This window comes from Pongo abelii, chromosome 17 (genome assembly GCF_028885655.2).
Source record: "Pongo abelii isolate AG06213 chromosome 17, NHGRI_mPonAbe1-v2.0_pri, whole genome shotgun sequence".
In the NCBI taxonomy this organism is placed as follows: Eukaryota; Metazoa; Chordata; class Mammalia; order Primates; family Hominidae; genus Pongo; species Pongo abelii.
In genome coordinates this window covers 73,323,428-73,611,785 of record NC_072002.2, presented here as the reverse complement: position 1 = coordinate 73,611,785, position 288,358 = coordinate 73,323,428, and the positions used below count along the sequence as shown (strand labels likewise).

Below are 288,358 nucleotides of genomic sequence, written 5' to 3'. Positions count from 1 at the left end.
GAGGAGGGAGCCCGCCACTTGTCCTGGCCTGTTGATGCATGCCCGAGTCTGGCTGTCATCCCAGCCGCCCTGGCTGCTGTCCCTCGGTCTTCCTGAGGACCCCCAGGCCTTCTAGGTATTGTATTGAGCCACGAGCTGTACGGGGAGGACCTGGATGTGCGTGGGAGCTCGCGGGTGGGTGAGAGCGCGCCACTGCTTCCGTGCACTGCGCAGCTGCAGGGCCCCGGGCCGGTGCAGACGGCGCTCAGACCGGGACGAACGCAAGCCTGTGCTGCCTTCTGCTGGGTACCCAGCTTCCGGCCGGCCCCGAGCTCAGAAGGCGAAGGGAGACCCAAGGCCAGGCTGGGGCCCACAAAGCCGGGGTCCTCTAAGGGGTGCATCCAGTTCCCAAGGCCCCCATGTGGACTTTTAGCAGTCCCCGCGCGGGGGCCCCAGGGTTTCTCTCTGGGCCCATCACGCCCTCTGGGCTAGGTGGCCAGGACTGTGCTCTCTTGCCTAGGGACCAGGTGAGCTCAAACTGTCCCCCTGGGGTGGCTGCGGCTCCTGCAGGCTGTGCCGTCCTGGGCTCCTTTTCCAACGTTGCCACCTGCCCCATTTCCTTTCCAAAGCAGAGGTGTAGGCGCCTGCCCACTATCAGTCCCTCTTTGTTGCAAGAGGCTCTGAAGGGCCCTCCCGCCTCCAGACCATTCATTCCCGTCTGACTCTGCAGCCAGACAGATCTTTCCAGAACATTAATCTGATTCTGTCATGCCCTGGCCTGACCTCCTTCAAAGTCTGCCAATTGCCATGAGGGTCATTACAAAACTCAGCATGAAATACAAAGGCCTTCAGATCTGGTTCCTGCTTCTCTTCCGCCTTTTAACCCCCAGCATTATGGTCTCTTATGTCTGTCATCTTCCTGTCGAGACGAGAGGCCTTGCGCTCTGGAGCCACACAGCTGGAGTCCTTTCCCAGCTCTACTATTTGCTAGCTGTCTGACCTTGGCCGAGTTTCCTCTCTCTCTCTCTTTTTTTTTTTTTTAAGATGGAGTCTTGCTCTGTCGCCCAGGCTGGAGTACAGTGGTGCGATCTCAGCTGATTGTAACCTCCGCCTCCCAGGTTCAAGCAGTTCTCCTGCCTCAGCCTCCCAAGTAGCTGGGATTACAGGTGCACACTACCACGCCTGGCTAATTTTTTTGTGTTTTTAGTAGAGACAGGGTTTCACCATGTTGGCCAGACTGATCTTGAACTCTTGACCGCAGGTGATCTGCCTGCCTTGGCCTCCCACAGTGCTGGGATTACAGGTGTGAGCCACCTCGCCCAGCCCCAGAGTTTCCTCTCTTGCCTCAATTTTTCATCTATAAATTGGGGATGATAACAGTAATATACTTCATAGGGTTGTTGTTAATATTATTTGTATATAGAATATATAAATATATGCAAAGCACTTAGAATAGTATCTGGAACATAGTAGGCACTTTATATGTGTTAGTCAAGGTTATTCATTGAAAATGTGGGGTATCTCAGTATGTTGCCCAGGCTGGAGTGCAGTGGCTGTTCACAGGAGTGGTCATGGCTCACTGCAGCCTTGAACTCCTGGCCTCAAGGGATCCTCCTGCCTCAGCCTCCCTAGTAGCTGGGACTACAGGCACGTGCCATTGTACTCACTGCAATGTCTTCCCTTTGACTTCAACTTCTGTTCATCTGATGACTTGAATAGCCATTTGAGCAACCTATCCAGCAACCTCAGATCAGTTCCTCGATCTGAATCCCAGTGACCTTCACTTCCAATTTACTCAATCCACCCCCACTCATGACCACCCCAGAACTGGCCAGCACTTACACTAGCAGAACTGTTTTCGAAATCTTACACTTCAGTATTCCACCTTCTGACAATGCCCACCTATCCTTCCAGGTATCTTAATGTAAATGATTTTTTATTTGCTCATTTTCTTTCCAGGTTATTCAGTTTTTTGGCCTCTCCTTTTACTATCAGATCTTTCTAGCTTTTAAAAATTTTCCTACTGAGTGTATACATTACCGATCCCTTGAACTCTTATCAAGTTCTTGAACTCTCTTGCACATCCATTCCCTCATTTATTCACTCAGTAAACATCCACTGAGCATCAGGGACTGTGTCAGGGACCAGCACACATGATCTCTGCCCACAGAGCTTAGAGTGGAAGAAGGCAAAAAACACGTTCACAATTATACAACTTTGCATGAGAAAAATGCTGGGAATGAAAGCAACAGGCTGCCACGTTGGAGAATAAAGTGGAGAACTGCAAGAGGAGAGTCTTCAGGGATGGCTTCAGAAAAGGTTCTTTGAATGTCACCAAATTGAGGCCATATGGAAACATTGACAAGGATGGTTTTTTGTTTTTAGGAGACAAGTGTTGGGATTGAAACACTTTCAGAGTTAGTAAAAGTGGACTGGGTGCAGTGGCTGATGCCTGTAATCCCAGTACTTTGGGATGCCAAGGTGGGTGGATCCCTTGATTCTAGGATTTGGAGACCAGCCTGGGCAACATAGTGAGACCCCATGTCTACAAAAATTTAAAAATTAGCCAGGCATAGTGGCGCACGCTTGTGGTCCCAGCTACTTGGGAGGCTGAGGTGGGAGGATCTCTTGAGCTCACTGTGATTGCGCCACTGCACTTCAGCCTGGATGACAGAATGAGACTCTGTCTAAAAAAACAGAATTAGTAAAAGTGACAAAGTAGAGATACAAGTAGAAATAGAGATGGTTCATATAGGCTCTGTTTTGGCAGTTTAGAGAGGGGAAGCAGAGAAAATGGCAGATACGAGAGCAGGCAGGACTGGCTCCTTGTTAAAAAATTATTAAGAATTTAAAAACAGTGACGGCAGAACATTAAACCAGGCACAGGGCACTGTGTGTCTGTAGAGGTCTCATGCCCACGAAGCTGGCTCTGACAGCATGCCTGTGTGCCAGTGAGAATAACTGGTCAAAATGAGGCATATTGATCATATTGGAGGGGAGATAACCAAATAAATGAAATTTACGAAAGACAAAAAGGAGATGGAAAGCCTGGGCGTGGTGGCTCACACCTGTAATCTGAGCACTTTGGGAGGCTGAGATGGGAGGATCACTTGAGCCCAGGAGGTTGAGACCAGCCTGGGTGACATAGCAAGACCCTGTCTACAAAAATAAAACTAAATTAGCTGGGCATGGTGACATGTGCTTATAGTCCAGCTACTCGGGAGGCTGAGGTGGGAGGATTGCTTGAGCCCAGGAGGTTGAGGCTGCAGTGAGCTATGATTATACCACTGTACTCTAGCCTGGGCTAGAGAGTGAGAACCTGTCTCTAAAAGAAAGTAAATAAAAGGGGATGCAACCCAGAGTCTACGTGGAGGGGTTAGACAGAGTGACAAGTCCTCCACTGTAACAGGAAGAAAGAAAACTATAGATGCAAGAGGGCTGGTAATACGCTGTGGTGGCTTCAGTTTTTCAGTGACGGGTGAGGCAAGGCTCTCAGGAGTGGGAGGGTAGGAGGAGAAGGAGAACGAGGGGCTTAAGTAGACAGAAGTGTGTGGAAGTTGGTGGGGGCTGGAGTTTTGCCAGTTGAAAGTAAAAGAGTGGATCAGGGGAGTTGGTGTTTGTGAGAGCGAATAGACAAAACGAAGAATCTGGTTAGACAAGAAAATAAGTCGAGATTTGAGTGAAATAAGAGGGGTCAAGTGTTAGCATCTCGATTCTGGTGACTTGTGATATTGAAGGGGCACTTGAGAAAGGGGGCTGAAAGACAGGGCTTTGTCATCAGAGAGGACAAAATTTAAATCCATGATTTTGGAAGAGTGTAATTTTTGTGATGACAAGGTCCAGGATATCTCTTGGGTGGTGTAGGGTTGGGTTACAAGAAGTCTCTGTGGATGAGGAAGCCAAAGAGCCGAGAGAAGAATTGTGTGGGTCATCAACATGGAGTTGAAATTACCAGGAATGATGAGGCCATAGGATGGAGCTAAGCCTTCAGGTCAAGTGCTAAGTCTTCACTCTTCTCTCAAGATGGGAAAATAATGCACCATTAAAATTATTTTTCTGCTAGGCACGGTGGCTTACACCTATAATCCAAGCACTTTGAGAGGCTGAGGTGGGAGAATTGCTCGAGCCCAGGAGTTTAATACCAGCCTGGGCAATATAGCAAGACCCATCTCTACAAAAAATAAACAAAATTAGCAGGGCATAACGGAGAATCACTTGAGCCCTGGAGGTCGAGGCTGCAGTGAGCCGTGATCAAGCCACTGCACTCCAGCCTGGGTGACAGACACCCTGTCTAAAAAAAAATTTTTTTCTTACAACAGCATTTCTAAGTTTTGCGAACTCCTCTCTCTTCCCACTTCATTAGAGAGATCAAATCTCCGTGGGACTGAAGGGGGCACAGTTCTTCCTTTGAGCCAGGAGGGGGAGCAAGACACTGCAACAGAAGGCTCTGAATCTAACCGAAGCCTTTTGGAAAACAAAGGGGTGGATCCCAAAGGAGCCTGTGGCCCCCTCCGCCTTTCTGCATTAGTTTCCTAGGGTTGTTCTAATAAATTACCACTAGCTTGGGCCTTACAATAGTGGACATTTATCCTCTCATAGCTGGAGTGCAGTGGCTCCACCTCCTGGGTTCAAGCAATTCTCCTGCTTTAGCCTCCCAAGTAGCTGGGACTACAGGTGTGTGCCACTGCACCTGGCTAATTTTTGTATTTTTAGTAGAGATGGGGTTTCACCATGTTAGCCAGGCTGGTCTCGAACTCCTGACCTCAAGGGATCTGCCTACCTCAGCCTCCCAAAGTGCTGGGATTACAGGCATGAGCCACCATGCCGGGGCCAAAGATTTGCTTTTTTAAAAAAACAAAAATCAAACAGCCTCAGAAATTTTGAACTACTTTCTCTAAAAGAAACCAGCTTTATTGAGAATTCACATGCCAGACATTTACCAGTTTAGTATATTTCTAGATCATTGATCATCACAATCAATTTTAGAACATTTTTTATCACCCCAAAAGAGTCCCCATACCCACTGGCAGTCACTTCCGGTTTCTCCCAACTTCCCCGGCCCCCAGTCCCTGGTAGCCTACCCTATCACTAGAGATTTGCCTTTCCTGGACTCTTCACAGAAATGGAGTCAGACAGTAGAGATGCATTCTTTTAAATTATTTATGGGCCGAGCTGGGCGCTGTGGCTCACGCCTGTAATCCCAGCACTTTATGAGGCCAAGGTGGGCAGATTACTTGAGGTTAGGAGTTTGAGACCAGCCTGGCCAACATGGTGAAATCCCGTTGCTATTAAAAATGCAAAAATCAGCTGGGCATGGTGGTGTACACCTGTAATCCCAGCTACTTGGGAGGCTGAGGCAGGAGAATCAATTGAACCCAGGAGGCAGAAGTTGCAGTGAGCCGAGATCATGCCACCGCACTCCAGCCTGGGTGATAGAGAGAGATTCTGTCTCAAAAAAAAAAAAAAAAAAAAAAGATTTATGGTGAATAGCAGGTTAGATGTCATTCTTTTGATTTTAGGGTTGTATTCAAGTGTAACACTCATTCTTTTCACAGTGAGCGGTTAGAGCAGCAAAGCCGTTGAGAGCTTAGGGAATAGGAGGATCATCTGGGGTCCCCCCTTTCTCTCTCCTTCCTCCGCAGCCCTCTCTTTTCCCGCCAGCAGCAGAGAGAACAGTCTTGGGGGAAAGAAAACATAGAAGCTCAGCGCTGCGGGGAGAGGGGAATGAAGGTGTGGTAAGAGACATGCGGGGGCTGTTCCTGGCTTGCTCACCTCCTCATCCTCTTCCTCACCGAGACCATGGAGTCTCCCCCAGCCTTGCAGCAAAAGTGTGGTCATGCCTCTGCAGTAAGCTGGGTGTGGGACTGGCCGGCCAGCATCTGCAGTCTATGCTGAGTACCTGTGCCTGGGTGACCCTTCCCCTGTGACTCCAGTGTAACTTTCCTTCCCAAGCCTCTTGTTGCCCTGGGGTTTTCCACATTCAGCTGTGTCAAGCTCAGGGAATACAGGAGGAAAATGGGATCGCCTCAAAGTTAGGGGCTGGGGGATGAGTTGCCGCAGGTACTAACAGGCAAACCTGCTCTGTTCTTCCAGCCGGGTGCTAGTAGTAGTTGACAGGGAAAGGGCCCTTGAGGAACACAGCAAGCGGAGAGAGAGAGGGAGAGACAGAGAGGTTGGAGAAGTTGGAGATCTCTGCAGTGGCCCAAGGAGACAGTGGGGCCTGGAGGAGGTGGTTGGGCGTCTGTTCCCACCAGCCCATGGGCCACCTGGTCCCTTTGCCATGGACCCTGCTGTGGGCAGCCATGGTGGGGTGGAGGCGTGTCCCTGGCACCCCGTGTCTCCCCGCATGAGTTTCCTGAGGAACCTGTGGGCATCCCGACGCCCTCTGGGTTTCACCTGGAGAACAACTGCTCACAAGTGGCCTTTCCTTATTTCTTTGAGCAACTTGAACTCTTTGTGAAAAGAACGTGGGCTCCACGGAGGCCTGTGCCAGCAGAGACAGGAAACATTGCCGCTGTTTTCAAGATGGTTCCATTTACTCTTTGTCCTAGTGACCCTGCATTCAGCTCCCATTGTGATGGCTTGGGTGGGGGGATGGGCATGTTTTCTGGATAGTTCCACTGCCTCTGCCCCACTGCATGCGAGCCTGGTCAGCCTGGTGAGGGACGGCATGCTCAGGACCCCACCAGCCCCGGGCCTGCTGTCCTTCAGTGGCCTGTGTTCTGAAGACACGGGTGCATCTCCGTCACCCACTACCCACCAAGTCACAAACACCTGGGGCGGGAAGGAAGGTAAATGTTCCTCGAGGGATAGTGTGTATATGAGGGTGGGGTGCGTGGCTGGGGGGTGCACAAATGGCAGCGTCCACTTAAGAGCCTGTACCCATCTTCCAGCGGGTCAGCACGGCTGAAGCCAGCAACTTCGTTGTGTTCTCTGGGCCTTAGCAGTCACGACCTTGGACCATGAGATGTGCCCTTGTCGCATTTATTTAAAGAGTTGAAATCTGAAAGGTGCATTAGAAATCATTCTATTTATAGGGTCACTCTAAATACACTGCGGTAGAAGATGGCCAAGAGCTATTGTAAAGTGAAAGTAGGAACTGGAAAATGGTGCACTCAGCATGAACTCACATATGCACATATGTGTACACCTGTGTGTATACATGTATAAAAGATATCTGTACACATGTGTATAATACTCATACTTGTGTGTGCATGTGTGTGTGTCCATGTGGTCTGGAGATTTATATACATAATAAAACCGGAAGAAATATACACTAAAGAGGTAGCATTATCTCTTGAAAGTGGGATTGGGATTATGTGGAGAGGGGAACTTTTAAACATTAATTTACAGAAAAGAAACGGAAAAACGTTCTGGTTCAGTCTAGCCAGGGTAAGTTTGAGACCTGGGCCCCAGAGTGACTTTCACCTCAACCACTGCTCTCTGCCAGTGCCACGCTGCCTGTGTGTGGCCTGGCCCTTGCTGTGAGTGTTTACGACCACAAAAGTTACTTTTCCTGGAAGTGGTTTCTTCTGATGGCTGGAGAATGTTTATGACATGGTCCATCTCTGTTTCTCCTTAATGAAATTGCCTGGCAGCCACGGTATTTTAGAGCAGTCTTAACCCCTACTCACTCTCCCATTTAGCTTTCCATTCCATTTTCCACGGGAATGGCTGCTCTGACATCAGAATAGGCAATTGCAGCAGGAAGCGGTATCATCAATGGTGCGAGTTTGAGCTCTGGAGACAGAGGTGTTCATAGGGTAATTTTTGCAATAGTTGGAAAATGCTGTACTGGACAGGGCTGGCTTTTGCTGAGGGGCTCAACAGGAGTTGGTCCATGTGCTGCGTTCTCATTTTCACTCCCCAGTTACTCCCTGGGCCACCTGCCTGCTGCAGCACCTGAAGTCAAGTCACCAGAGGCTCAGCTTTCTGGTCCACGTGTGGCTGTTTCTTTTTCTATTTATTTTTTAATTTTATTTATATTTTTTTGCGATGGAGACTTGCTCTGTCACCAGGCTGGCATGATCTTGGCTCACTGCAACCTCCGCCTCCTAGGTTCAAGTGATTCCCCTGCTTCAGCCTCCAGAGTAGCTGGGACTACAGGTGCGCACCACCATGCCCAGCTAATTTTTTTGTATTTTAGTAGAGATGGGGTTTCACCATGTTGGCCAGGATTGTCTCGATCTCCTGACCTCGTGATCCACCCACCTTGGCCTCCCAAAGTGCTGGGATTACAGGCGTGAGCCACCGCGCTGGCCATGTGTGGCTGTTTTTTTTTTTTTTTTTTTTTTTTTTTGAGAAGGAGTCTAGCTGCGTCGCCCACGCTGGAGCACAGTGGTGCAATCTCGGCTCACCACAACCTCTGCCTCCTAGGTTCAAGCAATTCTCCTGCCTCAGCCTCCCAAGTAGCTGGGATTACAGACGCCCTCTACCACGCCCAGCTTTTTTCTATTTTTAGTAGAGACGGGGTTTCACTATGTTGGTTAAGCTGGTCTCCAACTCCTGACCTCGTGATCCGCCCGCCTCAGCTTCCCAAAGTGCTGGAATTACAGACGTGAGCCACCGCGCCCGGCCGTGTGGCTGTTTCTAGGAGAGATTTCTGTCTCATTCCTTCTCTTCCTTTTTTCTTTCTCTCCCTCAAAATTTTCCAATGTTCCTGGGAGGGCTAGTCAGTCACAACTTACAGTGGTGTAGTAGTGGGCTCTCTGCCTGAAAGCTGAGGAATTGGGACTTTAGAGTGGATGAGTGGAGGGATCATTTGGGAGAGGAAGGCAGTGAGTAGATACTAGGTGGCAAGAAGGCATCTTTTTGCACTTCCGCTCACCCTGTCTCTTCCCCATAGCAAAAAGAACTGCAGTAAATTCTAGGGATTTGCAGTGTTGACATCGAGTCCCCAGGGTGTCCCAGCAGAAGGGGTGGCAGCGACGGTGGGCTGTTTCCACTGAATGAAAGACTCTACCTCAGGAAGCAATAAACGGCAGCAAGGTTTTTTGGGCATGTGGCATCTGTGAGATCTGAGGGGATCAGATAATGCCCAGGAGGAATTCTGAAAGCAAATGAGAACATTCAAAAATGCTCATTGACAGCACAGCCATGTAAAGATGATCTGGGAGATCTTAAAGGAAGCATTTTTCCAGGGATGGGGAATCTCAGTTGGCTTCGCAAGGTTGGCTGAAGCAAGAGCCAGTGCCCTCTCCCTGGACCACCTGCTCAGGTTAGGATGCACGTATGCCTCCCTCACTAAGGTTTCATCAGTCATTCTTTTTTTTTGGGAGACAGTCTCACTCTGTCACCCAGGCTGGAGTGCAATGGCGTGATCTCAGCTCACTGCAACCTCCGCCTCCCGGGTTCAAGTGATTCTCCTGCTTCAGCCTCCCAAGTAGCTGGGATTACAGGCACCTGTCACCATGCCTAGCTAATTTTTGTATTTTTAGTAGAGATGGGGTTTCACCACATTGGCCAGGCTGGTCTCGAACGCCCAGCCAGGAATTCATTCTTTAAAAAGGTCTGAAGTATCTCAAAGTAGATTGTAGCTGCCATACGCTGAGCAAACAAAAGGCATTCTTCAGCTGGGCATGGTGGCTCATGCCTGTAATCCCAGCACTTTGGGAGGCCAAGGCAGGTGGATCACGTGAACCCAGGAGTTTGAGATCAGCCTGGCCAATGTGGTGAAACCCCGTGTCTACTAAAAATACAAAAATTAGCTGGGCATGGTTGTGCACACCTGTAATCCCAGCTACTTGGGAGGCTGAGGCAGGAGAGTCACTTGAACCTGGAAGATGGAGGTTGCAGTGAGCCGAGATCACGCCACTGCACTCCAGCCTGGCAACAGAGCGAGACTCCATCTCAAAAAAAAAAAAAAAAAAAAAAAAAGCATTCTCCATTCTTCATTCATCTCATAATTGAGGTTGGATTGGGAGACTGAGGCATGAACAGGATGTGAAGGAATAGAGATGTGGGTGTAGATGGTGTTATTGAGTAGTGGGGGAGAGAATGAGGGAGAGTTGAAGAGGGCACCTGGGATTGAGAGATGCCTTGTGGGGTGATGTTGTAGCCTCTGGTCAAGAAGCCAGTGTCCAGGGAGAGGCTGCATATATCAGAAAGGGAGGACAATGTGAGCCCCACGGATGAGTGAGCAGGGGCAGGTCCTTAGGGAGTGCTTCTGTGAATTTGGCATCCTGGGCAAACTTGGCAACAGATGGGTAAAAACCCAGAGGCTGACAGAGGAGATGGGATGTCATGTGAAGCTCAGCCCTGGAGAAGTATCTGGAACTCTGAGCTTGGTGGGGGCGCAGAGTGGGGTGGGCACGAGAAAGCATGGAGGCTGGGGACGGGAATGGGGCGTGGGCTCCTATGGCCTCTGTGTCTCCGTGGAGTGAGCTGAGTGGTCGTCTGCTGAGATGAGTGTAGTGGGAAGGAGACTGGGACTACAAGGAGAGAGCTTAAGCTCCAGCTCTTGGGCATGCCCTGTAGAGTCTGCCTGATGCTGGAAAGGAGGACAAGGAGAGGTGGTGCAGTGCTGAGGGATAGGGCCCCTGATGGGGCAAGCCGAGGCTCCCTGGGAATGTGCAAAGGGGAATTTTATCCAATTTGGAGGCTGAGCAGTAAGTTTTTCTGAAGGATGTGTCACTTAAGGTACGATTTGAAGAAAGAAGAGGGGTGAGCCTGGCAAAGTTGTTACTGGAAAGAGGTCTTGATCCAGAGCCCAAGAGAGTGTTCTTGGATCTTGTGCACGAAATAATTCAGGGTGAGTCCATAAAGTTTATCAAACAAGTTTATTAAGAAAGTAAAGGAGTGAGAGTTGTTACTCCATAGACAGAGGAGTAGCATGGGCTGCTGGACGGAGTATATTCATGGTTACTTATTGATCATATGCAAAACCAGGGGTGGGTTATTGATGAGTTTTCTGGGAAAGTGATTTCCTGGAAATGAGGGTCCCTCCCGTTTTTAGACTACATAGAGTAACTTCTGGACACTGCATGGCATTTGTAAACTGTCATGGTGCTGGTGGGAGTGCCTTTTAGCATGCTAATGCATTATAATTAGCAAATAAGTAGCAGTGAGGATGATCAGAGGTGACTTTCATCACCATCTTGGTCTTGGTGGGTTTTGGCTGGCTTCTTTACTGCATCCTGTTTTATCGGCATGGTCTTTGTGACCTGTATCTTGTGATGTCAGTCCTGCCAACCTCCTGTCTCATCCTGTGACTGAGAAGGCCTAACCTCCTGAATGCAGCCCCTATTCAAGATGGAGTCACTCTGGTTCAAATGCCTCTGACAAAGTGAGGAAGGCATTCCAGGCAGTCAACAGCAGGCATGATACTCCAGAGTGAGAGAGCCTCAAGTGTCCTGGGGTGCAGTCATGATTAACCTTGAACAAGGAGAGGTTTGGCCCTTATCCCCAGCTCCCAGGAGGCAACCTCTAAGCCCTTGGAATTGCCTCCTTGATAAGAGTGCGTTTATTTACCTGGGGGCCTTGGGCCCCACCAGATAGTCTCTGCTAACAATGTGACCTATGGGGGGCCCTTGGACCAAGTGGTATCAGCTTGACTTCTGCAGGGGCTGGAAACCAGGATCAGCCAACTTGGCGGCCAGCCATGTCTGGGTGACCAGCCCCCAGTAGAAACCTTGGACACCAAGGCTCAGGTGAGCGGCCCTAGCTGGTAGCACTTTGTATTTTGGCACGCATCGTTGCTGGGAGGAGTAAGCACTGGCCGTGCAACTCCACCAGGGGAGGATGACGCAGGGGGTGACTGGTCTCTCCTGGCCTCTGTCCATGTGGCTGTTCCCTTGCTGATTGGAGTCTATACACTTTCACTGTGATAAACCATGACCATGAGTGTTATGGCTTCTCTGAGTTCTGAGTTGTTCTCGTGAATTAATGAACCTGATCTTCCAGTGGAATGGGGTGGGTGGGAACCAGATTGGCCCGTGATGGCCTGTGATGTCCTAGAATAGCCAGGTCACAGGTGGGCCTTCTCATTCAGGGAAGGTGATGCGCCCAGCCTGGCTGGTGCAATCCAGGGTCATTGTCAGGAGTCATTCATGCCAACACATGGTTTAGTCTCCGTTCTGTGTGCGTTTTTGGGTGAAATGCACACAGAAAGCACTGTTCCCTGTCTCTAGGTGGCTTCCTGTTGAGGGGATCAGGGAGGATGCAGTAAGAGAGATGGCCTGTGAGCTAGTCTCTGAGGTCCCCTTTAGGAATTGGTAAATAACACAGCCCCGAAAGGAGAGGGACTTGGAGAAACCCAATGACTTGCCCTTGAAGCCTTTGGGTTGGACCCAGATTTGTAGCAGCTCCCCCGCCCATCTCCCCAGGCTTAGCTCCCACGTGCCCTCTGCCCTCTAGTCTCGTCTATTGCTCTGCCCCTAGTGCTGGCCCCAGAGGTCCCCAGCCTTCCTGCTGAAGTTCCTGGGCTCCTGAGGAATGGAGTCCAAGCTTCCTCACATTCAGCCAGCAGCACTGGCCTGGGGCATGGATCACATACCCTTTGGGGAGCGGGTGAGTCCTCCAGGAGTAGGTCCCGCACTGCCCCACTGTCCTCTCACAGCCCCACTTGGATTATGTGTTTGGAGATGGGCTCAGGGAGTCTCAGCTCGAGGCTTGCTGGTGACCCCAGGCCCTGTGGCATCTGGCCAGGAAGCTTCTGTGCAGTGTAGGCCAATAGCCAGCCTCCCTTTTAAGTGGCATTTTGAAAGCCAGCTGCTCCCATTGGCCCACCTGAAGACATCCCTTCTCCTGCCTCTCCTCAGCAGGGGCCTGCCTCCAGGGCAGCTCAGCCGAGCACAGCATAATGGAATGGTCTTCCTTATCCTCCTTCTTGACATCATTTGGTGACGTTCTTTTCAGTCTACAGGCAGAATCAATCCTATCTAATAATGGTTGTGGTTTCCACAGCCCTCAGCCCTCAGCCCTCCACTCTCTCTTGGCCAGTCTAGCTTGGGCCTTGGTGGCCAGTGTTGGTCACATGCTGCCAACAAGGGGCCAGGACATGAAAATGCTGGAAAAGGTAATTTTGCGAGTCACACCGTGGGTCAGGCCTGAGATGTGAAGTCAGCTTACATAGCTAGAATGGCTCCAAGGCAAGTCTGCAAGCTGAGTAAATGAATTACTGTAGCTAAAGCAAACTGTCAGAAAGCACCTCGGGCGGCAGACATTGGCAGGGTCCTGTAGGTGCTGTCCAGGACAGAGAGACTCTTAGCTTGGAAGCATTCAGCCTCACTGGCAAGGTTTGCCAATGAGAGGGACATTTGGCTCATCTTAGCCTGCTGTCATTAACCATCAGGTTCATCTAGACGATCCCTTCCCCGCCCCACCCCGTGTTCCTTTCATGCTTATAAAGCCTTGGGCTATGATGTGGCTTTCTGCATGTATACTTCCAGGAAGAGCGTGTCTCAGCATGCCAACCGTGTGTGCCCCCTATCTGGCCTTCCCCAACAAGCAGATGAGAGTAGCCACTGCACACCTTGAAACTGTATCCCCCTCAAAGCTAGAACTGGGCTGGGTGATGCCAAGGTACAAAATCAGGTTTTCAGACACTTAATACCTAGTTAGCAATAACAACTGATTCCAATGGGAAGATACCAGATGGTGCTTCGCCTTGTTAATAACACCTGCTAGCAAGCCACATCTTGAATGACAAAGCTGATTTGGGGGCCAAGTTTGGTGCTGTTTGCTCCAGGGGCCTGAGCTGCAGGTCAGGACCTGCTCACATGGCCTTTCCCTGTCACCAGCAGCTCACACTGGCTGACAGGACTCCCTCCAGGCCAGACGCCTCCAGCCCTCACTGTGCAGTCAGGAAGCTTTTCTTCCCCTTTTCTAAGGGCTGTGGTCTCCCAAAGGCGCCCAGCTGGTGTGGGGTATGGCTGTGTTGGGGGAGAATCTCAAAGCAAATGGCGGGGTTTAGTGCAGACCAAAGCTTACCTGGAAAGGCAATGTGGAAAACAGTGGGGAACCCCAACGCTGCCGCTCCAACAAGGGGCTACTCTGACGTTTGAAAACCACTAGACAAAGATGTGAGGTCAACTGTCTGACTAGGAGATTGGGAAGGAAACAAAGCTGCTTACCCAAGTTGGAGCATAACATAAAGGATGCTGAGGTCAGATGGCAAGGAACCCACATCTGGCAAGAATAGATGTGTACGTTATAAACACAGACTATAAAAACTTTCAGCCTTTGAGGGAGTCACTGTCTTTGTAATGTAGAAATAACCAGTCTGTACAGACTTGAAGTGGTAAAACTAAAGCTTATGAAAATATTTTTAAAATACTAAAAATTTCCCTAGCAGAACAGCCTACTGTATTGAGCATAATATAGCAACATTAATTTTAGGTCAAATCCTTTGGAAATTTTTTCAATGTGGCCTAAAAGTACATTTAGAGATGTACTTTTGCTTCTATAATGTTTCAATATTTTAAAAGTGTTTTTCATGTAAGAATGAAATATTAAGACACTGTTGTGTACTTTTCCCGTTATGGTATAAGCAGCAGCAGTACTGTGGACAAAACACCCGGCTCTGGTCTGGGTCTGAATCATCCTGGCTCTGCCCTTACTAGCTGGGTTATCCTGGAGGGTATAGTAACACCTCTGGGTAGCCTAACAATCAGTTCATCTATAAACTGCAAGGCTGTTTTAAATAAGACTGTGTGTAAAATGTTTAAACCTAGCACACAGAAAGGGATTCTATCTGCTACCCTGGTGCTTAGTAACTTATTAATGTAGAAATACTCATCCAATCATTTTTAGTACCTAAAATGCTATTTATCAACTAAACTCAAGCATGATGAAAAAAAGTGGGAATTACTTCAGATTTAGAGGCAGAATCAGCTTTACTAATTTTGTAACAGAATAAGCACTCTGTAATGACATTGTACTTTTAAACTGAAGACTCCTTACAAAAAGTTAAAAATGTGTTCTTAAAACAAATGTATTGAAGCTGAGCATATGTACATTATACAATTGTGCATATCTGTATTTTAAAATTATACAGTCGTTGTTCACTGTGTAAAATCTGCAAGATACAGGTAAGCAAGCAAAGAAAAATTAATCCCACCAGAGATAAATGCTGTTAATCTTTTAGTAAATCACCTTTAGAGCTGTTTTGCGGGGTAGATACATAACACAAACTGGTGGCATTAAATCTGCATGCTTTTTGAAAAGTGATTCTGGAGTGAATAAAAATTGCAACTTTAGAAGATATACACTGCCCGCCGGGCATGGTGGCTCACGCCTGTAATCCCAGCACTTTGGGAGGCCAAGGCAGGCAGATCACTTGAGGTCAGGAGTTTGAGACCAGCTTGGCCAACATGGTGAAACCCTGTATCTACTAAAAATACAAAAATCAGCTGGGCATGGTGGTGTGTGCCTGTAATGCCAGCTATGCAGGGGGCTGAGGCACGAGAATCGCTTGAACCTTGGAGGCGGAGGTTGCAGCGAACCAAGACGTGCCACTGCACTACAGCCTGGGAGACAGAGTGAGACTCAAAAAACAACAACAACAAACAAAAAAAACACTCTATACTGCCTACAGGTATAGCTTTAAGAATGCCAGATTTAAAGCACAAGGTTGATGGGTTGATGCTTTTCAAAATGCTGGCACTTTAGAGGAATGGTCTTATTTAGTACTGCCAGCTCTGTAAAGTATTATAAGCTCTTTGATGTTAGAGCATCATCCCCATTTTACAGATAAGGAAACAGAAGCACAGGCAAGTAACACTCTTTGAGCCACGCTATTAGTAAGGGCTGAAACCTGAGGTGTCTCAGACTCCTTCTTCATAAAGCCAAACTTTGATGCTTAAGTATTTTTAATGCTACCAAATTAGAAAAAAAGAGAATATGCACACTTACACATTTTCATATTCTGAGTGTACTCTTCTTTACTAATACTTTATTTTTGAGACAGCGTCTTGCTCTGTTGTCCAGGCTGGAGTGCAGTGGCACAATCTCTACTCACCGTAACCTCTACCTTCTGGGCTCAAGCAATCTTCCCACTTCAGCCTCCTGAGTAGCTGGGACTACAGGTGTGTGCAACTATGCCCAGTTAATTTTTGTTTTTGCTTTTTTTTTTTTGGTAGAGATGGGGTTTCACCATGTTGCCAAGGCTAGTCTCAAACTCCTGGGTTCAAATGATCTGCTTACTGCAGCCTCCCAAAGTGCTGGGATTACAGGTGTGAGCCACCATGCCCAGGGTTTCAGTGTCAAACTCTGAATTTGAATGTCAATGTCAAACTGAGAAACAGAATGAAATGCACAAAAGTAATGTGTAAATTGAGTAGCTGACATCAGTTGACAGTTAAAAGTAATGACAGCATATAAGTATCAGGTGAATGTTCAAGGAATAGGAAACAACATTATTAGGACGTCTGTTTGGAAAAAAACTCTTAAAAGTAAAATTACATACATCAGATTTTATCTAGATATTAAACTGATGCTTCTGAGGCAGGAGGATCACTTGAAGACAGGTGTTTGAGACCAGCATGGGCAACAAAATGAGATCCCACTTCTACTAAAATTAAAAACAAACAAAAAAAAGCTTATGCCAATATACATGTCAATGATCTAAGCTCTGGCTACATAACTGAATTTCTTGAATCTGACAAGTCCAAAAATTGTGATTACTGAACAGGATACCTCACTGTTACTTCATGTGCAAGTCAGAGATTTGAAAAGAGGCATTAGAGATGGGGAAAGAAGGCAATGTCTAAATGGACCTTTTCTGTGCCAGGATTCTTCTTTAAAGACTTCCTTTTCTGAAACGTTTTGACTTGTTCATCACTGAATGAGGAACAATACAGTGTTTTATATTCAAATTGTCCCATGAGTTGAGATTTATTAGAAAATATATAAGTTATAATTGTGACTTTAATTTTTAAAAATTACCTTCCAGAAAATATCCCCTCTCGGCATCAAGTATTGGCTTTGAATTTGGGTGAGCCTTTACTTGCTCAAACCTCCACTATCCTAATTTCTTTATTACATTCTAACTGGTATGGATAGATTTGATAGATTATCTTTTCTAAATTCCACTTGTGTAAATCCTACTTTAATATTACAAAGCAATTGGCACGAGATTCAAGTAAAATAAAAACATGGTTGATAAAAAAGAAGATCAAAACTGTTATCATTCTTCTTAAGCTAGTTTTAAAATCACGTTTAGATTTTTAAAAAAATTCATGCGATTCTCCTGCTTCAGCCTCCACGGATGCTGCAGTGAGCTGAGACTATGTCGCTGCACTCCAGCCTGGGCGACAGAGCCAGGACTCTGTCTTAAAAAAAAAAAAAAACAAATATACCGAAGAGTATAAAGGGGACGCGCGATTCTCCTGCCTCAGTCTCCCTAGTAGCTGGGATTACAGGTGTGTGCCACCATGCCCAGCTAATTTTTTTGTATTTTTAGTAGAGACAGGGTTTTGCCATCTTGGCCAAGCTGGTCTTGAACTCCTGGGCTCAAGTGATCCATCTGCATTGGCCTCCCAAAGTGCTGAGATTATAGGCGTGAGCCACCACACCCATCCTAAAACTAAAATTTTATATTCAGTTCCTCACACTAGCTATTTCAATTGCTCAACAACCCCATGAGGCTAAAGGCTATTACACTGGGAGTGCGGATACCAAGCATCCCATCGTCACAGCAAGTTCACTGGACAGTGCTACTCTGTGGTAACCACAGCTGAGCACTTGCATGTTTTTTTTTTTTGTTGTTTTTTTGTTTTTATCAGATACATGATTTTTCAAATTTCTTTCTCCCATTCTGAGGGTTCACTTCACTTTCTTAATGGTGTCCTTTAAGGCGCTAAAGTTAATTTTGATGAAGTCCCATTTATCTACTGTTTTCCTTTGTTGCTTGTGCTTTTGGTATTGTATCTAAGAAACCATTCCTAAGCCCAACATCACAAAGATTTACTTCTGTTTTCTTCTAAGAGTTTAACTCTTATATTTAGGTCTATGATCCATTTTGAGTTAGAATTTGTAATGTGGTAGGAAGGTAGGGATCTTTTTGCTGTGCACGTAGCTACCAGTTAGTTGTCCCAGCACCGTTTGTTGAAAAGACCACTCCTTCTCTATTGATGGTATTACCATCCTTGTTGAAAACAAGTTGATGAGAAATGTATGGGTTTATTTCTGGATGTTCAGTTCCATTCCTCTGATCGATACGTCTATCCATATGCCTACACTGTCTTATTGTAGCTTGGTAGCACTTTTTGAAATTGGTACGTCTTCCAGCTTTGTTCTTTTCCAAGGTTTTTTGGCTATTCTGGGTCCCCTGCGTTTCCCTACCAATTTTACCAGTTTGTCAATTTCTGCAAAAAATACAGCTAGGATTTTGATAGGAATTGTTGAATATGTAGACTAATTTGGGCAGCATTGCCATCTTACCAATATTTAGTTTTCCAATCCATGAACATGGATGTCTTTCCATTTATCTGGATCTTAATTTCTTTAAACAACGTGTTGGAGTTTTATTCTTGATGCTACTGTATATAGGATTTCTTTATTCTTGTTTTCAGAATGTTTGTTGTTAGTACAGAAATAAAACTGATCTTGCATCCTGCAACCTGTTGAACTCATTCTATCCTGCAACCTGTTGAACTCATTTATTACTTTTTATGGATTCTTTAGCATTTTCTATATACAACTATATATCAACTGTGAATACATATAGTTTCACTTCTTTTGCAGTATAAACCGCTTTTCTTTATTAGCTTATTTGATTTTCAGATGTTGAACAAACCTTGAATTCCTAACCTAACTGCTGTGGCTAGAACTTCAAGTACAATGCTGAATAGAAGTAGTGCCGAGTGAACATCCTTGTCCTTCTTCCTAATCTTAAGGGGAAAACATTCAGCCTTCAGTCTATCACCATGAAGTATAATGTTAGGTGTGGGCTTTTCATAGATGTTATATTTATCATATCTAGGAAGATTCCTTTTATTCCTAAGTTTGTTGAGTGTTTTTATGAAAGAGTTTTGGTTTTTATCAAATGCTGTTTCTGTCTCATTATTAAGACAATCTATGTGGGTTTTGTGCTTTATTAAATACGGTACAGTTGATCCTCATTATTCACGGTTATGTATTTGTGAATTTACCAACTTGCTAAAATTTATAACCCTCAAATTGATATCTGTGGCACTTTTGCAGTCATTTGTGGATATGTGTAAATGGGTGAAAAATTTGAGTCACCCAAAACACATGTTCCCAGCTGAGGCTGAGGCTGAACAAGATGATGCCTTCCTGCTTCAGTCTCATAGAGAAATGACTGGAGAGTGGAAATGGCAGGGGCAATTCAGTGTAGTACAAGCTCTGGCTCCAGGGCCAGCTGGATGGGGTTTGAATTTCAGCTCTGACACCTGTTAGTGGGGTGCCTCAGGCATGTCACTTAACACTTCTGATACCTCACTTTCACTTCTGTAAAATAAGGTAGAATTTGCTAGGATGAATTAAGAATTCAAGCTCATAATGTGCATGAGATAAACATATGTATACACACATATACACAAATAAATACACTTTCTCCTAAAAGCAGTTGTTCCATATTTAATTCAGTGTTTGTGGGAGAATATTCTGTAGAACATAATTACTGTGAATAATGAGAACTGACTGTATGTTAGCTTATTTGATTTTTTAGATGTTGAACCAACCTTGAATTCCTGGGATAAATTCCACTTGGTCATGATATAGAATCCTTTTTATATGTTGCTGGATTCAGTTTGCTAATATTTTTGTTAATGATTTTTGTGTTTGTATTAATAAGGAATATTGGCTTATAGTTTTCTTGTGATGTCTAGTCTAGTATCAGGGTAATACTGACCTCCTAGAGTAAGTTGGGAAGTGTTCTTTCCTCTCCTACTTTTAGAAACAGTGTGCAAAAAATTAGTGCTAATTTTAATGTTTGGTAGAATTCAACAATGAAGCCATCTAGGCCTGGGATTTTCTTTGTTAGACTTTTAAAATTACTAATTCAGTATTTTTCCTTGCCAATTGCATTTTTAACCAACTTTTAGGTAGAACCAAAGATAATAGTATTATCTCATTAGGCCAGTGAAATTCAAGAAGAAAATACATATTATCAAGGAAGATGCTAAATATTTGGAAAATTCTGATAGGCAGCTATGAAAATTATCCATTATATCTTGATTCTTAATCTCTACCTAGCTTTAACAAACATTTTATCACTTCTCATGCAGTTTCATAATCTTATGAACAAGAAATTTCAGCCTGTTCTACAATTTATGTACAAACCTCTTAACTAAAACTTGCAGCAAAATCCTTATAATCAAAAACTAAAGTCTGTACATTCCTCGAGATAATACACAGATATGTATCTGTATATTTTTATATATATATAAATATATTTCACTCTATCTACAAACATAACACTTATCTCAGAACCTGTCAGGAAGGCAGTTGTGTAGTGGAAAAAATACTGGAATAGATTTCTGGAGGTCTCAGTTCTGGTGCCAGCTCTAACTTAGATGCCTTTCTGTGTTTCTTCCATGGATAAAATTAGGTTATGCCTAGTGATCGGCAAGGTTCTTTCTGGTGTTAAAAATACAATGACTTATTCTACAATAATGCCATTCCCATTGCTCTTACTTCAGAGTGGTCACAATGAAAATATTTTGTTATATACATATAAACATACACACCTCCATACTTCATTTGTATAGAACTAATCAACCAATTCACAAAATCTTAGAAAGAGGAAGTCTGTGATTAAATAATGTAATTTCAACATCTCAAAGTCCTGAAGTTTGCTATGAAACAGTTACTACTATTCTTTCTCTACATATACAAATTTGCCTTTTCACAATGTCTCACTTTATGTAAGTGCAGTACTATTTCACAGGCATCTAAAATTATGCTAACTTTCAAAAACAAGGAGGTCATTTTTCAGAAATTCTGAGCCTGTCAGAGAAACTAAATGGTATTTCATCAGTTGTCTCTACTGGCACATTACTTCTACTAAAATGACATGAAGAATGGTGAGCGAAACTTGAAATAAATGCATCTGGAGTCCGGCTGCAATGACAGCTATCTGCTGTTGTAACATTACTTGGATTACCAGGATGTGAATGGTAAACACCATGGAATGGGTCTTGCAACGAGTGATAATGCCCTGCTCCTCCTGAGGTGGCTGCAGAATTCTGGTAAGGACCATTAGACATAAGACAAGTTTGAAAGCAAGTCTTCCTTCCCAAACCTCGATGCATGTCTAATTTAGCAATGAGAGGTTTCCCAACATTCACTTCCTGCTTGTCCTCTACAGTATCTTCCAATCCTGAGTACTGATATGATAAACATACTGTGAAGACTAGATGTTCCTGAAAAGGAAAAAAATCTGGTTTATTATTGGCATCAACAGTGAATATATAGCAATCTGAAAATATTCACACATACACACCCCTACCCCCACCACCAAAAATCCACTCACTCTCCTTTCCCAGGTTCCAAATCCTCAAGGCATCCTTTATATCTCCCTGAAACTGAGAAACGCCAGCTAGCATTATCTTCCTTTTCCTTCATGCAATACTTACAACACATTTAGAATTTCTAGTTCTTACTACTGTTAGTAGTCAAAGTCAAAGAGATCTTATACTCTAGATGAACAGGGAAAACATTTTCCAAGCAGTGCAGCTTAGGAAACTTACCCTTCCCTATTATTAGATATAGGGAATTAACTTTTAATTAAAAAATGATCTGGGCCCGGCGTGGTGGCTCATGCCTATAATCCCAGGACTTTGGGAGGATGACACAGATGGATCACTTGAAGTTAGGAGTTCAAGACCAGTCTGGCCAACGTGGTGAAACCTGTCTCTACTAAAAATACAAAAAATTAACTGGGCATGGTGGCGTACGCCTGTAGTCCCGGCTACTCGGGAGGCTGAGGCACAAGAATCACTTGAGTCTGGGAGGTGGAGGGTGCAGTGAGCTGAGATCGTGCCACTGCATTCCAGCCTAGGCGACAGAGAGAGACACCATCTCAAAAGAAAACAAAAAAAACCTGGTTTTATACGTTTTATAAAAAAAGCTTAAGCTGTTTTTAAAATATTATAATAATCCATAATCGTAGGTGGAAAATACAACTGAATCAGATAATGGGCTAACTTTTTAAGAGAAGAAAGGATTTTAAGTAGATGAGCTTCGAACAGGATGACCACAGGTTTATGTGTGTAATTCTCAATCGTGCCCATTCCATTCCCTGAGTTTTAGCTGATACATTCTGTGGTCATGTAGTTGTGAACAAATTAAAGTCTCAATTTTTGCAAAGAAAAGCTTTCATTAGAACACTCAATGTGCAGAACTAGCTTCTCATTTGTAAGTCAACTAGAAATAAAAAAATGGAAAAGAAATTCTAATTTGCTATATGTTTAGTCATAGAACTAGGAAATGATTACTTGAAAATCTGAACATATTTAAAAGTAGAATATGGAGCTGGGAGTGGAAGCTCACACCTGTACTCCGAGTGCTTTGGGAGGCCAAGAAGAGAGGATTCTTGTGGCCAGGAGTTTGAGATTGGCCTGGGCAATATAGTGAGATCCCTTCTCCACAAAAAGTTTAAAAAAATTAGCTGGGTGTAGTGGCATGTGCCTGTAGACTCAGCTACTTGGGAAGCTGAGATGGCAGGATCATATGCACTGAGGAGTTTGAGGTTATAGTAAGTCATGTTCATGCCACTGCCCTCCAGCCTGGGTGACAGAGTTAAGACTCTATCTCTAAAAAAAGAAAAAAGAATATACTGTTACTAATTTTTTAGCATTATGGAGGGTAAGCACACATAAAGTCCTCTCGCAACCATGGGAAACAGAATATAAAAAGGGTCACTGATAGGACCTTCTGTAGAATGGTTATCTAGGACCTTCTGTAGACTGGTTATCTCTAGTTTAATAATAAGGCAGCATATCTATGGTCTATGCCAAAGTAAGTTTCCAGTTTCATAGTTTTCCATTAGTAGCTATAAACAGAAAAGGTAGTAACCTTTAATTTTTGCAGTGAACTGAGTCTGGTATAGAGGCAATGCTTGGGAAGATCCTTTGATACCAAGTAGCTGCCAGTTTCTTCAGGTGTGCCTTTATTTGCATCTTTTGGATCAATATCTAGATCCTGTAAAAAAAAAAAAAAAAAATTAGGGACTGTTAATAATGAAATCAATGAAAGCCACAATATAATCTAGTACATAAGACATCTTAACTGATATTGTCCTCTCGTGAATTTTGGCCTCTCGTGAATTTTGGTAATCCCAAAATTATCCAGGACTAAACAATGAAAACAACAATCTATGGTTATAATAGGAATTCTCAATTCTGTACTAAGCCATTTAAAAAGTAAAGTGAGCTCTGAAAGAGCTTCCTTTCAAATGATTCCTAGAAATGCTTCTTGAGCTACTCAAGTTTCCTCTTAAGCAGAGAGAGCCCCATTAGCGTTTGACTCCTGGATTCTCTCCTCTTAATCATCACTTTTGGGAAGGTGCAGGGAAATTTATATGATTAGAATATTTAAGAAGGATAAATAAACCGCCTTTTCCTTTTTCTTCTTTTAGAGCCAACCCAATGGCCAAGAGTAAGAGGGTTCTGCCGCTCCATGAGAAGCCCACAGGCCCCCAGCTTGCTCAGTACCTCAGGAAGCCTATCTGGGCTCCGTACTGCTGAGACTGGAGGTATGGGGTGGCCACTGAATTCTGGGGTTTGGTGCTAGACCGTTTACTCTGACATGAAGCAATATCCTCCACAAAGCCTCTATCAGTAATCTAAGTGATATTTTGGGTTTCTGCTTGTCTTACTCCTTGCTTGCTTCTCAGTTTGTCACACTCATGTAGGAAAGAGGGGTACCATTTACTGGCTTCTTTAGACCAACATAAAATAACTATCAAACCTAAATGTTTGAAAAGAGCAGAACTAGATTTCTATTATTCCAGCATATGACCATACCTTAACAAGACTTAAAAACTACTGTTTCCAATATAAGTTATAACTGTTTAAAAGGAAATTATTCTTGACATATTTATAGCACATTTTATTCCTTCACATTCGCTCTCCTGTTTAGGATATAAGAAATTAGAGGCATCCTTCCTGAGTGAACTTTAGACATTTCTAAATCTCATAAACTTAGGGTATTTTGGCAATTAGTAAATATTATGACCAGTGTTACTAAACTATAAATATATATATTTCCTTTATATTTACCATCAACTTTAAGTTTTAAAAAATTTAGTCTTTAGTAAGTGAGAATATATCACTGTATTTTAAATAAAAGAAGAGACTCACAAGTGGAAAATCAGTAACATAGGCATCACACATTATTATCTCCGATGGTTTGTAAACTATACTTGTATAGATGATCATGACATTGGAAAACTCAGCTGCAAATCCTAATTGAATCTGAACACCACAGTCAAACTTAAGACACATACTTTCTGGAAGTTCTGAAAAAGAACAATAAGAACAACTTTGGTAGGTTTTCTGATGATAAGAGGCAAATATTTATGGAGGAGAATATAGTTAGAGAGCATTTCTTTTGCTTAAAAACATGATTTACATTGTTTAAACACACACAATTTAAAAAATAATGCCCAATATTCTGCTGGCCAAACAAAATCTTTCATTTACCATTTGCTTATAGTTCTTATCCAACTGTATATATAATTTTTATTGTGGCAATCAAAAATATGCATACAATTGTAGATAAATTTTCACTGTTGCCTAAATTTATATGACCAGAATTTTTAATAAAGCACAATGTCACTGAACAGCCACATTATAGTTTGTTACCTTTAACCATTCTGTTAACTCTTGAATATTTATAATACCTCTGGGTTTTATTGTTTTTCTATCATAGTTAATATTTATTTATACATACGTAATGCTTTAAGATTGTTAGATAAAGCTATGTGATTGTTCCTTTACATATGGGACAAATTATTTTCAATTTACATGGAATATAAAGTTTCAGCATAACATGTCCAAAACAGAATATTAATTTTTAAAACATTTGTCTACTTGATGGTATTAAAAAGCAGAAACATACCATCAGTTTTAATTATTCCTTAATTACTTACATTAGCCATTTAAAAAATTTTTCTCTATACTTCCAGCAGTGTGGATTGTTGAATTTGCATCATTTGCTTGTTTACTGAGGAGGGTCTTAATTTTTTTTCTCTTATTTGTTACAAATATTTTCTATATGACCTTTTCATTTTGTTTTATGAAGTTTCGTTTATTGATCTTTACCACTGTAATTTTGTTATTTGTTGTTTAGATCTTTTTTAGAGAAAAGACATTCAATTACTTATCTAGTTATCTGGAATGGTGAGATATTTATAGCATTTTACATTTTAATGTGCTTTAATATGTTAATTTACTAAAAATATGTATTAGAGAATAAATTCTTTTTTTGAGACTGAGTTTTGCTCTTGTTGCCCAGGCTGGAGTGCAATGGCGTGACCTCAGCTCACTGCAACCTCCGACTCCCAGGTTCAAGTGATTCTCCTGGCTCAGCCTCCAGAGTAGCTGGGATTACAGGCACCTGCCACCATGACCAGCTAATTTTTTGTATTTTTAGTAGAGATGGAGTTTCACCATGTTGGCCAGGCTGGTCTTGAACCCCTGACCTCAGGTGATCCACCCACCTTGGCCTCCCAAAGTGCTGGGATTACAGGTGTGAGCCACCACACCTGGCCAAGAACAAAAATTATTATATATGAAAATAAAGATATTTTATAGAAGTTCATTAAATACAATTTTTTTCAATTATCTATAAGAGACTCACAGAATAGATACTTGGACTCAGAAAATCCAAAATTATTTCCATTGGTAATTTAAACTTATTTTTTCATTAAACCATATACAATTACCAAAAGGTAATTAAGCTACAGATTGATTTTCACATCATCTTCTCTGCTGATCACTCAACTTACTGATCAAGTGTCCGAGAGGATGCTCAGTTATATGAATAATCAAAAGTACAGAGGACTTGTCAAGTGCCATGCTCAGTTCTACCTACACACTCATTCAATCCCAATAACCTATGAGGCAGGTACTACCTATTTTTTTTTCTTTTCGAGACAGAGTCTCGCTCTGTCGCCTAGACTGGAGTGCAGTGGGACAATCTCTGCTCACTGCACTGCAACCTCCACCTCTCAGGTTTAAGAGATTCTCTTGCCTCAGCTGCCCTAGTAGTTGGGATTATAGGCACGCGCCACCACACCCCGCTAACTTTTTGTATTTTTAGTAGAGACGAGGTTTTGCCATGTTGTCCAGGCTGGTCTCTAACTCCTGACCTCAGGTGATCCACCTGCCTCGGCCTCCCAAAGTGCTAGGATTACAGGCGTGAGCGACCACACCCAGCCTGAAGCAGGTACCAAGTCTTATTTACATTTTACGTGTTATAGATAACATGTTCATAGAGTGGTAGAGACTGGATCAGAACCCAATCCATGATTTTTGACAGGTCACAATATAGGAGAATCTAAAGGATTGTGTATTAGACGAATGGAAACTTAACCTATTTTAAAAGTAGAAAAATTTTTAAATGGTCATTTAAATTTTACCAATAGTGACAATAATGGGCTAAATAATTTGATATTTCTAAATCAAATAAACCAGTGTAATATCCATAATTGAAATATTTGTTTGGTTTGAGATTTGCCTAGTAGGCCAAAATATTTTCACTGTAAAATTGGGAGGAAAGTTATTTATTCAGAAGAAACTTTATGACTTAATGTAAGTATATTATAGATCTAACAAAAAATAGGCTTTACCATACCATGAGCCTTGGCCCACTGTAGATTCCGCACAAGAGATTCAGCAGAATATTCTGTTCCCTGTATTGGATCAGTAAGTGCTCTCTTCTCAGATAAACTACTTCGAATCTCTAGAGCCTGTTTGCCTTTGGTAAGGTGACACTTACCCATATCTAAAAGATATGAAAATAAATATTATTTTTAAGACCACCAATTCTTACATTTTAAATATTTAGGCTAAGAACTATCCTACATTATCAGGTTATATTCTCAGTATCATTTATTCACTCAACAAATATTTCCTGAGCACCTATTATGTGCCAGACATGGCAGGCATGTTTTAATTTTTACTCATGTGTAAGTGTTCATCAATAGTATATGCCAGTGTTTTAGGTTTTTGAATTCAACAAAAATGTTCTATGTATGTCTTTGTAATGTGCCATTTTCATTCAACATGTTTTAGATACAGACTAATGTACATGGATACACATCAATTTAAATTTAGAAGTATGTTATTTAAGTTATAGTTTATCCTACTTCTGTCTACTATGTTATAAATTAATAATAGTAAGGTTCTTTTTTTAAAAAAAGAGACAAAATTATGTAGTGATCCAGAACTAAGTCTAAATTAAATCAACATGTTGGGGGTTAAAAGGAGACACCAAGTATTGTAGGAGTACATTAAAATTATTATTTGTTAGAGAAGAAAAGATATAAATAGAATTTTTTTAAAAAAGATAAGAAAATGAGCCAAATCAAAAAATTAGATGGTTAAAACAGGTACAAAAAATAACAAATGTAAATTAACTAAATTTTCTCATTAAAAGACCATGATTATCAGATTGGATTTTAAACAATCTGTTATATGGTGCCTCCAAAAGCTACAGCAAAGCAGAATGACATGAAATGTTTGAAAGTAAAAGCGTAGAGAAGCAGGCTATCCTAGGGGTTAAGAGTAGGAAAGTAAAAGTGTAAAAAATAGCATATTAGGTCAACAAAAAGGAAGCTGGTGTGGCTCTATTAGTATGATACAAAAAGAGAAAAAGCATTTGAAATGGAGGCATCACTACATAATGATAAAGGTTCAATAAGAAAATATAAACATTTAAAACACAAAAATAGTCACTATATATGAAGTAAAAAGTGCTAGAATTACAAGAAAATTTGGTAAATTGAGAGATTTCAACATCTCAATTATTGATCAAAGAGACAATCAGCAGAAATATAGAACTGAACAAAACAGTAAAAATTAATAGGCCAAACCTAATGGGCATACATAGAGTTCTGCAACCAGTTACTATAAAAATATCCATTTTTCTCAAGTACACATGCAAAATTTACAAAATTTCATCTTTTACTTAGCCATAATGAAAACCTCCACAAATTTCAAAGCATAGCAACTAGACAGACGATATTCGATCACAAAGCAATTAAGGTAGAAATGAAAAGCAAGAAGTGAAATGAAAATTCCTGCCATATTTGAAAATTAAAGACAGTATTATATAACTTAAAGGTCAAAGAAAAAAAAGTAAACTAAAAAAATCCCTAAACTTATAGGATGTGTGATGAAAGGGATGTTTTAAGAGAAATGTAAAGCCTTAGAAACATAAATTGGAAAAAATAGGCTAAAAGTGAATGAACTATGATGATGTTAGAAAAAGAAATAATAAATGCAAGGCAAGACATAAATAAACAGCAGAAGTTAATGATGTAGAAAACAATGAAAAAGTAGAAGAAATCAACAGAGCCAAAGATTGGTTCTTCAAAACGAAATAGCACAATTGGCAAAAGCTGGCAATAAATAAAAAAGGAAAGTAGGTACAAGTAATACTGATGAAAACGGATATATAACTACAGATAAGGCAGAGATTAAAGAATACTATTAGAAATATGAGCAACTAAATGACAACAAATTTGAAAACTGCGCAAATTCCTTGGAAAATATAACTTATCAAAATTGACTTAAGAAATGAAAAGCCTATATGGTACAAGAAATATTCAAGATATTGAAGCAGTGGTTAAAAATCTTCTACCAAAAAAATACCAATCCCAGGTTGGTTTATAGGCAAGTTCTACCATAAACATTAGGGAACAGATCATAATTTATACAAAATTTCCCAGTAAACAACAGGGTGTACTTCTTCTGTATTAGAGTTCTCCATCTTCTGTATTAGAGTTCTCCAGAGAAGCAGTACCAACAAGATGCACGCATGCGTACACGTACACGTGTGTGTGTGTGTGTGTGTGTGTGTGTACATAGAGGGACAGTGAGAAGAAGGGACTGACTTAAGGTACTGGTTTATGAATTGTGGCGGTGCAAGTCTGAAACCTGCAGGCAGGCAGGCTGGGGATGCAGAGGAGAGTTGTAGTTTGAGCCCCAAAGGTGGGCTGCTGGCAAACCCCATGCTTGTGGGAGGTCAGTCTTTGCTCCATTAAGGCCTTCAGCTAACTGGATTAGGCCCATTCACATTATGGAGAGCAATCTGCTTTACTGAAAGTCCACAAATTTAAACTTTAATCTCATCCAGAATAATGTTGGACCCATCACCTAGAAACATCTTGAATAATACTGGACTAAATATCTTGGCACTGAGGCCTGGCAAAAGTTGACATAAAATCAACCATCACAACCTCCATCTCATTCCACAAGGCCTACACTACATTCTATCAGATAACACTGATACTCCGTATGCCACTGATACTGATAACACTGATACCACTAAATACTAACTTTATTTTCTCATAAAATTAAACCAAATAACAAGAAAGTAAAATTACAGGCCCATTTCCCATATGAATATAGATATGAAAATTCTAAACAAAATGATGGCAAATTAAATCTAGTAGTGTATTAAAAATATACATCCCAATGAAAGTGATTTATCTCAAGTTGGATTAATGTTAGACTATCTATAAATTTAACTCACCATATTAAGAAATTGAAAGAAAAGAAACATCCTATTTTTCTTCTTCATAGCTGCAGAAAAACCATTTAATCTTGTTCATTTATGCATAATAAAAATTTTCAAAAAAATTAAGAGAACTTCCTTAACCTGATAGAGTGTTAATAAAAAAACTTATAATATTATTCTAAATGTGAAAACATTAGCAGTATTTCCTTTAAAGTCAGAAACAAGACAAGGATGCCCACAACTACCTATTCAATAGTGTCTTAGCAGTCCTCGCTAGTATTATATCAAGAACATATACAACATTCCTCTAAATCAATAAGCCAAAAAAAAAAAAAAAAAACACACACACAGAAGAATGGACAAATGACACAAAAAGATGTTTCACATAAGATATACATATAGCTATTAAAAATATAAACAATGTTCAATATCACATATGAACAATGTTCAATATCACATGAGATACTATTTAACATTTGGCAAAAATAAAAAAGTCTGACTATCAAGTGATGGAGAGAGTACAGATTCACATTATCCCTTGCTGGCTGTGGGGAGTAGGGTAAGTGTAGACTCGGCAACCACTTTACAAAACTGTCTGGCATCCTCTCTTAAAATGGAATACTGTCATACCCTATGATCCAGCAATTCCAAGTTGTAGAATTATACTGCAAAGAAATTCATGCATACATATTCCAGGAGACATATACAAGACTGTTAATGATAGCACTGTTAACATAGCAAAAACCTACAACTAACTCAAATGCTCACCAACACAGAAGAGCAGTTGAAAAAAACTGTAGTATGTTTGCATAACAGAATATTACATAGCAGTTAAAAACTACAGTCATGCAACAATATGGATCAATCTTAGCAACATAATATTAACTAAAAAAATCTAGTCCCAAAGACTACATAGAGCATAATACCTTTTTATGAAGTTAAAAACAAAACTACGCATACTTTTTTGGGTATATATAAACTCAATAAAACTATGTAAAACGAAAAAGGAATAAGTTTAGAATGGTAGTTATCATGGAGTGGGGGAAGGGAAAAGAGGGGTCCTATAATTAGATGTAGGTTACTTCAAGGTCCTATATTCATATCGAACATCTACTCACAATAAAAACCCTCAGTAATATGTTCAACACTTCTAATAATGCTGTCCTGAATAGTACAAAAATAAAAGTCCTGTTACAGATTGATGGCTGTAGCATTATAACAACCAATTTACCTCATATTTTGTTTTCCTTGCACACAGTTGAAATTGGTAAGGTGGGCCGGGTGTGGTGGCTCACACCTGTAATCCCAGAACTTGGGAGGCTGAGGCCGGTGGATCACTTGAGGCTAGGAGTTTGAGACAGGCCTGGCCAACATGGCGAAACCCTATCTCTACCAAAAATACAAAAATTAGCCGGACGTGGTGGTGCATGCCTGTAGTCCCAGCTACTTGGGAGGCTGTGGCAAGAGAATCACTTGAACCTGGGAGGTGGACGTTGCAGTAAGCCAAGATCATGCCACTGCACTCTAGCCTGCGCGACAGAGACTCTGTCTCACACAAAGAAACCAAAAAATTAAAAAAGAAATTGGTAACATGTTTATTTCCCCCTTCAACTGCTTGGCTTATAATCTCTGAATACTTTTCTCCCTCTGGAATTTTTTTTTTTTTTTTTTTTGAGACGGGGCTCGCTCTGTCACACATGCTGGAGAGCAGTGGTGTGATCATACTTACTACAGTCTCAAACTCCCAGGCTCGAGCAATCCTCCCACCTAAGTCTCGCGAGTAGCTGGCACTGCAGGTGCACACCATAATGCCTGGCTAATTTTTAAAATTTTTATAGAGATGGGGGGTCTGACAATGTTGCCTAGGTTGGTCTCAAACTTCTGTGTTCAAGTGATCCTCCTGCCTCAGCCTCCCCAAATGCTGGGATTACAGGCATGAGCCACTGTACCTGGCCCCAAATAATTTTTTTTTAAAATTGAGATGGGGTCTTGCTGTGTTTCCCAGACTGGTCTTGAATTCCTGGGCTCAAGCAATCCTCCTACCTCAGCCTCCCAAAGTGCTGGGATTACAGGTGTGAGCCACCATGCCCAGCCATGGAATAAGTTTTAATTAAGTAATGTGGAAGATCCAAAGGGAGAAACAGCAAAGTTTTGTTTCAAAATTGGATGACTTGTGAAAAATTTCATACAACTACTTTTGCTCTTTACTACTAAGACAGGGGTCAGACACAAAGCATCCAAAACTCAAAATAAGGGCTAGATTTAACTGTATTATTTATCATGATACTATTAGGCCTTTACTTATTTTGTACAATGAGTGGGCCGTTACCCATGAAGGGCACAATGTGCATGGCACTGAGCTGAGTGTGCTCCATGTACACTACAGGGTCTTCCTGCCTGGGCAATTCTGGTTAAGCAGACATAGTAGGACTGAAAAAGATCAGCGAAAAGCAAAACTGTCTAAGATGTTTATAAGAAGTTCAAATATCCTCACAGCACATATCGGGATGCCATTCATTGCTATGACAATTTGGTAAATATCATATATGAGTGAGCATGGTGCTTTTTATTAAGTTTTAAAATAGTTAAAATGTACTTCAAAACGAAATTGAAATAAAACACTGTAGAGTTTCTGGAGCACCTTACAGGATCTCAGTTTGAATATAACTGACATAATCCAAAGGTTTTCTTTTTTCTTTTTTTAAAGCAGCAGAGCCTTTCCTTCAAATGTGAGCTTCAGAAGAAGCCTAATGTAGAAAACAAATAAAAGTGGAACTTCTCTGGATGAAGCGGGAGGGTGGCAGTAAGTCCAAAGCCCTGGCTGGTTATGTTAAATGGAAAAGTGGCTAAGTCAAGTGATCTAAAATAGCTACACAGATAAAAACATGAAAATAAATATGGCTGACAGTTGGTCAAACACCTTATACCCAAACTGCCATCACTGGAACATCCATGAAACTCCATTTTCTAGTGGTGCTAGTTTGTAAAAGAATTTCTTCTTTTTTATTTTTAGTTTTTATTTTGAAGACAGGGTCTCGCTATGTTGCCTAGGCTGGTCTTGAACTCCTGGCCTTAAGTGATCCTCCTGCTTCAGCTTCCCAAAGTGCTGGGATTACAGGCTTGGGCCACCATGTCTGGCCAAGTTACCTTCTTTTTGCTATGGCTTATAAAATGTTTTTTCAAAATACACAGTGCAGTCTACTGAAATAATAGGTACTTATTCAGCATCTGACATATGCACAGCATTATACCAGCAGGCAGGGAAAGAACAGATAGAAATGGAAGATGTGGCATTAGACCCCCTAGGATCACATCCTTAAATCAGGATTTAAAAACTATTAAGTTCATCAGGGAAAAAAATGAACTCAGCTTTTCCCAGCAGTGTCTAAAAATTTCTGTAAAGTTTTCTCTCTCCCATCCTGGGAGAGACTGCTCACTGGACAACTCCCCACCACCCCTCCATGCCACCCACCCACCCTCAAATAGGGAGATTTGCCAGCACCAAGGCACTGGGCATAGAAGCAAAGTAGACCTCTGAGAATTCAACTTTATTTACTTAATGACTGTGCCGAGGCTTAGCCTTGTAGTCTAAGTAATGCTGCACAGGTGGTGGAGAGCGAGGTCAAAAGGGAAGGAAAGATGACATTAAATAGCAGAAGTGTTGCTGAACGTTATATTAATATAAAAATTGTTTTATAAAGTAGATACTAATTCCAAACCCACATAATAAGAATAAAACAATCACCAGAGAGGGAACCCTGAATAGGTGTGTCTCCCCTGCTCTCCTTTTTCTGAGTAGTTTTCTCTTTATTTTACCTTCTGCAACTTCATCCAGTAACACAGTGATTTTCTTATCTTCTAATAATCTATCTTTTAAAAATTTCATAAAGATTCCATTTGCCAATCCAGAATGCTGGATTTCAAAAGCTTCTGCTCCTTGACACCTTAAAAATAGAAAAAGAAGTTAAGCCAGGCACAGAAAGGCAAATACTGTATGTTCTCACTTATATGTGGATGCTAATAAAAATGAACTCAGAGAAGCACCCAGCAGAATGGTGGTTACCAGAGGCTGGGGGGTGGGGACGGCATGGGGACTGTTAGTCACAGGGTACAATGTTTCAGTTAGGAGGAAAAAAGATAAGTATTTGAGGTGATATGTGAATTATCTTGATTCAATCATTCCATTCCATGTTGTCAATATCCAATAAAAATAATTTTTTAAAAAGAAAATGTTAGAAAAGCAAACACTTGCCAAATGGGACTTCTGTATACACCGATAAGCTTCATTTTCTCTTCTGCCTCTCACATGACATCGATAATTAAAGAGTTAATCTTTAAGCAGGAATTACATGCCCAATTTGGGCTTAATAATTAAGATACCATGATATGGAATGTTAAAGTCGATCATTTAAAATTTTCTACGCAGAATATCAAGGAGGTAAATTTATGCCTACATGTCTATAGGTATTTTCTAGGCCTCTAATCTACAATCAAAAAACCCTCAGGAGCCAGGCACAGTGGCACATGCCTGTAATCCCAGCAACTCAGAAGGCTGAGGCAGGAGGATCGCTTGAGCCCAGGAGGAGTGAGCTATATGATGGTGCCTCTGCACTCCAGCCTGGGTGACAGAGTTAAGACCCCTGCTCCTAAAAAGCAAAAACAAAAAGACATCAAACAATAAAGGAAACTTCAACGTAAACATAAAATGTTCTTACGTGGCATATCCAAACACAATATTGGCGGTGACTTTTAGTGCATCCAAGATTGGAATGGTATCATCGTAGTCATTTCTATTTAAGGGAGGCGGAGAAGGGCAGATAGAAGTATGAAAAGTTAAAGAGCATTCTTAAAAGGGTATAAATAATGAGAAAATACAACAGTTTTTTAGAATACATAATTTAAAATTATAGATTCAAAATTTTTCATCTAGGTAGCTACATATCTACCCAAAATAACCCACTAACTCCTTGTTAGCTTTAAAACTAGAGTTGCATTTGAACTCTGGCATTGGATTTTGATTGGTAAATGCTGAGCAAGCAAAAAATAGTAAATCTAGAGGAATAGTCATTGGTTCTACTCCTTAGAAAGGCAATGGCAGACAAATGGGATCCAAACCTCCAAACATCTGCTTCGGCTACTCATTCCGTGTCTGGAAGACCAGGACTGACTAGTGAGCAGAAATCCCAACTCCATGGGTGTTGGTTTTGTTAATTCCTGAGGGAATAACTATAGTGATTATTAAAGTCATCGAAAGGCATTCTGGAGAGTTGAATCCCCTGTAGTATGAGTAAATGCCCATGCCCTTTAGTTCTTCATTTGTGTTCTATAGCAAATATGAAGAGTTAAAATAATTAGATATACATGGAGTAAATATATTTTCCTCTAGTTTTGTTCTTCCCGTTTCAATGTATAAACTAAAATTCACAAATGCAAATGGCTGTTAGCATTTCACAGGTTTCTCTAGTTTGTCATGGTTGATATTTAACTCCAACAATTGTTTAATAAAGATTAGAAAATTTACCTTTTCCTACACATATCCAATAAGAACACATTAAGTCCAGTTTCTTTTTCTTGCATCAATTTCAGTATATTTTGTACACACAGACAATTTTCAGACCTATATGGATTTGGAGCATCAACGGGGACCATGAAGCTGTTCCCAAAATTTTCATAACCATGTCCTGCATAATATAATAACCCTGAAAAGAGGAAAAATAAAAGAGAGGTAGATGTCAATTCTAAATGCACTCTGAACATACAGACTGCATAACTTTTTGCAAAAAAACCTTGACTTTAATTTTCTTCAAGTTGATGTGAGCATATGTAAGAAATACCCAATTATAAATACAGACAATGTTATTTTGCATTTAAAATTATTGGCAACAGGCCAGGCATGACGGCTCACACCTATAATCCCAGCACTTTGGGAGGCCGAGGCAGGCAGATCACTTGAGGTCAGGGGTTCAAAACCAGCCTGGCCAATGTGGTGAAACCCCATCTCTCCTAAAAATACAAAAATTGGCTGGGCGTGGTGGTGGGCACCTGTAATCCCAGCTACTTGGGAGACTGAGGCAGGAGAATAACTTGAACCTCGGAGGTGGAGATTGCTGTAAGCCGAGATCATGCCACTGTACTCTAGCCTGGGCGACAGAGCAAAACTCTGTCTCAAAAAAATAATAAAAAATAAATTACCAACAGTCTGCACTTAAAATTTGCATTTTAAGACAATATCAAAATGCTGTCTGAAGTATATCCTAATTTATAAAAGTAATATATTTGTAACCAATAGTATAATATAAAATACAATTTTATGTTATGATATATAAAAAAGAATGCAGCTAGGATTTCTCTCCTGACTCATTTGTCTCCTCCATGAAGCTAGGAGTTCTGTTAGGGCAGAGATAGTCTTACATTTATTTATTTGTGTGTTCCTGGCATAGAGCAAGAGCTTAGTAAGTATTTAACGGATGAACAAACACAATTCAGATGAATAGCAACTGCAATATGAAGTCAAGAAACTGCAGGTATTACCATAAACAGTTAAGGGTTATTAAAATATAAATATAGTTTTATAATCAGAGATGAGAAATCTGACTTCACAGATTGCTATTTTTTCTTTTTGCTATGAGATATAAATATCAATCTTCCATCTAGAGTCTTTTGACTTAATCTAAAATTTGGGATAGTTTTAGGACTCAACAGATGAATCATATTTTCTTACTGAGAAGTGATACTATAAAAACTAACCCAAACAACTCAATGTTTTCTTGAAAAGAAATTTGTTTTGGCTGTAAAAAACAACAAAAATATCAGTCTGAACTTCTTCACAAAAATACTGGACAAAACACTTTTGAAGATATCCTCCCCTCTGCTTGCAATCTCTAGAGCCCACTAATTTTGCTCTCTCAATATTCTGGATTTAATGATTTCTTTACAGGGTATTTTAAAGCAAATAGTAAAAGCCATTTAGACAGGGAACCAAAAATAGCTAATCCATTGTAATTATGGCCCCGACTCCTAGCAGAGAATGTGGCTTTGAGAATTAAAGACAATTTGCTCCATGTGGTCCTACAGGACAAAATCCAGGTCGTCTGCTTTTTTTGAATTTCGATTAAAATGAGAAAAATAGTTCTTTCAAATACATTTCAGCTAAAATGAGAAAATGGATATACCCATTTTCAAGTGTGGGTTTATACTACAGCTCATGTGTGCACTGGAAGTTATCATGTAGGCACTGAGAGAAACGAAAAAGAAGGACAAAGACAAAGTTCCTGACCTCTAAGCAGGAGATCAGGAGATTCATGCATGGAGATTCACACATGTTTATGTTATCAAGCAACAATGAAAGTCATCACATATTAAATGCCATAAATCATGTTAGTGGGACAACTACCATGTACGTATGAAATGAGTAAAGTACAGAGAGGAATATCAGTATGAAGTGAAACAACAGGGGATGGTCTTAAGAGAGGGAATGGCTAGAAATTTGGAAAGGCAGAGAGAGAGCGAGGTAGATTATGGGCAGGAGAACAGAAATAAACACGAATTGGACCTGGAATGAAAGCTAACAGAAAAGAGAGTAGCCTAGCAAAAAACTAAATTACTGTTGTGAATGAAAATAAGACTGCACACAAAGGGAATTTTAAAAAGGAGTGCACAGATAGGGAGAGTTTTAAAAATAATGACCAAAAGAATGGATTTAATTCAATAAACCACGAAGATCAGGTAAAGTGAAAAGACAACCCACACAACCGAAGAAAATATTTGCAAATCATTTATCTGATAAGGACAGCTTGTATTCAGAATAAAGAACTCTTCCACTCATCAATAAAACGACTAATGACGGCCAGGCGCAGAGGCTCACGCCTGTAATCCCAGCACTTTGGGAGGCCAAGGTGGGTGGATCACCTGAGGTCAGGAGTTCAAGACCAGCCTGGCCAACATGGTGAAACCCCGTTTCTACTAAAAATACAAAAATCCAGCCAAGTGTGGTGGCGGGAGCCTGTAATCCCAGCTACTTGGGAGGCTAAGGCAGGAGAATCGCTTGAACCCGGGAGGCAGAGGTTGCAGTAAGCTGAGATCGTGCCACTAGCACTCCAGCCTGGGCACTAGAGCAAGACTCCATCTCAAAAAAAAAAAAGACTAATGACTTGATTTAAAAATAGGCAAAGGATCTGATGCTTCTCCAAAGAGGATATATGAGTGGCAGATATGCACATGAAGATGCTCAACATCATTAGCCACTAGTGAAATGCAAATCCAAGTCATTTTAAACTCACCAGGATGGCTACAATAAAAAAGACAGACAAGAACAAGTGTTGGCAAGGATGCAGAGAAATTGGAACCGTCATTCATTTCTGGTGGCACAAATGTAAAATGGTGTAAGAACTTTGGAAAGAGTTTTGCAGTTCCTCAAAAAGTTAAATATAGATTACCATATGACCCAGGAATTTCACTCCCAGGTACATACTGAAGAGAAATGGAAACTACGTCCACACAAGAATGTGTACACAAATGCTCACAGCAGTATTATTAATCATGTCCAAAAATGTCCATGAGATGATAAATGGATAAACAAAATATAATAATAGAATATTATCTAGCCCTAAAATAATGAAGTTCTAGTACATGCTACAATATGAATGAACTTTGAAAACATGCGAAGTGAAAGAAGGCAGACATAAAAGGCCACATATTGGGTGATTCCATTTATATGAAATGTCCAGAATAGGCAAATCCATAGAAACAGAAAATAGATTTGTCGTTGCAAAGGGCTAGGGTAAGGAGGAATGGGAGTGACTGTTAATGGATATGGGGTTTCTTTTTGGGGTGATGGAAATGTTCTGAAGTTTCGTAGTGGTGACTGATGCCCACTTTGTGAAGATACTGAAATCACCGAATTATACACTTTAAAAAGAGTACAACTTATACACCTCCATCAAGTATTCAAAATATAACTTTATTTTCCATCAGTCTCTTTACTGCTTCAAGAGCAAGATACACTTATTTTTAACCTCCAAAACTTTGCTCAAGTTACTCTATCTCCTTTCTATCTACCCAAACCATAACCAGTCCTCAAGGGCTATTTCCAAAGTTCAGAATCCTTAGCAAGTTACTACCTGGTAACTACTACCTGGTAACTGGTTTGTGGCTTTCTAACACACTTCAAATTCTCCCTGCCTTGAAATGCTGTAGCAGCACTTTCTGACAATCACATACTGGCTTTTCCTGATATTGTATAGTCCTATGTCTACTTAGTTTTTCTGATAAGAAATCACAATGACACTAATCTTTTACATTTACACACTCTGAGTAGCTCTTATCTGAAATGTTTGGGACCAGGAGTGTTTTGGATTTGGGATTTTCAGATTAGAGATACTCAACCTGTATAACATTTTCTTGGTTTTCAAAGGACTTTCATATACACAATCTAATTTTAATCCATATAATAACTTTAAATGATTTCTGCCCTTATTTTATAGATGAGAAAATTAAATTACAAAGATTAAATGATTTGCTTAAAATCACAGAGTTGATGTTTTGACTCCATAGTGTTTTTTCTCCTTGTATTAAAGGACTATAATTTTTTTTTCTTTTTTTTTTTTTTTGAGACAGAGTTTCACTCTTGTTGCCCAGGCTGGAGTGCAATGGTGTGATCTCAGCTCACTGCAACCTCCGCCTCCCGGGTTCAAGTGATTCTCCTGCCTCAGCCTCCCGGGTAGCTGGGATTACAGGCATACACCACCATGCCCAGACAATTTTGTATTTTTAGTAGAGACAGGGTTTCTCCATGTTGGTCAGGCTGGTCTCAAACTCCAGACCTCAGGTGATCTGCCTGCCTTGGCCTCCCAAAGTGCTGGGATTACAGGCGTTGAGCCACCGTGCCTGGCCCGGAACTATAATTTTCTTAGGAGGACAGATCATGATCTTTATTCACTATTATTTCCCTCAGCACATAGCATACTCCTTCATCTGGACTATAGATGTAACAAAAATAACTCAGTAAATACTTACTGAATTCCATTAAATTAACAATGCAAACCAATCAAGACAGGGTCAGATCCGGAGGTCTCTTTTCAAGGGTCTGACTTTTAGTAGAAATGGTACCATTTCAACAACTGGTATTACTTAGAGACAACTGACAGCAGGCCTGGGTGTTGCCTCCCTCATGTCAGGTAATATGTCTGGCTCCAGCAAGACTTGATTGGGGTGAAGAGACAACTCTGAGGGAAGGCTTAGCTTCCATTCATCCAGCGAAAAGCTGAATGTTGTTCTGTTACATTAATGCCACATGCCCAGCCCTGCAACTGCTGAATGAAATTAAGGCACTTAACACCAAAATATTTTTTCTCTTTCCCAAAATGTCTTATGAAAAGTGTAACTATTCTATATCAAAGTCTGCAACCAAATTATATTGAGGGGAATTAAGTACTTTTGTGTAAAATGAACTAGTCCAAATCATTTTTTAAAAAAATTTATTTATTTATTTGAGACAGGGTCTTGCTCTGTTGCCCATACTGGAGTGCAGCAGTGTGATCACAGCTCACTGCAGCTTTGACCTCACAGGCTCAAGCTATCCTCCCACCTTAGCCTCCCAAGTAGCTGGGACCACAGGCATGTGCCACCATGCCTGGCTAATTTTTAAATTTTTTGTAGAGATGAGGTCTCACTATATTGTCCAGGCTGGTCTCAAACTCCTGGCCTCAGCCTCCCACCTTAGCTTCCCTCCCACCTTAGCTTCCCAGAGTGTTAGGATTATAGGTGTGAGCCACTGTGTGTGGCCCAAATCGTTGTTGTTGTTGTTTTTAAATTCCGTCTCTAGTACTGCTTATTTAGTTAACCATCCCATTACTCAAGGATAGAGAAGAAAATAGGTATGTTTTTAACAAATGTCAAAGAACTTATTGTACTTAGAAATACAATTCTGCAAATTAGATCTTTAGGGAGTTTTATTTCTTGGGAGGATGATTCAAGAATATAGTCATGGATATTTATTTTTGTCTACAGAGAAAATAATCATTTAAATGAAAAACTTTTCCACTCAACTGAATATGCACTCCACTTAGCACAGTGAGTGGCTGATGAGCACAACACCCGCCACCCCAGCAGGCTTACACGGCACTTACTATGTGCCAGGCACGGTTCCAAGAAAGGTCACTAGTTACACTGCCTCACACAATCCTCACAACAAGGTAGGTAATATTAACATCTCTCTTTTACAGATGGGAAAACTGAGACATGAAGAGGTTTAAAAGCTCACCCTAACTGAAATGCCTAGTAAGTGACAGAACCAAAACACGGATGCAGGCCAGCCTCGCTACTGTGCTATATAATACTGTCTCTATAATCTACTGCTGGCTTTTTAGGTAACTCGACTCTCAGACAATGTAAAATGTCAGTGCACTGGTTTTTCACTGTTTTACTACACTACAGCTTTAAACCCCGACTTTTTTTCCTCAAAAAAAAAAAAAAAAAAAAAAAGAAAACTTTGGCAGGCTGGGCGCGGTGGCTCACGCCTGGCCTTTTGGGAGGCCAAGGTGGGTGGATCACGAGGTCAGGAGATAGAGCGAGACCATTCTGGCTAACACAGTGAAAGCCCGTCTCTACTAAAAATACAAAAAATTAGCCAGGTGTTGGTGGCATGTGCCTGTAATCCCAGCTACTCTTGGGGCTAAGGCAGGAGAATTGCTTGAACCCAGGAGGCGGAGGTTGCTGTGAGCCGAGATTGTGCCACTGCACTCCAGCCTGGGCGACAGAGCAAGCCTCCATATCAAAAAACAAAACAAAACAAAAATCCAAAACAAAAAAAAAACCCCAAAAAACCTTAGGCAGACCCTTAATACACAGAAACTGATTAAAGCTGGGTTTCTCTCATTGAGGCCTGAAATAGAATGCTACCTAGTCCAAATCCCCAATCTAAAGATGAAAAAGTGCTTGAATGTCTTTAATGAATTGACAGGAAATGACAATAATAATAGGTACAATATTTTGAGCATTTTAAATGTGCCAGGCACAGGGATAATTATTTTATCTTATCCTGTAAACCTCATTAATTTAGTTCTATCCATTTTGTAGATTCCTTTTGGCTTAGAAAAGTTAAAGAACCACAGTCACACAGCTAGTCAGCAGAAAGCCAAAGCTCTGAACCCAGGCTAGCTACGCTAAGGCCCACTGCTTAACCACTGAGCTATGTGAACTGAACAGCTGCTCCGCTGCAGGCCAAATAACACTTTTGCCATATTCCGACAAGACTCCTTTACCGTTCTTCTACACGAAAGCACAACTAAGCTGCAGCAAGCGATGTACACAGAAAGGCTATGCGGGGATAGATCTCAGGCCAAAGGGTTACTTTTTATCCTGGCCATCTACACAACATAACTAGAAATCTTTCTCCTTATTTAAGGACGTGTATTTTTGTATTTTTAAGTACAGTTATTTCTGGTTTTGGTTCCTGTTTTTTATGTTTATATATGTTTAAAACTGAATTACTGTCTGTTCTGTTGCAACTTTTATTTCTTCTACAAACCTGCGTGCAATATAATATAAAAGGGCATGAACTCGAGTTCCTCTGTTCTCCGTATCTAGCTGTTCATGCTGAAATTCCTGTGACTCTGCCTTCCATCTTCCCCTACAGCCCTCATGCACTGAGTCCCCTGGTAATATCAACTAGCGGTAAAGGCATAGTCCAAAAGAAAAACTAAAGGTTTCTTTATGATATGCCCTAAACCCTCAAGCCTCTACCACACTTACATTTAGTGTAGATGTGTCTGATGTTTGGAATATTCACAATACTTCAAAATATAATGCAGCCACCCTGTTAAGACACGAATCAGTAGGATTTAAAAGTTTTCTAGCTTTCTTAAGCTGACATTTTGCTTTAACATGCCTTTTTATTTTGTATTCCAAGATGATGTTTTTATATTGGGGCAAAGCTTCAGCCTAAACTGCAATCTTGTCATAATTTTTAATATTTCTGGTTCTCTACTTCACAGGGGCAACTAAAGGATCTGTTTTTGTTATTTTGAGATGGAGTCTCGCTTTGTTGCCCAGGCTGGAGTGCAGTGGCATGATCTTGGCTCACTGCAACCTCCCCCTCCCAGGTTCAAGTGATTCTCCTGCCTCAGCTTCCCAAGTAGCTGGGATTACAGGTGCCCACCATCACGCTGGGCTAATTTTTGTACTTTTAGTAGAGACAGGGTTTCACCATGTTGGCCAGGTTGGTCTCGAACTCCTGACCCTAGGTGATCTGCCCGTCTTGGCCTCCCAAAGTGCTGGGATTACAGGTGTAAGCCACCATGCCCTGGCCACAGGATTTGGTTTTAAAAGCCAAACAAAGGGCTTAAAAGCCACGGTGAAAATATCAATAAGAAATGAGAATAAACAACCAAGGTAGTAATTCTTCATATGATTCCCTCAATCTTTAAATACTTCACCAATACAGAAACCTAAACTGATCAATATTTTTTCCTTACACCTCATCACTTCTAGTGAAGTTTTGGAAGCCTTTTCCTTTTTATGTCACGTAGGCACCTTAAAAGCTGAGATCAATTGTATAATATAAAAACAAACAACACCCCTGATGCCAGATTGAAAATACAGGTTGAGTATCCTTTATCTGAAAGACTTGGGACCAGAAGCGTTTCAGATTTTTTTTTTTCTTCAGATTTTGGAATATTTACGTATACATAATGAGGTTATCTTGGGGATGCCACCCAAGTCTAAACATGAAACTCATTTATGTTTTTCTTTTCTTTTCTTTTTTGAGACCAAGATTCCAAGTCTCATTCTGTCGCCTAGGCTGCAGTACAGTGGTGTGATCTTGGTTCACTGCAACCTCTGCCTCCTGGGTTCAAGCGATTCTTGTGTCTCAGCCTCTTGAGTAGCTGGGATTACAGGCATACATCACCACGCCCAGCTAATTTTCGTGTTTTTATTTTATTTTATTCTATTTTTTTTTTTTTGAGACGGAGTCTTGCTCTGTCACCCAGGCTGAAGTGCAGTGGCGTGATCTCGGCTTACTACAACCTCCACCTCCCGGGTTTAAACCATTCTCCTGCCTCAGCCTCTTGAGTAGCTTGGATTACAGATGACTGCCACCATACATTTTTAGTAGACATGGGGTTTCACCATGTTGGACAGGATGGTCTTGAACTCCTGACCTCAGGTGATCTGCACGCCTCGGCCTGCCAAAGTGCTGGGATTACAGACGTAAGCCACTGCGTCTGGCCCAATTTTTGTATTTTTAGTAGAGATGGGGTTTCGCCATGTTGCCCAGGCTGGTCTCAAACTCCTGGGCTCAAGTGATCCACCCACCTTGGCCTCCCAAAGTGCTGAGATTACAGGCATGAGCCACCATGCCCAGCCTCATTTATGTTTCATATACATCTTACACACATAGTCTGAAGGTAATTTTATACAATATTTTAAATAATTTTGTGCATGATACAAAGTTTTAACTGCAACCCCTCATGATGTAAGGTATAAAATTTTCCACTTGTGGCATCATGTTGGCACTCATGAAGTTTTAGACTTTGGATTTTCAGATTACGAATGCTCAACCTGTATAAGCCAATTACCAAGGTGGCATATTTGCATTGTATATTCTTTCATATTTTCATAAGAAAAAAATGGATGGATTCACCCATTAGTCATCACTCCATAAGACTTATAAACAAAGTTTTATTAACACATCAGCATAATACCTGAAATCTCACATTTGAGGTGTTTACCTTGTTAACTTCATTTATCTTTCTTTAAATCCTCACTATTTAGAGAAGGAAACTCATTTAAAGTAAGATTTTAAGACTTTTCCCCATCCCTTATACAACAGTGTGGTAAATCTTGGGGAAAAAAAAGAAAAAGCTTTGGTCCCATTAAAAATTCTACTTTGAGAAACATTAAAAATTCTAACCAAACTTGCCTTATCATATCAATCTAATTATAAATAATAAGAGTAAATTCAGAAATTATTAAAATAAAATAACTGGAAAGATACAGGAGCCAAACCGGTACTTTTTGTTTATCATTGTATGCCTAACAACAGGCCTGGAAATGTCACTTCCCTGGCAATCTGATGTTATTGCACAATGTCATAGAAGCACAATCCTGCAAAACACGGTTCAGATGAGCTCAATAAATCACCAAATAAATGATTTGCTAGTGACAGCACATTCTGTCTCTTTTGAAATTCTTTACCATATATGCAGTGTTAACATATTTAGGTGAAAGAATGGGGAAAAACATTAAATATTTACTGTTAGAATTTTTGTAGAGGTACATTTCTAAGCATATCTGTATACAACTTTAATTTACAAATTACTTTTATATGCCCCATCCACCAACATTTCCTTGTTAAAATCTAGTTCCCATTAAAAGACTAGAAAAGACCATGCAATAGTTAGGAAAAGGAAACATACAAAATATACATAAAATATACATTCTACTAGAACCTTTTATGCTACCCCCCCCCAAAGAAAACCCCACATACTGTAGTATTTTACACATATGAATGTAAATTTTGCTGTGTGGTTATCGTTTTATTATACTGTGGCTCTATCAATAAAAAAAAAAAATCACAAAAGACAGGTAAGAATTCTAGTAAGAAAAATATGTTTTGACAAAACAGGAAACATAAAAGTAAAGACTTGAAGCTAATCAGTTATTCAGATGGAATGAAGATCAAATGTATCATCTTAATAAGAAAAACAAAACTCTTCCATTCAACAACATGTTTACCTTATCTTTATCTGATTTTCAACTCTTAACCTAACTTGTATAATGAAAAGAATAACGGATAATTGTAAAAACAAACATTATAAATATCTTACCATATACTCCCTTGTCTAAAAGGAGTAAAAACTCATCCACAGCATTACGCATCTCATATTCAGTAAGATCCAACAGTGAAACGACTTTGAAGTCCAGCTGTCTCAGTAAGTTAGTCAATTCGTACACATCCACCAAAGGAGCTTTGAGCTTGGGGTGCTCCCGGTAATTCATATTTCCTATCAAAAGGGCAACCTTGTCCTTCGCTTTGAAAAAAAAAGAAAGGGGGTGTTTAAAGAAGATATAAAGATTAAAACAAAACCTATGGAAATGGTATTATAATAAAAAAGTATGCTTTAAGATTGCATTATTTCATTTCAAATAAGATTTCATTATTTAATTTCATTTTAGAACTATTTATGTAGCAGATCAATATTCTCTGAGGAACACAGACGCTAAAATCATCAAACTGAAATTAAACATATTCACACTTTTGAGAGCCAGGCAAAGGATATTTATTAGCTGTATATGAAACATAACAGTAATTAATATTAAAATTTACTTTTATTAAATTATAATAAAAGGGATATAATATTCAACTAGACTTTTGGAGTAAATTTAAACAAGGAATATTTGAAATTGGGTTCCCATCAAATTAGGTTCTGTTTTGCTGAGAATGGAAGAGGCTAAAAACAAGATAACTAAAAAAGGGACAGGAAGAATTCCCATCAGAGTGAATGAGGGGAAATACCAAAGAGAGAGAGAACTTCACGAGTACTGTATTCTTGGTTTCTGCAGTAGCCATGTGGATGTACTACTGTTTCCTCTTAGCATCTTTTAAAAATACTCCCCATTTGACTCAGATGAGGCTATTTCAGGGGTATGTGAAGATTTTGTGTATGAGTACCTTAAAAGTTTATTTTTTGAACTTAGTGCACTGAGACTTTGCTCAAAGATAATGTATTCTGATAGAAACAGTTTTTTTTTGTTCATAAGAGAAAAAAACATCTATATCTATGCCTTAAAAAGTAGCAGCTAGCTTAACCAGGTGTGCAGCCCATCTAAAACAGTGTGGAAGGCCGGACCTAGCTTAGTGCTTATGAGGTCTTCAACACGGTACCTTTCTTTGATAGCCTGGAATGGGGTCAATGGTTAAAAACTCAAGACCCACTGGTATCAAAGGGAGGAAAAAAATTAAAAAATAAAATAAAATAAAGAACACACCAAAACCTCAAGACCATCCTGTGACAATAAGAGCCTCTGACAGCTTTCTTCTTAAGGGCTGACAGTGGGGTGTGTGCAGCACCCGTCATGGTAGCAGCAGTGACAGAAATGCCAGGGAGCAGAGAGACAGGGTGACAAGAGCACCTGCAGCCCCAGCCAACTGGCTGAAAAGCCGCCTGGGTAGAACCGCAGGCCACCCGCTCTGACGCAGGCCAGGACTTGGTAACCAACCCCTGCCACAAAGTGCTGCTAAGTAGTTTATTTGTAAGTTATTATGAATACTACTCTTCTGAAGTCGAAACAGGCATGAATAATCACATTGCTGACTCGACGTCTACAATTTGTAATTTCAGATGTTTCAAATCATTGAGATGATTATTTCACCAAAAATCTCTCTGGTGAAACTGCTTTTCTTTCCATAGAACACTTAAACCTAGTGTTAAAACTAGCATCAATTTAAAAGACTGTGACTCACTCAAAGGATAAAAAAAACTACTTTGTGAAAAGCCTCAGTAATTTTATATCATGTCATCTCTATTCTACATGTACATGTTCAGAGATTTCTAGCCAACTTCCCAGTCTTATGAATATATATAACAGTGAAATGATACTTAAGCCACATTATTAATTCAATGAAAAAGCGGAGAATACTCAGCATGGATTTCAATAGGAGGCAGCATAAAACTTAACATCACTTGTATTTCCTTTCTTTTGAGACGGAGTTTCACTCTTGTTGCCCAGGCTGGAGTGCAATGGCATGATCTCGGCTCACTGCAACCTTCTGCCTCCCGGGTTCAAGCGGTTCTCCCACCTCAGCCTCCCGAGTAGCTGGGATTACAGGCATGCGCCACCATGCCCAGCTAATTTTGTATTTTTAGTAGAGATGGGGTTTCTCCACTTAGGTCAGGGTGGTCTCGAACTCCTGACCTCAGGTGATCTACCCACCTCGGCCTTCCAAAGTGCTGAGATTACAGGTGTGAGCCACCACGCCTGGCCTTTTTAAAATTTCTTTTAAAATTTCCTTTTTAAAATTTCTTCTAAAATAAACTAGTAGTCTTACACTAAAGTACCCGCTACAGCAAGACTGTTAGCTGGCTGATCCACAGCACATTTTTTTGAGTCCATCAATGTTATTAGAATAAGGATCCAACCTCAACAGAGTGACAGACTCAGATCTATCTTCTTCTAAAGTGAGGGGAAATGTGAGAATGCATTGTCTCTGGTTTACATCATTATAGCCCAAATCACAGGTTTACAGCAAGAGGTTAAAAAGTTACTGGGGTAGTAAAATGCTTGTAAATAATTCCATTTTTCCATGGAATATCATCATTTAATTATACACATAGATTTTTATTGGTAGAAAACAATTATAAGTATATAATAAAAAGAAATCACTGGGTCTTTGGGGAAATAAAATTAACTGTCAAACTAAGCATCATGGGATGTTTTTGTTGATATCAAATCTTTATTCACTGGTTTTGTTATCTATTTGGGAAAGAATACTTGGTACAGTTTACAGAATGCACGGGTTCAACAGTGTGAGAACTACAGGTCTTAAAACATATATATCAATAATTGTCTATAACACTTCTAAAATTTTCCTCCAATGATAATTTTTAATAGCTAGTTCCTAAGATGTCTTAGAGCATTTCCTTGACTTTAATGGTGAAAAAGATGGTGGGTAAGTAAATCTTACCTGTCCAATCTACTTGTAAAACAGTTCCTGGGTGACACGTGAACTGGGGCGGATGGAAGATCGAGAAGCAGTAGAAAGGGAGAGGAAAAAAGACACGACAGAGAAACGAACAATAAAACTTGAATTTCAGGAGGTAAGAGTGAGGAATAAAGAAAACTTCAAGACGGCAAATATAAAGCAATTTATAATGGTTTTCAAGTGATAACATAAATGAAAGAGTTTTTCTGTAGAAAAACATTTACTGTAAGAGCTACCCACAACTTCTTGAACACAAACAATTTATTGGAAAAGTGAAACAAAAATGCCAGTGGATTCAGCAAAAGAATAATGAAGCCACTTCAGAAAGACATTTTAACTCATGATTCTAAACATCTTCCAAAGTTTAATGCAATATATTCTTCAAAAACTGGTGTTATATCATTAATCCCATGTCTAATAATTATTATTATGTTACTTATCTAAATAAAGTTAATATTCAGAAGCACCTAGAAAAGGAGCTGCATATAGTAAATGCTATTAAGTATTTGTTTAAAAAATCTCATGTATTAAATCCTTTAATGACTCTCCATGTCCTACAAACTAAAGTCCCAGTTTGATGGTGTGGGTGAGGAACAGGCAGCTCAGTATTGCTGGAAGGTAGAGGACTAGAGAAGGAGTGGCTGGGGGTTAGACTGGTGATGTAGCTTGGCATTCAAGGCCATTTGCATTCTAGTCCATGCCTATCTTTCCAGCTGTGGTAGCAGGTAGCCCCCAGCAAACCACAGTATCCTTGCCCTTGTGTAGTACAGTCACCCCTACCTGTGAATCTGGGCTGTATCGTGACTTTCTTTGAGCAACATAATATGTGTGACCCTCTGCCAGTTCAGGGTCTAAGCCTTAAGAAGCTCTGACAGTTTCCACTTTGAAGATCCAGCCCGACATAAAGAAAACAGCTACATGGAGAGACCACTCAGGGAGGGAGAAGGAACCGAAGGAAAGAGGGAGAGGGAAAGGAAGAGAAAGAAGTTGGGGGCGGGAAGAGGAGGGGAGGACAGAGAGAGACAGACAAGGAGAGGGAGAGATAGAGAGACAGTAAGAGGAAGAGAAAGAGAGAGAGGGAAGGAGTTTTTTCAGTCTTCACAGTCTTTCACCAACTCCCACTAAGGTGCCAGGTATGTAAGCAAAGCCATCTTGAATGTTGCAGTCCCAGCCTCATCTGACTGCAACTGCATGAGAGACCCCAAGAAAGACCAGCAGAACCACCTGCTAAACCCAGTTCAACCCACAGAGCAATGACAGACAATAAAACTGATGCTGTTCTTAAGCTAGTAAATTTTGCAATGTTATTCAGCAATAAATAACTACATTACCAGTATAGCCTCCAGCCACTCCTTCCCTAGTTTTCTACCTTCCAGCAATACTGAACTACTTGTTCCTCACCCACACCATCTATTTCATGCCTCCATTCTTACCATGTCTTCACCCTTTTTTCCCTCTCCTTCATTTCTGAATGAACTCTCATCCCATATATTTTCATTTTATCCCCTTGAGAGCTCCCAATTCATCCTTGAAAATCCTCACCTTGGCTTTGCCTCTTAGGTAAAGCCCTCTCTGACTCTCCTAGACTAATCTGATCACCATCTTCTATGAACAATTTCTAGATTCTTTACATATTCTACTAGGTATGTAGCATGTACTATATTATTCATTTAATGTCTGCCTCCTATTAGTATCCAAAGCCTTGAATTCACAAACCAAGGATTGTTCTCCTGTTTCATTAAGCAGCGGTCCCCAACCTTTCTGGCACCAGGGACTAGTTTTGTGGAAGACAATTTTTCCATGGATGGTGTTAGGGGAGGGGTGGTTTTGAGATGAAATTGTTCCATCTCAGATCATCAGGCATTAGCTAGATTCTCCTAAGGAGTGCGCAATAGGGTTCACACTCCTATGAGAATCAAATGCCGCTGCTGATCTGACAGGAGGCAGAGCTCAGGTGGTAATGCTCGCTCACTCGCCTCCTGCTGTGTGTCTCAGTTCCTAACAGTCCACGGACCGAATCTGGTCCACAGCCTGGGGGTGGAGGACGCCTGTCATAAAGCACAGATGAAACATTAGATAAACGTTTGGTGAACTTCAGTGATAGAAGCTGACCTGATATTCCATTTATCTTGTTATTCTTTCAATTGGGACATGTTTGAGAAAGAATACCTGGAATAATGGAGCTAATAGAGGCTGTAGAATGAGATAGCTGGGTTTCAATCCTGTCTCAACTACTACATTGTATAATCCTGAGCAAGTTTTATTAAACACTTACAGTTTTAAATTTTCATCTACTAAAAATGAGGAAAAATACCTACATCTTAGGGTTAAATTATACATTTCACTAGGCGAAAACACTTAGTTTATTAGTATTACTATTAAATGCATACTTGTGATTAAACCATCTTCAACAACTAACCCAGTTACATTTGGATCTTGTCATTTTGTGTACCTAAGACATATGTATGCTCCTCTCTACAGAATATGATGGCTATGACTTTGTTCAGAACACTATTTTAATAGGTATTTCTTAATCAGTGAGGTCTGTCTGGAGATCTAAAGAAAAGATCATAGAGCTGGAATACACGAAAATGTACCACTATGAACGAAACATAGCAGGTTTTTTTTTTTTTGAGACAGGGTCTTACTCTGTCGCCCAGGTTGGAGTGCAGTGGCACGATCTGCACTCACTGTAACCTCCACCTCCCAGATTCAAGCGACTCTCCTTCCTCAGCTTCCCAAGTAGCTGCAACTACAGGCATGTGCCACCACACTCGGCTAATTTTTTCTTTTTCTATTTTTAGTAGAGTCAGGATTTCACCATGTTGGTCAGGCTGGTCTGGAACTCCTGACCTCAGGTGACCCACCTGCCTTGGCCTCCTAAAGTGTTGGGATTACAGGCGTCAGCCACTGCGCCTGGCTCTCATAGCAGTTTTTTTTAAGGTGGTAATTCACAGTCCCTTATCCTCATCAACATCAAGCACCTTCACTGCCTCCTGATTCCATGATCATGGCTTGGACTTTGCGTCAACCTAAGGTGTTCCACCTCTGAAATCTAAAAAACCTATTTCCTCTCTGTAATCAAAACAACTTCCTATTCTTTTAACAGTTTTGCCATCTACTACTCATTCTACTTCTCTTCTAACTTGGTGAACTTTAAAAATCTCCTGACTCCTTCACTTTCTCCCAGTTTATTAACTTTTTCAAGGCTTTTTTTTTTTTTGAGACAGAGTCTCACTCTGTCACCCAGGCTGGAGTGCAGTGGTGTGATTTCGGCTCACTGGAACCTCCACCTCCTGGGTTCAAGTGATTCTCATGCTTCAGCCTAACGAGTAGCTGGGATTACAGGCGTGTACCACCATGCCCAGCCTATCTTCTCTATTTTAAAGCTGAGATCTGCTACAGAAAAATCACACCTGATCTGAACCATTATAAATTCTTAATTTTTAAAAGTCTTAGTTGGACTCTCAATACACATTCATTTGTAGATCAGACTTGTCAGACCTTGCTTCCATTTTCTTTAGCCTCTAAGCCCCTGCCATAGAGTAAGATCTATATTCAGCCTTACTTTACTCTTTTTCCCTCCATCTTTTTTTTTTTGAGACAGAATTTCACTCTTGTTGCCCAGGCTGGAGTGCAATGGCACGATGTCAGCTCACCACAACTTCTGCCTCTCGGGTTGAAGATATTCTCTTGCCTCAGCCTCCCACGTAGCTGGGATGACAGGCATGCACCACAATGCCCAGCTAATTTTTGTATTTTTAGTAAAGACGGGGTTTCTCCATGTTGGTTAGGCTGATCTCGATCTCCTGACCTCAGGTGATCCTACCTGCCACGGCCTCCCAAAGTGCTGGGACTACAGGCGTGAGCCACCATGCCCGGCCTTTTCCTCAATCTTTTAAGCATATTACTATGCCTAATTACTTAGAAACAAAAAACATAAACTAAAAATGTCCTCAGCTTCCCAATAAATCTATCTGTTCACCAATCTCTCCTTTTTAATCTCAAAAGAGGTTTCAACATTCTGATTAAAGCCAATTTCTCTTGTTTTCACCTTGGCCCAAATCCCTATCATCTCTTCTAGGAACTTGCTCTATAAATTGTCCTCTCTTTGATGGATCACTCTAATCTACACAGTCTCAACAGATACTTCCTTTCCAAATGTAAATATCCTCACATTTTCCCTCCTACCAAAACACTTTGAATATATGCCCTAACTAGTTAATTTCAAATCACTCTTTCTTTCCAACAAATTAACATGTACTGTCTTCATTTGTTCACTTCTGAATCTTTCTTTTTCCATTATTTTATACATTGTATCCATGTTTAAATTCCCAGCATAACTCAGTAACTGACACATATTAGGCACTTTCAACATTCCGCTCAAAGCCACCAATCACATCTTCAGTAGCTGAATCCAATGGACAAATTTTAGACATATTTTATCTGGCTTCTGCCAGCAGCAAGATGTTAGCTATTTTTACCATCTTTAAATGTTAATCTGCTAAACTTTTATCTGCTAAAGTTTTCTCCCTTACATTTTCTTGTCCCAGGCATTCTTCAAATGCAACTGTTCATTTACATTTTATCCTAAATTCTTTTCTCTTCCCATTGGAGAAGACGGGAGCAAATGCTAAAGCTACTGCAGCCCTTGTGATTTCTATCCCTCACCAAAAGACAATACTAACCACTTCCTCCTCTTTGCTAACTATGCAGCATGTACATGTTTCTTTTTGTACGCATGTCTGTTTGCATATCGTGAGAAACACACAAATTACTCCACAGAAGTTGACTTGACCCTAGAAACTGAATTTGTAATCATTTTTAAGCCTCCTGTTCTAAACCTCCTTTCACAGATACAAAAAAATAAAACATTTGGTCCCGATGTTATTCAAATATTTCTTTAAAAAATCAAATTAAAATGTCTTTAATTTCTTCTGGAGTTATACACAATAATTATACTTTGATCATGCATTTTAAAGCTCTACTCACCCAAAGGCTGGTCAGTTGTTTGCTCTTTATTATCTATACAAAGATAAAAAAGCAAAACATGTAAGATCCATGGTATATTTCCAGAGTTAAAGATACATGAAAAGTATATAACATCAGCAGCATCACTTACAGAATACAGTTTCTACTCTTCAGATTTTTAATAAAAACACTCTTGAATGGAAAAAACGATGGTGGTGTTCACAATAGGAAGTAGCAGTAGTTACCATTTCCTGATGCCTCAGCTGGCACCGTTCTATATGCTTTATATATAACAGATCTAATGAAACCTCACTCTACCCTGTGAGGCGCCTATTATTATTAACCCCATTATGTAGATAAGGAAATTAAGGCAGAGACAGATTAAAGTCACTTGCCCAAAGTTATGAAGCTAGTAAGTAGCAAATCTGGATACTAACTTCGGGAGTCTCCTTCTGGATTCTATGCTTTCACCCTCTACTATACACAAAATAAAATCCTGCCCCGCACCTGAAGCACCATGTAGGGAAAGATGTAGTTTATCAGTTGTGTGTCCACTACTGTCGAGAGAGAACTTTGTACTACTGGTAAAATAAATGCCACTGAAGCCTATTAAAAGCTTTCCCTATACAACATTCTTCTTTTAAACCTAAATTTTTGGTACTCCCTGAATTGTGGGAAATAAGGAAAAACTCAAAGGGCCAGGAAAATTTTAGAATCTTAGTGGTGGCTATTTATAAAAGTTTTTCTGAAATAACTTTTCATAACGTTCATTAAAGAAAAGCAAGAATTAACAGACTAATTTAGGAAAGGGGATTCTATCCAGATCAAGAGAAACAATTACTAGGATGGTTTTTGACAGTTCAAGACCTACTTGAGGCAGGTCTCACTGAGGCTTTATGTGAATTTGAGGACACTACAGCAAGGAGAATGACGCACAGGTAATGGGGACTTTCTGTGTCTAATTTGCTTATATACAGTCAGCACAGCCCAATGGCATTCACAATAATAGATGTTTGCTAATGCAATATGAGTATGACACTAAGCAAACTAGTAATGATGCTAAAATAATGAGAAATAAGTGGAGAAGTAATAGGGTTTTCTACAAATATTAAATGACATAACCACCTTCTTAATCTACTCCTGAAAGGTTTTATTTTCAGATCTATCCACAGGTTCCATCATTGTCTTTCAGAAAGCCTGCACTATGTTGATATCCTGTGTCTTCATGTAGTTCTCACTGTTGATATGCCTTTTGTCTCAGTTGAAGGCTTAATTTGTTAGAAATCTGTTCTAATTAAAATTAGCCTACAGAGTTCTACGTACTCTTGACAACTGTCACTCATTAAGAAATGGTCACTGACCAACCCACCCGTACGGTGCCAATGATCCCCACAAACACACTTCTTACTCCAGATATAGGCACCCACCCAACTAGTTCAGATACGCTTTATGACTGAGTCACTGAGAAAAAGGTCCCAGGGGTCTGATCAGTTCAGAAATGTTACCCCTGTCACTCTGTCAAACACTGCTTCCTGCTTTCAGATTAAAGGTCACGTACTTCCCCCATTAACTTCCTTGTTATGATATAAGGAGTAATACACAATGATAATACATTGAGGTTTTATGTTACCTCAAACACTTCTTTTCTACCCTTACAATTTTATAACCTAAAATATTTTTAACGTATCACTTGTATAAAATTGTACTTCATGTAGTTAATTTCAACCTTAAATTACATTATTTCAATAAAGAGAAAAAAGTTACTAGTATTACTATAGCAAAAGAGTACCTACGGTAACTTTACTGCATTCAACAACTTAAAAATCGAAAACTAAAGTTTTATGTTTGTATTACTCACCAGGATGACCAAGATTATTTAATTCATCTAAAACAAAGTAAGAGAAAATAGATTAAGTAATCTAAATGCCAATTTAGCACAAATAGTAAGACTAATCAAAGTAGTTTTGAGCCAGTGAATCATGTTATAGTGTTTTATCAGTTTACAACTTTTCAAATTAAATGAAGAAGCCATGCAAATACTGAATAGCAAAGAATAGTGAATATTGCTGTGCTTATCATTTAGGACTTCTAAGCTATCACTGTTTTCATTAAGTGACAAAAATTAGGCTCTTTCATAATTTATTCATAGTTTTAGATATTCTGGCTAATTAAAAACAGTAATCTCAAATGATCTTAAGTCAACTTTTAATTTTAGAACATTTTAAGGTTTACAGAACTACTGTGAAGGTAGTGCAGAGAGAGTTCCTATATACCCCATACCTAATTTCTCTATTATTAACATCTTATATTAGCCTAGTGTATTCGTCATGTCTTATGCTAGACTAGTATATTTGTCACAACTAATGAACCATTAATGGTCTTCTTTGCTCAGGGACTCCATTCAGGATCTCACATTACAACTGCTTGTGTCTCCTCAGGCTTGTATCTTCTTGGTTCTGACACCTGCTCAGGTGTTCCTTGTCTGTGATGACACTGACAGTTTTGAGGAGTAACTGTCAGGTATTTTGCAGAATGTCACTCAACTGAGATTTGATGTTTTTCTCATGGTTAGATTCATAGTTTCTCAAGGTGTAAGGTGTTTTGGGGAGAAATAGTGGTTTCGGAATTAACCTGTACCCCCATGGGACATCTTATCATGGCCAATGGATAGGTAAAATAAGCAATGACATTATAGCTATCTATTTTTTTCAAGTTTTATGAAGATAAAAATTAACATTAACAATAAATTACAAATGTTATATACTATTAATACTTTTTTTATGTAGAAACTTTATTCTTATATGTTACATAAAATCAATTGCAGAAGGTCTGAGTCAGCACATGGGTTATGTGCAATTTTTTTGCCTTCAGTATTAGGCTCAACTCATTCCCAGTTACTTATTTAGGTCAGCAGCACCGTACTCTTTCACCCCTCTTCAGTGAGGCTGTATCATACATTTGCAATACAGTTAGGTTCTTTTCTCATAGTCTGTATTCCATCTTGGAACCCCCCTCTTCTGACCTCCTAAATGATTAAAATTTGTATACATGTATTCATCATTAATCATACAGAATAGTTCCACTGCCCTAAAAAAATCCACCTATTCAACCCGCACCCTCATCCTGATCAAGTATCTTTTTTTCATTCATACATAATAATTGTACATATTTATGGGATACATATGATATTTTGACACATGCATATGATATCTAATGATCAAATCAAGTTTTTAGGATATCCATCATCTCAGACACTTATTTCTTTGTGTGGGGAACATTTCACTTCTAGCTATTTTGAAAGACATGGTAAATAGCTGTTACCTATTGTCACCCTACTGTGCTATCAAACACTAGAACTTATTCCTTCTAACTGCAGGTCTGTACCTATTAACCAACCTCTCTTCATCCACCCCCAAGCCTCCTCCCAGTCTCAATCTACTCTCTACCTCCATGAGATCAACTTTTTTAGCTCTCATAGATAAGTAAGAACATATGATATTTGTCTTTCTGTGCCTGGCTTATTTCACTTAACATAATGACTGTTCCATCCATGTGGCTGCAAGTGACATCATTTCATTCCTTTTTTATGGCTGAATAGTCTGATCAAGTCTCTTGAACAAAATATACAAAATGAAATAGAGGACACCATGCTAAATAGGTAAAAAATATATATATAATAAAGGACACTGTTCATATGCAATTCTCAACTTTGTGGACTTTCATTGAAAAAAAATTTGGATCTAATTTTTTCATCTGAGACTTCTGGAGAAACTTCGTAACTGGATTTTCATCTCTATATGTTCTAAATAGAGTTATTTGAAAATTATTATTTAATAGTGTGCTTGCTACTGCAAAAATTATAGAGAATACTGCAGGTATAGAAGCAGCACAGCAAGGTGATAATTCACATGCATCACCTTGGAGCCAAACAGCAGTGCTAGCTTATATTTATTCTTAGAGGTTTCCAACATTAGGAAGACTTAAAAACCATGCAATTAGGCAAAAAGGATTAGGAGAGGAAGAGGAGTTCGATTAGGATTTCTTCACATGGCTTTCCTCAAACAGGGTTAACAGATCATGGGATCAGAACTCCCTTACAAGAGAGAATTCTTGTTTGCAACTATATATTAGAACGAAAACAGTAATTATAGTATTTCAAAGTGATACTATAGAGACGTGAAGGACAGGAAAATCAGAAAATATAAAATTTAACATTATTTCCTTGCTTTACCCAAGTAGAGCCTAAGCTTATGTAATAGAGGCAGAAATTGAAAAAAATACTTTGCCATCCACAAATCTAATTTTGCAAAACAATGTGACATCACACTAAGGAAAGATGATCCAAGTTTTAATATTTACTCATTACAATTTAAGTACTATGCTTTGGCTAATTAAAACAAATTAGAAGTTTATGTTGAAATAGATTTTCAGTTCCCTTTACATATTATGGTAAAGGTGACATGGTAGATTATCTAGAGTCTTGTAGCTTCAAAAAATCCTGATCAATTTTATATTAATACAGAATATTTAATATTTCATAGAACATACGTTAAACAATAAATCTCCTCTCCTGAAACTTTTATAAAAACTAAATTTCATTTGAGAGCATCTAATCATGGCTAAAGGACAGACAAAATAATCTAAAACAAATATCCATGATCACATAGCCACCTATCTTTTTTACAAATTTTATGTAGATAAAAATTAACATTAAGAGTTAATTGCAAATGTTCACTACTCAAAAGATACAATGCAGAAACTTTGTTCTTATATGTAATATTAAAAGAAAGTCAACTGAAGATTAGTTATTGTAATACTGTGTCAATTTAATCGTGTCTGTCCATTTATAAAACTTCAAAGATTAAAATACAATATTCTTCAATCAAAATCATTTCTTACAGCTAGTATTTTTTCCATCACTGCACTCAGTAGGCTAAAAGCACTCCACCAATCCCAAGAGTAACTAGCATGCAGGAGATTTGGTTTCAAACCAAAGACTTACACTACCTTCAGTGCACTCCACTGCCTCATCTGTTCTTCCTTGTTTCAGAAAAAACAAATTTGAATATATTGTAATTCATGATCTTAAGAATGGCAGCCGTCAAGCAAATAGAGATCAATATCATAGAGATATGTTGGCAAACCAACACATGCATCAATACCTCCTACTATGAACAATATAACTATAAATATATTAAGCTGAAATATAACAAATTCCCAAATTACGCAGTTAAGAATGGGACTGTTGATTAATAACCTTTCTTTCCTTTATATGTGTATAATGTTTGTTTTTAAAAATGTTTTATTAAAAATCTTTTTCTTTTATTATTATTATTTTTAATTCAACCTCCCAGCCTGAAGCAATCCTCCCACCTTAGCCTCCCAAGTAGCTGGGACCAAGTGCATGCCACCATGCCTAGCTAATTTATTTATTTATTTGTATTAGAGATGGAGTCTCACTATGTTGCCCGGGCTGGTCTCAAACTCCTGGGCTTAACTGAACCACCAACCTTTGGCCTCCAAAAGTGATGGGATTACAGGTGTGAGCCACTGCACCTGGCCAAAAATCTTTTCCCACTGAATCAAGTTTTTTGTAGCTAAAGCTTTAAAGAATACATATTTTATCATAAATGTTGAAAATAAACTAACTAAAATAATTTAAATAAAATTGCTTTTTTTCCTGATTCTTTTTGCTTTCTGTGAACCTAGATTATGATTTTAGTATGCATTCTTTCAAATTTCAATATAAACAATATAACTTCTAATGCTTAACACATCATTAAATAGTATGGGGTAAAAAGTATAATTTCCTTTGCTTAAACGTTGCAGTTTATATAGCTTATATTATAGTCCACTTGTCAGAACACTGGGGAAATACTTCTTACCTATGATGATTTCTACCTTCTTGCTATCTTGACTGTCTCGATCATTATATACATGACACCAGTAGGTTCCTTGGTGTTCCAAATCCACATAAGGCACCTATATCAATATTAGAACATGTAAATGCTTCCTCTTCAATTTTAATGGCTTGGAGAAAAAGTCATTTTGTGTTTTAAAAATACCCTCCAAAACATAACATCTTAGAAGGCTTTAGACATTGTTACATTAGCTCCATTCATCAGGTTAAATACCAGCAAGTAAATGTTGTAATGATTCCAACAGTGCTGAGTTTCATGCAATACTATTTGACATTTTACATATAAGCCTGAGTTGAATTCTAGCACTTTAGCAAATATAAGAGCTAGTTAATATGAAATCAAAAGGGACTTTAAATAAAAATACTGAAAACATTAAAACATCTGAAAGGATATGAGTTTTAATGTTCACCTTATATTTCAAATATACCATTTGTTTTACATGTTAACTCCCCCAAAAGCCCCCAAAATCAACTTCCTACCATGTATAGCTTTTTGGTCTCATGTGTTAATGGTAATTCATTTTTGAACCACTGGTAGTGAGGAATAGGGCTTCCAACAGCAACACACTGTAAAACCAATGTGCTGCCTGGCATCAGCTTTTGGGAAGTTGGTTCAACACAGATTTGCAACTTGGATTCAGAGACGCCATCAACACTTCCTTAAATTAAAAGAAAAAATAAAATCTCTAGGTTAAAAATAAAAATAAAATTTCCCTATAATTAAAGAGATGTGTCAAGTTCCCCCTTCATTTGTTACAATCTTTAATAACATTTCCCAAACCGTTTAAAAAAACTATAGCACTCATAGAAATATTAAGAGATATTCTGTGGCCAAAAGAATGCTGTAGACAAATAAGCTGAGAAAATTCTGGGTTAAACACATTTCTCGATTGCAGGACTTCTCAAAGCTTTCAAAGTGTTAGTATGTATTGTCAGTTAAGGAGAGGAATATAGTTCATGTGTCTTCCAAATGTGCTTGGCTGCAGAATCTTTTTGATGGAGGCAAACAACTTATTAATATCTTGAATGATATTGGCATTTAACATGGAAAGCTCTATGTTCCGTTCTTTGACATACTGAAATAAGTTTCGTAACCCGCACTGAATAAATATGGGTGAGTTATCACTAACATTTCTACCCCAGGCAGATATTAGACATCATTTACTTAACACTCACTTAATACTCTTTAAGTTTCCTGAAGGCAAAGAGCTTGTCAATTTTATGCAACAAGTCTCTATTATGAAACTCAGTGTCTAACACATTACAGGTGATCAGTAATATTCATTGAATGAATATGATTCCATTTATAATTATTATTACATGCACAAAAATGGTCTAGAAAGATATACATTGCTCTCTTAATTCATCAGGATTATTTCTGGAGACTGCTCTACTCCCACACGGACACCTTACCTGGGCTTTGATATCCTGCTCTGGGTCATCGCAGTCCCTTCCCACCGCCTCCCACCCCACACAAATGTCTACCATGTTTGGCGCCACCTAATGCCTTTAGAACTGAGTTGACAAGGAAGGGTAAGCCAGCTGAATGTTTTACAAAATTTTAAAGGCAGAGTGTGAGCTGGCATTAGGGTAACCAGTGGTATCAGTTTGCCTAGGACAGAAAGGTTTCCCAGAATGCAGCACTTGAAAGTGCTAAGACTAGGAAAGTCCTGGGCAAACCAGATGGCTGGTCACCCCTAGCGGGCATGACCAACTAGATCCTCAAGGAACCCCAGCTGCAAAAGATTCTGCCTTACTCACCAACTCCCTCTATTGGGCCCTTCTCAAGTGCTCTTGCAGAAGGTGAAGGAGGAGAGGAGAGCTAAAAGATCACCTGTGAAGTGCAGGTCCAGAGGGCCTGTTGAAGGCTGATGGCACAACAGAGGCCTGAGGGAAACCCTTGGAGGCCCACGAGGCCCTCAGTGAATGCAGTGCCTTTGCTTTCCAAGGCTGGCTGGGGGCAAGGCAGCTCCTAGGCAGGGGGGTCTCAGACCCCCTGAGACATAGAAGAGACAAGGGTGGGGCTGGAGAACAAAAATGCTTCAGTGGTCCAATAAGCTGAGACTCTGGATGTAAAGTGGAGAGAGATCTCTTGCAGTTTGGCACTAGAGCTGTAAAACAGAGATTTCTAAAGTCTTCTCGATATGTCAATTTCAGTCCTGCCAAAGGGAAATCCTCATTCTACCCTCAATTCCGTCAGTAGTAAACTGGGTCTAAAGCCCAGACCTAACAACTACAAACTGGATGGACTCATACCCCTATTCTAGTAGCCATTATGAGGGGTGTGTCTAGTTCCTGGGCATAAAAATATTAATTTCAATCTCTATGTTATATGTTAATGTGTAATATGTTAATCTCATATGTTAATGCTATTTTTCTTTTATACTCAATGTTCGGCATTGAATAAATAATTATGAGACTTATGAAGAAGAAAGAAAATGTAACCCTGTCAGGGGCTGGGGAGCTAGGGTAGGGACAGCATTAGGAGAAATACCTAATGTAGATGACAGGTTGATGGGTGCAGCAAACCACCATGGCGTGTGTATACCTATGTAACAAACCTGCACGTTCTGTACATGTATCCCAAAACTTAAAGTATAATTAAAAAAAAATTTTCCTAATGTTGAAATAGCCTCACATTTCTAAAATAAACCATGTTTACTTATTAAAAAAAAAAAGAAAAAGAAAGAAAAGCAGAGCTGGCCTACATTCTGGAATTATCAGATAGAGACTCACATTAATTTGAAGATAAACATCTTAAAGGATCTGGAGAGAAAGACAGTTAATCAACTTGCACAGAAGATGGTGGCCAACTTACAATTTCAGCAGTGAGAAATTGAAGGAAAAAAAAAGAGCCAAATGGAAATAACAGAAATTCAAAATATCAAGATTTTCACTCATCAGTGCATTTGATGGGCTTACCAGCAAACTGGTCACACCAAAAGATCAGTAATCTTGAAAACAGGTTAAAAGAAATCTAACTGGAAACAAAAGAGATAAAGTGAAGGAAAGAAAAAAAAAAAAAAAGACAAAGCTTACAAGATCTGTGGGACAATATCAAATAGTCTAACATACATATAATTAAGAGTCCCAGAAAGAAAGTAGAAGAAAAATATTTGGAGATTATGGCTAAAAATGATTCAAAATTGACGAAAGATAACTTACAGGTCCAAGAATCAGAGAACTCCAAGCAGGAAAAATTCAAGGAAGCAATTATAAAAGGAATAAATAAGTTTCCATGATAAACAATGGAGGCCAAAAGACAATGGAATGGCATCTTTAAAGTGGTGAAAACAAACCAATGCACCTCTAAAATTCTATACCCAACAAAAATATCCTTCAAAAATGAAGACAACAGATGAACAGAATTCAAATGCTGAGATAATTTGTCTACAAATTATTTCACAAATAATTTTTACAAATTATTACAGAAAAACAGCAGACCTGAACCATAAGAAGTGTTAAGAGGAATTCTTCAGCCAGAAGGGAAATTTTACTTGATAGCAACCTGGGTCAGAAGGAAAGACTCAAGAGTGCCACAACAGGTAACTATGTCAGTGAATATTTTAAATAAAATCTTTAAAAATTATACACACATGGGCTGGGCGCGGTGGCTCACGCCTGTAATCCCGGCAGTTTGGGAGGCCGAGGCAGGTGGATCATTAGGTCAGGAGTTCAAGACCAGCCTGGCCAAGATGGTGAAACCCCGTCTCTACTAAAAATAAAAAATTACCCGGGCATAGTGGCAGGCGCCTGTTATCCCAGCTACTCAGGAGGCTGAGGTAGGAGAATCAGTTGAATCTGGGCGGCAGAGGTTTCAGTGAGCCGAGATCGTGCCACTGCACTCCAGTGTGGGTGATAAGAGTGACTCACCCCGTCTCTACTAAAAAATACAAAAAATTAGCCGGGCGTGGTGGCGGGCGCCTGTAGTCCCAAATACTCGGGAGCCTGAGGCAGGAGAATGGCGTGAACTCGGGAGGCAGAGCTTGCAGTGGGCCGAGATCACGCCACTGCACTCCAGCCTGGGCGACAGAGAGAGACTCCATCTCAAAAAAAAAAAAAAAAGAAAAAAGAGTGAGACTCCATCTCAAAAAAAAAAAATATATATATATATATACACACACATATGTATCTTTACAAGATTGCTTAAAAGTAAATGTAGAAGTAAAATATATGACAAGAAATATACAATGGGGGGCACAATGAAAGTATACTATATAAGGTTCTTATATTTTAAGGTAGAATATGTAGAAGGTTTACTACAATAAGTTAGAGGCATACTGTAATCTCTAAAACAGCCACTAAAAAATAACACTAAGACATAGCTAAAGTCAATAAAGGAGATAAAATGGAATATTAAAAAATGCTTTTTTGGCCGGGCACAGTGGCTCACACCTGTAATCCCAGTCCAAAAGAGGGCAGGAAAGGAGGATCAAAAGAAAACAGATGAGACTAACTGAAAACAAACACCAAGATGTCAGACTTAAACATAATCACATTATATGTAAATGGACTAAACACCTTTAAGACTTTTTTCTAGACTAGAGCAAAAAGCAACACTTACCTGTATTCTGTCATCTAAAATGAAACTTTAAACAAAGACATTCCAAACTAAAAGAATGAAAAATATATACTATACAAAAAAGCTTATGAAAGAAATGCCATGGTGCTGGCCAGGCGCGGTGGCTCATGCCAGTAATCCCAGCACTTTGGGAGGCTGAGGTGGGCAGATCGCTTGAGACCAGCCTGGGCGACATGATGAAATCCTGTCTCTACCAAAAATATAAAAAATTAGCCAGGTGCAGTGGTGCATGTGTGTGGTCCCAGTTACTCAGGAGGCTGAGGTAGGAGGATCATTTATGCCTGGGAGGCAGAGGTTGCAGTGAGCCGTGATCGTGCCACTGCACTCCAACCTCGGTGAGAGTGAGACCCCCTCTCAAAACAAAACAAAACAAAAAAGAAAGCTTCCATGGCTATATTAGTATCACACAAAGTAAACTTCAAGACAAAGAGGATTACCAGAGATAAAGGAGCATTTCATAATGACCAAAAGCTTAATTCATCAATAAGAGCTAACAACCAATGTTAGCCAAGATATGGGGCGAGTAACCTGAATTCTCATACCCTGTTGGTGGTAATGCAAAATGGTAAACTACTTTGGAAACTTTGGCAGTTAAGAAAACTTAAACATATATCTACTCTATGATTCAGCAATTCCACTTCTATGTAACTATCCAGAAGAAATAAAACATATGTCCAGAAAAGGCCTTGTATGAGAATATTAATCGTAGCTTTATTCATAATATTCCAAAACTGGACACAAACTAAATGTCTATCAATAGGAGAATGAATAAACAAACTAGTCAATCCATACAATGGAATGTTACTCAGCAAAAAGACGGGACTGCCTAATGATACACTGAACAACATGAGTAAATTTTGAAAACATTATGCTGAGTGGAAGAAGCTGAATATAAAATATCTAGACTGGTCAATGACTATATATATGTTAAATGGGTACATATACCCATGTTATATATATATATATATATATGTTAAAACTCACTGGACTGTACATGTAGTTATCTGTACATTGTACTGTATATAAATTACCCCTCAATAAAAAATGGGATAAAAAAAGTTAAATAAAATTGAGAAAGGTTGATATGGGTTGGCTGTGTCCCCACCCAAATTTCATCTCGAACTGTAATCCCCACATGTTGAGGGAGGGACCTGGTGGGAAGCGATTGGATCATGGGGGCAGTTTCCCCCATGCTGTTCTCGTGACAGTGAGTTCTCACAGATCTGGTTATTTACATGTCTGTCATTTCCCCTGTTTGCTCTCTCTCCCTCCTGCCACCATGTAAGACATGCCTTGCTTTCCTTTCACCTTCCACCATGATTGTAAGTTTCCTGAGGCCTTCCCAGCCATGCAGAACTGTGAGTCAATTAAAACTCTTCTGTTTATAAATTACCCAGTCTCAGATAGTACCTCTATAGCACTATGAGAATGGGCTAATACAGAGGTGCATGAAGTATTTTTTATTTAAAGAAAATGGTGATATTTTCTTTTTTTTTGAGATGGAGTCTCACTCTGTCACCCAGGCTGGAGTGCCATGGCGCGATCTTGGCTCACTGCAACCTCCACCCGCTGGGTTCAAGCGATTCTACTGCCTCAGCCTCCTGAGTAGCTGGGATTACAGTCACGGGCCACCACGCCCAGCTAATTTTTGTATTTTTAGTAGAGACAGGGATTCACCATGTTGGTCAGGCTGGTCTCAAACTCCCGACCTCGTGATCTGCCCGCCTCGGCCTCCCAAAGTGCTGGGATTACTGGCATGAGCCACCGCGCCTGACCGATATTTTATTTCTCAACAACCTTAACATTATTTGAGTTTACAAAAGGCTAAAGTGAGAGAAAAGAATGAAGGACAGCAGCATTCTAACTCTTTTAACAAAAAGTGTGTTTCCCTCCCTATCCTTCTTTTTGTCCGGCAAATACAACAAAGAACATGGCTCTTGATTGTGCACCAAATAAACAAAATATCTGACAACTGCTCTTTAGAGGAGACTGGTTTTTTGTCTTGATCAATGCTAGTTATTGAACTAAAAAGATGGAGCAGAGTGAGTAGCAAAGCAGTCTGATGAATGTTTCCTTGCAGTGAATGATACACTACATGGCCTTTGGTGCTGACATCAATGCTAGAGTTTTTTTCCACAAGATAATTTTTCAGGAGCAATACAATAGTTTGGGAGAAAAATATGCATTATGGAAAAGAATCGAAAAGTGAGCAGCAAGACTACTACATGAGAGTTTTTTCTCCTACAAAACTGAAGACCACAACATTCAAATTCATAACAAACTGACCTCTTCTTGATTCATATCCTAATTATAGAACTCAAGACTATCAGGTCTCAAATGCTATGTGCTTATCTACTGATCTACTTTTTATAATGATCATATTTAGTATTCATGAGTAAGAGTAACTTCAGAAAACAGCATTTTTCCATGATGTTAGTTTCACAATGTTTCTTTTTCTTATTTTTTGAGACAGGGTCTTGCTATGTCACCCAGGCTGGAGTGCACTGGTGTGATCTCAGCTCACTGCAACCTTCGCCTCCCGGGCTTGAGTGATCCTCGCACCTCAGCCTCCTGAGTTGCTGCGACTACAGGTGTGCACCATCAGGCCCCATTTTTTTTTTTTTTTTTTTTGCATTTTTTTTTGTAGAGATAGGGTTTTGCCATGTTGCCCAGCATGGTCTTGAACCCCTGGCCTCAAGTGATTCACCCGCCCCAGCACCCCAGCTTCCCAAAGTACTGGGACTACAGGTGTGAGCTACCATGCCAGATCCACAATCTGTTTCTTAAATAAGGAAGTGTTTTAGATATCAAGAATCCTTCAGAGATTCTTAGGTAGCTTTGAATTTGTGCTTTAAATGTAAGAATATTAAATGTTTTTGAAGGAAATATTTCCCTCTCTACTTTGTTAAACAGAATTCACCCTGGTTCTTCATTCTGTCAACAAACATCTACTGAGTGCTATTGGTTATTGAGTGTTTGTTTTTACGAAAGATTATTAAGACCGAGACTTTCCCTTCAGGAGTTCAGTTAAATAGGGAGACAAGCCTGACAACACAACCAACCAAAATATAGAAATATGTTCAAAAGATTAACTTTTGGGAGAAAGAGGTGGTAGCAAGAAAGTCTTTCTGCTTTCTATTGCAGCAGATAATCTTTCCTGATAGTTGTGTAAGTAGTTTGGGGTCAGGGGCTCTCTCTCATACTTAGTTTAAAATAGCTGTAATAGCGAAGCCCAAGGCTGTGCCTCATGAGGGTGGTCAATGAATTGCATAACTGGTAAGCGACTACTACCTGCCAGGCTTTGTTCTAAGAACTAGAAAGAGAAAAGGGAACTCCTTATCCCTACACTGCTCAGACAGCTAGCAAAAAAATAATTCCAAAATCAATGCAACGAGTTCTATAATAGAGGTAAAATCAGAATGCCAAGGCAGCAGAGGGAGCTGAGGCTTGAAAGAGTCATAGAAGTATGACAGACAGAAAAGGTATTCAAGATGGAAGGAAGTAGTGATGCAAAGATGTGGAGTGTGAATATGCAAGACATTTTTGAGACCACGGAAGCAGCAGGGAGAAACTAAGTTGAATATAGGTGCCGTGTGTGAGGGCAGAGTAATGGAACATGAACGAAGGCAAACTTGAAGATGTCAGTGGCAGGGACCAGACTAAGGCCTGTCTATGTCATCCTAAAGTATCTGCACACACACATATATGTGTGTGTGCGTTTGTGAACGTGCGCGCACACACACAGAAGGACAATTAAAGCAGGCCGGGCATGCTGACTCACACCTGTAATCCCAGCACTTCAGGAGGCTGAGGCGGGTGGGTCACCTGAGGTCGGGAGTTCAAGACCAGCCTGGCCAACATGGTAAAACCCCATTTCTACTAAAAATACAAAAATTACCCGGGTGTGATAGCATGTGCCTGTAATCTCAGCTACTCAGGAAGCTAAGGCAAGAGGAATCACTTGAACCTGGGAGGCGGAAGTTGCAGTGAGCTGAGATCAGATGGTGCCACTGCACTCCAGCCTGGGCAACAAAAAGACCTTGTCGTAAAAAAAAAAAAAAAAAAAAAATTAAGAAAAAAAAAAGAAAGACAAAGCACATGGATCAAATCTTAACAATGGTTGACATTATAATGGATGAAGTACCTATGTGAAATTTTGCTATGCTTTTTGATACTTTGAAATTGTTTAAAAGTAAACATTTAAAATAAAATAAAATATGGGGAATCCCCATCCCAACATTCAGCTTCTTTCATTACTTACTCCGGAAGCTCTCTGGGACGTCGCAAACATCCAGCTGTGACCACTGGCTGAATTCAAAGGTGAAATTGTTATTAACTCGACAGACATAAAAGCCTGCATCTTTTACATGCACTGCATTAAAAATAAGCTCTGATGTGTTTCCATTTGGAATCTGTGAAAGAATCAATATGAGAAGTGGATGACTCATCAAAAACACATCTTATAAAATATGCTATACAAAATCTATGATTTCAGTATGAAGCTTTGAAAGTGCAACATTTTCCCCCCAAGTTCTAAAACATTTCTGAGTTAAAAACAGTAACACTTTGAGTTATTTAGGACTGAAGTATTAAAAATCCAGTCTTTTACAAATCCATTAACCAGAGAGTTAAGCTGGCCCCCAAACATCTTCCAAAGGCTCACTAACAGAAAACTATTTGCTCTGGCATTTAAGAGATCAATCACTGAGTACTGAAAGAATCTACAACTGCAACATTTATGAGTTTAGCAGCCATACAACATACAAACACCACAGCGGCACAGAGAAAACACAGAGAATTGGGCTTGGCTATTGCTTTCAGCTCTGACCACATTAGCTGGGAAGACATGGGCAAATTATTTCACCTTGAGACCCCAGACCTTCTGATCTGCAAAATTCTGTAAGAGGATAAACTCCTTAACCAAACAATATCCAATCTCCTTCAAGATCTAGACAGAGAAGGGCTATGGAAAGCATATCAATGAGACAGTAAGATGGGATGGCCATCCACAGTCCCCACCTCCAATAGTAAGGTTTCTTCTATTAATGCTTTTTCTGCTCCCAGCAATTGATCAGCTACACCCAACTCTGGCACATTGCCAAGGGGCTTACTCAAGTGCCTCATTACAATAACTCCCTTGCAAAGAACAGGTTAATCTGATGATTTAAAATCTGAAATACTCCCAAATTCAAAACTCTTTGAGCACCTCCATCATGCTCACTGGAACATTTCAGATTTGGGATGCTGAACTTTGAAGTATACAATGCAAATATTTCAGCACCTAAAAAAAAATCCAAAATCTGAAATACTTCTGGTCCCAAGCATTTCAGACAAGGGATATTCAACCTGTACTTTAAAAAGCTCACCTCCTCCCTCTCCAAACCCCAAGTAACTGAACTCTACTCTCTCCCATTTCAGTACCTACACCAAAGCAAGAGTATTTTGCTGAGGATGTGACAACTGGGATGACAGGCTGCACTTAGAACTGCCTGACAATCCTACTATATTGTCCTAAGTGTGTTTTCTTTCTAGACTATTGATGTATACTCTTTCCTCAAACTTCCTGTAATCCTAGTTCTCTTAGGCACTGACTTCAGATAGAAATTATCTCCTTTTTCTGCCAACAAATCACAAACCTATCCATGTCTGTACCTATTTATAACTGTTCTGTTCCCTCCTGTTAAAATGGAAGATGCATCCTCTTAACAAAGGCTACTTGGGCTGAAGATCTGTGGAGACCCACTCAGAACCCCAGAGTTGGTATGAAGATTATATTAAATTGAAGATATCTGGGATTCAACAGATACAGAAAGAAGTCTTCTCAGTCTTCCTTTATCTGACCCAAAACAGAAAGTTCTGGGAAATGAGGCTGCCATAAATTCCCTCTTGGGGCAGCTTTTACCCCCAGGAAACAGACCAAGAGTAAAACTACCATAAATCTCTCTTTGGGGACTTTACGGTCACAATGAAGAGGACATACCACTGGTGCCTGCATGAACAACATTACCACAAACTTTGCTATCTACCCTTGTTCTTCTCCCCTTTGTCTTTCCTGAAGAAACCCATCCATTATGCTCACAGGGCCCCTGCCTTTCCCTACTAAATTAGCTACATAACTTAACCAGTTAGCAAGCTACTCCTTCTGAAAGCTCTTGAATGCACACAAATAAGCTTTTTCTCCGTTAATCTGTCTTCTGTCAATTAATTTTCCAGTCTTCAACACCTCAGTATATAACACATCTCAGATGCTCATGTGGAAAGCCTAGGGGTCATCCTTGATTTCTCTTCCTTCTCCCCATGCTCTACATCTAATCTGTCAGCTTAGTTGACTCTCTCTAAAATATACACTGAATTATGCACTGTGATCCACCTTCTCTTCTCCACGCTACTGCTACTTCCAGTCAAGCACAGGTATTAGACAACTGCTCATCTTGCTGTTCTCTGCTTCCTTCAAGCAGCAAGTTTATGTTTTAAAAACATGAATCCTAGTCGGGTGCGGTAGCTCATGCCTGTAATCCCAGCACTTTGAGAGGCTAAGGCAGGCGGATCACGAGATCAGGAGATTGAAACCACCCTAGCCAACATGGTGAAACCCTGTCTCTCCTAAAACACAAAAAATTAGCTGGGCGTGGTGATGCACGCCTGTAATCCCAGCTACTCAGAAGGCCGAGGCAGGGGAATCGCTTGAACCGGGGAGGCGGAGGTTGCAGTAAGCCAAGATTGCGCCACTGCACTCCAGCCTGGCGACAGAGCGAGACTCCGTCTTAAACAACAACAACAACAACAACAACAAACCCACGAATCCTACCATGTTACTTCCCTTGCTTAAAACCTTAGTAGCTTCTCATATTATGTTGCCACCCTGTTGATTTTCCTCATAGCTCTTAACTCACAGGAATTAACAGTACTTGCTCTGTCCCCACTGGCGTGTAAGCTCTTTGAGGGCAGAGACCTTCTGGTCAGTGCTGTATCATCACACCTAGAACACGGCCTAGCACAAAACAGGTGCTCAACAAGCACTTGTTAAGTAAACATCTCCTACAATACTCCTATGATCATGTGGTTTGACAAAACTTGACTTGTTAAAGAGTTTTAAAATCCATTACAACTCTTCAACTCTAAGATGCATTTTCCATCCCCTACATTTCTACCTTTCTCCAATCAGGACATAGCTTACAAATGATATACTTAATGTAGTAGGGTTTTTCCACTATTTCTCCTCAAAGGGCATTTAATAAAATGAAAGTAACTTTGCAATTGAGAAAATATGATTAAAAAATACCTTTAGGTACCATCTTTCAAGAGCCTAGGCACGTAAAACATCCTGTCTACTTAATTCTCACAACCTCTGATGATAGGAATTCACATGGCTAATAATGGCATTCAGAGTTCCAACACAGACCTATCTAGTGCCAAAGCTACATGCAATCTTTTTACTACATTCCACAGTTGCTCTGTCTTACCTCTGTGTAACAGACGGAAACAAAATCGTATAAAACCACAGATTTCACCTATAGTATGAGGCAATCCAATTAAAGGAAAAGTCATTCTCAGAACAGCTTTTATTTAGTTTCAGATTTGCAAAGGGAGATGTGGTATCAAGTTTGGAAGAAAGCTGAATTACTGGGACTAACAGAGTGAAAAGAATATGGACTTTCAAGGTACTGTGGAAGTGGGAGGAGGGTAGAGAGGGATGAGGGGATCGAAGAGAAAAGCCCACAGAAGTGGGACACAATGCAGGCAGCCAGCCCACTGAGAAATCCCCAGTGCAAGGTGGCTCAAGGAACTCTGAAGAAAAGAGAATTCTAAAATGTGATTTTAAATTATTTGTTGCGTGCTGCAGGGATCCAATCATTTCACAAAAGGAATAAATGGCCCATTCTGCCAATCTGAATTTCACTTCAGAATCTACCACAAGGTCCTAAATCTTCCGATACAGATAAAACAGTGATGTGGAATTCTTAAAAAGAATAGCACATTAACTTTCCATATAGCCTTGAAAATCTTTTAAAGATTTTGGTTGGAACATAATCTGTTGTGAAGAGTTTTGTATACACAAGAATGTACTGGTGATGTTTTATACTTGCTAACACTGTTGCCCTAAGTAATCCCTATTTTCCACAATTTTTAGAGTGGAGAACTGATTTCATTATTGTTTACAATGTTCTCATGAGACAATTCTGGAACTGTCTTACCAAAATAATGACTATTGACTACTTCAGTAATAACCTAGCAATGTCTATCAGACTCTTTTACCAAACTGTTAAAACTACATTTAGGACGATAATGTTAATTAATTCTCTATCATTCTCTCTCCTTAGAAGAATTAAAAGATATATTAAAAAAATTACCTCTTTATTCATTTTGAACCACTGATATTGAACAAAAGGATGTCCAGTTGCCCGGCAACACAGTTTCACAAACTGTCCAGCCAAGACTGCCTTTGACTCTGGGTTTATAGTAATCTTTATTCCTTAAAAAAAAAAAAAAAAATTAAAGTCACAAAAGAGGGATTTGCCTTATTTATACATCTGAAACCAAAAATTGAAACATTTTAGAAATAACCTGCATATTTCTTTGTCATAAATCACTCATTCACATCTCCTTCTCAATCAATTTACACTTTGTGAGTTGCAGCTTTTGTAAAATCGGAGGAAAGAAACTTACTTGCAGAAGACTTTGATCTATTGTACTTCCCCATGATCGGGTGGGGGAGAAAATTATTTACCATATTTCTTCAATTTCTACAAGCTTTTTTCCCCATATTCTAACACTTCTGAAATCAGGATGCACCTGATAACAGATGCCTGTCAGGCACAGCCACAGGGTAGTTCTCAGTGTTAGCTCATGGAAATGTTTGGTCATAAATGCTCATATGGCTGCCACTTCAGTCAAGTTACGTGCACTGTTAGTAACAGAAGTGTTAAGTTGCAATGTCTGCTATTGTCTGAATGTGTGCCCCCAAATTCATGCGCTGGAAACTGAATCCCTAGTGTAACAATGTTGGGAGGTAGGGCCTAGTGGGAGGCTCTACCCTCACGAATGAATTAATGCCGCTGTAATAACGGGGTTTGCAGGTGGGTTCTCTCTCTTTTCTGCTATGTGAGGACACAGCAAGAAAGCCTTCATCAGAAGCTGGTTCTTTGATCATGGACTTCACAGGCTCCAAAACTGTGAGAAATAAATGTCTGTTCTTTAAAAATTACCCAGTCTGTGCTACTGTATTATGGAAGCATGCAATGGACAAAGACAACACCATTGAAAATGTCTTCAAATGACTGTATTGTTATTTAGCATTGAAATGAAAACGATTTTGGAAGAGAAAGACACAGAAACAGAGCAGTGAGATATATATTTGATATACCTGTGACACAAACATTCCTCATTTGAGGAATAACTGCCAACATCAAAGCTTGGAAGACTTTTGACAGGAATTTGGAAGAAAATTCTAGTCAATAATGGAACACCCCCCCACTCCTTCTCTTGCTTCTCTCTCACTCACTCGCCCCAGGGAAGCACATGACTGTGGCAGGAGGCCATTCAGGTAGCCCTGCAGAGAGGCCCAAGTGGTAAGAGTATTAGTCCATTTCACACTGCTGATAAAGGCATACCCATGACTGGACAATTTACAAAAGAAAGAGGTTTAATAGATTTACAGTTCTACGTGGCCAGGGAGGACTCACAATCATGGTGGAAGGTGAAAGGCATGTCTCACATGGCGGCAGACAAAAGAGAAGAAAGTGTGGGCAGGGAAACTCCCCTTTATAAAACCATCAGATCTCATGAGACTTATTCACTATCACAAGAACAGCAGGGAAGGACCTGCCCTCATGATTCAAATACCTCCCACTGGGTCCCTCCCACAACACATGGGAATTCAAGATAAGATTTGGGTGGGAATACAGCCAAACCATATCTCTACAGAAAGAAACAGACCTCCCGCCACAGCCAGTGAGGAAATGAGGTCTCTTGACAACACCTGTGAGAGAGCCAGCTGAGAAGAAGATCCTCCAACCCTGGGGAAACCTTCAGATGACTGCAGACCTGGCTGACAGTCTGACTGCTGCTTCACGAGAGACCCTCAGCCAGGACTACCCAGCTAAGCCACTTCTAGACTGCTATCCTCAGAAACTGTGTGAGATAATAAACAGTTGTTGTTTTTCACTTCTGACTTGGGGGTAATTTATTATGCAGCAATAGATAACTGACATAAAAGAAACCAAAGCTAGAAATGCTTACATTTGCAAAAGTTGTAATTAATAAAACTGGGTTAGCTGACTTTTAGGAAGGAAAGAAAAAGATAATTAAAACTTATAAAACTTAATTTCCTGCACCTACTTTTATTTTCTTTCCTTGTCTATACTGAATGTGACCTCATAACAGTGTCTTTTTCTTCTACCACCCACCAATGCAAAGAAACAAAACAAGATTACAAGTAAAAAGGAAACAGTGTAAATAACAGTAATCTTAATACATCAAAGGTACTAAACTTTCTAGGAAAAAAAATAATGTTCATGAAAGTCATAGCACAAAGATACTAAATAAAACCAAAATAAAAAATGAGTAAATATTTATTGTATACCTAGCACATTTGAGGGTCTCGAGAAACCCTAGAAAATCTTTAGTAAATATAGTAGAGCCTCTCAGAATTTTAAACTCTTGCCAAGGGAGGACATTCATATTCACTAATCCTTTATGTCGAGGCCAAGTTAGTACAGGATGGATGAAGTTCAGAATTTTTCTGAAATCTGTGATACATGTTGGTAGGAAAGGTGGAAAATGAGATAAGCACTCTTGCTGAAGCCAGCAAATTCATAACACTGTATTTTAATGTCCCCACATTTACCATTCATCTACCAGGAGAGTTTTACATCACAACTTTAAAATACAAAGATTCTGATTTCCCAAGTTTCGATGTGACAGGAAAAAGTTGCAACAATGACAAAAGAGAACAAGTAATAAATCTGAAAAATATAGGAGTTTTGGCTATCCTGGCTTTAAATTTGAATGTCCTATAGCCACCACGAATTTTATATGTCCCAAATCCCTTCTGACACAAAATCTACTCCTCTGCCAGTCCCCACAGTTTCCCCATCTCAAAGATGGTAAACCAGTCTTACAGCCTACCACCATCCATCCAGTTACTCAGGACAAAAACTTTGCAGTTTTTTAGCATCATTCTTAAGGGCCCTAGGATTTTCAGAATGGTAAATGAGCACTGGCTTCAACGTAAAGTTGTCAGCTGCATTAGCCCCTAACAAGAGTCAGCCAGGCACTGACTTCTCTCTAGCTATCAAAGCTCTAGATGACATCTTCTTCCAATAGAAGGCTGTTTCATCTACACTGAAAAATCTGTTTATTATAGCCATTTTCTTTAATTATCTTAGCTAGATCTTTTTTTGCTTTTTTGTTTTGAGACAAGGTCTCACTCTGTTACCTAGGCTGGAGTGCAGTGTCATGATCTCGCTCACCGCACCCTCTGCCTTCCAGGTGTAAGCAATTCTCCCACCTCAGCCTCCTGAGTGGCGGGGACTACAGGCAGGTACCACCGTGCCTGGCTAATTTTTTGTATTTTTTTGCAAAGAAGGGGTTTCACCATGTTGCCCAGGCTGGTATCAAACTCCTAAGCTCAAGCAATCCTCCTGCCTTGGCCTCCCAGAGTGGTGGGATTATAGACACCATGATCAATTGCGAGCCACCATGCCTGGCATTAGCTAGATCTTCTGGATGACTTGCTGCAGCTTCTCCACCAGTACTTGCTGCTTCACTTTGCACTTTTATGTTACGGAGACAGCTTATTTCCTTAAACCTCATGAACCAACTCTTCTTCCGCAGCTTCCTCACCTCTCTGTCTTCACAGAAATGAGGCGAGTTAGGGCCTCACTCTGGATTAGGCTTTGGCTTAGGGGCATGCTGTGGCTGGTTTGATCTATCCAGACTACTACAACTTTCTCCATCTCAGCAATAAGGCTGTTTTGCTTTCTTATCATTCGTATGTTCACTGAAGTAGCATTTTTAATTACCTTCAAGAACTTTTCTTCTACATTCGCAACTTGGTTAACTGGCACAAGAGGCCTAGCTTTCAGCCTATCTCAGCTTTTGATATGCCTTCCTCATTAAGTAAAATCAATTCTAGCTTTTGATTTAAAGTGAGAGACATGTGACTCTTCCTTTCACCTGAACACTTAGAGATCGCTGTAGGGTTATTAATCAGCCTAATTTCAATATTGTTGTGTCTCACTGTTCTTTCACTTGAACACTTAGAGACGACTGCAGGGTTGTTAATCAGCTTAATTTCAATATTGTTGTGTCTCAGGGAATAGGGAGGCCCAAAGAGGTGGCGGGGAAAGGTGGGAGAAGAGGGACAGGGAGGGAGAGGGAGAGGAAGAAAGAAAGAGCGAGTGAGAGAGAGAGAGAGAGACAGAGAGAGAGAGAGAGGAATGGCCAGTCGGTGGAGCAGTTGGAATACACATGACATTTATCAATTAAGCTCACCTTCTTATAGGGGCATAATTTGTGGCACCCCAAAACAATTATAATAGTTTTTTTTTTCCTTTGCAATGCAAGGGCTCTTTATTGTCAGCGAGACCACCAGGCTAGATGAGCACTGAGGCTCCAGGGGGACCTCAGGCCCTCTTTAGTGGGAGAAGGCAAAGGTGGGTTTCGGGCCTCAGAGTGGTCCTTGGCTCACGTAGCACCATGTAAATACAGAGCTAAAAACTTCCTGGATGTCTCCCACTGGAAACCAGTCAGCCCAACACATTCCACAACCACCCTCATTTTTTTTTTTTGAGACAGAGTCTCACTCCGTCGCCCAGACTGTTGTGCAGTGGCGCGATCTTGGCTCACTGCAACCTGTCTCCCAGGTTCAAGCAATTCTCCTGCCTCCGTCTCCTGAGTAGCTGGGATTACAGGCATGTGCCACCATGCCTGGCTAATTTTTTTTTTTTGTTGTTGTTTTTTTTTTTTTTGAGACGGAGTCTCGCTCTGTTGCCCAGGCTGGAGTGCAGTGGCGCAATCTCGGCTCACTGCAAGCTCCGCCTCCCGGGTTCATGCCATTCTCCTGCCTCAGCCTCCTGAGTAGAGTAGCTGGGACTACAGGCGCCTGCCACTACGCGCAGCTAATTTTTTGTATTTTTAGTAGAGACGGGGTTTCACTGCGTTAGCCAGGATGGTCTCGATCTCCTGACCTCGTGATCTACCCACCTCAGACTCCCAAAGTGTTGGGATTACAGGCGCAAGCCACTGGGCCCGGCCCCACCTTCTTTTTGATCACTGGGAGACACCAAAAATGCTGAGAAAGTAGCTGGCATGATTCCACCCAGACCAAACTCTTGCCACACTTGTTAGAGGCCAGGTCTGTGGTATTCTACTGTAACACCAGGAAATGGAATGCACGTCCGTCTGTGCATATACTCTGCACAACCATGGGCTGCTCCGAGATCTTGGTGTCATTCCCACAGAGGAGCTGGGCCTGAGCCAGGGCAATGCCAAAAGCAAACAGGATCATCTTGGCCCACAGCTGATCTGGTTGAAGGCTATGTGGTTGCAAATCGGCTTTCTCCAGGAAGTACAGGATATGGAGACAGGGGTAAGGATAGCCCTCCCAGAATCCTGTGTCATCTTTCACATCATAAACATTGCATTCCTGAAGATCAGTAGTGGGGAGAGGGGACAGAAGGTCTCAAGAACATGATTTTTAGTAGCTTCAACCCCTTCTCTGGAGGAGATGGAGGGGGCAGAGGATCCTTGGCACTCAGCGGGCTCCACCAGAACCATGACCCTGAAGAAGAGACACAATTCCAGGTGGTGGATAACGTGGAGTTTTGGGCACAAATCTGCCTGGCCAGAGAAGGATGCCTGAGAATCTGAGACTTACACGACTGTATCAGACTGTCCACAATGACCAGACAGCAGGCCTCTCTCCTGGGGCCGTCTTCGGTACAGTGCCAGAGACAGGCATGAGAGATCAAATTCAGAAGACGCTCATCTTGGTTCTCTCTGTGGTTCCTTGTATCATCAACAAGGCCAAGTACTTTCTCAGGAAGGCATTCTATTAACTTGGCCTCGGTAAGCCAGAGGGCCTGCTTGACACCCCTGAGAAGGTGGCAACGCTGGTGAGAGACATAGCAGGCCTGGTCTTTGTATGGTGGCTGCTCGTGAATGGAGCTTGAGCAGCAGAACTTTGGGTGCTTCGAGCCAGGGTCCCAGGGTCGTGAACGAGGTGAGCAGAATTTTGGGTGTTTCTACCCAGGGTCCCAGGGCAGGAAGATCAGCGGTGGCAGCCCGGGCGTGAAGTACATCTTTCCCACAGAGGGGATGGGCTCCAGTCCAGGGGTCTCGTACACTCCACCCAGGGGAGGAGGCTCTGGCTTCCACATGGAGTGCATGCCCCACTCACAGGCTCCACGTCTCGGGGCCTCGAAGCTCCCAAGGTTGAGCTGCCTGGAGCTAGTCAGTGCCTGCCTAGCGGGCCCCAATGCCAACACCATACTGATCTGGTCTTAAGACCGCCACCTGGATGCCACCATCTTACCAGGCTCCAACAATCACAGTAGTAACATCAAAGATCACCAATCACAGATCACCATGACAGATATAATGAAAAAGTTCGAAATATTGTAAGAATTACCAAAGCGTGACACAAAGATATGAAGTAGGCACATGCTATTGGAAAAATGGCACTGACAGACTTGCTAGACACAGGGGTGCTGCAAGCTTTCCACTTGTAGAAAGTGAAGTATCTGCAAAGTGCAATAAAGTGAAGCATAATAAAACAAAGTGTGCCTGTACTTAGAATAAAAAACCCAAATTCCTTACCATGGCTACAAAGTCCTCCACGAACTGCTCCTTCCCTTTGGCCCCTCTGCTCTCCTCCAGGCTCACCAAGCTCCAGCCGTACTCCATTCCTTCCTTCTACAAGCCAAGTTCTTTTCTGCCTTTCCACTTACCAGTCCTCTGCTGGGTGCTCCCCACAAGCTCTGCTTTGCCATCCCCCGCAACCGCCACCCTACTGGCTTCCACTATTCTACTGTTTCATAGCAGGCTCTTTCCTCATCATCCAGGTTTCTTACTAAAATATCACCAGCTTCTCCGGGAAATGTCTCTAAATTAGGTACCCTCCCACCCCCCAGTTATCTGTTACATTCACCCAGTTCAGTGTCCTTCACTCTCTAAAATCCCTGTTTCTTACTGTCCGTCTTAGGTACTAAAACAGAAGCTCCATGAGAGCAAGGACCTTGAGGGTCTTAGTCACCAGTTCATTCAGCACCTAGAATTGTGCCCACATATGGCACTGCAGTGGGTGTTAGTGGGTGTTCAACACGTGTTTGTTGAATATATATAATAATAATAGAAATTACTACAGCAGCAAGTTACTGACTGCTTTACACGCACCAGGCATTTTAATCACTAACCTTTGAAATAACCACACCAGGTAGATACTAATTACATCTATGTTACAATGAAAAAAAGGTACATAATTTGCAAAAGGTCAGCCAAATTACCTGGGGTAAATTAAACTCTCTGAGACTATTTTTTTTTTTTTTTACATTGTAAAATGGCAGAACCAGGATGCAAACCTAGGTTTTCTTGCCTTTTAAGGGTTTTAAACCCTTATGTTTTGCTTTCTCAGTGATTCTGTCTTTTTGTTTTTTTGAGACAGGGTCTCACTCTGTCACCCAGGCTGGAGTGCAGTGGCATGATCAGGGCTCACTGCAGCCTCAACCTCCTGGGCTCAAGCCATCCTCCCACCTCAGCACCCCCAATAGCTGAGTCTATGGGTGTGCATCACCATACCCAGCTAATTTTTGCATTTTTTGTAGAGGCAGGGTTTCGCCATGTTGCCCAGGCTGGTCTTGAACTCCTGGGCTCAAGCAATCCACCCCACCTCAGCCTCCCAAAGCACTGGGATTATAGGAGTGAGCCACCATGCCCGGCCTCTTGGTGATTCTCAATATATCTCCCATGGTAATCCTGCTTCCTGCCACAGTGAGCCTACCTTACTGAGAAAGTGTATCACACAAAGAGCAATCCCACACCAGGACACGGCTCATGAATATACCATGGCAAATATTCTCTGCCATTATACAAGGAGATAAGAGACAAGAAGGATGGAAAGGGTTTTTCCTCTAGAGTATCTTACAAAGAAGCAGGTGACTACTGGAAAGGGACCATATGGCCAGGTTCTAAAAGTTATCCTTCCTTTGTGTGGGACATAAGACTAAGTGATTTTTAAAATCAGTATTTTTTTTTTTTTTTTTTTTTAGAAACAGGGCCTCACTACGTTGCCAAGGTTGGACTCATATGTTGCCCGGAACTGCTGGCCTCAAGAGATCCTCCTACCTTAGCCTCCCAAAGTGTTGGGATTACAGGTGTGAGCCACTGTGCCTGGCAAAGACAAAGTAGCTTTTAATGTACATCTAAATTCAGTTTATAAGCCTGTCCTGCACCAACAACTTTATTAAGAAGCAAGTGTGTGTGTGTGTGTGTGTGTGTGTGTGTGTGTATAACACATATATACAATTTATTGCTTCGAAGACTGAGAATTGAAAGGCAAAATGTGATTTGGAAACCACCCCTGGTGAATAGCCAAGAAAATGAGTTGCAATACCTCCCATGTTTTAACCACACAAATTTCCTTCCTCCCACAAAGCCTTGTGCGACAGGGACCCATGGTCAACCTTTAGCCACCCCAGTGCAGCACCCACTAGTGAGAAGGTGCTGAACAAAGGTAAAAAAAGAATATGGTATAGTGCTACGTAGGCTGTACAAAGGCATACAAATGAAAGTTCTATTTTAAACGGTGAACACACAGCTTCCTGGTAAACAAGCATATTTTTCAGATAACATCTACAAAGAAGTCAGAGAAGTTACTTGATTTCCTGTAAGCCTGGGAGAATGTGACTAGGTACGATGGAACCAAGGATCGTGCTTTCAACTACACACACATATGCCGATAAACAAGTACATGCTATTAAGCAATAAAACAAAAATTTAAAACCCTGCTGAAGTTATAAGAAAGATAAATTAGGATAATTTTTGACAAAAGGACACATAGCTTCCCTTGAAGTTATTCTCTCTCACAACGCATTTAAATGTTGACGTAGTTTATCAATAAATACTTTTTCCAAAAACAGATCTATTCCATACACTGAAGTCCATCTACTTTCAGAGGCCATGAAACAAAAAAAGATTTTCATCAACTTCCATCTAAAACTTGTCCTCAAAGTTACTCTGCAATCTTCTATGCTATCACAGAAGAGTACCCACATGCCCTACAGTGTGCCCAAATAAATATCATTCCTCTTCCTCTAACAATTTCCCCCACTATATAACCAAAGTAGGTCCATGTGTGTCCCTCCTACGGCATTATACAAAGTATGTCCACATATGTTTCTCTTACATGTCAATTGAAATTTGTATAGATTGTAGCTAAATCTAGTTTCCCACATCACATCCCTTATTCTGTTACATTGCCTGAGACTCCCCTCGACACTCCACATCCAGAAAGACATTCCTTCAGGCCTTGTTCACCAGCCCTTTCTCTCCCTCTACTTCTTCCTTATCCTCATGCCCAACCATACCATCTTTTTCTCTTTTCACTTCTTGATATTTTTCTTTTAGGAATAATTGCCAATTTCCTGATATTCATGAAATAAGAAAAGTCCCTTACAAATAAGATCCAGTCTTTGAGCACTTTTTAAGTTGGCAAGAAGAAAAAAATTGAACTCCATTGGTCAAAGAGGCAACTGAGGTAATAATACAGAACTAAGTTTCTTAATTCAGAAATTTCGTAGCATTATGGAAATGGTATTGAGTTCAGGTCAGGGTCAGCAGACCTGGTTTTTAATCCTACCTTTGTCAATAATTGTGACTTTGGCCAAATGATAACTTTTGGAAATCTCATTTCCCATGTAAATGTTTGTTGGTTAAAATTTAAATGTTCACAATAGCACTGTTCTGTCGCTTCACAGAATTGTGAAGATAAAATGTGAAGTAAAGGTATTTTAGAAACTAAAGAATAATATTAAACAACCTTTGCACTTATTTTAGAGATAAAAAAGTAATAAAAATAGCCAAAACATAACAATGCGTATGTTACAACAGATCTGAGAAAAAATGGTATGAAATAAAAAAGGAGTAGAGGCAAATGGAAAAGGTGCCACTGAAAAGATGGCACATGACCCTGCCACAGAAATCTCATAGGTACCCTCAGTGAGGCACCTTTCATATGAAGAGTGAAATAAAACGGCAATATCGCAGCACTGGAGCTGAAAAGCAACTTGGGATTCATCTTAATGAGACCCACATCAAGAATGCTAGTTCTCTCTAAACAGCTCCTATCGTTCAGCCTTTGCTCTGCCCATTCCAGGTTAAGGGCATCACTTCTCCAGGCAACCATTTCGTGATGTATGTAACTAGGACTGATGAAGCCTATAATTCTACACTCACAATATTTTCACTTAAAACAAAAGAAACAAATAGGCTGGGTGTGGTGGCTCATGCCTGCAATCCCAGCACTTTGGGAGGCCGAGGCGGACGGATTACCTGAGGTCAGGAGTTTGAGACCAGCCTGGCCAACATGGCGAAACCTCGTTGCTACTAAAAATATAAAAATTAGCTGGGCGTGGTGGTGCGCGCTTGTAATCCCAGCTACTCAGGAGACTGAGGCAGAAGAATCGCTTGAACCTGGGAGATGAGGTTGCAGTGAGCCAAGATTGCGCCACTGCACTCCAGCCTGGGTGACAGAGTGAGACTCAAAAAGCAGACAAACAACAACAACAAAAGAAACAAAAGCACCTTGAACTACACATCTAAGTCTATCTACATTTGCCAATAATACAGATGTCAATATTGGTTGCTTTGGAATCAGTCTTTGAAACTTAAATAGGATCTTAAAAAAAAAAAAAATCATTACAGACCTTTGGTTCAAAACCATTTCAACACATTCATTTAACCCTCTTCTCCAATTCCCACTGAGATGAGCAAAGGAATAAAAGTAGGGAAACAATTTACTAGCGCTGGAAAATGGGATGAACACCATCCACACATAAAAACTAGAAGTGATTTCCCTATCATATAATTCAAGTAAGACCAGACTGAGGGGCAAGTTGGCCAACCCATGTGCAGTGGAAATGCTCGAAAAGAGAGAAAGCAACAGAGAGTAAAAACCTCAATCCTCTGAGGCTCCTTCACAAAATATATAAAATTATAATTCCAGAGTGAGTTTATACTCAGACTTCATGCTGACTGACTGCTGAAGCTGGCTCCTTATTACAGAAACTGTTCTAGTTAGAGATGCATGGATACTGCTCTAGCTATTTCTGGGCACCAAAACAAATCCAGAAAAGAAACTTGGTCAGTTTCTCAAAAGACAGAGAAACTCCACATGACAGTTACAGTTACCTTTCAGAGCTACCTCTGACTGTTGTTCCACCATCACTTGGAACAGAATATGGCAACGTAAGACTATAGTTTCTTGTTTAATCAAAATAAATCTAAAGTTTCCCCTTCTCCCTGCATTTATACCTCAAAGGCCAGTTCACAGCATAACTCAAACCAGGCTTCTCTCTGTAAGGACAGAGGAAAATCATCAGACTTCCTGTGGAATAAGAAGTAATGTCCTCCCATGAAATAGTATCAATGCAAAAAAAGAGAGAAAACATTACAATATTTCTATTTGGTATTTTCACTAAGACTCAAGAATATAGCAAAGAGGGAAAACTGGAGATCAGATAAACTTACGATATATATATATATTTTTTACAACTGTCTTGGATATGATCTTTTATATGTTTGTCTCCCCTACTAAACTATGACCTATCAGCAGGTAGAAACCATTGTTTTATTCATCTCTAAACTCACAGTACCTAGCATAATGCCTAGCATAGCAAGGGCATTGCAATACAGTAAACTTTATTGAATGCATGAGGCAAACCACCAATTAAGTTGATTCTATCAGAGCTTATCTTCTTAATATAATTACAATAGTTTTTATTCTCAATATCTTTATTAAAATATTAAAATTCTTCTCTATAATTCTTGTATTTCTTTATTCTACTATCTATAAATAGAGTAAGTCGGCTGGGCGCGGTGGCTCACGCCTGTAATCCCAGCACTTTGGGAGGCTGAGACGGGTGGATGACCTGAGGTCTGAAGTTCGAAACCAGCCTGATCAACATGGAGAAACCCCATCTCTACTAAAAATACAAAATTAGCTGGGCGTGGTGGCACATGCCTGTAATCCCAGATACTCGGGAGGCTGAGGCAGGAGAATCACTTGAACCTGGGAGGCAGAGGTTGCGGTGAGCCGAAATCGTGCCATTGCACTCCAGCCTGGGCAAGAAGAGCGAAACTCCATCTCAAAAAAAAAAAAAAAAAAAAAAAAGAGCAAATCTTAGATTATGCATATTAGATGCAGACAGTAAGCTAACAAATTAATTACTTCTTCCTAAAATTACTGAGCTTTATTAGATCTCAAAATGTTTGCTGTTAAATCAATAACTAACATTCAAGCAACAACCAATTCCTAAGGACATTATATGGCTAACATGACATAAAACTTCACAGAAACAGTGCACAAGTGGTAACACAGAAACAGGGCGGTGGCTCCCGCCTGTAATCCCACACTTTGGGAGGCCAGGGCAGGTGGATTGCTTGAGCCCAGGAGTTCAAGATGAGCCTGGGCAACATGGCAAAACTCCGTATCTACCAAAAATACAAAAATTAGCTGGGTATGGTGGTGTGTGCTTGTAGTCCCAGGCTGAGGCAGGAGGATTGCTTGAGCCTCCGGAGGCAGAGGTTGCAGTGAGCCGAGATCATATCATGGCATTCCAGCCTGGGAGACAGAGAAAGACCCTTTATCGCAAAAAATTTAAAAAACAAAATATAACAAATAATATTTCCCTACAGCTCACAAATGTACTGAAGAGAAAATTAAAAACAAAAGAAAAACAAAAAGAAAAAAATAAACTGCTTTCCTTTCCTATTCTCTCCTCAAATGCAAAAAAGCCCTATGAGATAATCTTGAGAAAGCCTGTAAGCCAAATATCATCAGGATAATCTGCACTGGGGAATACTGATAGAAAAGTGCTAATCCTATTTGGAGAAAAACACAAAGAGCAAAAATGGATTTTTCAAAGGAAGATTACTAATGTTTATTAGGGTGGCACTTTATTAGTTGCTGGCCTGTCAAAAATAAAAATATAAAATATTGTGTTATTTTAAAAATTCAGGCAAATTGTTACACCTAAATAAATATATGACTCAATTTCAGTCAAGCCCGGTTTCACATATGGGAAACTTAAAAATTCCGAAACCCTAGATCTCAGGCCAGTGATCACAACACAAATCAAAAGAGATAAGGCCCCTGTCATTGTACAGATGAAATTCAACACAACATTATCTCATGCAGCTCCTATAACTCTGCGAGGTAAAGAATACTTATGTTCATATTATAGACTTGGCAAATAACGGTTAGAGTAATTAAGCATAATTATTGAAAAAGAGAATGAAATACATATTATATTTACTTCCCAGAAAGGTTTCCTAAGCTTTCAGAGGCCCTGGTATTCAATAAAGTAGAGAACTTAGTAAAGTAAGCAAAAGTAGACTTTACTAAGTATGAGACTTTACTAAGTATGAGAATTTGGACTTTACCAGTATGAAACCTAGACTAGCAGATTTCAAATGTCACAACTCTTGGGTGCTACTTCAGGTACCAGCAATATAAAAATTAATAAATACCACTTTAGGAACTCTATTGTTTCTATCAGTAATGGGCCAGGTTTAAAAAAGAAAGTTTACTGTTTGGTGCCAAACAACAGTCGCATTTGGGAGGGTGGCATTAGCAGCTAGTTATTCCCACCCAAGCCCTGTTGGTAGGAAGAGGCGCTGGGAAATAGAAGGCAAGCATCCAATACAGTGTGTATCAAATTCACAGGGCATTTATCAGAGGCCTATTTTACCATCTACAGCGGGCTTTGTAAAGCGGGGATGATTGGGAGTCCAAGTCTCCTTATTTATAATCCAGGGCCCTTTCCATTTGTAGTAAGCTTTTTGGTTACCTCCCCAGTATCTGCTGCTTCCTTTTTCCTTCTAATAGTTTCAATTTTGTTTGGTGATCCATGTGGTTCCAGGAAAGCTGACTCAACCCAACTCCACTGCTGGCTTCAAGTCAGGTGAGTCAGCACATTCCATCTCCTTGGCAGTGACAGGTTTAGAGCTAGGCATGTGACCGAAGCTAGTTAACTAGATGAACCCTCTGGGTTTTGCTGGGGCAAGAATGAAGGAGCCCTGAAAAAGCCAGCAGACGTCTTGCGCTATGCGGAGAGTCAGTCATGGAAGGAAGCCAATGCCAAGAAAGGAAGAGAAAGACAAAAACCAACCAACGCGTTGAGAACAGGATTGTTCCTTGATTCTCTTGAAGCCAAACCTGCTCTAAGCTTTTCAATTAGAAGGAGAAATGTATTCTCTTTATTATGCCTATTTGGGTTGGGTGGTGACAAACTATTCACATAATGAATGTGAGTATCCTTTCCTCCTCTTTCATCATGGGGAATTCCTCTTTATTCCCTTCTCCCACTCAGCTCCCATGATTATTAAATCAGGAGAATGAGAAACCCAGAAACAGGATGTGAGAAATTGAGCCTTGATACTGACAAAGGTTTTTTTGCCTTTAACATGTAACTGACGGCATACCACTATACCATGTGTTCCTAATTTCCTATCCCACAACTAACAATAAAAAATAACATCTCATTTATGGTTTTAAGTTCCTCATGTTAACTTAAAAATATATCATAACCAAGCTGGTTATATATTGAAATGGTATACATCAAAACCATGTAAAATAGAGTGCATCAGGTCCTTTGTCTTTCCAAACTCAACCTGCCTTTCCAAGCTCAACCAGCCTCTTTGCTTCCTGTGGGACAAATAATGGCCCACTGGATCCCCAGGTAAGGAAGGAGGTCTGTAGTGCTGCCACAACCAGGCAACTTCGATGGCATGTCCCTCCTGCTCCCCACCACTGCTGTAGACCAACTCTATCTGCAGCTGAGAGGAGAGCAGCTGAATGGAGAAGAGGGACTGTTTCCTAAGCCTCATCTGATGCGGGAAGTGCAAAGCCTCACCCAATATCGGTAATTCAGGAAAAACTCATAAGGTTATAAGGTTGAGTTAATCAACATTCGAAAGCCTCACTGCAGCAAAAAAAACTTAAACATTTGTCATACTTGCTTTACTTCATCTATATAAATACACAGGAATAAATATATGTTCATTTTTTTGGCTGCACTATTCCAATGTACGTCATAGGAATCCTCTCCCTAAATACTTTAAAACGCATCTCCTTTTTAAAAAAAGGACATTCTCCTATAGTATCATTATCATATGATAATTACTTAATATATCAAATATGTAGTTACATTCAAATTTTTCCAACTATCTCAAAAATGTCTCACGTAGCTGGTTTCTTCAACCACAATCCAACCAATATTCATGCATTGCATTTGCTTCAACCTGGGAAAGCAAACAAGGCACTACGCATTTACATTTTCCAAAAATACTTAACACAATTCACCTGGTCAAAAGAGATAATTTCTTCTAAGTTTGGCTCCATGAACTCCTGGAGAATAATCCTAAGAACAAAACCTACCTGGGGGGCTGAGCAGCTGAAGAACTTCAGTGTGTTCCATAGCCTGCAGGAAATCACTCAATTCTGTGACTGTGCAACCCTTTTCACCCATTAACTTCAGCAGACACAGGCTGGGGCTTCCTTCAGGCTCCAGTACCTTAAGAGAACACTGCTCCAGGTCTAGGCAACTGAAAGCAACAGAAAGAATTCAAGTCAACAGCTTTCTTCCACATGATACACCTGCTATATATCTGGACCACAGTGGTGCTGTATGGAATAAATCACAAGTGAGTGTGTGGGTGGTGACAAACTATTCACATAATGAATGTGAGTATCCTTTCCTCCTCTTTCATCATGGGGAATTCCTCTTTATTCCCTTCTCCCACTCAGCTCCCATGATTATTAAATCAGGAGAATGAGAAACCCAGAAACAGGATGTGAGAGAAATTGAGCCTTGATACTGACAAAGGTTTTTTTGCCTTTAATTTAGGAATGGGGAATAGGAAGGCCAGAAAAATTTCCTTACTCCTTCTTCAAAGATGATGAAATACAAAATGACCCCAAATGAAGCCCCAGTAGGCTACATTCTGCTGCCTCCTGAGTGAAAGAAATATGCACTCATTCCATCAGGGAGCCAAAATATCTTAAATCATAGCACATGCATGTATATAAACGGTGTTGGTAGTACTCTGAATTGAAAGCAAGAGAGGCTAATGTCTCGAAAACGACACTAGATAGAACAATCAATGTTACAAGGTTAGCAATTGAAAAATACTTAAAATATCCTTAATTACTAGCTTAAATAAATTATGGCACGTATATCAAATGAAATACTGTTAATTCATTAAAAAAACTGAGCCTGAGGTAAAGGCATAGGTCTTCAAGACATACTGAGAAATGAAGGAATTAACATAAAAAACTGTGTATAATACACCATTTGTATTAACAAGGTAGTATGTCTATGTGTGTATTCATACGAAAAAAGGAAGATACAGAACAGTGTTTGTTATTACCAAGATGATCTGTGTGTGTTCTTATACACGGAGAGTAAACTCTGAAAAGGTATCTAAGAAACTTGTAGCCATGGTTGCCTCACAGAGGGTAAGACAGTAGAGCTCATGGCTGGATGATCTACTTTTCACTATAACCCCTTTTGTACTGTTGATTTTTTTATGTGCATTTATTTTTAGATAATTTTTTTTAATAGAGATGCTGTCTTGCTATGTTGCCCAGGCTGGTTTCAAACTCCTGGGCTCAAGTGATGATCCCACCTCTGCCTCCCAAAGAGCTGGAGCCACCACTCCTGGCTCTTTTGATAATTTTTAAAAAGTATATTTAGAAAGAGAACCAGTACTATTGACATTCAAAGTATTTAGGCTGGGCACGGTGGCTCACACCTGTAATCCCAGCACTTTGGGAGGCCAAGGCACGCAGATCTCATCAAGCCAGGAGTTTGAGACCAGCCTGGCCAACATGGTGAAGCCCCATCTCTACTAAAAATACAAAAGTTAGCTGGTGTGTGGTGGTGCACGCCTGTAGTCCCAGTTACTCAGGAGGCACAAGAATCGCTTGAACCCAGGAGGCAGAGATTGCAGTGAGCTAAGATCATGCCACTGTACTCCAGCCTGGGCGACAGATCGAGACTCTGCCTTAAAAAAAAGAAAGCAAAAAACCAAAGTACTTCTAAGTACCTAGAAATATCCTATTGCAGGGACCACGGCCTGTGGGCCAAATGTGTTCAGCTACCTGATTTCTGTAAATAAAGTTTCATTGGAGCACAGCTACACTCATTCATTCACATATTTACAAATGTCTATGGCAGCTCTCCTGATACAACAGCAGAGCTGAATACCTGGCTGCAAAGCCAAAAATATTTACCACTGGGCCCTCTATGGAAATAGTTTGCTAACCCTTCCTTTAAAGAATGTCTTATTGTCCTTTTGTTAAAACTATTCTTTTAAAAATACCAGTATTTAACATACATATACAATTTTCTTTTCCATGTTATTGTGTGCAGTAGTGGCATACGAGATTAGAAAGACAGGTTAAGATCAGATCATAGAAGGCCATGAAGAATGGAACAATGATATGAATTGTAATCATTTTATAGAAGGGGAAAGTACAAGTATTAAACATTCAAGGGGAGACAAAAGAATCAAGAAAAAACCGAGCAATCAACGACACAAAAACTTTCCCAAAGAAACATAATCAACAACAGCCAACCGAAGTGTTTAGATAATCTGCATGATATACTGTAGAATTCACACCTCATCCATCTTTGCAGATCCTGCTCCTTTTCCTGCCAATTTGAATTACAGTCCCATATTAACTCTAGCTTCTCTACAAGGTCCTCCTAGACCACACCAGTCCACCAAACACACTTTATAGACACAGTCTCCTAACTGCACTTATTTTATAGACAACTGTTCTTCTAAATGGCCAGCAAGTATATATTTTAGATATTCTGGGCCATACAGTCTCTATCACACATTCTTCTTTGTTGTTTTTTGTTTTGTTTTACAATTCATAAATACAAAAACCAGTCTTAGATCATGGGCTATATGAAATAGGTAGCAGCCTGGATTTGGGCCTTAAGCAGTCATGTGCAGACTTGTTTCATGTTTTATCTCACATAATTTCACCTTAGAACTGTGAGCTTTTCTTCATGAGCAGGAAGAAAAGCTGCTTTATCCAACTAGATTATAGGAAACTCCTTGAAAACAGAAACCCCATCATATTAAACATATATGTGTGTGTATACACACACACACAGACATAAAATCCCTCAATACCTAAAATTCTGTCTTGTCCATATTAATTAGGCATTAATGAATTTCAATCATAATTGTCAAGGCTGAAAGCCTGAATAGATGCAAGGGGCGAAACATAATAGTGCTAGGGTGTGACAGAATCAAGGTTAGCAAACTATTTTATTGCTTGAAATATTAATCCTCATTCATTTTGAGTAGTCTTATGAAGATGCTGTCATAGCATTTATACTGTTACCCAAGATTTAAAATTCAGTGATAATGTTGATTATTTCATATGGAAAAAATGTATACAATCAAATTAATTTCATTAGTAATATTATCTACCTCATAGGGTTGTTAGAATTAAATAGCTAATCCATGTAAGAAGTGCTTAACACAGTGCTTGGCAAGTAACAGACATTCAATAAAGGTTAGCTCTTATTATGCAATAAGAATATGGGGATATTAAAAGAATATTAAAGCTAATTTCTTAACTATGCTTATTTCTGAAACAATTTTAGCTTTTCCTTAAACATTTTTTTGAGTAACTATTATCTTGGTAACCTGAAAATGTCCTCTTAGGCCTCCTGTGATCACTATATTTACTAGGTATTCTTTTCTAAGCATCCTAGTTCAATTTTATTATATTCAATATGCCATTCTTGTTAAATGTGAATCATCATATCACAGGTCAACCAGTCTCAAATTTTGGACTGTAGACCAATGGCAGCACAATCTGCAGTCCAAGGTAAAATGATAAAAATAAGGACAACAAAGCTGTCTTTTATTCTAAAATTGTCATTTCTATTTTTAGGTGTTAAAGTGTTCTTTCTTTTAAGAAACAATGGTGACTATGATGACAGAAAACATAAAAAAGTGAAGCTGCCTGTTAGTGCTCTTATTTTGTGAAATTTTATTTTACTAGTTTCTGAAATGCCCAAGTAAAAGAACCTGATTAGAAACAATACAAGGATTACTAATTTTGTAAATAATTAGAATGAGATTTGTAAAAATAGGGATGCTGTATGCTAAATATAATTTTTATGATTCAGAAGTTTACCAGGATCTGATAAATGAAATTAAGAAGCCATCTCATCAAATGCAACCAAATGATGCTTTAATTAATGTCTATATTGATATAGAGAAAGTTAAAAACACTTGGCTTTCCTTCCCCCCAAAAGAACAAAGATCAAATTGAACTATAGATGATTTCTCTTCCATTACAAGAGGCACAGGAGAAAAAGAAGACTCTGTATCTCTCTTTGTTTTACTGATTTTCCGTATGGGCACTGGCTTTCAGCTAAGATGATGCTTATACATACCTAACTTTTCTTTCTTTCCTTTTTAAGTTACATTCCTGTAAGAGTGTGCTTTGAAGTAGTTTCTGAAAGTCCTAATTTAGAATTTTTGATTTAATTTAAAAACTGCTTTATTACTGAAACAAATGTACTTTGCTTTTTAAAAATATCTCTATTTTTATCTTTAAAAAATATATAATCAAATAGAATGTATTATACACCCTTTAGGGGACAAACCATAATGCTGTTTTTAGGTTCTTCTGCTTCTCCTCTTGGTACATTTACTATTTGGAATCTTTATTCATTAATTTGATCTATTTATCAATCACCTAAAATAAGCCACCATTTTTTCCAGGTGTTGAGGATACAGCAGCAAACAAAACAAAATTCTGTATCTTCCTGGATCTTTCATTCTAGAGAAGTACACACATAAATTTAAATAAACACAGAGATATCTTTTTGTGTATGTATCCAACCAACCAATAGTCATAAGTGTTGTGGTGGGAACGCAAGTAGACAGGTAACACTGAGCAGATGTAGGAGGTAATTTTAAATACTATGATCAGAGAAGAGCTCAGTGAGGTGAACAAGTCATGTGGTTACCTGTGGAGACCATCTCAGCCTGAGTAGGCAGCAAGTACAAAGACTACTGTGTCCAAAGGAAGGCAAGAAAGCACATGTGACCAGAGTGGAGAGGGATGGAGATAAGAAGATATCAGGTTGAAGAGTGAACTGGTAGCTAATGAGATGGTAGCTTTTACTGAGATGGAAAGGCAATAGGAGAGTTGGCATTTTTTTTTAATGGGGTCTCTCTATGTTGCTCAGGCTGGTTTTGAAGTCCTAGGCGTAAGTAATCCTCCCACCCTGGCCTCCCAAAGTGCTGGGATTACAGGTGTGAGGCCACCACGCCCGGCCACAATGGGAGAGTTTTGAGTAGAGGAGGAATGAGACCTGATGTGATGTTTTCAAAGAATCATTCTTACTGCTATATTGATAACAGACTGGGGTGGGAGCAAAGCAAAAGAGGGAGAAGTTAAGTGGCTACTGGAATAATCTAGCTGAGAGACAACGTGGCTTGGCCCAGTGTGCCTGCAGTGGATGTTGGATTCTACATATATATAGTGAAGGTACAGCAGGCAGGATGGGCTGACAAAAAGGATTTGTGTGTAAAAGCGGAGTCAGGAATGACTTTGAAATTTTTGGCCTGAACAACCAGAGGGTGCAGAAACTGAAAGAAAGAGGTTTATAAGGGAAGATGTGTTAAATTTTGGACATGTTATATTTAAGACGTGTCTTAGTCATTCAAGAGAAGATGGCAAACAAGTGTTTACATACATGAATCTAGGAGTTCAAACCAGAGAAATGGGCTAGAAATAGAAATTAGGAGTAATCAACCCAAATAAATGTAAAGTCATGGGACTGAAGGATAAGACCAAGAGGGCGCGAAGGAAACTTTTTTAGTTTATTTGTTTTAGAGACAAGGTCTTCTCTGTCGACCATGCTGGAGGTTAACAATACCTAAATCAATAAAATTCTGTCTTGTCCATATTAATTATTCATAAATGAATGATTACTGAATGAATTTCAATCATAATTGTTGAGGCTCACTGCAGCCTCGAACTCCTGGGCTCAAACAATCCCATCTCAGCCTGCAGAGTAGCTGGGACTACAGGCCTGTGCCACTATGTGTGGCTAATTTTTTGTGTTTTTTTTTGTAGAAACAGGGTCTCAGTATGTTTCCCAGGCTGGGAGGAAACCTTTTGTTAGAGCCTTTTACACGTTCTCATTCCTATAACAAACTGCATGAGAGCAGGATTTCTGCATCTGAAAGTGCACCTTCTACTCAGCAGGTATGCAATGACTGACTGTTTTTCCATGGTCCAGGTTCCACAGCCCCATTTCTAAGCTCCCTACTTAACAGAATTTTAGGCAGCATTTAGAACCTCCTGTAAGGTCTGCCATCCTTAGGGATCAGATGTTCCATGCCACCAAAGAATTTACATAGCTTGGGCAAGACCCTCAGAGTCTGTGTCTATCTACACTAACAGCAAAGGGTGTCCAGGTCAGTCTTGAATGGAATCAGGGCCAGGTTTGACTATAGTGCATTCCCAAATGTACATGGTTGTGGGGAACTAAGCTATCAACAAGGATTTACTCTGAGTCATCAGCAATGAAAACATTTACAATTATTCCTAATCTCTTGTAGACAGTTTGAATGGGCTCTTTTCTTGTGGTTTACTTATTTGTATTATTAAATTTTCACCCAGTTTGAGGAAAGATGTAAAGTGTCAGAAAAAAAAGTGAAGAGAAGAAAAAGAAACAGAATGGGCAACATTTCGAGATTTTAGGGCTGCAGATCCAGTGACTGAAGAAAGCACTTCACAGTCTCGTGGGACTTGTCACCCACACGGACTAGACACTCACACTATAATTCCCGTATTTGGCACCGGAGAAAAAATACCTTTAGAACCTTCCAGTATCACAGCTCTTCTCCCATCAGCAGAAACCACTTTACAATAACTTTTTTGTCTTAAATAGAGTAAGCACCCCCAGCTGACCCTGCTTCACTGTCCAGCCCCCAAGTTCCCAGTGCTGTTTTTTGAAAAAAGTCCGTTTAATTCTTCTGATCTCAATAGGGATGAGCTTAACGTTCCCAAATTCTCCAACCCTTCTCACCCCAACCAACCTCCTCAAAACTAACCTATACCATCTTGAAAGACAGGTGAAACTCATCTGCCTCTCATCAGACTTCCCAACCCAAATTCTCAGATTCCACAACTGCATGCCCTTTGTGCTTGCCACCTCTTGTTAGGCAACTGTCCCCTTCTCTCTGTGTGACTCCACAGAAAAGTGGCCTCGAATATTTCCTTTAGTTCCCCCGAACAAAGCTAAGACCATTTTGTAGCCTTTAACAAAAACTGACTGAAGGCAGGTGAGGAAAACACGACATCCAACATCAAGTATCTGCGGCTTTTGGATTCCAGCAGCCACGCTTCTTCCCTGGCAGGGCCTTGCTGACTTTCTTCTCCCTCCTTCACGGCCATGTAGGAGTCCTCCATACCCGGCTTTCTTCAGGAAGCCCAGAACCTTCCCTAACCAGAGTACTCGTTAACACCGTAATACTCTGGAGATCTGCCCCCAAAGACAATTTTTTATATTATGGTAAGTCCAGAAATTCAAAAATTTATGTACCTAGCATAACGATATTTTGTTGTTGTTGTTGTTTTTTTTTTGCATATCCAAAACCCCAACGTGTTTTTCCTAGAACAGAAAAAAATTATGCCACTTCTCTGCTAGGCCTTGCTAGTTATTCCCTCCTCACATCATTACTCCTTTGCACAAGCAATAATCCCAAGTTACTATTATCCTTTGCCTCAATCCCAAACTCTGAAACTAGAGTTGTCAGGAGGGTTTAAGAAAACTATGTGGCCAGGCAGGGTAGCTCATGCCTGTAATCCCAGTACTTTGGAAGACTAAGGCAGCTGGATCACCTTAGGTCAAGACCAGCCTGGCTAACACAGCAAAACCCCGTCTTTACTAAAAATACAAAAAAAATTAGCGGGCTGTGGTGGCGCACGCCTGTAATCCCAGCTACTCAGGAGGCTGAGGCAGGAGAATTGCTTGAACCTGGGAGGCGGAGGTTGTAGTGAGCCACGAGCACACCACTGCACTCCAGCCTGGGCGACAGAGCAAGACTCCATCTCGGGGAAAAAAAAAAAAAGATAATGCAAAAATAAGAAGAATAAAAAAGAAGAATGAAGCAGCAGCAGCAGCATGTAAACATTTAGTACATTTTATGGTACATACCATGTTCTCAATAAATGATAAAAATCCATTATCATTCATACCCAACACAGCATTTAATATGTTATTGTAAAGGTCCCCAAATAATAGTCCATTACTGGATAAACACTTATGATTAGGAATTGAATATTTGTTAGTTTTTTATCTTCTAAAATTTCTAGCAAATAATAAGCACTTAATAAATACCATTTTGAATGAATGACTTTCCTCTCATCAAGTATTTACTAACCTCTACACATAACAGAATATTGAGACAGTTTCTGTTCTTAAGGCATTTATAAAGATGTGTACAAATAATTATACTGTAAGACAAATCTTGGTCATTTGAGAAGTTCAAAAAACTGCTAAGGGGTTCAAAGGCAAGCCAAAGTTACAACAATGGTATAAAGTAATGGTTCTAAGTGGGGTCTGGGAACCCCTAGTGCAGTTCCTGAGATCCTTTCGCGGGGTCCACAAGGTCAAAAAGATTTTTCATAATAATATTAAGACTTTATTTAGCTTTTTCATTCATTCTTTCAGGAGTGGACACTGCAGTTTCCAGTGTTCTGTAATCTGCAATAGTGCGACAGACTGAATGCAGAAGCACATAAACGAATCCGGCTCTGTGATTAAGCCAAGACATTAAAGAGATCTTCAAAATGAAAACCAATGCCACTTCTCTAATAGACTTTTTTGTTCTGGAAAATTTGTTTTTCCACGAAAGTATTATTTATGTTACCATATAATGGGTTATTCTTTTTAAATAAATTAATATTTTTAAAATGTCTTAACTTTAATTTCAAAGGTGGTAACTATCAGTATGTATTACATGTATGTATTATCTCTAACCCACATAAGAGCTCTCTGGGGTCCTCAATAATTCTTAAGAGGGTAAAGGAGTCTCGAGACCAAAACTTCAGGAACCCTAATACAGCCATTCCAAACCTAACAAGGAAAATAGTTTTACTTCGAGTTTCATGTTCATGGTGAAGTCAAGAAGAGAACGTGGCAACCTGGTTTGATGGAGGGAGATGATCAGTTCGGCGTCAGTCTTTCCCAATACCTTGCAAAATGTTCATGAATTCCTGCACCCCACCCTCTGCATTCATCGCCTCGCCTGCGCTTCTTCCCAGCCTTCCTTAGGTCTCCCAGGGCAGTGTCCACATCCCTTTCTTTTGCATTTTAAGTCCTCTGGATGACTGCCCCATCCTAGGGGTCTCCTGACAGCTTTCCTTCTCTCACTATCCTCCGGGGTCAACCTCGACCTCTCCCTTTCACCCAGGGGCGGGGGTGGAGGTAGAACAGGGAGCGAGGCAGCCGCTGGGCCACTTTTGCCTCCACCTTCCAGAGCCCTGGGCCCCGCTCTCAAACCCCAGGCATTCCGGAAAGCTGCTGGGTTCCGCTCCGCCTCAATGACCGAAGTCCTCCCCACCTCCGCTCACTCACGCCGGCGGCCCCCGCCGCGCTCAGCCCCGCCGACGGCGCCCCCACCTCCCCACCGCAGCCCACCTCGCTCGGCCCGCGCGCCCGGCCTGCCGCGGCCCCGAGCTCACCTGAGGCGGAGGCGCCCGCGACTCCCCGCCAGCTCCGCCAGTCTCCGCCAGCCCCGGCCCTCGGGCGCCTGGTCCAGGCGCTCGCTAAGCCTCCGCAGCAGCGGCTCCCGCAGGCGGTTGAGGGTCGCGCCGGCCGGAGGCGCGAGCAGCGGCCCCGTGGGGGCGGCCGAGGGCGGCAGGGCCTGTAGCGGGTCCCCCAACAGCGACATGGCCCTCGCCGGCAACCCTGGACTGCCGGGGTTCCCGCCCGCCCCGTCACGGGCCTCGGCCCCGGGGCACCTTCCGCTCGCCTCCGAGCCGCGGAGGCAGGGGCGGAAGAACAAATCTGGCAGCGCGGCACGGCCCTCAGAGGAGGAAGCTCCGCTCCCCGCCCCAACTAGACAGGTTTGCCGAGGAGAGCCGGGCCGGCTGGCCGCGCCAGCCGCGCAAAGGGGCGGGGCACCTGGGGGGCGGGGCACGGAGCCTCGAGGGGCGGGACCTTGGGCCTCGAGGGGCGGGGCGGGGCGGGGCTGCCTACTGCGTGCGTGCGGCTGCGCGCCTCCCTCGCCCTCCCCCGCGGTCCCGGGCTGGCCGTGGCGCGCGCTTCAAACCCAGGAGGTGAGGAGGCCTTCCCGAGCAGGAAAGGACGGGTGGGTGCAGCTGGAGGAGGAAGCGGTGGAGGAGGAAGCGGTGGAGGAGCTACGCCCCGGCAGCTCCTCTACGGCGGGGAAGCCTGCGGCGTCTGGGCTTCCCGAGACCGTGGGAGGAGGCCTGCGTACTCACGCCAGAGAGCGGGCATGCGGTTCTCAGTCGCCGGCTCCAGGCCGCAGTCCCCGGCGGGCGCTCTCCCCTGACTCAGGGACTTTGATGTGCCCGGCGACACACCAGCATCCTGCAGTGGGCAACCTCAACGGACGCTTCCTCGTTTTAGAGTTAGATGTGTATGGCATTGCTAGAGGGAAGTAGTGCTGGAGATCCGGATACTTGAGTTGGAATTGGCCAAAATCTTTGCCTAGACTTTTAAAAAATTACTACTTTGCAGACTGAGCTGTGGCATATTTAAGGCTAATCAGATCTTGGAAATGATTGTTTTTAGCGGGAATCATCGGTTTACACCGCGTCAGACTGCCGCCCGCAATCTCCGTCATCAAAGCAGGCAACTCTGTAGAGGATGCCTTTCCCTGGAATGATCCGGAATGGACGACACCTGAGCTCTCTCTGCCAATCTTAGCAACATCCAAGGCCATTATCCCTTTGAAAACTATGGCTTCGTTTGGGACAAAAAGGAAGTAACTTACGAAATGTGACCAGTCAGGTAGTTCCCTACACAAGGCTTCCTGGCCCAATTTCTGTTGCCATTAGCTTTTCATCACCCAAGGCCGCAGGATTTTCTGACCAATAATTTGGATACCTATATTCTTATACATGTTGGCGAGGAAGGTGCGCCATACAGTCTCCACCACATTCTAGCACAAGCAGTCATTAAACTTCACTCTAGCATAAGTTAAGAATTCAGACTGCAGTGAGATGGCTAAGAGCATGAAAGATCTGCTCGATTCAAGTGTTAGGAGCTTGAATAAGTTTCTTAATTTCTCTGCCTCATCTATTAACATAGGACTGACAATACAATTTATATAGAGTTGTTGCCAGAATTAAAGGAGTTGATGTATGTGAAGCACTTAACTCGGTAACTGGCACATCGTAGATAACTCAATAAATGCTATTACCCTTACACATACAAGTGCCGTTTCATACTCAGTTTGACTTGGCAAGCCTTTCCCAACCACTTCAGGTGCCTTCCTGTTTTGTCCTCAATCACTGTACAAATATTTTCTGAGGATCTATTACCTGCAAGTGCCAATTATGGAAATAAAATCTTCTAGTCTTTACTGGAATCCTGCCTTTTAATTTAAATTCAACAGGGGTCTTCTAAATTTAGACTTCTTAGAAAAGTCTGCCATGTACGAAGTGTTGCTTATGCAACCTCTCGTGTGCATATGAGTTAAATGGGTGCCAGTGTTACTTACTCTTAGCCAATATAGCTCAGCTGGGCACTGTTTTGACCTCGAGTTGTACCCCCCGACCCTGGCTTCCCAAGTGACTGCCTCCCTCGTTTTACCCTACTCCCAACCTTTCTTTCCACCTAGCAATTTTATACCCTATCCAGTCACTACCCGCCACCCTCCATCCTCTACCCAAACTGACATTACATTTTTTGACTGGTCTTTTTCTCTCCTCAACCAAATGTTAATATTTCTATGACATAATTTCACTCCTGTGGTTCTCTTATGGGCATAATGGTATAGTAGAATGTGACCTTTAAAGTTAGTCCTGAATTGGAAACTTGATGTTGCTGCCACTTACTAGTCTAGTGGTGGAACTTAGGTGATCTACTTAACCTCTCTGAGCTTCAGTTTCCACACCTGTAAAAAGTGGAAAATAATAGTACCTAATAGTGTTATGTAGTGTCAGGGAGAAGTATGTGCATTGTATATTAGTACTCTTAAAATTGCTACATCAATTTTGGGAACAACATAAATAGTAATTCAGCTTCCTCTTCTATATTAACCATTATGTTTATATAAAGATAGAAAAATTGGGGGTAAAGATCTGGCTTTTAAATGTCCCTTAAAAGTTCATGCATGTCTATAGATATTAGCCTTGGGAGTTATTCCTCATTAGTTCAAAGTGAAATAGATCTTTGTAAATCCAGACATTGGCAGGAAGCTTGTGGTTTCAATATATGGAACTCCATTGATGTAATCTTCAAAGCACTCATAGGTCTGGAAACTGACTCATAGGATTTTTTTTCCTTTACACAGTTTAACTATAGATGGTACTCCAACTAAAAAAAAAAAAAATGCCAGAATGATATATTATTTCACAGTTGGACAGGGTTTAAAAGACTCAGTGCAGGAGAAAACCTGCTGGTCCTTGGATCTGTATACAATGGAGGGAAAGGAAGCAGGAGTTATGTGGCTTAAATGGCATTCATGGCCTGGCGTGGTGGCTCACGCCTGTAATCCCAACACTTTGGGAGGCTGAGGCGGGCGGATCACGAGGTCAGGAGTTTGAGACCAGCCTGGCCAACATGGTGAAACCCCGTCTCTACTAAAGGTACACACAAAAAAATTAGCCAGGCGTGGTGGCGCACGCCTGTATTCCCAGCTACTTGGGAGGCTGAGGCAGGAGAATCGCTTGAACCCAGGAGGCAGAGGTTGCAGTGAGCCGAGATCGTGCCACTGCAGTCCAGTGTGGGCGACAGGGCGAGACTCTGTCTTAAAAAAAAAAAAAAAAAAAAAAAAGGCATTCATTGTCTCTCCTATCCCTTATTCCATGCTCAGCCCACTTTGTGACCTCTCTGACTCAGCCTCTGTAGGGGCCACTCAGGTGACCCAGAGACACAGGCTCAGCACATCCCCTGCAGCCCATTCTTGCCACCATCTTCCAAAGGATTAGGGAAATTTTCTCATTTCAATTTCAACTTTGTAATAGTAGCTAAGCATCATACTAGTATTCCACACCCTTCCTTCATGATGAATCATCCAGACCTAAATATTTGATCCTGACCATGGAAAGTCTACACCTACTTGTCTAAATTTATTCATTCACTCAATCATTCATTCCGTCATGAACACATATTCATGGGGTACCAGGCTCTGTATCAAATACATATTGTTAAAGAATAGTTTTTATTTGATTAATTTATTTGTTTTGAGACGGAGTTATGCTCTTGTTGCCCAGGCTGGAGTGCAATGGCACGATCTCGGCTCACTGCAACCTCCGCCTCCCAGGTTCAAGTGATTCTCCTGCCTCAGCCTCCCAAGTAGCTGGGATTACAGGTGTGCACCACCACGCCCAGCTAATATTTTGTATTTTTAGTAGAGACGGGTTTCACCATGTTGCCCAGGCTGCTCTTGAACTCCTGACCTCAGGTGATTCACCCACGTTGGCCCTCCCAAAGTGCTGGGATTACAGGCATGAGCCACCGTGCCTGGCCTTAAGAATAGTTTCTACAAGAAAGTTTAAATCATGATGCAACAAATATGCAATGAACACATATCAGAGATTTTAACTCATTAACTAACAAGGGAATCAGAAAGGTGTTACAATTACTTCAGAGGAGAACCCAAAGACCAGATAAATATGTCAGCCCATTGAAATGAAGTTGCTTCCTAGATGCAAAACTAGCTTCTTCCGCAGAGGAGGAGGGAATGCAATTGAACCTCCACCTGACAGAATTTATTTAATTATAAACAAGATTCACTTGCATCACTATCAGTTTTCTGTAAGTTCACTGCGATTTCAGAGTTGTAAAATAGCCTAGTCATGAGACAAAGATGAAGACAACCCAGGCAGATGAGCTAGGCGGGATTCCCACACCACAGTTCGGTCTTCACCAGTTTTCCCTTAGAGTTTGCAGAATACAATATTGACCAAACCTGATGTCTGCTTAAGACAAGGAATGGGAGGAGTAAGTGCTCTGTTGGTAGCAAGAAGTATACAAATCCAGGGGAGAGCCCTTCACTCCATGTGGAAAGATGAGAGGAGATGTCTTGGGAAATGGTAGAAAGAATACCATACTGTAGGCCGGCCGCAGTGGCTCACACCTGTAATCTCAGCACTTTGGGAGGCCAAGGCGGGTGGATCACGAGGTCAGGAGTTCAAGACCAGCCTGATCAACGTGGTGAAACCCTGTCTCTACTAAAAATACAAAAATTAGCGGGGCATGGTGGCAGGCAGCTGTAATCCCAGCTACTCGGGAGGCTGAGTCAGAATTGCTTGAATCCGGGAGGTGGAGGTTGCAGTGAGCCGAGGTCGTGCCACTGCACTCCAGCCTGGGCGACAAAGCAAGACTCCGTCTCCAAAAAAAAAAAAAAAAGAATACCATACTATAAAAGCACAGAGCCAGAAAACATCACAGCAAGGTTGGAGAACTGCAATTGCTCCAGGAGAGCTGGGGATACTGATGGGAAAGGGACAGAGACCACGATGTAAAAGGCAATGAAGACCAGATTATGTCATGCCAAAAGCTGAGATTTTATTCTGTAGATACATACCCACCACAGAGCCATCTATGCCCCAGTGGTGTTATACAAGATGCTTTTAAGTCATAACATGGATGAACATTTTTATCTTAATAGTTATACATTAATACAGAAAAGAAAAATAGCTGCCAATCAAAATTGCCATTTCAACTAATAGTATTGATTAGGACTATATCAAATTTACTTGTTAAAATTTGATTTTGTTTAAGGAAGTATATTAAATACCCAAGAGAACAGGTGGTATGTGGATATCAAAACCCCTAAAGCTAAATGTTTACAGTTTGAGAAACACTATTTTAAGTGATGGAGAGTAATTGAAATATTTTAAGCAGGATAGTGATTTCACTTTTGGATTTTTGAAACATCTCTTGGGCAGCAGTGTGGGGAGGGGAAAGAGTGGAAGTCCAAGAAGTATTCTAGTAATGTAGATGGGAAAAAAAGGCCTCCACCAAGAGCCCCAACATTGGGCATGGAGAGGAGGGGCAAACTGAACAAATATTGGGGATTATTTTTTACTAGTCTGTGGTTGTACCTGGTTGTGTGAATCACTATACTTTAAAGAATGTTTAAACTTTTTTTTTTTTTTTTTTTTGAGACAGAGTTTTGTTCTTTTTGCCCAGGCTGGAGTGCAATGGCACGATCTCAGCTCACTACAACCTCCGCCTCCCGGGTTCAAGCAATTCTCCTGCCTCAGCCTCCTGAGTAGCTGGGATTACAGGCATGCGCCACCACGCCTGGCTAATTTTTGTATTTTTAGTAGAGACAGGGTTTCACCATGGTGGTCAGGCTGGTCTCGAACTCCTGACCTCAGGTGATCCACCCGCCTCAGCCAACTTTCAAATGTGTTATTCTACATCCTGCTTGGTTTAGTCAGAAGGAAATGAAACAAACATTTCTGGGGTATGGAATATAGTAAACGTGCAGTAGAGAGGGCAATGGTATTAGATTTAGCCTTGTTAAATGAGTAAGCGTGAAAGGTAGAGATGACAAATTATTCCCAAGAGAAGATTCATGTAACTGTATCATCAGCAGTTTCTCTGTGATACACTAGGATTAAATAAAGCAGAATTTAAATAACTGAACATTCCATGTAAGTGGACTTCTTCAGAAAAGGCTTCCTATAGTCAGAGTTTAGGATCTTGAAGGAAGGGATGTATATGTTCCAAGTGGGGGAAATGAGAAGGGGCAAAGGTGCAGGAGGTGGATTTTAATACGTGGCATTCAAGGGATGGGATAGACATTGTCTTGGAAAGAAAAGTGGCTAATAAAAGGAAATGAGAGTTGTGAGAAGCTGTGGTTGAATGAGGGCTTGGAACACTAGGAGGAATGAATAAGGTTTGAAGGGCCGGGTGCGGTGGCTCATGTGTGTAATCCCAGCAATTTGGGAGGCCGAGGCGGGCGGATCACTTGAGGCCAGGAGTTCGAGACCAGCCTGGCCAACATTGTGAAACCCCATCTCTACTAAAAATACAAAAAATTAGCCAGGCGTGGTGGTGCATGCTTGTAATCCCAGCTACTTGGGAGGCTGAGGCAGGAGAATTGCTTGAACCTGGGAGGCAGAGGTTGCAGCGACCCAAGATGAGATTGTGCCATCACACTCCAGCCTGGGTGACAAGAGCGAAACTCCGTCTCAAAATAATAATAATAATAGAGTTTGAAGGTCCAAGGATATAAGAACAATGGTTGCAAGAGTATCCAGTTGCTCTAGAGCAAAATTCCCCAAGTTATGTCCTGGGGAACACCAGTTCCTTGAAACACATTATTAGTGCATTACTTACAAAAAGAGCTCCATGGCAAAACTAATTTGGTAAACCCTGTGTTAAAGTTTTTCAGGTTTCTTTTCTGTGTGTCTCAGAGCCTTTAAGAAACTGCAATATGTTGTGGCTTTACTGGTATATAGAGTGTCTCCAGACTTCTTTACTTACTGGGCCTGTTTTTGCTAAGTGTGTCCCAGAACTAGTGTTCTATGGATTGTCCTTTAGAAAGTGCTATCTTAGAACGTACCTAGAGCTCAAAACTCACAGGTGCTGCCACTTCTCCTCTCAGATCAATCAACTCTCCAGGCGGCACTGACTCTTCTCTCCTTTTCCTATCCCCCTGACCTACCCCAGCTGATGCCCCAAACCACTATCGTTCCACTTCACATCCAGGAATGGTTGTAAAACTTCAGACACATTTTTTTAAAATGGTAAAGCAACAAGAAAAAGATAAGAGATTGATCAATTATTTGAGACAACAGTGGTTTTCACTATTGCTTAGACTGGTTGGCAACTTTTTCTTTTCTTTTTTTTTTTCCCCAAAGTGAACTTTGGGATTTCTCTATTTGATGCATGTTTATCCATGTATACATTTTTACAGATTTGTATACATTGAGGTATGGGATTGAAGAACCTTTATAGGGAGACTGCATGTATTTCTGTCTCTCTCCACCCATCCCTGTCTCTGCGTAAAGCATCCCACCTGGCTCCTACATTGAAACAGAAGTTGTAAATTCTGAAGGAACTGTCCAATTTGCAGAAAGGGCAATAGTGCATTGCAAAAGGTGGTTGACATCTTAGAGCAGACACCGCTTGGGTAGGAAGGGTATATTATAATGTAGTAAAGCATTCTTGCAGTTAATTTTCAGGTAGAAATGTTGAGGCCTGATAGAAGAGGATAGTTTGGCAATGCTTTATGAGATGGAAGACATTTGTATGTACTTGTTCCTATGGATATAGACAGCTTCTCCTTTCAAGAGAAGCTATCTGAGCATTAGTATTACAATAGGAATAACACCAGGCATTATTACAAAAATGGCATTGTGATAGGAAAAGTCTTGAATCAAGCCTAATTTATTATCTACAAAGCAAATCATTAAGAAACTCTGATACTTAAATTATCACAGGGGACACATTTCAACTGTGGGTAGAAACTTGAATTGGGATGTTATTTCGAATGGAAAATGGGATTTTCAACAGGGTAATAACTACGTTAATCCACGGAATAGTTTTTTGAATGTGGGGTAATAACAAATGCATTGGACTATCTATAATTTATGAAGAAATTCATTCAATAATATTTACCAACTACCAATCAGTACACTCAGGTTTTTTTTTCTTTTTTCTTTCTTTCTTTTTTTTTTTTTTGAGATGGAGTCTCACTGTGTCGCCCAGGCTGGAGTGCAGTGGCGCGATCTCGGCTCACTGCAACTTCCGCCTCCCGGGTTCAAGCAATTCTCCTGCCTCAGCCTTCCGAGAGTAGCTGGGACTACAAGCGTGCGCCACTACGCCCATCTAATTTTTGTATTTTTAGTAGAGACGGGGTTTCACCATGTTGGTTGTCTAGGATGGTCTTGATTCCTTGACCTCGTGATTCCCTGCCTCGGCCTCCCAAAGTGCTGGGATTACAGGCATCAGCCACCATGCCTGGCCACTCTTAGGTTTTAAGAGGAATGCTGGCCATATCAGTGTTCCTTCTTCTCCCTTGGCTGTACCTAAGAGTTACATGAGGGATAAAGAATTCCTCAAAAAGCTAAACATAGAATTACCATATGATCCAACAATGCCACTGCTAGGTACATACCCCAAAGAATTGAAAATTCTTTAAAAAAATGTAGTATATCCATACAATGGAATAATATTCAGCCATAGAAATAATGACATTCTTTTTTCTTTTTTCAAAAATAAGTGTCTGTATGTTGTTTTTATTTTTTGTTTTGTTTTTGTTTTGAGACAGGGACTCACTCTGTCTCCCAGGCTCGAGTGCAGTGGTGCCACCACGACTGACTGCACTCTCCACCTCCCAGGTTCAAGCAATTCTCGTGCCTCAGCCTCCAGAGTAGCTGGAATTACAGACGTGCACCACCACACCCAGATGATTTTTGTATTTTTCAGTAGAGATGGGGTTTCGCCATGTTGGCCAGGCTGGTCTCAAATTCATGGCCTCAAGTGATCAGCCCACCTTGGCCTTCCAAAGTGCAGGGATTACAGGCGTGAACCACCGTGCCCGGCCTCTTTTTTATTTTTGGAGATAGGGTCTCCCTTTGTTGCCCAGGCTAGTCTTGAACCCCTCCTGTGCTCAAACCATCCTCCCACCTTGGTCTCCCAATGGTGTATGATCCCTCCCACACCTGGGATGACAGACATGAGCCGCTATGTCTGGCCCATAAAAAAGGAATGATATTCTCATACATGTTCAGCATGGATAAACCTAGAAAGTATTGTGCTAAGTGAAATAAGACACAAAAGGACAAATTTTGTACAACTTTGCTTATAGGAGGTACTTCACATGGTCAAATTCATAGAGACAGGAAGTAGAAAAGTGATTGCCAGGGGCTAGCGGGAGAAGGGAATGGGGAGGTATTGTTTAATAGGTACAGAGTTTCTGTTTGAGATGATGAAGAAGTTCTGGGGATGGCTGTACACACTGCAAACGGACTTAAGGCCACTGATTTGCACTCTCAAAAATAGTTCAAAGGTAAATTTTATGTTATATATAGTTTATCACACACACAAAAAGAATCATACTGATAGCTTGGCTGTAGTCCCCAGAGACAGTGATTTTAATTGGTCTGGGTGGGGCACAGGCAACAGTGGTTTTAAAAGTTCCTCAGATGAGTCTGATGTGCAGCCAGGCCTGAAAAGGGATGGACCATCTCCAGGGCAGCTGGCTCAGCCTTCACTGCATATTAGAATCATTTGAGGAGATTAAAAATGTACCTAGATCTGTGGCTAAAGTAAAAAAAAATTCATTGTACACTTAAAAATAACTAAAAGCATAATTGGAATGTTTGTAATACAAAGACATGAGAAATGTATGAGGTGATGGACACCCCATTTCCCCCGATGTGATTATTATATATTGTCTGCCTGTATCCAAATAGCTCATGTGTCCCATAAATATAGTTACCTGCTAGGTCCCCATAAAAATAAACAAATTTTAAAAATACACTCATGTCTGGGTCTTACACCCAAGATTCTTACTTGATTGGCTTGGGAGTGCTGCCTGGTCATTGAGATTTTTTTGTTTCCTCAGCTGATTCTAAAATGTGGGTAAGGCTCAGAATCATCACTCCTGAGAAAGCCTAGGATAATTTCACCTTTGGAGAAAAAGTACTTAACATATGTCATTGAAGAAATCAGAGTCATGGGGCTGGGGGTGTGCTTCTGGTGAGAGTCAAGGGGCCAAATTCTCTATATATTGCCATGTATGTATATGCAGTCAGAATGTGAAAAATGGGAGAAGCAAAGACCAGTAGAGGGCTCAGGAGAAAGGGAGCAAAGATCCATCTACTAGGCTCACTCCTAAGGGAGAAAGGCTCTTTATTCTTCCAGGCATCCAGCTCCTACCAGCTGCTGCTGCTGCTGCTTTTTTTTTTTCTGAAACCAGAGTTTTCCTCTGTCACCCAGGCTGGAGTGCAGTGGCACAGTCTTGCTCATGGCAACCTCCACCTCCTGGATTCAAGCAATTCTCCTGCCCAGCTGCTGGGACTACAGGCACATGCCACCACGCTCAGCTAATTTTTATATTTTTAGTAGATAATGAGGTTTCACCATATTGGTCAGGCTGGTCTCAAACTCCTGACCTCAGTTGATCCACCCACCTCAGCCTCTCAAAGTGTTCGGATTACAGGCGCAAGCCACCGCGCCCGGCCTTCCTACCGGTTTCTAACATAGGCACTGCTCCTCTGCTCCCCTACTCCATCCCCAACCCCTATGTGAACCCCTCTCCCTACCCAGGAACACTTCAGAGCTGACCCTTCCAGCCAGAGTTATAAAAAGCCGGGGCTGTTGAGAGTGTCCCAGTGAAGGGACCACAGGCTGGTGCATGAAAAATAAGCCCGTTTACCTTTCAAGGACCACTGAGGTGGTAGACATACACCATCCCCTGATGAATTCTGACCGGCTTCAGCTTTTTCTCTCTCTCTCTTTTTTTTTTTTTTTTGTCTTTTGTCACTCTTATCTGCCTTGGTATTTGTATGTCTGTTCTTCTGTATAGATGCTTTCTTAGTCTGCTCATTAGGTTGCATTACATTCCTGCTGTCTTATTTGTGAAAGCCCTACTCCAGCCCTAGGTCCTTGGAATCAAAGCCAACTAGACGAGGGGTGGGGTGGGGATTTAGACATGCAGCTGAAAGGCAATGAGGGATCAGGGTGGCACCTAGAAGACAGGAAGTGTGGAGACAGTTGATGAGGCCAGCTCTGCTCTGGGCCTTGGAGTAACGGTGGTTCCTCGTTAGTCCAACCCATTCCATCAAGGTAGAAATCTATTATAAAGATTTCAGTGGATGACTCACCCGGCCATAAAGAGAGCACACTTTCCAGCAATGTCTTCCGTATACTGTGCCCCTCTTCATTTACAGGTGTCCTTGGGAACCAAGCAGACATTGACAAGGAGACTTGGGCTTCCAGATCCTGACTCCGTTCAAATACAGCTGCCAAGGGGCACAAAATGTAAAACAGAACTCATGTTTTCTAGAAGCCTATGATCTAGTTGAGGAGATAAATTGTACACACAAAAAAGTGACAAGCAAGGTTTTGGACATTAGGACTTCTTTATTGTTGATGTATGTAGTTCAGTAGTTTTCTGGAGACTTTTGTCAAAGGGCCTATGGATGAGCAAAGAGCAAAGAGAAATTATTTTCCAGGATTAGGAATGGTGGGTGCAGAGAGTTAAAGGAATCTTTGTGAAGACTGATTATGAAGGCATGATTCTTTCTGCATAATAAATTGTGTACTTTATTATTATTAGTTTAAATGTGACAACCATGATCATTCCTGGTTAATATCGACATTATCATTTGCAGATAAGCACACTCAGGTAGAAAGGTGGTTAAATACTGTATTACATACCTCCAAGGATGACCTGTTCTCAGTCTTCTGGGATTTCTGATAGAGGGAGTTTAGCAGACTCTTCACAAAGTGTTAGGTGCCAAGAATTGATTCAAAGCTCCTGATCACTGGGCTGTTCATTCGGAGTGTGGGAGTTCCTTGGTGTGGTACACTGTAGACACATTTAAACAGAGGGCAGTGTGGACTGGATGTTCTCTGAGGTCCCTTTACTCCTGAGGTTCTAAGTAGTAAGGGACTTGGATAAGGGAGAAACTTAAAATTAAGTTACAGTGGCTGAAGAAAGCCTAAGAGAAAAGTAGGGGCCTAAATTGTACCCTGAAGGCTGGGCAGGGTTGGAAGGACATTATTTCCTCCAGACAGGAGAACATATGATCAAAGACTACCTGTGGACAATTGTCACAGATCAAAGACTAGCTGGGGACAATGATCACAGTGACTGCAGGATGGTGGAATAGTTATGAAGCAAATAATATGTAAATAAGATTTATTTGTGTCAGGGAGGGGGCAGCATTTAAATAACTGGCAGTTGAAAATTGTAACGTATTGGTTACATGTCTAAAATTAGATGTTGAGAATAAACAGCTATTTCAGAAGAATGGACGCAGTATTAAATTAAAATACAAGTAAGATTTATTTGTTGGAGGAAGTGGGAGAGGAAGGTACACGTTCAGTTGACTCACCAGTTTAAATCATACCTAAGACATTTACATATCAGCTATATGCTAATCCTTATATGATAATTAGTAATTAAATTCATTTTGCAAAAACATCAGTGAAAGCTTTGCTGTGAAACATTTTTGTAGGAGGCTAGTTGAAATTATTGTCAAATGCCTATTTGAAAGGGCAATTAGTTAGACTATTCTATAGTTCAAGCTTTTCACTAAGTGACTTAGTGAGTTATATTTAATGAAGTTCTGTTATATATAGATCAGAGGTCCGAAGCTCTTGGAAATTCTTATATTTTAATAAAATAAGCAGTCAAGAATTGTTTAATGATAATAACAGTAGCTTGACACAGATACATATTTAGTCACCTGTTTAACAATCACAGAATGTCAGCCCTAAAGAGCACCTTAGCTGACCTAGGCCAAGACCTTCAGCATCAGACATTCTTGCAGCCTGGAGAGATTTTTCTCTGTCTCTTCCTAAACCTCTACCATAGTGGTTCTCAAAGTGTGGTCCTGCCTCAGCAACATCAGGGACCTTTTTAAAAATGCAAATTCTGGCTGGGTGTGGTGGCTCACATCTGTAATCCCAGCACTTTGGGAGGCTGAGGCGGGCTGATCACTTGAGGTCAGGAGTTTGAGACCAGCCTGGCCAACATGACGAAACCCTGTCTCTACCAAAAATATAAAAAATTAGCCGGGTATGGTGGCACGCATCTGTAATCCCAGCTACTTGGGAGGCTGAGCCAGGAGAATCGCTTGAACCCGGGAGGCAGAGGTTGCAGTGAGCCGAGATCTTGCCACTGCACTCCAGCCTGGGCGACAGAGTGAGACTCCATCTCAAAAAAAAAAAAAAAAAGAGTTAAAAACATGCAAATTCTTAGGCCCCACCTCTGATCCCCTGATCGACTGAATGGAAACTCTGGGGTGGACCCAACAATATGCAGCTTAATAAGCCCTCCAGGTGATCCTGATCCACACTGGGGTTTGAGAACTGTTTCCCCACACTACAGCTTCAAAATATCTTGAGGCAATAACTTCTCTTAGATCACTCTTAGCCACACAGAGAAATACTTCCTGTTTTATGTCTAAATTTATCTTCCTAAAGCTTTGAAGGGTGGAGCACACTATCTTCAGAAGCGTAGATACTTTTTTCACATTCCTTTATGGGCAACATGCTAGGGTGCATCTCAACAGAAGGGCGGCCAAGCCTGGGAGGGGATGAAGACAGAGCTGGCACTAAGCAGGGACATGGGGAAACAAGGGCTGATCTTAGCCATTATTTGATTATTTGATAATCCAAGATTCACTCCAAAGAGGAGCACAGCATAGTCTGGTTCAGGACCTGGGTTTTTAAGACTAATAACACTGAATCAGAGATTCACAAGGTTGGGGGCGAATCTTTGGACCTAGGTAGTAGAGATAAGATGATGGGAATCATCTATGCTGGCCAACATTGTTCTAGAAATTGTCTGAATAAAGCATAACGGAATAGAGAAGGGTCCAACCCTCTGGGGTTATAGCATTGACAAGGGAAAAATGACCTCAGATGACTGGCTGCGATTTAGGGCAGGATTCTACTGCTCCTCTCTCCCTCATTTCTGCCAACCCGGCATTAGCTCAGAAATCCAGGGATCCAGGATGCACAAGTAATGAGGGCGGAAGGAGCACATAGGTGGTCCAACTGTGCTGCTGAGGTCTTCCCAGCGCTGTTTGGGATCTGTTCCAGAGAAGGGAAGGACTGTGCAGATGGATGGTGGCTACTGTTTTGTCTGCCTAGAGTGGAGTAGCACTCTGTTCTCAGAAATACTGCTTTGCACAGTGTGGTTTAATGGGATCCCCTAGTTTCTGACTGATCTGCTTCCCTAACTCAGTGATTGGCTACAGGTAGACATGTTCCCCATGTTCAGTCCTGAGACTTCTGACCTTCAACTAGATGGAAGATCTTGGGTTTGCTCAGGTGGCAAACCTGTGAGGTATGAGTCTGAGCTGTTTGGTGGCCATGTCCCACAGGCTGTGCAGAAGAAGCCAGTCTGTGGTGGGAGAGAGTGGCTGGTGCACTGAGAGAAGCAGAAACAAGGGACAGAGAAAGGGTGGGTGGTGTTCCAGTCCCTTTTCTGCCTAAGCCACATTGTCCCTGTGGATACAGTGTCTAACTTCTTGTCATCTTTCTGAAGATGCTTTAACTGGCAAAGCATCCATCAGGGTTTTATTTTGGTTTTAGAGGTAATAATGATTATTTTATTTTATTTTCCCAGTGGATAAACAATCATCCTATGCTTTTTTTTATTGTGGTGAAATATACAATACATAAGATTTGCCATTTGAACATTTTTTAGTGTGCAATTTAGTGGCATTAAGTACATTCACATTGTTGTGACATCACCATTCATCTCCAGAACTTTTTCATCTTCCCCAACTCAAACTCTATACCCATTAAACAATACCTCCCCATCTCAGGCAACCACCAGAGGATTTCTAGTCAAAAGTAGAATGGTGGTTTTATTTGTATTCTAATACTTCCCTGAGAACAATTCTTGAGGCCTTTGAGACATCGGGCAGATTAACTTCAGAAGAGAGATGAGACTCCTAGGTTCCTTCCCATGGCTACACTTTTCCAATTGAAATTCACCAACTACTTTTCTATCTCGCCTCAGTAGTGTGAGTAACCTTAAGTTGAACAGGCAGGACTTGGAGGGTCTAATTATAATGCAATTTTATTTTTAACTCCCACTATTGCTTTAAATGTATTCTGTGGAATTAGTCTTTGTCCCACCCTCGATTAAGTTTAGGACAACATGACTATTCCATTTATTCATGTGTAATAAAAAGGTCTTGCAATTAGTAATTAAAATGTCCAATCTTGGGTAATCATCACATAATCAAATCTAGGAGGCTCCTCCTTTCCCGAGCTCAGATGAGAAGCCTGCAGTGGGGAAGGAGGGAGGTAGGCTGTTTCCATAGGATTCCATCTAATGCTTTTACTTTTTTTTTTTTTTTTTTTTTCCTTTTTGAGACGGAGTTTCACTCTTTTTGCCCAGGCTGGAGTGCAATGGCGCAATCTCAGCTCACTGCAACCTCTGCCTCCCAGGTTCAAGTGATTCTCCTGCCTCAGCCTCCTAAGTAGCTGGGATTACAGGTGCCTGCCACCACGCCCGGCTAATTTTTTGTATTTTTGGTAGAGACGGGGTTTCACCATGTTAGCCAGGATGGTCTCGATCTCTTGACCTCGTGATCCCCCTGCCTTGGCCTCCCAAAGTGCTGGGATTACAGGCATGAGCCACCACGCCCAGCCTGCTTTTACCTTTTCTCCTGCAGTTTGCCAAGTGTGGTTTCTGACCCTGCAAGCATAAACTGCAGGAAGGGAGAAGAGGTATGGGGTACGAGGAATGCTTACCTGGCTGGTACTGTTGTGTTGAGCTAACAGGGGGGTCTAGAAACTTGGCAGATGTTTAGAGCTCTCTGGTGGCCATATTAATAGACTCTTCTTCAAAGACCCAACCCTCATCACTGGGTATCTCTTGTTCCTAATTTCCCTAGTTGGGGCAAGGACAGCTGTATTTTGGATGGCCATTTCCTTCTTCTTCAGCCCTTAGGAACTTCAGATTATTTATGGCTTACTCTACTGAGGTTTTGCTGCCCCTCTAGGTAACCCCCAGGACAAGACCTAAATTGATCCTTTGTGCTGGCTGTTCCTTGCATGAGGCCCCCAAAGGGATTAACAGCCCACCAAAGTGGCATTAAAATTACTTTGTAATGAAAACATCTGAACAATTAGCAGCCACAGAAAAATATTAAACTTAAGCAGAACCTGTCAGCCAAGAGTTTTGTGTCCTGCCAGAAGCTTACTTCATAAATCAAGGAGAAATAAACTCCTTCCCAGACAAGCAAACGCTGAGGGAATTTGTCACCACTAGATCAGCTGTACAGGAAATGCTCAAAGGGGTCTTAAACATGGAAATGAAAGGTTAATTTTCACCATTATGAAAACACACAGAACTATAAAAGACACATAGAACTAAATGAAATAGAGATTTAAAAATACAAAGGATTGTTGAAATGAAAAGTGGTTCTTTGAAAAGGTAAACAAAAATGGTAAACCACTAGCTAGACTAACAAAGAAGAGAGACGATCCAAATAAACACAATCAGAAATGAAAAAGGAGACATTACGACTCAAACCACAGAAATACAAAAGATCATTAGAGACTATTATGAGTAGCTGTACACTCACCAACTAGAAAATCTAGAAAATTCACAGTTCATATAAAACAGCAACACAAAGGAGGAAAAGAAAGGAATCAAATGGCAACACAACAGAATTTCATCAAACCACAAAGGCAAGGAAAAGAAACAAAGAATTTATAAAAATGACTTGAAAACAATCAGCAACTTGACAGGAACAAAGCCTCCTGTGTCAATATTAACCTTGAATATAAATGGATTAAATGTGCCACTTAAAAGATAAGAGTTTGGCAGAATGGATTTAAAAAACATGATCCAACTATATGCTGCCTACAAGAAGCTCACCTTACCCATAAAAACACATAGACTAAAAGTAAAGAGGTGGAAAATGAGATTCCGAGTAAATGGAAATCAAAAGTGAGCAGGAATAGCTACGCTTATATCAGATAAAACAGACTTTAAACCAAAAACGTAACATAATTAAAAAAAATGAAGGCCATTATATAATAATCAAGGGATCAATTCAGCAAGAGGATATAACAATTCTAAATATATATGCACCCAACATCAGAGCACCCAAATTCACAAAACAAATATTACTAGACCTAAAGAAAGATAGACAGCAATACAATAATAGCAGGGGCCTTTAATACCCCACTCACGCACTAGAGAAATCATAGAGACAGAACATTAACAAAGAAACATTGGACTTAAATTGGACTTTAGACCAAATAGACTTAACAGACATTTACAGAACATTCTGCCCCCAAACCACATATAACTACAATATGCATTCTTTTCATTAGTGCATGGGATGTTCTCCAAGATAAACCACATGTTAGGCCACAAAACAAGTCTTAACAAATTTTTAAAAATCAAAATTATATCAAGTATTTTCTCAGACCACAGTGGAATAAAGCTAGAAATCAATATCAAGAGGAACTTTGGAATCTATACAAATTAAACAACATGCGCCTGAACAATCGCTGGGTCAATGAATAAAGGAAGACAGAAGTTAAACATTTTTTTGAAAAGAATGAAAATGAAAACACATCATACCAAAACATGTGAGATACAGCAAAAACAGTGCTAGGTGAGAAGTTACATCAAAAAGTAGAAAGATCACAAATTAACGATCTAGTGTTACACCTCAAGGAACTAGAAAAACCAGAACAAACCAAACCCCAAAGTTAGTAGTAGAAAAGAAATAGCAAAGATTAGAGCAGAACTAAATGAAATAGAGATTTAAAAATACAAAGGATTATTGAAATGAAAAGTGGTTCTTTGAAAAGATAAACAAAAATGATAAACCACTAGCTAGACTAATAAAGATGAGAGAAGATCCAAATAAACACAATCAGAAATGAAAAAGGAGACATTATAACTGAAACCACAGAAATACAAAAGCTCATTAGAGACTATTATGGTAGCTGTACACTCACCAACTAGAAAATCTAGAGGAGATGGATAAATTCCTGGAAACACATAACCTGCCAAGATTGAACCAGGAAGAAACAGAACACCTGGATTGATATAGTTTGGCTGTGTCCTCACCCAAAACTCATCTTGAGTTGTAGCTTCCACAATTCCCATGTGTTGTGGGAAGGACCCAGTGGGAGGTAATTGAATCATGGGGGCAGCAGGTCTTTCCCATGCTGTTCTCGTGATAATGAATAAGTCTCACCAGATCTGATGGTTTTATAAAGGGGAGTTTCCCTGCATAAATTCTCTTCTCTTGTCTGCTGGCATGTGAAATGTGCCTTTCACCTTCTACCACGATTATGAGGCCTCCCCAGCCACGTGGAACTGTGAGTTCATTAAATCTCTTTCTTTTATAAATTTCTCAGTCTCAGTTATGTGTTTATCAGCAGCGTGAAAATGGATTAATACATGGATGGATCAATAACGGGCAGCAAAATTGAATTAGTAATAAAAAAAATCCCCCAAGGCAAAAAAAAAAAGTCTAGGACCAGATGGATTCATGGCCAAATTCTACCAAACATACGAAGAAGAACTAATGCTGATCCTCTGGAAACTATTCTGAAAAATCAAGGAGGTGTATCACCCTGATACCCAAACCAGACAAGGACACAACAACAACAAAACCACAAACCAATATCTCTGATGAACATAAACACAAAAATCCTCAACAAAATATGAGCAAATTGAATCCAGTAGCACATCAAAAACATAATACACGGCCGGGCATGGTGGCTCACGCCTGTAATCCCATCACTTTAGGAGGCTGAGGCAGGCGGATCACAAGGTCAGGAGTTCGAGACCAGCCTGACCAACATGGTGAAACCCCGTCTCTACTAAAAATACATTAAAAAAAATGTGTCAGGCATGGTGGCGCACGCCTGTACTCCCAGCTACTCAGGAGGCTGAGGCAGGAGAATCGCTTGAACCCAGGAGGTAGAGGTTACAGTGAGCCAAGATCATGCCACTGCACTCCAGTCCAGGTGACAGGGTGAGACTCCGTCTCAAAAAAAACAAAAACAAAAACAAAAACAAAACCATAATACACATAATCAGATGGGATTTATCCCAGGGATGCAAGGAATGTTCAACATATGCAAATCAATAAACATGATACATCACATAAACAGAATTAATAACAAAAACAGATGATCTCAATAGACACACAAAAAAATCCTTGGTAACATTTGACATCTCTTCATGCATGACAAAAATCCTCAACAAACTAGGCGTAGAAGGAATGGGACTCAACAGAGTAAAGGCCATATACAACAAACCTACAACTAACACTATACTTCATAGGGAAAAGTTGAAAGCATCCCCTCTAAGAACTAGAACACTTTTACCACTCTTACTCAACATGGTACTGAAAGTTTTCACCAGAGCAATCAGGCAAGAGAAAAAAATAAAAGGCATCAAAATTGGAAAATAAGTCAAATTAGACTAGTTGCTATGATATGATCTTATATCTAGAAAACCCCAAAGATTCCACCAAAACATTATTAGATTTGATAAATGAATTCAGGAAAGTTTCAGGATACAAAATTAATGTACAGAAATTGGTAGCATTTGTATACATCAATAATGATCTAGCTGAGGACCAAATCAAGAAGGCAAACCCATTTATAATAGCTACACATTTATTTTTTATTTTTTATTTTTATTTATTTATTTATTTTTTAGATGGAGTCTTGCTCTGTCACTCAGGCGGGAGTGCAGTGGCGCGATCTCAGCTACCTAGGAATATATTTAATCAGGAAGGTGAAAGATCTCCAAAAGGAGAACATTGATGAAAGAAATCATAGATGACACCGCATGTTCTTACTCATAGGTGGGAATTGAACAATGAGAACACATGGACACAGGAAGGGGAACATCACACACTGGGGCCTGTTGTAGGGTGGGGGGAGGGGGGAGGGATAGCATTAGGAGATATACCTAATGTTAAATGACGAGTTAATGGGTGCAGCACACCAACATGGCACATGTATACATATGTAACTAACCTGCATGTTGTGCACATGTACCCTAAAACTTAAAGTATAATTAAAAAAAAAAAGAATCATAAAAAAAAAGAAATCATAGATGACACAAACAAATGGAAAAACATCTCATGCTCATGAATTGGAAGAACCAATATCATTAAAATGACCATACTTTCCAAGGAAATCTACAGATTCAACACAATCCCTATAAAATTACTAATGCCATTTTTCACAGAATTAGAAAAAATAATCCTTAGAAATTTAGAAACTGGAGTGCAGTGGCATGATTTCGGCTCACTGCAACCTCTGCCTCCCAGGTTCAAGCCTCCCGAGAGGCTTGATTCTCCTGCCTCAGTCTTCTACATAGCTGGGATTACAGGCATGTGCCACCACGCCTGGCTGATTTTTGTATTTTTGTAGAGACGGGGTTTCGTCATGTTGGCCAGGCTGGTCTCAAATTCCTGACCTCAGGTGATCTGCCCACCTCGGCCTCCCAAAGTGCTGGGATAACAGGCATGAGCCACTGCGCCTGGCCAACAATGACTCTTGAAAGGACTGTTGCCTTCCTCCCTTGAGACGCATTTCCCTTTATTCCTACCCTTCATGTCCTATCGTAAAGCCAACAGCTGAGCGGATGCACACTCTTCAATCCTATGTCGACTATGTGTTTAGAAAAATTTGTTTTTTGTGTGGAACTTGGCCAAAGAAATTCATCACTATAAGTAATTGATAGCCACCAATGAGCATGATATTAATCAATTGTGCTTTCCCTTTTTTGGATACCATGTTACTATTCATTCTATAGATTGTTCATGCATGTATGCATGTGTATATTCCCATATTTTATGATAGATCACTAAGGCTGTCCTCTGGAATATTTTTTTGGGGGGGTCATTGGAAGCAGGATGGGCAGCTTGACAGCTTCCTAGCTCAGTGTTCATTTGTCAATCACCACATTGACTGACAGTAACTCAGTTTTGTCCCTAGCTGTCTTCTGATATTTTCAATGGATACTAAGTCTGGTAACTTCATATTCAGGTGGTTTGAAAATTGAGTTAAACAGCTTTTGTTTAGCCAAACGCTTCAAACTTACTTGCTTCAAAAGACATTTGGGGATAAGACTATCCCTAGAATTTGGAGCAAAGACTAAAGCAAAGACAGCCTAAATGCTCCAATCCTATCATTCCTGAATGCACATTTGCACTGCATCTATCTAGTACAGAATGAAGTAACATGGACTCTAAGTTTTGACTGTAAACTTTTGGTTTCACCCTGTTATGTTTCCTCCCTTTGTGGTTAGCCACTTGGGGAGGGGATTTCCGGAGATGCAGGCTTTACAGTTTGTTTCCCAAAATATTTTGTATCATTTTGTGTGAGAGAGTGCATTGCCTACTCTGTGATACCTAGGCTGCAGAGGTATGATTTATAAACATAGTCACATGATCATAATTTGTCCCAGTGATGAGAGGAGGTGCTTCTCCCAAGACTAGTTTTTTCCTAGGAAAGAGGAAACTTATTTTTTTTTATTGTAGTAAAGTATACATAAAATAAAATTTACCATTTCAACCATTTTCTTTTTTTTTTTTTTTTGAGACGGAGTCTTGCTTTGTCGCCTAGGCTGGAATGCTGTGGCACAGTCTCGGCTCACTACAACCTCCGCCTCCTAGGTTCAAGCGATTCTCCTGCCTCAGCCTCCCAAGTAGTTGGGATTACAGGCATCCACCACCACGCCCGGGTAATTTTTATGTTTTTAGTAGAGACAAGGTTTCACCATGTTGGCCAGGCTGGTCTCAAACTCCTGACCTCAAGTGATCCACTCACCTCGGCCTCCCAAAGTGCTGGGATTACAAACGTGAGCCACTGCTCCCAGCTCATTTTAACAATTTTCAAGTGTATAATTCAGTGGCATTAAGTTCACAAGGTTGTGCAACCATCACCACTATCCATTCCTATTAAACAATAACTCCCTCTTCCTCCTCCACCTAGTCCCTGGTAGCCGCCATTCTACTTTTTGTCTCTAAAAATTTGACTACTCTAGGTGCTCGTGGAAGCGAAGACAAACAATATTTGCCCTTTTGTGTCTGGCTTGTTTCTCTTAGCATAATGTTTTCTGGGATCATTTATGTTGTAGCCTGGATCAGACTGTCATTTGGTTTTAAGGCTGAATAATCCATTGTATGTATGTATCACATCTTGCTTATCTGTCATCTGTTGAAGGCCAGTTGGGTTGTTTCCATCTTTTGGTTATTGTGAATAATGCTGCCATGAACATTAGTATGCAAGGATCTGTTTGAATCCCTGCTTTCAGTTCTTTAGGATATATACCTAGCAGTGGAACTGTTGGATGGTATGGTAATTCTGCTTAACTTTTTGAGGAACTGAAGAAAGGAAAACTGTTGTGGTATCATACTTTTTTCTTCACCAACCACAAGTTGTATCTCCAGGCCCCAAATGTGATGCGACAGAATATCTCAGAATACACCATTGCCATTTAGAATGAGGCTTGGGGTCATGAGGACATCTCTTCAGCCTATCAAATGCTCTAGAGCTGGTCTGGTATCTCTCATAAAGGGCAATTTAGTTTCAGGTATCTTGTCTGAACCTGTGATATCTCTCTACAGAAGAGCTCCAGGTCCTTCCCCAAGAGGACCCTTATTTTTAGGGCAACTATAAAACTAATTCTGTGTTTTTGGATTGATGAGGACTGGGGCTTTTCTGGAATTGGACTAAAGTCTAGGACTGCTCTAAGCAAGACTAGAAAAACACTTACATTTTCCTAAGCTGCTAAATCACATTCATCACCAAGTCCTGACAATTCTTATTCCTCTGTATCACTTGATCCTGTTTTCTTTCCATCTCCACTACCACAATCCTTGTCCAAGTTCCCCTCATCTCTGGTGAACCTTTGCATATCTTGCGGGTCTTCCTACATATACTATTTTCTTCACACTGTAGCCAGAATGATCTTTTTGAAATTCAGATCTGATCATGTCACCAACAGGATTTTGGGAGGAACCTAACAAGATGATTATAAAGTTCATATGGAAAAGTAAACAGGTAACACTCAGGAAGTTTTTGAAAAACAAGAGTAATGAGAAGGGGTCAGCCCCATCAAATATCAGAGTAGAGTACAGGCCAAGTACAGTGGCTCATGCCTGTAATTCCAGCACTTTGGGAGGCTGAGGCAGGAAGATCACTTGGGTCCAGGACTTTGAGAACAGCCTGGATAACATAGTGAGACCCCGTCTCTACTAAAAATAAAAAAATTAGCTGGGTGTTGTGGCATGCTCCTGTAGTCCCAGCTACTCTGGAGGCTGAGGTGGGAGGATCATTTTTTCCCAGGAGTTCGAAGACACAGTGAGCTATGATCATGCCATTGCACTCCAGCCTGGGTAACAGAGTGAGACTCTGTCGTAAAACAAACAAACAAACCACAAACAAACAAAGAAACAAATCAATTATAAAAGCCATAAGTACTGAAAACTGGTTTCACATCAGCACATGGATAGGCAAATCAATGGAACAAAATACAGAACTATAAATGAGACCCAAAATAGATGAGAATTTAAATTATAATGAAGGTGGCGATTTGAATCAGTGGGGAAAATTTGTTTTTGAATAATTGGGTGTTGAGACAACTGGGAAAAAATTTGTTTCCTTAACTCACACATCACACCAAAGCAAGTTCCAAGTGTTTCAAGATGTTAAAAAAATATTTTTAAGTGAAACCATAAAAATTCAAAAAGAGAATTCAGGAGAATGTCTACTTTCAGAGTACAAAGGGTTTTCTAAAAATGAAATATCTCAGAATCTTTCAAAGAAATGATTGGTAAATTTATCTACATACAGAGTAAGATTTTATTCCTGGAAAAATGGAAATGACAAGCTGGTAAATATATGAGGGACAAGGTGTACTATTTTTAATATATATAAAGTGTTCTTACAAATAAATTACAAAGACCAATTATAAACAGGAAAGTCAACAAAGAACATGGACAGGCAGTTCACAGAAATAATTCAAATCATCTGAGTGCTGTAGCTCATGCCTGTAATGCCAGCACTTTGGGTGGGTGGATCACTTGAGCTCAGGAGTTCGAAGCCAGCGTGGGCAACATAGCAAGACTCCATCTCTAAAAAAAATACAAAAATTAGCTGGGCATGGTGGCATGCATCCATAGTTCCAGCTCTTTGGGAGACTGAGGCCAGGGAGGATCACTTGAGTCAGTGAAGTGAAGGTTGCAGTGTGCCAAGATCGGGCAACTGCCCTCCAGCCTGGGCGACAGAGGGAGACTCTGTCTTAAAAAATACAATAATAATTCAGATGGCTTTTAAATATGTATATGAAAAGACACTTCACCTCTTTTTAAATAACAGAAATGCAATTAAATAATACAATAATACTAATCCTATCTATCAAGTTACCAAATAAAAATTTCTGGTATTACGTTGTGTTGGCAAAAGTATTTCAAGTCTGACATCTTTTATACTGTTAGGAAGAATGTAAATTGGCATTACTCTTCTAAGGACAATTTAAAAATATCTATCAAAATGAAAAATGTATTTCCTGTTTGACCTAGCAATTTAATTTCTAGGAATTTTTCTGATAATTATTAAAGACCCATATACAAAGATACCCTAAGAACATTCTAGAAGCAATGATTAATTCTGGCAGAGGAGGGTGCACAAGAGACTTTCAGAGGGGAATCATAACCAGAAGAATAAAATATCACACACTTTCTTAGCTACAATAAGATAAATTCCTCACGGACAGCCAATGTGTGATACGGTTCATGTATGTTCATATGGATGACTTAAAAAACCTAAGTGAAGCAAAAACTATTGCTTGCTGTGTTCTAAAGTTTAGAGAAGGAGCTCTTTGTCAGGCCTCTGAGCCCAAGCCTGCACATATACATCCAGATGGCCTGAACAACTGGAGAATCATAAAAGAAGTGAAAATGGCTGGTTCTTCCCTTAACCGATGACATTACCTTGTGAAATTCCTTCTCCTGGCTCAGAAGCTCCCCCACTGAGCACCTTGTGACCCCGTCCCTGCCTGCCACAGAACAACCCCTTTGTAATTTTCCACTACCCACCCAAATCCTGTAAAACTGCCCCACTCCTATCTCCCTTTGCTGATTCCTTTTTTGGACTCAGCCTGCCTTCACCCAGGTGAAATAAACAGCTTTATTGCTCACACAAAGCCTGTTTGGTGGTCTCTTCACATGGAAATGCGTGACATTTGGTGCCGAAACCCGGGACAGGAGGACTCCTTCGGGAGACTGGTCCCCTGTCCTTGCCCTCACTCCTTGAGGAGATCCACCTACGACCTCAGGTCCTTAGACCAAACAGCCCAAAGAACATCTCACCAATTTCAAATCGGGTAAGCGGTCTTTTCACTTCCTTCTCCAGCCTCTCATGCTACCTTTCTTTTCTTTTTTTTTTTTTAGACAAAGTCTAGCTCTGTCACCCAGGCTGGAATGTAACAGCACGATCTCGGCTCACTGCAACCTCCGCCTCCTGGGTTCAAGCAATTCTTCTGCCTCAGTCTCCTGAGTAGCTGGGACTACAGGTGCACGCCACCATGCCCAGCTAATTTTTTGTATTTTCGGTAGAGACAGGGTTTCACCATGTTGACCAGACTGGTCTCGAACTGCTGACCTCGTGATCCGCCTGGCTCAGCCTCCCAAAGTGCTGGGATTACAGGCATGAGCCACTGTGCCCAGCCAACTACCTTTCAATCTCCCTCTCTCGCTACCCTTCAATCTCCCTGTCCTTTCAATTCCAGTTCTTTTTCCTCTCTAGTAGAGACAAAGGAGACACATTTTATCTGTGGACCCAAAACTCCGGCACTGGTCACAGACTCAGGAAGACAGTCTTCCCTTGGTGTTTAATCACTGCGGGGACACGTGCCTGATTATTTACCCACACTCCATTGGTGTCTGATCACCACAGGGATGCCTGCCTTCATCATTCACCCACATTCCCTTGGTGGCAAGTCAATTGCAGGGATGCCTGCTTTGGCTCCTCACCCACATTGCAGCCCAGGGATGCTCACCACCCCCCTTCTCCGTATCTCTACCCTCTCTTTTCTCTGGGTTTGCCTCCTTCACTATGGGCAACCTTCCACCCTCCATTCTCCCTTTGTCTCCCTTAGTCTGTGTTCTCAAAAACTTAAAGCCTCTTCAACTCTCGCCTGACCTAAAACCTAAGCATCTTATTTTCTTCTGCAACACTGCTTGGCCCCAGTACAAACTTGATAATGGTTCTAAATAGCCAGAAAATGGCACTTTTGATTTCTCCATCTTACAAGACCTGGATGATTTTTGTTGAAAAATGGGCGAATTATTTTTGTTGAAAAAAAAGGTGCCTAATGTCCAGGCATTCTTTTATACATTAGTCCCTCCCTAGTCTCTGCTCCCAGTGTGACTCATCCCAAATCTTTCTTCTTTCTCTCCTGTCGGTTCCTTCAGTTTCCACCCCAAGCTCTGAGTCCTTTGAATCCTCTTTTTCTACAGACCCATCTGACCTCTCCCCTCCTCCCCAGGCTGCTCCTCGCCAGACTGAGCCAGGTCCCAATTCTTCCTCAGCCTTAGCTCCCCGACCCTATAATCCTTCTATCGTCTCCCCTCCTCACACCTGGTCCAGCTTAGTTTCATTCTGTGACTAGCCCTCCCTCACCTGCTCAACAATTTCCTCTTAAAGAGGGGCTGGAGCTGAAGGCATAGCCAAGGTTAATGCTCCTTTTTCTTTATCTGACCTCTCCCAAATCAGTTAGCGTTTAGGCTCTTTTTAATCAAATATAAAAACCCAGCCCCTTTCATGGCCAGTTTGGCAACAACCCTCAGACACCCTACCGCCCTAGACCCAGAGGGGCCAGAAGGCTGTCTTATTCTCAATATGTATTTTATTACCCAATCCACACCTGACATTACAGCAACCTCCAAAAATTAGATCCTGGCCCTCAAATCCTACAACAGGACTTAATTAACCTCACTTTCAAGGTGTACAATAATAGAGAAGAGTTGCAATTACTTGCCTCCCCTGTGAGACAAACCCCAGCCACATCTCCAGCACACAAGAACTTTAAGATGCCTGAACTGCAGTGGCCAGGCATTCCTCCAGGACCTCCTCCCCCAAGAGCTTGCTTCAAGTGCTGGAAATCTGGCCATTGGGCCAACGAATGCCCGCAGCCCAGGATTACTCCTAAGCTGTGTCCCATCTGTGTGGTACCCCACTGGAAATCGGACTGTCCAACTCGCCTGGCAGCCACTTCCAGAGCCCCTGGAACTCCGGCCCAAGGCTCTCTGACTGACTCTTTCCCAGATCTTCTCGACTTAGCAGCTGAAGACTGACGCTGCCCAATCACTGTAAAAGCCTCCTAGACCATCACAGATGCTTTGGGTAACTCTTACAGTGGTGGGTAAGTCCATCCCCTTCTTAATACAGAGGCTACCCACTCCACATTAACTTCTTTTCAAGGGCCTGTTTCCCTTGCCTCCCTAACTGTTGTGGGTATTGATGGCCAGGCTTCCTACAAATCTTCCCAACAGGACACCCTCCTGCTCCTCTGACATCTATTCTCAAAGGGATACCGCATATCTCCCTCCAAAGCCCAAATTTCTTCTTCATCTATTACCTATCTCGGCATAATTCTTCATAAAAACACACGTGCTCTCCCTGCTGATCATGTCTGGCTAATCTCCCAAACCCCAACTCCTTCTACAAAACAACAACTCCTTTCCTTCCTAGGCATTGTTAGGTACTTTCACCTTTAGATAACTGGTTTTGCTATCCTGACTAAACCATTATATAAACTCACAAAGGAAATCCTTAAAAACAGCCCTAGAAGTTGCTCCCACACTAGCTCTCCCTAACTCATCCCAGCCCTTTTTCATTACACACAGCCGAAGTGCAGGACTGTGCAGTCGCAATTCTTACATAAGAGCCAGGACCACGCCCGGTAGCCTTTCTGTACAAACAACTTGACCTTGCTGTTTTAGGCTGGCCCCCACATTATTCCTGATACCACACCTGACCCCCATGACTGTATCTCTCTGCTCCACCTGGCATTCACTCCATTTCCCCATATTTCCTTTCTCACCCTGATCACACTTAGTTTATTGATGGCAGTTCCACCAGGCCTAATCGTCACTCACCAGCAAAGGCAGGCTATGCTATAGTATCTTCCACATCTACCATAGAGGCTACCATTCTTCCCCACTCCACTACCTCTCAGCAAGCTGAACTCTTTGCCTTAACTCAGGCACTCACTCTTACAAAGGGACTATGCATCAATATTTATACTGACTTTAAATATGCCTTCCATAACCTGCACCGCTAAGCTGTTATATAGGCTGAAAGAGGTTTCCTCACTATGCAAGGGTCCTCCATCATTAATGCCTCTTTAATAAAAATTCTTCTCAAGGCTGCTTTACTTCCAAAGGAAGCTGGAGTCATTCACTGCAAAGGCCATCAACGGGCCTCAGACCCCACTGCTCAAGGCAACAATTATGCTGATAAGCCAGCTACAAAAGCAACCAGTATTCCTACTTCTGTCCCTCATGGCCAGTTTTTCTCCTCATCAGTCACTCCTATATACTCTCCCACTGAAGTTTCTGCCTATCAATCCCTCCCTACTCAAGGCAGATGGCTTTTAGACCAAAAAAAATCTCCTTCCAGCCTCACAGGCCCATTCTATTCTGTCGTCATTTCATAACCTCTTCCACGTAGGTTACAAGCCGCTAGCCCACCTCTTAGAGCCTCTCATTTCCTTTCCATTGTAGAAATCTATCCTCAAGGAAATCACTTCTCAGTGTTCCATCTGCTATTCTACTACTCCTTAGGGATTTCTCAGGCCCCCTCCCTTCCCTACACATCAAGCTCAGGGATTTGCCCCTGCCCAGGACTGGCAAATTGACTTTACTCACATGTCCCGAGTCAGGAAACTAAAATACCTCTTGGTCTGGGTAGACACTTTCACTGGATAGATAGAGGCCTTTCCCACATGGTCTGAGAAGGCCACCGCGGTCATTTCTTCCCTTCTGTCAGACATAATTCCTCAGTTTGGCCTTCCTACCTCTATACAGTCTGATAACGGACTGGCCTTTATTAGTCAAATCACCCAAGCAGTTTCTCAGGCTCTTGGTATTCAGTGGCTCCTGGTTTTACCTCAAACCGCCACCCGTAAGTCTATCTTGAAGTGGATAGAAGATCTTCAGTGGCAAGGTACACTCCAATACTTTCACCCTGATGAAGTCCTATTCTTTACTTTTATACCTATTCTTTTATACTCACTCTTATTCTTGGTCCCATTCTTATGCCACCCTCTACCTCTCCCCAGCTATCTACACCACACTATCAATCTCACTCATTCTCTCATAGCCGTTTCTAATCCTTCTTTAACAGACAATTGCTGGCTTTGCATTTCTCTTTCCTCCAAAATCTCTGAGGCCTCGACTTACTCACTGCTAAAAAAAGACTTTGTATATTTTTAAATGAAGAGTGTTGTTTTTACCTAAATCAATCTGGCCCGGTATATGACAACATAAAAAAACTCAAGGATAGAGCCCAAAAAACTCACCAACCAAGCAAATAATCACCCTGAACCCCCTTAGGCACTCTCTAATTAGATGTCCTGGGTCCTCCCAATTCTTAGTCCTTTAATACCTGTTTTTCTCCTTCTCTTATTTGGACCTTCTGTCTTCTGTTTAGTTTCTCAATTCATATAAGACCTCATCCAGGCCATCACCAATCATTCTATACGACAAATGCTCCTTCTAACAACCCCATAATATCGCCCCTTACCACAAAATCTTCCTTCAGCTTAATCTCTCCCATTCTAGCTTCCCACGCCGCCCCTAATCCTGCTCGAAGCAGCTCTGAGAAACATTGCCCGTTATCTCTCCGTACCACTCCCCAAAATTTTCGCTGCCCCAACACTTAAGGACTATTTTGTTTTATTTTTCTTATTAATATAAAAAGACAGGAATGTCGGGCCTTTGAGCCCAAGCCTGCACATATACATCCTGATGGCCTGAAGCAACTGAAGGATCACAAAAGAAGTGAAAATGGCTGCTTCTTCCCTTAACTGATGACATTACCTTGTGAAATTCCTTCTCCTGGCTCAGAAGCTCCCCCACTGAGCACCTCGTGACCCCCATCCCTGCCTGCCAGAGAACAACCCCTTTGACTGTAATTTTCCACTATCTACCCAAATCCTGCTCCACTCCTATCTCCCTTCGCTGATTCCTTTTTCGGACTCAGCCTGCCTGCACCCTGGTGAAATAAACAGCTTTATTGCTCACACAAAGCCTGTTTGGTGGTTTCTTCACATGGACGTGCGTGACACTCTTCAAGATTTTTTCTGGGACTGACATTAATTTTTACATGAATTCCTCTCATATAAATACCTGTATTTCCCTGTCTATGAGTAATCCTACACTTACACATTTTCTGATGAAGGGTACTATCACATCTGCCCTCGGGACCAACTCCATAATTGGCAGGGCCCATGGCACAGTAAAAATGCAAGACCTCTTGTCCAAAAATGAGTAACTTCAAGATGGTAACAACAGAACATTTAAAAAGCACAGAATCTTTGTAAACAAGGGGCCCCGTGTGTCTGTACAGGTCACGGAAATGCATGCTTTCCATTAATTATATTTCATCCATACTAAACTATTTTTGCAGTTCTCTTAAACAAGCCAAGTTTTTACTCATCACTTTGCACAAGCTGTTGTTTTTATCCGAATATTCTTCCATAGACCCTGCATCCTCCTCCCTGAAGCTTCTGCCCATCCATCAAAAACCCTCAGATGTCATTTCCATGAGGCATTCTTTGTTCCAGTCCTGGTAAGTGTCCCTCCCCTAGCTCCCTTGGCTACCTGGGCATATCTCCCTAAGGGCAGGAATTTTGTCTCTGCAAATCTGCTTGCCCAGCCCCTATCATAGTGCCAATTACCAACCATTAGTGGATACTTCCTACATAGCAAGTACGGTGTTAGGAATAGTGCATAAGTAACTCACTTAATCCTCACATCAACCCAAGGAAGGAGCTGTAATCATTCTCTTTTAACAAAGGAGACTCTGGGAGATAAAACACGTCCAGGTTCACACATCTTGGGGCAGAGGTGCTAATAAGAGTGAGCTGAAGTTAATAATATTATTTATTCTCACTAGTAGCCTAAACCATGATAGATTAGTAAGCCTACATTTGAAACAGCACGGTGTAAACAAACCTCAGAAAACAGGTAACTCCGCTGATCAGACTGCTTCCTTTATTTAAATAGTACGAGTACATTTGCATATTAAAGAGGGTGTTTTTACTGCCCCACATCTTTAATGATGATGGTTGAAACGCAGAACCAACCTTTGAGTTTCATTGCTTTGAGGTAAATGTTTGCTCTCTTTGGGCATTCTCTTTAAAATGCAAATGTTCTCCAACGTTAAATTTAGCATTAAATTCCTAACAGTATATTGAGTATGAATTTTTCACAGACTTTTACTCTAGCCTAAAGCAGACTGGAAAAATACTGGGGAGAAAATTATTACACAATCTGGTGAAATGTGGTTGATTGTCTATAAATGTCTTGAAGTAGTGATTCATGGTGTGCTGTTCACTGGGAGCTTATTTAAACTGTTGATTTGTGGCCCTGTATTCAGATCTGCTGAATGAGAGTCTCTGGGTCCTTAAAATCTGCATCTGAATGAGAGCCTCGGGTGATTCTGATGCATAGTAAAGTTCAAAACTAACTGCTTTAAGGTCTATTAAGCTTACAATAAAATGAGATGAAAATATGCTGCAGTCTATGTTTTGTTCTTCTCACTACTTTTATACTGATATGAAAATTATAGGGGAAAATGGTCCCACAATATTACATGGTCAGGGCAGAGGAAATATTGAAAATGGGGAGAAAAGCGGATTGAAAGAAAAGGACTAGGAAATGACACTTCAAAAATTCAGTTTTTGGCCGGGTGGAGTGGCTCATGCCTATAATCCCAGCACTTTGGGAGGCTGAGGCAGGAGGATCGCTTGAGCTCAGGAGTTTAAGACCAGCCTAGCCAACATGCTGAAACCCCATCTCTACAAAAAATACAAAAATTAGCTCAGTGTGGTGGTGTGCATCTGTAGTTCCAGCTACTAGGAAGGCTGAGGTGGGAGGATGGCTTGAACCCAGGAGTTGGAGGTTGCAGTGAGCAAAGACCATGCCACTGCACTCCAGCCTGGGCAACAGAGCCAGACCCAGCCTCAAAAAAAAAATTTTTTTTTTTTTTTTTAGTTTTTCCTGGAGCTGGTGCTGTACCTGTTAAAGCTTCTCAGATAACTAAGATCGATTTTACATTCCACCTTAATCAGTGCCATTTGCTAAGTTAGTCTTTTGAGAGTGAATGAGCATATACTGCAGTGATAAGACCGTGTATCTAACAGCCATCCATTCATTCACTCAAGGACTGTAATTTGAGCCACTGCAAGCCAAACACTACACTAACTGCTGGAGATAGAAGGGTTAGCAAACATCTCATAAGACTTACAGACTTGTTGGAAAGAGAGGCAACAAAATTAGACATTGATATTGATATTTGTTTTCAAAACTTTAGGAGTAATGGAATAAATTGCTATATTTATGACAAAAACGGAAAGTGAGTTTGTTATTGCATTTCAGCTTTACTATATGGGGAAAAGTTAAAATGGGGACTTATGGGGTTTGACAATTTTTTGTCTTTTCAGCCAAGCAATGAGTAAGAAAGCATTGTGGCACAAGTAATGAATTCATCAGCAATGTAAATGGTTCTCTGAATACTAGGAATTAATCTGTTTTAATGGTGTGGTTTTCAGAATGCAGCAGAATTATCTCTACTACCTACTCCACCAGTTCTTTGAGTGTGTCTGGATCTTTGTCTGAATCTGTGAAGTGAGTAAAATGAGGAAGTTGGATGGGGTAGTTGCGAAGTGCTTTTGAAGTTATTCTTGTTCTTCTGTAACCTAGCCCAGTGGATTCTTCTTGGCTGATGCCTAGATAGAACCGATTTATTAAGACAAGAGAATTGCAATGGAGAAAGAGCCGGCTAAACTCAGGAATGTCCAGTGGAGATTTTTAGCTTTATTCTATTTGTGACGGGGAATCACAGAAGATTTATAAGCAAGAGAGAGAGAGAGATGAAAAACAAGTGTCTAAGAAGATTGGCCTGATGGCCGTCTGGGCAGTCCCCACGATAGTGGCTGTGGTGCTGGGAAGCGGTGGTGATGGCAGATTCGGCAAGAGGAGACTGGGAGGCTATTGCTAAGGTCTCATTACCGATGGGTAATAGACAGAAAAAAAGGGACTCATAAATGAACACTGATAAAGCAAATGAGGCTGAGAAGTGCTTCTGTAGCAAGCACACTTTAATTGGTAGTTAAATTATTCCTGTCACGTGCAGCCACATTTGCAGATTGGGAAGATAGTTTTTCACCCTGTAGTGAAGTTCTTTTTGTCCTCAGGAAGACAAGTTTGGACAGCTTATGAGAAAGGGGACTGTGGAACACAGAGAGCGGAAAGGGCCAAGTTCTCAAGGGTGTAGTCATGGCCTCTCCTGGGGGCCAACAAAGATGGGAGTTTGCGGGGCTGGCAAAACTGAGCCCAGAACTCAGCCTCATGGATCTTTTACACCAAGAAAAGGACTAGTTGCATGAGGCTTGGATGAGACTTAGGAGCTCAAGAAAGGGAAAGAGGGCAACTGGGGTAGACTATGCTTCAGAAAGCTGTGGCTTGGAGTGAACTTCCTTTGTGAAATTTTGCTACAGGCAAGAAACGTAAGTTTTCTTCCTGATTGATCAATCAGGTAGGATTGATCGATCTCTCAATTGGCCATGTAACCATAAAAGTAAATGGTAGGGACAGGAAACATAATATTTTGCCAAAATTCTGACTTAAGACCAGGTCAGCTTCATTACGCCTTTTATAAAAAAGAATGTCATTAATAAGAACTTGGGCACTGCATTCTTCAAGACTCCCTGACCAGCCGGTAGCAGGTGGTGACAGAGTCCAGGAGCCCCATCTCCTGACCTTTGCAGAGCTCCTAGAGCACCCTGTTCTCCCTGCCGCCTTTCCATTTGTTGGAGGACAGGCTCCACACTGTCTTGGTACGTAAGGGAACAGCGTAGTAACACTATCAAATGAGCAATGGGACATGAGGCGGCTGGTGATAATTCTTGCCTTAGAATTTTGGCTCTCTGGGTATCTGTCACGAGGAATATCATGTTCAGGAGGATTTACTCACTAGGTATCTGCTTCTCAGACTCGTGGGGATGACAATCTGAAGTAGTCGTTCAAGTCACAGTTTTATCAAGTAGCTCTGATGCTTTGAACTTGACTTAAGAATAAAAGTCAGAAAATACTCTATTGTAGGGCAAGATAAGCAAGGGATCCACTAACTGTTTTATTCTATTGTTTTACTTTTTTAAAAACAATTGACCCAGCATTTTGGGAGGCCGAGGTGGGTGGATCACTTGAGGCCAGGAGTTTGACCAGCCTGGCCAACATGGTGAAAGCCCATCTCTCCTAAAAATACAAAAAAAATTAGCTGGGGGTGGTTGTGCGTGCCTGTAGTCCCAGCTATTGGGGAGGCTGAGGCAGGAGAATTGCTTGAACACTGGAGGTAGAGATTGCAGTGAGCTGAGATTGCACCACTGCACTCCAGCCTGGGTGACAGAGCGAGACTCCGTCACAAAAAAAAAAAAAGAAAAAAAAATTGAGACAGGGCCTCACTCCGTCACCCAGGCTGGAGTGCACTGTGGCACAATCATGGCTCACTGCAGCCTTGACCTCCTTGGTTTGAGTGATCCTTCTCTTTCAGTCTCCTGAGTAGCTGGGACTACAGGTGCATGCCACCATGCCTGGCTAATTTTTTTGGTAGAGGCAGGATTTTGCTATGTTGCCCGGGCTGGTCTCAAACTCCAGGCCTCAAGTGGTCCTCCCACCTTGGCCTCCAAAGTGCTGGGATTGCAGGCTTAGGTCACTACACTCAGCCATAAACAGTGTTATTGAGGGATAATTTACATAAAATTTTGTCATTGTTATTGTACAGTATAACAGTTTCTACTATATTTATGGGTTTCTGCAACTGTTATCATACTTCAGTTCAAGAATAGTCCCATCATCCCAAAATAAGCTTTCATGTCTATTTGCAGCTAACCCTGCTTCTCCCAGCCTTAGGAAACCACTGATGTTTTGTCTCTATAAATTTGTCTTTTTTGACTTTCATAACATTGGAATATTTCAATATGTCACCTTTTGTGTCTGGCCTTTTGTAGTTAGCACAGGGTTTTTGAGGTTTATCCAAGCTGTAACATGAATCAATTGTCCTTTGCTTTTTGTTCTTGAATAGTACGCAGGCCATAGCTTGTCTTATCCATTCATTGGTTGACAGACATTTGGATTGTTTTCAGTTTTTGGCATACAGGTTGTTATTTGAACTTGTGTTGTTATTTCTGATAGGGAGGGTTCTAGGAGTGGAATTGCTGAGTCATATGGCAAGCTTGTGTTTAACATTTTAAGAAATGACCAGTTATTTTCCAAAGTGGCTGTGCTACTTTACATTCCCACTAGCAGTGTATTAGGGTTCCAGTTTCTTCTTCACATCCTCATTATACTTGGTATTGTTCGTCTTTTCTTTTTTATTATAGCCATCCTAGTGGGCATTGTGGTTTTTTTCAATGTTTTTTTCCATTTCTTTTTTTGTTTTATTCATTGTGTTTCCATTTTAATTTGCATTTCTTTATTGATTAAAGGTGTTGAGTATCTTTTTTTTTCTTTCCAGACAAAGTCTAGCTTTGTTGCACAGTCTGGAGTGCAGTGGCACAATCATGGTTCACTGCAGCCTTGACCTTCCAGGTTCAAGTGATCCTCCCTCTTCAGCTTTCTGAGTGGCTGGGTCTGCAGGTACACACCACCACGCCCAGCTAATGTTTTGTTTTCGTTTTTTTTGTAGAGATGGGGTATTGCTACGTTGCCAGGGCTGACCTAGAACTCCTGGACTAAAGCAATCCTCCCACCTTGGCTGCTCAAAGTGCTGGGATTACAGGTGTGAGCCAGTGTGCCTGGCCTAACGTGTTGAGCATCCTTTCGTGTGCTTATTAGCCATCTATAGATTTTCTTTGGTGAAATGTCTATTCAAATCTTTTGCCCATGTTTTAAATTGGGTTTTTATTTATTTATTTATTTATCTATCAAAGGATGGGGTCTCACTCTGTTGCCCAGGCTGGAGTACAGTGGCATAATTGTAGCTCACTGCAGTCTCAAACTCCTGGGCTCAAGCAATCTTCTCACGTCAGCCTTCCCAGTAGTTGGGAGCACAGGCACATGCCACCATCCCTGGCTATGGGTTTTTAATCTTTTTATTGTTGAGTTTCATGGGTTTTTAAAATACATATTCTGCTCTCTCGCCCTGAGCAAACCAATGCAGGAACAGAAAACCAAATACCACATGTTCTTACTTACAAGGAGAACTCAATGATGAGAACACATGGACACGTGGCAGGGAACAACACATATTGGGGCCTGTTGGGGGCTGGCGGGGAGGGTGAGCATCAGAAAGTATACCTAATAGATGCTAGGCTTAATAACTAGGTGATGGATTGATCTGTGCAGCAAATAATCATGGCACACGTATGCCTATGTAAAAAACCTGTACATCCTGCACATGTACCCTGGAACTTAAAAGTTGAAAAAATAAATAAAATAAATAAAATATATATTCTGGCTGTACGTCCTTCATGACATATATGATTTGCAAATATTTTCTCCCAGTGTGTGGCAGGTCATGATGGCTTTTAAAGCACAAAAGTTGCATATAAGTTTCTTCCATTTTCAAGTCTGCCTGATACTCACTTTTTGTTGGGCCCTTTCATGTCTCCTCTGAACATGCTGGGAACGTGTGGATAGCCAGGTTCCCCATGGTCTGCCCTGCACACACATGCAGCCCACATCAGCCAGATGCTTGCCCCAATCCCACTCCACTTGCCTGCTGCCAGGAACACGTCCATCAATAACACTGCTGTGCATAGGCGTTGTCCACTGCTTCAAATCCAGCGAACCCCCTTGACCATGGCAGTGAAAATGCCAGTGCTTACAGGTGGCCCTGGGAGAACCCCTGTGATAGCAGAACAGGGTGGGGGAATGGGAGCAGCTCCAGGCAAAAGCATTGCAGAGACTCACTGTTCGTACCCAAAGCTGAGAAGTTTTCCAATCATAAATGCTTCTCAAATAGTTATATGTCTTTGGTTGATGAAAATATCCAGCAGTTTTAGTAATGAGTATGTTTCGCTCTCATAATCAGAAAAAAGACCAAAGTAAACTGTTCCAAAGTAGTACATACAACATATGCAAATATTTTTAACATTTTAAGTTTTCACACTAACTAATGAATTTTACTTAGCATTTGTGAAATAGGGCCTCATATTTACAAAATTGGAATTTTGCTCCTGTTCTGAGAGTTGCAATGCATTTTTGTGGTTGTTCTAAAACTGAAACTGAAGCGTTAGAATGAACCATGACAAATTTTATCTTGGAAACTTGGGTACTTTTTGTTCAGGTACTTAGATTCTCGTATTTTGTTACATTGAATTTTGAGCTGGTTTTGCTATTTTGGTTTTAGGTAGCTCAAATACAGTCCTTCAGGAACATGATGGATAAAATACTTCTGTGTCTGTAAACCTAACTACCATTTATAATTTTGCTACTCTGGGGGAAAATGAATTCCAGGTTCCGAACAACACTCATATGCTTGAAAGATTCCTCTCAGATATATCAATTCTGATAAAATTGCATTTTTATTGTTGTTTTGCAATTTTTTTTTGAGACAAGGTCCCACTCTGTTGTCCAGGCTGGAAGGCAATGGCACAATCATGGCACACTGTAGCCTCGACCTTCTAGACTCGAAAGTCCTCCCACTTCGGCCTCCTGCATAGATAGGACCACAGGTGCACACTACCACACCGGGCTACTTTTATGATGTTTTGTAGAGACAAGGTCTCACTATGTTACCCAGGCTGTTCTCAAAGTCCTGAACCCAAGCAATCCTCCTGCCTCAGCCTCCCAAAGTATTGGGATTACAGGTGTGAGCCAGCATGCCTGGCCTGTTTTGCAAATATTTTTAAATTCCATCTTCTCATTAAGAATATTATAGAAAGATGTTACCTGGGATGAAAAACATCATGAGAGAACAGAGTTTCATTTACATTCATATTTCTTTTGCCACTGCACTTAAGGGGGGGAAAATGCCTGTTTAGTTGACCTATCCGAACGACTGGCAGCTATTTTAAATAGATGAACTGGGCCGGGCACAGTGGCTCACGTGTGTAATCCCAGCACTTTGGGAGGCCGAGGTGGGTGGATCACCTGAGGTCAGGAGTTTGAGACCAGCCTGACCAACATGGTGAAACCCCGTCTCTACTAAATACAAAAAATTAGCCGGGCGTGGTGGTGCTTGCCTATAATCCCAGCTACTTGGGAGGCCAAGGCAGGATAATTGCTTGAACCCAGGAGGCAGAGGTTGCAATAAGCCGAGATTGCACCATTGCACTCCAGCCTGGGCAACAAGAGCGAAAACTCCATCTAAAAAATAAAATAAAATAAAATAAAAATAAAATAAAATAACTGAATGAAGGTTGCAAATGTGTGGTTCAGGTCACATCTGCTAACAGGAATCCCTAGACCCTGGATAGGGATGAATTGTTGGGGAGGGAGGCTCTTGGTGCTCCAGAGAGCTCCCCAAACACTGACAGTTCTCTCTGCAGCAGGAGTGACGTGCTCAGTTCCAGCCTGGCCTGAGGACCCTGGCAGAGTCCCTGATCTGCCACGTGATTGGTACTAAGCCTCCGCCAAGAGTATGCTTTACTGGGAAAGACTGTGCCATCAGCCTTGCCACTAGTGTTCAAGGGCCTTCCATGCCAGGAAGAATAAAATGAGCAGATAAACCTCTCACGTACCAATCCCAGTCCACGTTATAGGAGCACAGAGCAGCGTAAGAGCCTAATGAATTTGCTTTAATTGTTCAGATTAGTTGGGAACTGATTTGATCCCAGTCTCCAGCAGACCTAGGGCGGTTGGTGAACCAAGTGGCGCTCATTCATTCAAGAAACCGAGAAAATAACAGTTGGAACTTGGGAAAGCTGAAAACGCCTTTCAGAGAGAGAGAATTAACAAACATTTGATACAAAAATACATTTCCAACTCCATTCCTTAGAAGGAAAATCTTCCTAAAGTTAAGTTTTAAGAAAATTCTCCCTATAGTTTCAGAAAAATAGATTAAACATAATTTCTTATACTCTACATTACTTTACTTGGAATAATGGTAAACATTTTTATGTCTTTACTTTTAATCTCAAACTCACATGTTTTTTCAATTGAAGTATTTTATTGAATTATTAAACATCACACATAGGTCTGGGGAATCATCTGGCATCTTGTTTGTGTAGCTGGACAACTCTTAGATCTTATTTATCAGGCTGCTGAACAGTTCCTTGTTCAGAGATACAGATACCCTCCAAACATTTTCTGATTTTTTTTTTTTTTGAGGTAAGATCTCACTCTGTCACCCAGGCTGGAGTGCAGTGGGCATGATTATGGCTCACTGCAGCCTCAGCCTCCTGGGTTCAAGCCATCCTCCCACCTCAGCCTCTCAAGTAGCTGGAGCTCTAGGCACACGCCAACACACCTGGCTAATTTTTGTATTTTTTTTGTAGATGGGGTTTCACCATGTTGCCCAGGTTGGTCTCAAACTCTTGAGCTCAAAGGATCCACCCACCTCAGCCTCCCAAAGTGCTGGGATTACAGGCATGAGCCCCTGCTCTTTGCCAATATCCTTGTTTTTAACTGTTGTGGCTTGCTGAATCAAAGCAGCTGAATTTGAAACAAGTTCAATAGCATTTCCTTCAAGAACTAACTCGTTTTTCTGGGCTTGAGATACTGAATGAGCAACACCTGGCCTCATCCAAACCCTGCAGATTTATTTTTTCACCCAAGAAATTTCAGATTTCAACAAAAGACTCCCGGCTAACAATGTTGATGGGGAAGTGAGCATGCACAGCTCTTGTCTTACAACAGAAGCCCCGTGCAGCACCCTGGATCATGATCTGTTTATGACTACAAATAGTGCCAATGGTAGCCAGGTCCTTTCTATTTCCCCACACTTTGTCAACCTGGAGCCTCTTCTTTTCCTTTCTAAGGAGACTGAGTTCTCCACTGATGTAACTGAAGTCCCTCCACAGGGTTCCTCTGGGGCCCTTCACAATAACTGTGTCCCTTCAGAGTGATGGTGACATCTTCAGGAATGTCAACAGTCTGATTGCTAAGAATGGTCTTCAATCTCGCAGTAGACGTGACAAAGAGAGTCATGTATTTTTTGATGCTATTAGCAGGGCACAGATACATCATGCCTTTCTTTTTCTCTTCAATGTCTTACTTCTTCCATCCCTCATTTGATATTCACAGAAAATTCAGAACTAGTGTCCTGGGCTAATTTGAGGGTTTTTTTTAATTTTTTTTTTTTTTTTTGAGAGAGAGTCTTGCTCTGTCCCTCAGGCTGGAGTACAGTGGCGTGATATTGGCTCACTGCAACCTCCACCTCCTGGGTTCACGCAATTCTCCTGCCTCAGCCTCCTGAGTAGCTGGGATGACAGGTGTGAGCCACGACACCCAGCTATTTTTTATATTTTTAGTAGAGACGGGGGGTTTCACCATGTTGGCCAGGCTGATCTTGAACTCCTGACCTCAAGTGATCCATCTGCCTCGGCCTCCCAAAGTGCAGGGATTACAGGCCTAATTTGAGTTTAATTCCAAGATTTCTGTTTCTGATTTTCTTTCACGCCTCCTCCCCCAAACCTAAGATTAAAACATACATTCTGTGGCTGCAAATTCATGAGATGAATAAAACAAATACAGTTAAACCCATTATATGTATGTATGTACGTGTGTGTATATATATGCATGTAAGTGTGTATGCATGCATGTATATGTGTGTATGTATGTGTGTGTGTGTATATCTGTATATACACACATATAAACCTGCTCTTTACATTTATTTTGCTAGGAGATGAATGTTAGGAGTTGAGGGAATTGGTTTTTCAAATTATTTCGGAGAAACAAAATTAAGTTTCATAGTGAATTTCAACTTTTCCATTTAAGAACTCCCAGGCAACACTTCTTTCACAACCGTATCATGTTTATCTATTGCTTTGGGACATTCCTTCACTTTTGACTTTATCCTCTCTGTGGTGTGTGACAGCATTTGTTTATTCTTTATCATCACACCTTCCTCCTCTCTTCATTCCCAACTTGAAGTTATCTCCTCTTTCTTATCTGGAAAAGACCTTACATTATGAAGACCTCAGCTTTCCATAAAGCCAACCATTTGCAAAGAGTTGGTAATTTCTGTGTTCTGTGGCATTTCATAGATGTGTTCCCCAGGAGACAGTCATTATTTTACAGTGCCTCAGCTTTAATATCTTTTTTCTCATATGAAGATAAAACTGAAAAACAGAACACATCACCCCTACATTTCTTAATATTTCATCATTTTAGATGATTTTTCATCTTGTGAAAAGTTGCATTCCATCAAGGGATAACGATGTACATTCTGTGCTGTGTAAAAACAATTTGCTTTTGAGGATTGCAGTGCTCAACACAGTGAATATTTACAGCTATGTCCCTTTCAAAGTCACCCCTGGAGCTGCTAATTTGAGCTGTCTCTGTGAGTCTCAAAAGAGGTTTCTGTCTAAGCTGTCAATTTCCAGGTGTCATACATTAAAGTATTTTTGGGGAGAGGCTTAGTTACAGAATGATGCTAAAGGATTCTCTATGTTTTTGGACTTGGCTAAAATTCAATAAAAGAAATGCCCATATTACAAAATCTACTTTCCCAACAAGAACAATTCCAGGCAATTTGAAGGAATAGGAACTGTGGTATTTCTTCTGTGGATTTCTTCTGATCTTTGTCTGTTCTTTTCTTTCTATTATAGTCAAAATAGGAAGGTGTGTGTGTGTGTGTGTGTGAGAGAGACAGACAGACAGACAGGCAAGGGGTAAGGGGGGTAAGGAGGGTGAGGAGGGTGGATCCTGCCTTCCTTCCGTGGCTTCTGCCTTTCTCAGAGAACTTCAGAGGACGGCTATAATGCCTGTTCTAAACGAACAACATATGACTCGTATTTTCACCTCCCCACCACCCCCTCCACGGGTTTCCTATGTGTACTTCAAATGCCTGATAACCTTGGTACCAGAACTGGTTGTGTTACTCCGGCCTTAATCCCTTTATCAGGCAGCAAGTTTTTCCTTTCCTAAGGAGTGAGCAACTAAGCCCAGGGTCCAGCATGGGCTTTGTAAAGAGCTGTTCGGTCTCCTGAGCAGCAGCCACTGACAGCTCGTCTGGGTTTCATCAGCTCCCTGGGGCTGCATTTCACCAGGCCCCCTTGCCAGGGCCTCCCCGGCGTGTCATGTCAACAAGTGTCACACCTACTGCAGAAACAGCCCCTCAAATTTCATCACAGTGATGCTAAAATATATTCTCCAGCTTCAGCAATGACCTAGTTCACTGAAGGGTGGGGAAAAAATGCTCTTCTTCCAGAACTTCCCCAGGCATGGAATTTCCTCTCTTAGGAAGATATGAACTTTCTGGAAGCAGACCCATCTGTGCTTTGACCTGATTGTGGAAGACCCTGAGCCCTATAAACGCCTTTGAATCCCTGTCCTGGGAACACGGACACCCAGTCAATGCCTCACACACAGACTGGGGAATCCACAGCCGAGCCAGCCCTCCTATAACATTTCTTGGACAAAGAGTACTGAAAAGTAAGTATGTAGACTTTGGTTTTTACATAAGGAATGGCTGTGCTTTCAATATATAGTTGTTTACATTTTCTGCAACAAAGAACGAAGCAGATGGTTTCCTTATGAAATAGAATGAGATGAAACAAATAGGGGCTATATGGGATATTTGGGCATATAAGGTTTTAAAGTGGGCAAACTCTCACGGTCTTGTAATTTAAGTCCATTTTGACCCTTTTTGAAAATTATTGCTATTTTTAAATGTGCTTATTTTGTCTTGACAATAATGAATGAAAACAGTTTCTTTCACATCATGTCTATCTTAACAGTTAGAAAAGATATACAGAATGACTCAAATGAGTGATATGTAAAGCTCTGCAAAGTAACATAAAAAGTTAAGTCAACTATCCAGGTAACTCAGATCCCAGAGACTTTTGTCTGAAATATTTGAGTATTTTAGTCAAGAGTTATTCCTTTTACTGTGAATTAACTGAATGATTGAAAATCTCTCCTATCTGGGTAGACACAAGAGTATATTGTCTGACAACAGGTAATGCAATTTGCTGAAAAGCTATCAGGCATTTCAAAATGGTTGATGTAAACATTTATCGAGTTGTTAAATAGATTTTTTAAAAAAATTTAAGGCAAAAAGTCAACCAAAAAAAATCCATCAATTAAATGCCACCACTGTCACATTACAGTTTAATGAACACATCTAAACTTTAAAAGACTTGATTAAGGGTGTCAGTTACAGACATTTGGCAATCATTTAAAAATAGATAAAAGCAAGAATGGCATTTAGAGCTGCTTCTGCTCTAATTATTTTCTTTCCACAACCTTTTCCTTAAGTAAAGGTAGCCTTTATTTCTAAAGATTAATTAACCAGGAATGGTCATTCCAGAGATATGTGATATGTTTTATAACTCTATATCAACTAAGGACAAATTGAAGGAGTTTTTTGCTGTGTGGCTTCTGAATTGAAACCAAGGATGTTGTGGGTTACCTTCCGAATCAACAACTTCACAAATCCTGTATTAAAAAGCATGGATGGCCAATAACCATGTTCAGATCTTGGAAATCAGGACTTAAAACAAACTAAATGAACTTTAGCTCCCAAATTACATTGTCCTTTTTTTGTTTTGTTTTGTTTTGTTTGTTTGTTTTTTGTTTTTAGACAGAGTTTTGCTCTTGTTGCCCAGGCTGGAGTACAATGTCTTGGTCTCAGCTCACTGCAACCTCCGCCTCCTGGGTTCAAGCGATTCTCCTGCCTCAGACTCCCGAAGTAGGTGGGATTACGGGTGCCCGCCACCACGCCCAGCTAATTTTTTTGTATTTTTAGTTGAGACGGAGTTTCACCATGTTGGCCAGGCTAGTCTTGAACGCCTGACTTTAGGTGATCCACCCGCCTTGGCCTCCCAAAGTGTTGGGATTACAGGCGTGAGCCACCGCGCCTGGCCTACATTGTCTTTTTGATGTTTTTACCAAACATTTAATCATAATTTGGGGAAGTTTTTAGGTAGGGCAGAGTTCCTATTGTCATTACCTGCAAAGTTTTTTTCTCCTCCAATTTCATGAGTTTTTAACAGCCTCCTGAACACTTGCGTGTAGTATCAGCCCTGTGATGGCGATGCCGTTGAGTTAGTATCTTACTCTGGATGGAGGTGGGAGAAGCAGGGGAGGTCCTGAGAAAGGCTTTGGAGTCAGATTTGGAATCGACTCCTAACTTTAGCATAACTTTTCAACCTGTTTGAACCCCAGTTTACTCATGTGTAAAATCCTAACAGAATTCACTTTAACAGGATTGATGGGGGATTAGATGAATAAATATACCTAAAGTATGTTGAATCATAGTTTCTCAACAAAAGTTCGTTTTTCATCTTAATTAAAAGCTTCTGTCTCTTTTTTTTTGCTAAAACTTTAGAATAAATAAAACAAAAGAAATAAAATATAAAGTAATAGAAACTATACATTACCTGCATCAGTGCAATAATCAAACATAACACAATTAGATTCTTTGAGAAAAATTCTATACTTGGAAACAATGTGTTTGAAAACAAAATAAGAAAAAAAGATTATATTTTAGAATGTATCTATGATAAATAAGAAAAAAAAATTTTTTACTGAAAATAGTGGATGGATAATTGATGCTTATTATCTGAAAGCAGAAGTAGAGATTTATCAACATCCTCTGGGAATGCTTTTTAATACATATCATTACCGTATTTTAATATGAGTGTTTGGGAATCCATAGTAATGAAAGGCCTGTGATCATGATGAAAACTATGAAAATGAAGGCACACGCCCAGCCTTTCCTCAAAGATTATAGTCGAGTCTTGCATTGAGAGAGGTGAAGGCGGGAGTGGAGGTGAAAACTCTCTGAGGTGGACTAGCCTTTGGAGGAGCTGAGCAGGGGCAGTAGCTTTGGGCCAATTCAGAAGAAGTGTAGTTTCCAGGATAGGGATCGCACTGTGGGCTAGAATTGCGTGGGGTCAGTGATAAAAGTACACAATGAATAGGGAGAAAGGCCAGTCAGGCATGGGAGGGAGCAGACGAGATTCACAAGCGGGCTTGTGGGCTAGCTCCCAAGAACTTTGTCAGACATCTTTCTTGTTGCCCCTTGTTTTTACTGAGATACCCCACAGCTCTTTCCCAGGCACACTGGAGTACCTCGATACATTCTTCGCTTTGGTTACAGGCAGGTTCACAAGGAACCTGGGATACGTTACTCTGGGTTGAATGCTGCCAAAAAGAAAAACTGAAAATGCAAATATGTAAACCAACTTTGGAGAACGTAATCACGTCATCTTAGGGTTGGCGAAAATGAAAGAATAAACACCTGACCTACATCAAATAAAACATTTAAACATGTTTCAAGCCCTTATTGGGATTTCCGCCTATGCACACCCACCTGGCATGGCCCAAATAGACAAAACTGATCAGGAGACTTCAGACATCAGCTCGAACAGACAGGCAGCAAGTTGAAGAGAAGCTCAGTTCTGAGAGTTCAGGTCTGGATACACCGCACCCTCCCTCTCGAGGGCCAGCCCCTCCACTGCTATCCTCATGTCCTGGCTGCACAACTCACCTTGATTTTCTCCTGGTCTTCAACTCTGCTCTTAGACAACCAGGCTCCTGCTCTCAGACAGACAGACAGGCCCCTGCTCTCAGACAGACAGACAGGCCCCTGCTCTCAGACAGACAGACAGGCCCCTGCTCTCAGACAGACAGACAGGCCCCTGCTCTCAGACAGACAGACAGGCCCCTGCTCTTAGACAACCAGACAGGCCCCTGCTCTTAGACAACCAGGCCCCTGCTCTTAGGCAACCAACAGGCTCATTTGCTCCTCAACCCCTAGTGTAAGACCTTCCTCTGAGTCCAGTGGTTCTTCAACTTTCGAGTGCAACAGAATCTGAAGAGCTTGTTAAAATAAAGGTTGCTGGGCTCCACCCCCAGAGTTTCTGATTCTGAAGTTTCCAAGAATTTGCATTTCTTCCTTGTTCCCAGGTGATGCTGATGGCGTGGCCCAGGGGCCACTCTGAGAACCACTGCTGTAGCCATTTCTTCGGCCTGCAGTTCCTGAAGAAAACCTATTTGTGCTTATTCTTTTCAACCACCAAACTTTCCTTACTTCTCAGGGGGTGCCAGAGACACAGATACAGTGTGCCAGTGCTGTAAACAAAGAAGGTTAACCCATCAGGTGCCCTGCAGGCAAGCAGTTTACAGTCTAGCTGCTGGGGGAGACACTGAATGTGGGGAAAACACACTGAGGCTAATGGTCTCTAGTTTTTAGGGGGCTTTTTTTTTTTTTTTTCAGCTGAGGGTATCAGGGAAGCCTTCAAAGAGAAACCAGCATTTGAGCTAGGGGTTTGAAAACCTGGCGGGGTTTCTGAACAGATTGAGATGGAAAGTGGTCCTTCTATGTAAAGGAAATCCAGAAAAGCAAAATAAAAACATGGAGGGCAGAAAGAGAAAGAATGAATATGAAAATCAGAAATTAGTGTGGTTGGGCTACGCTTTTCACACTTCTCCTCCCCCACCTTCTTGATCATGAAAGAATTGTCAAGAGTTAGATGGTTTTGATTAAGCCATTTAATCTTCAATCCATTATTTCTGTCGGTAACTTGGTTGTAACTTGATGTCCAACATAGAGATCTGGAATGGAGAGCCAAATGATAGGAATTTCAGGCACTGTGGGCCAATGAGGAGAGGGTATGCCTTCTAGAAGCAACAAAGAAATCAACTTGGCCGGGCTTGGTGGCTCACGCCTGTAATTCCAGCATTTTGGGAGGCCAAGGTTGGATGGGTCACTTGAGGTCGGGAGTTTGAGACCAGCTTTGCCAACATGGTGAAACCCCGTCTCTACTGAAAATACAAAATTAGCTGGGCATGCTGGCATACGCCTATAATCCCAGCCACTTGAGAGGCTGAGGCAGGAGAATCGCTTGAACCTGGGAGGCAGAGGTTGCAGTGACCCGAAATCGTGCCATTGCACTCCAGCCTGGGCAACAAGAGCGAAACTCTGCCTCAAAAAAAAAAAAAGAAAGAAAGAAAGAAATCAACTTCAAACTACCTAAATCAGTAACAGGGATTTATTGCTCGTACCATGGAAGAGTCCAGGAGTTTGGTCAGGACCCCGCTGTTTCCTGCATTTCTGGAAGCTCTGCTCATCTCTGTTTTGGTTTTATCAGGCCAGCTTTAGCACAGTCTCAAGATAGATATTGGCCTTCGCTGAGGTTCACATGCTTTCCTTTTTCTGTGGATGACAGAGTGAACAACCTAAGCTTTGCACTGACTCGGTCACCCCTGAACTACTTTTTGGAGAGTGCCACATGTGATTGGCTTAAACTTTGGTTAATGACTCAATTAGTGACCAAGAGCACCACAGTTTAGACCAATCAAAGCCAACAAAGCAGGAAGGGTGAGGTCTCGCCGACCAAGTCCCCAGGCTGCTGAGTGATGGAATAGGCTTGGTTAGGAGGACAAGCGAATGGCCACTTTAGGAGATTTTAGATATTTTGGAGAAAGGCCTCTAAAATCTTACCACCTCTTCCCTTAGTCATAAAGTTAGCCATGGGGAGCATTTATACTTTAAAGATTTAGGATATTACTGCTAAAGGTAAGCCAGGAAAAATTAAAAAAAAAAAAAAAATTAGGATGGGCGTGCTTTAAAGTTCAGCCCAGACAAGTTAAAATGTTCTTCCACAGAACAGTCCTGCCTCAGAAATGGAATGAACCAGCCAGGCACGGTGGCGTGAGCCATCTGTAATCCAAGAATTTTGGGAGGCCGAGATGGGAGGATCACTTGAGTTCAGGAGTTTGAGACCAGCCTGGCCAACATGGCAAAACCGTGTCTCTACTAAAAATACAAAAATTAGCCAGGCATAGTGGTGCATACCTGAAATCCCAGCTACTCAGGAGGCTGAGGAGGGAGGATTGCTTGAGCCCGGGAGGCAGGGGTTGCAGTGAGCAGAAATTGTACCACTGCACTCCAGCGGGGTGAAAGAGTGAGACCCTATCTCAAAAGAAATAAAAAGAAATGGAATGAACCATTGGCTACAGTACTATACCCTACGGCCCTTTTTATTGGATGTGATGTTCCTTATCTCTAAGACACACTTTATTTACTAGAACAAGATTAGACAAAGAACCATTAAGAATCTTCCGTATTGGGAGTCTGAGGTGGGTGGGGGGATTGCTTGAGCCCAGGAGTGTGAGAACAGCCTGGGCAACATAGTGGGACCCCATCTCTATTAAAAAAAATCTTCTGGAAATAAGGCAAGTGGAGGCATTATATGAAAAGTGTTCCCCTAAGACACTCTGACTGGCTGGGTTGAAGGATGAGGGTAGAAGGTGGCAGAGATCAGACTACCACTCTCCTGCGAAACTCTTCCCTGTCCTCACACCACTGCTTTATTCTGAGTGGACTTGCTGACAGGTGGTTAGTTCAGCATAATGAGTTCTAGCTCAGTTAACTACACTCGGGCTCAGTTAACTACACTCAGGGTTGGTCTTATTTTTGTCGGGGGGCAGGGAGTGAGACAGAAGATAGCCTAAGATTTTCCAGGTTCTCCCCTATATTGTCTGATGCCAGAAATTCCACAGAATTTCACCTCTTGGTCACATTGAAAGTAAACATTCTCCCAAGAGGGATTAGTTGGAGTGGCTTTGGAGTTTTCATTACAGGGGAGTGAGGGTGGGAACATAAGGAGTCTGGGCAAATGTGGAGGATAAGAGGAAAATGAGCCAGAGAGGGGCTTTCTTTACTACGAAGTGTTTGTGATGACATTGACGACACATTCCTAGACTGGACATAGCAGTCGGCCCATGACATTCAACTTCAAACCAAAGTGATTTTAATCAGTTAACTCAAGGAAGTGGGTCCAATTACAGCACTGTCACACTTTGTATGTTTATAGCACCATAAGATCTCCTCTCTTCCCTGTCTTTACCCCAAGATAGGCAAGAGGATATATCCTTTCAATGCAGTACATGGAAAATCAGAATCAAGAAACCTGGACTCTGTCACTAACAAGCTGTGTGACCTTGGAAATGTCACCTAACCTGTCTGTATTTCAGGTGCGTTTTTCAGTTGTAAAATCAGGGGAGGTACTAAACTCTCACACGGGTTTTATTGATTTATGTATTTACTTATTTATTTTTTTGAGACAGAGTCTTGCTGTGTTGGCCAGGCTGGAGTGCAATGGTGCAATCTCGTCTCACTACCACCTGCATCTCCCGGGCTCAAGCCATTCTCGTATCTCAGCCTCCCAAGTGGCTGGGATTACAGGTGTGTGCCACCACACCCAGCGAATTTTTGTATTTTTAGTAGAGATGGGGTTTCACCATGTTGGCCAGGCTGGTCTCGAACTCCTGACCTCAGGTGATCTGCCTGCCTCGGCCTCCCAAAATGCTGGGATTACAGGAGTGAGCCACTATGCCCGGCCTCGCACAGGGTTTTATTTAACCTTGAGCTTTTTTTTTTTTAGCCCTCTCATAAAGATTGGAAACTGCCACACATTTTAAACAGCAAGGGAGAGGAGAGTCAGTAGAAAGACTCTTCCACCTAAAATAAATTCAAAACAAATCCAGAGGGAGCTGCTGCCAGCTCAGTATTCACCACATCTATGTGACAAATTGTGCACCCAACACACTGTTGGGCACATGGAGGTGCTCACTATTAATATTGAAAAGTTAGCTTTTATTTGTTTATTAGATAAGATACATAAATTCAAGGTATCCAGAAAGATATACAAAGACTATCACTGTCTCCAAATGGCACGCCTTCTTTTCCCCCCTGACACTTAGGCCTCCTCCCAGAAGCAACCAAGCCACTGCTTTCTTGTGTATTTCTAGTCAATGTATGTATAAACAAGCATATTAGATTCTTTTCTCCTCCTCCTCCTCCTTCTTCTTTGCCTATAAAAGTGACCACATTGGCCAGGTGCGGTGGCTCACGCCTGTAATCCCAGCACTTTGGGAGGCCAAGGCAGGTGGATCACGATGTCAGGAGATCGAGACCTTCCTGGCTAACACAGTGAAACCCTGTCTCTACTAAAAATACAAACAATTAGCTGGGCATTGTGGCGGGTGCCTGTAGTCCCAGCTACTCGGGAGGCTGAGGCAGGAGAATGGTGTGAACCTGGGAGGCGGAGCTTGCAGTGAGCCGAGATAGTGCCACTGCACTCCAGCCTGGGTGACAGAGCGAGGCTCCGTCTCAAAAAAAAAAAAAAAAAAAAAGTGATATACATTGTTTATTTCATTTAATGTATCCTAGAGATTATTCCATATCAGTGCATTTTTTTTATTCCACTATCAGTGTCTCATTTTTTTTTGTTTTGAGACAGGGTCTTGCTCTGTTGCCCATACTGGAGTGTAGTGGTGCAATCATGGCTCATTGCAGCTTCAACCTCCCAGGCTCAAGCCATCCTCCTGCCTCAGCCTCCTGAGTAACTGGGACTACAAGCGTGCACCACACTTGGCTAAGTTTTGTATTTTTTGTAGAGATGGGGTTTTGCCATGTTGCCCAGGTGGATCTTGAACTCCTGGGCTCAAGCGATCCACCCACCTTGGCCTCCCAAAGTGCTGGGATTACACACGGGAGCCACCATGCTGGGCCTGTCTCACTCTTTTTAAATGTACATTGTTGTTCACAAGAAAAAAAGATTCCATTCTTTAGATATACAATAACCACATTCCTATTGATGGACATTTAGCTTTTGCTATCACAGGCAATGCCGCAGTGAATTTAGTAGGGGCTCATTAAATGTTTGTCTCCTTGCTTCTATTTTTAAAATTAACTTTACAAAGGCATATTTTGTATATCATCTAATTCACCCTTTCTAATTGTTAAATGCAATGATTTTTTTTTTTAAAGCAAATCTACTAGGTTGGGTAATCATCACCATAGATTGGTTTTAGAAGATTGTCATCACCCCCAAAAGATCCTTCAGGCACATTTATTATTAGCATTCTCCCCGCTGCCCTCACCTCCAACCACGGCTGATCTACTTTCTGTCTTGATAGTTTCTATTCGATACTTCATATAAATGGAATTATATTGTATAATTATATTGTATAATTCCATTTATTGTATAGTCTCTTGTGTATGGCTTCTTTCACTGAGCATACTGAGAATGTTTTTGAGGTTCATCTATGTCATACCATGTATCCATAGTTTTGTTTTTTTTGTTTGTTTTTTTGTTTTGAGAAGGAGCTTCGCTCTGTCGTCCAAGCTGGAGTGCAATGGCGCAATCTCAGCTCTCTGCAACCTCTGCCTCCTGGGTTCAAGAAATTATCTTACCTCAGCCTCCCAAGTAGCTGAGATTACATGCACCCAACAGCATGCCCGGCTAATTTTTGTATTTTAGTAGAGACAGGTTTCCCCATGTTGGCCTTGCTGGTCTCAAACTCCCGACCTCAGGTGATCTGCCCGCCTCAGCCTCCCAAAGTGCTGGGATAACAGGTGTGAGCCACCGCGCCCTGCCGTGCCCATAGTTTGTCTTTGTTATTGCTCAGTGGTATTCAATTGCATGGCTATGCCACATTTTGTCTACCCATTCACTAGTTGGACCGTTAGGTTATTTCCAATAGACATTTAGGTTGTTTCCAATTTTTGGCTATTATGAATAACCCTGCTAAGAACATTTGTGTGCGAGTCTTTGTGTGAGTACACATTTTCATTTCTCTTGGGAAGATAACTTGGAGTGGAATTGCTGGGTCATTTGGTAAATTTATGTTTAACTTTGAAACACATTTCCCGGTTAGAAAGAAACAAAAAGTGCAGCTTGCTGCCAGCACTCAATTTTACATAAACCCACTCTTTGAGGCTGAAACAAATTTGGCTGATTTTCAATGTGAAAATAAAATATAAAAACTGTTTTTGGAGTTATTTCTAAACATAATTTATCTCTAATTATAATGTAACGGAAATGTATGTAATATTACATTAGGATTGGAGACAGTAGTATTCTCGGGGCAAACGGGAAATGGATTAAGAAACTGCCAAAGTGTTTTCCAAACTGTCTGTACCACTTTTACATTCCCACCAGCAATGAATGAGGGTTCTCGTTCTTTTCCACATCCTCACCAATATTCCACTCCAGCAAATCTGGACTCATGTTTCAGCTCTGCCACTTGCAGGCTGTGAGAAGTTATGCTTCTTACACCAACCTTTAGAAGAGACTGAAGCTTCCAAGTCATTAGCTGGGAAACAGCAAAGAACACCCACCAGACAAGTTCACTGTGAAGATGAAATACGATCTTGTCTGTGAAGTGCTCAGCCTTGGGGCTGACACACAGTAGGCACCCGAAATGTGTTAAGTGTCTCTCCCGACATGGTCTGCTTCCTCCCTACGCAATTTACAGAAACCATCTTTGGATAAGGTTCCCTAACTAACACGGGACTGGGTATTAGGTGACAGAGGGTGTGGTGTCCAAATCTACAGTAACCGAGATGGCAAATTCAGGAAGACAATTGCCGTTGAATTAGGCTGGGTAATCAGAACTAATCCCTCCTGTCCCCACTGAGTAGGCGCCCTGACTGCTGGCTTTCCTGCCAGCTCCACAAGAGCTGGTTACCCATGGTCTGCTTGTGAGCTGTGACCTCTTCCCTGATCCTTTCAGCTGACAGCAAGCTTTCTGGTGACAGCAGCCACGCGACTTGCTGGCTATTGAGGGGAGGGGGAGGGGGATGCAGATTGCGGGGGTACAGGGGGAAGGGGGATGCAGATTAGTCAAAATAAAACTTGACATCACTTGAGTGTTTTAAATGTTCAAATAATGCTCCTATAGCCTTTGTTCTACAACAATTTGAGAGAAATACATTATTTTTTAATCTTGCCAATGTTAAACCCAAAGCCACTGGCAGCGGCTAATACTTACATAGTGCTTACTTTACGTACTATTCAGAAGAGCATTACATAGACTGACTCAAATTCCATAACGGTCAAATGAATAGATACTGCTATTATCTTAGTTTTATAGAAGAAGTGACTGAGGCAGAGAGATGATCAGCTACTGAGTGGCAGAGCTGAGGTTTGAGCCTAGGGAGCAGGTACAGGAATCCATGCCCTGCAGCATGACATCACTCTGCTACCTGTTAAAGGTCCTGCCCATTTTAGAGTAGCTATTAAAATGTGGTATGTAGGCCAGGTGGCGTGGCTCACGCCTGTAATTCCAGCACTTTGGGAGGCCGAGGCGGGTGGAGGTCAGGAGTTCGAGGCGGGTGGAGGTCAGGAGTTCGAGACGAGCCTGGCCAACATGGTGAAACCCTGTCTCTACTAAAAATACAAAAAATTAGGCAGGCATAGTGGCGTGTGCCTGTAATCCCAGCTATTCAGGAGGCTGAGGCAGGAGAGTCACTTGAACCTGGGAGGTGGAGGTTGCCGTGACCCGAGATCGTGCCATTGCACTCCAGCCTGGGCAACAAGAGCAAAACTCCATCTCAAAAAATATATATATATTTTTAATGTGATATGTGAATACTCTTCTCTCTGATAATTCTACTTCCTGGCATTTAGGCTAGAGACCAGTTATGTGTCTAAGGAAGCATGTACTAGGATGTCATTGGAAATCTAAAACCCTCCAGCCAAGCTATACATCAATACAAGAGCAGATGGGTTAAGTGGGATATTGCCATACTATGGGATACTAATATTTAGCAGCTTTCAAAAACGGATAGAGAGCCTTATGGATTGGGTTGACACTGTAAGAGTGCCAAAACTTATTATTAAGCAAAATAAGCCAATTGCCAACAAAGTATGTACCATACATACCAACATACATATATACCATTCATGCCATACATACAACAAAATTATCATATATTTAGATGATTATATGTGTAATGAATGGAAAAAAATGCCTAAAAGGATACCAGATCCTTCCTCTTGGTAGAAAACTGAGATGGAGAGATGATGCCTCTGGAAGACTTTACCTTTATATGTATTTTTGAGAACATAAATGTATCCACTTAGGATCAGTATAATTAAAGGTAAATAAAATTTTTAAAAAGAAAGAAGTTGGCTGGGCACAGTGGCTCATGCCTGTAATCCCAGCACTTTGGGAGGCCGAGGTGGGCAGATCACTTGAGGCCAGGAGTTTGAGACCAGCCTGGCCAACATGGTGAAACCCCATCTCTACTAAAAATACAAAAATTAGCCTGGCGTGGTGGTACATGCCTGTAATCCCAGCTACTCAGGATGCTGAGGCAGGAGAATCGCTTGAACCCGGGAGGTGGAGGATGCAGTGAGTTGAGATTGCGCCACTGCACTCTAGCCTGGGCGACATAGTGAGACTCTCTCTCAATAAATAAATAAATAAATTCAAATACAAATAAAAAGAAACTTGCCACAATCCACTGTTTAGGGAAAATCTCTCTCAAACTGTTTTTTCTCTGCTCTCCCATCACCACCACAACAATCATCAACACAGAAGAAGAGGAAGACTTCTGTAACCAAAGTTGTGGTGGATTTGCCCCATACGCCAAGCTGCAGACACTGGTGGGGTGTTCTCGGATTCAGTTCTGACACTGTCTACCTGGAGATAGTGTCAGATCCCACAGGTTGTGGGCCCAGTCCCCAAGGCTACTCCTCACCCACCCCCCAAACCCCCGGAACACCAGCTGCAAGTCAAGGCTTCTGGAACTTCTGACTGACTGGCTTCAAGTTGGGGTTCCCATGAGCACCTCTTGGGGTTAATTTGCTAGAGTAGCTCACAGAACTCAGGGAAACACATTTACTGGTTTATTACAAAGGTTATTTTAAGGATACAAGTAAACAGCCAGACGCAGAGATCCATAGGCAATTTGCAGGAGCAAATCCACAGGTGATTTTGCAGAGATCCATAGGCGATTTGCAGGAGCAAATCCGCAGGTGATTTTGCAGAGATCCATAGGCGATTTGCAGGAGCTTCTGTCCCCATGGAGTTGGGATGCGCCACCCTCCCAGTGTGTGGATGAGTTCGTCACCTTCTGTCAGCTTCCACGTGTTCAGCTCTCTGGAAGCTCCCCAAAACCTGTCCTTTTGGGTTTTTATGGAGGCTTCGCTACATAGGCACGATTGACAACCATGTAGAAATGTGATTGGACAAAAAGCACCTGATCTGAACCCAGCAAGGCCTGTCTGTTCAGACTTTTCTTGGCATTCTTTTCTCTGAGTGGCATTCTTTCCTCTAGAGTAAGAGGCAGGAATGAGGGTCTTTTGGAATGAGGGCCTTTTGACCACAGAATCCTGCCTTGGACAGGTAAAAGAAGGATAGAAGATCAGAGAGAGAGATTCTGTTTCCCGAGGCCAAAAGTGCCCCAATATTATAAGGACTATGGGAGTGAGGAGCCAGGAACTGTGGATGGAAACCAATAAATATACAGATATATCATAACACCATAACCACACAGCAAAAAAAGAAAAACGGCAAATCCAGCATTCTTTCCAATTAACACATTGTTTTTCCAAGGTCATCTGTGAAGCCTACCACAAACTCCTCCACTAATACCAATAATTCAATATTGATTGTTCATCTCTAGCAGAGAATGATAAATCTGTCATCAAGGGTTCTCACCTTCAGAGAAGCCACGAAACGCTAGCCACAGCCTGACTTAACTGTCCTTTTCCTCTCCAGAGTACAGTCAGTGCTCTGTGGCTCAGATATGTAGTCACTAAACTGACTATGTGAGTCAAATAGTGTGTGTTTGTCAGTATTTTCACATGTGGGACAACACTGTCAGGAAGTCATCACCTGGGGAGGAGTCACAGATGACACAGAAGCTCCTCAACGTCAGCCCAGCTCTTGACAGCTGGATTTATCCTTTCCTCCTTCTCCATCCATAGCAGTGATCTCCAGGAATGAGAAAGGAAAGTCATGTCCTGTAAATTACTATTGCAGGTGAGAATTACACCCAGAGACATTTTTACACATTAGTTGGTATATCACTTTAAAAAAGAATCATTGTGGTAACCCACAGCAGAAAAGGAAACTGATGAAACAAGTGAACTCTTTCCTTATACTACTCTGATTACCATTATGAAAACTAATTATGTAACAGATATTTACAAGGCAATTGACATACATTATTCTAATCCTTAGACTATTATCATTCCCTCCTTTTACAGATGAGAAGGTAGGCTCAATGCCTTGCCTTATAATTGGCAGAGCTGGATGTAGATTTGTTCCTGGCAGGTGGCAAAGCCTGCATTGTGTTCACAGTTCTATGGGGCCTCCTGGTCAGGAGGGTGTTTTCTTGCTATGAGAGCTGCCCTGCCCCCCACTGCCCCCCTCCATCTGAGTAACTTCCCTAGGAATATAAAGAGTGGGGTAGTCATCCCTCTGTCTCAACAGTTGCTTCTAAAAAGCATTGCTGATTGGCCACAAAAAGGGATGAAGTACTGATACAGGTGACAACATGGTCAAACCTCAAAAACATTGTGTTAAGTGAAAGCTTCTATTTATATAAAATGTCCAGAATAGGCCAGGCTCTGTGTCTTCTGCCTATAATCCTAGCATTTTGGGAAGCCAATTGGGAGGATTGCTTGAGCCCAGGCATTCAAGACCAGCCTGGGCAATGTAGTAAGACCCAGTCTCTACAAAAAAAAAAAAAAAATCCATAATAGACAAATACATAGAGACAGAAAGTAGATTAGTGATTGCCTCTGGCTGTGTGTGTTGGGTAGGGGTGGAAATGGGGAGATGAGGAGGTAAAAGGGGTATAGGAATTCTTTCCAGGGTAATGAGAATGTTCTAAAATGGATTGTGGTGATGGTTGCACAATTCTGAATATAGTGAAAGCCATTGAATTGTACACTTTAAATGAGTAAATTGTGTATGGTATGGTAATAATATCTTATTAAGGCTATAAAAGAGCTGGGCATGGAGGCTCAAGCCTCTAGTCCCCGCTACTCAGGAGGCTGAGGTGGGAGGATGGCTTCAGCCCAGGAGTTCAAGACCAGCCTTGGGCTGGTGTTAAATCTGGTTTTTAAAAAATACCAATTGATATCCGTTCCTTAACCACCAAATGTACTTGTAACCTAATCTGGAATGGAGGTATCTATTTGCTATCTAGCAGATGAATTTTCTTCCTGTGCTGTGCAACTAATTTGCCATTATGCTGAGAGGGGCTTACTATGCTCTGAAATACCACATGTATTAACCGGAGCCCCATGTCATCCAGCCTCTGCACAGCTACATTTAAGAAGTTCTATAACCAAAAATAATTGGAAATGTAAGTCATTTGTTAAAGAATGTCAAAAGGACCCAATTCACAATCACAATGCATAGTTTCTGAAAAATCTTCAGTTCAGCCTCTGTTGCTCAGTCTTCTATACCTGTCCCAGCAGGTATGTCTCTCAAACCTCTCTCCCATCTCATGTGTTCTGCCCCACGCCCAAGCGGTTTTCTCTCTTTTCAATGCTACCATATCACTTCTTCAACATTACGACTCTTTCCACCCATCATGTGAGTTAATTTAACTTCAGGTTTAAGCATGAAGTTGCTTCCTGCACACACTCTCCTTGAGGAAGGGAAGGCAGTGTATTCCCCTTAATTTATTTTTTAACCCTGATATTTACAGAGTGTAGGTGTTTTATGGAGGGGCAGTTTGGGAACACTTTTTGGGAAATAGAGTTCACACCATATTTCTAAACAGAACATCTTGAGATTAAGGAAATGCTGTGGGAACTTCCAAAGCAGGAGGAGTGATCTCAAAAGAAAGCACTACAGGCATTTGTGAGCAGAACGCTCCAAGGGCAGCATTCACCTAGCAAGGTGGTCCTCATGGGCCAAGATCTGTGTCTTCACACAGGGCCCTGAGCCCAGAAGGGTGCTGTCTTTTTATTTTATTTTTATTATTATTATTTGAGACGGAGTCTCGCTCTGTCGCCCAGGCTGGAGTGCAGTGGCGTGATCTCGGCTCACTGCAACCTCCGCCTCCCAGGTCCCGGTTCAAGCAATTCTCCTGCCTCAGCCTCCTGAGTAGCTGGGATTACAGGAATGAGTCACCATGCCCAGCTAATTTTTGTATTTTCAGTAGAGACAAAGTTTCACCATGTTGGCCAGGATGGTCTTGAACTCCTGACCTTGTGATCTGCCCGCCTCAGCCTTCCAAAGTGCTGGGATTACAGGCATGAGCCACCACGCCAGGCTGGGTGCCGTCTTTGGTTTAATGCTCTGCTGTCACCATCTTAAAATCCTTAATCCCGTTTGTACAAAGAACTCCTCATTTTCATCTTGAACCGGGCCCTGCAAATTATGTTGCTTATCCTGCTACTACGGCAAGGGTCCTCAAACATCATTGGCCCCGAACTCAGGTTCCTTCTCCCTCTACACTTCTGCTTATCAGGAGATTTTTTAGGTGTTGGTGAGACCTTTAACTGTCCTCAGGGAACTTATCTCTGACAACTCATCTCTCAGGGTATCTGAGACAATCTGGAAAAGTGGGAAGAAATAGGGAGGAACTGTTTCTAAATGGGTAAGAAGCTGCTACCGACACTCATATGGAAAGGGGTGTCCCTTTGGCAATACAGCTGTGGCTGCTTTAATTTGGCCTCTCCTACCAAGAGCTTAGCTCAGGTGTCTGCTTTGGGGCCCTCAGCTTCCCTGGATTCAGCATTTGCAGTTCCTAACTGCCCCTTCCCTGTTCAGGCTAACCACACTGCAGCGTGGTTCTTTTCTTTCTCTGAGCTCTGTGGTGTGGGAGAACAGCCTGCCATTGTGAAGAAGTGGACGCTACTGTGTAGACAGAGCTAAATGCCCTTTCTAAACTCAGGGCTCCACAAAGGAGAGGTCTGGCCAAGTGGAGCCAGCTTGTATCTGCCGGTAGCTGTAGCGTGGAAAGGAAAGGGTTCTCTGGATTCAGACCAACCTGCGCCCTCAGGGCTGGCTCATACTTGTGCAAGCTGTGCCCTGCAAAGCTCCAGTGGTGTCTTACACATTGAAAGTGTCAGCCTGCACAGCCCTGAAGGACAGCCCCAAGGCGGCTGCCGCTTGAGCTGTGTGATCTTGAGCAAGTTGTTGAACCTCTCTGAGTCTCAGGTTCCGCTTCTGTAAAGTGTAGGAGACATTAGTAACTATCCTGTAAGTAGCTTCAAAGAGATTAAGTGAAATAATATATCTGGTGACTAATCAAGTGTTTAGTGCCTGCCTTCCCCTAGGGCACCCACCTGGTTCTCAGAAGGAGCAGTCATATCCTAATTTCAAAATATCTCCTCCCTGGATATCATTTCAACACAACCAACATGTTTTTTGGAGGCAAAGACATATACACACTTTTTTGAGCACAGTATGAAAAGACTTTAAGAAGAGAAAGGAAGAGGAATGAGAGGAGGTGGCCCTAACCATAGCCTCATGGGATGCTTCCCTCTCCATTGGAGCTCTGGCTGCCCTGGGATCTGCCTAGGACAATAGGATTTGTGGTTCTCAATCAGGGCACCCCCCCATCCCCCTGCAGTGTCTGCAGACATTTTTGATTGTCACACATGGAGGGGTGGGGGTGCTATTGGCATCTGGTGGGTAGAGGCCAGGGATGCAGCTAAATGTCCTGCAATGCACAAGACATCCCCGAAATACAGAAGGATCCAGCCCACCTACCAGCAGCACCACGGCCTGGAAAGGCTGCCCAAAGACCTTCAGTCTGCCCACCCGCCAGCGTGCAGTGAGCTGCCAGGGCGGCACCCTGTGGTTTCTGGAATTCCTAAGAAGGCCAGAGAAATCCCAGAACAAATGGTGATGTCGGGGATTTTTTTTTTTTTTTTTCTTTTTTCAGATTCGGTGCGGCATGAAAGGATGACAGACTCCGAAGGGCCCCAGAGGCCCCCGCTGTGTTTTTTATCTACATTGCTTCCCCAGAAGGTTCCTGAGAAGTCAGACGCTGTGCTTCGCTGCATAATATCTGGTAACCATCACTAGACTAGCTGATCACCCTCTAAAATCTCCCTGCATGCCAGGTTTCTTGGCTCACAAAGGCATTACTAAAACATCATTTGGGAAAATTACCTTGGAAGTTTTTTTTTCTGTGTAATCAATGAAGCAACTCCATCCTCTATGATTTGTTTCTAAAAGATTTCTTTGAGTGACTTCCTGGACATGATTTAGTGGTCTTTACTTCACCTGTGATTCTGGGTTGGGCACCTCTCACACTGCTTCTTTTTATCAGATAATCCACTCTTAATTTTCCTTCTTTCTTGGGTGTCCTTACCCATAGTTTAAATTCATGGAGCACAGAGGAATGGCATGAATCACTTCTTTTCGGTAAATTGATGGAATTCTTCTGTTATTCTTTAATTGATTTTTTTTTTTTTTTTTTTTTGAGATGGAGTCTCTCTCTGACACCCAGGCTGGAGTGCAGTGGCATGATCTCGGCTCACTGCCACCCCCACCTCCCAGGTTCAAGCTATTCTCCTGCCTCAGCCTCCCAAGTAGCTGGGAATAGAGGCATGTGCCACTGCACCTGGCTAATTTTTTTCTTTTTCTTTTTCTTTTTCTTTTTTTTTGAGACAGAGTCTTGCTCTGTTGCCAGGCTGGAGAGCAATGGCACGATCTCGGCTCACTGCAATCTCCAACTTTTGGTTTCAAGCAATTCTCCCACCTCAGCCTCCCAAGTAGCTGAGATTACAGGCACCCGCCACTACACCCGGCTAATTTTTTGTGTTTTAGTGGAGATGGGGTTTCACCATGTTGGTCAGGCTGGTCTCGAACTCCTGACCTCAGGTGATCTGCCTGCCTCGGCCTCCCAAAGTGCTGGGATTACAGGCGTGAGCCACCGCAGCTGGCTCGCCTGGCTAATTTTTATATTTTTAATAGAGACGGTGGGGGGGGTTTCACCATGTTGGCCAGGATGGTCTCGATCTCTTGACCTCATGATCTGCCTGCCTTGGCCTCCCAAAGTGCTGGAATTACAGGCGTGAGCCACTGTGCCTGGCCCTAATTGATATCTTAAAACTGGCTAAATTAGTCTTTCCTCTGCACGCCTTCTTCAGGGATGCTAATAAGAAGTGAAAATCTTAAAACGGAGGCAATGGGTGACCAGTGGAGAAAAAGCAGGGAACTGGGATTCCCCTCGGATTGGTGAATAAAGAACTCAGAATTGATCAAGTATGGGTACTCCCAATGGTAAAAGGATTTATCATCGAAAGAACATAAACATAAAACAATTGGGTAGGGAAGTGATATCTTGTACCTCATGGGTGGTTCTCTTTTCTTTTTTGGATTATGTCTCTAACCTTGAAAACATGAAGGCGCCAATGGTGTTTCTTGAGGGCAGACAGAAAACTCTTCTCCCCTTGCTCTTTTTTTTTTTTTTTTTTGTTTTTTTTTTTTTGAGACAGGGTCTCTCTTGCTCTGTTGCCCAGGCTGGAGTGCAGTGGCACAATCTCAGCTCACGGCAACCTCCACCTCCCAGGTTCAAGCGATTCTCATGCCTCAACCTCCCAAGTGGCTGGGATTCCAGATGCACACCACCATGCCCAGCTCATTTTTGTATTTTTAGTAGAATGGGGTTTTGCTATGTCGGCCAGGTTGGTCTCTGATCCCGTTTTTCTAAGTCCAGAGAGGAGAGGGGTGAGCCTCAGAAACGGCTGCCTTTCGCTAGCAGAAGTCATCATAAAACCTCGATTTCAGCCTGGAGTTGCAGCGTAGAACTGTGCGCTCAGCCTCTCCAAGCCCAGGCTCTGTCTCAGTGATGGTCCATCATCAGGCAGACAGAGCAGTGCAAGCTGACCTTGAGTCTTCAGAGCAGAGCTCTCGTGTGTTTGGACACGCCCTGAACTTGGCTGTGGTCCCCTCGCCCAGATACTTCTGAAATGTTTAGGAGGTGGCTCTCGATATATGACCCACAGTAGGTTCCAAAAACAAGGGGAGGACTTTCAGGTGAGGTTTCCAGCAAGTGGCAGGAGAAAAGAGAACCACCCACAAGATACCAGATACCACTTCCCTATGCAAGTCTCATTTCTGGCTGATTGTTCAGATCTATACTGCACAGGGGAAAAAAACAGTCAGCCATTAGGAAACTGGGGGAAATCAATCAGCCCTCATCAGCCTGAGTGAAAAACTGGAATCCAAGAGATCAAAATGAGTTCCCAGGCCCAGCTCATGAACATTTTATGTATTTTCTTCAAAACAGCCACATACCCACAAAAAGGAGGAATTAACTGCTTCCTATAAAGGAGTGTGATGAAACAGTCTTAAAGGAGGACACAGGGTTGACAAGAACAGGCAGAAATGAATTATGATCAGAAACCCCTTGATGGTTTTTCAGGGAAGCTCATTTTTTGGTGTCTTTTTATAGGCAAATGCCTGTAAGAGGCTCAGCCATGCAGCTGCTGGAGGATTTATCCTTGCATGCAGGTCTATCTGTTCCAAGCCCCAGGGTAACTACTCAGGCGTTTACCTGAAGGGGAAGGCAAGGAGGAAAAATCCACAGTTGCCAAAAAAAGCACATTCATGGCATGAGCACAGCGGCAGCCTAGCTGGGAGACACAGGGAGGGAGGGAGGGAGGGAGACTCAGCATTTTCAGGTCCTGCTCATGGTGCAGGTGCAGGTCTAATGAACTTTTTCTTCCCTCTGTACTTCGTTTGTCTTTCCTCTATCTATGGAGTTCCTTTTTTTCTTTCCTTTTTTTTTTTTTTTTTTGAGACAAGGTCTCACTCTGTTGCCCAGGCTGGAGTGCAGTGGCACAATCATGATTACGGCTCACTGCAGCCTCAACCACACAGGCTCAGATCATCCTCCTGTCTTAGCCTCCCAGGTAGCTGAGACTACAGGTGCACACCACCACACCCTAATAACTTTTGTATTTTTTCTAGAGATGAGGTTTTGCCATGTGGCCCAGACTGGTCTTAAACACCTAGACTCAAGTGATTCACCCACCCGCCTCGGCCTCCCAAAGTGCTGGGATTATAGGCGTGAGCCACCATGCCTGGCCAGAACATGGGGTTCTCATCTTAGTGGTCTCTGGAGTTGCTCACCAAAAATTATGCAATAAATAAGACAGAAATACAAGAACGTTCCTAAGACAGATTAAGAATGGTGTATTGTTTCCAAATACCAGGCTTTCCTTCCTGTGCATATGGCACATTTTGACATATTTTCAGTGACATGAAGGCTAATGAGAAAGCTCTTTGGAACACAATGGAAACCTTCCTGCTCTGTAACAAGAGGGAAAAATCCCAAGGGGTGGATGAAATTCCTGGAGGTTTTACCGGATTAGCCCATTAACATCACGTCCCATTATTGAACACCAGGGAAGGATGAATCTTTTCTGAGAGAGAAAGTGTAGGTCAATTTCTGTGATGATATCAGTAACATATGCATAGCATCAGTCTGGGAAGCATACATTCCAAACTCTTCATCCTCAGGAAGAAAGTGGCATTTGCAAATCTACTTTGTTCTCTCTTTTGTGCCATAACTAATGCACTAACTTTGAGCACTATTAAAGTATAATTTTCAAAAAGGTAAAGTGATTCCCATGCAAATATGAAATACACATTTTAAAGATTTTATTCAACTCATTAATTAGAGAAGAAACCAGAAACTATTAAAGTTTGAGGAGCTAGGTATGTACAGGCAATTTAATAAAGGAATGTTGGGGTAAAACTGCTGGGTTAGGTATAGCACTGGTTAATGTCCTACAGAGCAATAAACAATAACTTATAGCAATAAACAATAACTTATAGGGTTATCTTTTCTCCTAGATGGAAATTATTTGCATTTCTATTGGATAAAAACCTGCAAATTAACATATAACTTCACTTTAAATCAGTAGTTATCATTGAGTGAAACAAAGTATATGACCCAAGATCACCCTTGGATGGGCCTTTGCCTTCATATGACATTGAAAAAGGATACTATTCATATCTTTGCCTTATTTCCAAGTATTGGAAAATTTTTCTTAATAGCACGTTGAGATTAGGGGTAGCATTTTTCATTTTGTATGCCACCCGTCAGCACAGCACCATCTTAGGTACATAACATGCTCTATAGTGTCTGCTGAATTATGTGTTTATTTGTGTCAGCAAGAAGAAACTTTTTCAATTCCTCACCTAACGTAATCCATCATCCTCATCCCTGTTGCTTACTGTCCATCCTTGTTCATAGCTTTATGGTTTTTTTTTTCCTAAAAATACCTAAACTAATAAGGATATTTTTCTTTCTTTATTGTCAGGTCAGCCCAAGCCAGAGGTAACTTGGTATAAGAATGGTCAGGCCATCGATGGGAGTGGCATTGTTTCCAACTATGAATTCTTTGAGAATCAGTATATTCATGTGTTACATCTCTCTTGGTAAGTGGCTATACCCCTGTGGACTGTTTACTAATATCCCTATATTCTGTCACGTGCTGATTACTATGAGGTAAGGCCAAAAGATTGGCTCATATTTGCTTCTAGAGTCCTAATTTTAGATGCTATTGGCAGGCATCAGCCAAAGCACCCAGCAATGACGATTTCCTGAGCTCTGCTCAGTAACTAATTATACTCCCCTAATTTGCTGCTGTCAATGGAGTTAACCTTTATCTAGAATTTTATTCAAGGCGATCCAGCCATTGCCATCCATTAAATAAGCTTTTCATTTCATCTTGATCTCTCTGGAAAGTGAAGAAAGTGTGACAGGATCTCAGCATTGTTGTCCAAACTTCCATGGGTAGGAAGAAGGAGAAGTGGCTGACTATGATCCCATAGCACCTTGGCGATGGAGTTCAGACTAGAAACCATACCCACTGGCTTTATTTTAGGAAGTAGTATGGTCCAGTACAGTGATTTTGAATTTTTTTTGTTCCTCCAAGAACTTTTGTTTGGATAAAACCAGGAAACTCAATAAGTAAAGGAGAGAAAATGAGAACTGCTCTGAGTGAAGCTGGGTGGGGAGTCTGTGCTTTTGATCCTCAATGCTACTAAATTGGTCACAGTGCCATTATGGGGCTCTGGGGAGCCTGAGGGTTCTTCAAAGCATGGTATGAAAATGACTGGTAGGCATGGGAGTGTGCTGATAGCCTTGAGTCTGAGATTTTAAAAAAGACTTGTTGAGTTCCAGCTCTGCCATTTTCTTGCTGTATGACCTTGGCCAGTTGCTTAACCTCTCTGAAACTCAATTTCGTCATCTATAAAACAAAAGGATGACAGAGAGAGTTAAAGAATGTAATGCTTGTAGAAGTTTCATTGTAGAGGAGTTGTTCATAAACACAAAAGCTTTCTTATCTCCCATCTAGTCCTTTGTTTAAAGTAACAGGCTGAGCGAGGTGGTGGCTTATGCCTGCAATCTCAGCAATTTGGGAGGGTGAGGCAGGAGGATTGCTTGAGGCCGGGAGTTTGAGAAAAGCCTGGGCAACATAGTGAGACTTCATCTCTACAGAAAAATTGAAAAATTAGCTGGGCGTGGTGGCTCATGCCTGTAGTCCCAGTTACTCGAGAGGCCAGGGTGGAAGAATTGCTTGAGCCCAGGAGTTTGAGGCTGCAGTGAGCTATGATTGCACCACTGCACTCCAGCTTGGGTGACAGAGTGAAATCCTGTCACAAAAATAAGTAAATATGTAAATAAATAATAAACATCGACATCATTTTACCATGCTCATCTGACTTACAGCATATCTAGCCTAACATTTAAGATACCCATTACTCATCTATTCTTTAATTCTTTAGATACCATTCTTCTGGCACGTACATATGCCAAGCATTTTGCTTAACACTAGAGATGGAGGAAAATAACACAAACATTGTCCACACCCTTACAAAACGTCAACTCTGGTATGGACGATCAGTGGTGAACAAAGAAAGCCATTCTTCCCCTTACCACTCCAGTATACTTGGGAGACAGCCGGATTGGCATTTGCTGGCCCTTGACCGTGACCTGGACTTTCCTACTTCTTCATTCCAACCTTGTCGAGGTCTCCCCTTCCTCGTCTTTATCCCATTCAGCTTAGAAGCCACCTGTAAGGTTCACAGGTGAGATTCTAGTTACCCATGGGTTTGTCCAGCCTCAAACATTCTCTTCTCCTTTGATCTTGTTGCACAGGCCTCCCTTTTGGTGGTTATTCATTGCTCGGGATTAATGACAAGTTCAGTAGACCGTGGGCCTCACAGGGGGCAGAAGCCCTCTCTGATTCACAGAAACATCCCCTAGAGCCTGGCACAGTGCCTACAACATAAATATTTGTTGAAAGGATGGATGGAGACATCTATCTATCTATATCTCTCCCTTTCTCTATCTATTGTTTTTGTGGTTGGTTTATCTAGATCAATGTTAGCAAACATTTTTCTAAAAGGGGCCAGATAGTAAGTATTTTAGCCTTTGCAGGCCAGATGCAAAAACAGGCCACAACTATTCAGATCTGTCATAGATAATATGCTTTAAAAAAAAAAATAGCATAGTTGTGTACCAATAAAACTTTATTTACAAAAACAGGTGAGGGACCAGATTTGGCCTGTGGGCTATAGTTTGCCTACCCTGGTAAGATCCTTGAGGATCTACACACTGAACTTCTTTGTATGTTTCCCACCCTTGCTTATTTTCCTCTGAGCACTCAACATATATTTCCTGATTAATTTTAGTCTCACAGTAAACCAAAATATTATACCCACATTTTAACCAGAAGAGAAGCTTGACATGTGTTCTTTTAAGAATTGAGATTTGCTATTACTGTTTTATGTTCAATATACAGGATGAGGGTATAAAGGAATGGAGGAATAAGAAGCCCATGAGGAAGCCCCAGAGGCAGGTGGGCAAGTCAAAGCAGGAGGTATACAAAGCAGGAGGAGAAACTTGGGGAGGAAACTTGCCCTGTGGAAGGTTCAGGGAGTCACCATTCCCTGCTCTGAGATCCAGCAGGGCAGTGGCTTTCCATAAAAATTGAAGATTTGACACAACAGAATCCACTCTTTCCAAGCTCCTGGGCTGCCATTTTGAAAAATAGCCCGTCTACTAGGAAAAGTATTCAGTCGTAATGCAAGAAATGTTGGTAGAGCCCTATAATAGATGTGGTCACATTTTGCTGCTTAGCAGTAAGTATGCTGGGCACTAATGATCGTGGAAAGTTCTGACTTTTTATATCGGTAGTTCTGAATTCTAGCTGCCCGTTAGTATCACCTGGGGAGCCTTTAAAACCCACTGACGCTTGGGCTTCGCTCTTGACCAATTAAATCGGAATCCCAGGTGATTCCAGTGTTTTGCCGAAAATGAGACACGCTCTACCTCCTAAGCATTCATCTGCAAAGGGATTTGACTTATACCAGTATGTTAAATGCTGGTGAGGAAAATTAATGGTATTTTGTGCAAATGCCTTTCAAAGATTAAAAGTTAGTTGTTAGTTATAATATTAGTCTCAAAATTTCCTGCTATATACCATCAACCACTGGATTAGCTCACAGCCCAAAGAAAAGTACTTTTCTTCACCTACATTTGGTCTTTGGGTCATTAAATCTGAGTTTTTAGATATTTGAAAGCTCTCGTTTCTGTGTTTCCCAAGGGCTTTTTTGGTTTAACAAATCTAATCTGCGGTTCTGCTTGGAGGCTAAGAGCCCTGCGGTTGTATTTATGAATCTTTTGATTTTCTCTCTTTCCTCTATCTTCCCTGCATTCTCCTCCTCATGCCGTCCTCATCTCATGAACCTGTGCACTTCAGGCAAGTGAGACGGCGGGGAAGAGATTTATCATTGCTGTTGTAACCTTTACATTACCACAGGTCAAGTGTGCTTGGCAGGGAAGAGAAATGGAAAGCCAAGAAGGCATTCTCAGGGAGAGAAACATCAATAATCACATTATGGTATGCACTGTAGCTTGAAATAGAATTTTTTTTTTTTTTTTCCAAAAGATGTAGGAGTTGGGGGGTGGGGAGGAAAATGCAAATAGATGTTTTCTACCTCATAATGAAAGCAAATTGCAATGATGTGTATACAAATGGGGAATTGTGGTCTCTTATGAACACAATGTAAAGAAAGGCAGCAAAGCAACAGATAAAAATCTGTCCAGGAACCCGCACTTAGATATACCCCCTCCTCAGCAGGGAGGCCTCCTTTGATGGTTGCAATCACATGGCTGTGCTGAGAGCCAGTAGGAGGGAGGTGGAAGGAAGGGGAAGGGGGCGGACGACGCACCAGGAGCAGCAAAGCTCCGCCCCTGCCTGGGCTAAAGCAGGACAAAGCAGCCCCTCTGTTCTCTCATCAACTCTGCCCTGGCATCGGCCGGGCTGGGGACAGGTCCATAGAGCACCGGGCAGGGACAATGACCAGGAGAACGGCACAGTCACCACAAGCCAATCAGCTCATGGAGGGTATACAGGGTTGAATAGTGTCCCCCAAATCCACGTCTGCCCGGAGCCTCAGAATGCGACCTTATTTAGAAATAGGATTTCTGCAGGTATAATTAGTGAAGGAGTTCATATTGGATTAGGTTGTTGGATTATTACGGAAAAGCGGTTCCAGTCCAGACCCCAAGAGAGGGTTCTTGAACCTCACACAAGAAAGAATTTGGAGCAAGTTCATAGAGTAAGTGAAAGCAAATTTATTAAGAAAGTAAAAGAATGGCAGAGCAGCGGTGTAGGCTGATCGCCTGAGTATACTTATTTATTGATTATATGCTAAACAAGAATTGGATAATTTATGTGTTTTCTGGGAAAAGGGCAGAGATTTCCTGGAACTGAGGGTCCCTCCTATTTTTAGATTATATAGGGTAACTTCTAAATGTTGCCATGGCATTGGTAAACTGTCATGGTGCTGGTGGGAGTGTCTTTTGGCATCTAACACATTATAATTAGCATATGAGCCGTGTGGACGACCAGAGATCACTTTCATTGCCATCTTGGTTTTCGTGGGCTTTGGCTACTTCTTCACTGCATCCTGATCTATCAGCAGGGTCTTTGTGACCTGTATCTTATGCCAACCTCCTGTCTCATCCTGTGACTAAGAATGCCTAACCTTCTGGGAATGCAGCCCAGTAGGTCTCAGTCTTAATTTACCCAGCCCCTATTCAAGATGGAGTCACTCTGGTTCAAACACCTCTGACAGGGTGGGTCCTAATTCAATGAATGGTATACTTTTAGAAAGGGAAAACAGAGCCACAGAGACACACACAGAGAAAAAATGGCTGTGGGAAGACAGAGACAGAGATTGGGGTGATGCAATGGCAAGCCGAGACATGCCAAAAATTGCCAGCAGCCACCAAAGGCTAGGAAGGGGCAAGCAAAGAGTCCTCCCTGGAACCTTCGAGGGACCATGGCTTGACGACTTGATTTTAGACTTTTTGGACACAAGAACTGTGAAAGAATAAATTTCTGTTGCTTTTTACCACCCAGTTTGTGGTAGTTTGTTACATAGCCCTAGGAAACTAACACATGGGGTAGCTGAGCAATCCTGTAAAAAGAGGCAGGGCTTTTTGCCTACCCGGACATAAGCACTGGCCAGGTTTATCTGAGAATGCAGTGTTGGTTCCAGATACACCAGCTGAGTTCATCCAGACCACCCAGTTGGAGATGTCTAGGGACCAAGGGGCAAAAACATTTTTTTCAACTCTGCCCCAAATTCACGATTGATTATTGAAGGATTTGAAGGGGAAATCAATAAGGTTTCCTGGGTCACTTGTGTTTTTCCCCCAGGGGACATTTGGTAACGTCTGGAAACATTTGGATTCTCCTGACAGGAGGAGGGGCGGTGCTACTGCATCTGGCGGGAGGAGGCCAAACCTGCTGTTGAACATTGGACAGTACGCAGGTCAATCCCCACAGTCAGAATTCTCCGATCTAAGATGTCTGGAGCACCGAGGTTGAGCAACTTTAGCAAACTACCACAAAACCGGTGGGCTCTCGTAGAACAGCAGTTTCTTAGTTCTCATGGGTCTGTGGGCTGGCCGGCTGGTTCTTTGCTGGTTTTCCCTGGCTTTTTCATGCTCATTCATGCCACTCAAGTCCATTTACGGATTGGTTGGGCTGGAAGGTCCAGTGTGGTTTCCCTGACAGGCCCGGCAGTGGATACTGCTGTTGGCTGGGCCGCCTTGCTCTCCTCCACATGGGCTCTCATCCCCCAGGAGGACGGCACTGGTTTCCTTACAGGGCAGTCTCAGGGCAGCATTCCAAGGTCATGGAGCTGCAGGGCCTCATGAGTTCCACCCAATATCATTTCTCTCACATTCTCTTGGCCAAAGCAAGTCACAGGCCAACCCACATTTAAGAAAAATGGACTCTACTTTTGAAGAGTAGAGTGGCAAAGTCACATTGCAACAAGGTGTGCATACTCACATGAGTGGAATTTGTAGCCAGATTTTGTAATCTGTATCTTCTATCTGTGGAAAATTTAATTGATCTTTTAAATCATTTATTTGCATGTATCTTTATCCTTCTCAAAAAGCCACCTATGACTGCCCCTTGCCTATAATTTTTTTATCCTTTTTTTTTTTTGAGATGGAGTCTTGCACTGTTGCCCAGGCTAGAGTGCTGTGGCAAGATCTGGGCTCACTGCAACCTCCACCTCCCAGGTTCAAGCAATTTTCCTGCCTCAGCCATCCAAGTAGCTGGGGTTACAGGCACATGCCACCATGCCCAGCTAATTTTTGTATTTTTAGTAGAGATGGGGTTTCACCATGTTGGCCAGACTGGTCTTAAACCCCTGACCTCAGGTGATCTGCCTGCCTCGGCCTCCCAAAGTGCTGGGATTACAGGCATGAGCCACCACACTTGGCCTATTCTTAACCATTCATTTATGCAACAAACATTAAGAGTACTTAATATGCTCTAGAATCCAGTGCCAGGTAAGAGGAAGCAAAGTTCTCCATGATCCCACTCACAGTCCAGTGGAGGAAACAGACACTGAAATTTCAGAAATGGATATTGAACCAGGGAGTGCTCACCCAGACACAAGGTTTTAAGCTGTTTTTGTTACATGTTTCATGCTTGCAACCCTGTTTGGATAGTTTTTCATTTTCTTTTCCACTAGAACTCTAACATGCTATTAACTGTTGCACCTCACAGAGTGGACTGTTTTTAGAATGTGGACTCCGTGACTTCAGTAATGTGTTGGCATACTCATTTATTTCTCATGTCCAGGCAGACAGACAGACCCTAGGAGCCGTGGGGTACGGTGTTACCTTCCTCAAGATACGCTGGTTTGAGAGCTCTTTGTAAGTGCTTGTCATCTGTGCCCTGAGGAGGGCCATCAGCCTCTTTCTATACATAATCACCCAAAGAAACCTAAACCGTTTGCCAGACATCTGAAAAACATGAGTTGTTGTTCATGAATGAAACCGGGCAAGTGAGTATAGGTGAATCACTTAAAGACACCCCCACGGGGGCTGGACGCAGTGACTCACGTCTGTAATCCCAGCACTTTGGGAGGCTGAGGCAGGCAGATCTCTTGAGGTCAGGAGTTCAAGACCAGCCTGGGCAACATGATGAAACCCTGTCTCTACTAAAAATACAAAAATTAACTAAGCATGGTGGCATGAGTCTGTAATCCCAGCTACTCGGGAGGCTGAGGCATGAGAATCACTTGAACCCGGGAGGCGGAGGTTGCAGTGAGCAGAGATCATGCCACTGCACTCCAGCCTGGGCAACAGAGCGAGCCTCCATCTCAAAAAAAAAAAAAAAAAAAAAGATATCCCCATTGCTGGAAGAAACACCTCAGAACACACCAACTGCTAATAGAATTGTCACCATCAACTTCGCTTACAGAGAACAGACAATCTTTTCCACTATTGAGAGCCAGGGTCCAAAGATCTGGGTTTAAATCCCATATCTGTAAGCTGTATCATCCTGGGCAAATTATTTAACTTTTCTATGTCTCAATTTTCTCATCTGTAAAATGGGGATAATAATAGCACCTGCCTAACAGGGTTGTTGTGGGGATTAAATCAACACATGCAAAGAATTTCGAATACTCAATACATAATAGCTATTTCAGGTGCTTTAAACATGCTCCCTACCCCAAACTCTAATTTTGGAACTGATTAAAATAGGAGAGTTTGGAGGTAAGAAAGGCAGCATTTTTCCCCTCTGCTATTTCTCTTTTGGAGGGTAAAAAAAAAATGTAGTTAACGTGATTGTTCAAGGAATCATCAGGTAGAAATAAAGATGACTGAATCTTGCTATGTCTTGGCTAAGATGGAAAATGCATTTCATCCAAGGTTGGAAAGCATTTTGTGAACTTCATGTTCCTGTGAGCTTAAGTAGGTCTAACAAATCTTAAGGATGACTGGCAGAACTTTCCAACACCTGGAAGGCGTCTGTGTTCCTGACACAGGGCTGAGGCGGGTTCCCGTGGCATTCTCCCTGAATGAATTCAGCAGGCACACATCAGGGCTGTGACTCAGACCATGCCCGGAGCCCTGCTTGAATGAGTTCCGAGGGTCTGACGAGGAACTCTCAGTTAGTCCCCGGGGGATAGGTCCCTTCTGAGAATCCACTGCTTGTCATCACATTCTGGGGGTGACTTTAGTAGGTAAGTGTTTCAGAAGAGTGAATGGTTATAGGCCAGGTTCTGGGACACTCACTCACCTTTTCCTGGGGTTGGGACTTGGGTGGCTGCTCCCACCATGGTGTGGACTCCTCAGGGCAAATCATGCTAGTCAGGTGGCAGGTTGATCCAAGAGACCCTCACAAGACTTTGGGACAGTCAGGGAAAGGTGCACCAATCACTAGAAGTTGGACACATTCTGAAAGTACTGTCCCTGAAAACTGTCACTGTCACATTCTGAAACTGTCAGTCCATTGACACCTTCTGAGAACTGAGCAGACCAGGCACATTAGGGAAGTTCCTGGAGTCAGCCCTACCTTGTAATCACAGAATTAGAGGCAGACACATCTGGAAAGATTGAAAAGATGGGGTGTCTTGATCATGTAGAAATCGTGATGTGTTAGTGCTGGGGAACAGTTGACCAACTCCCTCTAAGGTAAAGCTCATAAAGAAATTACCTGACAAGGGGAGATGGCTAGTTATGGGCAGAGCTGAAACTAATCAGGCCCTGTGAGTCCTGGGAAGGTCTTTGCCCCCACTCTGCAGGGAGAGGGCAGGACTGAGAAAGGGGTTCAGTTTGGCAGCATAAGTCTCTGTCCTGACCAGCCCAGCCTATTTCTCCTCCTCATGCACTCAGCTGAGGGCCTCTCATGACAGCCCCAAGGCCTCCCTGCCTCTGCCAGGTCCTGCCTGGGAGCCTCTCCTGCCCCTGCCTCCTGAGTTCTCCATGAACCACTGTGTGACTTGGACCTCATGCCCCTCCCCGTCTGCCTCCAGGCTCCATCACCTGGAATTCCTGCTTTGTCTTCTCCCAAGCACATGCTCCCATTCACTTTTTTCTGAATCCCACAATGCTGAGCCAGTCTCAGTACATTCCATGAGACACCAGGCTACACCTCAGGGGAGTCCCCCTCACATGGGAGAGGAGCTGCCGCTCTGGATCCTCCAGGACTCCCTTCAGGCCACAACCCACACCTGGTCCCCAGGTGAACCTGAGAATGGGTGAGAATGGGTGTGGCCTGTGAGAGGGGCTAAGCCCTGGGATGGTCCCTCAGACCCTGCCTGTCATAGTCAGCTTGAGCTACCCTACCAAAATACCATAGTGTGGGTGGCCTAAATAATAGAAGTTCCTTTCTCACTGTTCTGGAGGCTGGAAGTCCAAGATTGAGGTGCCAGCATGCTTAGGTTCTGGTAAGGGCCCTCTTCCTGGTTTGCAGAAGCTGCCTTCTCACTATGTTCTCACATGGGACAGACAGAAAGAGAGAGAGTGCAAGCTCTCTGGTGTCTCTTCTAATCCTGTCATGACGGCACTAATCCTGTCATGAGGGCCCCACGCTTGTGACCTCATTTAAACCATATCACCTCCCAAAGGCCCTGTCTCCAAATACCATCACATTGCGGATTAGGGCTTCAACATATGACTTGGTGGGGGACATAATTCAGTAGCTAGCACAGCTCCAAATATGGAAGGGTCCTGGCTATATACAGGGCCAGACTAAGACAAGGCCAGTCGGGGTGGACAAGGACCCACTGGTTCAGAATCAGAAATCTGCAGCACTCTGTGAGAGCGTAAGTAGACACACTAAGTATCATAAGTAGATACTCAGCTGTCAAGCCAGACTACCCAGGTCCAATTCTTGGCTTCATCTCTTACTTGGGCAGGTTGCTTAACCTCTGTCTGCCACGATTTCCATATCTGTAAAATGGGAATGATTACAGTATCTACTTTGCAGGTTGTGAAGATTAAATGAGATAATACACATAAGGAAACTTTTTGAACAGTGCTGGTACTTAACAAATGCTAAGTAAATGGTCATTCTTTCTGCCCTGAGATCTCCTGTGTATTGTTAGACACAGCCATTCTTTGTTTTTGTTTTTCTTTCTTTTGAGTTGGAGTCTCACTCTGTCACCCAGGCTGGAATGCAGTGGCACAATCTCGGCTCACTGCAACCTCCACCTCCCAGGTTCAAGCAATTCTCCTGCCTCAGCCTCCTGAGTAGCTGGGTTTACAGGTCCCCACCACCACACCTGACTAATTTTTTTTGTAGTTTAGTAGAGACGGGGTTTCACCATGTTGCCCAGGCTTGTCTCAAACTCCTGACCTCAAGTGATCCACCCGCCTCTGCCTCTCAAAGTGCTGGGATTACAGGCATGAGCCACTGCACCCGGCCAATTTTTTTTTTTTTTTTTAAATTAGCTTCGGGTGGTGGCACGCACCTGAGGCCCCAGCTTCTTGGGAGGCTGAGGTGGGAGAACTGGTTGGGCCTAGGGGGTTGAGGCTGCAGTAAGCCATGATCATACCACTGCACTCCAGTCTGGGCAACAAAATGAGACCCTGTCTCAAAAACAAACAAACAAACAAAAGATTTGTGGGAGGAATTAACACAACGCATCCAGGGGTTCTGTTCTTCACTGAGTCTTGCTTCAAGGGCAGCAGGCAAAAGAGCCATTCCACGTACAGCCATCTGAACTGGGGGAAATGATTAGAATGAACTGTGGCTTCTTGGTGGTCAGAGGCTCTGCTGCTGAATCCTTAGGGGACTGGGTGAGCAGAATAATCTAACAGGCCTCCCACAGCTGCTGTAGGAGAAGGCCCCGTTGTCAGCAGCTCTGGTCACCATTTGAACTGCAGGGTGTCAGTGACTGCTCCCTTTCTGTCCTTGTCACTTCCCGTTCCCTGTGGCGGCTGCTGCGGCAGCCGGATGGAGATTCTTCTCCTGTTGGAGCTGCTCCTTGACAGCCCTAATGAGGCTGCTCCCTTGGCCCTGTGCAGGGCGCCCTCCTTGCCCGTCTGCCTGCCAGTGACTGCCTCTGCTCACCAGTGGGCACCAGGAGGTGGCAGCCAGGCAGAGGCATCATGAGATGGTCAGATCAAGGAGACAGAGAAGGACACAGGACACAGCCAGCACCAAGGCCCTGACAACAGAACGGCAGACGAAGGGAAGCCACTGACTTGTGATGGGTTTCTTCCCTGACCACAGGTCTCTGAGCCTGCTTTTGGGAGAGAAATTCTCAGACCTGGTTCTGCTCATTCCCCGTTTCTGGGTCCAGCAATTCGTTTTTTAAGAAGGACCAACTCTTAACATCCACACAGTGCATGCAGGGGCAGCTTGCCAGTCATTGAGTAGGGAACTCAGCTCAAATTGAGCAGCTAGTGGAGTGACAGCTGATGTTTTCCTGAGAATTTAATAAGGGGACCTTTACCCCTGATGGAAACGTTGGAGTCACCAAGCTGGAAGTGACTTCAAGATGTTGCCGCTCAGAGCCTGGTCTTGGACCACCAGCATCAGCATCCCCCGGGAGCTTGTTAGAATGGCAAAATCCCAGCTCCCTCTCCAGACCTAGCCAATCAGAGCCTGCATTTTAATGACATCCCAAGTGATTCGTGTGCATTTTTAACACAGGAGAAACCCTGCTGTAAGGCTTAGGCTTAGCCCACTCCTGGCTATACATTACCTCTGGGGAACTTTAAAAAAGTATTGACGCTTATATCCTACCCTAAAAAATTCTGTTTGAATTTGGTCAAATCCAATTGGTCTAGTCCACTGCTTACACCCTATAGGTCACCCAAGGCCCAACGAGATCACAGGACTCATCCAAAGTAACACAACGGGTTAGGAACAAAGCTAGGGTTAGAATGCCAAAATTCTGTTTCCCAGGGCCCCCGAGTCCATTATGTTAATCACTGCATCTCATCCTACCAGTGCTATCCTCCCAAACAAACTCTATTAAGATGCATCCTGGAATATAATTCAAAAAAGAGTGATCATAAGGACTTCATTCAAAAATAAGGATTCACAGAGGGCCTACTATATGCCGGGGATTGTTCTAGACCCTAAGGATACAGCAGCAAATACTGGAGTCCCTGATCTCATGGGAAAGGGATAGCAAGAGGAGCCAGACATTTAACACACCAGGAACTATGTAATGGGTCAGGGGAAAAAAGATAAAGCAGCACGAGGGAGGGAAGGCACATGACAGTGGGAAGGTCTCTCTGGTGAGGGGCTCTGAGCACAGGGGTGCAAGGGCAGAGAGGGAGGTGATGTGGTTATTACCTGGGGGAGGCAGGTTCTCTTCACCTTTTGTGACTCCCACGTCAGCTCATTGCATGTAGGCCATGGCACATGGTCATGACTTTGGATTTGATTTGGAGTGAGATGGAGACACACAAGAGGGTTTCTGAACAGAGATGTGATGACATTTTCTGGCTAAGTGTAAAAGGATGACTCTCATTTCAGTGCTGTGAATGTATCCTCTGGAGAAGACTCAGGGCACAGATGGGGACCTGCAAGCAACCATCGCGGTAATTCAGATGAGACGGTGGTGCCTCCACCCAGGATGTTCCTGCAGAAGGTGGCAGGAAGTGGCCAGGTTCTGAGTGTGTCTGACAGGAGCTGCTGTTGGACTGGATGCTGGATGTGAAAGGGGAGTGAAAGATGGACTCCAGGATTTTCGGCCTGAGCAATTGGTAGAATGGAATTGCACTTTTGTGGAGACAAGAAGCAGGTTTTGATAGGGACATCCACAGTTTGGCTTGGGGCGTGCTGGGTGTTTGATAAATTAGCAGAGCTCTGGGCCTCTGTGGCCAGGGACGTTTGTGCTGCTGAGAGCTGGAGCTGCCCACCATGGCTTGTCTAATGGAGCATTCATCTTAGTCCTGCTCCCAAGATGATGGGCCTTTCAGAGAACAGATTTACAGTTTAAATTTAAGATTGTTTTGGTATACTGTCACAATGCTCCTTAAGATTTCTGGGACATTATGCTCGCTTGGTGACCTATTAGGTGCTGCGGGTGGAAATTGTTTCTGGATAACTTTGAGTTCTCTTTTAATAAGAAGGGTCAGTTGCCGGGCGCGGTGGCTCACGCTTGTAATCCCAGCACTTTGGGAGGCCGAGGCGGGCAGATCACGAGGTCGGGAGATCGAGACCACGGTGAAACCCCGTCTCTACTAAAAATACAAAAAATTAGCCGGGCGGGGTGGCGGGCGCCTGTAGTCCCAGCTACTCGGAGAGGCTGAGGCAGGAGAATGGCGTGAACCCAGGAGGCGGAGCTTGCGGTGAGCCGAGATTGTGCCACTGCACTCCAGCATGGGCAACAGACCGAGACTCCGTCTCAAAAAAAAAAAAAAAAAAAAAGAGTCAGTCATCTATTATAACCAAGCGTGGTGGCAGTAATGCCATAGGATTTTTTTCCTTTCTGAAATCAGTTTGCCCATTTCTTGTTCAAAGAATCTCTGGTGGGTCTGTGTTGCTCCCAGAGGCTCAGAAAGCTGTCAAAAGTGCAGAGCTTCTGCGCCAAGAGGAAGCCAGGAAACCGCTCCCCACGCATCCCCAGGAAAAGATCCTGGCTCTACCATGAACATGCCTGTTCCCTGACGTGTTCGCTATTGTACAAGAGTCCATGTCCATTTATTTAGTTCAGTGCTTCTGAGCGCTGGCTGCCCAAAGGAATAGCCTAGAAGCCTTTAAAAAAAAACCCGATGGCGAAGGTTTCACCCCATTATGCTGCTTAATTGTCTTAATTGTGCTTTTTTTTTTTTTTTTTTTTGGTTGGGGGAAGAGGTGGGGCCCTGGCACTGGTATTTTTTTCCTTTTATTATTTTTATTTATTTTTTTTGAGATGGAGTTTTTGCTCTGTTGCCCAGGCTGGAGTGCAATGGTGCAATCTCGGCTCACTGCAACCTCTGCCTCTCAGGTTCAAGCGATTCTCATGCCTCAGCCTCCCGAGTAGCTGGGATTACAGGCATGCACCACCACGCCTGGCTAATTTTTGTATTTTTAGTAGAGATGAGGTTTCACCACGTTGGCCAGGCTGGTGTCAAACTCTTGACCTCCGGTGATCCACCTGCCTTGGCCTCCCAAAGTGCTGGGATTATAGGTGTCAGCCACTGCACCCGGCCTTTTTTGCCTTTTTTTTTTTTTTTTTTTTTGAGACAGAGTCTCTTCCTGTCGCCCAGGCTGGAGTACAATGGAGCAATCTCAGCTCACTGCAACCTCCACCTCCTGGGTTCAAGCGATTCTTCTGCCTCAGCCACCCAAGTAGCTGGGATTATAGGCACATGCCATACGCTCAGCTAATTTTTGTATTTTTAGTGGAGATGGGGTTTCACCATGTTGGCCAGGCTGGTCTTGAACTCCTGACCTCATGATCCACCTGCCTTGGCCTCCCAAAGTACTGGGACTACAGGCGTGAGCCACTGCACCCAGCCCCTTTTTTTCTTTTTAAATAGACTTTAATTTTAGAGCGGTTCTGGGGTCACAGCAAAATTGAGCATAAGACACAGATAGTTCCCACATACCCTCTGTCCGGCATGGTACATTTGTTACAATCCATGAATCCACACTGACACTTCATCACCCCAAGTCCATAGTTTACATGAGGGCTCACTCTTGGTGTCCATTCTACAGGTTTGGACAAAGGTGTCATGACATGTATCTACCTTTGTAGAATCATCAGTAGTCTCCCCGCCCTAAATTCCTCTGGCCCTGGTATTTTTACGAAGCGCTCCAAGTCACTTGAACATTTAGCCAGGGCTGAAAACTATTGATTTAGCCTGTGTGCCAGGCTTTGCTTTCAGCACTTTATAGGAGTTAACTCCCTTAATCCTCATGTCACCGGGTTGATGTAGGTTCAGCTATTGTCCAGAGCTGTCAAGTGGCTTGTCCAACGCTGCCGAGCAGATGGGCCGGCATGTGAACCCAGGCACATTCGCTGCTAAGTCTGTCCCTTAACCACTATGCAGTACTGACTTTGCCAACTGCCTCTGCAGTCGGCTTCAAATCGCTCTCAGGTGAAGAAAAAGTCAACTTTCCCCTGCAGATCACATGCACACAGTGCCCCTGGACAGAATTCCGCACCCTCCACACGGGAGCTCCTCCCCACCCACTGCCCCAGTTCTTCAGGGCCCTCTCCCCCAGCCCTACCTCCTGCGAATCCCACGTCAGCTCATTGCTTTATTGTCCCTTGCACATGACCTGATCATTGCAGCTCTGGTGCATCTGCCAGGAATGCCCTCCCCTCTTTCCACCCAGCCGAAATGTAATTCTTCCCTGCGGGGCTCGAGTTCTGTGCTCCTGGCTTCATTTCCTCAAGGCCCAGGCCGCCGTGACCTCTCCTGTCCTAACCACCAGAAGCGCTGGCTGCCTCGGCTGTGCCTTTTGGAATTCAATGACACTGGATTTTGCAAATTGTGTACTGCTCCCTGTTTAATACCCAAAAGTCTCATCCCTGGGGAAGGAACCAAGTCTTCTACTAATTTCTTGTTTCCCTTCTCAAGTCCCATGCAGTGTGCTAAGCATGTATAGTTGTAGGTCCAGCAGGACACATGGGAGAACGAGGTGTTCCTGCTCATTTGGGGGCCACAGGTCACATCAGATATGGAGAGCAAGAGCATTTGCTCCTCATCCCCGGTCTGCGGTATAAAATGCAGTTAGCGTCTTACAGAATTATTTTCCATCCCTTCCTATATGACTATTTCATTTGCTTCCCAGTGAACTGGAACCTGAGGTCTAAACCCCTTAGTATGGGATGGAAAACCTTCCACGATCTGGGCTCAGCCACCTCTTGGCAGGTGACCATATCTCCTGATCCACTTGGGCCAGCCTCACTTTCCCTAGCATGGCCCCAGTCTCTGCCTGTTGCTTTGGTGTATTAAGAGAGTCCCTTTTCATTCTCTGAAGTGTCCTGTTTAAACAGTGAACAACGCAGTTATCCTACCTTCCCGCCTACCACCTCCCCAAGTTCCAAATTAAAAATGGTTTATTGTTTCCTGGGAGGGTCTGAAGCTTTCCTGCCTCCTTCCACATTTAGGCTATTCCTTCTGCCTGGAATGATCACCCCTCCACCAACCACAGGCACACACCATCTTTCCTGCCAAAATCCCACCCTGTATTTCCTGATCTGCTTCAGCTGTTGAGCTCCCCAGGAAACCTCTCTTCATTATCTTGCACTCCCCCAACGCCTGAATCCTTATAACTGGCACGCTTGTTAATGGTGCCTGGCACACACTGTCCTGTATTATAGCTGTTTGTATAGACAAGTCATTTCCCTTACTGGATGGGAGGCTCCTGAGAAAAGAGCCTAGGAACTTCACATCTTTATCGTCCGCAGAGTGGCTAACACAATGCTTTATACATGGTAGACATTTCCTATCATTTTTTTGGCCGTATAACTTAAGACATGTCACATCTTCTCTGGGCCTCAGTTCCAATATCTGTAAGATAGTTCCAATTCCTGTATCAGTTAGGGTCTAATCAGGAAGACAAAAACCATTTTGAAGCATTTAGTGCAGGGTTGCACAGATGATTGAGCCAACAGGGAACAGTGAGGTCACCCAGAGCCACTATCTCCTGGGCAGCAGAGACAAAGGGAGGAGTCAAGACTCCCAGTTCCAGGTCACAGGCCACAGAGCAGAAACTGGACCTCTGGTAGGCTGTTCTGTGGGACCTGGAGCTATGAAAGAGATGGTTTCTTCCTTCTTCCCTTCCCACCCCCCAATCTACTGTCTATCTTTGGTCAAACACAGCAAGAAGCCAGCAGTCATGGGAGCTGGGGTGTTGTAGCCTCAGGTGTCAGCCCTGGTGATAGAGAGCAGAACCGGGGAAGAAGGCAGGTGGGTGAGAACCGGCCTGGGAGAGACACAGCTGAGGTCCCTTTAGGCTCTTTAGGTGTGTGGTTCAATCAGTCTGTTGAATAAATAACTGAATAAATTGGTAAATGTATGAGGAATCTCCTCATTGTTTTGAAAGGTATCAAGTTACTTATAGAAAATATGATCAAGAAATTCAGAGAATTCTTCCATCTCCAGGACAAACATAGTTTTGGGGCTTGGGAAAGACCAAAGTCTTTCCTATTCCTTCAGTTATTAAAATGATTATTGATAGCAGTTGTTAGGCAGCTAATAAAATACAGACACTTGGCTTAAGAAAATATGATGACCTTCACCTGGTGCTATCGCCAAGGAAAGGACACGGATGTCATCGTGTCATTATTTATTGAGTGGAGCCCTCTTCCCCCTCCCTGCTGCAATGGGAGGGAAGGCTCAAAACATTCGCAGCCACAGGAGGGGGAGCTTCAGAGGCCTTCCTCCCCCTGCACTCCTGGCGGAAGGGGTGAATACACTACAGACCTCGTGTTTCCAGATCTTGTTTTCTTTCACTGGAAAGTGGAATGCATAATAAAATGGAATGCCTGTGGTGCAAGATAGTGGTTGTATAGTATCTAAATTCCAGAGATAATTCCAAGTCTTTTTTTTTGTTTTAGATGGAGCCTCGCTCTGTCACCCAGGTTGGAGTGCAGTGGTGCAATCTCAGCTCACTGCAATCTCCGCCCCTGGGTTCAAGCGACTCTCCTGCCTCAGCCTCCCAAGTAGCTGGGATTACAGGCACATGCCACCACACCTGGCTAATTTTTGTATTTTTTTAAGTAAAGACGGGGTTTCAACATGTTGCTTAGGCTGGTCTCAAACTCCTGACCTCAAGTGATCCACCTGCCTCAGCCTCCCAAAGTGCTGGGATTATAGGCATGAGCCAATGCACCTGGCTGAGAATCCCAAATCTTACCTCCAGCCAATACTTCAGCTTCTTCTTCTATGAACCCTGTCTTCAGGGCACCTGGTCGAGTTGCAGTTTGAGTTTCAGCAATTTTAATATTGTTAGGAGCAGGGAAGTGACCTCAGGGCAGGCAATAAAGGATTATCCATTTTTCAGGCCACACAAGATTACTGATTTTATTTTTATTTTTGCTGGTGGAATCACCCACCTTAATGGTCAATAGGTAGATGTATGAAATAATGCATGTGACCTTTAGGGTAGGATGAGGATGAGAATGAGGATGAAGAGGATGATGATGATGATTGAAATGTAGGGACTGAAAAGTGTATCATTTTGATGGGTATATTGTGCTGGTAGCTAGAAAAAAATAAACCGTTCATTTATGTCTTCCTTTTCTACTTGTTTCATTCTGTTCCCCAACCTCTTGTCTTCATATTCCTCTTTGATAGGGTTACTAGTCCCGTGGATTCTTGTCCTGCTTAGTTCTTACTCATATTTTTAACTCTTGTTCCCAAAGCACAAAATCATGCTAAGTTGGCTGAATCCTGAAGAACTTTTAGGATTAGCTCTTCCAGAATTTATGGAACCAGCCTCCTTCTGCCCAAAATTAAATTACATAGGCCCATGTATTAAGCATTGAATCAGAATCTCTGGAAGTGGAGCCCAGAAATAGGTCTTCTTTCCCCTTTGCAAATAAGAAAAACCACAGAGGTTGTATCATCAGCCTAAGAGGATACACAAATGAACAAACCAAGCAAAGCAGTGACCTCTCCATGCTAATGCCCATCTTCCAGGGTGCAACAGCTAGCTGTTCTGCTGTGACAGTGTATCCAGGCTTCCCTTGGTGAATAGCTTAAATCAATGATTCTCAAAGTGTGTTCCTTGGACTTCTGGAAGTCCCTAACACCCTTTTAGGGATCCTCAGCATCAAAAATGTTATCCTAAAAATACTCAAACATACCCAGCAATCCCATTACTAGATACAAACCCAAAAGAATATAAATCATTCTATTACAAAGATATATGCACGCATATGTTCATTGCAGCACCATTCACAATAGCAAAGACATGGAGTCAACCCAAATGTCCATCAATGATAGACTGGATAAAGTAAATGTCGTACATATACACCATGGAATATGATGCAGCCATAAAAAGGAACAAGATCATGTCCTTTGCAGGGACATGGATGGAGCTGGAAGCCATTATCCTCAGCAAACTAGTGCAGGGCCAGAAAACCAAAAACCACATGTTCTCACTTATAAGTGGGAGCCAAAAAAAATGAAAACACATGGACACAGGGAGGGGAACAACACACACTGGGGCCTGTCGGTGGACAGCGGTTTGGGGGGAGCAGTGTAAGGGGTAGAGCATTAGGAAAAATAGCTAATGCATGCTGGGCATACCTAAGTGATGGATTGATAGGTGCAGAAAACCACCATGGCACACGTTACCTATGTAACAAACCTGCACATCCTGCATATGTACCCCAGAACTTAAAATAAAAGTTAAAAAAAAGTTCAAACATTATTTGCCCTTTTCACTGTGTTGACATGTACACTAATGGTAAAAAGTAATGAAGGGTAAGTCTGTTGGTGGCTTAGCGTGAATCATGGCAGTGGTCCCAAACCATATTAGTTGCCATAGAATTCTGCATTTCCATACAGCCACAGTTAAAAACAACAAACAAAAAGTTTTACTTAATAATGCCCTTGATGCATCAGTAAAAATGGGGTAATTTTATTAAATCTTGATAACTCCGTAGCCCTTTTAATACCCCATGTAATAAAATGGGAAATATACACAGAGCACCTCTGCTGGATTTCCTCAGATGATGAACATCTTGAGGACAAGCTTCTGCATGATTAAGTTGCAAGCTGAACTAGCCACTGTTCTCATGGATTATCATTTTTACTCAAAAGAATAACAGATAAATGACGGTTATTCAGCCTTGGGTATTTGGCAGACATTTTCTGAAAAATGAACAAAACAAGCCTGCCACTTCAAGGAAAACTAAAAGTATGTGTTGCCAGAAATAAAATCCAAACTTTTAAGCTATCATTGCAGTCCTTTCTCTGAACTAGGGACTTCCAGTTTTTTCCAATATTCCTTCTGTTTTTTTCTCTATCTTCTCTCCTATGGGGACTCTCATTGTGTATATATTGTAAGCTGGTATACCATCGGGCTCCAGCACTCTTTATTTTTCTACACTCTTTTTGTGTTCCTAAAATTGGATAATCTCAATTGACCATCTTCAAGTTCATTGATTCTTATTCCATCTGCCCAAATCTGCTATAGAGCCCTTTCATGAATTTTTTTTATTTCAGTTAGTGTAATTTTAAATCTCTAAATTTCTATTTGGTTTGTATGTATAATTTCTATGTCTTTATTGAAACACCATTCTCATAGTTTTTTTCAGCTCTTTAGACATGGTTTTCTTTAGTTCTTTGAACATATTTAAAATAGATAAAGTTTGTGTCTAGCAAGTCTAGGGACAGTTTCTATTGATTGCTTTTTCTTCTGTGTACAGGCCATACTTTGTTTCTTTGCATGTCACATAATTTTTGTTGAAAACTGGACATTGTAAACAATGTAATGTGGCAACTCTGGAAATGAGATTCTCCCACATTCCCAGGGCTTATTGTTGTTGTTTGCTTGCTTAGTGACTTTTCTGAACTAATTCTTTGTTGTCTGTGGCCCCTGAAGTTTCTACTGAGTTAGCTTAGTGGTCAGCTAATGACTGGACAGACATTTCCTTAGGTGCCTGGAACCAATAGGTCTCCCAGTTTATTGAGGGGCTGTGTGTGCTTGTTGGGGTATGAAGCATGCTTTCACACTCAGCCAGGCAATTGACAACTCTGCCTTAGCCTTCACTTCCTGCTAGTAGAGAGCCTTAAGATCAGTTAGAGCTGCGAGCTCAGAATTTTCTCAGGTCTTTCCTAAGCACATGCACTGGACAAGCTTAGGAAGGCTGCTCACAGCCTTATGCATGTGCATGGCCTCCCAGATCCCCAGGAAAATGTCTCAGCTTTTCAATGACCCCTATGGGCATCTCATTCCCAGCTTTCCCTCTTAAGCTTTTTGGTTACCCTATTGTTTAACCCAATTATTATCTACTGCCTCAAGTAGCCATGGTGTTAAACAATTGTCTTTAATTTTTTTTTTTTACAAATGCCCCTAGGGAAAAAGTTATTTTTGCTGGGTGAACTCTAAGTCAGATCACACAAAAACAGTCTTGTGAGTGGGGTCTTCCAGGGAATTACTAGATAGGTCAAATAATGACAACTCTCTGGGTATGGGGCTTTGAAGGAGCCCCAACTGTGTCCTGCCCCCTCCAGCTGCTGCCAGACTACTGGTTTTCATTGTGATTGTGGAGTCTTGGTTTTCAAGACTACTGTGGAGCTGGTTATGGGGGAATAGAACTAGGGCAGGTTAAAGCACCAGAAAACTGTTCTTACTGAGATTCAGCCATTTTTCTTGAATAAAGTCTCCCCAGATTGCCTTTAATTTTCAGAGCCCTGAAAAAGTTGATTCAGGCAAGTTTTGCCAGTGTTCTTGTTGCATTTACAGAGGTGAGAATTTTCAGGGATCCTTCCTCTGAACTTCTAGCTCATATCCTCCATGCTTCTACTTTCCACCATACAACTTAGCACAGATTTGATTTACACTGTTCTCTGATAAATTAACATTCATATTATTTCCCTAAGTAGAATTTTGGAAAGCTTGTGCCTTTCATCAAAAGTTTAAGAGTTTATAATATTTTAAAATTATTCTGATAAGATCAGTGATAATATTAAAAAACATGGTTTTAAAAAGTATTATTTAATAAAATGTATTAATATTCGGAAGATATCATGAGCCAAGTTTTTCCAAATGACCAATGTATGATGTTACAAAATCATGCAAGGGTAAAAGATGCACTTAAAAATGCAATATAGTGCTGGGCATCGTGGCTCATGCCCGTAATCCCAGCACTTTGGGAGGCCAAGGCAGTCAGATCACCTGAGGTCAGGAGTTTGAGACCAGCCTGGCCAACATGGTGAAATCCCGTCTCTACTAAAAATACAAAAATTAGCCAGGCATGGTGGTGCATGCCTGTAGTCCCAGCTACTTGGGAGGCTGAGGCAGAAGAATCACTTGAACCCTGGAGGTGGAGGTTGCAGTGAGCTGAGGTTGCAGTGAGCCAAGGTGGTGCCACTGTACTCCAGCCTGGGAGACAGGGCAAGACTCCGTCTCAAAAAAACAAAAAAAAGCAACATAGAATGATGGATTTTACGTAACAAGTATGGAAAGTTCACTGATGTGGTTTCAGATTCCACATTGTAACTAATCTTCATATATATCAAATAAGAATATTTTCAATCAGATGAAAAGATTATTAAAATATTCCTTCTTTTTCCAACACATTAATGTGTCAGGCCAGTTTTTCTACATATATTAATCAAAACCATGTATTGTATCACACTGAATGCATAGATACAAAAATCCAACCATCTTCTGTTAAGCTTGATATTAAAGATATATGAAAAAATTTAAAACTACTCTTATGAAATGTTGCTTTGTCTTGGAAAAATATGTTTTCCATAAAAACATTATTTATGCTAATGTGCAATGAATTTATTCTTATTATTTTAAAATGAACTAAATAGTTAAAAAATTTTAATTGTAATGTGGTAAATATTGAGAGATATAACCCATATAAACAAAAGTTCTTTGAAGTCCTCAATTATTTTTAAGAGTATTAAAGAGTCTTGAAACCAAAATGTTTTCAGAAATTCTGGTTTAGACCATTTCTGGGGGTTCAAACTCAGAAGCTTCATTCATTTAAGGTAACATGGACCTCTTTTTCTTTAATAAGGAAACGATTAATTTAGAAAGAACCTAGAGAATTCAAGTAAGACTTTCACAGCAGGGGAGAGGAATGTTACTGCTTCCCTCCGCCAAAAGAAAAGATATGCAAGGAGGGAATTCAATTAACTGTTCAGGGAATTTCTTCCTGAACGGTTTTGCATTCCTGTCAAATCACTGTGGGGCACACAGGTCTCTCTGCCAGCATCCTGCAAAGATTCTACACCCTGACCCTACTAACACCATTTTAATTGCTACCATTGGAGTCCCTTCTCTGAATTCCTTTTTCCCATCCAGTCTGTTCTGTACACCTTAGCACAGACCTGATCTACAAGGTTCTCTGGAAAATTAATACTGTTTCCTTCAGTCAATTTTTAGTCATTTGGGGGCTGGACATGATGTTTCAGGCATCTCCTTCACTCCACTGCAGCTCCTAACATAATGCTGGGCACCATGGCACCCATTACTCTATGCAAGTCTGCCATTTGGCTGATCAAGATTGAAGACTTAGGACAGAAACACTTTATTTGCAGAATGATCTCTCTACACTGTGTCGTTTCCTTTCTGGTAATGTTAGTTTTCTAACAGCAACCACAGAGCCAGGCAGCCAGGGTGGAAGGCTCTTTCTTAACCCGGCTCTATGACTTTCCAGCTTTGTCACTTTGGGGAAATAACTCCTTTGAACCTCAGTTTTGCCCACAGGGAGGAGGCAGACATTGTTTAATGTAGGAGTCACCCAGCAGATGCTGGTTTCCTTGCCCGATTTTCTTCCCCTCTTCTTTAGGATGCTTTGAGATAATTAGCAAAGACGTGTCAGCCACAAATCATAACTCTTTCAAAGGCACTCATTAGCCAGTGAGAAGTTAATTACACTTAATCCAGTTCCCTTTTCTCTTTATCGACTGTACTTAGGATGGATTATAAATCTCTTATCAACTAAAACACATGTTTCATAAAATTATACATCACAAAATTATGACAATCTCCCATCTGTTTATTTAGTCGTTAAGAATTTAAATAGAATGTATTTAACTCAATGATTTTCTCCATGTTTTTCTAAAATTCTTTTTGTTTTCTCTCCTTGATTCTTGAGAATCATCTCTGCTCCCCACCTCTCCTGATTTCTTACTGCTTTATTGCCCCTTGTGCCTCTCAGCCTTCTTTTCTTTTCTTCCTTTCTCTCTCTTCTACACAAGTCATGGTACCTTCAGGGGAGGTGGTTTCTCTGCAGAGGGCTTATGGACTGGATAGGTCAGGATATCAAAATTACTTGGGATTTCCCAGTAGTCCCTATTGCCTACCCTGCCACACAGCCCCCCTTCCTTTTTCTTTCTTTCTTTTTTTTTTTTGAGACAAAGTCTAGCTCTGTCATCCAGGCTGGAGTAGCTGGGACTACTGGTGTGTATCACCATGCCTGGCTAATTTTTAAATTTTTTACAGAGATGGAGTCTTGCCATGTTGCCCAGGCGGGTCTTGAACTCATGGGCTCAACTGATCCTCCCACCTCAGCCTCCTGAAGTGCTGGGATTACAGGTGTGAGCCACTGTGCTCAGCTCGTAGTGCTTTTTTATGCTGTCAGTACTTAATGGAGGACAAATCTCCAAGAATTAATTGAAAAGGTTCATGAAGAAGACAGTGTTGTAAACCAAAAATTAAATTCTAAGCCGCGCCACTGCCCCCACACCCCTTGGCCAAGGGGATCCCTAAGAAACCTAAAAAACTAGTTCAGGCCATGACAGGAAGGGTGTTGGACGTGCCTCATTATACCCTCCTCTCTTTGGAGTTTAGGCACAACTGACCACCACTGACATTAAAATAGAGATCATAAGACTCACAGCAGACTCTGTAGCAGGAAGATACCCAACTCCAACCTGATTCTGGTATAGCATCACATCACAAAGAACAGGTTCTAAAGAAAATCAAAGTATAGTACTCTAAAAATATATTTCTTTGATATATTTTTAAATGGCCCTGCAAAGCCATACTCTTGTGGGAGGAAATCTGCATTCTGTAGTGATTCTCCTTCCCTTTCCAGGTCTTTTCCTGATTCAGGAGAGAATCTGACACCTTCTAAGGTCCAGAGAGGACATTTACCATTTATTCCCTCTGAAGCCTGCTACTTAGGGGCTGCCTCTACATACAAGAACCTTGGCTTCCACAACCCACTTATCTTAACTCAACAATTTCTTTCTGCTGGCTTCAACTCTTTAGGCAAAGCTTAACTCTTCTGACCAATTGCCAATCAGAAAATCTTGGAATCTACCTATGACCTGTAACCTTGCTCCCACCCCCCACTTCAAAATGTCCCACCTTTCCGGGCTGAATCAACGTGCACCTTATATGTTATTGATTTATGTCTTTGCCTGTAACTTCTGTCTCCCTAAAATGTACAAAACCAAACTGTAAAAGCTGACTACCTTGGGCACTTGTTCTCAGGACCCCTTGAGGATGTGCCCCAGCCACGGTCACTTATATTTGGCTCAAAATAAATCTCTTTAAATATTTCACATTTTTTTTTTTTTTTTTGGCCAACAATGTGGATAATGTGAAACTGCAGCAATAGACATTTTTCTTCATCTGAGAAGAGTCCGCTTGAACTGCGGAGCCCTAAGCCTGATTGACAGTGATGAGGATGAGGCTGTCTCCAAGGGTAGGCCAAGGACAATTTGCATCAGAATGGCTTTGAGATCTTTAAAAGCAGATTCTCAGGCCCTTGACCTAGGGATTCTGATTCAAGAATTTTAAACAGAGTTCTCTGATGATTCTTCTGCATGATTCTTCAGCACCAGAGGTATCTTTGTCTCGGCACTGCCCCCTTCTTGAAGAATTCGTCTGGTATAACATTTCTTCTTTGCAAAGTCCCTTAACATTGATCTTCTCATTTAAACCTCAGAATAACTTAGTGAAATAGACAGGAGCACAGGTATTGTTTTCTCTAGAAAGTTGCCTTAAATTTTATTCTATGTGTGCTGTTGGCCAAGGCAAAGCCCAATATCAGCCATGGATCAAGCTTGGCCAATCTCAGCCACTCCTGAATGGCTTCTACCCAGGAGCCAGGTTGCCAACTCAACAAGACATTATTGAAATTGGGATTAGATGTCTTTGACTTCTGAAAATGAGACATATGTGAGCTGGGACTCACCACTTGAGGGTTTATGATGACATATAGGATTGTGGAGGCAAGGGGTCCCTTCAGTGGGGAAGAGAGAGGATGACCATGTTATATCTGTGTCTCACACTGACCCTTCTTGGGTTAGATATTTGTGTGTATTTCACACAAAGAACAGTGAATAAAGATCTAAGCATTGCCTCTCAGACCAAGACAGACCCACAGCTCCTGCCTTCTAAAAATGATTGTTGACTTCTGGGCTGGCTGATACTTATAGTGAGGTCAGCAATATTACAATAACAATGCGGTCAAATGAGATTAATAAGGGTGCAACATACAAAACACAGGTAACAAGTTTTTACTGGGATTGCAGTGTCTGGAGAAGGGTTCCAGTGGGAAAGGACCCAGTAAAGTATGTCAGGCTGCAGGCTCCTTGTGACGCTGATCAATGGTGGGAGGAGCCACAGGAGCAGTATCCATCCTGAACTGAGAGAGCAGGCTTGGTTCCATCCAGGATTCTGTTCCTCCCCTGCTGGGCCAAAGCTGAAAACCTGGCTTGATCTATGTGAGTCAGAATGACCTGTGGACATGGGTTTCCAGCCAGTGGAGCTCATGGGCTGTGGTTTAGACTTTTAGTCACATTAAATTAAAAAGGAAACAGCACTGTCCTTCATATATGTAGTCCTATCATGGTATTATCTTTATGGCCTCTGGCAAGAATGACACCCTCTAGCAAGGTCTTCAAAGGATTTGAAGGTTCTCTGTGTCATTCCAGCACAGGAAGAATTGATATTTTACTTATTGTGTACAATGTCTCACTCTAGAAAAATGCTTTTTCAAATTCCCATAACATAAAAATGACGTAAAAGGCAAGAAGAAGAAATTAGAATATAAAACATTTTCCCCATTCATCTAAGTAATTCTCAGTATTTTCTTTTTTCTTTTTTTTTAAAAGTGAAAACAAGTTTATTAAGAAAGTGAAGGAATAAAAGAATGGCTACTCCATAGGCAGAGCAGCCTTGAGGGCTGCTGGTTGCTCATTTTTATGGTTATTTCTTGATGATATGCTAAATAAGGGGTAGAATTATTCATGAGTTTTCCAAGAAAGGGGTGGGCAATTCTTGGAACTGAGGGTTTCTGCCCCTCTTAGACCATATAAGGTAATTTCCTGACCCCGCCATGGCATTTGTAGACTGTCATGGCGCAATCCTCAGCATTTTCCATTTGAGGCAGCGTTGAGCAAAGTTTCAAGGGAGGATGCTGATTGCCTAGGATTCTCAGCACTAGGGGCACCGGAGCCCAGAGGTCAGTTGCCTTTGGCCACAAACTCTTTTCCAGGGAGATCACAGATCTCCTTGAACATGCAGTAAAATGATGGTCATTTTCTCTGTGTGCCATGGTGTGAAAATGTTGGCATGCATGTCCAAATGTGGCAAACTTATCTATATATTCTCTTCATCCTAGCTGTACCAAAAATGATGCTGCTGTCTATCAAATCTCGGCTAAAAACTCTTTTGGAATGATCTGTTGTTCTGCTTCCGTTGAGGTTGAGTGCTCATCAGAGAACCCACAACTGTGTCCTAACCTGGAAGATGACAGGGACAGGGGTTGGAAACATGAAACAGGGACACATGAAGAAGAAAGTGCAAATCAGATTGATGAGAAGGAACATCCTTATAAGGAAGAAGAAAGCATCTCCCCGGGCACTCCCAGGTCAGCTGACACCTCCCCCTCCAAATCCAACCATTCCCTCTCCCTCCAGTCATTGGGCAATCTTGACATTAGTGTGTCCAGTTCTGAAAATCCTTTGGGTGTTAAAGGAACAAGGCACACTGGAGAGGCTTATGATCCAAGTAACACAGAAGAAATTGCAGATGGGTTGCTTTTTCTTAATTCAAGTCATATTTATGAAAAACAAGATGGATGTTGCCACAAGACAGTGCATTCCATGGCATCAAAGTTCATGGATGATGACCTGAACAGTGATGGTCCTCATGATGAAGGCTTATGCTCTAGTCAGCAAAATCCCAAAGTACAGAAATACATTAGCCTCAGCCTCCCGCTGTCTGAGGCAACTGCACACATTTACCCAGGTGACAGTGCCGTGGCCAACAAACAACCCAGCCCACAGGTTTCCAGTGAAGACTCTGACAGTGACTATGAACTTTGCCCAGAGATAACCCTAACCTACACCGAGGAGTTTTCAGATGATGACCTGGAGTATCTGGAATGTTCCGATGTTATGACAGATTACTCTAATGCAGTTTGGCAAAGGAACCTGCTGGGGACTGAGCATGTTTTTTTATTAGAAAGCGATGACGAAGAGATGGAATTCGGGGAGCATTGCCTGGGTGGGTGTGAGCATTTCCTCAGTGGAATGGGTTGTGGGCCTCGGGTGTCGGGTGACGCTGGGCCTATGGTTGCCACTGCTGGCTTCTGTGGTCATCACTCACAATCCCAAGAAGTTGGGGTGAGGAGCGGCAGAGTCTCCAAGCACGGTCCCTCATCCCCACAAACAGGGATGACTTTCATTTTGGGACCTCACCAGGATGGAACGTCTTCAGTGACAGAACAGGGGAGATATAAACTCCCCACTGCTCCCGAGGCTGCTGAAAATGATTATCCAGGAATTCAAGGAGAAACCAGAGACAGCCACCAAGCAAGAGAGGAATTTGCCAGTGACAATCTGCTCAACATGGATAAATCAGTAAGAGAGACAGAGAGGAAGCTCTTGTCTGATGAGTCGGAAAACTCAGGGATGAGCCAGTGTTGGGAGACGGCAGCTGAGAAGAGAGTGGGGGGAAAGGACTTATGGAGCAAGAGGGGTTCACAGAAACCTGCCAGGGTGAGGCAGCCGGGAATGAAGGGAAATCCCAAGAAGCCAAATGCCAACCTGAGAGAAAGTACAACAGAAGGTACCCTTCATCTCTGCTATGCCAAAGAATCTGCTAAGCACCCACTAACCCAGAGTGATAAAAGAGAGACTTCTCACACCACAGCAGCAGCAACTGGTCGGAATTCCCATGCTGATGCAAGAGAATGTGCTATTTCAACCCAGGCAGAGCAAGAAGCAAAAACCCTTCAAACTTCAACAGACTCAGTCTCCAAAGAAGGCAACACAAATTGCAAGGGAGAAGCCATGCAAGTTAATACTCTATTTGAAACAAGCCAGGTTCCAGACTGGAGTGATCCTCCTCAGGTAAGACTTTTCTTTTAAAGAAATTACGAGATAAAAAGAACCGTGTGTGTGTGCGCGTGTGTGTCTTTTCCTTTACTTCACATTCACAATTGCTATACCATAATGTAAATCAAAATAAGTTTCCCAACACCATCAGGGTACTTGTGCATGACAGCTGCTGCTGCTCGGAAGGAAATCTGGTTTTGAAAAAAAGGCCCAGATAAACCCTAAGCCATCCTAATTATAGCAAAAGACTGATAGAAGTTAAGAGGCACTAATGGGATTCTGGACAGCTGGAAAAAGAAATCTGATATTTTGTCTGCTGCATGTGTTTTACCAGGCAATGCCACTATTCAGAAAGTTTCTCAAGCAAATGTTTTGGGTGTAGCCTTTAAAGGAAGAAGGGGGAAAAAACATTGTTTTTAGTCATTTGCAGGGGAGTGCTTTGAAAATGATAGGTCTTGGCTTTAATCAGAATTTGTGGTATGAATGAAAGGCTTCAGTGTGTCTGAAAGACTTGTAGACGTCACTTTTTTTGTGATGCTAGGGAAAGCAGGCAGAGTAACTTTTGCCACACTGGTGGGATGTTTTTGATTGGATGTTTGTTTTATTTTGTTTAAAACAGAGTATAAAAGAGGCTAAGAGAAAAAAAAGCTGCCAAGAAATAAATTTGTTTTCCCTTATTACTGATTTGGGAGTGTAAAGAGATGGAATTAAATTTATAGGAATAATCAATGCACAAAAGATGTTGTGCTTGATACATAACTTATGTTTTTAATGATATTTTCAAGTTTTAAAGGGTCCCAAATGAGCTTTGGACTTATGCTGTAGTATGGGCAAGATTTGAGTTTTGTAAATAAATACCTAAGAAAACTTATTTGTCTATTATTTTTACTATACTTTGTATTCCCCCTTTTCCCAATTTTGTACTAGAAAACCAGTATTATTTTTATAGAAGACTAGATACACTCCAAAGAAGATAAAATATTCCCAATGCAAAGTGACTTAACTCTGTGAAAATATTAAAAATTGAAACATGAATTTCTAAAGACCCAGTCATAAAAAAGCCAATCTAAAAATCTCCAGATTTTAGGTAACTGTTGACTGAGCAAATTGTTCTGTTCTGCTGGCCAAACTAGCCAGGTAAAAGCCACATTTATATTTTACCTTTCACAGGAGAACCAGATTCTCCTATCCAGTTATTTAACACACGTCTCTTAGCAGCTCACACACCATTGACCACAGTTTCATGCCCAAGATAAGCTTAGGGAGGTGCTTTGACCATATGTTAATACAAAATAAAGTGGCAATGTTAATTTTTTCATGTTGATAAATGTGGTATTTCCTTTTCTAGTCATAAAATGCTCTTCCTTGCTCAGCTAAGTGCTTTTTTTACAGTCATTTATCCACTCAAAGTGTTTCATTGGAGAAATTATTATTAAAGGTGGAGGAAGGTGATAAAGTATCTCGAAAGGAGTAAGTGGAAGGGAAAGGGGCTATTTATTGACGATATCAGTTTTGGACCCACCATTGTGGAAGGCAATTGCTGTCTCATCCATCTGCCCCAAATTTCAAAGAGCTGGAGGGAGGAGCCCCCTTTGTCATCCTCGCTTGTGACCTAACTGAATTCTGAGATCGAGAGTCCTGGCTCACTTGTTTACTAGCAAGTCAGTCAAGTAAAATGGGCCATTTCTGGGACCCAGGTCGTCTATCTTATGCACCCTATGGAAGGTCTCGTGGAACTCTTTGGCTTACCCACTCACACACACATTCATCACTATATACCCACTCCACCAGGTATCAGCTGAAAGTCCAACCTGTGCTCTGTGGTGTGACTAAGGCAATTACCTCAGAACCGTGAACACCGTTGTTCAGAAAGCAAACCGAAGGGCTTGCATTTTCTGCAAGTGGTGAGACCTTTTCTCACTTTGCTGTGGTCAGTAGCAGAGCTGACCTCTCACTCAAGGGACAACCAGAAATGTGAATGGAAGCTGTACATTTAAGAGCAGTTCTCTGCAGCCTGGAGTTAGAAATAGGATCTTTATATCTGTGGTGTTTATTTTCCTTTGACTAAAGCAGGAAAATTTTGCCACAGGGACTGGCATATTTGAGATTCTTTTACCCATGCAAAAAGTTTCTATTTAGTTGTAGGAGATACCTGTATTTTCTACACATGTATACAATGTAGCCAAATTTACAGCAAGTGGCTAACTATCATCACAGATATGACACAGAAGCACTGGGGGTCACTGGGAATTAAATTCAACTTTTTAAAATAATACCGTTCACAAAAAGATAGGTGAATCTCTCCATAACAAATTCAAAAGACATTTTAAATATTTATTCTCAGACATTTGAGGTTTATGGGGACCTAAAAATTTGAAATGGTTAAAAATCCTGGGTTGGGAGTCATAGCAATACATTTGCCCACTCTTTTTCCTTTTATCTTTCTTGAGACGGAGTCTTGCTGTTGTTGCCTGGGCTGGAGCAATGGCACAATCTCGGCTCACTGCAACCTCCGCCTCTCAGGTTCAAGCGATTCTCCTGCCTCAGCCTTCCAATGCTGAGATTACAGGCACCCGCCACCACGCCTGGCTAATTTTCATATTTTTAGTACAGACAGGGTTTCACCATATTGGCCAGGCTGGTCTCGAACTCCTGACCTCAGGTGATCCACCCACCTCGGCCTCCCAAAGTGCTGGGATTACAGGCATGAGCCACCACGCTCGGCCAAATTTGCCCACTCTTGAGTCTCGCCTGATTCACTTACCTTTAGGTGCCTTTTTGCAGAAACAGTGACCAGCAGTTTAATTCCTAGTATTTTCTCTTCATCTGCATACCATTTTTAACATGCTGAGAAAAACTCCATCTCTCTAATTTTCTAAGAACAAGGCCATATTGTAGACTATCTCCTGCCTAAACATGCATCTCCAGGTATATTCACTTCCTGTCTCCCTTTCTCTCTTTTAGCATGCAAGGCCATCTTGCTGTTGTCTTGAAATAGTACCTACCCAGGCTAATATTGGAAAGCCCCCAGTTTCTCTATATTTATGGAAGATTATAAAGTTAATCCCAGTTTGGGAGTGGAAAACAGAGAGGGTACCCCAGGCTAACTTGAATCATCTTCAAGGGGCACACCGCCAACTCTTCACCTTGGTTTTGAGCTCACTTTCCTCGTCCAACTCAGAGGCAAGGCCTGACAGTCTGCCCATCTTAAGTTTCTCGGCAGCCACACTTGGGTAAGATCATCCTCACTCTTAAATCAGAAGTGCTGCGTCTGTGCTCCTGCACAGCTGCCCAGGTTCGCCCCAGAGGGAGTTGCATTTCTGTATGGGGTCATGGGATCACAAGTGTACAGTAAGGAAATGTGTTCTTGGGCTCTGGTAATTAAGAATCTTCCTGATCAGGAATCAGCACTAAGCACAGAATTGAGCTCCGTGATGGAAGGGAATTTGTTCAGTGTATTCTGTTAGCTGATATAACCCAAGTCCGTAGAGTAGTGCCTGCCATGTAATAGGCAATCAATTATTGACTGGATAAGTAGCCATATAATACTAGAGTAAATGCCAAGTATAGTTAGGTGTGATTTTCTTTCTTTTTTTTTTTTTGAGACGGAGTTTCACTCTTGTCACCCAGGCCAATGGCATGATCTCGGCCCACCGCAACCTCTGCCTCCCGGGTTCAAGTGATTCTCCTGCCTCAGCCTCCTGATTAGCTGGGATGACAGACATGGGCCACCACGCCTGGCTAATTTTGTATTCTTAGTAGACATGGGGTTTCTCCATGTTGGTCAGGCTTGTCTCGCGCTCCCGACCTCAGGTGATCCACCTGCCTTGGCCTCCCAAAGTGCTGGGATTACAGGCGTGAGCCACCACGCCCAGCCAGTTAGGTGTGATTCTAATGATCATTGGTCTCCACCACTTTATGGCCTTTATTTTCCTGAGCACATTCTTTGGTTGCCTTCACATAAAAGATGCTGAGGCCAACACTCTGCTAATAGGACGTGCTTCCTATTAGTTACTCTTTTGGCTCTGGGAATGGGTTGGTTTGTTTCAAACCAGCAGTCCCCAAACATTTTGGCACCAGGGACTGGTTTTGCGGAAGACAATTTTTCCACAGCCAGAATGGGGTGGGGATAGTTTCAGGATGAAACTGTTCCACTTCAGATCATCAGGCATTAGATTCTCATAAGGACTGCACAACCTAGATCCCTTGTATGCACCATTCACAACTGGGTTCATGTCCTGCCACTCACCTCCTGCTGTGTGGCCCAGTTGGTACTGGCCACAGACTCGTACTGGTCCATGGCCTGGGGGTTGGGGACCCCTGTTCTAAACCATCCAAATCTTTTTTTTTTTTTTTTTTTTTGAGACAGAGTCTCACTCTGTTGCCCAGGCTGGCGTGCAGTGGTGTGATCTTGGCTCACTGCAACCTCCGCCTCCTGGGTTTAAGCAGTTCTCCTGCCTCAGCCTCCTGAGTAGCTGGGATTACAGGTGCGCCCCACCAGGCCCAGCTGATTTTTGTATTTTTTTAGTAGAGACAGCGTTTCACCATGTTGGTCAGGCTGGTCTCGAACTCCTGACCTTGTGATCCGCCCGCCTCAGCCTCCCAGTGTGCTGGGATTATAGGCGTGAGCCGCCGCACCCAGCACCATCCAAATCTTGCACTTGAGTTCTCTTGTGAATGCTGGCGATTTACATACAACTTTGCTTTATTAGTGCTTCATTATCTCTGAAAAATTGCTAATTAGATCCAGGAAGATCTTACCATATTCACCTAGCACTCAGGACTTTCTGCCTTTTGCCTCTGTCTATCTCTGAGAGGCAAAGCAGGAGTACAAGCTGGTTTCCTCACCTGGAAAACATGTGGTGGATGGTCCATCTTTCTGTCTGGAATTCCTTTGCCCACCTTGTTTCTAGCTCAGCCTACCTGCTGCTTCAAGACTGAGATCCTGCACAGTGCTTCGAGTTGCTTTTCTCATCCCTAACTACAATTTCTCCTTTCAGAGCAACCCATGACATTCTCATCCTCATTCTTTGTAATCCTGATTTTCTTGGGACAAAAGTTTTATAGAAGACAAAAATGGCAACATGACTCTAGAGAAAAGTGTTGGCAGAGTTCCAATTAAAATACTGCATTCCTGGCCAGGTGCAGGGGCTCATGCCTGTAATCCCAGTACTTTGGGAGGCCAAGGCAGTCGGACTGCTTGAGCCCAGGAGTTCAAGACCAGCCTGGGCAACATAGCAAAGACCCTGCCTCTGAAAAAAAAAAAAAAAAAAAAAAAAAAAAATATATATATATATATATATATATATATATATAATGCTGCATTCCCTTAATGCTTAATTTAAAATTAAACATAAAGCAACAGAATACACTAAGTATAATGTTTCTAAGAGAATTCATTAGCAGATCTATATACCATTTACAAATGGCTTTATTACATGTTTTTTAATTGAAATGTTTACTGAGATAATTGTACATTCACATGCAGTTGTAAGAAATACAGAGAGATGACAGTACACTTTGCCCAGGTTCCCTCAACGGTGACATTTTACAAAACAATGGTATAATGTCATAACCAGGATATTGACATTGATACAATCTACTGATGTAATTTGGATTTCCCCAGTTGTACTTGTATGTGTGTATTAAGATCTACAGACATTTATCACCTACGTAGGTTCCTGTATCCACTACCAGAGTCAAGATATGGAACAATTCCATTACCACAAAGATCCCTTGTGTTACCCTTAATAACCATACCTACCTCCTTCCTGCCCTCCCCCTTTGGTAGCCCCTGGCAACCACTACTTTGTCCTCCAGTTCTAAAATTTTGTCATTTCAAACATGGTACATAAATGGAATCATACAGTATACAAGTTTTTGAGTTCTTTTTATTCAGCAGAATTCCCCGAGATTCATTCAACTTGTGTGTATCAAAAGTTCATTCCTTATTGCTGAGTAGTATTCCACGCAGTTCGCTTAGTCTTTCACTGGTTGAAGAACATTTGGGCTGATTCCAGTTTTTTGCTCTCATGGCTAAAACATTTATATACAGACTTTTATGTGAACATAAGTCTTCATTTCTATGGGACGCATGCCCAGGACGGTCATTGCTGAGTCATATGGGGCTTGCATATTTAGTTTGTAATGAAACTGTCCAACTGTTTTCCAGAGATGCTGTACCTTTTTACATTCCCATCAGCAATGTATGAGGGCCCAGTTTCTCCACATCCTCACCAGCATTTGGTATTGTCATTATTTTTGATTCTGGACTTTCTGATATGTGTGTGGTGATATCCCATTGTAGCTTTTAATTTGCATTTAACAATTTTGAACATTTTAAAATGTATTTATTTGCAGTTGTATATTTTCTTTGGTGAAATATCTGTTAAATCCATTTCCTAACTGGATTGTTACTTTATGGTTGAATTTTGAGACTTCTATATGCGTTCTAGAGAGCAGTCCTTTGTTGGTTTACACACTTTCTTTTTTTTTTTTGAGATGGAGGCTACCTCTGTCACCTAGGCTGGAGTGCAGTGGCACGATCTTGGCTGACTGCAACCTCCTCCTCCCAGGTTCAAGCGATTCTCCTGCCTCAGCCTCCCAAGCAGCTGGGATTACAGGCACCTGCCACCACACCTGGCTAATTTTTGGATTTTTAGTAGAGACGGGGTTTCACTGTGTTGGCCAGGCTGGTCTCGAACTCCTGACCTTGTGATCTGCCCACCTCAGCCTCCTAAAGATTTCCAAATATTTTCTCCTAGTCTGTAATTTGTCTTTTTATCTTCTTTACATGGGCTCTCACAAAGCAAAAGCTTTTCATATTGATGAGGTCTAATGGTCAGTTTTTCCTTTTATGGATTTTGCTTTTGGTGTCAAGTCTAAAACTCTTTGCCTTTCCCTAGATCCTGAAGATTTTCTTTCTGCTATGGTCTTTTTCTAGGTTTTATAGCTTTATGTTTTAGATTTGAAGCCAATGATCCATTTTGGGTTGATTTTTGTAGAAAGCATGAGGTTTAGGTTAAGGTTCTTTTTTTTTTTTTTTCCTGTGGATGTTCAATTTTTCTAGCACCATTTATTGATAAGACTTTGTACCTATGTTTAAAAAGACAACTTAGCATAGTGCCAGGCACCCAGTAAGTTCTCAAGGTTTGCCAAGTGCAGTGGCTCACACCTGTAGTCGCAGCATTTTGGGAGGCTGAGGTGGGTGAATCACTTGAGCCAGGAGTTCAAGACCAGCCTGGCCAACATGGTGAAACCCCATCTCTACTAAAAATACAAAAATTAACCAGGCATGGTGGCGCTTGCCTGTAATCCCAGCTACTCGGGAGGCTGAGGTAGGAGCATTGCTTGCACCTGGGAGGTAGAGGTTGCAGTGAGCTGATATCGCACCACTGCACTCCAGCATGGGCCACAGAGCGAGACTGTGTCTCAAAAAAAGAAAAAAAAAAAGAAAGATGTCAGGATCTCATCTCCTTTTTGAGGTCAGAGGAAAGCTTCTGGTCACTTTCTTGCCAGGGATTTTACCAGTGGCCAGGACAACATCAGCCTCGCAGCCACGAACTGGGCGTATAGCCAGGAAAGAGGTGCCCCCATCAGCCTGTAGGACTGAACAGATGATTAAACCCAGTTGAAATAAAGGTTGAAGAAACCCAGGGTGTTTTGGTTTCTAAGAGGCATTTAGTTAATCAATAGGACTATTATGTGCTATTTGGAAAGAATGAGCAAGTCTAGATGTGCCGTCTTTCCTGGATTTGCCCACAATAGGAGGATTGACTGATTTAAACAAAAAGCTGGGGGTGAGCGAGAGAACTAGAGACAGAGGCCTTGACATGCAAGTCCAGTAGTTCCTACTAAATGATGTATGTATTCACTCACACCTTGAGAGTTCATGCCTTCAAAGGTGGCAGACTGCCACCATAGCCCACTAATTCCCAGTTGTGTTTTAAGTAACAGCAGAAAATTTACTTCTTCTATGCTAAGCAGATTTGAGCTGATGTGGTATGAAACTTCATGTTAATCTAAGTTCAGGCTAGTTACTAGGCAAGTGGTACAGGCAGAGTACGCAGCAGCCTGAAAATCTGCATGGCCATCCAGTAACAGGCAGGGCACATCACAGGGATCTAGTAAATGTTTTCAGGGCATAGAAAAATACAAGCAGCTGATCTAAACCATCTTGTAATACAGTGCTTGGATTTAAGAACCACCTGAGATCTTGAGTTCATTTGCATACTCAATTGTATTCTCCCAAAATAAAAACTATTAAAACAATGACTCCAGAGAGCTGATAAGCCAGATCTTAGCTGATGATGGGAAGGGCAGAGGTTTTTCTTTTCTTTTTTTTTTTTTTTTGAGATGGGGTCTCGCTCCGTCACCCAGGCTGGAGTGCAATGGCGCAATCTCGGCTCACTGCAACCTCCGCCTCCCAGGTTCAAGCGATTCTCCTGCCTCAGCCTCCCGAGTAGCTGGGATTACAGGCACCCGCCACCACACCTGGCTAATTTTTTGTATTTTTAGTAGAGACGGGGTTTCACCATGTTAGCCAGGATGGTCTTGATCTCCTGACATTGTGATCTGCCTGCCTCAACCTCCCGAAGTGCCAGGATTACAGGCATGAGCCACCACGCCCAGCCAGAAGGGCGGAGGTTTCTAATCACTCATCTCTTAGAGTGTGGCCAGCATGCCTCTTGTCAGTACCATTCCTTAGCTGACCCAGGGAGGAATACAAACATTTGTTTTCTTTTTAATCACAAAGCCTGCTGTGCTACTTCTGCCAAATACCATTAACTGTCCTGGACCTGCAGTTTAATGTCCTGGCTTACTACTGTTATTATCCTCAGTCAGGGTTAAATAATCAATAAAGAGTCATTAGTGCCCGCAGTTGTGAAACTCTTGGTGTAGTCCGCGGACCTGCTGGTTAGAAATGCAGGCTCGGAAGCCCTGTTCCAGTCCTGCTGACTCAGAATCTGCATTCTCAACCAGACTCGTAGGAGATTCATACACACACTGAAGTTCCAATAGCCCCAGTCTACAGAGTATAGGATCCTTCTCAGATTAGAAAAGACCCCAAAGCCAAGCCCTCAACCCTAGCTATGCATGGAATCACCTGGGAGCTTTAGAACATTCAGCTGCCTGGGTTTTGCCCTCAGACATTCTGATGTGATTTGGTCTGCAGTGTGGGCATTGGAAGCTCTAAAAGCTCCCAGCTGATTCTCTATACTTCCAAGGTTGAGAGCCTTAGCTGAGCTACACAATCATATGGAAACTTTTTTTTCTCCTCCAAGACTGGGTCTCTGTCACCCAGGTTGGAGTGCAGTGGCCTGGTTACTGCTTACTACAGCCTGGACCTCAGGTGATCCTCCCACCTCAGGCTCACGAGTAGCTGAGACTACAGGTATGTGCCACTACACCTGGCTAATTTTTCTATTTTTAGTAGAGATGGGGTTTTGCCATGTTGCCCAGGATGGTCTCGAACTCCCGGCCCCAAGTGATTCTCTTGCCTTGGCCTCCCAAAGTGCTGAGATTACAGGTGTGAGCCACTGTGCCTGGCCTGTAACTTCTAAATAGACTTGTCCCATGGTATCTGTGGGGGACTGGTTCCAGGACCCCCCTCAGATACCAAAATCTGAGGATGCTCATGTCTCTGATATAAAATGGCATAGTATTTGCAAATAACTTATATACATCCTCCTGTTCACTTCAAATCATCTCTAATTACTTATAACACCTAATACAATGTAAATGCTATGTGAGTAGTTGTTATACTCTATTGTTGAGAATAACAATTTTAAAAGTCTGTACATCTTCAGTAAAGATGCAATTTTTCCCCAAATCTCTTGGGTCCATGATTAGTTGAATCCACAAATGTGAAACCCATGGATACAGAGGCTGACTGTATACAGATGTACAAGCCCCACCCTGGAGGTCCTTATTTCAATAGATCTAGGGTAGAGCTCAGGCATGCATGCCCTTATGGAAGCTCCAGCTGACCCTGGGTAACCGAGGCACAGCCGTGGTTGAGAGTCTTGGAGTCCACATGGAGCTAAATCCTGGGGGGTTCCAAGTTCCACCTCCCCCGAGTAGGGCTGCAGAGAGCTAAAGGCTATACAGCTTGTGATGTACTTTCTTGGGGATTCTGGAGTCCTTGTCCCTGATTTCCCACAATCTTAGCCAAGGAACACAGCATCAGGTTATTCAATACCACTTTTCAAACAGAAGCAATGGGTATTCTTCACACATAAGGCGTTCCTGTCCTAGTGCCATATATGCATCCCAGAAACACCTCGCATTCTGAAAAATCACACACTTCAAGTGTAAGGGCTTTGGGGGAAAATTAGCATCCCCAAAAGGTCACTTAGGAAACAGACCATTTTGAAACCAGAGACTAACAAAATAAAAAATGTGCCCGGGAACCTCACTTGGACTGCCCAGGGAGGTGGCCCAGGCTGGCAGGAGGCCACCATGGCAGATATTAAAAACACACAATAGAGTTGAGATGCTGGAGCTCTTTCAGACAGAGCCAGCTTGAGGGTGCTGAGACCTCAAAGACAGAAGTGGATCTCTGAGCCAGCAAAGCTGCTGTTAAAGTGGGTCTGGGGGCACCGCTCAACCTGCCCTTAGACACACAGGCTTGGAGTGTGCTTCTTAGGAGAGAGGACCTCTGAGGTCAGGCTACATTTGAAATTCTGTGAAAATACAACTTAATAGGGCCCCTGCTGCCAATGCAAAGGCTGAGTCAAAGGCTTGTTTTACTGCTCAATTTTCTGTAATTTATTCCAGCTATTCTGGTTCCCTTTGCCAAAGAAAAACTGCATATGAACCAATGCAGAGTGTTGGTTATACTGACATCATTCCCTTGTAGACCGATCTCACAGAGCTAACTCATTACAGAAACATGTCCTGGCAAACAGCCTGCACTAAGGATTTGGATGTCTCGTGTTCAGGTGGTTCTACTCTACTTGGAGTCCCCAGGGCAGTGTCTTAAAGTGAGGGCCTGGACTATTTGCATTGGAATCACCTGATGAGGTGCGTGTTTAAAAAAACATAGATCCCTAAGTTTTACCACAGACTTGCTGAACCTGCATTTTTATTAATTTTGAGGCAGAGTCTTGCTCTATCACCCAGGCTGGACTGCGGTGGTGCAATCTCGGCTCACTGCAACCTCCGCCTCCCAGGTTCAAGCGATTCTCTTGCCTCAGCCTTCCGAGTAGCTGGGACCTCAGAGGCCCGCCACCATGCCCGGCTTTTTTTTTTTTTTAAGTAGAGACAGGGTTTCGTCATGTTGGCCACGCTGGTCTCGAACTCCTGACCTCAGGTGATCTGCCTCCTTCGGCCTCCCAAAGTGCTGGGATTATAGGCGTGAGCCACCGTGAAGAAATATGCAGGCCTGAACCTGCATTTTTAATATGCTGTCTGAGGATTCTCTTGGGCATTAAAGTTTGGAAACCATGGGGTCAGTTAGATGGATCTAGAGAGTGAATACTACAACTTTTACAGGCATTTCTGTAAAGACTCACAGGAGTTTGGAAACAACAAGAAATTTAGGCTCCTCAAGTGTAACCTCCTTTGCCCTAAGAGGAAAAACTCGTGATTGGAATTTTCTTCTGCTTTCTAGTTGGCTTGCTATAAACTCAGCTTGTTCTTCACCTGTCCAGGGAACTGAAATAAATACAGATCCTGATTTATTGTAACTAATCCAAAACAGGTGTGCATTTTACAGCTGTGTTTTATTTTGAGGAGTAGTTCAGTGGCAGGAATTTGGGTGGCAGCAGGGGAGGCTAGTGAGAGGAGGGTCACTTGGCAATAAGGTGGGTTTTAGTCTCTGTAACAAATCTACTGCCTGCTGTTGGAGCTGAATGCCAGAGACATGGCCTCTGTTGGTCTTTGTTGGTCTTCTTTGGCTATGATAGAAGATGAACTTGCATCTCTGAAAGGAGATGGAAAAAGCATTGAACTAACCAATCATATATCAAGACAAATGATAAAGCTGTGGTCATAAGATAGTGTGGGAGTTGCTGTAAATAAGTAGATAAACCAAACTGAGGAAAGAGTACAGAATCCAATACTGGAATTTGGTTTATGGATAGAAACAGTCTTTCAACTTGTAGGGAAGAGACAAGTGCTTCAATGCTGACACAATTAGCCACCATATGGAAAAGGTATCAGTACCTTAAAATGGACCCCCAATAAACTGATGTTATTTGATCTCTGAGTTAAAATTTTTAAAAAACTATAAAGTACTGAAAAAATTTTTCAAAATGATTTTCATGATCTTGAGAGATATAAGATCTTCTTGGGAAAATAACAGGCCTGGTGCAGTGGCTCACACCTGTAATCCCAGCACTTTGGGAGGCCGAGGCGGGTGGATCATGAGGTCAGGAGTTCTAGACCAGCCTGGCCAATATGGTGAAATCCCATCTCTACTAAAAATACAAAAATTAGCCGGGCGTGGTGGTGCACGCCTGTAGTCCCAGTTACTCGGGAGGCTGAGGCAGAAGAATTGCTTGAATCCGAGAGGCAGAGGATGCACCACTGCACTCCAGCCTGGGTGAGAGCACGAGACACCATCTCAAAAAAGAAAAGAACAAAAAAGAGAAATATCAATAATTTTGATTACATCAAATTAAAATTTTTCTATAGAACAAAAATACCGCTAAGAAAATTAAAGTGATACACTTTGTATGTAGGACACTGTAATAGACAAAGATTAATTTCCAGGGTATATAAAAATCAAATAGATAAAACATCCCTAACAATTGAATTATTTTTAAAGGGTAAATATATACAAAGTTTATGGAAGAGATAAATGGTCAATAAATATGCAAGAAGATGCTCAACCTTATGAGTAATTAGGAAAATACAAATTTTAAAGATATAACATCTTTCATCAGATAGATAAAAAAATTAAAAGTACAGTACCAAGCTGATATTATAAGGAAACGGGTACATTGCCAGTAAGATTAATTTGGCAAAATCTCTTTAAAAATCTCTTAAAATCTCTTAAAACTGAAAAAGGCATTAGCCATGATGCAGCAGTTTCACTTCCCAATACCGACTCTTGAGAGAAGCTTGCGTGAAGGCCCAAGGAAGCATGTGACGTCATGTGTGCTGTACAATTGTTTCTAAGGAAACATTTCTAAGGAAATGTTCATGGGTAACTGGCTAAATAAAATGTGGCCTGCTCAAATGATGGATGCTTCAAAACAATATAGAATTAGAAAGGTACATTGAAGAATAATACATACAATATGATACAATTTATGCCCCCCAACCATTCCATAGTAGTATATGTTATTTGTATATACATATATAAATACATAAAATTATTTTTTAGATCTGGAAGAATACATTCAAATGATAGGATTAACTCTGGAGAGGGAAGCAAGGAACCTAACATTTGGAGGGGTGATTAATGTTTTTAAATGTTTAAGGAAGTTATTTTTACTGATAATATTGAAAACTTTTTAAAAATTTTTTTTTTAAAAAAGGAAGACATAAACTGAGAGCTAGATTTTAGTTGTGGTTCTGCCATTAACCAACTGTATATCCTTGGGTAATTTCTTTTCCTCTCTTTGGGCCTCTTTCCTCAGTGTAAACTGAAGGGGTCAAACATGAAGATCTGTTAATTTCCAAGGCAGTGAGGTCCTGTGAATCCCTAATTTTACATCAGCTGCCAAAATAAATATCAAACAAAGTGGAAGAGACTGTGGCTTTCAAGGTGAGGAAAGTCTGTCTAAGCAAAAAGGAAAAAAAAAAAAAAGAAATCTGATGATGTAAGAATTTTGCACAAAAACCCCCACCATAAACTGATATTAAAAACAAAAACTTAGAAAAGCACTTGTGATGTACAAAGAAAGTGATATAAGAAAAGATGAATAGCTTAATAAAAAATGAACAGGGCCGGGTGTGGTGGGTCATGCCTGTAATCCCAGCACTTTTGAGGCCGAGGTGGGCAAATCACCTGAGGTCGGGAGCTGGAGACCAGCCTAACCAACATGGAGAAACCCCATCTCTACCAAAAATACAAAATTAGCTGGGTGTGGTGGCGCATGTCTGTAATCCCAGCTATGTGGGAGGCTGAGGCAGGAGAATCGCTTGAACCAGGGAGGCAGAGGTTGCAGCGAGCCGAGATTGCACCATTGCACTCCAGCCTGGGCGACAAGAGCGAAACTCCATCTCCAAAAAAAAAAAAAAAAAAAAAAAGAACAAAGACATCAAATACGCAATTCATGAAATTCATCATAAACTTATCAACTCTATTCCTTTCTCCCTTCTTCCTTTTCTTCCTTTCTCAATTTTCAGAGATTGTTCTTAATGTGATGATACTTCATGCTAATAAGACTGTATGGAAACAGATTTTTCTCTTACACTGCTGGCGAGTGCAAATTAGTACAACCCTTCTGGATGTCAAATTGGTGATATTTACTAATCCTTTAACATGTAAATTTTGGCCCTGTAATTAGCCTAATAAAATTATCAGAAGTATAAATAGAGCCATCGGGACAAGAGTCTTTTCATTGTAGCATGGTTCATAATAATGAAACACTGAGAACAATCTAACAGTGGAGGAATGGTAAAATATATTATGGTACAATATTCCTTGGACTATGCAGGCATTAAAAATTATGCCTTGAAAATATTTAAAGATATTTTTTAAATGCTTGGAAACAATTTACAAAGCAATATATATGTTGTTTCTTCCCTTGAGAAACTTACAGGTTCATGAGAGAAAGATTAATCTCTTTGCCTGTGGTCACACCGTTTGTTTATTGGCAGAACCAAAGCTACAGTCCTGGTCATTTTTCTCAGTTTAATGCCCTTATACCTCACACCAATTCTAGCTTAAATGAGTCAGTCTCAAAGTCACTTCTTTCACTCTTACCTAAGGTAACTGACAATACATGTCATGGTTTTAAAAACAAAATGTCTCTGTTCCCCCTTTCTAGCTGTTTCACAACATGAGTTCCACTCTGTTTTACTGGAAAAATAGTATGCATATTATAATACTACAGCTTTTAAAAATCCTTTAAGAGACGAAAAACCAGCAAGAGAATGTTTTTCTTTGATCACTGAGGGAATAGTGTGATCATGAGCAGATATTGAAAGTTAGATGCTAGATAGGAGCCCCTCAAAAGTCCAAGGGCTCTAAAAATGAGTGTTGTAAAAAAAAATTGAGCCAATAGATATGGATATAATTTCCTTTCTTATATTTCTAGAACCATATATAAGTAAGACTGTATTATATGAGCTGCCAAATTCCCCCAGGGGGAGCATCACTGTGTAATCCTAAGGTGCTATGGGCTAATGTTTGTAACCCCTAAAAATTTATATGTCCAAGTCCTAACCTCCAATGTGATACTATTAGCAGGTGGAGTCTGTGGGAAGTAATCGGGTTTAGATGAGGTCATGAGGCTGGGGCCCCATGACCAGATTAGAACCCTTGTAAGGAGAGATACCAGAGAGCTTGCTTCCGCTCTTCTTTCTGCCATCTGAGGACACAACGAGAAGGCAGCCACCTGTAAGTCAGGAAGAGAACCCTCAACAAGAACTCAATCAGCAGCACCTTGATCTTGGACTTCCCAGCTTCCATAACTAGAAGAAATAAATGTCTCTTATTTAAGCCACTCAACATATGGCCTTTTGTGATAGCAGCCTGAGCTAAGACATAAATTCACCCTCAGAAATTACATCCACAGCTCCAGGTAATTTGGGAGCCATTTGGTACATAAATGTAGTGAACCACTAAAGGGCATCCCTGTAGTCAAAAATAGCTTCCATGTGTACTAATTTATACCAGAGGTTAGCCTATTCACTGGGAGGCTCTAGGTTCTTTTGAATGATGCTGATATTGTGCTTATGGCACGACACCAACTGACACTTCAGTAAGGCATTTTTCTGAAATGGAATTGTTACTTACCAAAAATAAGCAGTAAGTCACAAATTACATCAGTCAGTTCTATAGTTAAAAAGACTGAAAATGAAACCATCTTGGAGGTAAATTTTTAGATCATCATCTCAACTTCTATAGGTCAAAAGTCTGCACTGATGGTAGAGAGAAACAGAAGTGTTGCCATATCCACAAAATCACAACTGTTTATTGAATATTTGTGTGTTCCAAGTACTATATTAATGCCCAACATTTGGCATTTCTGGTAGTCCATGTAACAAAACTGTGAGCTGGCCCACAAGGCTCAAAGAGGTTAATTAACATGCCCAGGGCACCTCTATCTGTAAGTGACGAAACTGGAACTCAAGCTCCATAAGAAAATCATATCAACACAGCACAGACTGAAACAAGTGAAGGTGAGAATGATCACTGAATGCTGACTGAGTGTAGTCAGAATAACTCAGGTGAAAGAACCCCATGGATTGGCCCCAACATCCAGATTGTTGAAAGTACTCAATTACTCCCAAGGCAGGTGCTGATAATGCCCCGCCCCATAGCTACTCAATCCACCTGGGTTCCCTGCAGCTGCAGGTGAAGGCAGCTTCCACCACCTGACAGCTCCCACAGCCTGAGAACTTCATGAGCTGGGAGGTTGCTTGGCTACACCAGAAAGTGGATCTGGAAGTCAGGAAAGTCCTCCACCAATGGGTGTGGGAGTTGGTAGACAGTGTCCCAGACTCTGTAGCTTCCTGTGGAGTGAGTCTAAGGCATTCATTACATGATTCCTTAGAGGATCCCCATGTGATCAGGCCCCTGTTGTCCACAGCAGCCCATATTCATTCATGTCCCACTTCCTGGTGGTTTTTTGCTTCCATCTTATATTCCCCCTTTCTCCCCATGTTTTCTGGGATCATCTCCTGAATAAACTAACTGCATCCACGTTCTTGTCTCAGGGTGTGCTTTTGAGGGGGGAGATCTTTAAGACAATTTCCTAATGCCTACCATTAAGGTTTGATTTCCCGTCCTCCAGGACACTGAGGATATCCCCTTTTTAGATTTGACCTTAAAGGATTCTGGCCCATTCTTGAAGGCCCAGTGTTCCAATGTAGCTTATTTCATCACCCTTTCAATATTTCAGCATCCTCGCATAACCATCCAGCCCTGCCTCACACCCTCCCCAGTAGTCCTAAAGCTCTTTATTTTACTGACTTTAGAGCCTTTGCTGCACATCACACTGGGGTTAGATTGGCAGTATACTTATTTATCTCCCCTGCTGGATTTTATATTCCTTGTGGGTCAGTGCTGAGCTTTCTTGGGCACACACAGTATCTGACAGATCTCCATAAATGTTAAGTTGAACATTGTCCTGTAATCTGATAGGTTTACCCGTTAGAGGGGATTTAAACTCAGCAAGTGTGACAACTTCAGAAGCACTGTAATGCCAAATAATAAAAAAAAATCTGAATCACAGTAATTCACTTGAAGCTATTCAAAGATATAAAAATGGAAAAGTAAATCTCTCACTGGCCATTCTGGGGCATAGGCCTGCTGAGAATTAGACCTGGAAAGTCAGCATCTAACTACCTGAGAACTCAGATTGGGCAAATTCTCCAACTCTGGAAAAACAAAAATACCCTATTTCTTTTCCCTATGGAACGAAGGCGGCAGAGTGTGCCTAAGCAACCCTGCCTCCTGCAGTAGACTGCCCATGCCCATGTAACAGTATGGTATGCAGAATAATTCCCTCCAAAGACATCCACATCCTGATTCTCAGAACCTGTGAATATGTTACTGAAGTGAATTATGGCAAAAGGGACTTTGCAGATGTGATTAAGGTTATCAACCCTGACATGGGGAGATTAGCTTTGACCCAGGTGGTCCCACTTGGTCCCAAGGGTCCTTATAGGTGGAAGAAGGAGACAGGAGCATCGGTCAGAGAAGGATTTGAAGATGCTACCGTGCTGGCTTTGAAGGTCGAGAAAGGACCATGTGCCAAGGGATGCAGGCCATCTCCAGAAGCTGGACAGAGGGGATTCTCTCCCTGTATTAGTTTTCATGCTGCTGATAAAGACATACCCAAGAATGGGAAGAAAAGAGATTTAATGGACATATAGTTCCACATGGCTGAGCAGGCATCACAATCATGGCAGAAGGCAAGGAGGAGCAAGTCATGTCTTACATGGATGGCAGCAGGCAAAGAGAGTGCTTCTGCAGGGAAACTCCTGTTTTCAAAACCATCAGATCTTGTGAGACTCATTCACTATCATGAGAACGGTGCAGGAAAGAACTGCCCCCATAATTCAGTCACCTCTCACTGGGTCCCTCTCATGACATGTGGGAATTGTGGGAGTTACAATTCAAGATGAGATTTGGGTGGGGACACAGCCAAACCATGTCACTCCTCTGTAGCCTCCAGAAGGACATGGCCCTGCTGACACCTTAATTGTAGCCCATTGAGATTCATGTTGGACTTCTGACCTCCCAAACTGTAAAGTAATAAATCTATGTTGTTCTGAGCCACTAAATTTGTGGTAATTTGTTACAGCAGTTATCAGAAACAGACAGAGTAGGTAATTTGAAAATAACATGCTTGAAGGCAAGTCTGGATATCCCTGGTTGGGTTTTTACTTCAGGTGTCAGAGAAGCAGCCCATTCCTCAGGCAGACTTTGCAAATTCCAGTTGTCTTCGGCTTAGAAAATCTGACGTGGAAGAGAAAACAACAAGAAAAATGGCAATCTACCTGGCATGAAGCCAGCTTCGTTGAGAGTATCACACTTGGGGACTAAAGAAGCCTCAGAAGGTAAGGCCTGAGTCAGAGACTCCACAGCCAATCAACTATAGAATCCCTGGGCCCTTTCAGGATTCTTCTTAGGAAGTTTCCAAGTCCACAGAATCACTAGGAGTTCCTGGCCTGAGGACTGTGATGGGGTGGACTCCAGGAGAAAGTCTTCTGAGAAGGCCACACCCTGAATCAGACCCCTGGAAAGTCAAAGCAGCAGAGATGGAGCAAAGGAGGTTGTAGCTGGGGCAGGGATCCTCTGAGCAGCCTTTAGTGCAGGGTTTCTCAACCTCCACACTACAATATTGTGGGCCAGATAATTCTTTGTTCCGGGCAGCTGCCTGTGGGTTGCAGGATGTTTAACAGCATCCCTGGCCAGTAGCAATCTCTTCCCCTCACCCCAACCCCAGTTGTGGCTATCAAAAATGTCTCCAGACATTGCCACATGTCCCATGGGGTGGGGATGGGGGCAAAAATCACCCCACGTTGATTAGCTTTGGCTAGATTCTATGCCATTGCTAATGACAATTGGGAAAGAAAATAGTTATGTTAAAATTAGTGCTGTCCAATAGAAATTTAATGCAAGCCAAATATGTAATTTTTTGTAAGTACAATAACAAATTGTGCAACCAACCATTACCACTATTTAATTTCAGAACACTTCCATTATACCCGAAAGAAACCCATACCTATTAACAGTCACTTCCTCTCCCCCTCTTCCCCCAGCCCCTGGCAAATCCTAATATACTTTCTGTCTTGAATAGATTTGCCTATTCTGGACATTTTGTATAAATGTAATCATACAGTAGATGGCTTTTGAGTGTCTGGCTTCTTTCACTTAGTGTAATGTTTCCAAGGGTCACCCATGTGGGAGCATCTATCAATATTTTACTCCTTTTTATGGCTGAATAATATTCCATTATATGGGCATACCAGGTTTGGTTTTAGTCATGTATCAGTTAATGGACATTTGGGTGGTTTCCACTGTGTGGCCATTACGAGTAATGCTGCTATGAACATTTATGTACGAGATATTTTTGTGGGCATATGTTTTCAATTATCTTGGGTAAGTACCTAAGAGTGGAATTGCTGGGTAACTCTATGTGTAACCTTTTGAGGAATCATCACTCTGGTTTTCAAAGCAGCTATGCCATTTTACATTCCTACCAGCAGTGTATGATGGTAAGACACTTATGTCTTTTACTTTTTTTGGAAGCCAGATTTTTAAAAAGTACAAAGATACAGGTGAAGTGAACTTTAATAGTATATTTTACTAACTCAGTATAACCAAATATTTCAATATGTAAACAATATAAAAATTATTGAGATATTTTACTTTTTTTTGGTATTAAGTCTTCAAACCCTGGTGTATATTTTCCACTCATAGCGTATCTCAATTTGGATGCTAATTATTCTTTGATCTGTATTTAGAGTTCATGAAATTAATTTGGAAGGGTAGACTCACATATCCAAATTGTTCCAAACCTATTAAAATTTTTTCCTAACAATATCACATATATCAGCTTTTAAATTTACATGCACATTAATTAAAATTAAAAATTCAGTTCCTGCTTCAAACTAGGCATATTTCAAGCCTCACTAACCACATGTGGCTCGAGGCTCCCAGGTTGGATTGTCCAGCTCTAAGTGATTTCTATTGTCATTGTGATTTTTTTATATATTTTAGAGACGGAATCTCATTTTGTCATCCAGGCTGCCGTGCAGTGGTGTGATCATAGCTCACTGCAGCCTGGAAGCTCCTGAGCTCAAGGAATCCTCCCACCTCAGCCTCCCCAGTAGCTGGGACTGCATGCACTCAGCTCTATTGTAATTTTTTAAAAGCTATTGTCCTGGGCCTCAATGTTGGTTTTCTTTCCTCTTTTACAGCTGATCCAATGACAAACTATATATATATGTGTATGTGTATGTATATGTATGTGTATATATATATATATATACACACACACACGTATATATGTGTGTATATATAGTGTGTATATATATGCACACACACTATAGTTTATATGTAATTCATATATATATAATTCTTTTTCTCTTTAATAGACTTTATTTTTTAGAGCACTTTTAGGTTCACAGAGAAATTGAGCAGGAAGTATAGAGATTTCCCATATACGTCCTGCCCCCACAAATGCACAACCTCCCCTACTATCTACACCGCATCAGACTGCATTTGTTACAGTTGGTAAACCTACATTGACACATCACCATCACCCAAAGTCCATGATTTACATGAGGGTTCCCTCTCGGTGGTACCCATTCTGTGGGTTTGGACGATGTCTAATGACATGCCTCCCCCACCGTCATGTGTGATTCTGTCCTAGAGGAAGGGCTGCTTCCTGTATGGCAGTGTCCTTAGCCATGGTCTGCTGGTTTAGAACAAGTGGCAAACAGCAGCACTGGTCACCCATGAGCCCCTCCAGCCTCTCAGCCCTCAACCCTCACAGACCTTATTTCCAGTGGCCAGCCCTGCTGGGCAGCCCCCACTGCCAGGGCTTTAGTGTCCCAGTTGGCATCCTGGCAGCCATGCCACTCATTGGATGGTCTCCACTGTGTCTCTTGTATCACTTTAAAAACAACATGCCACCCTGCCTCCAGGCCATCTCTCAGGTTACCGTGGAGCTACAGGACGAAAGAGGACACATTCCATTCATCTGTGAGGTCACAGGTTATTGGGCTTAGGAGATCTTATGTGGAATAGGAAGCTGGGGAGTCGGGGGTAGGTAGCATTTGCTTTCATCATGCAAAGTCTAAGGGCTCATGTCTGCAATGAAGAGACAGCAGCACCATCTCCCCTGGGGCAGGGATGCCACAGCCCAGCCCTCAGGGACTCCAGGTTCATACAGGACAGTGGCCCGGCCCTCAGGGGCTCTAGGTTCATACAGGACAGTGCTTCTCTTCTGGGGAGCTTGTCAAGATTCAGCGAGTCTGGGGAGGAGCCTGAGACCATGCATTTCTAACAGACTCCTAGGGATTTCTACCCTTGGTATAATGAGGGCTTAGGGCTTTCCCCAGAAAGGATTAAATATGCCCCACCCTTCCCTCCCACCTTCCTCCACCAGCTCCACCACCCAGTAGCTAATAACAGCTGACACGTATTGAAGGTAGAAATGCGCGGGGCCTGGGCTAAGCACTTTGCAGCGGTTGGCTCATTTCATTATCTCAACAGCCCTGTGAGATAAAGCCTGTCAGCCAGGCTCTACGTCAGGAAGCGACGAAGCCTTGCTTTGAATGCAGTCTGCCTGACTCCAGGCTCTGTCTCTATCGATGAGGTTAAATAGCTTCCCTAATTCCATTTTAGGTCTGAGTTCCTTAGCTCTCCTCAAAACTAAAATAACTGTCGATAACAGTGGTGGCCTCTGGTGAAGGTGACTGAGTAACTGGGTGGAGGGACACAATTTTTACTACATACCCGTTCACTGCATACCTCATGAATTGTGTGTGTGGTCTAGTCCAATAAATTAATGAATAGCTTTAAAAGATAGTTTTTAAGGCTGGGCGTGGTGGCTCAAACCTGTAATCCCAGCACTTGGGAGGCCAAGGTGGGTGGATCACTTGAGGTTAGGAGTTTGAGACCAGCCTGGCTAACATGGTGAAACCTCGTCTCTACCAAAAATACAAAAATTAGCCAGGCGTGGTGGCGGGTGTCTGTAATCCCAGCTACTTGGGAGGCTGAGGCAGGAGAATCGCTTGAACCGGGGAGGCAGAGGTTGCAGTGAGACAAGATTGTGCCACTGCACTCCAGCCTGGGTGACAGAGCGAGACTCTGTCTCAAAAAAAGTTTTTAAAAGGCCCAGGGCCTTCACATGTAGAACCATGTACAAGTAGCAGAGCCTGTTCTCAGGGTGGGGGAATGAGACAGTGTTTACTATGTTGAGCCACCAGCGTCTCCACTGAAATGGCTGGGGTTCTTTGGGCCTCATCCATGCCCCTCCCATTCTCCAGGAGTGTGCAAGGCAAAGCTGGCCTGCAACATCCCACCAGATGATAAAGGGTACACTTAGCACCTGGTTGGCAAGGACATTTCCAGAGTAGGTAGACTTTATAACAACAATTTGATAAATAGTAATATTGGTTAATAATGGTGCTATTCAAAGTCAGACACGAGAATTCTTTCCCTTCAGACAGCTTGGAACAAGTCTGAATTGTTCAGTGCTTACCTTTGCTGTTTTGTGGTATTATACATTGACAAAGAAGAGAAAATCAGGATAATAACCAAGAAATGATTAGACTTATCCATTGTGGGTACCTAGATATGATTCGAATCTCAGTGTTATCTCACTAACCTAAGCTAGTTACTATACTCCTGAAAATGTGAATTTTAACATATTTTAAAGAAGTGCAGGTTAATTACTTCCAAATCCGCATATGGAGTGAATCTAATTGTTAAGAAGAGGCTCTGGCTTAACCAGTTGTTACTTGAACAACTCGAACTTGCAGTTTTGTGTGTTCCCACCCTCTTGAAGTGTTGTGTTAAGATTGTACCAGGCAGACCCTGCCATATGCCTGTTGAGCTGTGTATTAGTCCATTTTCATACTGCTATGAAGAAATACCCGAGACTGGGTTTAACAGACTCACAGTTACACATGGCTAAGAAGACCTCACAATTATGGCAGAAGGTGAAGCAGGAGCAAAGCCATGTTACATGGCGGCAATAAGAGAGGGTGTGCAAGGAACTCCCCTTTATAAAACCATCAGATCTTGTGAAACTTATTCACTATCATGAGAACAGCACGGGAAAACCCGCCCCCATGATTCAGTTACCTCCCATGGGGTACCTCCCACAATACGTGGGGATTATGGGAGCTACAATTCAAGATGAGATTTGGGTGGGGACACAGCGAAACCATATCAAGCTGGTTCCAATGATGGGCATAAACAGGCTTGTTAACCCCTAGGCCAGATCCTTTGAATCTCCAGACCTGAGAAAAGGGAGGGCAGAGAAGCCCATTACTTCATGGCTGGTCGAAAGGACCAACTGAAGCACAAGACACACTGATCTCGGCGATCCTAGGCAAGATCCTCAAGAGAATTAGAGGCTGGGGACCCTTGGCAGGCTGCCAGGGAGGGGACATCCCCCAGGGGGTGAAAGGAGGAGCACCTGCAGGTCAGTGCCCACTCCGCGATGCTACAGTCTGTCTTATGATCAGGGCTGGTGGATCAGGATGTGGCCTTTAGTGACAGGGAGCGAGAAATGTACTCTGAAGCCCATCACACTACCAGCAACTGTGATGCCTAGTTTTCGTCTCCAAACACCTGCAGTCAGAGACACAGGAGTGGCAGATTTCCTACTGTTACCATTCTGAACCAACTCTGTGCTGGGCAGACTGCCTTTGTCTTCCACATAGATCGACTCTGAGAAGCATCCACATGAATGTCCATCATTCCAGCCCCAAAGACGATAGCTGAGCTAACACATTTGTATTAGTCCGTTTTCATACTGCCATAAAGAACTGCCTGAAGGTGGGCACAGTGGCTCATGCCTGTAATCCCAGCATTTTGGGAGGCCGAGGCAGGTGGATCACTTGAGGTCAGGAGTTTGAGACCAGCCTGGCCAACATGGCGAAATCCCGCCTCTACTGAAAATACAAAATTAGCCAGGCTTTGTGGCGCACACCTGTATTCCCAGCTACTCAGGAGGCTGAGGCAGGAGAATTGCTTGAACCCGGGAGGAAGAGGTTGCAGTGAGCCAAAATCATGCCACTGCACTCTCTAGCCTGGGTGACAGTGTGAGACTCTGTCTCAAAACAAAAAAAACAACAAAAAAAACCAACTGCCCGAGACTGGGTAATTTATAAAGGAAAGGGATTTAATATGACTCACAGTTCAGCATGGCTGGGGAAGCCTCAGGAAGCTTACAATCACGGCAGAAGGTGAAGGGGAAGCAAGGCACCCTTTTCACAAGGCAGCAGGAAGGAGAAATGCCAAGTGAAGCAGGGAACAGGCCCTTAGAAAACCATCAGCTCTTGTGAGAGCTCACTATCACGAGAACCGCATGGGAGAAACCGCCCCCATTGTTCAATTACCTCCACCTGGTCTCTCCCTTGATGCCTGGGGATTATGGGGATTACAATTCAAGATGAGATTTGGGTGGGGACACAAAGCCTAACCATATCAACATTTATTAAGCACTTACTTGGTGTATCAAGTACTGGAGCAAGCAGTCTCCATCCCCCACTGAGCCTATTTGTAGTGAAACTCCCTGAGCTGGAGTCCTGAGGGTGGTTGCTGATGCATTCTTATCCTTCAGGCCCTGCGTCTAACCCATTCCCAAATCCTGTCTGTTCTAATTCTGCAGTGTCTCCTGCATTGGAATTTTCCTCTCTGTATTAAATTCCAAGGGCTGCCATAACAAAGCACCCCAAACCGAGGTGCCTTCAAGCATCAGACATTTATTTTCTCACAATTCAGAAGGCACAGTGTGAAATCAGCAGACAGTTGGCAGTATCGGTTTTCCCTGGAGGTCTGAGAGAGAAGCCATCCCACACTTCTGTCCTAGCTCCGGTGGTGGCCAGCAGCCCTTGGGGGTTCCTTGGTTTGGAGCCAACACTAATCCAATCTCTGCCTCCATCATCACATGGCCTTCTTCCCTCTGTGTCTCTGTGTTCAAATTTTTCTCTTCCTATGAAGACAACAGTCACTGGATTAGGGCCCACTGTAATCCAGTATGACCTCATTTTAATGTGATTATATTTGTAAAAACCTATTCCCAAGTAAGGTCACATTCTCAGGTACCAAGGGTTAGAACTTGAACCTATTTTTGGGGGACACAATCAACCCACTCTCCATTCCCCCAGCCACCACGGTAGCCCAGGCTTCATAATTTCATCTGGGCCACTGCCATAGCTTTCTTTCTAGATCATTAACAACCTTCTCTCCTTATAGAACACCTGCTGACCCTAAGTCTTGACCATCTCCCTACACAGAAAGTAAGTTTCAAGAAGACAGAGACTTTGTCTGGTGATGTTTTCCTTAGAAGCTAGGACAAGGCCAGGAATATAGATGGCTTTCAACAAGTATTTGTTGAATAAAGGAATTAATGAATGTACATGCATCAGCAGCAAATATATTGATTCTGCATCTTTCCTTGATACACTTGTCCCTTCTCTTCTCCCCCAAGTAGATTATTTCTACTGTAGCAAGTTATTTCTGTCTCTGTGCTAGCCTTTACATATAGTCATTTGTTTGCCCAGCTGGGGTGTTATTCTGTGAGCTGGGTTGGGACAGACACTAGGTCTGATTCATCTTGGAATGTGCAGAAGAAACACAGTGTCTGTCAATATTTGTTGAAAGGAATTAGCTTAGTTAATGAGGCAAGACAGAAACATGAAAAATTATATTCCCCCGCCCCCTTCAATTGACTGCCTCTACCACATTTGCAGAACTGGGGTGGGGGTGGGAGGTAGGGCAGGAGGTAAAATTGCAAATTCTGTAAGTTCCCCTTTCTGCTGATGCTTGAAAAATTATCTTTCTGAGTCAGCACAGGTATTTTGATACTGCCTTGCGATTTGGGGCATTTTTTTTTAAAGTGATGATTTAAAAACAAGTGCTTTCACATTTACCATCAAACTGATGGGGTTGGGTGGGAAAATAACCATCATGAGAACCATTTACTCCTTCATCTTTTAAATTTCTGGTTCAGGGTCTAAATCTGACCACAAACTTAAGGAACTCTTCAGTCCCTGCCTGTCCATAAGAAGACAGCAGAACATTCCACTCAGGCATGGGTTGGTCTTCATCAGAACATTCTGAAGTGGCTGGTACTGACTGCAGGGTCTGGAAGGCTGGGCTGGTGACAAGGATAGTGACAAGGAATAGACTTGGCTGCACTGAATTCCACTCTCTGGACAGATTTTGCTTAGCACAGAAGTAGGCATAACTTCCAGGAGAGGGACAACCTCCCTATCATTGTCCTGCCACTAAAATCTCATTTGAAACCTTTCTCTTCTCAAGTGTACACCCCACCCAGTCAAGTGACTATGCTTCACTGCTGACTGTGGACAGCAAATGGGAGACCATGGAGAGGGGGGCCAAAAGGACAGGCTGGAAAAAGAATGGATTGCTTTAGTGGGTTGAATCATGTTCCCTGCAATTTTGTGCACCTGGAACCTCAGTAGTTGGCCTTATTTAGTAATAAGGTCTTTGCAGATATAATTTGCTAAGATAAGGTCATACTGGACTAGAGCGGGCCCTAAATCCAGTGACTGGTGTCCTTATAAGAAGAAGAGAGGACACACAAAAAGATATAGAGGGAAGATGGCCACATGAAGACGGAGGGAGAGACCGGAGTGATGCATCTACAGGTCAAGAAATGGCGAGGATGGCCAGGAGCCACCAGAAGCTGGAAGAGGCAAGGGAGGACCTCCAGAGGAGTGCAGCCCTGGCGACACCTTGAATGCACACTTCTGGCCTCCAGAACTGAGGGAGTAAAGGTGTGGTGTTTTAAGCTGCCCAGTTAGTGGTCATTTGCAGTCCTAGGAAACATGTACAGTTGCCAATAGTGTAGATACAGTGAATTATTAAGAAAAAAATGTGTTGTTTTTTTTCCCATTTTTGTTTCTGGGGCCTTCTAAAGAAGCCCAGGAAACTAGGGTTACCTCCATCTTGGGGGTGAGATGGTGATGAGGTGAAGAGGATTGTATGCAACAGAGATGAGGAAGGGGTTGTATATGATAGAGGCAGGGATGGGGTTGTATGTGATAGAGGTGGGGATGGGGTTGCATGTGACGGAGGTGGGGATGGGGTTGTATGTGATGGAGGTGGGGATGGGGTTGTATGTTTTGGAGATGAGGATGGGGTTGTATGTGATGGAGATAGGAATGAGGTTGTATGTAATGGAGATATGGATGGGGTTGCACATGATAGAGATAGGGATGGGGTTGTATGTGATGGAGGTGGGGATGGGGTTGTACATAATGGAGGTGGGGATGGCGTTGTATATGATGGAGATGGGGATGGGGCTGTCCATGATGGGGATGGGGTTGTACATGATAGAGACAGGGATGGGGTTGTACGTGATGGAGATGGGGATGTGGTTGTGTGTGATATAGATGGGGATGGGTTGTATCTGATACAGATGAGGGTAGAGTCATATATGATGGAGATGGGGATGGGGTTGTAGGTGATGGAGATGGGGATGGGGTTGTATATGATATAGATGGGGGTAGAGTCATATATGATGGAGATGGGGATGGGGTTGTAGGTGATGGAGACGGGGATGAGGTTATGTGTGATAGAGACAGGGATGGGGTTGTTCATGATGAAGGCAGGGATGGGGTTGTACGTGATGGAGATGGGGATGGGGTTGTATATGATATAGATGGGGATGGGTTGTATATGACATAGATGGGGATAGAGTCATATATGATGGAGATGGGGATGGGGTTGTAGGTGATGGAGATGGGGTTGTAGGTGATAGAGATGGGGATGGGGTTGTATATGATATAGATGGGGTAGAGTCATATATGATGGAGATGGGAATGGGGTTGTAGGTGATGGAGATGGGGATGGGGTTGTAGGTGATAGAAATGGGGATGGGGTTGTATATGATATAGATGGCGGTAGAGTCATATATGATGGAGATGGGGATGGGGTTGTAGGTGATGGTGATGGGGATGGGGTTGTATGTGACGTAGATGGGGATGGGGTTGTATATGATATAGATAGGGGTAGAGTCATATATGATGGAAATGGGATAGGGTTGTTCGTGATGGAGATGGGGATGGGGTTGTTCATGATGGAGGAGGGGATGGGGGTTGTATGTCATAGAGATCAGAATGTGGGTTGTACCGTGAGAGAGCATAGATAAGGGTTGTGCTGTGGAAAGCAAACAGATGAAAATAAATAGGTTTTGTATTTGTTTAAGCAGGACAATAACCTTACAGTCTGGCTTTGTTGAGAGAGTTTTCTATGTTCCTTTCTTCTTAGATCAGAGAATCGTATTTCTGCACAATCTGAAAGCAAACAGGTGTGAGGGTGTGGACAAGTGGACACAGCCTTCCCTGCTCAGAGCTATTGGGAGGAGGAAGGTGACGGAGACAGAGTCAGGGTGAGGGGGGCATGTAGGTCCTGACTTCACGTTTTGCGATGCCGGGATTGTGGTGGAGCAAGCTAAGGGAAACTGAGAGGACAGGAGAGCTTTGCCTGCTTCCCTTTCGGGACACAGGAACTAGCCACCCTTCCACCTACCCATGCGGGGCAGCTCAGACACCGTCTTCCAGAGGGCGGGGCCAGCAGGACTAGAAGGTGAGCATTCCCTAGAGGACTGCCCAAGGGATTGGACCAGAACAGGCTTAATCAGAAAGAAAATTTTGTTATTTTCCACTCCTCTTCCACATCCCTGATTGGGGGCCCATGAGGAAGACAGGATCAGTTCCAGAGACAAAATAAAGGGATTGCGTTTACTCAGGCACCTGAGAAGTAAGATGTGTGAATTTTCAAGCTACCATATGCACAAATATCACCTCAGTGTATATTTTGCCTTCCTAGCTCAAATCACAACATTGAATTCCAGATGTTTTCTTCCTCCTTGGTTCTCCAAGCATTTCCCCACCAACTTCAGCTTCCCAGAAACTTTTCCGTGAATTGTTATTTTTCCTTCCATCTACAAGGGGAAAGTTTGTTTCGATGGATCCATCCAAAGGGGCCCCTGAATTTCTGGTGTAATCTGCACCATAGTCCTCCTCAGTTCACATCCTACCTTGATTTCCCTCATCTTTAAATGCAACCCTGCTGTTGTACCTTGCAATTTTATAGCTCTGTACCTAGGGTAAACTGGACATCCTCACTTTCAATGCATGGTGCCTGGCTATAGTCGGTACAGTTATGCTGATGTCTTCTAGGTGGTACATACTTGAAACCTCAATTATTTGTGGTTAAAACAAAAGACGCTTCTCTTTCTCTACTCAAAAGAGAACGTAAAGCTTCGGTTTAGATCCAAAAAAGACCCCAGCAAACCAGGCACCAAACTATTAGTGATGAATAAGAGATTTAGTTTAGTAGAACCTACATATTAACCAATACGCAGGAGCCTGGGGCAATTTTCAGGTAGGAGATCAATGTTTCAACAGAGAGATGCTGAGATTTGACACAGAGAAGAGAACCAGACTGAAGAGGGAAAACCTTCCTACGTATGTTGGCAAAGGGATGTTGGACAAAGATCAGATTGGATAGATGTTCACTCATTTGACATAATTTCTGAGCATTTACCATGCTCATTGCACCAAGTAGAACAACATTAATGTTGTTGTCCCTCTCAGCGATCTCAATATCCCAGGAAATTTTGTCTCTTTTTTGGAATGAAGCCGTCTGTCAGTCTTAGCAGGTAATCGTTGTTGCCTGCTGCGTCACCTGTGATTGTACTGCCAGAGGGGTTATTTTCTGCCAATCAAGAAACGAAGCCTGGCTTGGTGCAGTGACTCACGCCTGTAATCCCAGCACTTTGGGAGGCTGAGGTGGGTGGATTACTTGAGGTCAGGAGTTCGAGACCAGCCTGGCTAACAGGGCAAAACCCCATCTCTACTAAAAATACAAAAATTAGCTGGCCATGGTGGCACTCGCCTGTAAGTCCAGCTACTTGGGAGGCTGAGGCAGGAGAATCACTTGAACCTGGGTGGCAAATGTTGCTATAAGCTGAGATCGCACCACTGCGATATGGGTAACATAGTGAGACTCCATCTCAAAAAAAACCCACAAGAAACCAAACCGGAGGTCCTATCACTATCCTGCTGACTTACTAGAGAAGAGATATAGGATATAAAGAATCATCAATCCCCAAACCTGCATTTTCTCGCCATTTTTTGGTATGAGCATCTGAGGCAGGTGACTGGCTTAATATTTATGTTTATATTCAGATTTTCCAATAGCCGAATACCATCACTGCTGTACACTTTGAAGCCCACACTGAATAGGCAAAGTACTAGTGTAGTAATCGTGACAAGTATTTCCTGCTTCTAAAGTTTACAAGAACTTGCTTTATGTAATGTATTATTGTCATTGCAGTGTGGTAATTGCTACTACCTTAGTTTTGCTTTTACTCACAAATTCTAAAAACTATAAAGAGAGATATTGATTTGAAAATACTCTCCTAGAACCTGACTAAGAATTAATTTTTTCCCCTTATCATTTTGTCTGAAATCTGCAGGAAAGTTTCAGTTTGTGGGACGTAAACAATACCATCCCACTCACCCCAGGCTCATGGTCTACAGCAGGGATTCATTCTGAGGCTCAATGAGCCCTTAACAGGATATCCATAGGCCCAAGGTGGTCAGAAACCCCCCTGAAATTGTGTGCAACATTGTGTGGGTAAAACAAGACTTTCTGGGGAGAAGCCATAACTTTTCTTGCTCTTCAAAGCAGCCTGTATCTTACAAAGGGCTAACAAGTTGGAGGCTTAGGCCACTGGTGTTGCATTGTGTGGCTGTGATGATTTTCATTGGCTTGGACTAGGTCTGTGAGCCTCTAGGATGCTGCAGGATGAACCATAGGGTCTATACGCCAACACAGTGCAGTCTACCAAAGACACAAGGCACTTAATGCCTAGAGGAGGGAGAAGCAAAGAGACCAGGGAAGCAGAGGAACTTGGAATCCAGAGAGTGCATGTTCATGGTGAGCCATTCTCCAGCCCACTGTCTCTTCCCTGCCTGTCTCTGGGGTCCCACTGGCTCATTCTTGGATCGGTCTACCTATGGTGACATGGTGACATGCTGTATCCTTTTCCCTAACAATTCTCATTGTTAATAGGGAAGATTAGATCTAGAAGACTTAGGAGTCCAAGAAAAATCTGATTGCAAATGAGGGTGAAGCTTAAGCCCCATTTACTTGGCAGCAGGTCACAGAACACCAAAGCTGTTGGGAAGCAAGAGGTGTTATCTAACTCTTACTTCACTGTGGAAGAAAGACTCCGAGAGACCTGGTGACTTCTCTACAGCCACTTCCTGTATAGTAGCAGATCCAGGACCAAACCCCAGTTTTCTGAGACTCAATCATCTTTCCATCACCCTACTCCATTTTTCTCTCACCTCCTGTGTCTTTTTAAGACACAGCAAATAAAAAAGCAAAAAGACAAAACAAAACCAAAAAACCCCCCAGAGATTATTCAGAAATGCCTAGTGGAATTCGAGAGAAATCATGGGCCTTCATAGCACCATCTTTTCTTATGTTTGCGTACAGTTGCACTTTATGGAAATTATGGCTCACTCTGCCTCTCTCATTTCCCAGAAATCTCCCATCATCTATGCAGGAAAACACAGATGCATGCAGGAAAAGAAGACAGCTGTTTTTGTGACCCATTTCACATGAGTTTGCCATTACATGGTCCCCGCCTGTGTTGGAATAGTTGGTATATCCCTTCGTTTGCAATGTACAACCCAAAATCCTCAAGTCATAAATTTCTATGCCATTTTACCAACATTAACTGCATTAATGTAAGTAAAGCAGTTAGAACAGTGCCTGCCATGTATTAAAAAGGCTGTAGGGATTAGCAATTATTACTATTAATGGTAGCGTTACTACTTAGCTCACCTCACCTGAGATGTACAATAAATTCATATGCTCATGGCTCACGCTGTAGTGCCCTTCCACTCGTACCATGTCACCAGGCAAAGACTCCCACTGAATGCACACAGCTCCTAGGAAGGGTGTGAGCCATGGAAACCCAGGCCTCTCCCAGCAAAAGATCAAATCAGTATTTTACAAACTCTATGACTCCCAAGAAATGAAGACAGCATTGTAACACCAGTTGGCTGAGGATTTCTTGTCCCTTAGGAGGGAATGGAATGAAGAAGAGCTGGTCAGATGCAGGGGCGTTTAGGATCTGTTTCAGGACTGGAGGTTTTAGATGAATATCAAGGAAGTTACAGTCCTCCAGTCTATTACGTGTTATTCTAACATTCAAAGCCTTCAAGAGAAGCTTCTTTCTGGGCAATCAGGCAACTCCTAAAAATAAACTCAAGTTCCTGAAATATTCTAGCTTGCCTTTAAGCTTTCTTTGGCTGGGGACCGGGCTATCTATTTTCAGTTTTGCAGTCCCAGGTGGTATGGATTTGATCTATCGAATGACAAACGGCCGAATGACGCTCTGCCTGTTGTGACAGCTCAGCAGATATTTAGGAAAGGTTATCCGTGGGGGAGGCTACAGCAGCCCAGAATGGCTGGAGAGAGGGGAAGGTCTCATTTAAAGTTTCCTGGAACCACAGGGGAAAATTGATGATGTGTAGACAACTGTTGAAGGACACAGTGCTATTTCTACCTACCTCATCCAGATAAGAAGGAAAGAACACTAAAAGAACATTGAAAAAAAAAAAAAAAGAAGTTGGAGAATGAAAATTATGCACGGTAGGGCATGTTGGCACATGGAAGACTGACCAGTTGAAGCTAGGGACTGAGTGGCTTGGCCCTCCTGGCCCCGGGGCTTCTGATTGGCTTTAGAACTGTGGCCTCTTTTCTTTGACAATCAATCTTCTCATATTTCTCATTCTCCCTCCCCCACTCTACTTCAAGTTCACCTTGCCTCAGGCCCTTTGATCCCTTGGCATTTTGACCAGCACCTTGAGCTCCCTTCCAGGGACCACACCCCTTGCTCTACGGGACACTGTCCTTCCAGCTAATCCCTACCAGGAGCTGCCCAGAGCCTCCAGAGTGTTCCAAGGTGACCCTCACCTGGCTTCCCCTTCTTCCCTCAGCCATATATTTTTCTCTTCTATCCATTAGGCTGCTGAGAAGCTGCAGTTAACAGATAGCTAGCTAATGGTTTTTTTTTTTTTTTGTAGTTCACAAGAAGTCTGGGGCTAGTGAAAGTCTGTGTGTCATTCCAGTAGCTCGACGATGACTGCAAATCTCCAACTTCCTTCTCTCTTTCTGCTGCACTAGTCATAGTGTGCTGGCTTTTCATTTTCATGCCCCAGGACTGGAAGATGAGAGCTGCAGCATCAGGCATTACATCCTGATTGAAGGAAGAAGGAGGGGATAGGCAAGGTACCCACCATGTCTGTACCTTACACAAGGAAAGCAAAGCTTCCCCAGAAGTCCGTTGGTGGGATTCCTTAAACATCTCATTAGGCAGACTGACTCCTTTGCCCCATCTAGCTATGTAAGAGGCTGGGAGAGTGTGTGGTTTTCCAGCCTTCTTAGTTGGAGGTAGCAAGAGACAAGGGGATTGGGGATACTGTTGAATTAGTCAGCCAACGGTATCTACCACATCTGCCCATTCCAATCAGTAGAGAAGTCCCTTAGACTGCACGGAAATGTTCAAGAAGTATCTTAGAATTGATACATATGACATAAGAGTACAACCTCTGATTTTTGCACTGCAGGAATTTTATCATTGAAATGGAAGAGGATGATACAGTGGTGACCTTCCACACTCTGTCCTGGAGCAGTGTTGTTAGTTAAGTTTCATCCACTTGGCTATTAGCATAACTTGTCAAGAATTGTTATCTATCTTTTCCATGTACATCTTGTCTCTTCAACTGGATTATAAGCTATTCGAGGAGAGGGATCTTATCTCATACAACCTTCTATTGTTAGTGACTCAAATTAGTGTCATGCACTTGGCTGGCATGAAAGACATTCATTAATGATGAAAAGCATAACCTTGAACATCCTGGGGTGCACAAAGAGGAAACACACCTTTCCATTAAATCCATGGCAGACATTCCTAGGACGCAGAACTTTTGGAAAGGCCAATAAGTTAAAATAATATGTTTGTGGAATTGGAGGCATGTTGAATGGGGTTTCAATTGAAAAATGCTATTCAAGCATTAAGTTTCCAAGCTTAATGCTGCTTTCAAAAAGAGGCTTGGAAACATTACTAAATTTGGTTTACCCTTTCCCCTCCTGTATTCATTCATCTGCTTATTCATTCAGCAAAATTATTTGAGTCCCTATGTGCTAGGCTTTGGAGACTCAGAAATGAATAACTGAGTCCCTGCCCTTAGACCTTGTAGGGAAGTAGAGAAATTGATAGATGGCCATGTTGCACCTAAGAAGGACATTTGCAGTTTCATATCCAAAGTGTTTCAGGAGCTCAGAATTTCTGGATTTAAATTAGGGGGAGTTCCCAGCCCTTGGTGAGGTGGGGTTTGTTCCAACTTACCCGATTAGAAATGCTGGGTTGGAAAGGGCTCTGTAGCCTCACAGACTTGGCTTTAAATCCTGGCTCTGCCTTTGACTGTGGGACCCTGGGGAGACTTCTCATCCCCAAACATCATTGACCTCATGTGTCGGTTTTTAATTCATGCCTCTCAGCTCTGAATTCACCCTTTAATATGTGCCCTGTACTAACGAAATTCCATTATTCTTCTTTAAAGTAAGCACAGTATTATGCTTTCTCAGCAGAAGGCACTGGAAGGACACTGCAGGAGGAACAGAATTCCTGTCATTTCAGCATTAGTGGAGTTGGAGAGCCTGTGGTCATCCTGCCTCAGCCATGGGCCCCAGAACGTGGTCATCTGCAACCTTGTAGCCTTAGTGTAGTGATACCCTTTCTGCTGCCCTCTCTCTTTGGAAACCAGAGCCCCGCATGGCCCCCAGCTCTTAAAGCTTCCTGCCTGTATCAACGCACAGACTGCCTCCACAAGCTCCTGTGTGGTCTACACATAGCCGCCCAAGGCCTGGTGCACAGAGCACTTGTTCCCTCTGTGTCTTAGTCCATTTTCTTTGCTTGTAATAAAATACCTGAAACTGGGAAATTTATAAAGAAAAGAAATGTATTTCTTACAGCTCTGGAGACTTGGAAGTCCCAGGTAGAGGGCCTGCATCTTGTGCAGGCCTTATTGCTGCTGGGGACTCTCTGCACAGTCCTGAGGCAGAGCAGGGCATCACATGGCGAGGGGGCTAAGCATGCTCTATGCCACCTCACGTCTCTGTTCCTCCTCTTATGAAGCCACCAGGTCCCCTCCCTTGATAACATATCAATCCTTTAGCCCATTAATTCACTAATCCATGAATGGATTAATCCCTCCATGAGGGCAGAGCTCCCATGATTCAATCGTCTCTTAAAGGCCCCACCCATCAGTATTGCCACACTGGGGATTAAGTTTCAATATGAGTTTTGAGTGGACATTCAAACTAGCACTCTGCAAACTCCTGACCCACACCACACGTAGCCCACAAGCTCTGAAGGCTTCAGCCCCTGTGACCACCCACACCCAGACTCCCCTGTACACCCACGCCACTGCATGCTGACCACCTACTCCCGGCCTGCAGTTGGAAGGGAGGTCTATTGCTTTTCTCAGCAATTCCAGGCCAGCTCTGGTCTGGATTCACCAGTGAACTTCTGTGCTATCTGGTGGCCTAGCCACACCTTCTCCAAGTAGGTCTAAACCTCTTCCAAGCTTGTCCTTCCTTGGTACTTTCCCTTACCTAGAGTACTATAGACAGTTTCCTTATACCTTATAGCACTCTTCTATCACAGTCAACAATTCTTTATATTGAACTTCTCTTATATAACCTACTGTGTGGTTTCTATGATTGGACCTAGGCTATTCATCTCATCAGTAAAGAAGAGATGATAACAACTTTTTCTCAGATTTATTTTATGGATCAGATGAGAAAACCCTCATAAAGTTCATAGCTCAAGGCTCTGCCTGTCAGAGCTCCCCAACTTCCTCTTTTCCTGAGCTACTGCTGTTTTTTCACAGAGACGAAGGAAAATTAGTATTAGTGAGTGAGTGCCTTCTGGGCACCAGGCAATATGTCAGGCACTTGACAAGATGGTGCAGACATGCATGTGGTTAGTCTTAGAGGAGGAGACAGAGGGTCAGAGAAGCTAAAGAGGTTACCCGTGGTCATGCATGCTATATCCAATTAAGCTGGGCTACAAACGCTGGTCGCTAGTCCTCCAAGTCCACGCACCACACACTATGATGGGCTTGCTCCTGGATCCCCAAACACTCCTTTTTTCACTTGAATGAGTACAATTTCCCTACATAAGGAAATTGTTTCAGCACTCACTCTAAGTTTCAGCACTCATTCTACGCTGACAGTAGGTGCACAGCAGAAGAATCATTTGCTAGCATTCTTTTGTAATGACTTAACTAAGAAATCTCCTCCTAAAAGAAAGGTCTGACTCACTGGGAAGGTGTGAGTCTGTGGTTTCCCTTTCTTTGTGAGCTGGCCTCTGGATGAGAACCGAGGAGCCTGCTCTTGAAACTGATGCCGTAAGCAAGTACAAATATGAACTGGGCTGTTAAAGGCTTCATTTCAAAAAAAACCCCATTGGTTAAAATCAAATTTATGGAATTGCTTATCAGCAGCGGGCCAGTTGTACGGGTTGTTGCTTCGGCATAACTTCCACAGGCCAGCAATCTTCGTTATGTTCATTGATGTTTCCCAGCTGCCTAGAACAGTGCCTGGTATAAAGTAGAAGGTCACTAAATGTGTGTCAAATGTATGAATTTACATGGTCAAGGATTCAACCAATTTTTTTACATGTGGAGATTCACTAGGGTATTTTGAAGTAGAATTTTAATTAAAAGTAAGAGGGGCGATATGGTTTGGATCTGTGTCTCTACCAAATCTCACATTGAGATGTAATCCCCAACGTTGGAGGTGGGGCCCAGTGAGGGGTGATTGGATGATGTAGGTGGTTCCTCATGAATGGTTTAGCACCATCTCCTGGTACTGTTCTCGCGACAATGAGTGAGTTCTTGTGAGATCTGGTTGTTTAAAAGTGTGCGGCACCTCCCCCTCGCTCTCTCTTGGTCCTGCTCCTGTCGGGTAAGATGCAGCCTCCGGCTTTGCCATCTGCCATGAGTAAAAGTTCCCTGAGGCCTCTCCAGAAGCAGTTGCCACCATACTTCCTGTACAGCCTGTGGAACCGTAAGCCAATTAAACCTCTTTTATTTATAAATTACCCAGCCTCAGGTATTTATAGCAGTACGAGAACTGACTATTACAAGAGGAAAGGTGCAAATAAATCTTAATGGAAGATGATTATTTTGTACATCACGGCATGATACTATGATGATCTATTCCAGTGACGAAACTCATCCTAATCAAAACTTACTTGTCCTGTGTTTAATTCTCTTCAGATGTCAGTCTCTTCTAGGTACCCGCTTATTACTTTGCTGATGTAATAGTAATCAATCATGGAAGAATAAAGGTACCATCGCAGTAAATATCACAGTAACTTTTTGACTGAAGCCCTTTGGAAAAAATTGCCCAGTGCCTGACAGAGAATTCTGCACATGACAGCTACTCCATAAATGTCTGTTGACACTGATGATACTGTGATAATACCAGGACCTTAAAATAAGGGACTGACATAGGTAGTGGAAATTCAGGCAGGATAGAAAGGCCAGAGAGAGGGGTGGTGGTGTTTTTGATTGGGCAGTCTATATACATTTCACATAATGACCAGGAATTTCCCTATGTTTTCTGTGCTTAATGACTCAGTCTGTTTGTGCTATAGCATATTCTTAAAAGGCTGAACCAAAATACCAAACGAGAAAAATACTCTCTACATGTGTTACAGATATTGAGGTATAGAGAGGAAACCATATGCACATCAAACTCTTTTAAAAAAAAACCTTATCCCTTATTTCCCAGAAATGATATTTCTCCTTTTTAATAAGGAAGAAAAAGGGATATAGAAAGGGAATAAATATACTTTTCTTTCCGGGAACACCAGGATAACCAGTAGTGCTTATGGTTCAAAGTCTCCTTTAAAACGGGGTTATTGCAAAGTCAGGAGCAGATGAAAGTTCAAACCGTTTCAAGTGTAGAGCTTTAATGGGTGAAGTTGGCTACAGCTGTCTCAACTGGTACATGGTTCATTCATTTATTCGTTCTCGCAACAAACACTTAGTAAGCACCTACTGCATGCTAATCGCTATAACAGGCCTTCACTAGAACATAGAATGGGAGCTCCTTGTAGATGAGCATTTGCCTGTCTTGTATCCCCATTATCTAAAATACTCCCCAGTACTTTGGAGGCATTCACTAAATATTTGTTGAAAGATTAAGTAGTCCTAGCCCTCATGGAGTTTATATTAAATTTCTTTCTTGTTTAGTTAGCATTTTTATGCCCATCAAATATGAGTTAAATGAACCTCAAAGTAGCTTTAAAAGAGAAAATGAGAGATGCATGACTGACAGGCTGTAAGCAGCCTGGGGGAAGTGTGGAAAGAGGTGTGGTTATGCTGTTGTCCTGTTTCCCACGGGCAGTACGTACAGGGATTGACCACAAGGTAGTAAGACTGATTGTCATGTATGATTTATGAGAATCAGTCTCATGACATTGGAGCCATAATATGCACATGAACATTTCAGCTCTGTTTTGTCATACGCTGGGAGACAGACTTCATCCCCACCCCTGAACCCCATCCCGCCAAGGCCAATCATCTATTCCCTGCACATCTGAATGGGGCTGTCCAAGACAGAAGTCCTGGGAGCAAAGACTGAGTTGCTTCAGAAATTAGAAGTAATTTTCTTCTCCTTGGCTGGACATAAGTTTTCTTTGTTTTGAAGTAATCAATGAGCTAAAAGTTTCATGAGACAAGGATTTAGTCAAAGAGTTTGCTGCTTCCTTGAACAATATGCAATACCACAGAACATTCATATAGTACCATGGAAAGCTCAATCCTCAGAATGTGAGGTTTCTTTTTCTCTGCCTTCCTCTCTTCCTCCCTCCCTCCCGTTCTCCCCTTTTCTCAAAAACCTAAGCAGTTCTGAATCTTCTATTTCCTGTAGAGGTGGTCTGCCTGCCACTGGGCATCTATTTTAAAGTCTGGGATACATTCTGGGATGTTTATAAGCTTCTCTAGGAAAGAAATGATTGGCAGTGCTGGTGGCCAATCATAAGTCCATTTATTCATTAGAGGTGGGTTCAAAGGCAGCCTTCTCTCTGTTTTTTAGTAACATTATTATCTTAGTGCACTTCATGTTGCTATAACAGAATCCCTGAGATTGGGTAGTTTATCAAGAAATGAGGCCTATTTGGCTCATGATTCTGGTGGCTAGAAAGTTCAACATTAGGCACCTGCATCTGGTGAGGGCCTCAGTCTGCTTCCAACTCACGATGGGAGGCAGAGGGGAGCTGGCATTTTCAGAGATTGCATGGACAGAGAGGAAGCAGGGTGGGGGTGGGGATGGGGATGCTGCCAGACTCTTTTTAACAACCAGGAAGTAACAGATTAAGAATTCACTCATTCTCCCCCACCCCTGAGGGATAGCATAAATCTATTCGTAGGAGATCCACCCCCATAACCCAAACACTCCCTATTAGGCCCCACCTTCAACCCTGAGGATCAAATTTCAACATGAGGTTTGGAGGGGGAAAACCAGAGCAATTATTAACCAGCAAGCTGTTATATTTTGGGGACAAAGATTGCTTATTACTATTTTGCAAGTACTGTTTATTTCATTTATTATGATCATGTGAGATTCATCTTTCTGGACTTACTTGATCAAAACAGTTAACATTCAATTTATTTCCATCTATTTCCTAAGAGAGAAAAAAATCATTAAATAAATGATGGTTGTCAGGAGGCTTTTTGCTTATAATGATGAATTTGACAAAGGGCTCCCTGGAACACAGAGTTGCTTAAATTTGCAGTTTTCTAGGAAATCTCTAACAGCTAGAGGGAGTTGGGGGATTAATGTTTAGATTTCAATCATTCTTGTCCATTATTACAGTCATTGAGGATTAACACTCTCGGGATTGCAGTTATGCCCTATTGTGGGCTCTCCCATGAACAATTCTATTAATATCACTTTTCATCTTCCTAGGTACAAATTCAGGAAACAGTCAGAGAGACAATCTCTTGCAGCCAGCTGCCAGCTTCCTCAGAGCCTGCTGGGGAGGAGTCCCCATTTACTGGGACCACAACAATTTCCTTCTCAAACTTAGGAGGGGTCCACAAGGAAAATGCATCATTAGCTCAACACTTGGAGGTCAAACCCTGTACCTGTGGTCCACAGCAGGAAGAAAAACAAGACAGAGATGGCAACATACCTGACAATTTCAGGGAAGACCTAAAATATGAGCTGAGCATCTCAGAAGCCAATGATGAGAATATGTCCCCAGGTGTGTTCTCAAGGCATCTCCCCAAGGATGCTCGTGCTGACTTCAGGGAGCCTGTGGCTGTCTCTGTTGCTTCCCCTGAACCCACAGATACTGCCCTTACCCTGGAAAATGTGTGTGATGAGCCAAGGGACAGAGAAGCAGTATGTGCAATGGAGTGTTTTGAGGCTGATGACCAAGGAACATGTTTTGATACCATAGATTCTCTTGTTGGGGCACCAGTTGACAAATATTTGCCTCAAGAAATTTGCTCTGTAGATTTGGAACTGGCAGAAAGTCAAAGCAAAGTATCTGATTTATGGTCTACTAATGACAAGACACTGGAAGTCTTTTTTCAGACACAAGTGTCTGAGACTTCAGTGTCTACGTGCAAAAGCAGCAAGGACGGCAACTCAGTCGTGTCCCCTCTTTTTATCAGTACTTTCACCTTGCACATTTCACACACAGCTAGTGAAGGTGCCACAGGAGAAAATCTAGCCAAGGTGGAGAATTCCACCTACCCACTGGCCTCCACAGTACATGCTGGCCAGGAGCAGCCAAGCCCCAGCAACTCAGGACGGCTTGAGGAAACACAGCTCCTTTCTTCTGAGAACAATCCTTTACTGCAATTTAAAGAAGGAAGTGACAAGAGCCCCAGTCCTAGTACCGCAGACACCACAGCCACACCAGCCAGTTATAATTCAATTGTGAGTTTTCCTTGGGAGAAGCCAACAACATTAACTGTTAATAATGAGTGCTTTCAAGTGACCAGGGAGACTGAGGACACATCAACTGTTACCATTGCCACCAAAGTCCACCCAGCCAAATACCTTGCTGTGTCAATTCCTGAGGACAAGCATGCAGGTGGCACTGAGGAGAGGTTCCCTCGTGCATCCCATGAAAAGGTTTCCCAATTTCCTTCCCAAGTGCAGTTGGGTCATATTTTAAGTGGTGCTACCACCAAATCTACAAAAGAGCTACTTTGCAGGGCACCCAGTGTGCCAGGAGTCCCACACCATGTCCTGCAGCTCCCAGAGGGAGAGGGTTTCTGCAGTAATTCCCCTCTTCAGGTTGATAACCTGTCTGGAGATAAGAGCCAGACTGTGGACAGAGCAGACTTTAGGAGCTATGAAGAGAATTTCCAAGAAAGAGGAAGTGAAACAACGCAGGGGCTCCAGCAGCAGAGCCTGTCCCAGCAGGGTTCTCTTTCTGCACCTGATTTCCAACAAAGTTTGCCTACGACATCTGCTGCACAAGAGGAAAGAAACTTGGTGCCCACGGCCCACTCACCAGCAAGCTCTAGGGAAGGAGCAGGGCAGCGCTCAGGTTGGGGGACGAGGGTCTCCATAGTGGCTGAAACTGCTGGGGAAGAAGACAGTCAGGCTCTGAGCAACGTTCCATCTCTCTCTGATATCCTTTTGGAAGAGTCTAAAGAATATAGACCTGGAAATTGGGAGGCAGGCAACAAGCTGAAGATTATAACTCTAGAGGCTTCCGCTTCTGAAATCTGGCCACCAAGACAACTGACAAATTCTGAGAGCAAGGCATCAGACGGTGGTCCCATAATTCCTGACAAGGTCTGGGCTGTACCTGAGAGTCTAAAAGCAGGTGCTGTTGTGCCTGAATTGGCCCCCTCTGAAATAGTAGCATCGGCTCACAGTCCAGAGGATGCTGACTCAGCCCTTGCTGATAACAGAGAAAGCCATAAAGGCGAAGAGCCCACCATCAGTGCACACTGGAGAAGTCTTTCTTCCCGGGGTTTCAGCCAACCCAGACTCCTGGAGTCATCCGTGGACCCTGTAGATGAAAAGGAGTTATGTGTCACAGATTCTCTGTCAGCGGCTTCTGAAACTGGAGGGAAGGAAAATGTTAACAATGTGAGTCAAGACCAGGAGGAAAAACAACTCAAGATGGATCACACTGCCTTCTTTAAAAAGTTTCTGACCTGCCCTAAAATCCTAGAGTCCTCTGTAGATCCCATTGATGAGACAAGTGTGATAGAGTACACCAGGGCTGGAAAACCAGAGCCCTCTGAAACCACACCAAAGGGCGCCAGAGAAGGGGGTCAATCAAATGACAGAAACATGGGCCACGAGGCGGAAATCCAGCCGGCCATTTTGCAAGTTCCATGTCTCCAGGGAACCATTCTGAGTGAAAATAGAATCAGCAGAAGCCAAGAAGGCAGTATGAAGCAGGAGGCTGGACAAATTCAACCTGATGAGGCAAAAACTGCCATTTGGCAAGTCCTGCAACCCAGCGAAGGTGGTGAAAGAATTCCAAGTGGATGTAGCATAGGCCAAATACAAGAAAGCAGTGATGGGAGCTTAGGGGAGGCTGAGCAAAGCAAAAAGGACAAAGCAGAATTGATTTCCTCCACTTCACCTCTTTCTAGCTGTCTTCCAATAATGACTCATGCTTCTCTTGGGGTTGACACGCACAACTCCACAGGCCAAATTCATGACGTCCCTGAAAATGACATAATTGAGCCCAGAAACTGTCAGTATGTGTTTCCTGTTTCACAGAAAAGGGGAACTATTGAGAATGAGCGTGGGAAACCTTTGCCCTCTTTTCCTGATCTTACCAGGTTCCCTTATACTTCATCTCCTGAAGGAAATGTCACAGACTTTTTGATAAGCCACAAAATGGAGGAACCTAAAATAGAGGTGCTTCAAATTGGGGAAACCAAACCCCCAAGCTCATCTAGCTCCTCAGCAAAGACCTTGGCATTTATTTCAGAAGAACGTGAGTTAGAGAAAGCCCCTAAGTTACTGCAGGATCCATGTCAAAAGGGCACCCTGGGCTGTGTGAAAAAGTCCAGGGAGAGAGAGAAGTCCCTGGAAGCCCGAGCAGGCAAATCGCCAGGGGCCCTCACAGCAGTGACGGGGTCAGAGGAGGTCAAGAGGAAGCCAGAAGCCCCAGGCAGTGGACATTTAGCAGAGGGAGTAAAGAAGAAAATTTTGTCCAGGGTGGCAGCCCTGAGGCTGAAACTGGAAGAAAAGGAAAATGCCAGAAAGAACTTAGCCTTTCTTAAAAAGATGCCCAAACTGGAAACATCATTATCACACACAGAAGAGAAACAAGACCCAAAAAAGCCATCTTGCAAAAGAGAAGGAAGAGGTGAGGCTCTGTTGCTGTCCATCATTGTTAAAGTTTGGGCTTGTAGACCAGGTATCCAGTTCCTGTGTCCTCGAGGGTCCTTTGCAATTAAGGCCAGTGTCCCCCAGGTAGGCATTGATGCTATGGTTGTGGCCAAGTGGCTTCAGCATGTGGCATCAGAATCACCTGGAGGGCTTGTTAAAACCCAGATTGCTCCCCTCCCCCAGTGTGTGAAATTTGCACCTTTAACAAGTTCCCAGGTGATCTATCAGGAGAACCACAATTGAGAACCACTGATAAAGGCCGCCTGAGGGCATGTCTGTTGGAGGGGAATGTGATGAAGGTGGTTTTCCGTTTAATTATCCTCTTTTACAAAATCTATTTAAAAATATAAACAGAAGCATTCATCAGTGTAGCTAATTAGTATAATGAAATAGACCATGCACTAAGCAGGATTTGCGGAAATGAATATTTTGGTACAAATTGGGATTCTCCTCTTTAATCACTGATTTTTCATTAAAAATAGCTTCCTTGAACCTTGGTTTTTCTTCCAAATTTGAGTATAACATTTCTTTTCAACTCACCCTTCCCATTTATCTAAATCTAAAGTTCTCTGGGGTCTCTGTTCTAGGTTTCAGACCACTTGAGCCTCAAAAGTCCTTGATCAACCTCTACCTATGATGCTGTTAAAAAAAAAAAAAAAAAAAAGTCCTGAAATTGCAGTTAATTCTACTTTGTCTAAGGAATCATTTCAGTCCCAAATTCCATTTATAGACCAAATTTTAGCCTGTTTTATTTCAGAGCTCTTCTCTCCCTCCCCACACACCCTGGTAGAAGTCAGAAGAGAAAATATTGCAGCAAGCTACAGTGGCCTGTGTGCTCTGGAGCGAAAAGCTATGGATGGCTGTTTGATCAGAAAGGAAGAATTTTCTCCTCTCTTAACCTGAGTCCTTAGACTTTGAGGCTGGCGTTTGTTATTCCCATCCCATCAAATGGGTCCTAACCCCTGTTGCAGAAAGGTTTAAAGACAAAACTGCCTTCTGAAGAGTTTGGAAGTATCCAATCAGGTTATTAGTATCTATATTTTAAAGCATATTTAAAGAGAATGGCTCAGCATTGTGGCTCACACCTGTAATCCCAGCAATTTGGGAGGCCGAGGCAGGAGGATTGCTTAAGCCCAGGAGTTTGAGACCAGCCTGAGCAACATGGCGAAACCCCATCTCTACGAAAAATACAAAAAATTAGCTGGGTATGGTGGCGCAAGTCTGTAGTCCCAGCTACTCTGCGGCTGAGGAGGGAGAATCACCTGACCCCAGAAAGTCGAGGCTGCAGTGAGCTGTGATCACACCACCACACTCCAGCTGCACTCCAGCCTGGGTGACAGAGCAAAACCCTGTCTCAAAAAAAAAAAAAAAAAAAAAATTAAATAGAATGAAGCAATGTTTCAAAAGCTCTCAAAAGTGGTTTCAGCCCAGAGGCTGAATAGATTGCCTCTGGGGATCAGCCTCAACCCCCGTTTGGGGATGGGGGTTTCTTTGCAGGTAAAGGTAGACAAGCAAAACAACCTTTTTGGAATTCTTGCCCATGACTTTCCAAGTTACCCATGGGTAAGAGGACTGTCCAGATAGGCAGTGTTGAAATCAATCGCTGTCAAAGACTTTGATTTCAGCTGCAGCACAACCTCGCCATTGCACTAAAGGCTTCAAAGACCAAGCATGCAGCCTTCTGGGAGGCACTGGTCTGAGCAAAGCAGGTAGATGCGAGGGCAGCCAGCCTTGTCTTGAGAGGTCCCTGCCGGAGACTACGGGGTAGAGACAACCAAGACTTTTCCAGGCCAGACCACTGAAGGGTTGTTACTCATGACATCCACAACACAGAGGCCATTAAGAGGCAAAGATTCAGTTAGAGATGCTAGCGGGTGTTTGGGTCCATCTGGGGCAAGTTGTATCACAGTGGTTTAGGGTATAGATTAGGAGTTATATGGCTTGGGTTCAAGTCTGGCCTCTGGCAGTACCTGGATAGCCCTGGACAAATGCCTTAGCCTCTGGGTGCCTGACTTTCCCCACCTGTAAAATGGGAGTGCTAATGATAAGACTCCTCTCAGGTATACAAATGCAAAGCAATTTGAATGGCACATGGCCTAACACAGCTCTCATGGTTGTTAGTTACTGTTTTTTTAAATTAGTGTTTTTAAATAAAAAATGAGGCAATGCTTATACCCAGTATGCTCATGAAATAAATAAAGAGCTTAGTTCAGGCAAAAGATCATTGTGTCTGAGTTGATACCAACCTAACATTAGGAGAAAGAGTGGTGCTGGCGTCCACAGCTCCTCCTCTCTGAAGAACTCAGGGCCTCGGCCAGAAGGTAGGAGTCATCTGGTGATGGAGCAGGCGGGGGAGGTTCACCAGAGTTACCCTTGAGTCAGCAGGTAAATGGGAGTCCCAAGCAGGTTTTGCCCACGCCGGGGTAGGTTCTGACCCTGCAGTCCTTTCCCAGCTTCGGAGGAGTTGCCACTGGCGGCCAACCTCTCCCCTCTCATGTGGGGATTTTCTTTGCAGAGAAAATTAGAAGAACGGGTTTCTGGAACACTGGCACCCACTTTAGGATCACAGCTCCCTGATCTAACTACAAACCAGCATTAGGTTATTGCACCGGAAGGGCCATCGACTGATGGGAAATAACGGCTTGACCAACATGTTCATCCATTTATTAAGGACATGTTATTTTCCATGGTGACTTTGATAATGAATGCACTGAATATTTATCTAATATGAATCCACTGTGGGCACTAATCCATACGAATCAACACAGATGATGACAAGAGACAGGAAAAATAATTCTCTTCCAGCATTTACCTTTTGGAATGGCAGCATTCAGAGGGCCAGCCCTTGACAACAGCCTTTTTTTTTTTTTTTTTTTTTTTGAGACGGAGCCTTGCTCTGTCGCCAGGCTGGAGTGCAGTGCTGCAATCTCGGCTCACTACAACCTCCACCTCCCGGTTCAAGCGATTCTCCAGCCTCAGCCTCCCGAGTAGCTGGGACTATAGGTGTGCACCACCATGCCCAGCTAATTTTTGTATATTTAGTAGAGACGGGGTTTCACCATGTTGGCCAGGATGGTCTAGATCTCTTGACCTTGTGATCCGCCCGCCTCGGCCTCCCAAAATGAGCCACCATGCCCGTCCGTTTTTTCTTTTTCAACTTATCACCTTCTAGTTGTTCGTTACAGGTTTCTAGCTGTGGGCCAATTCCTTTAAGAATCTACTCCACCATCGAGCACGCAAAGGTTTTTTATTTTGTTTTCTCAGTGTAAGTGACAGCAATTTCATTGCTTAAAAATAACAAAAGTTGCCACAAGGAAGACACCAGATTAGGAAGTTCTCCTTGCTTCTTGTGGTGATGGCTTTTGTAAGACCCTGAGTCCTCGTCACTGCTTTCCGGCTGGTACACTTCAGACCCCTTGGCTGACACCTTGACTGTGCCCTACCCAGCAGTCTGGTACCCACCCTGCTATCCCCAAAGGAGCACAGATTTAATGCATTCCCACCAGTTAACTGGTGGGGCGGGAGTTAGGATGAGGGGAGCAGTGACTTGGATCATTATAAAAGAAATAAACCTTAAGTAATGTTTTTTAAAAATTATTATTATTACTTTAGAGACAGGGTCTCGCTCTGTCACTTAGGCTGGATTGCAGTAGTGAGATCATGGCTCACCGCAGCCTTGAACTCCTGTGCTCAACCGATCCTCCCACCTCAGCCTCCTAAGTAGCTAGGTCTACAGGCATGTGCACTACACCTGGCTAATTTTTTTTTCTAGAGATGGGGTCTTGCTATGTTGCCCAGGCTGGTCTCCAACTCCTGGCCTCAAGTGACCCTCCTGCCTCGGCCTCCAAAAGTGCTGGGATTACAGGTGTGGACCACCGTGCTAGGCCTGAGTAATTGTTTTTGATGTCCAAAGCTTAGTACAACAGAAACTTTTTATTCACCGGGGACTTTACTACCGTTTTCCCTCAACACTAGGCCAACCTGCACAAGGAAGACAAAACTAGCTGCACTCCAGGTCTCCTTTGAGCTCGTTCAGCTGCACTTTCCACCTCTGTCTCACATAGACAGGGGTCCTATCCAAAGCCCAAAGCCCCTTGGCTAAACAAGCTTCAAATCTCCCACAGACCATCCATCATTCAGTTCTGCTGCCCATTTCATGCCCTTCCCGCCATCCCCCAATTTTCCCTGTGTTCAATACAACAGGTTCTGGCAGGCTTAGGAATATTTAGGTGTCCCCAAATCACCCATGAAGCCGGCCACTGCATGGTGTTGAAAAGACCCTCTAGGAAATGGCCCAGGTGAGGAGGTGGGCTTGGTCGAGACCTGGACCAAGAGTTTGACACTGTGAACCTGAACACGGTCTCAGCTTGGGCAGGAGCCAGCAGGCCCAAATGCACTGATGCGGGTTTGCCATCAATATGTACTTGTTACATTTTCTCTCTCTCTCAATTATCCACTTGGCTCCCAGGATACTGTTAGCAGTCTTGGTTACTCTCTGGTTGAAAGATTTGCTACCCAACAGGCCCATTATCACTTCCTGGGTAGAGAATTAGCTTTTAAATATGCATTCTGTCATCCTAGCATCTGCTGGTGCCAAGGAGAGATGAGAAGCACCTTGAATTCATGGATATTTTCACCGTAGTATAATTTGAGGCAGTGGAGCAAAGTCTCAGTATTGGTGATCTTGGTTTGGCTACGGATTACATGTTTTGTACTGATGTACTCTTTTGTGTTACCAACGCTGTGGAGTTATGCTACTTAATTTGTGATAGACTCACACCACATCTGCAGTAATCTCATTTCCTACCCAATTGTTACGACCACTCGGGACAGGGGCCTCATCCTTGACTTGTTCTAATGTCCAGGCTGCCGCCCAGTGGCTGCCCTAGCTAATTACACGTTAGCATGCTAATTGTTCCTCACTGATATTGATACTGAGGTGATATTTCAAAGGTCTCAGCCCAACAGGTGGGAATTGTTTCCTTATTGCTTCTATTCTCTTTTGCTAATGAGGTTGATATCAGACATTACTCCAATCTACTAGGTTATCTTCAGCAAAGACAAGTGTGATAAAAGGAAAAAGATGCATGAGTATTATTCAGCCAATAACCTATTGTTGAAGCGTCTTTTACATTTTGGGGGCTTAGCTGTAGTTTTTTGCATAATCCAGATTTTATTCTGCTCCCTAATTCCTAGCTCTGATTTCGACCTGGATGATCTGGTAATCATTTAAAAAATCTTTATTTGGATGAGATCCTATAGAATAGATATCTAAAATCCTCCCACCTCTCATCCCCTTTAGAAAAAAATCTCTCAAGTTCTATTTCACTTAAAGCATTACAGGCTGCACCTAAAGAATTTTAAGTAATGGAAGTGAGCATTTTCTATTAGATTGATTTGTTAATTTTCCGACTATTTAGGCAAGCCATCTCTCCCCTCAGAGACTCAATTCTCACTTCCATAATTGGGGATAATAATTAATATTCCTGTCTTTCAGGATTGTTATGAGAATTAAACGGTATGAAATGGGAAAGTCTTTTGCTACACTGACCTTCAAATCTCTTGTTTCTAGCTCCAGTGTTACTGAAAAAGATCCAAGCTGAGATGTTCCCTGAACACTCTGGAAATGTAAAATTAAGCTGCCAATTTGCAGAAATTCATGAAGATTCTACTATCTGCTGGACAAAAGATTCAAAGTCCATAGCCCAAGTGCAGAGAAGGTGCGATGTTTTTCCCTGGTTACTTTTCACAGTTGTTGCTTGTTTATTTCACAACATGGTTGTAAAAAAAAAAAAAAAGAATAAATTATAGGACATGAAAAGGAAAATTGAAGCAGAGATTCCACATCCACAATATTAAAAAAGATTAAATATTGGAAGACAAGTGTCTGGATGGGGAAAATGATGGAGGATTCTTGCCCAGGTTTTGCCAGCATTGAGTTCTGGGGTTTTGGGAAGTCACACAACCTTTCACTACATTTTTTAAATCAGGGGAAGGAACATGTCAAATGATATTCTAGTCTGAGGTTCTGTGGTCCTAAGATTAAAGAGCTCTCATCTGTATGTCTGTGAATTTAACTTGGGTGTGTTTTCTGTTTCATAAATTCCCAGCAATCTGATAAAGGTCAAACAAAGCTAAGAAGATGAATAAAAACAACAACAACAGCAATCTATGAGGTTACAGAAAAGTAACAGCTATTGAGGGTGACCAGCAGCCATCACTAAGATGGGAAAACCTGTTTATTTCTGGGTCCCTACGATTTTTATTTTTATTTTTGAGACAAGGTTCCACTCCCATCTCCCAGGCTGGAGTATAGTGGTGCAATCACGGCTCACTGCAGCCTCCACCTCCTGGGCTTAGGTGATCCTCCCACCTCAGCCTCCCGAGTACCTAGGATTACTGGAGCACACCACCATGCTTGGCTAATTTTCTTTTGTATTTTTAGTAGAGACAGGGTTTTGCCACGTTGCCCAGGCTGGTCTCGAACTCCTGGCCTCAAGTGATCCACCTGCCTCGGCCTCCCAAAGTGCTGGGATTACAGGAGTGAGCCACCGCATCTGGCCATGTCCTTAAGATAATAAAGGAGAGAAGAATGAGGAGGCGAGAGATGAGCGTGAGAATCATTGCCAAGAATATCCCCTGTGGAATGAACCTGATTAATGGCTTCCTTAAGCAGCTTTTCTTGGCAATAAATGCTTGTTCAAGTGAACTGATGAATTCAAGCTTCATCTGACAATCTAGAAACAAATCACCTGGTTCAAAAGTCAAATAACCCTCTGCCAAAGGGTTCCCAGTTTAGCTCCCTAAGATATGGGAGGGGTTCCAATCCCCTTAATTTTGTCACCAGTAGATTGAAAAAGTGAGAAAATCTGAGTTTTCTGTTTAATTAAATCATATATGTCTGCTTGGAACATATGTCTGGAAACTATTTCTCAAATGTAATCATGGAATACTTGAGCTATGATTTCATTTCTACTAACATCACTCCAGAGCATCTAACTGGATTGTAATTAATAGCACAACCACTTTGCCTAAAATGTTACCACTACCCTGCCTGTCTTAGGTATGGCTTAAGAAGAATTATAATGGAAAAGAAATGGTTTGCTTTTTAAGTCAAGGAGGTTCCCTAGAGCTTCACTTAAAAAGGTACTAATTATTCATTTTAAATTATTTTCTGAAGCTGTCAGCCAAGAGCAATTAACCAGTATTTTCACTGTTTTTCCACATTCATCAACCTTGCTCTGAGCTCAGAATTACCACTTGAATATTTGCGGGTCCCTTTTCCATTTGATGTGTATTTACCATAAACCTAACCTTCCCCTGGGGAGCATATGTCATTAGTACGCATTCTACTTACTGATGATGCGTGGCTAAGGCCTTTGATTCCTAGTGATGTTTGCTTCATTTCTCCTTGGTGACAGTGTCTGGCTTAGTTGAACCCATTTGCTTTCTCCATGCTAACACTTGAGAATATTTAAGAGTCATAATTCATTTATTTATTGAGAGATCATTTATATTACTTCAAGTGGGTTTTCAAATGTTTGCTAATTTCTCTCATGCCTACTTCCAGTCCAGCGTTTCCCTTCACTTGTGCCTCCATGAAATATGTCACTGTCTTGTATCATTTTCAAAGAGTTGAAATCTCTCAAATATAATATGAACGTGGAGCAAAGGTCTTCTTGAACTTACTAAATCATGAGGGAACCTGTACAATGGCAAGAGTTGTTCAAAGGAGCATTTGAGGAATGAAGATTTAGATAGTCCATCAGGCAAAGGAATGCGGAAATACATTTTGAAATAGATATAACACTGGCTAATGTTTGACAGGTAATAAACTTTGGGAGTTATCTTTTCTACTGCACAGAAAACTAAAAGTTAACCTGTAACTTCAAGTGTCTGAGTGGGTTCTGTGTAAATGGGAAATAGCAAAGCATTCTCCTTTCACTAGATCATCCTCAAGAGATCCTGTTGAACAATGACTGTGAACCTCCTCCTGTCTTTGTGCACGAGTTTTGGGTACTTTCCTTAACAGGCTAAAGCGTGGAAATTAGGTGTCAGAAGACTTTCTCGTGGGTAGGGCAAGACTAATATACTTCGAAGAAACCAAGAAGAAGAAAGTGGTAGCTTGGTTTGAGTCTCTGTGTAGCAGTGGCATGTCTTGGCTCCATGGAGACCTCAAGGTGGCACCCTCTGGTGTTATTTGGCCATCAGTACCTTCTTGGTAACCAGGAACCCATTCTCCACTCTGGGGAGAGAGGTCCTTCCGAGTTCCCTGGGCTTTTGAAAGGGAGCTGTCCACGTGGGGTGGCTCTACTGATAGCTGAGCAAGGTCATGGAGCACAGGTCATGTTGTTCCCGCTGGGAACCAGTGGATGAGGAGCTGGCTGCTGGGATGGCAGGATCTCCTTGGATGGCCCTGGGAGAAACAACCCGAGGACTTCTCAGCCCAGACTGAGTGGTGGGTGGGGGTGCTGCCAAGCCCTGGCTCCTTAGGGCTGGTGATGGATGATGGGATCTCTCAGAGAAGTCCCCATGCTAAGCACCCTCTCCCTGCAGCCAACTTCACTCTTTGTGTTCCTCTGATCACACTTTGGACATGGGCTTCTTTTGCATTTGTCTGCACAGCTAATCACCACTGCTGTTCTGCTGTCTGTGGCCATTTCCTAAGGTAAAAAGATTTGTCCCTTACAGGGTAAGAGGATATGAAACTGAACTTACCCTCTTGGTTAAAAAAGGCACAAGATCACTTGTTCTTGCTTTCTACAGCTGTATTGGTATTTTCTGTTTGTCCATTTCCTCCCAGACTAGAAGACCCTCAAGGGCAAGGACTATGCCTTTTTTTTTTTTTTTTCTTTTTCATCATTGAATCCCCCAGTACTAAGCACAGAGCAGATACTCCACAAATGTTGGATAGAACTCTTTGGGACTTCTGAGGTAGTTTTGTTTCATGGAGAAAGCACACTAATACTACCGTTCCCCACTAATACTACTGCTCACCACAAAGTAATGACTCGTGACCACGCTCAACACTGGGCTTTTCGCTGAAGCTTCACACGCCGGTGTCATGACATGTTACTCCTCATGACACATCTGAGCAGTGATCTTGCTCATTCTGCTTTCACAGAGGAGGAAACTGAGGGTGACAGGCTATATAGCACACCTGAGGTCGGCCTCAGGGTTGGGATCCAGACCTTTCTGACTCCTACATGTATTCCTTCTAGAAGAAAGCCTTGGGTGGGGACCATGGGCCAAGCCAGGAAAAACGGTGTTCATGGTCCTGGGTCAAGTGTCAGAGAATTTCTAGGCTGGAAGGAAGATGTTCATGGGACAGTTCTAGTTCAGCCCCCAGCCCTTCGGGTAGCCCTTGCCTGCCCCTTTCAATGACAGAAAGGCTGTGCCAATCCTAGAGCCTTGGAAAAGGACTTTCCACAAGCCTCCTCTGTGGCCCACTCTGTTTTACTGCCCTGTCCAGAAATCTTCCCCTTATAACTGGACTTGTTCACATCCAGTTTTAACCATACAATGGGATATGTTCAGAGACCCCAGGAATGAAGGAAGTAGAATGGTTTAGTGAACTTCGTTTTAAGCCACTGGTATATTCCAGGGAATGAATGTATATATTGGAGGCTTGAAGTCTATTGAAAAACCAACCAATAATGAACACTTTTTTTGAACATGCAGCTGAGACAAACTCAAGCTAGGTGAATTTTTGTTGCTAAACTATGAAACGAACCCAAGCTAAAATGTACACCACACACGTATACACATACATACACAGAATCTTGGTGAATGTTTAAACAAATTTCATTTTAAAGAACAAAACCAGAACAACATTTGAATATCCTTATTTATTTATTTTTTTTGCTGTAGAGTAAGTTTTTTGTTTGAGACTTTAGAATAAATATGTGGCTCTCCCTATGTTTCAAATTATCCCAGACTTGAGGGCAGGAACCATAATTTACTTGGGAAGGCAGTTTAATGAGGTCAAAATCATTTGCTTAAATTTTTCTATGCCTCAGTTTCCTCATCTGCAAACTGAGAATAGTAAACATAGTTCTCTCATTAGGTTGTTCTGAGGACATCATGAAATTGATCTTTATGTGATTTGGCACAATGCCTGGTACATACCAAATGCTTAGTGCACATTAGCTATCAGCATCATCATCACTGTCATCATCACCACCAATACGACCACCACCACCAGTTTTAGTTTTCATAGCACAGTGACCGGAACTTAATAATTTTGGGTGAGTGAATAGTTGGATGGTTGGTACCTCACTAGGGGAGTACAGGACACTATTACAAAGGGGCCCTCAGTCATGAATCCTTATGTAGCATAAAGCTAAGAACGCCGTTTTCTCTTGTCCCTTATTGTATCTGTATAAGTTTGGGTTTGGAGTTATCAGACTTTCCTTCAAGCACAGGACACCCGGATTAGTCACATAATTGAGCTGAATCCTGAGCAGAAATGTTAACAACAGCTCCCAGAATTCGCAATTTCAATTCTTTGCTCTACTCATGGCAGTTAAACCTATTGCTTACTGGAGTGAGCGTGTTAGCCAAAATGTAATGACTCTCCTCTGTGGAGACATCAGTTATTTAAACAGCTGATCATGATTTTGCCCTTTGGGCAGCTCATTGGCTAAAAACGTGAGCAGGGAAGTCTTAGCTTCTTTCTCCTTAAGTATATTAGAAAAAAATGCAACAGTAGAACGATGAAGCGTGTCAATGTGAATATTCCTCATTGCAGTGCAGGGGACAACTCCACTGTTTCCTTTGCCATCGTCCAAGCCAGTCCAAAGGACCAGGGCCTATATTACTGCTGCATTAAGAACAGCTACGGAAAAGTGACTGCTGAATTTAACCTCACAGCTGAAGGTAAACCACAGCTTTTCAGTTTTCAATGTAAAACCACTGGCCCCTGCCCATTCACAATGGACATTTGTACTGAAGCCATTCTCTGCTTTGTCTTCTTCTAGTTCTCAAACAGCTGTCAAGTCGCCAGGATGCTAAAGGTAAGTCAGTTAGGGTTGACCTGCCAGAGGAAATGGGCTTACTGTAAAGCATAAAATAGCTCCTAGAGTAAAGAGTAGAAGCAGTAACCCTATGGACTCTTCCAACCAAGAAGGAGAGCTATGGCGTGACTTGAGAAATGAATGACAATTCATGAGCCAATTCAATGTGAATGTAGGGCCATACTTCCTCTTGTAAGTCCATTAGACTACAGATATCCAGAACTGGATGCTACAATGTAGCAGTGGAGTTTTGGGGAACACGTAGAGGGGGAGTTTGGATTTGACTTTTCCCTTTAAGCATCAGTCTTGCATTCAGCCCTTCTGCATGGGATTTTTCAGCTACTGGGACTTATTACAGCTTGTTTTGTTTGTTCAATTTTCCTTTCAGTTTGACTAGCTGAGCAGATTCCCAAAGACAGCCAGGTGTCTGGAGGATCACTCCATTCATTTGTGTCTTAAGGAAAACAAAAGATGGGTTTCTCTGCTTTCTTTTGGCACCTGGTGTTAGCCACAGCCTAACACTGCTGCTCATGAATGTTTGTGCTGTCCCTGGGCCGCCCACCGAGTTTTCCACAGTTTGGTGGAATCTGTGTTTGCCGTGTCTTCCCTCTTAAGGAGAATTACTCACCCACCTACGCCCACCCACGCCCACCCTTGCCTGTGGTGTGCTGGGGTAAATATTTAACATGCTGAGGGTTGGGGAAGTTCTGAGTCCTACAATTTCCATGATGTAAATACTCTCAGTGTGGCCACTTTTAAACCATCAGTGTGACATCACACATCATGGGACTGGGAAGAGCCGCCCGTCATCAGCTCTCAGGAGCTGCAGAAGGCCAGCTCCACACACCACGGCGGTCCAGCCTCACCCCATGTGACCATGACTTTCAGCACAGGGGAGGATCCACGATCAGTTTTAGGAGAAATATGGATAAATTCTGACAGTTAATTGAACTAGCATCTTAAAAATTTACTGCATGTACTGATTTTTAAAACAAACAGAATGCCTGAAATCTCTGCAGAAACAGGTAATAAAAGTAATCAAAATGCAGTCACATCTAGTGCATCAAAAGCGAGAAACTGAGATCTCAACTTGGAAATGGTCTAGCAATAGGCCAGGCGCAGTGGTTCACGCCTGTAATCCCAACACTTTGGGAGGCGAAGGCGGGTGGGATCACAAGGTCAAGAGATCAAGACTATCCTGGCCAACATGGTGAAACCCCATCTCTACTAAAAATACAAAAATTAGCCCAGCATGGTGGCACACGCCTGTAATCCCAGCTACTCAGGAGGCTGAGGCAAGAGAATGGCTTGAACTAGGGAGGCGGAGGTTGCAGTGAGCCGAGATCACACCACTGCCCTCCAGCCTGGTGACAGAGCAAGACTCCATCTCAAAAAAAAAAAAAAAAAAAAAAAGAGAAAGAAAAAGAAATGGCCTAGCAAATATTGTGATATTAACCCAAAATAGTAAACTTAAATACAAGCTCTTCACAAACCCACTCAGATGCTAAATACCCGTCTTTAGTGTGTAGCATACGTGTGTTATAATTTAAAATCCTTCCTCCATTTCTGCTGTCATCTCCCCAGAAGGCAAAATATGCAAAAGAATCCCCTTCCTCCTAATACTTCAGAAAATAAAAAGACTCTCAGAAGGGAGTCTCTGTTTCATCAGCTTCTTAGCATTGATTGGCATTCACATCTCAGACACTTGCTATGGTTTTATTGGTTTAGGTTTGCATGAGCTCATTTCTCAAGGATTACTAGTCAGGCGAGAGACCCCAGTGGGGATGAGCTACTGGCCATTTGGTGGAAATGGTACCACCGCTATAGCCCAGTGACTCCAGCCATAGAGCTTGGGTCTGAACCCTGATGACATCACCTTCTCCTAGCTTCTGGACCCATTGTGACTGGGGGTGTCAGTTTCACTGACTCACCCGGCTGGGGAAGTAACTCCTGTCCCCTCCCTATCCTTGTACCTTCAGATAAAGAAGCTGAAAATTACTTTTATTTTATTTATTTGAGACAGGGTCTCACTCTTTCATCCAGGCTGGAGTGCAGGGGCACAATCATAGCTCACTACAGCCTCGGCCTCCTGGACTCTAATGATCCTCCCACCTAAGCCTCCTGAGTAGCCTGGACTACAGGTGCTCACCACTGCACCCAGCTAATTTGGAAAATTACTTTTAATCACACTTTTTTTAAAATTCAGAGGACTATCTCACTAAACAGTATTAATTTAATTCTCTATAAGAGGAATAAATAATCTTTTACAAGATGGTCTCTAATTTAAAAACTAATGAAGCTAAGCTCATGAGAAAGTTGGAAATGAATGATGGACAAAATGAAGCCCAATTTAATAATGTTATTATGTTTTATGAATATATTTGTAGATTGCTTTTCTGCACCTCGGAGCAGTCTTTGTAACCAGTGGCTGCAGGTATCCACACGGTTTGGATTTCACAATGTATGGGTGTAGCAAGGAACCTCAGTGAGGCGTTTGGATCTCCCAACACTCATTTGACGAGTCTGTCTGGTGGATTCCAATGAGTCTCTCCTGATTCTTTTTTTTGAGACACAGTGTCATTCTGTCACCCAGGCTAAAGTGCAATGGCAAGATCTCGGCTCACTGCAACCTCCACCTCCCGAGTTCAAGCAGTTCTCCTGCCTCAGTCTCCCAAGTAGTTGGATTACAGGCACCTGCCACCACACTCGACTAATTTTTTTCTATTTTTAGTAGAGATGGGGTTTCATCATGTTGGCCAGGCTGGTCGGGAACTCCTGACCTCAGGTGATTCACCTGACTTGGCCTCCCAAAGTTCTGGGATTACAGGTGTGAACCACCGCACCTGGCCTTTCTTGCTTCTTTCTCATGGAACTGCCACCTCTCAGGGACTTTAGGCAGCATGGAGTGTGAGTCCTGGCAACGGATGGCTCTGCAAAGCTGCAAAGAAAATTGCACCTTCTTCACAACCGGAGACTTGCACTGCTACACTCGTGCTTTTCCTGAGCCTCCCCTCAGGTGCTCAGTTCTCCTGTTACCTTCATGACTCTTACCAGGGAAGAAATTGGTCTAAAGGACGAAATCTTACCTCCATCTTTCACTTTAAAAGAGGTGCAAACTCTAACCAAGAGGACGCGCTCATTTCAGCCATCGCTGCGGAAGACAGTTTTGGACAGGCTGTCCTTTCCGATTTCTGCAGAGCTACAGAGTCTATACCTTCTGCTTCTGCAAAGGAAGGCCCAATAGATGAGTTTCAGCTTGGAAAGTTCCACCTAGAACTCCAGCTCTTGCCCTGCAGGATTTTCAAGAGACAAAGAATAGGTCTAAGATTTTATTTTTTCTTTCATGGCTTTATCTTTGTCAAATAAGCATTTCTGTTGGAAATTATAGACGGGGTTGTTAATTATACCACATATAGTACTATACAAACAAATTTTCCTTCCTACTTTCTAAGCATACGGCCTGGACCAACTTTTATCTTCAGTTAATTAGATTTGCTGAATTTTAAAGCATAAGATGCACAAACTTTTTACTTTTAATAATTAAATTTTAGAAATGTGAGGATTTTGAAGGAAGACAGGATATGGCAGATATAATACATGTTTATTGGGCTCTGGTGTATGTACATATAACATTTCCTATACTCTGTAAGTGGTATTAGAAGCCGAATTGTTAAACTTTTTTTTTTTTTTTTATTGTAATTATTATTATTATTATTATTATTATACTTTAGGTTTTATGGTACATGTGCCCAATGTGCAGTAAGTTACATATGTATACATGTGCCATGCTGGTGCACTGCACCCACCAACTCGTCATCTAGCATTAGGTATATCTCCCAATGTTATCCCTCCCCCCTCCCCCCAACCCACAACAGTCCCTGAAGTGTGATGTTCCCCTTCCTGTGTCCATGTGTTCTCATTGTTCAATTCCCACCTATGAGTGAGAATATGCGGTGTTTGGTTTTTTGTTCTTGCGATAGTTTACTGAGAATGATGATTTCCAATTTCATCCATGTCCCTACAAAGGACATGAACTCATCATTTCTTATGGCTGCATAGTATTCCATGGTGTAGATGTGCCACATTTTCTTAATCCAGTCTATCATTGTTGGACATTTGGGTTGGTTCCAAGTCTTTGCTATTGTGAATAATGCGGCAATAAACATACGTGTGCATGTGTCTTTATAGCAGCATGATTTATAGTCCTTTGGGTATATACCCAGTAATGGGATGGCTGGGTCGAATGGAATTTCTAGTTCTAGATCCCTGAGGAATCGCCACACTGACTTCCACAAGGGTTGAACTAGTTTACAGTCCCACCAACAGTGTAAAAGTGTTCCTATTTCTCCGAATTGTTAAAATTAATCATACAACTAGAATGGAACTGAGAAGGTTTGGGATACAGAGAAGCATTCCCTCTCTATTTTCTCACCTAATTTTTAAATTTAACTGTTAAAATAAAACTGTGCTTTTCTCCATCAATTAATTTTTTTCCTGGTTCTGTTACTTAGAGTAAAATCTGTGATCCAGCTATTGCCTAAAACTTTATCTGAGAAAATGTCCCATTTGCCTGTTTTCCTGCAGCTCCAACCCAGTTCTCTCCAGAAACCTAGGACAGGTTACTCAGTAGGAGTTATTGGGGAAGAAAAATAATTTATTCTTCAATCCTCATAAGTTCTTAGTTGGAACAGATCCCTGTAACAAAAGAAGATTAATGAGAGAAATCAAACAAGTTTATGAACATGTATAATTCATATATACATGGGAGATACTCCAGAAGTGCTCATTTAAGAAGGGGTTTGAATTCCAGCTTATACAGCATCTACAACAAAGAATGGTGCATTTTTAGAGAAGTAACAGGGCAGAGGGAAGGACTTTGTGTAGGTAAGGGCAGTAGCTTGTGGAAAGGCATTTCCACAGCCCTGGAAAATCTCCCAGCATCTGGATTCTCATTAATGCTTGTTAATGTCTGGTGCCCATCTCCAGGCCCATCAGGGTCTAAGGTTGTCTTCAGTCATTAACCTTTGTTCTTCCTGGTAGAAGGGGGAGTAGAATATATTTTGTCTTTATAAATTTATATCCTGATTTTAGGCCAATAGAGGGACGGCAGAGAGCTTTCTTGCCTCTGCTTCGTCTTAATTGCCTTCAGCTCAACAATCCTTTTACCAAAGAGGCAGATTTGAGGGTGGCATATTCAGGGGTCCCATAGTCTTCTGCTAGCCTTTGTGAAAATGCTAGGAGCACCTTTAGGAATATCATCTTTCTTCCAGAAGCTTCTAGCTCTTCACCTAGTTTTTCTGTTTGAAAATCCACCAAACCCCACTCCCTTTCTTTCTTTCTGGCAGTAATTAGGCCGAGACCTTAATCAATACCGTATCAGAATACTTTCAGTCTCCTTATAGTTTTAATAGCTACCATCAGTCTCAAATCGCATGATTTGAAATATTTTGAAAGGAGGAGAAAAGTATTTCCTTAAGCATTGTATATAGAAACATTGAAGTAAGATTTTTCACACGACCCATGATCTCTTTCTTCTTGTAAACATTCAGAAGGATGTCAGTTTTCATCAGTTTTGAGAAGTGGAAAGGATTTTAAAAATCCAAACAATCTTATTAGAATGAAAGCCACCTAATTTTCTTCTCTCAGTGAATGAGAAGTCTGATTGGGTCATCTCTAGTTTAAAATTGACCTTCCTGATTAAATTCACTGTCATCTCAACCATGTGTAGAATCCACTCTGCAAACAAAACAAAACAAAAAACAGCTGCTAGAAAACTCAAAATAATTCTACTTTTCTTTTTACAAATAAATCCAAAATAACTCTACCTTTTTTTTTCAATTTCTCTTCAAAGGCAATTCTTTTTATTATTTTTTGGTTTTGTTTATTGCTACCTGTTTCTTATACTTATCACATGCTTTCTCAGTGGAGGCAGTATTGCTACCAAAAGGACCAACATTGGTTCTTGGGAGGCAAAAAAAAGTTTCTTTTTTTCTGTATAAAGAACAGATATACATACGGTATGCAAACAGATAGTATATTTGTGGTATTAAACTTTCATGGCAGGCAATTAAAACAAATTCCAGCAAAGATTCCATGGTTGTGGGGGGTGGGGGGCAATAATGAAAGAAAGGTTGATCCGATACTATCAGATCTTATCATTGGTCTTTCTTCCCTCCTCTACACTTTTCCCATCTTTTCAACTTGCCTTTTGTTACTTTGCTTGGTTCCACTTACATTTTCCAGGTCTGTCTAGAATTCTTTTCCTGATCTTTCCAGTTTTGCTCCAACCCATCTCTCACTGATGTTCCCACATTCTCATTCAATGACCTATCTCCTCCTCACCAACCCACTCATCTCTTCTTTTAGCTATGCCTCTTTGGAAGGGTAAGTGTGGCTGCCCCCTCTTGGTTCTGCAGGTCAGCCTTGTCATGGTCCTTATGTGGGGACCCTCCCCATGTGGAGTTAGCCAAGGAGCAGGACTGGGAGGTATTCATTCCAACCAAAGCTGTGCTGTGTTTCAGGATGCGAAGAGATTGAATTCAGCCAACTCATCTTCAAAGAAGACTTTCTCCATGACAGCTACTTTGGGGGCCGCCTGCGTGGCCAGATCGTCACGGAGGAGCTGCACTTTGGAGAAGGGGTTCACCGCAAAGCCTTCCGCAGCACAGTGATGCACGGCCTCACGCCTGTCTTCAAACCTGGCCATGCCTGTGTGCTTAAGGTGCATAATGCCGTTGCCTATGGGACCAGAAATAATGATGAGCTCATCCAAAGGAACTACAAACTCGCTGCCCAGGTGGGTCCATCTGCCCAAAGGCTGTCACTTCTGGTGTGAGAGCCACCCATGATAAGACGAGATGAAAATCAGACTCAGGATTAATGGGAATGTCTTCGAAAGGGTGTTTTTCCTCTTTTGGGGTTTCAATTCAATCTCAATGCTGGGGATCACTTCTCAGTTCTCAGGAGTAATTTCTTGGCCTTATGCCAGCTACTGGGGACTCAGCCAATGCCTAGAGACACCTCACCAGTTCTAACCCGAGATGTAATTGATTTTGTTTCTAAGAAGCCCTATGCCATCCCTAGGGGTTTGAATCTACTTGGACCTAGGGTGATATGGAAAGTGGGGGTTCTAAGCTACACTAGATGCCAGGGTCCCCAGGAACAGATAACATCAGCACTAGTTGCTGGAGTGTTTTTTTGGGTTTGTTTTTTGGAGAGGGAGAGGGGTGGGGTATATCGAGAAGGGTCAGCATTGGTCTTGTTTTCTGCCTTCCTGAGTTTGGTTTAATGGTAGTGTATAAAATAAGAAGAGAGACGGACCCAAGTCTCTAGCTGAGTTCCCACTTCTCTGTGTTATTGAGTCATAGAACTCGAGGTGAGAGGATAGGGCAGGAGAGCCTTAGTTTCTCTCGCTCCTTCCTCCTCCTATCCACATATTTGGTCCATATATTTCACTCCATCTTTTTTTCTTTTTTTCTTTTTTGAGATAGTGTCTCACTCTGTCCCCCAGGCTGGAGTACAGTAGCATGATCACAGCTCCACAGCAGCCTCAGCCTCCTGGCCTTAAGCAACCCTCCTGCCTCAGCCTCCCAAGTAGCTAGGACTACAGGCGCATGCCATCATGCCCAACTAATTTTTAATTTTTTTTTTCAGAGACAGGGTCTCCCTATGTTGCCCAGGCTGGTATTGACCTCCTGGAGGGCTCCAAGTGATCCTCCTGCCTCTGCCTCCCAAAGTGCTGGGATTACAGGCATGAACCACCATGCCTGGTCCACATATTTCACTGTTTACACCAGCACTGGTGTAGCTGTCAAGAAAGTTGGGTCTTTCACCAGCTCTGCGCCTTTAAAATGTTTACCATAAACATCCAAAACAATTAAAACATTTAAAATATTAAAATCCATAGGTTAAACTTAGATGAATCTCTCAGGTACAGTCAAGCATTAAGCATCGTGATCCTGCGGCACTGCCACGTGGGACTTTGTGCTTCTGAAGGCAGCCCTGCTCTCTGAGTATAGGATTCTGCCCATTGTATTCCTTTCTCCTCCCAATCCACTCCGCTTTTTTCTTTTCTCTCTGAGTATTCTCTCCATCTCAAATATGACACAGTCTTGGAAAACCTCCCAGCATCTGGATTCTCGCTCAGAAAAGCCCCACAGTGTAGGATGCAGAATCCACTTAGCTTTTCCTAAGGCAGAAATCTTGTGCTGTTCATTATTGACTACTCCAGTTACACCTTTGAAAAGGGATTGCAATGGCAGATCTCACAGGAAACCCAGTAGTGCCCCAAGTGCCACCTGATGACGTGATGAGGGGCCAGTCCCCTTAGTTCTGGGGTGAATTTCGGCCCTGCTGGCTAGAGAAATTTTATAGTTCAGCGACACCTGGTCCTGGAGACCACTTGACCTCCACCCGGACAGTTCCTTCACGTCTCAGAGCTCCTCCCTAAGTGGCCAACTCTAGGTTCTAATAATCGTTGCCTCTGTGACCCCAACCAGGGGATGGGCTTGTCAGTTCATTGGCTTTACCTTACTGGGAAATCTCTGGAATAGGCTTACTGGGCAATACTGTCTGAATTTCCTGTAGTCACTGGGGCTCTCTATGTATTTTGGTGATATAGGAATGCTACGTTCAAAATACTGCCAGGTATTACGCCAAGATCTACGCTGCTGAAGCACAGCCTCTGGAAGGCTTTGGAGAAGTACCTGAGTAAGTGTGTTTACCCTGCCTTGTGTCACACTCCTGACTCGTTGGGGACTGGGAGGGATGAGAGAGTGAGAAGGAACAGTAGGGCAAGTGTTTCAGCTGATCTCTCAGTCTGTAAGCTCCATGAGGGCTCACACGGCTGCTATCCTACCCCTTGCTGGGTAGGATATTTAATATTATATAATATAATATCATATTTAATATTTAAGAAGATAAATATTCTTTAAATAAATGAATGGATAGATGGATGGGTGTATGGATTAATCCAGCCAAAAAAATGAATCTACCATGTTAAATAGAAAAGAAAGGATATCTACTCTTATAGCTATTACATTGTCTAAACAGTAAGCAAATAGAACAGAACAAGAGATATCACAAGGCGATTAGTCCCATGATGAAAATAAAATATGGCAATGTATTAGGGAAGAGTGGATTGGGTGATCAGAAACATAGTAACATAGTACCCACTTCCTGGAATCCTCAAGAGATAAATCACACCCACTTTTATCTACTCTTTGCCTAAATATTTACTGGCCCAAGCAAATTTTGGGGGAGCCTGGAGCTTGTGTTTGCGGCTCTGTTTTTCTGGTTGAGATCATATTTGCATGCTTAAATGGACAGAAAAAGGGCTTAGCTAGTGCATGTTGGAACTTTCAGAGAGAGCAGCTATTTACCTATCAGTAAAAACTGGGAGAAGGAAGAAGGAAGAAATTCTTGTCTGCATTGCACCTGTTAACTCACAAAATGGGAAAAATAGTTTCCCTTGGGTGGTACATTTAGAAGACCATGTGTAAAGTATAACACTTTCTGCTCTTTCTCAAGAAATGCTTAACACACTTCAGTACACACTTACAATTGCTTTTCTGTTAATTACACAGACAGCCATCTGGACTGAGTTAAGCTTTCATGATATGGGAACTGGCTCCTTTTTTCCCCAAGCCCCGCTCTTCCCAGTCTCTGTCCTCTTAAGTTTTCTTCAAAAAAGAAAAGATTTAATCCACAAGTCAATCCTACCACACACAGAACCACAGTGCCCTCCAGCAGGGACAGACCCAAGTTTTGTGTGGCTTGACTCTTATGCAATTTGGGCTTCTTTCTTTCCTTTCTGTTTTATTTTTTTTTAAGAGACATGATCTCCCTCTGTTGTCCAGGCTGGAGGGCAGTGGTGCAATCACGGCTCACTGCAGCCTTGACCTCCCGGGCTCAAGCGATCCAGCCTCCAACGTAACTGGGAGTACAGGTGCCCACCACCACACCTGGCTAATTAAAAATAATTTTCTCGTAGAGACAGGGTCTCTGTATGTTGCCCAGGCTGGCCTACAACTCCTGGCCTCAAGTGATCTTCCTGCCTCGGCCTCCCAGAGTGCTGGTGTTATAGGCATGAGCCACCATGTCTGGCAAATTTGGGCCCTTTTTAAAGAAAAGAGCACAAAATTATAAATATCAAGATTGATCAAGGGACTTGGAAAGGGCTCATGCAAGTGAAGGGTCAGGAGGCTGATTCATCTGCTGCATTAGCATCACAGTAAATAGGCCGCTGCCTTAAAGATAGGTTAGGACATTTTTCCATCTAAACCACTTTCCCATTCCTTACAAGGGGAGAGTTTGTGACCACGTGAATGCTGACGGTACATGGGAGGAGTAAGGGGCCTCAGAAGGGCCTCTGGGCCAGACTCCATGTTTATGGGATCTAAATCAGAGGACTCCACAGCCAAAAAAACACACACACACACCCCCCACACACAAACAACACTCACCACACACACACATACCACACAAACAACACTCACCATACACATAAACACACCCACCACAACACAAACACACACCCCACACACACACCCCCCACACACCCCCACTCCACACATACATACCACACAGATTACATACAAACACACACACCACACATACCACACACATACCACATACACACCACACACAAACACACAACACTCACCATATGCACAAACACACCACACCACACACAAACCACACAAACAACACTCACCATACACATAAACACACCCACCACAACACAAACACACACCCCACACACACACCACATATACCACACACATACCACACACACCACACACAAACACACAACACTCACCATATGCACAAACACACCACACCACACACAAACCACACAAACAACACTCACCATACACATAAACACACCCACAACACAAACACACACCCCACACACACACCCCCCACACACCCCCACTCCACACATACATACCACACAGATTACATACAAACACACACACCACACATACCACACACAAACACACAACGCTCACCATATGCACAAACACACCACACCACACACAAACCACACACCACACACCCCACATAAACACACAACACACACCACACACCCGACACATACACCACACATACAACACACACATACGCATTACACACCCCCACACACACCACACATACAACACACCACACACACACCACATACACACACACATCTCATACACGCACCTCACACACACCACGCACACCCCCCACACACCACACACATACACATACACACAACACACACACCACATAACACACACACCACAGACAATACACACATACACATCACACAAACATATCACACACGTACCACACACACATACACATACACACAGCACACACATACCACACATACGTATACACATCACACACACAAACCACAAACCACGCACACAACACATACACAAAACACACGCACACAGAGCTGACCCTGTATATTACCAACCTTCTCTGAAAGCCTGCATGTCTAGAGGAGGACCAGGAGTCCCGTCCCCCTCCCCCATTGCCACAGCCCCTAGACCGACCCACGCTGGGGCCACCCCCATATTTATTTCCAGGCAATGAAGCAGGCCTGAAGAAGCCTTTTTTAATGGAGCATGTGAGGTCTTGGAGAGAAAACACTCCTCATTTGGGCAGCTTCTGTTTTTGAATTCATGAATATCAATGGAGTCACATTGTCTACGCAAATGGTGTCCTGCTGGGCAGAGGCCAGGTCTAATTAAGACCCTGAATAATGCCGAGCTCTTGTTTCTGTTTTTTTCCCCCACCAGGGATGCAGAATTAATAAGAGCCCAAGCAAACCGTGAACCCTTTTGTTGGCAGAAGGGTCAGTAGCCACAGGGGGTCGGTCCTCAAGAGGGAACCAGGGTGCCCTGGATCCTGCAGAAGTGACAAAGCACGACAGAGGGTGGCTTGGCGGCTGCACCGATTTCAGGGCTGCGGGAAAGGTCCACTGCCCTAATGTGCCCACTCCCATCTGGCTGAAATTTGAAATTTCTTTAACAAGACACAAAGAGTTTCTATCTTAAAATTAGAAAGAATGCCTCAAAGACTCTGGCATGATAGTAATCAGGGTACGCTGGTATTAGAGGGGCCTTGTGTCCAGGGGTGGGGTTCTAGAAGGACACTGTTCTGGCTCAGATTCTGCTCGTGAGCAAGCCTCTGTGTCCCCTTCGTGAAGTGAAGGGGATTCTCACAGTTTCCAGGAAATGCTCCTAAATGGCAGAGAAGGATGCCTATGTGCCCGTCAAAGGGTCTGGGGGCTTCATCCAAATTAGCTGGCCCGCAGGTGTAATTTCTTTGAAGTGTAATATTTTATAGCTTTTAAATTCTATTGAATGTTGTGTCCTCCTTCCTCTATGACTATATTTGTTTTAATAAAAAATAATGTTTTTCCAACCACCTTTGGCTCAAGTTAATAACCACGTAAAGCCTTCAGCTTACCTCCTGGGAGAAGGCACAGCCTGGGTGGAGAAGCACAGGGCATTGCTGCGGGAGAACACTCCCAGCTCTCACGGAGGCAAGAGCAAGTGAGAGGGCAGGACCCGTGCCCCAGCTGATGTGTGCATGTAACCGCTGGATGGGTTCACCTTGTCTGCTGTCCAGACAGAGCTGATTTATCAAGACAGGGAAATTGCAATAAAGAGTTTATTAAATTTTAGACCAATATCCCTTATGAACATCGATGCAAAAATCCTCAATAAAATACTGGCAAACCAAATCCAGCAGCACATCAAAAAGCTTATCCACCATGATCAAGTGGGCTTCATCCCTGGGATGCAAGGCTGGTTCAACATACGCAAATCAATAAATGTAATCCAGCATGTAAACAGAACCAACAACAAAAACCACATGATTATCTCAATAGATGCAGAAAAGGCCTTTGACAAAATTCAACAATACTTCATGCTAAAAACTCTTAATAAATTAGGTATTGATGGGACGTATCTCAAAATAATAAGAGCTATCTATGACAAACTCACAGCCAATATCATACTGAATGGGCAAAAACTGGAAGCATTCCCTTTGAAAACTGGCATAAGACAGGGATGCCCTCTCTCACCACTCCTATTCAACACAGTGTTGGAAGTTTTGGCCAGGGCAATCAGGCAGGAGAAGGAAATAAAAGGTATTCAATTAGGAAAAGAGGAAGTCAAATTGTCCCTGTTTGCAGAAGACATGATTGTATACCTAGAAAACCCCATCATCTCAGCCCAAAATCTCCTTAAGCTGATAAGCAACTTCAGCAAAGTCTCAGGATACAAAATCAATGTGCAAAAATCACAAGCATTCTTATACACCAATAACAGACAGAGAGCCAAATCCTGAGTGAACTCCCATTCACAATTGCTTCAAAGAGAATAAAATACCTAGGAATCCAGCTTACAAGGGATGTGAAGGACCTCTTCAAGGAGAACTACAAACCACTGCTCAATGAAATAAAAGAGGATACAAACAAATGGAAGAACATTCCATGCTCATGGGTAGGAAGAATCAATATCATGAAAATGGCCATACTGCCCAACGTAATTTATAGATTCAATGCCATCCCTATCAAGCTACCAATGACTTTCTTCACAGAATTGGAAAAAACTACTTTAAAGTTCATATGGAACCAAAAAAGAGCCCGCATTGCCAAGTCAATCCTAAGCCAAAAGAACAAAGCTGGAGGCATCATGCTACCTGACTTCCAACAATACTACAAGGCTACAGTAACCAAAACAGCATTGTACTGGTACCAAAACAGAGATATAGACCAATGGAACAGAACAGAGCCCTCAGAAATAATACCACATATCTACAACTATCTGATCTTTGACAAACCTGACAAAAACAAGAAATAGGGAAAGGAGTCCCTATTTAATAAATGGTGCTGGGAAAACTGGCTAGCCACATGCAGAAAGCTGAAATTGGACCACTTCCTTACAGCTTATATAAAAATTAATTCAAGATGGATTAAAGACTTAAATGTTAGACCTAAAACCATAAAAACCCTAGAAGAAAACCTAGGCAATACCATTCAGGACATAGGCATGGGCAAGGACTTCATGTCTAAAACACCAAAAGCAATGGCCACAAAAGCCAAAATTGATAAATGGGATCTAATTAAACTAAAGAGCTTCTGCACAGCAAAAGAAACTACCATCAGAGTGGACAGGCAACCTACAAAATGAGAGAAAATTTTTGCAATCTATTCATCTGACAAAGGGCTAATATCCAGAATCTACAATGAACTCAAACAAATTTACAAGAAAAAAACAAACAACCCCATCAACAAGTGGGCAAAGGATATGAACAGATACTTCTCAAAAGAAGACATTTATGCAGCCAAAAGACACATGAAAAAATGCTCATCATCACTGGCCATCAGAAAAATGCAAATCAAAACCACAACGAGATACCATCTCACGCCAGTTAGAATGGCGATCATTAAAAAGTCAGGAAACAACAGGTGCTGGAGAGGATGTGGAGAAATAGGAACACTTTTACACTGTTGGTGGGACTGTAAACTAGTTCAACCATTGTGGAAGTCAGTGTGGCAATTCAGGGATCTAGAACTAGAAATACCATTTGACCCAGCCATCCCATTACTGGGTATATACCCAAAGGATTATAAATCATGCTGCTATAAAGACACATGCACACGTATGTTTATTGTGGCACTATTCACAATAGCAAAGACTTGGAACCAACCGAAATGTCCAACAATGATAGACTGGATTAAGAAAATGTGGCACATATATACCATGGAATACTATGCAGCCATAAAAAATGATGAGTTCATGTCCTTTTTAGGGATGTGGATGAAGCTGGAAACCATCATTCTCAGCAAACTATTGCAAGGACAAAAAACCAGACACCGCATGTTCTCACTCACAGGTGGGAATTGAACAATGAGAATACATGGACACAGGAAGGGGAACATCACACATGGGGGCCTGTTGTGGGGTTGGGGGAGGGGGGAGGGATAGCATTAGGAGATATACCTAAAGTTAAATGATGAGTTACTGGGTGCAGCACACCAACATGGCACATGTATACATATGTAACAAACCTGCACATTGTGCACATGTACCCTAAAACTTAAAGTATAATTTAAAAAAAAAGAGTTTATTATACATAGAGCTGTTACCGAAAAGGGGTCCCAATCCAGACCCCAAGAGAGGGTTCTTGGATCTCACACAAGAAATAATACAGGGCAAGTCCACAGAGTAAAGTGAAAGCCTGTTTATTAAGAAAGTAGAAGAATAAAAGAATGGCTACTCCATAGACAGAGCAGTCCCAAGGGCTGCTGGTTGCCCATTTTTATGGTTATTTCTTGGTGATATGCTAAACAAGGGGTGGATTATCCATGCCTCCCCTTTTTAGACCATATAAATAGGCAACTTCTTGACATTGCCATGGCATTTGTAAACTGTTATGGCACTGGTGGGAGTGTAACAGTGAGGAAGGCCAGAAGTCATTCTTGTCGCCATCTTGGTTTTGGTAGGATTTAGTTGGCTTCTTTATTGCAGCCTGTTTTATCAGCAAGGTCTTTATGACCTGTATCCTGTGCTAACCTATCTCATACTGTGACTTAGAATGCCTTAACCATCAGGGAATGCAGCCCAGTAGGTTTCAGCCTTATTTTTACCCAGCTCCTATTTGAGATGGAGCTGCTCTGGTTCACACACCTCTGACAGAACTGGCTAAATGGGAGACTGGAGTTTTATTGTTACTCAAATCAGCCTCCCCAAAAATTTGGAGGCTAGGTTTTTTTTTTTTTTTTTAATAGTTAGGAATGCAGGGGGCTAGGAAATAGGGATTGCTTATTAGTAGGGTCAGGGATGGAATCAGGGAGACTAAATTGTCCTCTTGCACTGAGTCTGTTCCTGGGTGAAGGCCACAAGACCAGATGAGCCAGTTTTACCAGTCTGGGTGGTGCCAGCTGATCCATCAGAATACAGGGTCTGAAAAATACCTCAAACACCAGTCTTAGGATTTACACTAGTAATGTTATCTATGGGAGCAAGTGGGGAGGTTAGGAATATTGTGGCCTCTGGCTGCATGACACCTGAGTCATAATTTCTAATCTCACGGCTAAGTTGTTCGTTTTACAAAGGTGGTCTGGTCCCCAAGCAAGGAGGTGGTTTGTTTTGGAGAGGGGCTGTTACCATCTTTGTTTGTTAAACTATAAACTAAATTCCTCCCAAAGTTACTTTGGCCTCTGCCCAGGAATGAACCAGGGCAGCTTGAAGGTTAAAGGGAAAATGGAGTCAGTTAGGTCAGATCACTTTCACTGTCATAATTTTCTCACTGTTACAGTCTTTTCAAAGGTGGTTTCCTGAGTGGCAATCACAGAACCTGAGGTCCCAGCTCGAGCTTTCCTTCCTGTTGTGAAAGACAAGCCTTACATGTTCATTCCACTGGGAGAGGGGGTCTAGAGGCCCACGTTCCCTCTCAGAGAGAAGTGACCAGGTCTTTCCCAGTGCTGTTCAAGGGAGAAAGGAACCACATCGGCAGCAGAGGAGCTCACCCATCTCTGCTTACCCCCACAACTTTTCCTGACGTTGTGTGGCCACTATGTTATATGGGATTATTCTCCACAATTACCTTTAAAGATCCTGATTCAAAACCCATGCCATTTTTGAGGCATTTTCATTTAAGGGCTCTTTGTGGGGTTTTGCCCCATCCCTACCCCAGGGCAGCCGGTCACATCTTTGCATGCATAGGTCTCTGTTATAGCTGCCCCGCTGCCATTTCACTCTGGTCAGTCGGTCCCTCCCAGAAGTCGATCTTCTGATCCATTAAACATATAGTTAGGGGCCTACACTAGATAATTACAGCCTATTTGTTCATTTACTCATTTGACAAACATTTTGTACTAAAAAAAAAAAATTAATGAACATCAAAAGTCAGCATCTCACGTTTTCCTCTTGCCTCTACGGCCCGCCATCAGTGATTCTATTTTAGGCCCTTGAAAGTGACATCTACGTTGTCAACGTTAAACTAGGTGATCTCTTCTCTGGCTATTTACAAATTTGTAAGATCAGATTCTCTGTCAGTGGTTCACAACCCCCCAGGGGACAGTGGTGGTTGTGGAGACACTTTTGATGGTCAGGATCCGGGAAGGACTACTGGCATCTGGGAAGTAGAAGCCAGGGAGGGGGCTAAACAGGCTACGTGCTCAGGACGGCCCCCTGCCACCCCCACAAAGAACTATCTGCCCAGATGTCAATAGTGCTGAAATTGAGAAACATATATAAATATTATACATACATATATAAATATTAATTCATTCATTCATTCATTCATTCATATTTTGCCAAACACTTATTTTGAGCCAGGAGCATTTACTATGTGCTGGGCTTTGCTTCTCCATGCACCTTCCCCCATTGCTGCCCCTGGAAGGCAGGGACTGTGTCTTAGTCACCTCTACCCTCCTGGTGAGTCTTTGGGATTCTGACACAGCTATTCAGTGGATGTTTATCGAATGAATTGATTGTTTCAGTTTTTACAAGCTGCCATTCACTGAGAGGAGGCAGATGTGGGGGGTGGGGGCAAATGAGCTCTTCAGTTTCTGCCATGGTAAATTTTTAAATATCATTTAAATGTTTTCATTGTGGTTGCTTTTTATTTTTCTTTATTTTTCCTTTTTTTTTTTAGATTCATGGGGTCCATGTGCAGGCGTGTTATGTGGCAGTATTGTGTGATGCTGAGGTTTGGGCTTTAACTAAACCCATCACCCAAACAGTGAACATGGCACCCAATAGGTAGTTTTTCAACCTTACCCTCCTCCCTCCCTCCCCTCTTTTGGAATCCCCAGTGTCTATTGCCACCTTTATGGCCATGTGTGCCCAATGCCATGTTCAATTTGAGATGCCCATGAGACATCACATGGAGATGGTGGGCAGGGAACTCAGGGACAGGGCTGGAATGGGGACATAAATGTGGAAGTCATCGGCCTCTGAAGGGTATTTAAAGCGAGGAAGTCTCTAGGGATTGTGGGCAGAGAGAGAAGAGCTGTTCCAGAGACCTCCAGAGTCTAAAGGTTGGGGAGAGGATGAGGAACTCACAAAGGAGACAGAGAAGAGGTAGCCAGTGAAGCACAGAAAAGCCTTGAGGAAGCCAGGGAAAGGCATATCAGAAAGAAGTGAGAGATCCGCTGTGCCCAGAGCTGCTGAGAGCAAAGGGGGTGGGGGCCGAGAAGAGAATACTGGACTTAGCAGCATGATGGTCGTGCTGCCCTTGACAGAGACTTCTTTAGAGGGAAAGCCACTTTCAGATGCTCAAGAGAGAATGGGAGGGGAGGGACTGGAGACAGCGAGTCTACAGCGGATTTGAGTTTCGATGTCGAATGTGAATCAGTAGTTGGGGTGGGCTGTGGGGTCTCCATGCTGTGTAGTTATCACGGAATGCTGCTAGGCTCTTGGGAATGATTCTGTAGAGGGAATATTGATGGAGGAGAGAAAGGAAAAACTGCTGGAGCAATACCTGGAGGATTTGAGAGGGGCGGGGACCAGGGCACCTGTAGAGGAGATGGTTCAGGATGGAGCAGGGATGGCTCATCGTAGTAGGAAGAGGACACAGTGTGTGGGCACAGACCGGGAGGTGAGAATATGGATGTGCTTGTGGCAGCACTTAGAGGTTCTCCTAAACCTTCAGTTTTCACACTGAAACAGGAAGCTGAGGGTGCGGTTGGGGGAGGAGGTACAGGTGCTTTGAAGAGAGAGAGGTAGGTAGGAAATCATCATGTAGGATGATGTGGCAGCAAATGGATAATGCTGGAAACTCCATCCCATATCTGATCACCTCTCCAGCTCCCTGGACGTCATTACCTGGCCCCAGTCTCCCTGCCCTGCCCCAGGCCTATTCTCCACAGAGAGGCAGTGACCTTTGTCATGCAGAAATCTCCTCCTGTCCCTCCCACCTTGCCCCAAATCCTCCAATGGCTTCTCATCCAACTCAGTACAAAGGGGAAAGTTTTCCAGATGGTCTCCCAGGTCCCCCAAGGCCTGGCTTCCTGTCCCCTCTGCCTCCCCCAACGTCTGCCAATCTCCCTGGCTCCCTGCACTCCCTTCGCACGCCAGGAGTGCTCCTGCTCCTGCCCTGAGCATTTCTCCTTGGGGTGCCTTCGACCTGGAATGCTCTACCATCGATGTCCTCATGGCTCCCCTCATTTCCTATAGGCCTCTGCTCAAATGCTCTTTATCCATGAACAAAGGCTGCTCTGACCTCCTTGCGTAAGACAGCTGCCCCGCTCCACTGCATGCCCATCTCCTCTTCACTGCTGAGTTTTCCCACCTAGCGTGTAGCACCATGCATTTACTTACTTATTGTCAGTCTCCTTCATTTAAAGGTGAGAGCCCCGAGAACACAGCCTCTGTTTTCTTTACTGCTGTTTTTAGCAATAGCATCTGGAAGAGTATCTGACACATACAGGCCACTGAATAAATGTTGGTTGACTGAATGAGAGGAAAGAAGGATCAACGGATGGATGGATGGATGGATGGATGAAAGGAAGGAAGGATAGATGGAAGGAAGGAAGGATAGATGGAAGGAAGGAACGGATGGAGGGAGGGAAGGAGGAGGGTGAGTAGAAGGAAGGATGAATGGATGGACGAATGGATGGGTGGGTAAGTAGATGAATGGATGAATGGATAGATAGATTACAGTCATTGATTGAGGGGGCATTAAGATATGACTACAATGAAGACATTCATTTCTACATGAGCAATTAAACCCCCTCCCAGGGAGGAATTTATAACAACAAATAAAACACAGAAACATATCTTACCCACTAAAAAGTCATTGGATGGATTTGTAGTCTAAACCTAGCAGAACTGGGGACAAATTCTATGCTCCCTGCTGCTCCAGGCAGGAGTAGAATGTCGCAGGAGCCTCTCTTCCCAGTGGAGACCTTGATGTGCACCTGTGTTCTCTTCCCTGCCAGGATCATTCCTATTTTTCTTATCCATCGGCCTGAGAACAATATCCCGTATGCTACAGTGGAGGAGGAGCTGATTGGAGAATTTGTGAAGTATTCCATTAGGGATGGAAAAGAAATAAACTTCTTGAGAAGAGAATCAGAAGCTGGTCAGAAATGCTGCACCTTCCAGCACTGGGTGTACCAGAAAACAAGTGGCTGCCTCCTGGTGACGGACATGCAGGGTGAGGAGAGCAGCTTAGCCCAGGCTCCAGGGATGCTGTGGGCCAGAGATATTCCTGTGGGTGGAGAAGGGGGGGAGGGAGAGGAAGGATAGGCCTGCTGGGTACCTTGAAACACCTTTACCTGCAGAAGCTGTTACTGATGCCTCATCAGAAATAAGATTTGATAAAGGAGCCTGAAATGACCAGCCAGATGGCCATTTCATTTTATTTTTATTTAAAAAAATTTTTGGGGGGGACAGGGTCTCACTCTGTCACCCAGGCTGGAGTACAGTGGCACGATCATAGCTTACTGCAGCCTTGAACTCCTGGGCTCAAGTATTCCTCCTGCCCCAGCCTCCAGAGTAGCTGAGACTGCACATGCATTCCACCACACCTGGCTAATTAAAAAAAATTTTTTTTTGTAGAGACAGCGTCCTGGACGGTTTCCCAGGCTAGTCTCGAACTACTGGGCTCTAGCAATCCTCCCACACTGGCCTCCAAAAGTGCTGGGATTACAGGCGTGAGCCACTGTGTCCAGAGGTCATTTCATTTTAATAATTCATGCCAATAATGCCTTCCCATTACAACAGGTAACCAGAGAGTGGCTTTACTGTTATATCCTCAATAGGCCTAAACTCAGCAATATATTCTTAAATCCAGATCTACCATAAGGTAAATTAAGATGTAGTATTTCATTCTCTACAGGCAAAAGAGTCTTTAGAATGCTTTAGATTTCAAGCTTCTCTGCTGAATGTATAGCATGTTTTCAATGTATACACAATTGTTTAGGAATACCATTTCTTCTATGGAATGGAGATGTCATCATTAGGGTTCCCCTAAGACAGATCTGAGACAGGTACTCACATACAAATGGCTTATTTGAGAGGGGATCCCAGGAAATGCCAATAGAGGAGTAGAGAAGTGCAACTGGGGAAGGAAAGGTGACTGGTAGAGTATGTTATTATTAGCCAGTAACTGCCATGGGCGCTGGAGCTGACATCTGCAGGGAGCCCTGCAAAGCACACTTCTCAGTGAGGGAGCCGGGGTGTGTATACACCAACTACCAGGATCACCAGCTGGCGGCTGCTCTGGGTGGGGGCTTTACCTCCCTTGCACTTGTCACCTGCCCACATGGGCAAGCTAAGCTGGATAAAAAACATGATCAGAGAAAGTTCTTAAGCAGAGAAATGCTGGTGTGGCACTAAGAGGTGGAGCCAGGTGCATAGAAGTGGCTAGGGTGTGGGCAATAGGTAGGCACCAGCAGCTTCAGCCGCAAGGGGTTCCCTATTTCCGTTTGCTGTTAAGAAAATCTGAACTATATTATTTTCTGCCTACCAAGTGTCAGACATTGTCCCAGATGAGGATCTCAAGCTCTAGCTATTACATGGTGTTGAAGAGCAAGACCACCTTGGGGTTCTGTTCCCTGCACTGCTACTTCCAGCCTGGTAGCCTGTGGGCAAATTATACCTTTCTCAGTGCTTCAGTAACTTCCACACGGGGTTGTTTTGAGAATTAAATGAGATAGTAAAGCACTTATTGCAGCATTGCCACATAATAAATGGTTCCTATTTTTTTAACCCATTTTTTTTTATTTGTTTGAGACAGGGTATCACTCTGTCACCCAGGCTGGAGTGCAGTGGCACAAACACAGCTCACTGCAGCCTCAACCTCCTGGACTCAAGTGATCTTCTTGCCTCATCCTGCCATGTAGCTGGGACCACGGGAGTATGCCATCACACCTGGCTAATTTTTTCTTTCCTTTTTTTTTTCTTTTTTTTTTTTGTGTGTGTGTGTGGAGATGGGGTTTCACTTTGTTGCTGAGGCTGGTCTTGAACTCCTGGACTCAGGTGATCTTCCTGCCTCGGCCTCCCAAAGTGCTGGGATTAGAGATATGAGCCACTGTGCCCCAGCCTTTATTTTGAAATAATTATAGACTAACAAGAATTTGCAAAAATATATGGAGTGATTCCCATGTATGCTTCACCAGCTTCACCTAATGGTGACATCTCACATAACTATAGTACATTATCAAAACCAACAGATTCACATTGGCAGAATATAATCAACTACACTAGAAACTTTACTTGGATTTCATCAGTTTTTTTGTATCCATTCATTTTTTTCTGTTATTTTTACTTAATCTTCATAATAACCCTGCAGAGAAGCTATTATGATCCCCATTTTACAGAGGAGAAAACTGAGGCGTGGAGACCGTGATTTAATTGTCTGCTGTCAGTCAGTTAGTAAGTAGAGGGGTCCAAGACTCCAACCCACATTTTCTGACTCTGAATTCCAAGTTCTTTCCACAAATAACAATTTAGCAAATTTGCAAGATATTTACTTCCAGACCTTTCTAAGTCTCTCCTGATGTTAGAAGGCTCTGGTATGTGTACTATTCTTCCTCCTAAGCCCTTGGAAGGACTCCTTGCAGGCCAGCTGGGAAATGCAACATTACCGCCTTGCAGATGAAGCCAATCTGCAAATTTAAGTCAGACTTCGCTCTTTGAAGAGACTTTGCTGCCACACACACACACAAAATATATGGTCTTAACAGACAGCTGTTTGTTCTATTTAGACTCTGGCTGTGAAATTGCTGCTGTCCCCCGTCTTTTCTCCTTGGGAATTAATTTTGTATTAAATATAGCTCTCCTGCTGAAAAGCAGCACACAGGGCTTCGTGCACAGTTAGTTTCACTTCTAGGTACTAGTAAACAACAGTAATGGAATATCACATCTCTCTGTAAATGATGTGTGTGGTTTAACGTGGTGGTGTGGCATTAAGTAATGGTGTTTATTTACTCTCTGTTGATGGACAAAAAATATTTTTACTGTCATTGTCATTGTGGCATGAGATAGCACATCTATTCTCTAAGGAAACTCCACTTTTTATAATTTTACAGAGACACTGGAATTAGAATTAAACTCAAATTCTATCACCACCTTTTTGGACTTTTAAAAGTTAATTCTTCCTGGCTGCATTTGCTTATTTAGAAGATTATGCCAGGTCCTGTAGGTTTGTGGGGTAGAAGATGAGCCTGTGATTTGGACCTGAGACCTGCATGCTGGTGAGACTACCACACTTTCTAACAAGCTGTCACTCAAAAAACTCAAGACCTCGAATTCTGGAGAATGAACTTCTTTTTTATTTATTTATTTTTTATTTTTTTGTATTTTTAGTAGAGACGGGGTTTCACCATGTTGGCCAGGCTGGTCTTGAACTCCTGACCTCAAGCGATCCACCTGTCTGGGCCTCCCAAAGTGCTGGGATTACAGGCATGAGCCACGGTGCCCAGCCAAGTGGAGAATGAACTTCTAATGCTGTTCATTTCCTTTCTTCTGTTAGAAACAACCTGTAGATTACTGTTATCTCCAACTCAGCTTGATAGCTGCACACTAGGATTTAACTTTAGCCTCTAGAGATTCCTAGTAACCTTGACAGAATTGCTGGCAAATCATTAAACTGACAGGGGGAAGTTTTCTTTTAAAAATTATATTCTGTCTTTCTAAACTGTAAGTGACAGCTGGTAATTGTGGGAAACAAGGGAAAGCAATTCTCCAAGTTCAAGGACCTTTTGCCAAATGACTTTTTCAAATTGGACTTCCATATGGCTTAGAGCTGTAATTTTAAAATACAATTTTCCATGAAACAAGATGTCCAGAGACAGCTTTTGCAATGTGGTGTTTTTTTTTTTTTTTTTTTTCAAAGCATAGTCCCTGCAATAAAAGCTATGTGAAGCATTTCTACATATGTTTGAGTTATTAGCGGCTTTGAAAGAATGAGATGAATTAGTTACCAACTGCGAAAGAGACTTTTAAAATGGTCACTGGTTCTCCCAAAGTGCCATGTCTAATTTAGCTCACAGGTGCACTGCAGAAAAGCAGGCCTCATGGCTTCTGTCTGCCTAACCAGCCTGAATCCCAACATGTCCTTTGTTTTTGCCACGCTCCCAACGGATACCGCTGAATCCGAGCATTAACCCTTTAGCTATCGTCTCCTGGGCCTCAGAAACAGCACTCCATATGGGTGGAGAACCATGGAAGTACGTGGCCAACAGATCTGATCCTCACGGCTGGCTTTAGGGGGATGCTGAGTTTTTTTCTTTCCACAGCCCAAACTGGTTTCTAGGCTGCCAGGGCCCGCCATGGGCAAGTCATGTGCTGGAGGTGGGGAATGCCAGTGCTCACAGCCTGGCCCGTGGAGCCCAAGAGGCAGGGGCAAGAGCACAGGAGGCAGGACCCAGGCATCTAGCAGGTGCAGACGCACTGGTGGGGTGGCACCATGGGCCCTGGGATAAAATGTCATCACTAGATTGCACAGGTAAGGTCCTGGCAGAGGTCCACTGCATTGGAGCAAGTGCCCATAGCCCTCACCCTAGGGAGACAGGAGTGGAATTGGTACATGGTCAGGGCATGGAGATTCTGGAAAGGCCAAGAGGGAATCCACACTCTGGGCATCAGGGAAGTGCTTTACTTTCCACTAGACCTGGGAGAGGTTCAGTATGCAGGCTGAGACTGGGGGTAGAGTGAGAGAGGGTGGCTCTTTCCACTACAGAAGGAGATGGCAGCTCTTGTCCTCCCTCACGGTGGAAAACAGTGGGATAGTCTATTCCCTTTGCCTCCCTGGCTCCCTAGCTACCCTCCCTACCCCTCCTGCTGGAAAGGCAGATGCAAAAAAAAGGGTTCCATATGCTTGCAATGGGTGCCTATTGCTTTTTGCTGAACCAGAGTGGGAAGCTCAGGTAGCTGTTCTACTGTTTTGGTTTTGGTATCCCCCACTTACCCCCACCATGGTTTAGCGGGTAGCAGTTAGGATGAGTCCAAGGACCACGTGTTCCAAATGTCTGCTTCCCCAGACCATTGGTCCAGCGTCTACATAGAACTCAGGATTGTTTCCTGGGGTCTAATATTGACCACCCAGAAAACCTTCAGTCCTGGATTGAAAAACGATCTTTATGGAAATGAGAAATCACGTCTGAAGTTTGGCTTTGAACTAAACACATGCCCCTTGAGCCCTGTGTTAGTCCATTTTCACACTGCTGATAAAGACATACCCAGGACTGGGTAATTTATAAAGAAAAAGAGGCTAATGGACTCATAGTTCCACGTGGCTGGGGAGGCCTCACAATCATGGCGGAAGGCACGTCTTACATGGCGGCAGGCCAGAGACACAATGCGAGCCAAGGGAGAAGCCCCTTATGAAATCACCAGATCTCCTGAGACTTATTCACTACCACGAGAACAGTATGAGGGAAACTGCCCCCATGATTCAATTATCTCCCACTGGGTTCCTCTCACCACACATGGAAATTATGGGAGCTACATTCAAGATGAGATTTGGGTGGGGACATGGCCAAACCATATCAAACCCTCTTGCTATTGTTATTGACCATCCCAGGCCGTGCCTACTCTTTTTTCCATCATGTAAGGGTTTCCACTTTCATTGAAGAATGGGGAGCCAGACCTAAGCCGAAGTCACAGTATTTCTGGGGAGATTGCTTACGGGACAAGCATCAGGCCTCAGATTTTTTCACAGAGTGGCCAGCTCCCTCCTTGTCATGTGGTGGGTGGGCCAGGCAGGCAGAGGACTTCATTTCCAGAGCCTAGAGGGCTTGGGTTGTCTGCTCACATGAGACTTGACTCCCCCTAACTGCCACCTTCCCCATGGTCCCTGCCTAAAGCTGGATGCGTATTTGCAAGAGGCCTCGGGTATTTATGCAGGAAGGGGAAGGAGGATGAGCTGTCATTACCCCTTCCCTGGGGCTAGATGGCCCATCTTTCTGAGGGGCCCTGAGTAACACAAACTCCCATCTTTGCTTTCTCTTCCTGTAGGTGTAGGAATGAAGCTAACTGACGTTGGCATAGCAACGCTGGCTAAAGGGTGAGTAGGAAAAAATGAAGTGTGCATCATTTAACACTGGGCTTACGGACACCTTCCAGGCAGACACTGTCAGGCTGAGGTGGGCAAAGTGAATTTCTTGTCCTAACCGTGGATGACAAATGTTCTTGGGATGAATTCATTTCTCTCACTTACATAAAATATTTATGGACTTTGTTCTCACAGAGGAGCACATTTGTTTCTTAACTTTGAAACAAATGAGAACTCTTGCAAACACATTTCAAGATTAATAACCAATAGGAGTACCACGGGGAGAAAATGCTGGCATTACTTGGATGCCTTTTAACTGGGAATATTCCATTCTTTTATATTTAATATCTTCACTATTAAAAGCGTCTTTGAAAAATATTTTTTTTTTGCAATTGAATGCAGTGAATTCAATTTGTATATTTTAAATTAATTTTTCTCCAAAAAGTACTTTAGGCAGCTCACAGACCCCCACGATGATAATCATAGGAGGCAAAGTCTCTGGCAGAGCTGTGGTTAGTTACTTGTTTTTGATGATGGCTTTATTTTTCTAATATAGAGTGGTGCTTTGCTTAGTGTGAGGCACACGCAGATGATGCTATGATCACATTTTCTGGGGCGTCTTTTTAACAACCTGCCCTTTCCCACTTCTTTACTTGACTGTCACTGAGGAGAAAGCCAGCCGTTTGTTGTTCTTGGTGAAGATGCAATTCCATGTTGGAACCACCATCGCCTTTGCCTACTCCTGCTCTTCCTACTTACTAAGACCATCTGTAAGGGGGAGGAAAAGAGTGTTGATGACTTTTGGAAGGGATGGATTCTATTTCAAAATGTAGGTTTTATTACTATGAGGTATCGTAAGGTCAACAGATCAGGAGACAGTTGCCATTGAAAAGCTAGTTTGTTACTCGCAGCTCCCAAGAAGGGGCACCAGGCCACCAGGGGCCATGCTGGGAAGCACCAGGGCCGGTTGGGAGGCAGAGGAAGTGAGGGGAAAACACAGGCAAGAATATTATGGTTTATTCGGGAAGTAATAGGTGAGGGAGGATAAGCAGGCCTAGGATTGGCTAATTTGACATTTTCCAGCAGTCTCTGGGACATAGGGCTGGCCCTAGCATCTGGTACCTGCACTGGGGTGATTAGGGCAGGTGGATAGTGGCCCCACTATGAGAGACCACAGAGGAGGTATTAGGGGTGTGGCTCTGGATTGGTTGGTTTGTATATATGTATGAAAGGCTCTCTGGAAGGTGATCATTTACTCTCTCTAGGAATATGGCAGCCCTGAGAGGAGTAGAGTCTCTCCAGGGCCAGTAAGGCCCAAGATGTCAAAGCATCAGAAACACAGAAAATAAAGTGGTGGGATGAATCCAGCTTACTTTCCCAAGGCTGAGAACAACTTATCCATGGGAGCTTTCTGGTTACTTCAGACCATCAGTGTCAGCCACGATCCAACAAATATGCTAATTTTCAGCTTCAATAAAGGACAGAGAGAAGTAGAGGGGATCTGAAAAAGTAGGAAGGGGATTGCTCTTTCTTTTAACCTCCAGGTCAGTAAGTCTGATTCATGAAGTTCTCGCTGATTGCACAAAGCTTCCAGTTGGGTTTTAGAACCAGAATGCGGTTTGGACCTTTTCCCTGGGATGGCTCAGTGATGATGAAGTTTAATGTTGGAAGAAATGTCTCCAGGCTTCTCCCCTGTGCTCGCCGGAGACCTGGCTAGCATACACTTCAGGGAACTGGGCATGTCCTTGGGCTTGTGAAGAGAACGCATTAGGAGGGATTATGATGTAGTGGGGAGGAAGGAACAAGGGATTTAGAGCGAGACCCAGTTCATACCCTGATGCTGCTGCTTCCGTTTCTCCTGATAGTAGCCTTGCTTCTTGGCATCACAGGAATTTGCCTAGCCTACCTGATGAGGGGGATGAACGCCTATCCCAGTTTCCCCGTGATGGTACCATTTTATGCCTGATGTCCTCACATCCCATATGCTTTAGCATTGATCTTGAACAAGTGTACCCATTTAGAAGATAAATTATATGGTGCCCTATTTATGGAGGCTTCTGGACCCCAGAAGGATTTTCCAAATGGAGCCTTCCTTTCCAGGCTACATGTGTTCTGCAGAACCTTGCAGATGCGAGCATCAGCCAGCCCTAGTTTGAATCCTGGCTTCTCGTCATACCAGCTATGTGACTGTGGGCATGTGACTAAGTTCTTAAAGTCAGTGATGTACAGCATGGGGACACTCCGGCTTGCCCTGAGTATTCCCCCACTTAATCTACACCTAGCCCCTGAAACTGGAAGTGAGCTAGATAAATATTAGTTTCCCTTCCCTCCTCATGTCTTAGCCTGACACCAGAGTAGGCAAATTTCGTGCTGTTATTCAGAACAACTCTCTACCAAAACAAAGAAGAAACCTGCCCAAGAAGTTTCAAAAATGAAGATGGTCGTGATTATTTAAGACATCTTTTAAAAGCAAGTCAACAGCTTCCAGGAACCCAGACCAACTGGGAGCTTCAAATGGTACATTTTTTTTTTCCTCTTGATTTAAAAAGAAATCCAATCCTTTGGTTTTGTTCTCAGCTTTAATGTGACTTATCTGGCCCAGGACAGCTGCCCAAGACCCATTAGAAGCGCTGACGGCTGGAGCCCAGTGCAGAATGCTGTCTATAAAGTATTACTTACTTATTGCCTTCCCACCCAAGGAGAGGCCAGGGAGCAGGAGCTGGGAGAGGAGGAGATTCTGAAGTGTTTGAGAGCTTTGGCAGGGATATTAGATCTTCTTGTCTTTTGTTTTTTAAAAACTTTTCTTTAAACTTTACTTTTAAGCCACAGTTTTTTTTCCAAAAGAAATATATCTTACAATCAGAGTTTGAAAAACTGATGAAAAGGGAAAACTTCTCCAAACAGAGCATGAGGTGGCTGAGAGACCTCTTTAGAGGCTCCTGGGAACCCCTCTGGAGTGGAAACCAGTGATCAAGCCCGACCTCCTCACTTCACAGGTGAGGAGGCATGGGGCATGGGACAGCCTGCTTGCTGGCAGGAGTCAAGAAGTCTTTCCTGCTTGAAGTCAGCACCCCAAAGTGAAGGGCAGATCCTCAATGCTGTTAGGCGAGGCACAATTGAAAAAGTTCTCCAGTGAATGTCAAAGCTGCAAAAGGGAGCTAACTCATGAGAACAGACTTGGAAAGGGCTCAAGTTCAAGGGCACTCTGCAGACAGGGAAGTCCAGGTGGGAGGCAAATGAGCTGGGGAAGAAAGGAAGGCGAGCATCGCAGACTGCAGAGAGCAGGAGAGAAGACGGACGAATAAGGGTTGATCGAGCAAGTTTTCTTGATTCTTAGCAAGCAACTGTGAGTGCGCTTAGTTCATTCATGATGCAAAGGGAGAGTCGCAAGTTCTATGGGGGGGCTGGTACCTGGCAGGGCTCAGCTGGGGGAACAGCACCGTCATAAGAAGCAGTGCTCCGTGTGTCATTAAAAAAAAAAATTCCCATATGTCTCAATCAGGACCATATATTTGGCTGCTGACACCCCAGTCATGCAACCTGTTTTGCTGTCTTGTTCAATGAAATCAAAGGCTATGATCCTATTTCAGGAGTAATTACTCTAATCTCATAAAATAAAATAGAGAATTGTCATGACTTACTCATTTTAATTCAACTTTACTTCGTTGTATGTTCCTTATAACAGGAGTGTCATATTTCTCTTGGGAGCCAGAGATATAAATATCTGGAAACACATCCTCTGTACCTCAGCCACCTCAATCTTTTGGCAAATGTTGAGTACAAAAATTTCAGGTTACAAAGTATGGCAAGTAAGATTGTTTTGACATCCAGTAATCCATTTTCTAGATAGAACCGAGATACTAACCCGTTGAACAAATTTCTGATTGGAAATTACACAAGGAAAAAAGGCCTAATTTTATAACTGGAGATTTGGAAACGTAACCTAACCAACTCCGGACCGATCTAAAGCCACGCGTGCAGCGGAGCCGACCTGCAAACTCAGGCTTCTCTCCAGCCAGTCGGGGAGTTCCTGGGGGAGGCGACGAGATTGCAATTCAACCACCAGAGGGCACCAGAACCAATACTTTGCCCTTTGTAGTCTCCCCTAAAAAGCCAATTTCCTGTTGCCAGATTGAAATAAAACAAAGAAAAGTACCATTAGTAGATTTCTTCCCTGGCAGTAAGCATTGGACCAAAGTAAGATTAATATGGACAGCCGTAAAGGACACCCCTCACAGTGGCTGCCAGCCAGCCTTGCATCTTTCTACCCTCAGAGGAAGGAACGATGAGGCTTAAGGATGTGTGGCTTGTGTCAAGCATCCCTGACATGGAAGCCAAATTCCCGAGACCCTGGATGATTCGTTCATGTAGCAGGAGGACAGCTGCCTTGAGAAAGCAGGCTCCATTCGTGTCTGCGTGCCTAGCTCTGGTCCTGGCCATGAACAGGAGAAAAGATCAAAATAGACTCCCACACTCAGCCAAGCTGAGTTCCAAAAGAAAGGCTCTGCCCTCAATGCCCACAAGCAGATGGAGGGGACGGCAGCCATCTGGGATGCTTTGCCCAGTCACAAGGCCGAGACACCACCATACCTGGAGAGGAAGGGCCAAAACAAACTTGGAGGTGGGAAGAAACAATCCGAAGAAACACGCCCCGTGAATAGGCTTATGTGCATGAATGGTGACTCCAGGCAGACTATTTAAAGCAATGCATGAGTCTGCCAGGAGAGGAAACAAAGGGACATTGGAACAGAATTCCTGATGCCTTTTAACTATCTCATAGCAGGGCCATGTCACTGTAGAACACCAAACATTTCAGCTGAGTCCCCAATGCCAGGCATCAGCGGACAAGTCTCACAGGCCTGTCAGCTTGAGAAAGGGAATTTTATGCCTCAGATAGCTCCTGTCCCCGCCTGCCACATGGTCACCTGTCCTGGAAGGCCACCTGCATCCCATCTTCATCTGGTCAGGCCATTCTGTAGTAGGGCTGGCTGGCCTGCTGGCTGATTTATGTGGCCAGTCTTTGCCATTAAGGAAGTCTAGAGGCTGAAGGGAAGTCTGAAGTGAACAGTGGTGATTTTCGCAGTTTTTGGCAAGGCAGACCCTACTATAGCAGTGCTCTCAGTGTGTGGGGGAGTCTCCCAGGCCCAACAGAGCCAGCCAGGACACGCCCCCTCCATGGAGGGACTAGCACAGCAGTCTCCTGGCCTCTGCCCAGAAGTCTTACAAAGGACAGTTCTGCTGAAGTGTCTGAAATTGGGAGCCACGGGTTCCTCCCACTCCTGACCCTATTCCCTAGTTGTCCCCCTGCCCAGTCCATTCCCAGGACCTGAGGACTCAGGGACAGGTGCTGCATCGCTTGTCATCCAGCTTCAGAGATGAGTCTGAACAGAGAGAACGTCTAGAGAAGTCTGGTAGATTCGAGATCACCCCTGCAGGACAGGCTGGTGGCCAGGAGGAGACAGAGGCATGAGGCAGGTGCAGAGATGGCCGAGAGGGTTGGGGTGACAGCCTGAGCGGACAGGATGGGGTGAAGACCAGAATAGACAAGAAAAAAGTTATCACTGCCTTCAGGAAGGTCTAAACCAATGCAGTGTCACCAGGTGGGAGCCTCGTGACAGATCAGAGAGGGAATGTGCTGCCAAGATGCCAGCAACTAAACAAGTTTGTCAACTAAAGACAAGTAAAAGTCTAGAAGGTAGCTAGAAAAGGAGGTGTGGGGAATGTGTGCGTGTGTGTGTGCGCGCGTAGATGTGTCTGTGTGCGTCTTTGTCTTTGTGTGTGTCTGTGTGTCTCTGTGTGTGCATGTATGTCTGTGTGTATATCTGTGTCTGTGTGTCTTTGTGTGTCTGCCTGTGTGTGTGTGTATGTGTCCCTAAAGGGACCCTACCCGTTTGAAGGCAGACGGGAAGGAGCCCGTGGGAAAACATTGAGGGACTAACGGCGGAGTGATGTTCCAGAGTGGTGAGCACCCCTCGTAAGGATTCAGAGCTTGTCAATACGGAAGGCCCTGCAGCCCTCGCTGTGCAACCTGGAGCACACTGGAAATGTGGCTTTGCCTTTACCCACCCTCACCTCCACCCGGGGCGTCAGCCCAGCTGCTCCTCTGAATGGTGAATCCTCAAAAAGCCTGTACCTAGTGGGAATGCTGACGCGCTTCTCCCTCACCTCAACTACCTGCCCTGTGGCCCTGCAGAGGCTCCTGTAACCGCCCCACAAGTTCTCCTTGCCTGTATGCCTAGACAGGACATGGCCGATTTATCAAGATGGGAATTGCAACACAGAGAGTTAAATTCACATAGAGCCAGCTGTATGGGAGACTGAAGTTTTATTGCTACTCAAATCAGTCTCCCTGAAAATTTGGGGATTGGGGGTCGGGAAGTGGGGGTAGTGCTGATTGGTCAGGTCGGAGATGAAATTGTAGGGAATCGAAGCTGTCCTCTTGTGCTGAGTCGGTTCCTGGGTGGGGGCCACAAGACTAAATGAGCCAGTTTATTGATCCGGGAGGCGCCAGTTGATCCATCGAGGGCAAGGTCTGAAAAACATCTCGAGCACCAGGCTTAGGTTTTACAATTGTGATGTCATCCCTAGGAGCAACTGGGGAGGTTCAGAACCTTGTAGTCTCCAGCTACATGACTCCTAAACCATAATTTCTAATCTTTTGGCTAATTTGTTAGTCCTGCAAAGGCAGTCTAGTTCCCAGGCAAGAAGGGAGTTTGTTTTGGGAAAGGGCTGTTACCGTCTTTGTTTCAAAGTCAAACTATAAACTAAGTTCCTCCCCAAGTTAGTTTGGCCTCTGCCCAGGAAGGAACAAGGAAAGCTTGGAGGTGAGAAGCAAGATGGAGTCGGTTCGGTCAGATCTCTTTCACTGTCACAATTTTCTCAGTTATAATTTCTGCAAAGGTGGTTTCATTCCCATTTGCAGATAAAACCAGCACAGCCCTTTGGGGATCAGAGCTCTGGGGCTTAGGACAGTGGGGGAATCTCAGGTTGCTTATCTGGTGGGTGTCTACCTACAACGCCCCTCCTCGGTTGTCTTCAATTCGTTTCCATTTCAGATACTAAGGAATGGACGGTGTGCTTCCTGCATATTCATGGGGATGGGACTCATGCGACCTCAAAAATGGACCCATAGTAGATGAGTGCTTCTCCCCCTCCCCTGGGCTCCTCTCTGAGCCCTCTTCTTCGGGACTCCTATCTCACAGAACCTCCTGGTTGAGTGTGCCATCAAAAGCAATGAGAGTAGAAACTGTGCAAATGTACAGGGATTCTAGAATACGTTGCCAGCAGATGCAGAGACCAGACCCATTGAAGGTGGGGCACTTCTGCCCTCCTCTCACTCTCATTTTTCTGCAGAAGGAGGGAACTTTTAGTATTCTTTTTTTTTTTCCAGCCAGGGAGGCTATGAGGGAAGATAGAGCCAGGGCTTGGTTTCTGTTGGGGTAGCTGGGACTGTGGCTTCAACTGAGGCCTGAGGGAGGGGCCATAGCACTAGGCAAGAAGGGCAGAGAATGCCAGGAAGCAAGGGGAGGGGCTGGACTTTGTTCAGAGGGAGATGGGGCCATCCAAGCAGTTGCTTGGCCATGACGTGATCTGACCTGCCCTCACCTGGACAAGGCGGAAAGCAGGGGCGGATTGCCTGGAGGCTCCCCTGACTGGCCCAGGCAAGGGCAGTGGTGGCTGAGATGGCATTTGTTGAGATAAGTTGCTAAAGGTCACCTGCCCCAAGAGAAGGTCACCTTGTAGACATCCTCAGTGGGCTACTTCTCTAGAAAACACAGATCTGGTTACAGCTACCACACCCCCACCCTCAAAAGCTCCATGAATTTTTAAAGTGCTTTTCAAAGTAATTATATGAAACAAGATTTCTGTGGTCAAGTAATTTTGGGAAACCCTGGGTTGAATAAGTTTAGGGCTTTTTTTTTTTTTTTTTTTTTTTTTTTTTGAGACGGAGTATCACTCTGTCGCCCAGGCTGGAGTGCAGTGGCACGATCTTGGCTCTCTGCAACCTCTGCCTCCTGGGTTCAAGCGATTCTCCTGCCTCAGCCTCCTGAGTAGCTAAGACTACAGGCACATGGCACCACGCCCAGCTAATTTTTGTATTTTTAGTAGAGATGGGGCCAGGATGGTCTCAATATCCTGACCTCATGATCCACTAGCCTCGACCTCCCAAAGTGCTGGGATTACAGACATAAGCCACCACGCTTGGCCAGGAGACTTCTTTAGTGTAAGACTTAATAGGGTCTTTAAAGAGCTGATGTGTATTTTGAATGTCCGAGGGACAAAGAAAGATACTATTATTATTACAATTATTTTGAGACAAGGTCTTTCTCTGTTGCCCAGGCTGGAGTGTAGAGTCCTAGTCACGGCTCACTGCTGCCTCGAACTCCTGGACTCACGTGATCCTCCTGCCTCAGCCTCCCAAGTAGCTGGAACTACAGGCATGCACTACCACACCCAGCTATTTTTAATTTTTTTTTGTAGGGGTGGGGTCTCACTATGTTGCCCAGGCTAGTCTCAAACTGCTGGGTTCAAGCAGTCCTCTCACCCTGGCCTCTCAAAGTGCTGGGATTACAGGCGGGAGATACCTACCATACCAAGTCTAGGAGAGATATCAGATAGCATTTCTCACAGTATTTACACCACAGAATTTCAAAGACTCTTGTGGGACTGTTGCTCATGAGAATATATTTTGGAAACCAGCATGCCACAGAAGAAATGGCACAGCATGGCTTTGAAACATTTTCACACGTCCTCTGACGGCATCTCCCCTCAGAACACCTGCTCTTGCTCACAACGTGCCTCTGAACCTTACCATTCCGTTCCCTCTGCCAGATAAACCCCAATCCATCTTTCCTGTAGGAAATCTTGTAGGAATCTGCTCGGCAGTGTGAAAATGGCACCCTCCGGGTTTCCACAGAACTTCTTCCCGCTGAGATGTGACAGCTTGCTCCAAGATGGCCGCTTTTGGGAAAGTGCCACTCCGCTTATTAATTAATCCCTTTTAGTTCCCCTACAGTGTCTGGCACACAGCTGATGCCTGATCAATGAAGAAATCAATGAGTACACATGAAAAATGAAGGGTATGAGTGGCACTTCAGGAATCTCTTGCTGTTTCCAGGTGGAAGGCTCCCCATGTCCCTCCCTTTCCACGCAGGTGACAATCTGTTCTACCGGAGCCTAAGTCCAGCCTGGCTTTATTTTACACACACATATCACACACCAGACCAGGGCTTTGTTTCAATTCTTCACCCCCATCCTGACCTGGAATTCCTTGTCCTTGTAGCCTTTCCCTATGCGTGAAAATTTCTTCAGAAAGGATCTCAAACTCAAGCTGTTCAACGTAGCTTCTGATTGGCGTCTAATGGGTTACCAAAGTGCAGGAAAACTTCTCAGTAGGTTTGCCTTGCCTGTCTCCATTTCCTTTATTAAGCCAGCCAAGAACCTTGGTTTCTCTAACTCAGCCAGGGCTGGAAATTTCTGTGACTTTCCTCCACCCCTGCTTTCCAGGTGTGTTTGGAGCCAATACATTGTCCAGCAGGGTTGTGAGCAGATCCCAGAGAGACAGCAGTCACCCTGCTGCTATCAGTTGGTGATTTCTGTGTGAGTCTGAAAGGCTATGCCATTCATTATTAGGATGAGAGGAGAGAGGAATTGTTTTTAAGCAAGACATCAGCCTGGCACAGTTTCTAACACATAGCACATCTTGAATAAATCTTTGTTGAGTGACGGCAGGACTGTGGAAACAGCCTCCATAGCTCCTCCCCAGGTGGGATGTTTCAGTGTGACTTTATTAGATTGTTTGATACTAACTTCATAAACACAAGATATACTTGTGTTCCAGTTTAAATATAAAGACATTTCCAAAGTCAAATAGGGATGAGTGTAGATCACCGAACACTTTTGAGTAGTTTATCTCCTTGTTGCTCAAAGGAGAGGCGGTCCCTGGACCAGTGACATCAATACCCCCCAGAGCCTGGTAGAAATGCAGAACCTTCCACCCCCACTCCAGACCTACTGAATCCAAATCAGCATTTTAACAGGGTCTCGAGGTCATTCATAGGGACCACTCTCATCCAGGAGGAATATAGTTGAGAAAAGACTATACCGAATGCTGTTCATAGTTTGTTTTTGTTTTTGTTTTGTAGAGATAGGGTCTCATTATGTTGCCCAGGCTGGTCTCGTATTCCTGGGCTCCAGCGATCCTCCTGTTTCCGCCTCCCAAAGTGCTGGGATTACAGGTGTGAGCCACGGCGCCTGGTCTGAATGCTGTTCAGTGAAGTACATTTAGTGTTCCAATTCTGGACATTGTGAGAGAGGATGGATAGATTCACATAAAGAGATAGGCCAAAAAATTATACTAATTAGAGGTTAAGGATAAAAAGACCCTTTAGTAAAATTCAATAGAGTTAAGATTTTTAAAAATGAAAATATTTGAAAAAGATCTCAAATACAAGATTCTTTATTCCATTGTGTTAGATTCCTAGGGCTGCCATAACAAATGACCACAAACCAAGAGCCTTACGATGACAGAAATTGATTGTCTCACAGTTCTGGGGGCTGGAAGACTGAAATCAAGGGGTTGGCAGGGTTGGCTCCTTCTGCAGGTTCTGAGGGAGGGTCTGTTCCATGCCTCTCCTCTGGCTTCTGGGTTTGCTGGCAATCCTTGGAGTTCCTTGACTGATAGACGCATCTCTTTAACTTCTGTCTCCAACATCACATGGTATTCCCCCTGTGTGTCTCTGTCTTTTGTCATCTTCTTATGAGACACCAGTAACAGTGGATTGAGGGCCTCGCCTGCTTGTGTGACCTTATTTAAGAAATTCCATCTGTAATGACGTGATTTCCAAATAAGGTCACATTCTGAGGTTCTGGGAAGGACATGACTTTGGGGATGGGGTGGGCAAGGATGCTACTCAACCCCCTGTATCTATCCAACATGAAAAGGATAGCGAGTTTCTGCAATGGTGATCCTGTTGGAGAGATGGCCTGCAGCTCCAGATTCAACCCTCAAGGCAGCGGGTGGCACATGTCGCATGCAAGGTGGGTCACAAGCAGAGAAACCTGCACTTCCCATTGCTTGGGTAGAGGAGAGCTTGATGTCATTGAATTCATGTCCTTTGAATGAATCTGGGGTAATCAATCTAAGAACACAAAGGGTGTTGCCCTATTTTTCTTCTTGGGCAAGGGCAATGGCCTTGGTGATGGCTGTCAGTTTGTGAGAACAATGGGTCAAAGCAGCAGCCCAACATCCTGGCTGAGACAGAGACCAAATTGAGAAACGAGGAAGATTTGTAATTTTTGTAAATGCTAGGTAGCAAAAAAAAAGTCTGCACCTGAAAAAGCTAGGGAAAGGGAAGTTCAACATTGTCTGACAGGCCAAGTTGAGGGTCGAAAATTAGAGAAAGAGATGTTCAGAAATGTGACGTGGAGACACGGTAGTGCTGAGCATGGAGCTGGGCCCCATTCGTTTTGTTCTCTCAATATTTATTGAAAAGCCTCCCCTGGACAGGAGTTCCGGGCATAAAAGAGTGTCCTGAGAGATCATAATCTGTGCAGAGAAGATGGGTGCATACACCCCTAACTCTGAGAGGGGTGTCTAGTTTTCAAGATGCAGGGAGGAGGTTGGAGAGATGTCTTCTCATGGTGTGGAGAGAGCCCACTGGAGCTGGGGCTTGAAGGTAGCTAACGGCTGAGAAAGGGTCTCTGAGATGGTGCAGAGCTGCCTTCGCTCTCTGGCCTCACCGTGCCCAGGCACAGCCATCCGAGCCTCTGCTGCCCAACTCCAGCTTTCTGTGAGGGTCTAAAGAAAGAGGTTAAGTGGAGGTGGAGATGGAGGCAGATTCCTGAAAGAAGTCTACCCAGGGGCTGCCCAGAAGCCATGCTCCTTTGACCCAGCTCAGCTTTTTCCATTCCAGAGGTGGAGACTATTAGACAGGGGCTCTCTTTTTACCTGGCATTAACACCTGCTGGCAAGGGAGTGCTTCAGGACGAAGTGGTGATCTTTCTGGGAGGTCACAGTGTGAATTAGTTATTTTTCTCTGCAGAGACCAGATATTGTCTGAATTTGAAAAGCCTCGAGGCAGTCCTGATGCAAATGACCGGGACTTGTTTCCAATGTGCTCAGTCAGACAGGGAAGCTGCCCCTGCCCACTTGTGACATTCCCAATTTGAGGAGCTCAGGAGTTGGTGTGAAGCAACCGGGGTCCCCTCAGCGGCTTAATCCCCTCAGTGGATGGGATTAAACCATCCACCCTGACGGAGCAGGCCCTGCTGGCCCCACGTCCCACCAGGGAGAGAGCGCTCAGGCATACAGGAAACGCTGACAGGCTGACATTTCAGCCTTTCAGGGAGCTCCTGCAGAGGAAGATACAGATGTAAAAATGATACCATTAGCAGCAGACGATTTCCCACTCTGCCAGACTCAACTTCTTTCTTTGGTTGACCTTTTCTTCAATGAGAAAGCTTGGCTTTTAGAAACCAAGTCATTTTTCCCAAGGCCATGGACTGTGGGCTCCCAGGGGCAGAGCAGTTCCCCTGCCAGGAGGAGAAGGGGCAGCTGGATTTGTAACAATCACGGCAGGGTGGAGCTGCAGGCTGCCACTTTAGCTTCCAAGAGGAAGGAAACCTTTCACGCCCTTAAGAGCTTAAAACCCAGCTTGGATTGCACAGGGAAAAAACTCTCTCCATTCAGTCCAGGTGTGTTGACCTCTATAGTTTCTACCAGCCAATGAAGGAGGCCTGATTTCTTGAATCATATCAGCTACAGAATCCGCATCATGCCAGCATTACAGACTTCTTTGTGCCAGTTTGCCTTTGGCCCTATTAAGCAACAATGGCCAAACACTCTCTCCCACCGGGCAGGGCTAGTTTCATGCGTGTGCAATTTGTGCACAGGACCTCACACTCAGAAGGGCCCTGTGTTTGGTTTAATGCTCTGTGCTTGTTGTCTTGAAATTCTTAATACTTTTTGAACAAAGAGCCCCTGTTTTCATTTTGTACTGGGCCCTACATGTCACTGGTCCTGAAAGCCAGGCACCCTCTGCCCCTACCTGGAAAATCTCTCAGCTTTGACTCTCAGCTTCAAAGTCTCTTCCACAGAAAGCCCGCATCAGTTGCATCAGTTGTAATGTTGATAATTATAACAACAACATGATCAACATTAGTTGAATCTTTACTGTGTTATGCTCTGAGCTACGTGGTTTCTATGGATTTTCTCATTTCATCCCCTCAACAACCCTATGGGCATTATTATTATTATTATTATCATTATTATTTGAGACGAAGTCTCGCTCTGTTGCCAGGCTGGAGTGCAGTGGCGCGATCTCGTCTCACTGCAACCTCTGCCTCCTGGATTCAAATGATTCTCCTGTCTCAGCCTCCTAAGTAGCTGGGACTACAGGCCCATGCCACCACACCCAGCTAATTTTTGTATTTTTAGAAGAGTTGGGGTTTCACCATGTTGGCCAGGATGGTTGCGATCTCTTGACCTCGTGATCCACCCGCTTCAGTGGACATTATAATTATTCACACTCTGGAGATCAGGAAACTGACAGAAACTTAGCCCACCAATTATTGTCCAGGCTCGCCAGCCAGCAATGCTTCCCCTGCATCATATTCGTCATATTTCATTGTAATGACTTGATATCTGTCTTCTTCACTGGACAACATGGGTCAATGTCTTGCGTGTTCTCTGTTGAATCCGTAGCCTCAAGCACAGTGCTTGGCTAGGCGCGCTCTAAAGAAGGGAGGGAGGAAAGTTGCTGTCCCTTCCTCCCATGTGACTATTTTTAAAGGACACAGCACTGATACAGGTCAACACAAGAATAGACAAATGAAAACGCATTTTGAACAACCACTAAAATAAAAGCATCCTACTCTTTTTTCAATCATCCTCTATTCGTTGAGTTTCTGCCATTTACTAAGCACTGGACTAGGTGTTGGGGTACAGTGGTGAGCAAAGAGTGTTGACCTCTGCCATCATAGAATTTACAGTGAGTGGAGAGACAGAAATTAACCATCTCATCCACTCACAGATGGCAGACTGTGTGTGTGACCATGCCACAGAGAGGAGGTGCAGAGTCCAGGAGAGTCAATGACAGGTGGATATGACTTAGTTGGAAAGGTCAAATGAGCTGAGAATTTAAAGTGAGCAAGGGCCAGGCATGGTGGCTCACGTTTGTAATCCTAGCACTTTGGGAGGCTGTAGCGGGCGGATCACCTGAGGTCAGGAGTTTGAGACCAGCCTGGCCAACATGGTGAAACCCTGTCTCTACTAAAAAAAAAAAAAAAAAAAAAAAAAAATTAGCCAGGTGTGGTGGTGGTGGATGCCTATAATCCCAGCTACTCGGGAGGCTGAGGCAGGAGAATCACTTGAACCTGGGAAGCAGAGGTTGCAATGAGCTGAGATTGAGCCATTGCACTCCAGCCTGGACAACAAGAATGAGACTCTGTCTCAATAAATAAGTAAATAAAGTGAGTAGGACTTATCTAGGAAAAGGAGGAAGGAGCATCCCATGCAGGGGGAATAGTGCAGGCAGAAACTTTTGAGGGGAGGGAGCTTGGACACACTTCTAACGGCTGAAGAGGTCAATGGGTTGGGAGATGCAGCCAGACAGTGCAGGATCACAGGCAGGTTCAGGAATTTTGTCTTCGTTTTAACAGCAATGGGATTTTAAGCAGGAGATGACATGACTTATGTTCTGTAGAGGTTACTCTGGTGGCAGTGTGGAGAATGCATTGAGGGGCTGAGTGGATGCAATGTGGACCTCATAGGTTTACGTATGTGCTACTTCAAAGTGTTTATCCCCATGGGATTCATGTTGAAGGCAAATTCCTTTGACAAAGGAGCTCATCTGCAGTGACAAGGAGGACCTTTGGACATCTCAAGGAGATGCCACTTATTGGGGAGGGTATGTGGCTGGCACCATGCTCACCTGACCTCCTCCACACTCTGCGAGGAGCTGTGACTGGATTCAGTGTGTGCATGGGATTTGGGGATTTTCTGGTGGCTGGCAGGAAGACCTGCAGGGTCACTTTCCTAGCTACTAAACAAGCTGCAATAGCCTACTACCCTTTCACATTCTGCCCAGAACCCAGAAAGCCTGCACCTTCAACCAGTTTTTTGATGGATCTTGTTCATCTGCAGATAGCTGGGGAGACTCAGGGGCTGGGCAGCTGTACATTCAAGGAGCACACTAACCTACCATAATTGGGACATGAAAACATGGCCATTTATAATTTAAGTATTTAAATGTCCCAACCAAGAGGAACAACCCCTGAAACTACTCCTGGCCAAGGAGTCAGCATGGACCTTTTTAGAGCCTACTGGAGACAAAGGCTCTGCCAGAGACAAAAATTCTTCTTCTCCTGGGGACAAAGCGGGCTGCCAGGGGAGTGAGCTCTGTTGTAGGAGAAAGACTCAGAGGGCTTCATTCTAATCTTGTCTCTTACATCAACTTGCTTTGTTTTCTTGGGGTAGTCTCATGACCTCTTAACCTGAATTTCTTCAACTGTAAATTGAAGGGTCTAAACAAAATAATTTCTTTCAGTTCCAAAGTTCGGAAATTCTTTATTGAGAACTTCTCGGTGTGATGGAGTGGCTTTCGATCATTAAGAGATCTGTGTTTTATCAAAATAGCCCAGCACTAGTCATTGTGGCTATGAGGAACAGGGCAACAAAATGCTGGTACATTCCAACCGTGAGCACCTGGGACCCTTGGATACTCCAAGGCCTTTGATCTTCACTGTACGTGCCAGCAGATCTTTGCCTTTACTTAATTCTATAGTCTTTGTTTTTTACCTTCACTGATAATTGTGTCTATCCTGCAGCCATTCTTATCTAAAACAGAAATTCATATATGTTCCATGCACCATTAGTTTCCCTTTCAAGTTTTTCTTTTTAAACTGATGAAAGTGTCCTGTTTTTAAAAGCTATGTTTCCTTCCACCCAAACTCATAGGTACAAGGGATTTAAAGGCAACTGTTCCATGACCTTCATTGATCAGTTTAAAGCACTACACCAGTGTAACAAGTATTGCAAAATGCTGGGACTGAAATCCCTTCAAAACAACAACCAGAAACAGAAGAAGCCGAGCATTGGGAAAAGCAAAGTTCAAGCAAACTCTGTGACAGTAAAGAAGACAGGGCCTGAGACCCCAGGCGAAAAGAAAACCTAACATCCCTGGTAAACTAATGACCACTGGCTAGCAGCACACAGTCTTGCCAGGGAAAATCCGAGGCCACACAGGAGAGAATATACAGCCTGCAGAGTGTGTGGCAATCCTTACTACCAGCCAACTGTGCGCCAAGATGCTTCTAAACCCATCACCTGCTGTGTTCACTCAAATGATTACAGAACAGGATTTGCGACCAGGTTTATGGGGAGATTGAATCAACGATCGGTCTCAAAGACAGTCCATTCTTTGTATACACGTTTAGCATTTTTACCAACCTCATGTCATGTGTATATTTGTGTATTTGCACGTGGTTGTGTTGTCAAGGACTTGGTGCTGAGAAGAGTCTGTTCACAGCCAAAATTCTTCCCACCGCCATTCCTAACCTGGGATTTCTAGACACATCCTGCTGTGATGTAAACAGAAATCACGAATTTGCTCACTGGGTCAAGTTGTTCCACTGGTGTCTAATACGCTATTGTTGCTGGAGGTGGGTTCTGTGACGTGAAGCCATTTCCCATCATTCACACAGCCAGTTACAATTTTCTGTTTAATTAAATTCATATTAAACAAAAAGTGTAAGATGTATATATCATTATAGACACTTGCTCTTTAGAATGTGTGCCATACTTTACATTGTTCCAGGATTTAGTAATTTCCTAATAGGTTTCCTAGAGCACAAAATATTTGCATCTGTGGTTTCCACTCATTCTTACATTACAACTTAGGTTCCATCGCTTTCTACTTTGTTCCTTAAACTCAAGCTGCCTAAACCCAGGGCTGACCCATGGTGGATTGCACCAGAAGATGCATGCTAATCCTGGCGGGGGTGCACCAATTCACAGGTATCCTGGCATCTCTAACCACTCCCAGCCCTCATTCCACTTGAGTCTCCTGACACTCAGAGCCTCCTTCCCTACCAGTATG

General features: G+C 42.7%; 2 protein-coding genes, 1 long non-coding RNA gene and 2 pseudogenes across 5 annotated transcripts; 1 reads left to right on the top strand and 4 right to left on the bottom strand.

Moving 5' to 3' along the window:
• Positions 1–16,024: 16,024 nt before the first annotated feature.
• MALT1 (MALT1 paracaspase) lies at positions 16,025–97,243 on the bottom strand. 2 transcript variants are annotated; one of them, XM_024236039.3, is made up of 17 exons: positions 96,827–97,243; positions 87,464–87,630; positions 72,159–72,280; positions 68,069–68,219; positions 59,706–59,884; positions 59,191–59,287; positions 58,313–58,345; positions 55,164–55,190; positions 53,327–53,359; positions 45,459–45,662; positions 35,153–35,330; positions 34,347–34,421; positions 33,448–33,575; positions 26,743–26,892; positions 24,246–24,403; positions 22,960–23,085; positions 16,025–21,305 (listed from the first exon to the last, which is right to left on the bottom strand). In XM_024236039.3, the coding sequence occupies exons 1-17, from the start codon at positions 97,033–97,035 to the stop codon at positions 20,868–20,870; spliced, it is 2,475 nt and encodes an 824-aa protein (XP_024091807.1). In that variant the 5' UTR covers positions 97,036–97,243; the 3' UTR covers positions 16,025–20,867. The 2 variants fall into 2 exon arrangements, with proteins under 2 accessions (XP_024091807.1, XP_054393995.1); XM_054538020.2 differs by lacking the exon at positions 58,313–58,345.
• On the bottom strand, positions 76,426–87,587 carry LOC103892998 (large ribosomal subunit protein mL37-like; annotated as a pseudogene).
• A 39,227-nt stretch (positions 97,244–136,470) lies between the features above and the next one.
• On the bottom strand, positions 136,471–137,407 carry LOC100452047 (large ribosomal subunit protein uL6-like; annotated as a pseudogene).
• A 19,639-nt stretch (positions 137,408–157,046) lies between these two features.
• On the top strand, positions 157,047–288,007 carry ALPK2 (alpha kinase 2). Of its 2 annotated transcripts, XM_054538016.2 has the most exons (13): positions 157,053–157,175; positions 161,443–161,560; positions 188,681–190,415; positions 230,815–234,205; positions 239,801–239,948; positions 244,979–245,106; positions 245,208–245,243; positions 251,765–252,039; positions 253,864–253,952; positions 265,198–265,415; positions 271,223–271,271; positions 282,204–282,299; positions 287,218–288,007. In XM_054538016.2, exons 1-13 carry the CDS (start codon positions 157,067–157,069, stop codon positions 287,432–287,434), a joined length of 6,609 nt encoding a protein of 2,202 aa, XP_054393991.2. In that variant the 5' UTR covers positions 157,053–157,066; the 3' UTR covers positions 287,435–288,007. The 2 variants fall into 2 exon arrangements, with proteins under 2 accessions (XP_054393992.2, XP_054393991.2); XM_054538017.2 differs by lacking the exon at positions 282,204–282,299 and having other exon boundaries at positions 157,047–157,175.
• On the bottom strand, positions 202,108–211,740 carry LOC129051603 (uncharacterized). The gene is made up of 2 exons (XR_008515967.1): positions 211,534–211,740; positions 202,108–202,326 (listed from the first exon to the last, which is right to left on the bottom strand). It is a non-coding gene; the product is annotated as an uncharacterized LOC129051603 (long non-coding RNA).
• Positions 288,008–288,358: the final 351 nt, after the last annotated feature.

Bases quoted from the DNA above. Each gene is read 5' to 3' on its own strand.
- MALT1 (XM_024236039.3), bottom strand. From the start codon at position 97,035: ATGTCGCTGTTGGGGGACCCGCTACAGGCCCTGCCGCCCTCGGCCGCC. The intron at 55,191-58,312 runs GTAGTGTAAGTC...ACTTTGTTTTAG, and splicing joins GGCAGTGGAGTGCACTGAAG to ATGAATTAAATAATCTTGGT. The intron at 34,422-35,152 runs GTAAATTTTCTA...TCCCTTAAATAG, and splicing joins TTGGATATGTGTAGGAAAAG to AAATGACTACGATGATACCA.
- ALPK2 (XM_054538016.2), top strand. From the start codon at position 157,067: ATGACAGACTCCGAAGGGCCCCAGAGGCCCCCGCTGTGTTTTTTATCT. The intron at 157,176-161,442 runs GTAACCATCACT...CTTTATTGTCAG, and splicing joins GCTTCGCTGCATAATATCTG to GTCAGCCCAAGCCAGAGGTA. The intron at 245,107-245,207 runs GTAAACCACAGC...GTCTTCTTCTAG, and splicing joins ATTTAACCTCACAGCTGAAG to TTCTCAAACAGCTGTCAAGT.